Source organism: Carcharhinus amblyrhynchos, chromosome 7 (genome assembly GCF_965287045.1).
Source record: "Carcharhinus amblyrhynchos chromosome 7, sCarAmb.v2.hapA, whole genome shotgun sequence".
In the NCBI taxonomy this organism is placed as follows: domain Eukaryota; kingdom Metazoa; phylum Chordata; class Chondrichthyes; order Carcharhiniformes; family Carcharhinidae; genus Carcharhinus; species Carcharhinus amblyrhynchos.
The window spans coordinates 42,141,905-42,378,121 of record NC_137330.1 but is presented as its reverse complement, the minus strand read 5'-3'; the positions used below and the strand labels follow the sequence as shown (position 1 = coordinate 42,378,121).

At 41.8% G+C, this 236,217-nt stretch overlaps 3 protein-coding genes and 1 long non-coding RNA gene across 9 annotated transcripts; 1 reads left to right on the top strand and 3 right to left on the bottom strand.

Annotated features, from left to right (window-relative positions):
• Positions 1–15,801: 15,801 nt before the first annotated feature.
• LOC145345578 (adhesion G protein-coupled receptor F5-like) lies at positions 15,802–47,174 on the bottom strand. Its single transcript, XM_080193415.1, has 9 exons — positions 47,135–47,174; positions 44,951–45,040; positions 42,102–42,277; positions 38,333–38,506; positions 33,027–34,391; positions 20,161–20,202; positions 20,024–20,080; positions 18,553–18,620; positions 15,802–16,681 (listed from the first exon to the last, which is right to left on the bottom strand). The coding sequence occupies exons 1-8, from the start codon at positions 47,172–47,174 to the stop codon at positions 18,585–18,587; spliced, it is 1,980 nt and encodes a 659-aa protein (XP_080049541.1). The 3' UTR covers positions 15,802–16,681; positions 18,553–18,584.
• Positions 47,175–47,820: 646 nt separating this feature from the next.
• Positions 47,821–54,092, bottom strand: LOC145345442 (uncharacterized). Its single transcript, XR_013887067.1, has 3 exons — positions 54,009–54,092; positions 52,437–52,526; positions 47,821–47,860 (listed from the first exon to the last, which is right to left on the bottom strand). It is a non-coding gene; the product is annotated as an uncharacterized LOC145345442 (long non-coding RNA).
• Positions 54,093–109,552: 55,460 nt separating this feature from the next.
• On the bottom strand, positions 109,553–142,755 carry gen1 (GEN1 Holliday junction 5' flap endonuclease). 3 transcript variants are annotated; one of them, XM_080192193.1, is made up of 14 exons: positions 142,666–142,755; positions 139,031–139,232; positions 137,424–137,616; positions 131,947–132,123; positions 130,094–130,204; positions 128,329–128,402; positions 126,127–126,215; positions 124,284–124,434; positions 122,256–122,292; positions 119,980–120,060; positions 118,687–118,817; positions 118,189–118,250; positions 115,873–116,028; positions 109,553–111,498 (listed from the first exon to the last, which is right to left on the bottom strand). In XM_080192193.1, the coding sequence occupies exons 2-14, from the start codon at positions 139,189–139,191 to the stop codon at positions 109,919–109,921; spliced, it is 3,003 nt and encodes a 1,000-aa protein (XP_080048319.1). In that variant the 5' UTR covers positions 139,192–139,232; positions 142,666–142,755; the 3' UTR covers positions 109,553–109,918. The 3 variants fall into 3 exon arrangements, with proteins under 3 accessions (XP_080048319.1, XP_080048318.1, XP_080048320.1); XM_080192192.1 differs by lacking the exon at positions 142,666–142,755 and having other exon boundaries at positions 139,031–139,569; XM_080192194.1 differs by lacking the exons at positions 139,031–139,232; positions 142,666–142,755 and adding an exon at positions 137,037–137,237 and having other exon boundaries at positions 137,424–137,521.
• A 156-nt stretch (positions 142,756–142,911) lies between these two features.
• LOC145344898 (structural maintenance of chromosomes protein 6-like) lies at positions 142,912–235,562 on the top strand. 4 transcript variants are annotated; one of them, XR_013887002.1, is made up of 28 exons: positions 142,912–143,004; positions 159,377–159,542; positions 160,989–161,106; positions 161,863–161,968; positions 162,711–162,847; positions 163,345–163,406; positions 171,243–171,323; positions 171,467–171,568; positions 175,101–175,220; positions 178,584–178,682; positions 179,012–179,158; positions 181,008–181,096; positions 181,888–182,052; positions 185,588–185,766; positions 192,070–192,271; positions 194,932–195,046; positions 203,528–203,688; positions 204,844–204,979; positions 205,074–205,154; positions 205,333–205,503; positions 205,598–205,735; positions 212,930–213,075; positions 216,343–216,468; positions 220,081–220,186; positions 224,516–224,668; positions 226,674–226,771; positions 227,651–227,737; positions 234,915–235,000. XR_013887002.1 is itself a non-coding variant. In XM_080192189.1 (27 exons), exons 2-27 carry the CDS (start codon positions 159,378–159,380, stop codon positions 235,024–235,026), a joined length of 3,315 nt encoding a protein of 1,104 aa, XP_080048315.1. In that variant the 5' UTR covers positions 142,913–143,004; position 159,377; the 3' UTR covers positions 235,027–235,562. The 4 variants fall into 4 exon arrangements, 3 of the variants coding, with proteins under 3 accessions (XP_080048315.1, XP_080048317.1, XP_080048316.1); XM_080192189.1 differs by lacking the exon at positions 227,651–227,737 and having other exon boundaries at positions 142,913–143,004; positions 234,915–235,562; XM_080192190.1 differs by lacking the exons at positions 142,912–143,004; positions 227,651–227,737 and adding an exon at positions 148,968–148,988 and having other exon boundaries at positions 234,915–235,562.
• Positions 235,563–236,217: the final 655 nt, after the last annotated feature.

Below are 236,217 nucleotides of genomic sequence, written 5' to 3'. Positions count from 1 at the left end.
GTCCAATGGCACTCTGCTATTCATGGATGTCCTTTTGTTGCGGCCATTTTCTGTCTTGGGTCAGTAGCGCCTCTGCGAGGGTGTGGGAGGTGGGGGGCTGTTGCTCAGCAGAGTCGCTGATGTCTGACTTGCAGCACAGACCCAGGTCTCAGCACAGACCTGGGGTCTTGCGATGCTGCTGAGTCCCAGTGCACTCAGCTCACTTCCAGCTGAAGGATGTGCACAAAGTCCTTGCAAATTGCACTGCTGCAGCCTCTCAACTTTGCAGGGAGCTGTGACTCTGGGCAGCATTGACTGGAAATTGGGGTATGGACAGTGACTGTTGATGTGCTAGGGACAAGCAGTGTTCCTTAACCTCTACATGTGTTTCTCTCAGTCTCTTTCCCCTGCCTCCCACCCCAACCTCCAACATCCCTTCAGAATGACAATATGGCTTTTTCTATGCAACCAATAGATCTGTCTGTCTTTTTGCTTGCTGCTGGAGCTGAGAAGGAGGAGCAGGAGGAAGAATTGCGGGCACAGGGGGCCCAGGCCTAACCACTTCCAGGACCAGAGGGAGATGACCCAGAGCGGGGTGTGTAGGGGAGAGAGAGGGAGCAGAAATCCTGGCAGTTCCGTGCACGAGTGCCCTTCGAGCAGATAGAGTCATAGAATCATAGAGGTTTATAACATGGAAACAGGCCCTTCGGCCCAACTTGTCCATGCCGCCTTTTTTTTTAACGTCTAAGCTAATCCCAAATGCTCACATTTGATCCATATCCCTCTATACCCATCGTACCCATGTAACTATTTAAATGTTTTTTAAAAGGTAAAATTGTACCCACCTTTACTACGACCTCTGGTATCTTGTTTCAGCCACTCACTACCCTCTGTGTGAAGACATTGCCCGTCTGGACTCTATTGTATCTCTCCCCTCTCACCTTAAACTTATGCCCTCTAGTTTTAGATTCCCCTACCTTTGAGAAAAAATATTGACTATCTACCTTGTCAATGCCCCTTATTATTTTATAGACCTCTATAAGGTCATCCCTCAGCCTCCTATGCTCCAAAGAAAGAAGTCCCGGTCTATTCAGCCGCTCTAATAACTCAATTCATCAAATCCCGGTAGCATCCTAGTAGATCTTTTTTGCACTCTTTCTAATGTAATAATATCCTTTCTATAATGGAGTGACCAGAATTACACGCAATATTCTAAGTGTGGCCTTACCAATGTCTTGTACAATTTCAGCAAGATGTCCCAACTCCTGTATTCAATGTCCTGACCCATGAAACCAAGCATGCCAAATGCCTTCTTCACCACTCTGTCCGCCTGTGACTCCACTTTCAAGGAGCTATGAACATGTACCCCTACATCTCTTTGTTCTGTAACTCTCTCCAACATCCTACCATTAACTGAGTAAGCCCTGCCCTGGTTCAATCTACCAAAATCTACCAATCTACCAAAACTTCGCGTTTGTCTAAATTAAACTCCATCTGCCGTTCGTCTGCCCACTGGCCCAATTGATAAAGATCCCATTGCAATTGGAGATAACTTTCTTCACTGTCCACCATGCCATCAATCTCTACAAACTTACTAACGATGCTCCCTATATCCTCATCAAAATCATTAATATAAATGACAAATAACCGTGGGCCCAGCACTGATCCCTGAGGTACACTACTGGCTATGTCGAGGGCATCCTGAAACCCATTGTACAAAGAACCCCCAGCTTTTGTCGCGACACTACGGACTTCCTACAGAAACCCAGCACGCAAGGAGCAGTTGAACCAGGGACACTCCTCGTCACAATGGATGTCTCGGCCCTCTACACCAACATCTCCCACGACGATGGCATTGCTGCGACTGCCTTAGTACTCAATGCTGACAACTGCTAGTTTCCAGGTGCAATTTTACCACTCATCTGCTTTATCCTGGACCATAATGTCTTCACCTTCAACAACCAGTTTTTCATCCAGACACATGGAACAGCCATGGGGACCAAATTCGCACCTCAATATGCCAACATCTTCATGCGCAGGTTCGAACAAAACTTCTTCACCACACAGGACCTTTAACCGATGCTATATACTAGATACATCGATGACATTTTCTTCCTGTGAACAATCACTGAAACAACTATATGATGACATCACCAAGTTCCATCCCACCATCAGACTCACCATGGACTATTCCTCAGAATCAGTTGCATTCTTGGACACACGCATCTCCAGCAAGAACGGTCACCTCAGCACCTCACTGTACCGCAAGCCCACAGACAATCTCACAATGCTCCACTTCTCCAGTTTCCACCCTAAACATGTTAAAGAAGCCATCCCCTATGGAGAAGCCTCCGTATACACAGGATTTGCTCAGATGAGGAGAATCACAAACAGACACCTCCAGATGCTGAAAGATGCCCTCATAAGAACAGGATATGGCGCTCGACTCATAGATCGACAGTTCTGACACACCACAGTGAAAAACACAGATCTCCTCAGAAGACAAACATGGGACACGGTGGACAGAGTTCCCTTCGTCGTTCAGTACTTCCCCAGAGCGGAGAAGCCACGGCATCTTCTCTGGAGTCTTCAACACATCATTGATGAAGATGAACATCTCGCCAGGGCCATCCCCACACCCCCACTTCTTGCCTTCAAACAACCACTCAACCTCAAACAGACCATTGTTCGCAGCAAACTACCCAGCGTTCAGGAGAACAGTGACCACAACACCACACAACCCTGCCACAGCAACCTCTGCAAGACATGCCAGATCATCGACATGGGTGACATCATCTCACGTGAGAACACCATCCACCAGGTACACAGCACATACTCTTGCAACTCGGCCAACGTTGTCTACCTAATACGCTGCAGGAAAGGATGTCTCGAAGCATGGTACATTGGGGAGACCATGCAGACACTATGACAACGGATGAATGAATATTACTCGACAATCACCAGGCAAGACTGTTCCCTTCCTGTTGGCGAACACTTCAGCGGTCACGGGCATTCGGCCTCTGATCTTCGGGTAAGCGTTCTCCAAGGCGGCCTTCAGAACACACGACAGCGCAGAGTCGCTGAGCAGAAACTGATAGCCAAGTTCCACACACATGAGAACGGCCTCAACTGGGATCTGGGGTTCATGTCACACTATCTGTAACCCCCATGACTTGCCTGGGCTTGTAACATCTCACTTACTGTACTGTCTGGAGACAATACGCATTTCTTTAACCTATGCTAATGCTATCTCCACTCACATTGACTGTATCTTCAAGACTTGAATAGCAGGTTAGCTGTAAGGACTTGCATTCTAATCAGTATTCTATAAACTGTGTGTGTCTTTATATGCCCTTCTCTGATCAGAACTTTCTACACACCTGATGAAGGAACAGTGTTTCCGAAAGTTAGTGGGATTACTATCAAATAAATTGGTTGGACTTAAACCTGTTGTTGTGAGACTTCTTACTGTTTTTACCCCAGTCCAACGCCAGCATCTCTGCATCATGTACACCGCTGGACACAGGCCTCCAGTTTCAAAAACAACTCCCTACAACCACCCTCTGGCTTCAGTCAAGAAGCCAATTTTGTATCCATTTGGATACCTCACCCTGGATCCTGTGAGATTTAACTTTATGCAACAATCTACCATGCAGCACCTTGTCAAAGGCCTTGCTAAAGTCCATGTAGACAACATCAACTGCACTGCCCTCATCTACCTTCTTGGTTATCCCTTCAAAAAACTTAATCAAATTTGTGAGACCTGATTTTCCACTCACAAAACCGTGCTGACTGTCCCTAATCAGTCCTTGTATCTCTAAATGCCTGTAGATCCTGTCTCTCAAAATACCTTCCAACAACTTACCCACCACAGATGTGAGGCTCACTGGCCTGTAGTTCCCAGGCTTTTCTCTGCAGCCCTTTTTAAACAAAGGCACAACATTTGCCACTCTCCAATTTCCAGGAACCTCACCTGACTTATCAATGATTCAAACATCTCAGCTATTCTGCAATTTCCTACCTAGCCTCCTACAACGTCCTAGGATATACCTCATCAAGTCCCGCAGATTTATCTACCTTGATGCACTTTAAGACTTCTAGCACCTCCTTCTCTATAATATATATGCTCTTCAAGACATCAATATTTAATTCCCCAAGTTCCTCAACATCCATGCTTTTCTCAACAGTAAATACTGATGAGAAATACTCATTTAGCATCTCACCCATCTCTTGTGGATCCGCACATAAATTACCTTGTTGATCCTTAAGAGGCCCTATTCTCTCTCTTGTTACACTTTTGCCCTTTATGTGTTTGTAGAAGCTCTTTGGATTCTCCTTTGCCTTATCTGCCAAAACAATTTTGTGTCCCCTTTTTTGCCTTCCTGATTTCTCTCTTAACTGTACTCCTACACCCGCTATACTCTTCAAGAGATTCGCTTGATCCCAGCTGCCTATATATGTCATGTGCCTCTTTTTTCTTCTTGACCAGGGCCTCAATATCCCCAGTCATCAGGATTCCCGACTTCTGCCAGCCTTGCCCTTCATTCTAAGAGGAATGTGTTTACGCTGAACTCTGGTTAACAGACGTTTGAAAGCATGCGACTTACCAGACATCCCTTTTCCTTCCCACAGACTCCCCCAATTAACTTTTGAAAGTTCCTGCCAGATACCATCAAAATTGTCTCAATTTAGAATATTAGATGTCGGACACCGTGTGCAGCCAACGTCTCCGACTCTGAAAGGAGACTGTGCGACAGCTGTGTAACCTATTGCAGGACCTGGCACTTGGGGGAGGGGGGGGTCACCCACTCTCGGTGGCTGTCGAATTGATGGCCGCTCTAAGCTTCTTCACAACTGGTTCTTTCATGACCCCGAATGGAGATGTCTGTGGCATCTCTCATCTGCTGTGGACACCTCTGTGAGGCAGCTCACTGAAGCCCTATATGCCCCGACTGGTCAGTTCTTTGACTTCAACCTGGACCAGGCGCAGCAGGAAGCCCGGGCTGCAGGGTTCGCAGCCATTGTGGGGATCGCAGGGGCAATCGACCTCACACACTTTGCCCTCAAGGTCCCCCTACAGAATCCTTGAAGATCTGTAAATAGGAAGGGGTTCCACTCCCTGAATGTTTAGCTAGTGTGTGACCACAATATAACTATCATACACGTCTGCACCAGACATCCAGGCAGCTTGCATGACAGCTTCATTGTCAGGAGCTCGGACATCCCAGAGGCATTTGAGGAAGAGCCCAGGCTGTGTGGTTGGCTCCTGGGTGATATGGGTTACCGCCTTTGGACATGGCTGATGAAGCCAGTGCGAAGGCCTGTGACTGAGGTGGAGACCCGCTATAATGAGGCCCATGTAGCCAACCGTGTTACAGTGGAGAGGTGCATAAGGCTCCTCAATGCAATTCCAGTGCCTGGAAGTATCTGGCAGGGCCCTCCAGTACAGCCCCCTGATCTCCTCTCTCATAGTGGTTGTGTGCTGTGCCTTGCACAGTATGGCTTGACAGAGAGGTGACCTCTTGGAGGAGGAGGAGGAGGACATGGAGGCTGACCAGTTCAGCTTTGCTGGGGTGGATGACCAGCAGGAGGAGGAGGAAGAGGAAAATGAGAAAGAGCATGCCGAGGAACATTAACAGGCGCTGGAAGGCTGGCAGCCCAAATGAAGCATGTGAAGGTGGCAAGGGTAACACAGTGGTTAGCACTGCTGCTTTGCAGCTCCAGGGACCTGGGTTCGATTCCCGGCTCGAGTCACAGTCTGTGTGGAGTTTGCACATTCTCCTTGTGTCTGCGTGGGTTTCCTTTGGGTGCTCCGGTTTCTTCTCTCAGTCCAAAGATGTGCGGGTTAGGTTGAAAGGCCATGCTAAGAAATTGCCCCTTAGTGTCCTGGGATGCATAGGTTAGAGGGATTAGCGGGTATAATATGTAGGGATGGGGGGGTAGGGCCTGGGTGGGATTGTGGTCGGTACAGACTTGATGGGCTGAAGGGCCTCTTTCTGCACTGTAGAGTTCTATGATTCTATGAAGGGAGGCCTTGATCACCAGGCAGTTCAGTCACTAGGGGTTTGTGGCTGTGTGTTCCATTCCTTCCCCCGCAAAGTCTTTCGATATCCTGTACATTGTCACACCAGAGTGGGGGCCTGGGTACTGTCTGTTAATGAATTTTTTGGCAAGCAAGAGGGTAATGATGAGCGCTAAGCACCATTATGATGATGCCCTGGAGCAAACTAGTCTGACTCCTACCTGAGCCCTGCATGCATGTTGGCACCTGGGCCCATCTGTGTAGTGGGTAAGGGATCTGAAACCCCCTTACAGGGCCCTGGGCAGGTGGGGTGGGGGATGGATTCGCTCGTGCTGTCTGGGGAAACAGTGCCTTCCTTTTCTTAGTGACGCAGCATTGAGGGGCCTCCCCAGCTGACATCAACATGAAGCATCCCTTCGGTGACCATCAATGGAAGAGGATTCATAATTGAGACAAATTAATCGCAGGTGGGTGGTGAAAAAACATTTATTTACAATTGTGGAAGTTAAAATGTTCAGGTTGAATTTTCATAATTTGGAAATTAAATTGTGTGGAAGTTATTCAAATTAAGCATCTCATGCTTTCTCAGTACAGTAGTAGAAAATGTTTATCAGCCGACTGACCTTCAAAAGGACTCAGTCTCTGTTATTTTTTTCACAGGCCCCATAACATTTTCCTTTTATCGGCCTTCATCCAGAGGGTGAGCAAGACCAGATTTTTTTCCATAACGAATACTAAAGGCAAAATGTGAGGATATGCTAGGCAAATGAAGGATGAGCAGAAATCAATTTTTTATCGAATGAGAAAAGGTGAAAGGCCTGGATTTAATTGGCAAATACGTATGTCAATGAAAGCTGTGAAAAATCTCTTGTTCCTGATTTGCTGTAATTGACTATAGCTGCTGAGCTGTTTTTCTGCAACCTCAGGACTGCTCCGGTCATCCCGTATTGGCTTTGGAGAGTTCTCCTTGTGCACAAGTAATTGAAGACCTTGCATTGGATGCATGGTGTCCAGCACAGTTTGTGTAAAGTCAACTGAGCTCCTTTAGATTGCTGTTACCCAAGAGAATTCTAACACAATAAAGGTGTTTAAATAAGACATTCTAACATAAAAACTTGTGAACAGAGAACGTTAAGGTGCTTAAATATCTTTCTAACGAGGGCAGCCCTTTACCCGTGCCATCTCAGTGCAATTACAACTCCCTAACCGTATGTGGCCTATCACTATGTCTCAGTGACTCCCCAGAATATACATCGGACATGGAGAGGGCCAGCTGTCTACCATGCCTCATGGCCTGTGATGCACGTGATGGGTGTCCTCTGGAGGCCCTGAACCTTGAGGGCCCTGACCTGCTTCCAGGTGTCTGGGATGTTTCCATGTCACCCTCTTCATCCCACTGCCCCTGAGATGTCCTGATGTCAGGAAGCGGGCAGTCAGAAGGTGTAGCCATAGCCACAGTCTCCTGGCTGGAATGTCCCGGCACGGGCTCAAGCCCTTCGTCCTCCCTTAGCGTTCCTGTGAGCCTCTGGGTCACTCCATGCGATGGCAGTGCATCTGCAGTGAACTCCAGAAGCTCAGGTGTCACCTGGCACTGGAGGGCCAGTCCTGGAGGGCGACCTGCATCCTACCCATGGTGGTCAAGCCCTCTGCAATGGCCACTTGAGTCGGGGGCCACCTGACAATGATCGTAAGTGCGCTCTGAGACTGGGCCACGCTCTGCAAGCCCTCAACCGTGACTCTATGAGACTGGGCCCTGTTCTCAAGGGCTGCTGCCATAGCCCACTGTGTCTCAGTGCTGTCCTTCTGGGTCTCCTGCAAACCCTCAAGCCTCTCAGCCATGGGCCACAGAACCTCAAGAATCCTGTTCAGTCCCTCAGCTGTGGCCCGCTGTGACTCGGCCATCACTTGGAGCTACTCATGGTGAGGATCCCCTGCCCCGAGCTTTCCACTGCAGACACTACCCTCCCAGTGTTGGCCTGGGAAGCACGCAAGGCCAGCAATAGCTGGTCCACCTGAAAGCTTAGGGACTCCTCCCTGTAGCCTTGCAGTCGGTCTAGTGTGGCCGTCAGCCCTTCCTTCATTTCCTGGCTCTGTTGCTGCATCTCCAGCAGCTGAGGGAGAAGTGATCCCAGAGTCCCAGCATGTAGGCTGGGGCCAGCTGAGTCCTCGCCTCCGGTAGGCACCCGGTGCCAGGGGCCTCGGATATTCCCTCCTCCACCCAAAGTCCATTATTAGATGTATCGTGCTCACCGGAGAGTGACCCAGAAGCCTCAGTGCTAACTGGACCCACCCATGCGTCAATATCTGGGATGGTTAGTTGTGATTGGAAGCTGACGCCAGAACAGTGCCACCCTCCGAGGTCCCTTCACTCACATCCTCTGTGGACTTGCCCAAGCTATCTGGACAAGGAGGACTGGGAGCTGTAGTCAGGGCCTGTAGCACAGAAAGGTGTCCAGATCAATCTCTGCAACACAGGACACAAGATTAAGCTCAAGGGAAGGAAAGGAACCTGGGATGCCAAACACACGATTTACATTTCTCCATTGAACATAGAACAAAGAACCAAAAAAACTACATTGCAGGAACAGGCCCTTTGGCCCTTCAAGCCTGTAGCAACCAGGCTGCCCATCTGATTAGTAAACCCCCTACCCTTCTGGGGACCATGTTCCTCTTTTCCCACTCATTCACGTAGAGATGCCTCTTAAAGGTCACTATCGTATCTGCCTCCACAACTTCCCCCGGCACTGAGTTCCAGGCACATACTATCCTCTCTGTGCAAACAAACATGCCTCGTACATCTCCTCTCAACCTTGCCCCTTGCACTTGAAACTCATGCCCCCAAGACATTGCCTCAAAGTGATTGAAGGAAGGACAGGTGCTCACATCTCGATGGCAACCCAACCATGCTGTCACTGACAGCCCGCATCTCCCCTTCCCTTGCCAGCTCCAGCGTCTGCTCCTCAAAGGGGGTGAGGACCAGAGATCTGGCTCACCGACCCCCGTCTTTGCCCTCTCACAAGTGTTGTGCCCCTGTGGAGGCAGAAGGAACCATGAGGTGGCGTGAATCCTGCAGAGTATCAGGTGGTGGCCCTTAAAGGGCAAGTGCAGTGGGGCTGTTAGGGGGGATAGGCAAGGAAGTGCTTGGGGTGAGGAGCTGGAAGCATGCAGGATGCTGGGGATGGGAGGATCTGGGGGAGATCTGGGAGAAGATGAAAGATGGGGTACAGCACTCACTATTGCTACACGGACGAGGTCATTGACTTTATTATGCTTCCCGGTTCAGGGGCCAGTGCCCTGGTACTGACTGAGGTGGCGACTTCCTTCCAGGCCGCATTCCCATCAGCCACTGAAGGGAAGAGGGTGAACCGCCTTGCCTCTGCAGGTCACTCTCAGAGAATCGGGGGGCTGCTGGTCATTTGCACATTTTGTGCAGGAATGCCGGCCTGCTTGTCCATTCTTAAGTTTTTAATGGAGCTGCCCCTCATTAGGGCTAATCAACTGCAGACAGTTTGGAAGCTCATTCCAGCAAGTTCCATGCAGTTTGCTTGTTAGCAATGAGGGAAAGGCAAGTGAGCACTTGGAGGGAGGTGGATGTGGGGGTGGTGGTGGATCAGTGCCTCAATGATTGGGGACAGGGAAGAGAGAGAGGGACATGTCACACAGCCGTTGGAGTCTGGAGAAGATGGGGGTCTTGTGTGGGAGGGTCTGGGATGGGGCTAAGGGGACCACTCTGATATCTTAGGGTGGAGGGGAGATCACCCTGCCTGAGTGAGGGTGAAAGGGGGAGTTCGCTGCCACTCTGCCTGAGATGAGTGAGGGGGAAGGAGGGGTCCACTGCCACTCTGCTTGAGATCGTTGACAGAATGAGGGGGAGGAAGTTGCAATCATTCTGGGTGGGGGACAGTGGGAGGGATAACGGGGTCAGTAATGTTGTGGAGATGGGACAATGTGGTGGGGGTGGTGGGGGGGGTTAGCGCAGAGTCATTAATCTGGCCTGGGAGCAGTGTGGCAGGGGAGTAGCATTTGAACTTTTTTTTGGTGAGCATGTACAGTTAGAGGTGCTGATTGGAGCAGCAGGATTTTGGGCGTGTTAGGCCCCGCCCACAAGCATCTGCAACGCCATTCAGATTAGCTGATTTTTTTTCAGGCAGAGTGCATATGGGGGCACTTGAGAACGGGTCTAAAAGTCGGATCTGAAACACTCCCAGATTCAAGTCCGCCCAGCGCTTAGAATCAAAATGGTGAAATCGGGCCTTACATGTGCAAAGTTTGAGGAGGTGGAAATATCATAGGTCAGGTAGCACCTTAGAGAGCAACTGTTAATGTCCAAATGAATGCCTTTTCATTAGAAGGGGAAAATGTTAGAGGTACTACAGATTTGAAGCAAATGTCGAAAGTTTCAGACCTCACAGGGATAACAAAGTGGATAGCAATCACATTACACCCTGTATAGTCTGGGGGACGAGGTTTCATATAAAGACTGGGTCTGGGTCACAAAGAAGGGAAAATGCTCAGCCCTGCAAACCCGACTCAGGAGAAGATGTTCTGGATAGTTGAATTTTCACAGACCACCAACTGTGCACCTAAAATGGATATTGGTCCCCATGAGAGTTTAGTCCAAGATAAAACTTCTCATCACAATGACCCAAGTTGCAGGTTAAAACAGTTGGAACTGGGCATTTGTATTGTTTTGAAAAAGATGCCATAGGTTAAGTGAAATAATGGGCAGAATCCCACTGCATCCCTTTTTAAACGAAGGTTACGTAGGAAGGGAAAGTGTGTTTATCACTTAACTTTCAAGCCCCCCTATAAAGGTAAGTTCAAAGGGGCCGACCCATGGTTGAAAGAGTCAAGGAAAAAGTATCTAACTGTGCACGGACGAGTGGCAGATCAAATAATTAGTCAGAATAAAAGAATGGTAGAGAATGACTGAAAGATTAATCAAGAGAAAGGAATTAGAGGTGAGAGGAAGCCATCTAGAAATGTAACAATAGATAGTAAGGGCTTTTATATATATAGAAAGGAAGAGAGTAAGTAAAGTAGTGTTGGTCCTCTAGAGATAGACAATGAGGAGTTAATAGTAGATAAAAGGAAATGGCAGATGATATGAACACATTTTTGCTTCTGTTTTCACTGTAGAAGATACAAAAGACTTTCTAATAACAGTTATAAATCAGGAGGTGGAAGAGAGAGCGCAATATGGTGAAATTGCAATCATTAAGAGAGTGGTACTGAGCAAACTGATGAAGCAGGGACTGACAAGTTTCCTGAAAGATTTCATCCTATGATCTTAAAAGAGGTTGCTAATGAGGAAATAGATGCATTGGTGATAATTTTCCAAAATGTAACTGCTCTCAAGAGACAGAAAACAGGAAACCATAGGCTAACTAGTTTGACATCTCTCATGGGGAAGATGCTTGAATTGATCATTAAGGAAGTTATGCACTTAGAAAAACTCAAAGTAAATGGGAAGAGTCAGTATGATTTGGTGAAAGGAAAACCATGTTTAACTAATTACGGTGATGAAGTAACATGTATTATGGACAAAGGTGAAGCCTGTAGATGGAGTGTGCTTGGATTTCCAGAAGGCATTGTATAATGTGCCACACCAAATAGTATGGTGGAAAATGAAAGCTCATGGTAGAGGTGGTAACAGATTAGCATGGATGGAAAGTTGGCTGTCTGACAGAAAACCAAGTGAATGCATAAACAGATCTTTTTCTGATTAGCAGGATGTAACAAGTAGTATTCCATAGGGGTCTGTGCTGGGGCCTCAACTTTTTACAGGTTATACAAATGACATAGGTAAGGGGAGTGAAGATATGTTAATTAAATTTACAGATGATATAAAGACAGGTAGGACACCATGTCATGGAGTGGACATAAGAAAGTTGGAGGGTGTGGGCGGTGGGGGTTGGGGGTTGGGGGGGGTGGGATTTTGGGAGGATGGGGATGGGTGGGGAGATGGGGGGTGGGGGTGGGTGGGTGATGGTGGGGGTGTTTGGTGGGGACGGGGGGATGGTGGGGGGACCGCATTTAACACAGCATCACTTGACTGGAGAGTGGGGAAAATCAGCTAATTTTCTCACTCAGGAATTTTAACCTCATCCACCAGTTTGGAAGCTAACCAAATCGAGTGCAACGCTGGTTTCACACCATTCAGAATTTACTCTAATGAATTCATCTGGTGACCATTCTTTGAAAAATTCATGGGTGGGGATGGGTGGGGTGGGTTGTGTAAAGACACAAACTCTTTACATGCCCTGTTTGTGAACAGACCTTCCACTCAGCTGATGAAGGAGCAGCGCTCTGAAAGCTTGTGGCTTGTGCTACCAAATAAATCTGTTGGACTTTAACCTGGTGTTGTGAGACTTCTTACTGTGCTTACCCCAATCCAACGCTGGCATCTCCACATCAAAGCTTCGGTTATACCGGACATTGGTGAGACCACATACTGAATACTTTATGCAGTTTAGGTCTCCTTACTTAAGGGAGGATGACATACATTAGAGACAGTTCAGATAAGTTTGCTAGATTGATACCACAAGGAGGTGGAAGTGAGGTAATTGAATATTTTTAAGGTGGAGGTAGATAGATTCTTGTTAGATAAGGGAATTAAAGGTTATCGGGGGAGTAGAGGGGGAATGTGTAATTATAGTCACAAAAAAATCAGCCATGATCTCATTAAGTGGCAGAGCAGGTTTGAGGGGTGAAAGGCCTGCTTCTGCTCCTTTTTCATATGTTTGTATATTTGTACACTTGCATTAATAAACTCTGAAACCAACTGTTCTATCAAGAAAAAAATGTTAATAGTGTTGCTTAATGTAATATATATGTGTATCCCCTTGTCTAGAATCATGATCTTTGTAATGTAATTATATGTGTATTTTTATATTTTTTGTGTTATGTATATACTCTGGATAGGTAAGGAAGTCTATGTATGTGTGTATAGGATTAAACAAAGGAAAGATTTCTGGAGCCAAATTTTCATTTGAGTCTATGGGATGTACTGTCTCTTTGCATTTTTAATGAGGCCCTTATGCTGGGTTTTAAATTGCAAGTAAACAACGTAGATTTGCAACATACATTTAGGATTAAGTGTTGAACTTGATATATGGCCAATGCATTTCAAAAGGGGTTCAAAGATGACAGAGAACATTTGACAATTAACAGGAAATTCATGAGGACACAGAGGCAGACATTTTTAATTTTAGTGATTCAAAATAGAGGTGAAGTGGATATGTCAGCATCGGGCTGGGGTAGGCACAGTAAGAAGTCTCACAACAACAGGTTAAAGTCCAACAGGTTTATTTGGAATTACGAGCTTTCGGAGCACTGCTCCTTCATCAGGGCCTCCCCCTTAGGCCCAAGGTGTCACTGCCCACTTGACACCTTGGCACTGCCAACCTGACACACTGGCAATGCCCACTTGGCAATGCCAAGGAGGCAGAGCCTGAGGGGAACAGGCCTCATGGTGCGACCAGATGGCAGTGGAGCCAAACCTGGGGGGCAGGGAATAGAACGGAAGGGAAGGAAGGACTCTGAATCGGGGAGCAGGGGCTGATATGGGGTCGGGGTTAATGGGGGTGCCCCCTGGACATTGCCAGCCTGACCCCCTGGCACTGCCAGTGAGCAAATTGGCACTGCCCAGGGAGCATCTTGGCACTGCCCACCAGGGACAGTGCCAAGGGGACAGCGCCAGAAGCAGGTAGGGCCTACAATGGGCTGGGTTAATCTGGGCACTGACAGATTGCTGCATGCGTAGTGGCTCGCTCAGTGCTATGCTGCTGGTCTCTCCAGTGGGAATAGTCTCCATCCACTGACTTTCAGTGTGATTCATGATAGAGCACTCTGCAGTGCACAGAGTGTGGGAGATCCATTTAGAAAATCCAATTCATAATATCTGCTGGATTTACTTCAGTTTTTACGCAAATTTGGCACTTAAAATTTTTTTGGGGAGAATCCTATCCTAAGTCATTGTTTTATTTTCTGAGCAAAATTAAAATTCCTGTATAAAAATGTGTCCTGGCATTCTTCTCATTGGCAGTTTGGGTTTGGGGTTGGGACAAGACTCTGCACATCTCCTCTAATATCAAGTTTATCATTGACAGGCCTGGGGGATTTTTCTTTCTCCCGCTCCCCCATTTTATCCATGTGGGTGGCACGGTGGTATAGTGATTAGCACTGCTGCCTCACAGTGCCTGGGACCCAGATTCGATTCCTGGCTTGAGTTACTTAGGTCAGTGTGGAGTTTATACATTCTCCCTGTGTCTGTGTGGATTTCTTCTGGGTGCTCCGGTTTCCTTCCACAGTCTAAAAGATGTGCTGGTTAGGTGCATTGGCCATGCTAAATTCTCCCGAACATGCGCTGGAATATTACAACTAGGGAATTTTCACAGTAACTTCATTGCAGTGTTACTGTAAGCCTACTTGTGACAATAATAAATAAACTTTACTTTCTTTGGGTCTGACTGATTTTTGGAAGGCTTTCAAAATCTCTTTGTTTGAGAGTTCAGGAATTGCTAAGTGTTAAATGTTTTCACAACTTCAAATGCTATAATTAGATGCTGTAATATAAGTTAGAAGTGTTTTTACTGCAATGGTTGATCACAGGCTCTGCCCTGAACAGGTAAATTGGCCATTACATTGATCAGCATTGTAAAAGTGTGTGCGTTCCCCATTTGGAAAAGTGCTGTTATGTTTTTAAAACACAAGAAAACATGACTTGGGAGTCCTAGTCTAAAAATCTGAGGTGATTTAAATGCCCAAACTACTTTAAATTTGAACAGAAAAATGATTAGCAGCTGATCACATGCTCCTGGACTTCTTTGATTGACATGCCAACTCGTAGCTTATAAAAACAACCTTCTTATCTGTTTTCCCAGTTTCTATAGGTTCCAGTGCCTGCCGCTGCAAGGGTTTAGACATCTGAGCCCATGATGAATGCTTGGCTGAGTATTAGATGCTTCAGAAATACTTACCTTTGTGAGGGGTGAGAATAAGAGGGTTAAGAGAAATGTGGAAATCCTGACCTATGTCCCAGAGATATAAGTCACGATGTAGATGTAAGGGAATGTAAGACCACATCAGCACAGATATCTCTCTGACACTACTTCAAGCCTGCCGAGGGAGAGTGTAAACCTGAACCCTAGTAACCCATATCTCTCAGGGACAATGGGGCAAACTTTCCCATTCCACTCACCATGGGAATCATAGTGGGTGAGCGGGCGGCCATGAAAAAGCCTGTTGACCTCAGATGGAATTTTCCAGGAAAATTCCACCCAATGTACATGGCAGGAAGTTGGCTTTTGAGCATTGTGCATTGTGGATTCTGGATGAGTGACTGCGGAAGGTATATGGAGAGACATAGAGGTATGAGAGAATATAGGAGAGGGAGGGAGGGATGAGGCGGATGACAAATGAGGGATGGGGTGCATTAAAGTGATGTGGAAATATAGGCTGATATTCCAACAATGGGCCTCCTATCCAGCCTGCTTCAGGAGCCACGGTCCTCTGACCCAGCCTCAGGAGTCAGGAAACCTGAACCTTGCCCATCCATGTCTCCAGGAGATAAAGATATGAGGAATATGGGAAGAGGTGACAGATTTGGCTTTCCAAAGTTGATAAACAGCTTGACTTGCATTTCGTAAACCCAACATTAAAATCCAAGCCCCAGTCTCAACACTGGATCAAGCAAAGACACTGAGCGAAGGTCTCTGTTCCCTTCTTTGGAATGCTTCGTAAAATGTGAGCCAATTTCTACAACATAATGAAATCCAGCTGTACTCTTTTGCCTTCCATCTATATTCCTGTTTTAATTAAAATTGATGCAGCTTTCAGCGACCTTAAAGTATGTTAACATTACAACCACAACCAACAGAATACATCGCAGGTATATTAGAATACAGTGATATGGAATAGATGTTAATCTGCATAATATAATGCAGAGTACAGTCTCTTAAGCAAAATGACACAATGTTTCAACATCAGTACATTTAGCCAGGTGCAATTCCTGTTTATTAACCTGGCTAAATTCATCTTATACTTGCAATAGTATACAAATATCTTACAAAAGTTACAGTGAAAATAATTTAAACAGTTCACTTCTATCTTGCATTATTGAACATACAATATTCAACTTTAAAACCAATACAATTTCCTAACAGTACATAGTATTTCTAAGATGCATTTTCAAATAGCGCATAAAAGGAAAAATTAGAAACAAAACACTTCAAAATCTGAATTGATGTATTCATTGTATATTCTGTGCCATTGTTACAACAATTGCTAATCCATAAAATCACCATTGAGAAATTGGTTTTAGTAAAATATATCCAACATGATCATTAAAACTAAAATCCAAAAAAGGAACAAGAAAAACACGAATCTAAAATAATCATTTATGAAAATGATCTACGACAAAGGCTGTTGCTAATCATTACCAAGAATATACATAGGATTTTTAAAAATAGAAACTCAGCAAATAGTCACCACTTTGGGTGACGCAAAATATTCACCACAATCTTTCACCACCTCTGGTTTTCCCAGAGCACTTCACAGCCAATGAAATACTTTTGAAGTGTAGTCACTGTCATAATCTTGCCCTGGCTCGTCTGTTTTGCCCTCTTATTGATTGGTACGTTTGCATTTGCTGCTTTGTCGCTCCCAAGATATTACAGCCTGTGTGAGTGGTGGGGGCAGAAAGGGAGAGAGATTATCTAGGCATCATGCTTCCATGAGTGAGGCAGGCTTGATGCATTTCTTACTATTCATTTACAGAATATAACAAAGGCAGCATTTATTGCTCATTCCTAATTGTCCCTGAGAAGATGGTGGTGAGTTAACTTTCGGAAACCTTGCAGTTCATGTGGATTTTTTTTGTGTGGTAATTTTCACACAACGGAGTGGCTCATTATACCACAAGAGCTAACCACCTTCCTGTGTACCTGGAATCACATGTAGATCACAGTAGATATACAGCAGGTTTTCTTCCCTAGTTGGGTTTTTACAATAGTGTAGTTGTTTCATAGTTAACATTACAGACACAAGCTTTTTATTTCCAGATTTATTTAACCAACTAAATTTTAATTCCCTACCTGCCACTGTGGGATTTGAATTCATTACTACACTATTAGTCCCATAACAGAACCACTCTGTTATCATTTCCATTATCATTTTGTACCCATAATATTTTTCATGTTCTAATTATTTAACCTTTTGTGAAACCAGTTCTGTACAGTAAGCTGTTTTTATAAGTCTAAAAAAATTGTAATTGAGAGATTTAGATTCAATTTCCGGATTTGTCTTGTTTTCCAGTTTAGAATTAACCAGCAGCCTATTTTGAACCCAAATACACATTATTAAATGAAAAACAAAAATTTCTGTAGACATTGACTGTATCCAGCCGTGAAAAAGATATTTACTATTGTGCTAGGGCTCAAAGCAAGGACACTTAATAAAATATCCGTAAAAAATAATCTGCAAACAAAATAAATGAAAAGGTCAACTTTCCTCAATGTGTCCCCATATTCAGACATTGGCTGGATTGTGATGTTTCAGATATTTGAACGACTAGGCAAGATTTTCATGTGAGGGATTAAGCAACAGTATCAATATAGCCTTTATTGGCAGACCATGGAATTGTCCAATGTGCTTTGGAAACTGTGGAAGCAGTGAAGATACATTGAGAATATCCTTGCAATCTGATGTGCTGCCTCAAGATGTTGTAAATTTGTACTTTTCACATGATTGCACTGCACTCTCCATTCCCATATTCAGAAGCTATTCAAGTTTAGTAGCACAGTGCATTGGAATTCCAGTGTGCTATCATTATAATTGATTCACACTGCCAATTATAAGATATAATGCCAATATCTCATACATAATTAGAATGTCCTGTGAAGTAACATGATTCAGCATCAATGCTAAGTAACATTCCCGGATCCTATAAAACCAGAACAGGGCAAAAAAAATAGAATCAGGGAACAATTAAGAGTCAGGTATCGCAGTGCATGGTTAGATACCTAATTTACTTTGCAAGACCCACAATTCTGAAGTCTGGGAATGGGACTAAGTTTACTTGATTTCATAATCAGTTCAATGCTGTTCCAATTTTTAACTGAAAATATGGGGATAGAGCAGGAAATTCAAGTAGGTATGAGAGTTCAGCCATGATCTTATTGAATAATGGAGCCGGCCTAGGGATTTATGGCCTACTCCTGCTCCTAGTTCTCTCAGGTCTCAAATGGGGAAGGTTGGTAATAAGGGCCCAAATTTCAATCAAGAGCCTTACCACCCATTAGCTTTGCTATGCCAATGATTTTTGCACTGACTCGAATATATTCATGGATGGATATATCTGTACCTCCTGTCTATAGGGCCTTGAGTTAGGGCCTTCACCTGTTTGTGGCAAAAACACTTAACAGTTCACCTGAAAATCACAATGGGCAGTTCTTCAGCAGTAAGTCACCAATTTTATTCTTGCCCCCAATTTTTATCCAACCATCACCTGATATATCGACTCAAAATGCTTATGTTGTTATCGTACAGACCTTCTATTGGCAAATACCCCATAATCAGATGTTCACTGCAAATTTGAAGTGGAACTGAGCAGTAGCTTCTAAAAAATAAACAAAATTGACTGTCATCAAATGAAACTATTTATTCATTCATTGTAGTATTTTTAAATTATTTTTCTTATTTCTCAAAATATACCAGAATAATTCAAAGTGAAGTTGTGAACCTTTTTAAACAGCACCTTGTTATTCAGTTTACTCAAAATGAATCACATTCTGTCTAAGATAATATTCCTACAACTGCAACTGCACTTTAGAAGTACTTCATTGGCTACAAGATGTTTAGGCATTCTGAGGTCATAAAAGGGGCCATATCAATGCAAGTCTTTCTTTCTTAATTGGAAATAACTAAACTCGACATGTTAGATGAAGGCATAAAGAGAGATATTGACTGGACTCATATGTGGCAAGTAGTATTTAAAATACACAAGTGACAGCCAATGACCATCTCCAATAAGAGAAAGTCCAACCATCACTTGTGAAAGGTTTGCCTCTAACTTTTGAACTTGCCACCTAGTCCTAGCTTCTCCAATCAGTAGGATAAAAGCAAAATACAGTGGATGCTGGAGATCTGAAACAAAAATGGATAGTGTTGGAAAAACTCAGTAGCTTTTCTACCAAAGAAAGATCATATTGGACTTGGAACATTAACCTTGCTACTCTCTGCCACCCCAGCTAAGTATTTCCAGTGTTTGCTCTTTTTACTTACATCAACCTGCAGGAGTAGCTTCTCCTTATCCATCTTACCAGTTCCCCTTAACAATGTGAGTAGTTTCATCAAATTGTCCCTTAAATTTCTAAATTTTGTGGAATACAACATTAGTTTGTGTAATCTCACCTTGTAATTTGAACCAAGGGGGGAGTTTTCTGGCCGTGCATGCCAATGGGATTTTCTGGTCCCAATGCAATGAATGGAGATTTGGCTGAGTGCTAAGTTCTCCATCCTCAGCTTGCAGCAGTCAGTAAGATTGCGCCCATGTTGTCCAAACCTACACTGGAATTCCTCAATTGCTCCAAGATCAATATATCCTTCCTGAGGTGTAGTGGCCCAATTTGCTCTCAGTATTTCAGGCATAATCTGACAATGTGTTGGATAGCAACCAAAGTCCCAAAGAAGCGATTTAGAAATACTAATGGGGCCCTGACTCAAGTTGGGGACAAGTGTTACTATGCATTTCACTACAGTATGGCAGATCAACAGCTGATGGGAAGTGAGAGAGGACAGAAAGCAAATATATCAATAAACCCCAATTATCAAACATTATGATGAAAAATTTGGTGATGCACCATTGTACTTGATCTTTCCAGCAATCATGTTTATCTGATCGAGTATGTTCTGTGAGGTGAATGGAATTTAAGAGGAGAGGTTGTCTTCTACCTCAGTTATATGTTACTAAAATTAGAATGTGAACAGCTACATTCTAACAGAAACAGAAAACAAACTTACCGACTTTTGTGAATGTTCTGATGACCATGAAAACCTCTGTATTAAGGTCTCTTGTACCTAATGGAATAATCAGAACAAAAAACATTTAAGCGATGTGAAAAGCAGATAAGCTGGAGAATCTAGTGATTGCAACTTACCTTACTGTCAAAAATTACACCAAAAACCAAGATGAAGAGCCCCTGAAAAAAAGAGAAAAACTTATCAATAAATCGATAAACTGACTTCTTGATTATTTGAGTATATTCAAATATTGAGACTTGACAATCAGAATAGGGATGTTTAACTTCAATTGTGTAGGGCATTGGTAAAGTCACACTTGGAATATTGTGTGCAGTTTTGGTATCCTTATCTGAGGAAAGATGTTCTTGCGATAGAGGGAGTGCAGCGAAGGCTTACCAGGCTGATTCCTGGGAGGGCAGGACTGTCATATGAGGAGAGATTAAGTCAGTTAGGATTATATTCATTGGCGTGTCAAAAAATGAGAGGGGATTGCATAGAAACTTATAAAATTCTAACAGGGTTAGACAAGGTGGATTCAGAAAGAATGTTCCCAGTGGTGGGAGAGTCTAGAACCAGAGGTTATAATTTGAGGATAAGGGGTAAATCTTTTAGCTGAGGCAAAGAGAAATTTCTTCACCCAGAGAATGGTGATATTATCACAGAAAGTAGTTGAGCTTAAAATGTTTTGTGATTTCAAGAAGGAATTAGATATTGCTCCTTGGGCTCAAGGGATAAAGGGATGAAGACATCAAGGGATTTGAGGGGGGGGAGGGGCGGTGGGAAGAGGCAGGATCAGTGTATTGAATTTGATGATCAGCCGTGATCATAATCAAAAGTAGAGCAGGTTCGAAGTACCAAGTGGCCTACTCATGTTTCTATTTTCTGTGTTTGTTTCTAACTAATTGCACAAATCATGATCAAGGATAAATTGTTTGTGCATTTTACTCTGACATGAATACTACATTTTCACAAATTTTTCCATTTTGGGATGATAAATTTGGTTCCTCTTTTATCCTGTTATGTTTTCCCCTACTCCCATTGTTTACGACTTCCCTTGATTATAGCTTTTTTACTTGTCCATATACTGTATGTTCTATTATAACTTATTGGCTGAAAAGTATTCCCAATCTAAATACTTCTCCAATCTGATATGGGAAGTATTTTACTTACTATTGGAAGACTATTATCAGGGGTTGCCAGAGTATTGGTCAGATACCGTAATAAAATTCTAGTTGGTGCTTTACTTCCTCTCTGCCTCTGTCTCCTCCTTAGAGCCATTGATTAAAATCCAATCTCTATGGCCAGGCTTAATATCTCATGTATCTAATATCTTACTATATACCGTAGCATAATATTTGGTTTATGTGCCTTGAAGCATTTTGGAATGCTTTACTATGTTAAAAATGTATCATTGCCAATGTCACAAAAAAACACCCTCCCTGATCTGTTAGTGTCTGAAGATCAGACTCCAGCTCAATTATTCTGAGCCAAAGTTTCTCAAGCCACAAACATGCAGATGTGTTTGCCCTGAATACAACGGGGGATTCATATGCTCCCACATGTTGCAGCCTCGACACATCACCTGTCCTGCTATACCTACGAGCTTTAATTAATGACTTAATTATTCAATTATTTATTTTCTTAATCTCACAAATTCCAGTAACATAGACTCATAGAGGTTTACAGCTTGGAAACAGGCCCTTCAGCCCAACTTATCCATTCCACGTCTTAAAATCCCTAAGCTAGTCCCAATTGCCTGCGTTTGGCCCATATCCCTCTCTACCTATCTTACCCATGTAACTGTCATAATGCTTTATAAAAGATAAAATTGAAGCCGCCTCTACTGCTACCTCTGACAGCTCATTCCAGACACTTACTACCCTCTGTGTGAAAAAATTGCCCTTCCATACACTTTTGTATCTCTTCCGTCTCACCTTAAATCTATGCCCTTTAGTTTTAGATGCCCCTACCTTTGGGAAAAGATATTGACTATCTAGCTGATCTATGCCCCGCATTATTTTGTAGACCTCTATAAGATCACCCCTAAGTCTACGCTCTGAGAAAAAAGTCCCAGTCTATCCAGTCTCTCCTTACAACTCAAACCGTCAAATCCTGGTAGCATCCTAGTACATCTTTTCTGCACTCTTTCTAGTTTAATAATATCCTTTCTATAATAGGGTGACCAGAAGTGTCCACAGTATTCCAAGTGTCTTGTACGACTTCAACACAATATCCCAAGTCCTGAGTTCATATGTTATTAAACCTTTGGAAAATAGACCTTGACCACTTACTGGACATTAACCAACAGTTCACTTCCTTCCCTATAGTAGAGCAGAAACCAATTCCTAGAGAGTGAAAATTCAGCATAGTCTTGGGCAATACTGAATTTTCCACTTCAAGTATATTGATTGCAACAATGTCATGGAAAAAGAAAACTGGGGCAGATTCTTGTGCTCTTACTGGTGGCAAAGTTGGAGGCAGGAAATGCACGTACTTAGCTGAGATGATGGCATCATCAGAACCTTCCCAGCTTACCGCCTCCTTATACAGTAAGTGCCATCACTGATATTAACCCAGCTGCAGGCAGACCTGTCACCATGCAGTATGCACAACAGGAGAACCTGTGTGGGCTTCTTGTCAACATCAGAGGTATCCTTCAATCAAAGGCACTCAGTCCTGATCAAAAGACTTGACGTCGGGAAGTGAGGATATGCTGAGATTCCTCTCCCCTCTCCCCGCACCACCCCCCCCACCCCCCACTACTGATGTTCTTGCTGTTGACCCCCTACAGCCCTCTCCCTATGACCTTCACCTCCAAAAATCATCCCCATCCCCTGTAGCATGGGTTCCTCCACAATCTTTGGAGTCCAATAGATATTGTTTCTGCAGCAGACACAGCGTCCTCTGTGGCACTGTTAAGCACAAGAGATTGACCAGCATCTCTTGATAGGCAATACTTCCTTGGAGTCTTGATTCCAGGGGATGACCTGTCCCTGATCTTGCCTGATTAGCTTGTGATTTTGGGCCTTCCAGAAAAGAGGCAGTGCAGGTATCTCACTAGCTCTGCAGTTGGCAGGCAGGACTCCTGATGCCTCAAAAAGATTCTGTCCTTATTCTCATCCTATAGCTGGGAGGCACTAATCCTGTGTGCTGTATATATAGCTTGAGGGTCAGCATGTATGCAATTCAAAATCTATTTATCTCGTTATTGAGCCTTTGCACCATTTGCTCCTAGGTTCACATCATCAAAGAACAAAGAACAACACAGCATGGGAAACAGGCCCTTCGGCCCAATGAACCTGCACTGCCATTTCAACATTGTGAGTCCCCTCTCCACCCATGACCCTTGTCTATGCTTATGGCATTCCACATTGGAAACCAGATTGAGGGGAGACTAATTTAGGGACAATTTGTTACACCAATCAGCCTAAGAGCACATCTTTGGGGTGTGGGAGGAAACCAGAGCACCCGGAGAAAACCCACGCAAGCATGGGGAGAATGCACAAACTCCCACAGACACTGGCCCAAATCCATGTATCTGCACAGCAAACAGCGATAGTCACTGAGCTGTCATATTGCCCATCTGGTCCAGTTTAAGCGTACACTAACGATGTGAAGCACTAGGCTACTCTCAAACATCCAAGAGCAGCCCTCGTACGACCCATTGCGTGTATACCCCTTGTTGGACAACAAGGCGGACCGAAGCACCTGTGGATTAAAAGAGAAAAACATCGATACCATGCACATCCTTATACAAACATTCAAGGGAATCCCCAGAAGCTCAAAAGTAAAACAAGTGAGCCAGAAAATATGTTGGAAGGTCCACAGGAATCAATTGATTCCCGGGGATGTCCCAAGGCTCCTGAACCTATTTAAAACAGTCTCTTATATCCCTCCATCTCCATCCCGCTCATGTGCCTATCTAAGTAACTCTTAAGCAACTCCAGCGTGCCTGCCTCCACCACCTTGCTTGGCAGAGCATTCCATACCCCCGCAACCCTCTGTGTGAAAAACCTCCCTCTAACATCCGAATCATACCTCACCCACCCCCCCCTCACCCTAAGCCCGTGGCCCCTCGTAACGTGCGTTTCCAATCTAGGAAAAAGCTTACCACTGTTTACTCTATCTATACCCCTCATAATCTTATATACCTCTATTAGATCTCCCCTCAGTCTCCGTCTTTCTAGGGAAAACAGCCCCAATTTGCCCAATCTTTCCTCATAACCCAGTCCTTCCATACCAGGCAGCATCCTGGTAAACCTCCTCTGCACTCTCTCCAGGGTCTCCACATCTTTCCGGTAGTAAGGCGACCAGAACTGGACGCAGTACTCCAAATGAGGTCTAACCAACATTCTATACAACTGCAACATTAGACTCCAGCTCTTGTACTCTATACCCCTTCTTATAAAGGCTAACGTACCATAAGCTTTCTTTACAACCTTCTCCACCTGTACTGCCACCTTCAAAGACTTGTGCACTTGCACCCCCAGGTCCCTCTGCGTTTCTATACTCTTAATAGGTCTACCCTTTATCATATAACTGCCCCCTACATTATTTCTCCCAAAATGTACCACCTCAGATTTATCAGGATTAAATTCCATCTGCCATTTATCTGCCCAATATACCAGCCTAGCTATATCCTGTTGTATTGCCTGACACTGCTCCCCAGTGTCTGCCAGTCCAGCCATCTTAGTGTCATCTGCAAACTTGCTGATCACACCACATACTCCCTCTTCCAAATCATTTATGTATATTACAAATAGAACATGTCCCAGTACTGAGCCCTGAGGCACACCACTAGTGATAGACCTCCAACTAGAAAAAGACCCTTCCACTACTACTCCCTGTCTCCTATTACCAAGCCAGATATCAATCCATCTAGATACCTGTCCTTGTATTCCATGAGCCTTAACCTTTTCAACCAACCTACCATGAGCACTTTGTCAAACGCCTTACTGAAATCCATTTGGAGGACATCAACGGCTCGTCTTTCGTCGACCATTTTTGTCACCTCCTCAAAAAATTCTACCAGATTCGTAAGGCAAGACTTCCCCTTAACAAAGCCATGCTGCGTATCCCTAATCAGATCACAACGCTCTAAATGTGCATACATCCTATCCCTAAGAATCCTCTCCAACAACTTCCGCACCACTGACGTCAAACTCATTGACCTATAATTACCAGGGTTATCCCTACTACCCTTTTTAAACAACGGTACCACGTTTGCTATCCTCCAGTCCTCTGGGACCTTACCTGTGTCCAAAGAAGAGACAAAGATTTGTGTCAGAGGCCCAGCAATTTCATCTCTCACCTCCCTAAGCAGCCTAGGATAAATGCCATCGGGTCCTGGAGATTTATCAGTTTTAATGCTACCTAAAAGCCCGAACACTTCCTCCCTCGTAATGGATAGTTCCTTCAACTGGTCTATAGCTCCCTCCAAGACAGTACCGGACATCAAGCCCCTCTCCTTCGAGAATACTGATGCAAAGTATTCATTCATGATCTCCCCCATTCCCTCGGACTCTAAGCACAGTTCCCCTCCTCTGTCCCTGAGAGGACCGATTTTTCCTCTAACCACCCTTTTGTTCCTGACATAGGAGTAAAGTGCCTTTGGATTTTCCTTAATCCTGTTTGTCAAAGCCATTTCATGCCCCCTTTCTGCACTTCTAACTCCCCGTTTCAGCTCCCTCCTACTCTCTCTGTATTCCTCCAATACTCTCTCTGTTCCCAGTTGCTTAGACCTAACATACGCCTCTCGTTTCTTCCTGACCAAGTCCTCAATATCCCTAGTAATCCACGGCTCTCTAATTCTACCTTTCCCATCCTTCCTCTTAACCAGCACATGTCTTTCCTGCAACCTTTTCAGTTTTCCCTTGAAAGACTCCCACATGCCGAACGTGGACTTACCCTCCAACAGCCTCTCCCAGTCTGTATCCCTAAGTTCCTGCCTAATCTGGCTGTAGCTAGCCTTCCCCCAATTTAGCACTCTCCCCTTAGGACAGCACTCATCTTTTTCCATTCGTATCCTAAAGTAGACAGAGTTGTGGTCACTATTAGCCACGTGTTCACCTATTGCAACCTCAACCACCTGACCTGGCTCATTACCCAGAACTAAATCCAGAATAGCCCCCTCTCTAGTTGGGCTACTTACATACTGCTCCAAGGACCCTTCCAGTACACATTTTACAAATTTCTCCCCAGCCGAACCCCCAGCTCTAGGCACCTTCCAATCTAGCCCAGGGAGATTAAAATCTCCCACTACAACAACCCTATTCTTCCTGCACCTATCTAAAATGTCTCTACATATACCTTCTTCCACTGCCTGCGGGCTGTTGGGTGGTCTGTAGTACACCCCTAGCATAGTAATTGCTCCCTTCCTATTCCTCAACTCCACCCACAGCGACTCAATTCCTAACCCCTCTATATTATCCTCCCTCTGCACCGCTGTGATGTGCTCCCTAACTAACAACGCTACTCCCCCTCCTCTTTTCGACCCTCCTCTGTCACGCCTAAAACACATACCCAGGAATATTTAGCTGCCAGTGCTGCCCTTCCTTTAACCACATCTCTGTCACTGCCACCCCATCTAAATTCCTCGCGAACATTAAAGCCTTAAGTTCATCCGTTTTACCTGTCACACTCCTCGCATTAAAACAGATGCACTCCAGACCTCCAGGCCCACTCGGATCCTTCTTCTCCCGGGGAATTTTCCTCTCATCCAAACTTACCCTGTCACCCAACTTGCTCCCAATCCCAGTGCCTGCTGAGCTATCTGTCTCCTCCCCATCCCCCCTCCATATTAGTTTAAACGCTGCCGAAACACTCCAGCTAACCTCCCAGCTAAAATATTCATGCCCTTCCCATTTAAATGTTCCCCATCCCTCCTGTACAGGTGCCCTTCCCTCACAAATACTTCCCAATGATCTACAAAAGTAAAACCCTCTGTCTTGCACCAATCCTTCAGCCACGCATTCAGCTGTAGGATCTCATTATAAGTATATAAAAGTATAAGTATATAAAAGTATAAGTATATAAAAAGGAAGCAGCTGGCTAGGGTGAACGTTGGACCCTTAGAGGATGAGAAGGGGGACTTAGTGGTAGGGGATGGGGAAATGGCTGAGGTCTTGAATAACTGTTTTGTTTCGGTCTTCACGGAGGAGGACGTGAATAATTTGCCGGGTGTTAGAGATGGAAAGGTGGTAGGACTGGAGGGTCTCAATGACATTACTGTTACTAGAGAGGCGGTGCTCGACAGACTGGAGGGGCTGATTGTGGACAAGTCCCCAGGACCGGATGGAATGCATCCGAGGGTTCTGAAAGAAATGGCGGAGGTGATAGTGGATGCCTTGGTGGTTATTTTCCAGACGTCGCTGGATTCCGGGGAAGTGCCGGAAGATTGGAAAGTGGCTAATTGTTTAAGTGGCCGTTGTTTAAGAAGGGTGCCAGGCAAAAGGCGGAGAATTATAGGCCGGTTAGTTTAACGTCTGTTGTAGGTAAAATGTTAGAATCCGTCATCAAGGAGGAAATAGCGAGGCATCTTGAGGGGAATTGCTTAATAAAGCAGATGCAGCACGGTTTCGTTAAGGGGAAGTTGTGTCTGACGAATTTACTGGAGTTCTATGAGGATGTGTCTAGGGCGGTGGATAGAGGAGAGCTGGTGGATGTGGTCTTTCTTGATTTTCAGAAGGCGTTTGACAAGGTACCTCACAAGAGGTTTTTGCAGAAGGTCAGGGGACATGGATTTGGGGGCAGAGTGTTAGCGTGGATAGAGGACTAGTTGTCAAATAGGAGGCAGAGAGTGGGGGTCAATGGGTACTATTCGGATTGGCGGTTGGTGACTAGTGGAGGGGTCGGTGCTGGGGCGTCAGCTATTTACCATTTATATAGATGATCTGGAGGAGGGAACCGAGTGTATGGTGTCGAAATTTGCTGATGACACCAAGATTGGTGGAACGGCAAATTGCGCGGAGGGTGTGGAGAGTCTGCAGAAGGATCTAGATAGGCTGGGCGAATGGGCCAGGAACTGGCAAATGGGATTTAATGTTGGCAAGTGCGAGGTGGTCCACTCTGGTAGGAATAATGGTAGGAAGGACTATTACTTACGTGGTGAAAAACTGCAGCAGGCGACGGTGCAGAGGGACCTCGGGGTCCTTGTGCATGAGTCGCAAAAACCCAGCTTGCAGGTGCAGCAGGTGGTCAGGAAGGCGAATGGGATGCTGGCCTTCATAGCGAGGGGGATTGAATATAAAAGTAGGGAGGTCTTGCTGCGGCTGTATAGGGTATTGGTGAGGCCGCAGCTGGAGTACTGTGTGCAGTTTTGGGCGCCGTACTTACGCAAGGATATTTTGGCCTTGGAGGGAGTGCAGAGGAGGTTTACTAGGCTGATACCGGAGTTGAGGGGGTTGAGCTATGAGGAGAGGCTGAATAAACTAGGCTTGTACGCGTTAGAGTTTAGAAGAATGAGGGGAGATCTCATTGAGACATATAAGATGATGAATGGGATGGATAGGATAGAGGTGGAGAGACTCTTCCCGCTCAGAAAGGACAGTAGGACTAGGGGGCACAGCCTCAAGGTAAAGGGGGGGCGGTTTAGAACAGAGTTGAGGAAGAACTTCCTCACTCAAAGGGTGGTGAATTTCTGGAATTCTCTGCCCGTTGAAGTGGTGGAGGCTGCCTCGCTAAATATTTTTAAGATGCGGGTTGATGGGTTTTTGATAAGAGAGGGGATTAAGGGTTATGGGGAGAGGGTGGGAATGTGGAACTGAGCCACGACAGATCAGCCATGATCTTATTGAATGGCGGGGCAGGCTCGAAGGGCTAGATGGTCTACTCCTGCTCCTATTTCTTATGTTCTTATTCCTAGCTCCACTGTTACTAGGCACTGGCAGCAGCCCAGAGATTGCCACCCTGGAGGCCCTGCTCTTCAGCCTGGCCTCCAACTCCCTGAACTGCCTACGTATATCCCCCTTGCTCTTCATTTCTACATCCTTCTCTCCTATATGTACAATTACATCAGCCTGGGTCCCTTCGCCCTTCAAAATTCCCTCTACCCTGTCCAAAACATCCTGTACTACTGCTCCAGGGAGGCAGGCTACCATCCTGGAGTCCCGCTTTTGCCCACAGAACCGCTTATCAATTCCTTTAACCCTCCCATCCCCCACCACTATCTCACTTCTAGCCCCCTTCCTTCCCTCTGAGGCATTCTGGTCCCCCTCTCTTGCCTTTTCTACCCCAGTTGTCGCCTTGCCCTTGGTATTTTGGGGGACTACCGCTGGGGCAGTCTTTGGACCCTGACTCCTCTTCTTTTTCCCCTTCCTAATGTTAACCCACCTGTCGCCCGCCACCACACCCCCCCCCCATGCTCTGGAATCTCCACGTGACTGTGGTTCCTATCCATTATTGCCTCGTTCTCCCTGACTAAAAATATATCCTCAAGACGCAGTTCTAATTGCCTGACCCGAGCCCTCAGACGCTGCAGCTCCAAACAGTTGATGCAGATGTGGACTTTCGGGAGACGTGTTGACCTGTTCTTAAGAACATAAGAACATAAGAAATAGGAGCAGGAGTAGGCCATCTAGCCCTTCAAGCCTGCCCCGCCATTCAATAAGATCATGGCTGATCTGTCGTGGCTCAGTTCCACTTTCCTGCCCTCTCCCCATAACCCTTAATCCCCTTGCCTATCAAAAACCTATCAACCCGCGTCTTAAATATATTTAGCGAGGCAGCCTCCACCACTTCAACGGGCAGAGAATTCCAGAGATTCACCACCCTTTGAGTGAAGAAGGGGAGATCTCATTGAGACATATAAGATGATGAATGGGATGGATAGGATAGAGGTGGAGAGGCTCTTCCCGCTCAGAAAGGACAGTAGGACTAGGGGACACAGCCTCAAGATAAAGGGGGGGCGGTTTAGAACGGAGTGAGGAGGAACTTTTTCACTCAAAACCGCCCCCCCTTTATCTTGAGGCTGTGCCCCCTAGTCCTACGGTCCTTTCTGAGCAGGAAGAGTCTCTCCACCTCTATCCTATCCATCCCATTCATCATCTTATATGTCTCAATGAGATCTCCCCTCATTCTTCTAAACTCTAACGAGTACAAGCCTAGTTTATTCAGCCTCTCCTCATAGTTCAACCCCCTCAACTCCGGTATCAGCCTAGTAAACCTCCTCTGCACTCCCTCCAAGGCCAAAATATCCTTACGTAAGTGCAGCGCCCAAAACTGCACACAGTACTCCAGCTGCGGCCTCACCAGTGCCCTGTACAGTTGCAGCAAGACCTCCCTACTTTTATATTCAATCCCCCTCGCTATGAAGGCCAGCATCCCATTCGCCTTCCTGACCACCTGCTGCACCTGCAGGCTGGGTTTTTGCGACTCATGCACAAGGACCCCGAGGTCCCTCTGCACCATTGCATGCTGCAGTTTTTCGCCATGTAAGTAATAGTCCTTCCTACCATTATTCCTACCAAAGTGGACAACTTCACACTTGCCATTTGCCAGTTCCTGGCCCATTCGCCCAGCCTATCTAGATCCTTCTGCGGACTTTCCACACCCTCTGCACAATTTGCCGTTCCACCAATCTTGGCATCATCAGCAAATTTCGACACCATACACTCGGTTCCCCCCTCCAGATCATCTATATAAATGGTAAATAGCTGAGGCCCCAGCACCGACCCCTGGGGCACTCCACTAGTCACCAACCGCCAATCCGAATAGCACCCATTGACCCCAACTCTCTGCCTCCTATTTGACAGCCAATCCCCTATCCACGGTAACACCCTACCCCCAACTCCATGCCCCCTAACCTTCTGTAATAACCTCTTGTGCGGCACCTTATCAAACGCCTTCTGAAAATCAAGAAACACCACATCCACCGGCTCTCCTCTATCCACCGCCCTAGACACATCCTCATAGAACTCCAATAAATTCGTCAGACACGACTTCCCTTTAACGAAACAGTGCTGCGTCTGCTCTATCAAACAAGTCTCCTCAAGATGCCTCGCTATTTTCTCTTTGATCATGGATTCTAACGTTTTACCTACAATAGACGTTAAACTAACCATCTTTCCATTGCTAACACCCGGCAAACTATTCACGTCCTCCTCCGTGAAGACCGAAACAAAAAAGTTATTCAAGGCCTCAGCCATTTCCCCATCCCCTACCACTAAGTCCCTCCTCTCATCCTCTAAGGGTCCAACGTTCACCCTAGCCAGCCTCTTCCTTTTTATATATTTATAAAAACTCTTACTATCCTTTTTTATATTAAGCACTAGCCCAGCTTCATAGTTTATCCTACCCTTCTTTATCAACTTCCTCGTCATTCTTTGTTGATATTTAAACCTCTCCCAATCCTCTTCTCGCTCACTACTCTTAGCTACTCTAAACGCATCCGCTTTTAATTTAATACTTTCCTTTACCTCCTTCGTTATCCACGGCTGATTATCTCTCCTCCTATGGTCCTTTTTAACCATCGGAATAAATTTCTGCTGAGCACCAAGAAAGATCTCCTTAAAGATCCTCCACTGTTCCTCAGCAGACCTACCTTCCAAAGCACTCCCCCAATCAACATTCGCCAATTCCTCTCTCATCCTATCGTACTCCCCTCTGTTCAAACAAAGGACACATGTCTGGGAACCCACTTTCTCCTCCTCCATCTGCATCTTCTACTTTTCAATCAGAGTTTGAGCTGCCACCTTTACTGGAGCATCAATGTCCCACCCAACACCCCACCACTCCCCCCAACCGCCCTCCCCCCCCAATCGAAAAAAAGAACAACCATAAGGATTCCATTACTGAATGATGGATATTTGCCCTTGTCCTTTCCAGCCATGGCCCAACAGAGCACCAATCTGTGCATGACAAATCCTATGTTCAGTGTTGGTACCTCCTTGTATCATGGGTATGTGCAAGCTTAACTTTGTAAATACTGCAAAACTAGACTCTAATAATGGGTCTTTGCTTTCTTTTTTGTAGAGCTATGTGTGCAGAGGACATTGAAAGTCTGCAGAGGGATATAGATAGTTATAATGAGTGGGTGAGGGTCTGGCAGATGGAGTACAATGTTGGTAAATGTGAGGTCATCCGCTTTGTCAGGGATAACAGCAAAATGGACTATTATTTAAATGGTAAAATTTGCAGCATCTTGTTGTGCAGAGGGACTTGGGTGTCCTTGTAAAAGTTAGTTTGCAACTGCAGCAGGTAATTAAGAAGTCAAATGGAATTTTGTCCTTCATTGCTAGAGCGATGGAGTTTAAAAACAGCGAGGTTATGTTGCAGCTGTATAGGTGCTGGTGAGACCACACCTGGAGTACTGTGCTCAGTTTGGTCTCCTTATGTGAGAAAGGATATACTGGCACTGGAGGGGGTGCAGAGGAGATTCACTAGGTTGATCCCAAAGTTGAGAGGGTTGGCTTATGAGGAGACTCTGAGTAGACTGGACTATACTCATTGGAATTTAGAAGAATAAATGGAGAACTTACAGAAACATATGAAATTATGAAGGGAATAGGTAAGATAGAAGCAGAGAGATTGTTTCTACTGGAGGGTGAAACTAGAAGTAGGGGGCATGGCCTCAAAATAAGGGGGAGCTGATTCAGGACTGAGTTGAGGAAAAACTTATTTACCCAAAGGGTTGTGAATCTGTGGAATTCCTTGCCCAGTGAAGCAGGTGAGGTTGCCTTGTTGAATGTTTTTAAGACAAAGATAAATAGATTTTTGAACTGTAAAGGAATTAAGGGCTATGGTGAGCAGGCGGGTAAGTGGATCTGAGTCCACAAAAAGATCAGCCATAATTTTATTGAATGGCCAAACAGGTTTGGGGGGGCCAGATTGCCTACTCCTGTGCCTAGTTCTTATAATCTTACACTGCTGTTGACCTGCTCTTGTTGAAGCGTTGCCCCAGCCTCATTACATATTTTACCTTTACAACATGTAAATACTAAACATGTGTAACATCCATAAAACCAACGAGCAAAATAAAAAAATACAGGCATTATATAGTACATACCTGGAGTCCATTGAGAATATTAAATGCATAATGGATGGCCTTAGATTTATTCGCCTTCAGAAGTGCAAACCCAAGTGCCCAACAGAGTCCGAGGATTGTGGTTAGGATAGCAGTGCCTCTTGCGATTTGTTTGACCATATTTTTGATACTTGCATGACTGTTCTGTTTCTCCCCAATGGTTGGTCGCAGCATCTTAAATATGGCCACAATTGTAATGAGGATGTTGATCGTAACAATGGTCAGTTGTGGAACATTGAAAGAAAGTAAAATGTAGAGTTCCTCTGTGTTTATCCAGCATTTATCTTGTTTTAAGTAATGGTTTCTGAAGTAGCCAATTGAGAAAATACTGACAGAAATTATCAATGGACACAGGTAGCCCAGGGTCAGTGAGATAATCACCATAGCTGCTTTACTGAGGTTTTTGAAAAGAAAAATCAAATGATAAAGGAGCAGTAGGCCTAGAATGAACATCCAGAAAAACAAGGCGAGATACAAAAAATGCATCAAGAAAACAACCACCATGCAGACTTTTGTACCTGGCTCCTGATATTGAACTGCAATAAAGGATATATCAGCAGTCAGTAGAAATAGAATAATATTCAACATTATTACATGACGGGCTAGTGAGGTCCTATTTTTGGTCACATGTTTCCATACAATTGCTTCAAGAATAAAGCTGATTACCAAACACCCCACAGATATTCCAACTGTAATATTAGTTATTAAGGACAACCCATGGCCTTCTATATCAAAGTGAGACATCAGTAAAGAGAAGGATGTCAGGTGGGCGCACTTGCAGACAATATTATTCCCATTTATTTCATATCGGCATCCCATAGAATCCCATCCTCCAGTACCGTAAAGATTATAGTTCCAAAAAACACACTGAGAACTAGAACGATCAAGTGTGGTGTTCAGTAGCGAGAAATTAATCTGAATAGGAATTGAATGGCTTTCTGCAGTTGTTGTCACAATAAGGCCATTCACTCTGGGATCTTTCATGTTGCTTGGTTGGTCAAAGATGTCAATTAATGTTGCAGATGCAATGCTCATAATAAGGGAGTTATCTGGAAGTGTTGCCACTGCCCCTTGATTAATGGTCACGGTGCTGTTTAACGATATATTTCTGACTTTTAAGTCATTGAAATCCACCAAAAAATCCTGGTTAGAATTGGACTGAACCTTAATTCCCTTCAGTTGAATATTTGGTTTTGTGATATTGAAGGTGTTTTCACTCGGAGACAATAACCTGGTAAATGATTCTATAGACTTTAGTAATTGAGGGGCAGCGGTTTGTGTTTTTGCTGTTTTCCAGGCTGATACGGTAGATTCATCAACTACAGCATTTACTGTTACAAAGAAATCCTGAAAATATAAGACATAATTTCATTAGATGCTTCATTAATTTATCTGGATTAAAATAGAGAGAAATAGTTGAGAAAGACAGCATTTAAAATAGAAAGCCCAAACAGTGTCCATCCCATACCACCCTCACCTGCCTGACTGAACCTATTCTCACTTGAAACAAATTCTCCTAGATCTCCAGTCACTTCTTCCAAATAAAATTGTTGCTATGGGGAGTCACATGAGTCTTATCAATACCTTATTTTGTGAAATGTGTGAAACATTCCTTGTTCCAGTCCTATATGGACCCCTTTCTCACTGCTTTTTCAGTCACATTGATATCCTTATATCAGTTCTGCTTCCTGCTCTCACCATGAAATCAAAAATTTCATCAAATTTGCTGTTAATTTCTACTGTTCTGTCACCTTTACATGGTCCATATTCAACTTTCCCTTCTCTTCCTTGACTTCTCTGTCTCCATTTTTGGGGAACACATTATCAACAAATGTACACTCTAAGGCCACTGGCTTTCACAACCACTGTAATTACGCTTCTTCACACCCTTCCTCCTGTGAAGGCACTGTTTAATTCTCCAAATTCCTCCATCTTTATCATGTCTGTCCTGATGATGAAACCTCTCACATCGGTGCTAGTTATCTTTCTTCCTTTGGTCTCAACTGTGGATCACCTCCAACTCCCGCCCACCCCATGCTCACGCCCCAAAACCAGTGGTTGTCAGGGCCCAAAACCAGACCTGCCTTATCTCTCTCACTTCCACTCTCACTCATTCCCAGAGCCATGGTAGTTTTCCTCTTCTTTCCATTTTCCACCCAATCAAACTCCTGAATTAAGAGATCACTCTCCACCCTTTTCACCATCTCCAGTGAACATTAAACATATTTTCTCTCCCTACCCTATCCTTTCAACATTGCATGAGAATATTCCTTCCAATACCTCTCGGTCTATTCTTTGATCGCTCCTAACACACCCACACCTTCCTACAGCACTTTTCCATGCAAATGGAGGAGAAGCAATTCCTGCCTCTTCACCTGCTCTCTTCTCACTATTAAAGTTTCCAAACACTCCTTACAGATGATTTATGTGTACTTCTTACCATTTAGTATATGGTGATTAATGGACTTCTGTTAACCAAAAGAAGTAAAGCTAATTTTCAGTCAAAAACAGAATGTTTTGCAGTAATTTGCTTTCAATTTTAAATTTTAAGTGATACTAGTTAATAAGCTGGACAGATGATCTAGGAGTTCTTGATACTCTCGTAAATGTGAGTGCAAGCTGAGTTTCCTTGGTTACCCTGGTGGGAGTCTGACAGAATCACTCAGAGAAGGGCCTGAGCTTTATCCCCAATCTCAACTGGGATTCCTTCTTTTGCTCTTGAAATAATGGAAGAGCTCAGGTTGAAGACAAGGGTTCCAAGCTAGTAGCCTTAGAGTGTACATTTCCTACTTCGCTGGTCTATGTGGGAACTACTCAAATCTTTTCTTAAAATTCTAACACATGTTCCCTTTGTAGGGAGACTCGAAGAATCCGTGAATTGTGAAAGACAGCGCATTCTTTCAAAGTTAGCAGCCAACAGTGGAGCAGGTGGACATCAGAGATGCAATGGTGCCGGCATCTGCTGGCTGTCTTCCCGCTGACTTTGCAGATGCCAACAAATTCAGCACTTGTAAATATTTGTGGATGCAATCTCACTAACAGTGGGTGTCACAATGTGATCAATGATAACATTGGATCTGTTATAGTGTGACCAACAGTAACGAGTTGTCTTAATATAAATAAGAACCTGTTGGGAATTGTTGAGAAGCTTGCAATGGCCCAGGGTGATGCCTCAAGTGTTGGAGTAATAAAGTTTCTTTATTAAACTTTTTCCTTTGATTTATGAGTTGGTGTAAGTTTTGTTATACTTTATTTCTTACACCTGAAGAGTTCCTTCTGAAGGATCAATGGTGGGAATTGTGCCCTGAAGGGTTTTGTGATCCAAAGGTTTTTCATATACACTGATAATGAGGAGAAGCTTTAATGGAATGCTTGTATATTTTTGGTAATTGGTTATTGAGGTAGGCGGAATGTAGAACCAAGGCTACTATCAAACCAGCGGTTGTTTGATTAAATGGTAGATTGGTCTTGAGGGGCCAAAGAACCCGCTCCTGCTCCTTATTACACAAACATATGTATGGAATAAAAACTGAAAATGTAATGATGTGTGAGGGAACCACTATCAGATTACTGCCCAAATGGTGAAGATTAAGAATGGAAAATTCCTGAAAAAATGATGTTTGAATGTATATGTGTCATTAATCCTTTCCAGTTGACTTACAATTCTGCTTCACTGATGCTCTTTGAATGGTAGAGGTAAATGCCTGTTGCAAGATTGAAAACTGGGAGGCGATTTTCCCAGCCTGCTGCACTTCACTAACAGCACAGCAGGCTGGGGGATCAGCTCAGGCCGTTTAACAGGCGCTCTGCTGGTGGGGGTGGGGGGGGGGGGGGGAGGAGGAGGGGCACGGCCTTTGCATATCTCCGGGGCATGGATTTCTGGAGTCATCAACTCCACTTCAGAAATCCCCCTACATCTCCCCTCCTGCTGCCACCACCACCACCACCACCACCCCCGCGCCCCCCCCCCCCCCACCCCCCCGCCAACCCCTGCTAGAGGTGGTTCAATCCAGCAGGAATAACAACTCCCTATTAATGGGGGGCCTGCTGGAGTGAAGGGAGACCATGGAGGCACCCCAGGTGGATGGGGGCAGGGGGGTGCCCCTGGGAATTGCCAGCCTGATCCATTGCCGATGCCCAAGAGGCACTTTGCCACTGCTCACTGGGCATTGGGCCATGCCAAGGGGGCAGGAACAGAAGGGTCTGGGGCCCATGGGGAAGAGGGGAAATGGGTGCAAGGTCTCACTTTCAGTCTGCATTGGGATCAATAGCAGAGGGAGGGGAAGGGATGATCAGGATTGGGGGGAGGGGGGTTGGGTCTGCCAGGAGAGTGGTTGGGGAGATTGGGGTTTGCAGGGGGCAGGGGACATTGGGAAATGTCTGGGAGGCCAGTGATTGGAGGAAAAGGGGGTATCGGAGGGGTAGCATTATGCCGGGGCTGGCCAGTGAGCTAGCTGGCCAGCGATCGGGAGGCCATCAGTACGGGGCTACTGTGCGTGCGTCGGTCTCCACTATGATAGATCGGTGCATGCGCAGTGGTTCACTAAGCACTATGCTGCTGGCCTCTTCAGCAGGAATAGGCCCCACTACCTGATTTCCAATGTGAATCTCCCTGAGGCACTCTGCAGTGCTCAGTGTGTGGGGGGTTCCTGCTTCAAAAAAACAGCAGGAGTTACTCCATTTTTACACGAATTTGGCACTTAGAATTTTTTTGGGAGAATTCCGGTCCTGATGTTTGGAGTAGTTGTTGGTATTTGACTTTAGCTTCAGGAGTAAATTATAAAAATAGATTTTGCAATGTTCATTTGATGCCTTGGGTTTCCTGAACTGATTTAGCACTTGTCAAAAGGAAGAAGGTTGGCATTGATTCTGGGACTGGAACTGTAACCTGTTGTAAGCCTAGAGCAGTATATTGCTTCCCTATTTATCAAATAGCTGTAGAGCACAATGCGTTATATGCTGGTGAGAAGCCTACACAGGAAATGAAGCTACTTCAGTGGCTTCAAGGCTGAATTGAAGGTAACATTCCATGTTGTGTGGAATGACAGTGGAGAGTCTCAGAAAGTTACGACTACACACCTTTGCCTGTCACTGTCAAAGGAAGTCAGCAGAAAGTAGGTGACCATGTTGGCAAGTCCAAGAGAAACATTAGATTTAATGTTGAAATAACAGAACCAATGGTCCTCCACAATATAATAATTGTAACTCTTTTCAACAAATTTTAACAATAATTGACATTATATTTGAGCATTTTGACTTTGATCAATACCTCATGGTTATTTTTTTACCTGCATCACAGACTCGTTAAGAGAAATATTTGTCACTGATGCAAAGACCTTGACGATGTCAACTGTGGCTATGAGGTTTCCAGGCGTTGAAATAGTTTGCGCTTGTGAAATGTTGGCTAATTTCACAACCAGATTGCCAAGATTTTTTTTTAATTCCGATTTGTTCTGAACGAGCTGGAGATAATAATATAAAAGATTTAGAAGGAAAAACAATGTTATTATATGGTTTGATAACCTCATAGTGAAGGCACCCCTAGGTAAGAACAGTCATAATATGATTGGAACTTACATTCAACTTGAGGGAAGGAAGAGTGGTCCAAGGCCTAAATAAGGTCAATTATAAGACAGAGCCAGCTAAGGTAAACTGGGAAATTAGGTTAAGGGATGGGTCAGTAGAGATGCAATGGCAGCTTTTTAAGGAAATATTTCAGAATATTCAAAATATACATTCCAGCTAGAAAGAAAGGCTCTAAGAGAAAGGCACCTCATCCACAGCTAACTAAAGAAGTTAAAGATGGTATCAAAGTAAAAGAAAAATATAATTTTGCAAAAATGAGTGGTAGGTCAAGAAGATTAGACAGAAAAAACAAAGAATGACCAGAAGATTAATAAAGAGGGAGAAATTGAAGTACAAGAGAAAGTTTGCTTGAAGTGCAAAAACAGGTGAAAGAGTTCCTTAAAAAGTAAAGGAAGAAATAAAGTGAATGCTTGTCCTCTAGAGAATGATTCTAGGCAATTAATAACAAAAAATAAAGAAACAGCAAATGATCAATCTTCACTGTGAAGTGTACAAATAACATCCAAGAAATAATTGTGAATCAGGAGGCGAAGGAGTGGAGAAGCTTAAAACAATTACAATCACCAGGGAAAGGTTACAGAGAAAATTATTGGAACCAAAGACTGACGAGTCCTCAGGTGTTGATGAACTTCGTCCTGGTGCTTACAAGAAGTGACTATTGAGATGGCAGATGCCTTGGTTTTAATTTTCCAGAATTCTCTAAGGTCTAGAAAGGTCCCATCAGATCACAAAATAGCGAGTGTGACCTTTCTATTCAAGGAAAGAGGAAACTGAATGTAAGATACTATAGACCTATTATCTTAACACCTGTCAGAGGGAAATTGCTAACAATTGGAATCGATTGTTAAGGTTATAGCAGGGCATTTTGAAAATCTTGTTGCAATCAAGCTGATTCAAGCAGATGGTTTGTGCAAGGGCAATCTTGTTTGACTAATTCATTGGAGTTCTTTGAGATGCAACAAGTAACGTGGATAAAGGAGAACCTGTGGATGTCTGTTCTTACATTTCCATAATGTGTTTGATGAGGTGCCACAAAGGTTATTACACAAAATAAGTGGTCATGGTGTGGAGGGGTGTAATAGATTTGCATGAATTTGAGAATAGCTATCTAACAGAGAACAGAGCTGGCATTAAAGGGTCAGTTTTGGATGGACAAGATGTGATGAGTGGAGAGCCACAGGGAACAGAGCTTTGACCTCAATTGTTTACTATTTATATCAATGACTAGGATGATGGTTGCTAAATTTTCTGATGGCACAAAGACAGATAGAAGAGTAAGTTGTGACGAGGACATTAGGGGTACGATCTTACTGACTCAACCCACTGGTTGATTGGTGAGTAAGCTATTGAGAGAGATGGAAAATCAGCATCGTGCCTAGTTTCACACCTCTTGTGATCTTACTGGCACTGATTTGGTGGCAGTAATCGGTGAGGGGTGAGGGAGGATGACACACAAAGTCCGGGGTGGGGTGGGGGGGTGAGATTGGCACAGAAAGCAAGGTGGCGGCTCCCAGCATCTGTAGTAGTGGGTGGGGGTGGTACCAGTGCAATGGTGCCCCAAGAGGTCAGCAGACACCATCACTGGCAAGATTAGATGGCCCCACTCTCCCCGCCAGCCACTGGTGAGAATCACATCTGGGCATTTTTTAATTAACTAAATGCCAGACAATTGTGACTGGGAATGTGCTCAAAAACATATTGAAACATAAAATGTCCTGGGGGGACTTGATAGGGTGGATGCTGGAAGGTTAGAGTACAAGAGCTGGTGTCTAATGCTACAGCTGTACAGAACGTTGGTTAGACTGCATTTGGAGTACTGCGTCCAGTTCTGGTCACCTTACTACCGGAAGGACGTGGAGACCCTGGAGAGAGTGCAGCGGAGGTTTACCAGGATGCTGCCTGGTATGGAAGGACTTGGGTAAACTGGGGCTCTTTTCCTTAGAAAGACGGAGATTAAGGGAGGATCTGATAGAGGTGTATAAAATAATGAAGGGTATAGATAGAGTAAACAGTGGCAGGCTTTTTCCTAGATTGGAGACAAATATCACGAGGGGCCACGAGCTTAGGGTGAGGGGGGAGAAGTATAATTTGGATGCTAGAGGGAGGTTTTTCACACAGAGGGTCGTGGGGGTATGGAATGCACTACCAAGTAAGGTGGTGGAGGCAGGCACGCTGGACTTGTTTAAGGTTTACTTAGATAGACTCATGAGCGAAACAGGGATGGAGGGTTATAGGAGACTGTTTTAAATAAGGATCAGAGCCTCGGGATGTTCCTGGAAATCTAATGTTACATGTGTTGATGTTTTGTCTCTTTTACTCCGCAGGTGTGTCGGTCCACCTTATTGTCTAACGAGGGGCGTGCACACGATGGGTCGTGCATGGGCTGCTCTTGAATGTTTCGAGAGTGGCCTAGTACTTCGCGTCGTTTGTGTATGCTTAAAACTGGACCAGCAGATGGGCACCACAACAGCTCAGTGACTATCACTGCTAGCTGTGCAGATACATGGATTTGGGCCAGTGTCTGTGGGAGTTTGCGCATTCTCCCTGTGGTTGCGTGGGTTTCCTCCGGGTGCTCCGGTTTCCTCCCACACCCCAAAGGTGTGCTCTTAGGCTGACTGGTGTAACAAATTGTCCCTAAATTATTCTCCCCTTAATCTGGTTTCCAATGGGGGTATCATAAGCATAGACATGGGTCAAGGGTGGAAGAGGAAAAATACATTGTTAAGATGGCGGCATGGGCTCGTTGGGCTGAAGGGCCTGTTTCCCGTGCTGTGTTGTTCTTTGTTCTTTGTTATTTCCCAGGGGTTTAATGTAAGAAGTCTCCCATATAAGACAAAGGTGAGAAGAAATTATTTTCTCTCAGAGGATTGTGAACCTTTTGAGCTCCCTTTCTAGAGAGCAGTGGAGACAGGATTGTAGAACAATTTTAAGGCAGAGGTAGGTAGGTAGATTCTTGATTAACAAGGAAATGAAATATTATTGAGGTAGGGGGAATGTGGAGGTGAGGTCACAACCAAACCAGCCATGATCTTATTGAATGGCAGAACAGGCCGAAGGGGCTTAATGGACTTCTCATGCCTTCAATTTGTATATCAGTTCTCTTAATATCTTGAAAACTTTGATCAACCTTCTAGATTCCATGGAATCTGACACAGTTTATGTCACCACTCCTGGTAATCCAGGTGTTGCTCTGGAATATCTAAGCTGCATACCCTCCAATGATAATTTCCTTCCCAATGTGTCAAAAGCTGAACGCAAAACTCCAGGTTTGGTCTAACCAGGGCTTTGAGGTACATTTATAGCAAATCCACAAAGAATTTTCTAACCTAAACAAAAAGGCTGAAACAGAATATTGACCTTTGTTACACTGTAGAAATATTTTTACAAGAGGAATATGGTAGTTAGATCAAGGTAAATTCTGAAATATTGCTTGTCAGAGAAAGAAGGGAATAAAATACAATGGAATAGTACCGTTAGTATGTTACTCAATTCAGGTGATACACAGAAATCTTCTATTAGTCCGTATGTTCCATTTTTGAGGCACTTTCTCTTCAACGTTCCCTCCTGATTATTTGAACAATTTATGCTTGCAGTCTGTCCTGACTCAACTATCCCAAAGCATTGATTAGGATACAGGCTGCAGTTAACTGATGAAAGAAAACAACACACATACAGTTATTATCAGAATGTCCAAAAAACTGTAAACATTAATGGAGATCCATCAGTGACTGATGTGAAAAATGCTTTTATGGAACTACACATTATAAATTATTCTACTGATTTGCTTTACTTACTTAACTTTCAAAAGTGAAGAATCAAACAAGTTGACTGTCATTTCAGACCAGCTCTTTTTGTGACATCCAATTAAGAGTTCACAGTTTGGAAGCAGTTTGCTGCAGCTTTCTTAAAGGAAGGCAGCTGTCTTTTAAATAGAAGCAGGGTAAACAAATTGAGAAATGATATTGGCCATTTTGGCATTTAATGGGGTCTGCTACGACAACCACCGACACTCTTAAATTGTGCATGAATTTCCTGTCATCTTGTCTGGAGTAGGATGGAAAGTAGGGAATGGTGTGAACGAAGTATGCATGAGATAAAGCCTCTGGTCTGGAAAGTAGTGATTCCAAAATGGGCTTCCGTGTGCTTAGTTGCTTCTATATTTTGAGACTTTTGACTAAGGAAGCCTTATACACTACAGTTCAGTATCACGAGTGGAGGATATGTTTGGTGAAGGTATGTCCAAGCTATGAAACCAGTCTGGTCCTCCCAATTTGGTAAATTTAATCTCTTTTCTATCGCTGTAACTACAGATTCTGAAAATTTTAATATTGACCACATCCTAATTGGGCGACTCTCCCAAAAAAGTTTTAAGTGCTGAATTTGTGGGAAAACTCAACTGATTGTTCAGTGGGTGTTCAGACTCAAATCTCCCAACCTCTGTGCAATGCAGAGATCACAATCGTGAATATCATTTAAAGCTCAGGGGATGGGGCTTATTTATGCCAGAATCTGACAGGTCTGAGACTCTGTGCACGCCTTGAATGAACACCGCTCAACAATCACCAGGCAAGACTGTTCACTTCCTGTTGACGAACATTTCAGGGGTCACAGGCATTCGGCCTCTGATCTTCAGGTAAACATTCTCCAAGGCGGCCTTCACAACATACAACAGCGCAGAGTCGCTGAGCGGAAACTGATAGCCAAGTTCTCCATACATGAGGAACCTCAAACGGGATCTTGGGTTCATGTCACACTATCTGTAACCTCCATGACTTGCCTGGGCTTGCAACATCTCATTTACTGTCCTGTCTGGAGACAATGCACATCTCTTTAACCTATGCTTAATGCTATCTCCATTCACATTGTCTGCATTTTAAGACTTGATTAGCTGATTGGCTGTAAAGACTCGCATTCTAATCAGTATTCTGTAAACTGAGTGTGTGCCTTTATATGCCTTGTTTGTGATCAGAACTCCCCACTCACCTGACAAAGGAGCAGCGTTCCGAAAGCTAGTGGCATTTACTACCAAATAAACCTGCTGGACTTTAACCTGGTATTGTGAGACTTCTTACCCAGCTCAGTTGCTGGCCAACCGGGGACCCTCACTGTGCTGCCCCTCCACCCATCCCCACAGCCAGATCACAGCACGTCTGTCAATTTGTGGGCCAACCCCGAACCCCCCACATTCTCGACCTCCCGATCTCCAGCCACCCTTCAGCACTGATGATCACCCCTGCAGACCCTCCCTCTGGCAGACCCCCTGACAGGCACACCCATTCCCCAGCAGACCCCCACTCAGCATGCCCCATTCGCTGGCCTCCCTCCAGCCCTGACCAAACCCCATGCAGAGTGGCAGCGGAACCCCCTATGCCCACGGATTGCCACCAAGGCCCTACGTTCAGCAGACCTCATCCCCTATGTCCCATCTCCCTGGCACTGCCTGATGCCTGGTGGGCAGTGCCAAGGTGCCCCCTGGGTGTCAGCAATTTGCCTCCTGGGCAGTGCCAAGAGGGCAGGCTGGCACATTTAGGATGCCCATGCCCAGAGACACTGCTCCTTACTGCCCGACCCCCTGGGGGGCCCCAATTGCCTCCCCATTCATTCCGACAGGGTCTCCTGCTAGTTTCCCGAAAGTGGAGGGCTAGTCTGAACCCCATGGGAGAGAAATTGTACTGGCGGGGTGGGAGATGCTTGCAGGCCTGGAGACTTCAGTCCTGGGCCTGCCAATCACATTTAAATAACATTAAAATAAGATTTAAATAACTTACCTGTTGCTCCCATCGGTTTACCGCATGGTGCCGACCATGCTGGATACAAGCGGGAGATACAAGCGGGTCAGGAATGCATGCGCAAATCCTGCAAATCAGCCACATGCAATTCTCCCATCGCACCATGCTAAAAAATTAACATGGTGCAATGGGAGAATTCCCCCTCCCTGCCCCCGATGTGACTTTTGATACGCAGTCAGAAGTTAGTTTGAGTTGAGAGTGGCACTGTGGTTTGCACTGTTGCCTCACAGTGTCAAGGATCTGATTTCGATTCTGACATTGGGTGATTGTCTACATGGAGTTTGCACGTGGAGTCTCCTATGATTTTTCTCTTCTTCCCACAATCCAAAAATGTGCAGATTAGGTGAATTAGCCATGGTAAATGCGTAGGGTTGGGACGGTGGGCCCGGGTAAGATGCTCTATCAGAAAATTGGTGCTGATTCAATGGCCTCCTTCTGGAGGGATTCATTGTTTCTAACACATAGCAAAGAATTGTGGAGAAAAAGAAAGTGTTATTATCTTGATTATTTAAAGCAGTAAATATAACTTACCACTTTTAGCATCCTGACACACCGTAATGGTCAACGCCTTTGGAATTCCTGGACATTGAAGTCTTTGTACATTGCACCTTTTTCTAAGTTCTGAAATATTAAAGTGTACAAAGCAACAAGTTAAACATTCCAGTTATTTCACCAAGTCAATAGTTGCCTTAAGAATGTCAGCATCACACAAACCAATTTTCATTCAATGTGATTTTTTAAAATTCATTTGTCGGACATGGGCATCGCTGGCTGGCATGCATTTATTGCCCATCCCTAGTTGCCCTTGAGAAGGTGGTGATAAGCTGCCTTACTGAAATGCTGTAGTCCACGTGCTCTGGGTTAACCCACAACGCCGTTAGGGAAGAAGTTCCAGGATTCTGACACAGCAACTGTGAAGGAACAGTGATATATATCCAAATCAGGATGGTGAATGGCTTGGAGGGGAACTTGCAGATGGTGGTGTTCCCATGTATCTGCTGCCCTTATCCTTCTAGATGGAAGTGGTCATGAGTTTGGAAGGTGCTGTCTAAGGATCTTTGGTGAATTGCTGATTCCCTCGACATGATATCAAGAAATGGTTGAGCACAATGAAGATAGCAAAAACTATGGGCCTCAACAACATCCCAGCTGTAGTACTAAAGACTTGCACCTCTGAACTAACCACATTCCGAGCCAAACTACAACACTAGCATCTACCTGGACAATGTGGAAAATTGTCCAGGTATGTCATCTCCATAAAAATCAGGACAAATCCAATCTGGCTAATTATCACCCCACTATCCTACTGGCTTGTGCTTTGTAAGTGGTGGTCAGGCTTTGAGGAGTCAGGAAGTGAGTTACTCAGGAGAGAACACCCGGCTTCTGAACTTTTGTGTTTAACGCAGTTGAGTTTCTAGGTGAGGGGAAAGCCCCAGAATTTTGATGGTGGAAGATTCAGTGATGTTAAAGCTACTGAACGTTGAGGGGAGACGGTTAGGTTCTCTTTTATCGAAGTTGGTCACTGCCTGGTACTTAATGTAGTGCGAATGTCACTTAACACTGATCAGCTCAAACTTAAATGTTGCCCAGCTCTTGCTGCATGTCAGCATGGACTGAATAATGACAGATTCAATACATGAGAAGCTCAGTGCCAACCTGCTTGATCCAACCACCACCTTAAAATGGATTCCCTCCACCACTCATGCACAGCAACAGCAGGGCATATACCCATATTCAAGATGTACTGTAGAAACTCACCAAGATTCCTTTGGCAGCATCTTCCAAACGCACAGCCTCTACCACCTAGAAGGACAACTGGGACCATACGTACCATGGGAATGTTGCCACCTACAGATTTATCTTGTTGTTGGCTGGGTCAATCTTCAGGCCACTGGATTAGCATTTGTTGGTTGGTATCATGGTAACGAACATTGGGCACAAAAGTTGACTGAGCTACCTATCCAGCACTATGGCCTAATCAGCTGCCAGACTTGCCCCCCTGCCCCCCACCCACACCCCCATAGCTAATATCTGCTTATGGACATCAAGGTTGTAATATAATGATGGCAATTTGAACTTCAATGTAATATTTAATTCAACATCATTAAGTGAAAGGAAAAGGAATTTGTATAAGAGTTCCGTAGCAACTTTAAATTCAGCTCCATCAAGTGTGAGGTTGGCATACTATTTATTTACATTGATTAGTTAGAAGTTTTAAAATCTACGGAAGAACTTAGACATTGCACAGACAATGTAGTTTGACGCCAGATGGGATTATCGTAATTTATTTGATTAACTGAGCTAACCGGCATGGTGGCACAGTGGTTAGCACTGCTGCCTCACAGTGCCAAGGACCGGGTTCAATTCCAGCCTCAGGTCATTGTCTGTGCGGAATTTGCACAATCTCCCTTTGTGTGTGTGGGTGTGCTCTGGTTTTCTCCCACACTCCAAAGATGTGTAGGTTAGGTTGATTGGCCATGCTTAATTGCCCCTTAGTGTCAGGGGGACTAGCTAGGGTAATTGCCCCTTGATGTCAGGGGATTAGCAGAGTAAATATGTGGGGTTATGGGAATAGGACATGGGTGGGATTGTGGTCGGTGCAAACTCGAAGGGCCGAATGGCCTGCTTCAGCACTGTCGGGATTCTATGGATTCTACGACCTCCATTTTCCGGACAGTGCTATTTAAAGAATATTCCCAGCTTGACTTCAATTACCTCTCTGCCTTCTGTTAATGTCCAATGTTTGTGTTGCCATAGTGAATACATTGCTAGTTTCATGAAATGTATCACCTGAAAGAGGTAGTAGAATGTACCCTTGTCTGGAACACAGATTGCAGATATGCAGGTAATTTGCTTGGAACAAGTTAAATAATGGTTTCTATTTATAGATTAGGAAGTTTCAGGGAAAAGTCAAATCACTTCCTCATAGGTCATAATCTTTTATGCTCTTTCCACTTGCGACAAAATTGAAAAAGCACACACTATATAGTACTGAGCCAGTCTTACTTCACTCTGTTTAAGATGAACTATTCTGTAAATATTTTAATCAAGCTTACAACACAGGAGACCATGGGTTAATTAATCATTAAAGTCCATGGAATTACAGGTTTATATCAACACTCAGTATGAAATATTAAGCGAAGTTCTGGATTCATAATCTACAATTTACGGAGTGGTGTTTCCATGTACATTATCCTGATAGTCTCCTAAACATTCAACAGAAAGTCTATGGAAATCCAGGGGAAATGCAATAAGCAGCATCATAATAATTCGTATTCATATTGATCTGTTTATAAGATATGGAATATGCTGAAGTTAAGGGACATGGAATTAATTTAGATTTTACCACAGTGCCTTAATCACTGGATAACATAAATGTGCAGATGTATTTTTTGTCTTACCATTAATTTCTTCACTCCTTTTGTACCTTTGAAATGACCGCTGTGAGACATACAAATAAGACATATTTATAAAATAGATTTAAATTACAAAGGTCAGTCATTGTCCTATGCCCAAAGCACAAGGTAAACTACCATTTTTCATGCTTAATTTGGATAGATATGCAACAACGTCACATTCACTGGCTGGCCAAGAGAAAATCATTTTGGATTCATGCAACCTATTCAAAATAATTAATTCAGGATGGTCGCTGAATGGCTCTTGGTAACCATTTAATGGTCATTTAAAGGTTATGAAAGAGGTCGTCAGACAGATCAACAGTCAGGGCGGCATGGTGACAAAGTGGCTAGCACTGCTGCCTCACAGCGCTAGGAACCCAGGTTCGATTTCAGCTTGGATGTCTGTGTGAAGTTTGCACATTCTCTCCATGTCTGTGTGGGTTTCCTCCGGGTGCTCTGGTTTCCGCCCACACTCCAAACATGCACAGGTTGAGTTGATTGATCATGTTAAATGTGTGTTATGGGGATAGGATGGAGGGGAGAATCTTGTGGGATGCTCTTTCAGAGAGTCAGTGCAGAATTGATGGGCCTGATGGTCTCTTTCTGCACTGTAGGGGTTCTATGGTTAGGTACAACATAGTGGATCACATATTAGTGGGAGGGCAGTTAGGGGACAGAGACAATTATATCTTAAGGTTAGATAGATAGAGGTGAAGATGAAAAGAAAGAGGTATGCAATGTCAGATAGAAAATACGTTGGAAAATGAGGCTGAACATAGAAGGACCAGAGGGGAAATGAAAAAATAACTAATCATGAAAGCAAGGAGGGAACATGAAAAGAGACAGGCAGCTAACATAAAAGAAAATCCCAGGTCTCCTATAAGCATATAAATAATAGAAAGAATGGTTAGAAAGAAGAGCAGGGATAAAAAAGGAGGCTTGCTCATTGTGATAACCCTCATAATTTGCAGGAGGAATCATTGATTGACCTTTCAGTAGGACTCATTGAATATAAACTCCCTGGGGATTAATAATTAACTGACATGAGCTCATATACCAAGCCCTGTGAAAAGCAGGTGCTGAGTTGACCATTATTCCATTATGTGGCGTTGCCAGTGTTAGACTGAGGTAGGCACAGTAAGTAGTTAGTCTCACAGTACCAGGTTAAAGTCCAACAGGTTTACTTGGTAGCACGAGTTTTCAGAGCATTGCTCCTTCATCAGGTGAGTGAAGAGTTGGGTTCACAAACAGGACATATAGAGACATAAACTCAATTACAAGATAATGGTTGAAATGTGAGTTTTAACGGGTAATCAAGTCTTTAAAGATGCAGACAATGTGAGTGGAGAAAGAGTTAAAGACAGGTTAAAGAGGTGTGAATTGTCTCCAGCCAGGACAGTTAGAGAGATTTTGCAAACCCAGGCATGTGACATGAATCCAAGGTCCCGCTTGAGGCCGTCCTCATGTGTGTGGAACTTGGCTATCAGTTTCTGGTCAGCGATTCTGCGTTGTCATGTGTCCTGAAGGCCGCTTTGGAGAAGATCAGAGGCTGAATACCCTTGACTGCTAAAGTGTTCTTGACAGGAAGGGAACACTCCTGCCTGGTGATTGTTGAGTGGTGTCCATTCATCTGTTGTTGTAGCGTCTGCATGGTCTCTCCAATGTATCATGCCTCGGTACATCCTTTCCTGCAGCGTATCAGGTAGCCAATGTTGGCCATGTTGCAGGAGTGTGTACCATGTTCCTGGTGGATGGTGTTCTCATGTGAGATGATGGCATCCGTGTCAATGATCCGGCACGTCCTGTAGAGGTTGCTGTGGCAGGGTTGTGTGGTGTTGTGGTCACTGTTCTCCTGTAGGTAGTTTGCTGTGTACAATGGTCTGTTTGGGGTTGCGCGGTTTTTGAAGGCAAGTAGTGGAGGTGTGAGGATGGCCTTGGCAAGACGTTCGTCTTCATCGATGATATGTTGAAGGCTCTGGAGAAGATGTTGTAGCTTCTCTGCTCCGGGGAAGTATTGGACGATGAAGGATACTCTGTCTGCCGTGACATTATTCCATTTTCTCGGTTGGTACCTGTTGTGTTCACCACAGGCTTGTGGTTTTTGCTTTACTTCATTTTGTACAATAAAGTACTGTTCCTTTACAGCCGACTCCTGGAGCTATTATACACATGTAGGCAGGAGAAACAGCGGAGGCCCTAAATGAGTACTTTGCACCAGTTTTCACTAAGGAAGAGGATGCTACCCAGGCCAAGGTGAAAGAGAATATAACTGGTACACTAGAGTAATTTATAGGCAAGAAGGAGGTGTTAGAAAGGCTATCTTTACTTAGAACAGATATAGCACCAGCACCGGATGAGATGCAACCTATGGCACTGAGGGAGGTGAGTGTTTTAGAGGCACTGATGATAACCTTCCAGTCTTCCTTAGACATAGAGCTTGTGCTTGAGGACTGGTGAATTGCAAGTGTTACACCTGTATTCAAAGAGTGGTACTAGAATAATGTCAGCAACTACAGACCAGTAAGTTTGACTTCAGTGGTAGGGAAGTTATCATTCAGGACAAAATCAAAAGTCACTAATACAGATGCAGGATTATTAAGGAAAGTCAGCATGGATGCATCAGGGGAAAATCATGTTTAATTAACTTGCTGAAGTTTTTTGAGGTAATACAGAAAAGGGGACTGCTGTTGATGTGGTGAAAGCAGCTTTCAAAAGGTATTTGATAAGGTGTTACACAACAGACCTGTGAACAAAATTCTAGCTCATGGAATCAAGGGCAAAGTAGATAAGAAATTGGCTGAGTGACAGGAAACAGAGGGTAGTGATAAATAGTTATTTTTCAGATTGGAGGAAGGTTTTTGTGAAGTTCCCAGAGGTCAGTGTTGGGGCCCTTGGTCTTCCTCATAAATATTAATAACCTGCTAGTGCTCAGAGCATGATTTCAAAATTTATAGATAATATGAAGATTGGAAATGTTGTCAACTGGGATGAGGATAGTCTTAAACTTTAAAAGGACATTTCATATTGTTGGATGAGGCAGACAACTGGTAGATGAAGCTCAATGCAGAGAGGGGGTAGGGGTAGTGATTCATTTTAGCAATAAGGATGTGGAGAGACAGTATAAAATAAAGGGAGAAACTCTTGAGGATGGGCAGGAACAAAGAGACCTTCATGTCTATGTTTATAAGTCATTGAAGCTAGCAGGACATGTTGAAAGAGCAGTTAATAAAGCAAATGTTATCCTAGGATTTATTAGTAGGAAATTGTGCACAAGAGTAAGGAGGTCATGTTAAGTTTGTATAAGACACAGGTTAGGCCTCATCTGGAATACTGCATCCATACTGGGCACCATGCATGAGGAATGATATGAAGGCACTGGAGAAAGCACAGAGAAGATTCCCAAGAATTATTCCAGGAATAAATAACTACAGCTTTGAAAATAGATTGGAGAGGTTGAGTCTGTTTTCCTTGGAGAAAAGAAGGCTGAGAGGAGACTTGATCATGGTATTCAAGATCCTGAGAGGTGTGGATAAATAGTGAGAAACCGTTTCCTCTCAAGAGTATATCAAGAACTATAGAGGTCACAGATTCAAAGTAATCAAAAGGAGTAGAAGTGATGTGAGTAAAGTTTTTTTCATTCAGATGATGGTTGGAGTCTGGGATGTCCTTCTTGAAAAGGTGGTAGAGGCAAATTTGACTGAGTTATTCAAAAAGGAATTAGTTTGCTTTCTGAAAAAATAAATAATGTGTAAAGTTGTGGGGATAAGCCAGAGAGTGGAATTAGGCAGGATGCTCTTTCAATGAGCCAGTGCAGACTCGATGGGCCAAATGGCCTCCATCTGCACTCTAAATACTCTGTGATTCAGTAATTTTCTCCAATATTTCCTGTCATCAGTAGAAGCATAGAAATAATTACATTTAGACCTTAATCAATAATCTAATCGAAACTTAGTAACCTTCTTCTAGAGTTCAGGGATGGCCCGGTGGCACAGTGGTTAGTATTACTGCCTCACAGCTCATTGTGTTCATGCAGGTTTGATTTCTGGTTGGGTCACTGTCTGTGCAAAGTTTGCACGCTCTCTAAATGTCTGTGTGGGTTTCATCTGGGTGCACTAGTTTCCTCCCACAGTCTGAAAGACATGCTGGCTAGGTGCATTGGCCATGTAAATTCAATGTACCCAAACAGGCACCGACAGTGCGGTGGCCAGGGGATTTTCACAGTAGCTTCATTGCAGTATTAATGTCAGCCTATTTGTGACACGAATAAAAATAAACTTTAAACTTCTTATATTCAATCATAATATAATTACTTCCTTCATATCATTTACCAAATTGAACGCCATTAAAATTTTCCAATCATTTTCTTTATTGTTTCCCTCAAACTCTGCATTTATTCTGTTTAATGTTTTATAAAAGTTACCAGATTACAATTGTTTGTTTTAATTCCAATGTGACATTTCACTGCTTGAATGCCTTGAAGATATTCAGCACAGGCAATCATGACAGAATTAGATTTAATCAGAACATTTTTTTGAAATGGCATGACAAACAAAATCTGATCGTTATTGTGAAGATGCACTTGCATGTATTTTAGGAAGCTTGAAAGAGGAGTCACTTACTTGTGAAGTGGTCTGTGAACTTGGAAGTGACGTTAAAAGAGATAAAAATATAATCGCCAGAAGCATCACGCCCATGATTTTCAGATTTTTCTGGAAGAAAGTTTTTTTTAGAAACTGAAACATTAACCTGAACAGTGGAAATGTCAGTTTGGATCTGTTCACTCCTGACAAGGTAACCAGCCTGGAGGCTGCGTAATGCCTTCATTAGCAGTTAGCTGAAGAGCAATGTGATGGCATGGCAAGCAAGGCTGGATGTTTCAGCTCAAAGTCTAACAGCTGAGGGGCCCAACTGAGATTCCAAGCTTGAATTTTGACTTAAACAGCAAGTAGCTAAAGAATTTACAGAAGAATTTCCCCATCCTGCAGCAAGGTGCTGCCTTCTATTTAGATGAACTCCTCGCTGACCTTGCAAACTTTGGGAGGATCAGCACAGAAGTCAAAAATAGATGCAAACACTGGGATGAACAGCTCACAGGTTTTTGGGCCCAAAATCATTGACCTAGTTGGTTGTTCGAAACACGGAGGCATATGGATAAATGATACTGGAGTGCTTACGAAGGAGTCACAGAATAGCATTGCTTGCTAAATGCATACTCCAAATGTTGCTAAGCACATCATGACCAATTCCCTACTTAAGTTATTAAAGGGAATCAAATTCCAGAAAATCACAGCATATTAGGAGAGATTTCTGGTAAATAAAGAAAAAATACTGCACAAGTATTTTCATTTATTCTTGGGCTGTGTGCATGAAGGCCAATCTTGCTTATCTCTGCTGCCCTCGAGGAGGTGGTAGTGGGACCGCTGTGTGGCTTGCTAGGTCACTTCAGTGAACACTTCCAGTGGGCAGCATTGGTGTGGGACTGGAGTCACATATTGGTCAAACCAAATAAGGACGTTAGGCATCCACCTGACAAGTCATTAGTGAACCATTTGAGATTGACGCCAAATTCCCAAAATTTTATTATAGAGTTTGAATTCAAACTCTGAGGATTTTAGTCCAAAGTTCTGGATTCCCAATTGAGAAAATAGTGATAATGTTATAGTACCCTTCATGTACTCAGATTGTCCCAAAACAGTGCATTCAGTGATGTTTTGAAAGTTAATACAGCAGTCAATTTGTACACATCAAGCTTCATTAATATCAAATGAATGAAAAACCAGTTTTCACTTGTGTTGATTAAGAGGCTGGAACAATTGCATATGACAAATAATGGAAACAAAGTCGACTCCATAAAGCCACTTCAAAGTGAATAAATCCTGTTTAAGGATTAATTCTTGTTACAAATATTAATTATACATCAGCAATAATTTGATCATTTTTAACAGCAGAACAGATCAAATCCTGAAATTCATCATGTTTAAACCATTGTACATGTTTTGAATAATCTATGAATTTGATGCAAGGAATTTCTGTTCTAAGAATGCAAAAACAATCAAGTTGTGAGCTTTCTTTAACCAAATTTGACCACATTTCTTAATTAGTTTAAGAGAATCAGCAATTATATGCTTCATTGATCAGTATCTCGGAAAAAAATAAGACAACAAAGCAGAACAAATAGAATAATTACTCACAGTTTCCCCAAATGCTGCAGTTATTTTGCTACAAATTTAATTAAAACAGGTCTGTAATCCTCCAAACCGCACTGTTTGCCAGATGAGGAAAATGTTTTCTAACTCACTTTTCCTTCCAAATATAAATGATGATGCAATAAGCTACCAATCCTAGCCAATGGCATCATGTGACATTCAACTAAATCAAATTATAATAGGCTATGTAAAGAATTTCATTTGCATTTGCATTTTCAATAAAGTTTTGCAAGTACTTATTCCATTACTGGGGAATAACAACGTTAGATTAATCTTTTAGACTAAATTGATAATTCTAGCAGATAGAAATTGGGCCTCGTTAAGAACTGTTCCCAAGGGGGCCTTACACACATGTAAATGAGTGGCCCAGAGATTGATTTAAGATGCTTTGGAAAATTGGTATCCAAGGAGTGAAGTAATTGCTTTGCTTACTCTGCATAGTTTCAAGACACATGGAAATGGCCAAAGAACTGGTTGCCATTGGATCTTGGAGGTACTTGGTTGCCAGTTATCATTGCCTCCCTTTGCCTACCTTTCTTCTGCTAGTGCTTATCTTAGGCCATTGCTGTTAAGGGAGGTGGCCAGAAATTCTTTCATACAGAGATATGAGAGACAGCATGGTAGCCCAGTGGTTAGCACTGCTGCCTCACAGCACTAGAGATCCAGGATCAATTCCAGCTTTGGATGACTCTGTGCAGAACCTGCATGCTCTCTCTGTGTCTGCTTCAAAGAGCAGCACAGCACAGGAAACAGCCTCTTCGGCCCTACAAGCCCGCGCCGCCCATTTTAACACTCAGTGAGTGCCTCGTTCCAATCCTTCTTCTACCTATGACTTTTGTCTAAGTCTCTTGGACTCCACAATAAAGGGGTGCAAATTTAGAGAATTATATGTGCGCCAGATTAAGGGAGGTCTAATTTAGGGACAATTTATTTACACCAATCAGCCTAAAAGCACGTTTTTGGGGTGTGGGAGGAAACCGGAGCACCCGGAGAAAACCCACGCAAGCACGGGGCGAATGTGCAAACTCCCACAGACATCGACCCAAGTTGGAGATCCGACCCGGGTCCCTATATCTGCACAGCAAACAGTGACAGTCACTGAGCTGTCGTGTTGCCCGTCAATTAGTCCAGTTTAAGCGTACACTAATGACGTGAAGCACTAGGCAACACTCGAAGCAACATCCAAGAGCAGCCCTGGCACGACCCACTGCATGTATGCCCCTTGTTGGCCAACAAGGCGGACCGAATCAACTGTGGATGTAAAAAAAGAGACATCAATAAACATACACAGCTTATACAGACATTCATGGACATTCGGTTACCTCTGGCTGTTCCAGTTTTCTCCCATGGTCCAAAAATGTGCAGGGTAGGCAAACTAACCATGGTAAATTACCCCTCAATGTCCCAAGATGTGTAGGTTAGATGAATTAGCTACAGTATATGTGTGGGGTTACAAAGGTAGGACAGGGAAGATACCTGAGTAAGATACTCTGTCAGAGAGTCAGTGCAGACTCAGTAGGCTGAATGGCCTCCTTCTGCACTGTAGGGATTCTAAGCATTATATGGATAAAAACACATGAACCAGCGAGATAAAAAATAAAAGCAGGATAGTCCATTCAAAGAACAAAAAAGAACAAAGAACAACCCAGCACGGGAAACAGGCCCTTCGGCCCAACAAGCCCGCGCCGCCGCATCACCCTACACCTATTCTACCCTGCGTGTCTACGAATAGAACCCCTGACTTAGCCAGATTCAGGGGAGAATAGTGTCAATTTGGTAAAACCAATTAGCCTAAGAGCACATCTTTGGGGTGTGGGAGGAAACCGGAGCGCCCGGAGGAAACCCACGCATCCACAGGGAGAATGCACAAACTCCCACAGACACAGGCCCAAATCCATGTATCTGCACAGCTAGCAGTGCTAGTCACCGAGCTGTTGCGGCGCCCGTCTGCTGGTCCAGGATCAAGCACACACACCGACACGAAGTACTAGGCCACTCCCGGAACCTCCAAGAGTAGCCCACGCACGACCCACCGTGTGCATGCCCCTCGTTTGACAACGAGGTGGACCTCCACCTGCGGAATAAAAGACAAAAACGTTAATCACAAGCCTGCTTTTCCGGTGTCTCCCGAGGTTCTGACCTTATTTAATAACCTCTACCATAACCCTCCATCCTCGTTTCACTCATGTGCCTATCTAACTGAACCTTAAACGAGTCCAACGTTCCCGCCTCCACCACCTTACTCGGTAGCGCGTTCCATACCCCCACAACTCTCTGCGTAAAGAACCTTCCTCTCATATCCAAATTATACCTCTCCCCCCTCACCCTTAAATCATGTCCTCTTGTATTTGTAACCAATCTAGGGAGCAGTCTCTCACTATTGACTCTGTCTATTCCCTTCAGTATCTTATATACCTCTATCATGTCCCCCCTCAATCTCCGTCTTTCCAAGGAGAACAGTCCCAGTTTCTCCAACCTTTCCTCGTAACCCAGCCCCTCCATGCCAGGCAACATCCTGGTAAACCTCCTCTGCACCCTTTCCAGAGCCTCCAAGTCCTTCCGGTAGTAAGGTGACCAGAACTGGACGCAGTACTCCAAATGCGGTCTAACCAACGTTCTATACAACTGAAGCATTAGACGGCAGCTTTTAAACTCTATACCCCTTCCTATAAAGGCTAGCATTCCATAAGCCTTCCTGACAACATTCTCCACTTGTGTCGCAACCTTCATGGATTTGTGAACCTGCACTCCCAGGTCCCTCTGTGTTTCTATACTCCTAATTTGTCTACCTTTAATCACATAACTCCTCTCTACATTATTCCTTCCAAAATGCATCTCCTCGCATTTGTCAGGATTAAATTCCATCTGCCACCTATCTGCCCAATGCACCAACCTATCTATATCCTGTTGTATCACCTCACAATCCACTTCAGTACCCGCCAACCCTGCCATCTTGGTGTCATCAGCAAACTTGCTGATCACACCACCTACGCTCTCTTCCAAGTCATTTATGTAGACTACAAAGAGGAGAGGTCCCAGTACTGAGCCCTGCGGCACACCACTGGTCACTGGCCTCCAGCCGGACAAAGTCCCCTCCACAGCTACCCTCTGTCTCCTATTACCCAGCCAGTTCTCAATCCACCTAGCTACCTGACCTCGTATCCCATGCGCCTTAACCTTTTCTACCAGCCTACCATGAGGGACTTTGTCAAACGCCTTACTGAAATCCATATAGATGACATCAACGGCTCTCCCATCGTCAACCGTTTTTGTCACCTCCTCAAAGAATTCCACCAGATTCGTAAGGCAAGACCTCCTTCTAACAAAGCCATGTTGCGTATCCCCAATCAGACCGCAACGCTCCAAATGCTCATACATCCTACCCCTAAGTACTTTTTCCATTAATTTCCCTACCACCGATGTCAAACTCACCGGCCTATAATTTCCAGGGTTATCCCTGCTACCTTTTTTGAACAGTGGTACCACATTTGCTACCCTCCAGTCTTCTGGGACCTCACCTGTGTCCAAAGAAGAGACAAAGATTTGTGCCAGAGGCCCAGCAATTTCATCTTTCACCTCCCTAAGCAGCCTGGGATAAATACCATCAGGCCCCGGAGCTTTATCCATCCTTACGCTACCTAAAAGCCCCAGCACTTCCTCCCTCGTAATAGATATTTCCTGCAGCTGATCCTCAGCTCCCTCTAACAGACCGCACGATTCCGAACCCCTCTCCTTCGTGAATACCGACGCAAAGTATTCATTCAGGAGCTCCCCCATTCCCTCCGACTCAATACATATCTCCCCACTTTTGTCCCTAAGAGGACCAATTTTCCCTCTAACTACTCTCTTGCTCCTAATATAGGAATAAAATGCCTTCGGATTTTCCTTAATCCTACCAGCCAAAGCCATTTCATGCCCTCTCTTCACCCTTCTAATTCCCCTTTTTAGCTACCTCCTACTCTCTCTATATTCCTCCAGCGCACTCTCCGTACCCAGTTGTTTCATAAGAACATAAGAACATAAGAACATAGGAGCAGGAGTAGGCCATCCAGCCCTTCGAGCCTGCCCCGCCATTCAATAAGATCATGGCTGATCTGTCGCTGCTCAGTTCCACTTTCACTTTTTTTTCGACCTAACATACGCCTCCCTCTTCTTCCTGACCAAGTCTTCAATACCCCCTGTAATCCACAGCTCTCTAATCCTACCTTTCCCATCCTTCCACTTAACCGGAATATACCTCCCCTGCAACCATTTCATTTTGCCCTTAAAAGCCTCCCACTTGCCAACCGTGGACTTGCCAGCTAACAGTCCCTCCCAATCAGTGTCCTGCAGCTCCCTCCTAATCCTGCCATAGTTCGCCTTTCCCCAGTTCAGCACACTCCCGTTCGGCCGGCACTCGTCCCTTTCCATTTTTATCCTAAAGTAGACGGACTTGTGGTCTTCAACCATTCAAGTTTGCTTTGAGATTATTAAGATCACAATACTCTTTCTACCTTAGGCCTAATTCCCTGCACTATCTCCTTCTCCCTTAATCCCCTCGATACTAAAAAAAATCTGGTGTGAATATACTTAATTACTAACCATTCATAACTCTCCAGGATAGGCAAAGCAAAAAAGGTTCACAAATGTTTGAGTGAAGAAATTTCTGCTAATCTTAGTCCTAAATGGGAGACATCTTATTCTGAACTGCGACCTCTAGTTCTTGGGCTGGTTTTTATGCCTAGGACAAGCTCTGAGCACACCAACTTCAAGGGTGAGCCTCCCTCCACAAAGCCGTCTTTCCTGCTCTAATTTTTTTGATGACAGCCCCATAATTAGTATGAAGTGAGACATCCATCTATACCTAGAAAGTAGTCCTGCCTTGTAGAGCCACTGGCCGATCAGAGGCTGGCAGCCCTGCATGCCCACAGCGCCAAGTGGGAGCAGTAGGCATTTCTGGTTCTGGTTGGATAGGCCAAGGGGGACATGGGAGATAAAACAGTGAAGGAGCCTCTGCCACAGGGCCCAAGTGTGGTGACAGCACCCCACTCTGACAGGATGAAAAGTCATCCAGACTCAAAACACTGGGGGTGATTCTCCCATCAGGCAGGAGATTCGCTTGTCTGCCGAACTGTGGGATTTGTGCATGCGTTCCTCACACGCGCATCTCGCAGCGGATCCCCCCTATGGGATGCAGACTCAAACTCATAGGTTATTCAAAACATGCGCAAACAGCAGGTAAGTTATTTAAATCTCTTTTTAATCTATTTTAAATATTATTATTGGGCTCCTGACTGAAGTTTCCGGGCCCGCTAGTATGTCACTCTCCGCCAGTACTATTTCATTCCAGTGGCGTTCCCACTTTTAGGGTATTAGTGGGATGACCTGCTTGAATGAAGGGGAGGCAATCTGGGACCCCGAGGGGATCAGGCAGCAGGAGCGTGCTGCCCCCTGGGTATGAGCATCCTGCAGTGCCCGCATCTGCCTCTGGCATTGTCCAATGGGCAAAGTGCTCCTGCCCGGGGGGGGGGGCACCATGGCACTGTCTACTGGGGATGGGGCAGTATCAAGGGGTCGGGGTCTAAGGGGCAGGGCTCTGTGGGATTGGGCCGAGGGGTGATGGGGGGGGGGTGGTTCTGCTGCCATTCTGTATTGGGATCAATCGGGGCTGGAGGGAGGCCAGCGATCAGAGTGGACTGGGGAGGATGGCTGGTCTGCTGGGGGGAGTCTGCATCCCATAGGGGGGATCTGCTGGAAGGGGGGCAAACATCACTGCTGCGGGGCGGTGGGGGGTAGGGGACGGGGGGGCTGGAGATTGGGCGCTTCTGGACAGGGGAAGGTCGGGGCTGGCCCTGGAATGATTGTGGCGCCCATGATCGGGCCACGGGAGGGATTGGGAAGGCAGCACTGTGTGAATCCCAGGTTGGCCAGCAATCGAGCTGTCCAGCAAACTGCAGGCTGACAGATTGGGGACACTGCGCATGTGCAGAGTTCCAGAACTCTCCGACTCCGGTGTGAATAGGCCCCGACCCCTGACCTTTTAACGTGGTCACAACTGTGATCTCTGCATTGCTCAGAATGTGGGAGATTTGATTGTGAACTCCCAGAGAAAAAGCAATTGTGATTTATAACAGTTTGCCTGCAAATTCAGCAATTAGAACTTTTTTGGGAGATTTGCCCCCATTAACTCTGTCCGTTCTTCACACATGCTGTCAGACTTGCAGAGCTTTTCCAGCATTTTCTGTTTTTGATCCTTTCTGTACATTTGACTTTTTCCTCCCCTCTCCTACCTGATCACATAAGGCCAAAGTTCTTGGAATGAAACCTATGTAGCCACAAAGAATAGAGTGAATCAAATTATTGATGTCCAGAAGCAACTGGGCAGCTCAAGGAGAGTCCCCTCCATACTCAGTAGAGTGGATGCCCAGGTTTCCAGTGGTCTGCTGTATTCTTCACAAACTCACTATGAGGAAGGCACTATCTTTTCCATCACGCACTCGGAGAGCACCCTCAGGAGCAGTAGCAGGAGGAGGAGCAGGAGCAGGCAAAGTGGATGAAGAGAAGGCAGAAAAGAGACATCTCATCTTAATTGTATTTAATGGGATGTAATTGGTGGGCATTAAGTAGAGACTCACATACTCCTGTGAAACAGGCTGAAATGTTAGTTGTTGGGCAAGGCAATGCAAGTTTGCAATGCACATCTCTGTAAATAAATGCTTAAAAAAGGGTGTCGAGAATGGCTCAATTTCTATTCTTCACCATTTTACTTTCTGGAATATAACACCCAGGACTGCTTTGCTCTGGCCTAACAGTCCACAAACAACTAATGAGTGCTAACAAAGAGACACCTAGATTTGAAATGTTGGTTCTACTCTCTCTCTCCACAGATGCTGTCAGACCTGCTGAGATATTCCAGCATTTTCTGGTTTTGTAATGAGAGCTTCCTCAGACTTCCTCATCATTACTCCATAATTTCCCATCTTTCAATCCATCTGCTCCATCTTGAATCATCCTCTTGGACAGAATCCTAAAAGAATATCAACAAAAATCCTTCCCATAAAACTATCCAGCAGCACATTCAAAACTGAGCTACTTACCTTTGTATAACCGCTCAGTGCCGTCCGACAGGATGCCTCTCCCCTGCTTTGTCCTCCTATGCAGTGTTATGTCTCTGACTGTAGCATGGTGAGTGAGGGGAGGGGAATGGAAAGCTGCTGACTTTCAAAGGGGCAAGGCTGCAGGTGGTTTTGGAGGATAACCTCAGGCAGCCACGGAGCTTTAGGATCCAGCTTTGCACTGCACCAGCTCAGCACAGGTGACAGCAGAATGGACTGGCTGGCTCAGAAGCAAGGGGACTGACAGAATGGCCTGAAAGAGGACAGCAGATTAATGCTGTGCTGCCTCAGCAATCCTAGTGATCAGCTGGGGAATAAATTGCTGGACTGCTGTGACAACCTGTAAGGCCCTTTGAACATAAGATTCACTGAAGCCTCAACCTGCATAGCAACAAGCATAGGTCTCATGATCTCCACCTGAACTTTCACTGTAGCACTGAGGTGTTGGAAGGTTTCTGCCTTTGCTGCAGTGGAGATGGTGACCAGACGTTCTGGGGGCAATTCTTGATATCTTGTGGACTGAATCAATTTGATTGAAAAGTGACACCTATGATAGGATCTTCAGGGCAAGGAAGAGATGGACCTACCATTCCACACTTATGCCTGAACAACTTGCACATCAGCAAACTACTGTATACTGACACACTGGAATCCCTTCAGCAAAAATCATCACATACTCCATCCCCCATACAGCTGGTACACAAATTTTTCTTCAACCCAACATCCTCAAAAAATTTCTAACTGCTTTGTCCAACATGATTTAGTTTTTATAAATCTATTTTGATTCTGCTTAATTGTATTACGATTTTCTTCTTGAGACACTAAGGGATAATTTAACACGGCCAATCCACCTAGCCTGCATATCTTTGGAACTGTGGGAGGAAACCAGAGTGTCCACAGTAAACTCACGCAGACACGGGAAGAACATGTCCTTAATAATATCCTGCTCCCTGCTCTCCTCAACACCCCTCCAAACACAGTGGGTCCTATTTTACCATTGCGTCGTGCCCATTTTTGTGTGCGAAAACATGTTTAAGTTAGGTGTGAGGCCATTAATGCGATTCGCACCCATATCTGCGCCGTTGGCCACTTTACCGAAACCCGGGAATGGTGGCTATCTGATTCACGCCTAAAACAGGTGCAACGGCGATTTAAATGCATTTGCGTGTATTTCAATTGAATTAATAAACTGCCCGCCCATCTTCATCAGCATTTCCCCCTTTACCGCTGTGTTCACTGATCTGGAATTGTGCCAAAATGAACCTGCTGAATAAAAATCTAAATCGGGTGCTCCAGCTGCTGAAAAGCGAGTTCAGAGTTTCCAATGGCTCTCTGACTCAGGTCAATGGAGGGGGAGAAGGAGCGAGGCAGGTCAGATCATTCTCTGGTTGTGTGAGGGGGGAGGGCTGATTGTTATCTGGTTGTGGGGGAGGAGGGCTAATTATCTGGTGGGGAGGGAGGAAGAGGCGGGTCAGATGTTCCCCTGGGGGGAGGGGAGTGAGGCCTGATCGTTCTCTGAGGTGGGGGAAGTGAGTGAGGCTAAACCATTTTTTGTGGGGGGGAGGGGGGGGTTAGTGAGGCCAAATCATTCTTCGGGGGGGGGGGGGGAAGGGGGGGAGTGAGGCCAGATCATTCTCTGAGGGGTGGGGGAAGTGAGGCCAGATTGTTCTCGGGGGTGGAGGAGGGAGGCGGGTAAGATGTGGGGCTAGGAGGCGGCCCGATTGCTGACTGGTGGGGGGAGGGGGGCAGATGGATCTCTGGTCGGGGGGAAGGGGTCAGGGATCATGATTGGTCTTGGTAGCGGGGTGAGTGGGTAGATAAGGGGAACACCGGACGTCTGTGTGCAACATTGCTCCTGCTGTCCGCTCCCAGGCTGTCTGCTTTCTGTGGCCCGGGAGCGATCTGACATGGGTGCGCTTTTTCAAATTCTTTTCCAACTGCATATGTACAGTTCAGAGCTCCAGTCGTTTTGGCCGCACTAAGCCCCGCACACACCGCAAATTGGACTCGCGAATATTTTTTCTGGTTGAGTGTGTATGGGGGCGCCTGAAAGCAGATTTAACAGTCAGATCTGAATTAAGCCCAGATTCAGCACTCAGAATGAAGATGGTAAAGTTAGGCCCAGTGTCTTTTAAAACCCTAAGGGTACAGGCCATCAGACGCAGGGGGTTAGCTAATTTTTCATCTCATTTATTTTGTCAGTGTCAATTATTTACTAATGGTAAATACTTTTAAGTTCTTCATTCTCATTAGGTCCTTGATTTCTCATTCCTTCCAGAACTTGATTTTGCATCTTCTAATGTGCAGATACAAAATTATTTGCTTAATGTTCTTTTCTATAATTTCTTCTGTCTCTGACCTAACGGAGCCACATTTACTATCACTGATTTTTTTTTATATACATCTACAGGAACTTTTACAATCTGATTTTGTTTCTCTTGCTAGCTTACTTTCATAATCTCTTTTCTCCATCTTTATTCATTTCTTGGTCATCTTTTCCTGAATTCTAAAATCCCTTTAATCCTCAGTCTTAATGTTCTTTCTGGCAATATTATAGTCTTCATCATTTAAATGCATACTGTTTTCAAATTTTCTTGCTGTTATGATGTTTCCCATGGAGTTTTTAATCCTTAAAATAATGTTGCCATGCCCCAGTATATCCTGACCTTCAAACTCTTTTTAATATTTTAAAACTGGATACAAAAAGCAGAAAAAATGGCCACCCAAGGGTCACCTGAACTTTTTTGTGGACGGAAACCATTCCCCTGACTCAACAGGGAACAAAAAGGGCATTCTCGACTAATGTTGAATCAATGTCCTTTCCTGAAACTAACCTAAAAAGATATCATTAAACTGAGTGAGGCATTCAAATATGAAGACACTAGCTGTCTCAAACTCTCAATATATTAAACCCTCAGCACAGAATGTGTTATCAACATAGCCACCCACCTGAGTCAAAAAAGGGCTTTGAAAAACCAGATGATAAAGCAGCTATGTTTTCTGGCTGCTGGAAGGCGGAATTCCACTAAAAAGCCATTGAATTAGCTTCAGGTCAGCAAGCAACTAATATACGCAACAGCAATACCTTAGAATTGGGAGGTTCCAACAGGGACAGGGACTCCTCCACATTCACCTGAGAACCGACCTCCTAAAAATTTGATGACAAGCAACAACACAGCTTACTGAGAATCCTTTGCATTGCAAGACCTTTGTTCCAAACTTAATGCTTCAAACCATCTAAGGAGATGCAGCCTATCATAAAAGAGACAGAAATAAGCACTACCTGTAATAGTATAATACCTTCTTCTATATTTAATTTTTGAGTGTGTATGAGATGAGTGAATGAAACACTACATTATTTTGGGGTAACTAAATGAGAAATAATAACTTCCTTTATTTGTAAACTCAAGCTTGTTGCTGACATCATTTAATTGGAACCTACCTGAGGGTAAGAAAACACACATCTCTTACATACAAAACAGGTTGATCATGGACAGTTAAGGGAAGACATATGATATGTATGTGAAAATGTCTATGTATTTTAAAGTTATAATTTAATGATTTGAATATTTGCCATTATTAACTACCATCATATCCATATTCTGTTTTGTTCAGATTTAAGGCTCTAAGCTTTATAATAAACTAAATCATCCTCAAACTCAATATAAAAATTTATTATGTTATGATCACTCTTTCCTAGAGGCTCCTTTATAACAGTTATTAACTAACTCTTTCTTGATGCATATTTCTAGATCTAAAATAATCTCCTCTTTTGTTCCTCAACATAATTTTAGTGAACTCTTGTTTAAATTCCTTGAACATGCCCTCCACATTATTACTGCAAATTTGGTTTGTCCTATCCATATGAAGATCCAAGATCCCCCTGACTATTGTATTATTCTTATTGTGTACATCTCTAACTTCCTGATATTCAACCTACATTACATTATAACTGCTGTTAGGAGGCCTATAAACTAGTCCTACCAGTATTTTTGTCCTTTATTGTATCTTAGCTCTATCCAAGAAATTCTATGAGCTGGATTCTTTGGCCTCCCAGCTACATGTTTCTTGGCAAAAGGAAGCATTGTGCTGTTTGCTGGCAGTGGGATTCTCTGGTTCTGTCAATGGGATTTCCTACTGAAGCCACCCCACGCTGCCAGGATACCTGCTGGGGGTGCACTACTAATAGGAACAGAGAATCCCACCACCAGTGAACGACCAGAGAATCCCACCCTATAATCTTATAATCAGCACCAGATCTCTTTCTCTGTCTTCATCCCTTCCTTTATTGTCAAGGCTGCATGATTCCTTTCCCATGCTACTTATTTCCTCTAAATGTCAAGTGCCTTGGAATATTTAATACTGGTAGAGTCATATGAGGCACTGACAATCACTCAAATTATTGAGATGTTACACAAATACCAAATTCAGGCTAACCATAAGCTTCTCACTGAGAGCATTTTGGACACATTTCCACTTTTGGATCCTAAACTGGACTTCAAGAAATTTTTAATCCTAGAAATCCGTGCAGCACTAGTAAACAGCAGTCCAGTAGACTTAAAGGTTTACCAGGAAATATTTTGTTATTTTCCATGATAGAATGTGGGGAGTTGAATTAGATATCCCCTGAAAATTGCAATGCATTATTAACTGATGCCATTCAGTGTAATGCAGGCAACACAACAACTTGATTCTGTCTGCTCATTGTGATATTTCCTTCATGCAATCAGTACTGTTCATTTGCTGTTCATTTGCTGCACACATCAGCTGAGAGATCATGATCTTAGAACCATAGAAGAACCGTAGAACATTACAGCAGAGACAGGCCTTTTGGCCCTTCTTGTCTGTGCCGAACCATTTTTTTGCCTAGTCCCACTGACCTGCACCTGGAGCATATCCCTCCACACCCCTCTCATCCATGTACCTGTCCAAGCTTTTCTTAAATGTTAAAAGTGAGCCCACATTTACCACTTCATCTGGCAGCTCATTCCACACTCCCACCACTCTCTGGATAAAGAACCTCCCCCCACCTAATATTCCCTTTAAACTTTTCCCCCTTCACCCTTAACCCATGTCCTCTAGTTTTTTTCTCCCCTAGCCTCAATGGAAAAAGCCTGCTTACATTCATTCTATTTACACCCACCATAATTTTATACGCCTCTGTCAAATCTCCCCTCATTCTTCTAAGCTCCAGGGAATAAAGTCCTAACCTAATAGAAGCATAGAACATTACAGCACAGAAACAGGCCTTTTGGCTCTTCTTGGCTGTGCCGAACCATTTTTCTTATAATCTTATAATCTGTATTACATAAAGCCAGTTTATGCCTCTCATAAGGAAGTTACGTTGTGGCTGGGGCAGGTGCTGGAAATTGTCCTGCAACTGAATCTCCTCTGGAAAGAGTAAAGAGTGGCTGAACATGGGAAAACAGGAGCACCTAGGTTATTAGACATTGCAGTAGAGGTCTTGGTGCAGGGGGTGGGACAAAACCAAGATGTTTTGTATCCACATTGGTATGGAGGAGAGGTGGTAGCAGACTCTGCAGATGAGGTGGCAATGGATAACCATGGAGGTCAATGTCAGAAGTTTAGCCCAAGGATCTAGTGTTGAATGAAGTTCAATTACCTGACACAAGTGATCAAGATTAGTAAATGCATCTTCACATGCCTTGTCCTATCAGTTACAGTGTTAGCTCAGTTCAGCATTCCCAGAGTCTTCTGCCAACAGTCTCTATCATTAGGTTGAAGGGGAAATACGAGTCCAGTTCTACAATCAAGAAAGGATTGTGTGTCGGATGGTGAAGTCGTTACATTGAATACCATGAAACAGTCAAGGAGGAAAAGAAGAGATAATGCATTATGATTATGATTGCAGAGAGTATCATTCATAATGTTGGACAAAGATGTTTCAGTGGTTTTTTAGGTCATCTTAACAGATGGAGTGATAGTTAGAGTGTGACAGTAGATTAGTAAGGAGTAGTAATAGCAATGGTTTTGGGGTTCATAGAATCATAGAAACCCTACAGTGCAGAAAGAGGCCATTCAGCCCATCGAATCCGCACTGACCACAATCCCACCCAGGCCTTACCCCCATATCCCTACATATTTTACCCACTAATCCCTCTAACCTATGCATCTCAGGACACTAAGGGGCAATTTTAGCATGGCCAATCAATCTAACCCGCACATATTTGGACTGTGGGAGGAAACTGGTGTACCTGAAGGAAACCCACACAGACACAGGGAAAATGTGCAAACTCCACACAGACAGTGACCCAAGCTGGGAATTGAATCCAGGTCCCTGGCACAGCAGTTCTAACCACTGTACTACCATGCCGCCCTACCTTGTGGGTTAGAGGAAGGTAAGAGGGTGTAGATGATAATAGAATTAAGGAAGTGATCAGAGGTAATCCACTCACTGATTGAGATTTTTAAAGTGGAAAGGCTAAGAGAGATGGGATGGATGAGAGGTGGTTTTGGCTGTGGCTAGGAGGTTTACAGGTGAGAATGAATGAGGATAAAAGAGCAGAGGGGTCTGATGGCAGGGTGGTGTCTAGGGGAGTTTAACTTTTGCTTGAAATCACCAAAGAGCAGAGGTTAAGGAAACATAAGTGGGAGGACATCTTTGTGAGACAAACAATAGGATATTGGGAGAGTAGAGCACAATGAAGATTTGAAAAGAAAGGTTGAAGGCTACCTACGAATAGGATAACTGAAGGAGGGAACATCAGTTTGGTGATTAGAGGTAAACAACAACACAGACCTGAAGATTGTTGAAGGAAAATGTGGCAAGTGACACAATGGACACGATGGAAAATACTATAGGAGGGGCAGCAAGACTATGGGCTTGCTCAAGAGGATCTCGACTTTGGGAAAACAGCAGGAAAAGAAAGTAGTTCATAATATGTGACAAACATGGAGAGGATCTGAGGAAGGTTTGGTGTTGCAGTAGGGAAAGATGAAAAGGACAAGGCTGGATGAAAAGAGAGAACAGAGGAGCTATAGAAATCAAGATGGTTAAACTCCAGGATAGGAGCCAATTACGTGCACACAGTTGAGCATAGGAAGAGATAGATATCAGACATAAGACCTTTTTTGCTATGAAATGCAAATGCAATATTATTAGCAATGATGCTTTTGAGCTACTTTGCATATGATCATGGAAATATCTAACACAAAAAACAAATAAATTATTCTGTATTCAACAGGAATACAACAACTATCTATATATATAAATAGCACTGTGAACATGAGTGAAAGATCCCAAGGTGGCCAGCATTGGTAGTTACAATATAATTTGTATATTTATTAATTGTAAGTAAACAGCATGGGAATTGCCATATTAAGAAGCCTCATATTTGCCAGGATGTCATTAGCTACCTATGCCTATATTTCATTCTGACTATTGATGTTAACAGAAGAGTAAATGGCCCCAGTGATACTCAGATTCAATTGGATCTTCCTTTTTGATCACATGTTCCCTGAATTATGCCAAACTGAAAATTGGTTAATCAACATAGCCTAATTTGAATTTAGCCTGATCTGCATCTAGGCTATTCTATTACGGGACTACTCAACAATAATTTAAATGAATAATACCTTCATATACCTCCCCAAAGACCACTCCATGTGCTTAGAGCACACAGTGTAATTATATACTTCACACCCACCAATGCAATGTTCTTTAATGTACAGTACAATGCACTGTAAAATCAGTCCTTCAAATTCCTTCTTTAATAAAAAAACTGTTAAGCAAAATCGAAATATTTTGTCATAGTACATTGTAAGAGAAAATAGTGTTATTTTCACAGATGCCTATCTGAACTGAGAACGAAACTGAGTCATAAACAGTCTTACAACCCTTACACCAATGCATATCATTCAATCATTCCTGATTAACACTTGGCCTGTTCTCCAGTATTTAATACAAGTAGAGATGAAAGTCATTAGTAAGAAACAAACCTTTTGAAAAATCCAGTTCACACCAGCTCAGGCTGAGCTGCCAGACACCCCTAATTAAAGGTGATAGATGCAGAGACATCTGTCACTGTTTCACACTGTAATCTTGGGAAGCTGTGGATTTACTACCTCACACCAATTAAACCAGTACAAACTGCTAAGTCAACACAAGTTTAGAATTCACCATATGAATTATTATTCCTTCAGTAAACACGGAGATATGATTCTATGATTAACTAAAACTGCTCAGAACAGATGAATGGTATATTTCTCAGAATGAGGGTGACACAAAAGAAAAATGAAGTGGACTTTTTTTCAGATAACCTTAAGAACAATGTATTCACCAACATACAAAGTTAATGTGAGAGTCAATGCTATGACAATACTCCGCAATCTATTCTTAGTATGTGCATTAACCCATTCGTCCTAATCATCAGCCCCAGTAAATCAATAGAAACAGCACAATTTGAGGACTGCAAATTACAGCAGATTAGGGCTTCTACCCACCACTTTGCTCCCATACAACTTCCAGGTAAAAACAGCATTTAAATATTTTGAGGGACACCCACATATGTAGAGATACAGCAGAAGCAGTTTTCCTGACGAGGCAGTGGGATCTCAGAGGGGCACATTGCTGAGCTGAGAGGTGGGCCCAAAGTCCGAATTTGATTAAAGGTGGGTGTCCAGAATTTTTATTTTCATTCCCTTCCAGGAATGGAGAAGCAATTTTGGTAATGGTAATTGGTCAATTTTGCTTTGAACTTTCGTAGAGCCTTATTAAATCCCAGAACAGGATCTGCACCTGCTTGAAGAAGACATATCACTTTTCAGCAGCAAATAGAGCAGAATTTCTATGGCAGCTTCTGTATATACCCGCAATGTTCATGTGGTGTGCTACATGGCAAGCCTAAGAAGTTCCTTCCACTTTCATATCACAATTACTAAATATCACTCAACTGGGTAGAAACACAGTAGATCTGAGGAATAACCAAATGTTTAGTTTCCCTCTCTTTGCTCTTGCATGAGAAGATGGTGCACAGCCATAGGCAGAAACTAACCTAGAACGGGAAAGTAACACCTGTATGTTCAATCCCCCAAGGGGGAAGTGTAGTCATTGTGGGAAGAGCCATTGTTAATGCCTTGGCCAGAGCTGAGTCTGAATCTATTCAAGATGGCAATAGCCCCATACCTAATCCTCTTTCTCCTATCACACTATTCCCTCATCCCAGAATCTCTTCTGACATGCAAGCTATGGACTGGAATAAACCTGTTACTTTTCCTCTTTTTCTCATCACAACCTGATCCTTTATCGTCTTAGATACCCAATTTCAGATGCTATCTGGGCTATAGAAGAAGACCAAGAAGAGAGTGACAGTGGATAATCACTGCAGCCATCAACTCAGATGTTTTAGAGCATAGCAGAAAGGTGGAATTTACACATAATGAGCAACTGGACATGAGCACCCTGTAGAAGTGCAGGGACACGGATGGTGCAGACTCCAGTTCAGGGAAGGTGATGCACCATACAGGTTCTGCTATAGAAGGCTCAGATGAAAACTTTGATGGGCCTGATTACAAATAAAGACTGGTTGGTGCATCTGTTACAGCTGTAACATGTGGGAGCTGGTGGATAGCTGTGTGATCCACAGCTAGCAAATTTGCAGTGTCTGCAGCTTGAAGGGCTTTGGCTCAGAGTTGATGAGCTGGAGTCTGAGCTGAAATGTATCGGAACCCTTTGTTTTGCGAGGGGCTAGTCACACTCCTTAGATTAGATACTTCAGATTTGGTCCATGGTTAGGGATTGCAAGGTGTGACTGCAGGTGAGGCAGCAAGGGGAACCCAGAAGATAGCAATAAAAGAGCCTTTGCCCTCGCACTTATCCAATAGATTCAAGGTTCTTGCAACTTGTGTGCACGAGAATAAGCTCTAAGCAAACTGCCATGGCACCATGGGATAGAGGGCCATTTGAGTTGAGGAAGTTAAAAGGAACATATTGGTAGGGGATTATATAGTTACAGATACTATCCCCTGCTGCCAAGAACAAGACTCCTGAAGACTGTGTTGTTTGCCTGGTAAGAAGTCTCAAAACACCAGGTTAAAGTCCAACAGGTTTATTTGGTAGCAAATGCCACTAGCTTTCAGAAAGCTGTTCCTTCATAGCATCACCATGCAGACGCTACGACAACAGATGAATAAACACCACTCGACAATCACCAGGCAAGACTGTTCCCTTCCTGTTGGTGAACATTTCAGTGGTCACGGGCATTCGGCCTCTGATCTTCGGATAAACGTTCTCCAAGGCGGCCTTCATGACTTACGACAGCGCAGAGTCACTGAGCAGAAACTGATAGCCAAGTTCTGCACACATGAGGATGGCCTCAGCCGGGATCTTGAGTTCATGTCACAATACCTGTAACCCTCATGACTTGCCTGAACTTGCAACATCTCACTTACTGTCCTGTCTGGAGACAATACACATCTCTCTAACCCATGCTTAATACTATCCCCACTCACATTGTCTGCACCTTTAAGACTTGTGTAGCAGATTAGCTGTAAAGACTTGCATTCTAATCAGTATTCTGTAAACTGTATGTGCCTTTATATGCCCTGTTTGTGATCAGAACTCTCCACTTACCTGATGAAGGAACAGCATTCCGAAAGCTAGTGGTGTTTACTACCAAATAAACCTGTTAGACTTCAACCTGGTGTTGTGAGACTTCTTACTGTGTTTACCCCAATCCAACACTGGCATCTCCACATCATGACTACCAGTGTTTGCCTGGTGCCGGGTTTGAGAACATCTCCTCAGGGCTGGAGATAAACCTGTGAATGGGGAAGAATTAAATTGTCATGTGGGTATTGACAACACAAGAAGGGCTAGGAAAGAGGCACTAACAAGCAAATATGAGAACTGAATTGAAAGGCACAATCACAAAAGTAATAATCTATGGATTACTACCTGAGCTAGAAGCAAATTGGCATAGGTTAAGTAAGATCGGGGAGAGGAATGGATGGTTCAAAGCTTGGTGTGAGAGATGTGGGGATTAATTCATGGGGCACTGGTACATGCATTAAACTGTTTGGACAATTTTCACCTGAATTTTGCTGGAACAGTATCCAGCCAAATAAGATAGCTAGGACAGTAGAGAGTTCTTTAAACAAATAATGGAAGGAAGGTTAATTTGAGCAGAGACTAGGAAATTTGAAGAAAAAAGACAAGGTAATAATGCAGGACAGAAACACGAGGCAATCGCAACCAGACTGCCAGAAAGGCACATATAAATATAAAAATGCACCAGCAAATAAGGCCAGAGTTGGAAATACAAAGGAAAAAGACAGAATTATTAACTCTTTATTTGAATCCCACAGCATTCGGAACAAGATGGATGAATTGATGACATAAATAGAAATAAAGGGCGGCATGGTGGCACAGTAGTCAGCACTGAATTTGATTCCTTGCTTGGATGACTGTCTGTTGCGGAGACAGCTTGTTCTCCCCATATCTGTGTTTCCTCTGGGTGCTGCGGTTTCCTTCCACAGTCCAAAAGACGTGCTGATTAGGTGCATTGACCATGCTAAATTCTCCCTCAGTGTATCCGATCAGGCGCCGATGTGTGGCAACCAGGGGATTATCACAGTAGCTTCATTGCAGTGTTAATATCAACCTACTTGTGACACTAAAAAATAAACTACACAAAGTAATTACAGAGATGTAGTTATTACATGACCAAGGCTGGGACCTGAACATTCAAAGGTATTTGACTTTTCAAATGGCCAGAAAGAATGGTAAATGAAGTATAAAGGATGTTATCAGTGCAATAGTGAGAAATTATTTTGGTTCAAAGGATCAAAGTGTATGCGGGAATTTTACCACTTCGGCTGCCCCAGAATCATGTGGGTGAAGCAAACAGAATGGAATTGTCCGTTGGCCTCGGGCAAGATCTTACAAGCTTCAAGCAGGTAAAATTCCAGCAATAGAATCAGTTTTGTTGAAGATATCCCATCGTTAAGAAAAGAAGTCATTGGTTGGAGTGGTTTATACTTCTAACATTATCAATGCTGTAGGACTGAATATACGTCAAGGAATAAAGTGGTCTTTTAAGAAAGGGACTATAATAATTGTTGGTAATTTTAATCTTCATGGGATTGGATGAATCAAATTGTCAAAGGTAGGCTTGAGGATGAGTTTGCTGAGTATATTTGGGACAGTTTCTTAGAGAAATACATTGTTCTAAGCAGGGAGATTCTCCATTGCTAATCTAAGCATTATGACATAATGATCACTATTATCTAAGTTTACAGACAACTGGTCCACCTAGCCATCTAGTTCCCTAGCATTAGATCCAAAAATGCATCCTTCCAACTGTAATGAACTGTAATCTTACTGGTAAAGAATGTTTTCCTGAACACAATTTAGAAATTCCTCCACCTCCTTAACCTTTATTCTAACAGTATCCCAATGAATGATTGGGTAATTAATGTCTCCCAAATATCATCATTCTTTGGTTCTTACATAACTCTATGACTTCCCTGCAATTTTGCTTGTCTGGCTATTTCTTACTGTTTGGAGAACTGTAGAGTATCCACAGTAGCATGATTATACTCTATTTCTTTTTAACTGTCACCAGATGGATTCTGTCTTTCATCCTATAAAAAGAGAATTATATTCCAGTTAGCCTACCATCAGTAGTAGGAACAATGCCTGAGTCTATTAGAGAGGATATGAAAATAAGACATGCAAAAAACATCAATGAGATTAGACAAAGTCAGCATAGATTTATGAAAGAGAGTTGTGTTTGATAAACTGACTGGAGTTTTTGAGGATGTAACTAATAGAATAAAGAAGCATGGATGTGGGACATTTGGATTTTCAGAAAGCTTTTGATAAAGCCCCACATAAGAGGTTTGTGTGCAAAATTAAAGCGCATGGGGTTGGAAGCAATATATTGGCACGGATTGAGAATTGGTCGGCAGATAGGAAACAAAGTAGGATTAAATGGATCTTTTTCAGGTTACTTGTGGGGTTCTTCAGGGATCAGTGCTTGGGCCGCAGCTATTCACAATATACATCAATCATTTGAATAAGGGAACCAAAAGTACTATTTCAAGGTTTGCAAATGATACAAAACTTGGTGGGAATGTGAGTGGTGAGGAGGACGCTAAGAGGCTTCAAGGTGATTTAGACAAGTTAAGTGAATGAGCAACTACATGGCAGATACAGTATAACATGGATAAATGTGAAGTTGGCCACTTCAGATGGAGATACAGAATGGCAGAGTATTATTTAAATGGTGATTGAATGAGAAACGTTGATGTACAAAGGGACCTGGATGTCCTTGTATACCAGTCACTGAATGTATAGCAAGAATGTATAGCAAGCAGTCAAGAAGGCAAATGGTATTTTGACCTTCGTTGCAAGATGAATGGAGTACAGGAGCAAGGATAGCTTGCTTCAACAATGTACTTCACAAAACGTTAAGCCTTAAGCTAAAAACCCATAGTGTTGGAGGTGATATATCAGCATGGATAGAAAATTAGCTAATGGCTAGGATACAGTGAATGGGGATAAGGGGTGTTTTTTCAGGTTGATGACTTGTAACCATTTTGGGATTCCACAGGATCAGTGCTGGGACTGTTTATAATGTAAATTAAGAACTTGGAGGAAGGAAGTGAATATGCTGTAGCCAAATTTGCAGATGATGTAATAATAGGTGGAAAGACAAGTTGCGAGAGAGATACCAACAGTTTACAAAGAGATGTAGATTGGCAAATGGAGTATGATGTGAGAAAGTGTGAACTTGTTCATTTTGGAAGGGAGAACAAAAGAACAGAGTATTATTTAAATCAATATAAACTGCAGAAAGCTGCAACACAATGGGACTTGGGGGTACTTGCGCATGAAACAAAGAAAGATAGGTGCAACAAGTAGTCAGGAACGCTAATGGAATATTGGCCCTCATTTCAAAGGGTTGGAGGAAAGAGTAGGGACGTCATGCTGCAACTGTACAAGCTACTGATGAGACCATATCTGGAGTACCATAAGCAGTTTTGGTTCCCTTATTCAAGGAAAGATATTGGGAGCGATTCTCCCAAAGAAATTATGTGTTGAATTCATTAAAAAACTGGAGTAAATCTCGCTTTTTTTTTCAGCAGGAGTTTCAAAATGAATCTCCCACACTCCATACTCGTGTTAGTGCACTGCAGAGTGCACTAACACGATTCACGCAAAAAATCGGGGGACGGGGGGGTGTCCTACTCCTGTTGGAGAGGCTGGCAGCAGAGCACTGAGTGGGCACTGCACATGCATCGATCTGTCAGCTCTGAGGTCGGCGCATGCACAGTAGCCCCACACTGTTGGCCTCCCAATCGCTGGCCAACTTGATCGCTGGCTAGCACAATAATACCCCCACAGCTGCTCCTCTGAATCTCATCCGGTCTGATTGCTGGCTCCCCTGGAAGTGTCCGGGCCAGCCTCGACAACCCCCCTCCCCGCCCTCTGCCTGCCTTGATTTCCTTCTCCCCCCTCTCCAACTGTCCCTATCTCCTGATCTCCCCACACACCCTCCCCAGCCACTCCCCACTGGCAGCTCACCTGACGAAGAGGGTAACCTCGAAAGCTAGTGAATTTACTATCAAATAAATCGGTTGGACTTAAACCTGGTGTTGTCAGACTTTTTACTGTGCTAGCTCTGATCCCTGCAGACCTCATCCCCCCAACCCTGCAGTCCCAACCCCCGGCAGACCAAGTGTTATTCCCTCTCTGTCACTGATTCCAATGCAGAGGGGCAGTAGGAATCCCCATCCCCACCGATTTCCTATCCACAGAGGCCCCTATTCCCATGAGCCCTGCTCCCTTGGCACTGATGTGGGTATGCCAGCGTTGGACTGGTGTAAACACAGTAAAAAGTCTGACAACACCAGGTTTTAGTCCAACCTATTTATTGGCACTGCCCAGTACCTGTTGAACATAGCCTACTCTGCTTGGGAGGTGCTCAATAATTATTTAGGTTAGTGGACCTCATACACCTCACTACAAGATATAATTATTTACTTCTGGTCCCACTATGCAGTACCTTCCTATAAAAGTTAGCGTTTTTAATTTTAATTTAATATTGGACAAAGTAAAAGCAATTAAGCAAAGTTAAACTGTTGTGTCAAATTATATTCCTGAATAACACTTGGCCTGTTCTCCAGTAATTAATACAAGGAGAGATGAAAGTCACTAGTGAGAGACAAACCTTTTGAAAAATCCAGTTCACACCAGCTCAGGCTGAGCTGCCAGACACCCCTAATTAAAGGTAATAGATGCAGAGACATCTGTCACTGTTTCACTCTGTAATCTTGGGAATCTGTGGATTTACTACCTTACACCAATTAAACCAGTACAAACTGCTAATTCAACACAAGCTTCAGATTCACCATATGAATTATGATGTATTATTATTCCATTGTGCATGATTATTTGAATACCTGGAATTTCTGAGAACAGACATCTCCTAGTACCACAGCAACTCAAGTAAATACTACAGTGGAGTCCTTTTCAGATAACATTAAGAACAAACTATGGGCAGCACAGTGATTAGCGCTGCTGCCTCACAGTGCCAAGTTTGATTCTCAGCTTGGGTCACTGTCTATGTGAAGTCTGCACCTTCTCCCCGTGTCTGCATGTGTTTCCTCTGGTTGGTCCAGTTTCCTCCCACAGTCTGTAATACGTGCTGGTTAGGTGCATTGGCCATGCTAAATTCTCCTTCAGTGTACCTGAACATGCACTGGAATGTGGCAATTAGGGGATTTTCACAGTAACTTCATTGCAGTGTTAATGTAAGCCTACTTATGATACTAATAAATAAACTTAAAACTTAACCACATACAACTAATATATGGTTAATGTGAAAATCAATGTTGTCGTTGACCTTTAATCTGTGTATGTGTATTAAGCCCCAATAAATCATAAAATCCCTACAGTGCAGAAAGAGGCTATTGGGCCCATCAAGTCAGCACCGACGCTTTGTTAGAGCATCTTACAGAGGTCAACCCATCCCCGCTAGTCCACCTAACCTACACATTTTGAGACACTAAGGGGCAATTTTGTACAATCCACCTAACCTGCACATCTTTGGACTGTGGGAGGATACCCAAGCAGATACAGGGAGAACATGCAAATTCTACACAGGCAGTCACCCAAGGCCTAAATCAAACCCAGGTCCCTGGCATCTTGAGACAGCAGTTATAAACACTGTACCACCATGAGATAAAAGAGCAGAACTCCCTAACGGCATTTAAGAGCTCAGAAGTGCAGTGGGAGTTATACCCATCGCATTGCTCTGTGCTAACTCCATCCTAACTTCTAGGTAACCACAGGTTTTAAAAAATTGGGATGGGCACCAACACCTAACGAGATGCAAAAGGAATGACTGCCCTGATGAAGAAATGAATGGCCTACTACCCTGCCAATCCAATAGGAGCAAGTCCAAGGTGGACTGAAATAAAGCATCCATTTATTTAATTTTATTCCCCCTCAAAGAATTGAGAGACAATTTTGTAAGGATGGATTTTGTTTTGAGCTTTGATAGGACGGTAAAGTAAAACTAGGATTAGATCTACACGTGCTCTCAGAAGGCATATACCTTGTTGGGTTTATCCAGGGCAAATGGAACTGAATTCCTATTTCAGCCTCCAGATGTGGCCACAGAGTTCATCCATACCACTCAATGTTTTCCCATCTTCACAAAAATGCATGCAAAATGAGGCCAAAACCTGATAAATGTGGGCTTGACCATAAAATCCAGCCTCTCCACTGGAATCGAAGCCCATTCCCAACACCTTCCCTCAGATTGTGAAATTTGTTGCTTAAATTCTGGGGCTTTGACTGTTTAAAAAATCAAATCACAGCAATGCTGGAAATACACAACAGGTGGTTTAGTACCTGATTTTTCAGACACAATGCCTTCATTCGCGTTAAAAGTATACACTGAAGGAATGGGCTCCAGCCCTGATTTGCTTTTAGGGAAAGGAGCATGGATTTCTGAGATTTAAATATAGAGGCATTGAATAATCAAGGAACGTGTGTGGAATTTGTACAAAACATTGGTTGGGCCAATGTGCAATTCAGGGAAGATGTTAGAATTTTAGATCAACTTTAGTATAATAATATGTCACCAAGTTCTACATAGGCATATAATCAGACACAAAAAACTTGGCCAAAGATGTTTTAAGGATGCCTTAAAGGAGTAGGGAGAGATAGAGAAATGGCAAGATCTAGGGTTATGATAGGACAAGAATTTACTCAGAGCCAGCTCCCACTCCAACAACAAAACTTTGCCAGAAGTGTTATGTGAATCCCATTTACAGTTTTCACCACATGCATGAGATTTGGGTGGTAATATAAGAACAAATCCAAGAAAATTCCCAACCCAGGAACAAGATGCTACAATTGTAAAAGGGAGCATTGGCAAAGTCAGAGATAGGGTAAAAACAACTGTTGCATTTGACTCCTTGAGCATTGTGCTCTGATCAGCTGGGAAATGGCTGAATGTCTCTTTTCTTCCTTGATTGACCACAAGGGATTTTTTTTTTTGAAAAGAGAATATGCTTACCAATCCATTGAGTGTTTAAGAAAAGAAAATAGTATTTATTTTACTTAACAACTGATCTAAATAAAAATCACTGACTCTCACAAACACTTGCAAACACCTGGAATGGCCTTCTTCTGCACTGTAGCAATTCTATGAACATTGGACCAGATTTTATGGAGCAATAGAGAATCCATGAACATTTAAAAATAGTGGAGAGGACCTGAATCTGGAAATTCCACCACCATTTCTGATAAATTTCAATTCTACCCGTGGAACATGATTCATACTGAGTTCAAACATACCATTTTTTTTGCTGGAACAAGGACTATATCCTGTAGTGTGGGAGTCACGAATTTATGTAGAGGATGTAAGTCATCACAATGATGGATAAGGTATGTTGAACTGTCAATTCAAATTCACCACATCCACCCTGGTCTATTCTGCTGGTCAGTTGATGAGAGGCGATCATAAAGAAGGCAGCTTGGACACACACATGGAGGTTCATGCAATTTACAAAGGGGAAGTTAGGTTAAACAGTTTAAAAGTCCCAAGAAAAAGGACAGTCGGGTAGTTTAATGTCTTGGATGGTTTCAGGATGGGCCCAGTGACTTTCCAAATTCAGAGTTGGTACAATTTAAAGATGCTGACGGATCATGTCTACTGGAAGCAGCAGCTGCTGTGTTAGTTTTTAAACATTATCCACAACATACAGTTGATCAAATAACAGGCAGGACTCAAGTTTACAGGATGGATGGAAAGAGATAGAGAGAGAGAGAGCAGGACCCCACTTGAGATCCATTTTTTGCACGTCTCCTTATTCTGCCCTTCTGGCCTAGAAACACAGTTTCTTAATACAAAAATGAAGGATAGTTGCCTGAAGATAGTAGAGGAAACCAGAGCATCTGGAGGACCATGACATTTCAATAGAGTTCAAATTTAAAATTGTTTAAAATAATGAGGCACAAAGTCTCAGCATAATATTTAAATTGCCTGTTGGCCTCCTGGAAATGAGTTGGTTGCCTGCCAACCACACCCAACCTTCCGACCAACCTCCGTTTAAACTGCAAGTGGATGGGTTGATTGCAGGCAATGTTCAGGATTGGGAGTGTTTATATTTTTACATTCCACCTGAATCAAACCCACACATTTTTGCAAGTTAAAATCCCTCCACCACATTCCCCATCAAAATTACTGTTTTAAAACAAAATGGGTCACTATGATGATCTATTATAATTCTTCTATCTTTTACATTTTTGCTCTGTATGATTGTATGATCAAAAAGCCCACGTTGGAAGCAATTAACTTCTATGGCTTTATATCTCATTCTTATTTCAAAGGTATTTTTAAAGCACATATTTATGTTCTTAATACTAAAAGGGACCCAAATCACCTTTTCTGCTTTTTTTAACACTTTAATTCTTAGTTTTCAAGATTGGTGAACCTAAAATGGAAAAAAGGGGCACTCCTTTCTAATATATTTATAATATTTACAGAGGAGGTGTCAGGGGTAAGTTTTTCACTCAGAGGGTCGTGAATGAGTGGAATCAGCTGCCGTCGGTGGTGGAGGCAAACTCGCTGGGGTCTTTTAAGAGACTTCTGGATGAGTACATGCGATTTAATGGGATTGAGGGTTATAGATAGTCCTGGTAGGTAGGGATATGATCTGCTCAACTTGTGGGCCGAAGGGCCTATTTGTGCTGTAGTGTTCTATGTTCTGTGTAAAATATGGCATTCTCTATTGCTAATGCTGACAGTGACTCCAGGTAAATAAACACTTCACAAGAATTTTAAGCACATTTATGATTGAATCCCATCTGGTTGTGTTAAATTTCATAAAGATTTTAATATCATTTCCTTCTTTTTAGATACTTCCATATTAAATATTAATCATAGCCTCCCCCGCACTAAGGCTAGGCTGCTCTTGAATCAGCTACAATAGCTGCACAAGAACATTGCCTTGTTTTCTAGCTCTCTCCCTCAAAAACTCCAGTAGCGTTGACAATACAGTCATGGGTAAATCCTTGGTCCTGTCAGCAAAACACATATCAATCCAGGGGAAAGCACTATCATGCTCAGAAATACTAACCTGTGCCCTTAACATGACCAATACCCAATCCAACAATAAAAATTAACCTAAATTTCTTGTATGATCAACAACCTATTTGGAAGGAATTAACTTACACTCTGTCCCATTATATCCATTTTCTTATTTCAAAACTACTTTGTTGTAAATGTTTTGTTGCAAATATTTCAGTGCGCTTAATATTTCCATCACTGTTGATTTTTGTTTCTAAATGAAATAGACATTGTGCTTATTAAAAGATGTAAGCATTGGAGGATAGAACAATTCTCCTATTCATTCATTGGAAGAATGAGCAAATATTCCTAGGTAGGCACAGCATGAGTTAGCTGCAGCGCACATTCATGCCGGAACAACGTATCTTTAACCCCAACCTCAGAAGACCCATCCCATGCTGGGCCAGTGTGAATTTCTTCACCCCATGTACCAATTAATCTTGTGGACTTTCAAAGAGGAACTTTCAGCTTGGTGTAGATTTAATGCCAAATTGCGAGCAGTTTTCCCTCTGGACTCACAGCAGCTAAGCCTCCACGATGGTTAAACAGATAAAAGAATTTTAACAAAAGCTATTTGGTAACAATCGGATGGGGTTTCAGAAATTCATTCTGAATTATTATCAGCAAACCTTTTTTGTAAGAAAGCTGCCTTACCTTAATGATATTCACTCCCAGTTTTCAAACAATATATTTTAAAAACTTTGCCATTTTTGATCATTTTTATTCAAAAAAGATATTTGAAATTTGGAGACTGGATCATTTATTACCACTATACTGTATAAAAGATGATGGCAGTATCCAACTAATTAAAGGAAGAGATTAAAATGAGACAACACAGATGAAACTGGCCTTCAGTGATGGTGTGAAATGTCTGATAGCATATTGACAGCCTGCTTTACAGTGCACCGAGCATTACCTTCCTTTGTCTTCACTCATTTTATATTATTGCCAAAGATCAGTTTTGTTCCCAGGATCTGTTCTATTCTGATCGTAAAGTACTGATAAAATGGGCTTCTAGATCATGGTGAGACATAATAAAACGATAAATACTTCTTTCCGTAACAGCATAATTTTGGATTGCAACTGGGAATTTGGTGAATCATTTTTTTTTCAGTCTGAAGCCTTGCATGAACTTTTGGATTTATTTAATATTGGCTTGCCACAGTTTTATTGTTTCTTCTGTGTTTAATGGTGGAAAGGCAGATTGCAGAATTGCAGAAAGGCATATCACTGTTGCTAAAACTCCACACCTCTGTCTGGAAGGGCCTTTGTTAATGGTGCCTCTATCCAGTGGGCATGCCATACACTCTACATACCTTATGGTTAGTTGTGCTGCTAATGGCACCATCCATGAAGAATTCCTAATACCTGTTACCTGCCAAGGAAAGGCCCTTACCTGTGTCTAGCAGCTGCCTATTGACTAACTAAAGCCTATCCTTCCGGGAAAGGGGGAACAAATGGAGTGTGCACATATACAGCACAGAGTCATTCAACTGATCCTATTTATATCAGGTCTTTGAACAAACTATCCAATTAGTCCCAATCCCCTGTAGTGGCCCATAGCCCATAGCAAAATTAACCCCCCACCCCCCTCAATTATATATCTAATTCCCTTTCAAAAGTTACAGTTGAATCTGTGTCAGCCATGCTTTCAGGCAGAGCATTCCAGATCATAACAAATTGTTGTGTAAAAAGATCTCTCTTCCTCTCACCTTTGGTTCTTTTGCCAATTAACTTAAATCTCATAGATTCAGATAGGTGGTGGAAGGTGATGGTGAATGGAGACAGCTTAGGTCTCTGCTCAAGGAAGAAGCGGTGAGCCTTCAGATCATCCTGGTGAGGGATGACAGTGTAGAGAGATTGGAGATCTATAGTGAAGAGGAGGCAACTAGGGATCTAGAAATTGTCGACATGGCATAGGGCATTAGATGAATGATGGATGTTGGTGAGAAGAGGAGAAAAAAAAACACAGGACAGGAACAAATAAGTTGAATTTGCATGTTCACCCCATGTCTGCATGTGTTTCTTTCAGGTGCTCCAGTTTCCTTCCACAGTCCAAAAATGCTGGCGAGGTGTGTTGGCCATACTAAATTCCCCCTCAGTGTATCCAAACAGGTGCCAGAATGAGGTCCTATTCTCATAACTCCACATATTTACTTTGCTAGTCTGCCTGACGCTAGGGTCAATTTAGCATGGCCAATCAATCTAACCCACACATCTTCGGATTATGGGAAGAAACCAGAGCACCTGGAGGAAACCCAAGCAGACATGGGAGAAAGTGCAAACTCCATACAAACAGGGACCTAAGGCCAGAATTGAACCTGTGAGGCAGCGGTGCTAACCACAATGCCACCGTGTCACCCATACTTAGAGCATGGCTGCTCTGATTGGAGCCTCAACATTACATTGATAACTTTTGATCACCTAGTTAGTCAAGAATCTATCTATCTCGGCCTTAAAGATATTTAATGACCCTGCCTCCACCAGTCTCCTGGGAAGAAAATTGCAAAGACTCAATCCTCTGATAGGAAAAAACTCCTCATCTCCATCTTAAAGGGATACCCCTTATTTTTTGAAATGTGTCCTCTAATTCTTGTCTCTCCACAAGGAGAAATATTCTTCCAGAATCTACCTTGTCAAGTCCCCTCAGGATCTTACATATTCCAATAAGGTCACCTCTCAGTTTTCTAAATTCGAATGGATGCCTATTATTACTAGTTTGTCTTACCTGTCTTACCTTTAAGACAATATATCGGCACCTTCAGCACTATCATTAACATTCTCTTTGACTTGTGCCCTTACATTTTTGTTGCAATCTCTCCCAACTTTCGCCTATCCCTGACCTTCTACTCTGCTTCACCTGCCTACCCCCTTGCTAACAGTATAAAATCCATTACTTTGTTCCCTCTCTTTAACTCAGAACAGTCATCTGGATTCAAAACGCTAACTATTTTTCCCTCTCTCCACAGATGTTGCTAGATCTGTTGTGATTTTCTAGTAGTTTCTGTTTTGTTTCAGATTTCCAACATCCACAGTATTTTGCATTAATTTCAGTTGATACAGGCCCATCTTGTCTGGCCTTCCCTTATGCGATAACCTCTCCCCCCATTCCCCCACCCCAAGTATCAGTCAAGTGAACTTTCCCTGGACTACTCATGAATCATTTATGTCCTTTCTTAAATGAGGAGACAAAACTGTACTCTAACTGTGGTCTCACCAATGCCTGTACAACATTATAAAACATTCCAATTTTATATTATATCCCCTGGTAATAAGCAATAGAGGTGGGCTATTCCCAGTTGGAGATTGGGGAACAGAGGTGGGAGGTAATGGAGGGAAGATCTCCAGAGGAGTGAGGTCAGTGACAGTCATGGAAACAATGGCGTGATAGAGTCATAAAGCTGAACAACACAGAAAAGGCCCTTTATTCTACCAAGTGTGCACTGAAAATATCTACCACTAAATTTGCACTAATCCTATATACCAGCATTTGTCCCATATCCTTGAATGCTATGATGTTTCAAGTGCATATCGAAATACTTTTTCAAGTTGTAAGGTTTTTGGCCTCCACCACTTTCCCAGACTGTGCATTCCAGATTCCCAGCACCCTCTGAGTGAAAAAATGTCTTTTTAAATCCCCTCTGAATCTCCAGCCCCTTACCCTAAAACAATGCCTCCGCAGGGCTGACCCCTCAATAAGGGGAACAGTTGCTTCCTATTCACCCTGTCCATACCTCTCATAATCTTATCTACTTCAATCATGTGCCTCCTCAGCATTCTCTGCTCTAAAGAAAACAATCCAAGCCTATCCAAGCCCTCCTTATAGCTCAAATGCCGGTGAATCTCCTCCCCACTAGTGCAACCATATCCTTCCTATAGTGAGTTGACCAGAACTGCACAGAGTACTCCAGCTGTGGCCTAACCAGTGTTCCATACAGCTCCAGCATTACCCACTTACTCTTAAACTCTGTGAAGGGAGAATTCTGGAGAGGAGTGAAAGGGTCTGCAGGATGGGGGAAGCACTCCTGCCCAAAACAACAAGCATGGAGACAAGATGATGATAGAAGAACTCAATGTTGTGTAAAACAAAATTCATTCTGCTGGGGGTATAAGTTGATAACACTTTGCCAGCATAGATTATTCAGCATCAGCGATATATCATGAATACATGACAAGAGGTAGGATTAGAAGGGATGGGATCAGAGAAAAGGAGCCAGAGAGGCGTGACCACACTTAAAGTGTTGAAGTTTGCGGTCCTTAACACATGAACAAAAAATGAAAAGTTTTTCGCTGAAGTGTCGGATGAGGTGAAAGATATGGGAATGAAACTGTAGAGGACAACTCTTAGATAGAATGAGTCAGGATGCTGCTGGAAAGAGAGGTCAGGTGTGAACATGAGGCAATGCGTGGCACTGAGAGTGGATCTTAGGCTGTGGTGAGAACAGCATTCCGAGAGATGTTACACGGAGATGTCTATAATCCTGGCTGGATTTAAAATATGGAGGATGGAACTTCAGTAAATTGAAGCCAGAGGCAGTCACCAAGGAAGGAGATGTGGTTGCAAAGCACCTTGTCAACAATCAGGAGGGAAAGCAAAGAAGGCAAACGCAGTGAAAGAGACCAACAGAAATCTGATCAGAAAGAAGGGCAGAGCTTCTTCAAGATAGGCATTCCTGGAGGTGAATTCAACATTGAAGTAAAAGCAAAAGTCTGTGCGTAGTGGAAATCTGAAATGAAACCAGTAAGTGCTGGAATATCTCAGCAGTATGGCAGCATCTGTGTAGAGAGAAACAGAGTTAACATTTTGAGTCAAAGTAAGTCTTCATCTGAGTATCCACAGTATTTTGCTTTTACTTTAAACCTCCCCACCTTCTCAAAGCAACTGGGAGTAGGCTATAAATATTGACTTCACCAGTGATGCCTACATCCTCTGAGTGAATAAAACTATCTATACGACTCGTTCAGTGACTTTCCTGCCAATGGAAATATTTTCTCCTTATTTACTTTATCAAAACTTTTCACAATTTTGAATGCCTCTATTAAATACCTGCGGCTGGTTTTCTCTGTTGGTATTTGACCAGCATGTTGTTCAGAATAATGCACGCAGCACAGGCTCAATTCCTATTCCAGCTAACGTAGGCTAGGGGCCTGCTTTCTTACCCTGCTCCATAGAGTGGAAGGCAAACAATTACTGATAAAAGCCCCCAAGAAAACTACTCAGGATGTAGCTTAGGCATACAATAAGCTGTCTTCAGGCAAAACACATGTTTATGAATTAACTATTCGCTTAACCTTCTCTGTAATTGATCGCTCTTCTCTCGGTGCCATTCCCATTTGGCACTTGTACTTGGTGTAGGTCACTGATTTGCACACACAATCATTCTTCTCCCATTGCAGGCAGTTAGGCTGCTCATACAGATCCTTCTGAACGTCACACCAGGCAGATCTTGGGCAATTCTCTCGGGATGATCAAAGTGATAATGGTCAGGTTTCTTATCCTGAGTGTTGCTTCTAGAAACCCTAGAATTCAGCAATTTAAGTGTCCCATTGTATCAACATCAACAACAGGGTGGCACAATGACATATTGGTTAGTGCTTCTACCTCACAGCGCCAAGAACCTTAGTTCAATTTGTGGCTTGTGTTACTGTATGTGCAGAGTCTGCACATTCTCCCCGTGTCTGCGTGGGTTTCCTCCAGTTTCCTGCCACAGTCTGAAAGACATGAAATATGAAGGATGGAACTTCAGTTGAAATAAGTACATTGCAGGTTAGGTGCATTGGACATGCTAAATTCTCCCTCAGTGTACCTGAACAGGTACTGGAGTGTGGCGATTTTCACACTACCTTCAGTCCAATGTTAATGTAAGCCTGCTTGTGACATTAATAAATAAACTTAAACTTAAAGAAACCCTGTAAAGTAGTGCAAATAATTATTGACTGTTGGTTTGGATTCTCTTAGTGCCTATCTTGGATGTATTTTAGTGCTCCCAGGCTGTGCCACCTGAATGGCTTTGGTATGGTTGGTAAGACGTTGCTAACTTTCACCAGTGGACATTTTCAAGAAGTTTTGGACCTTGAGGACCCAGCTTCAGACTGTGGCCCCTGAACATGGATTGTAGCAGTTTGTGCTGGCTGGCTGGCAGACAACAGCAATGGCACTATTGGATGCTGTGGTAAGAGGTCAAATCCTGCCATTCTAAGATGTCTGATAATTAAATATCTTTATGCCATGCATCCTGTTCCCTGGACCGTTGACTGCAACGACTATCTGCTCCCAATACCTTCTCTGTGTGGAGGACCTGCAGGCCACATGCAATTGGAGGACCCCATTTCCCTCGTCCACCTCTTGCGCCAATTTTTCCAGTACTACATTTGAGAACTTGGAGAACACTATTGTTATGCCATTCCCCTCTTCCTGCTCAGAGACTCATCCCCAGTGAAATTTAGCCCCTGCTGTAGCCACCTTTCTTTAGGAGGTACAAGCTGGGTTTATGTAGACTGTCTATAATCTTAACAGGGAGCTTTTGCTTAGTTTTCAATGCCTCAATATTCACCTCTGTGTAATACTGCCTTTCTCTCACTCTCCAGCAATAGAAATTCCTAACATTTATCAGTGCAATGCAGATCACAATGCTAAGTCAATGTGGAAGGATAAGAGCTTGCATATGTTTTTTTTGGTAGGTCAAAATTGCTTAATAGTCGATTAGCCATTTTATGTAACTTGTATATAAAATAAATGCTTAATTGTTTACATCAAAGGCCTTGATTATTTGCTATTGAATTATTATGTGAAGGTAAATTCTGTATATGCACATCAGGAAGAATTTCTCCTCATTTCTGCCAGGGTGCCTGAGTGCCAGGGACCGGGGTTCGATTCTGGGCCTGGCTGACTGTCTCAGATGAGTTTGCACATTCTCCACATGTTGGTGTGGATTTCATAGAAACATAGACGATAGGAAAGGAGGAGGCTATCTGGCTCCTGGAGCTTCCTCCACCATTCATTATGATCATGGTTGCTCATGGTTTGAAAGTCTGCAAAGGAATATAGATAGTCTATGTGAGTGGGCAAGGGTCTGGCAGATAGAGTACAATGTTGGTAAATGTGAAGTCAACTATTTTGGAAGGAATAACAGCAAAATGGACTATTATTTAAATGGTAAAAAATTGCAGCATGCTGCTGTGCAGAGGGACCTGGATGTCCTTGTGCAGGTATCTCAAGGAGTTGGTTTGCAGGTGCAGCAGGTAATTAAGGAGGCAAACGGGGTTTTGTCATTTATTTCTAGAGGAATGGAGTTTAAATACAGTGAAGTTATTTACAGCTGTATAAGGTGCTGGTGAGGCCCCACCTGGAGTACTGTGTACAGTTTTGGTCACCTTACTTGAGAAAGGATATACTGGCACTGAAGGGGGTGCAGAGGAGATTGACTAGGTTGATTCCGGAGTTGAGAGGATTGGCTTATGAGGACAGACTGAATAGACTGGGGCTATACTCATTGGAATTCAGAAGAATGATGGGAGATCTTATAGAAACGTATAAGATTATGAAGGGAATAGATAAGATAGAAGCAGGGAAGTTGTTTCCATTGGCGGGTGAAACTAGACTAGGGGGCATAGCCTCAAAATAAGGGGAAGCAGATTTAGGACTGAGTTGAGGAGGAACTTCTTCACACAACGGGTTGTGAATCTGTGGAATTCCCTGCCCGGTGAAGCAGTTGAGGCTATCTTATTGAATGCTTTTAAGCAAGGATAGATACATTTTTGAACAGTAAAGGAATTAAGGATTATGTGAGGGGGTGGGTGAGTGGAGCTGAGTCCACAAACAGATCAGCCATGATTTTATTAAATGGCAGAGCAGGCTCCAGGGGCCAGATGGCCTACTCTGCTCCCAGTTCTTATGTTCTTGTTATGATCTTATGTCCAACTCAATAGGTGTGGTAGATAGTGAGGAAGGGTGTCTTAGTTTACAGGGGGACTTGGACAAGTTGCAGAGCTGGGCTGAGAGGTGGCAGATGGAGTTTAATGTGGAAAAGTGTGAGGTAATTCACTTTGGCAGGAATAACAGATGTGTAGAGTATAGGGCTAACGGTAGGACTCTGAATAGTTTGGATGAACAGAGGGATCTAGGTGTATGTGTACATAGATCCCTGAAAGTTGGGAATCAAGTAGATAGGGTTGTTAGGAAGGCATACGGTGTCTTGGCGTTTATTGGTAGGGGGATTGAATTCAGGAGCCGCAGCGTCATGTTGCAACTGTACAAGACTCTGGTGCGGCCGCACTTGGAGTATTGTGTGCAGTTCTGGTCCCCACATTATAGGAAGGATGTGGAGGCTTTGGAGAGGGTGCAGAGGAGGTTTACCAGGATGTTGCCTGGTATGGAGGGGAGGTCTTATGAGGAGAGACTGAGGGATTTGAGGTTGTTTTCGTTAGAAAGAAGGCGGCTAAGAGGGGACCTTATTGAAACATATAAGATGATTAGAGGTTTAGATAGGGTGGACAGTGATAGCCTTTTTCCTCGGATGGAGAAAGCTAGCACGAGGGGGCATAGCTTTAAATTAAGGGGTGGTAGTTATAGGACGGATGTCAGGGGTAGGTTCTTTACCCAGAGGGTGGTGAGGGATTGGAATGCCCTGCCTGCTGCAGTTGTAAATGTGCCTAGTTTGGGGGTGTTTAAGAGATCCGTGGATAGGTTTATGGATGGAAAGGGTTTGGTTTAGGTTAGAGGGTCATTGCTTTTTAACTGGTCGGCGCAACATCGTGGGCCGAAGGGCCTGTTCTGCGCTGTAATGTTCTATGTTCTATGGCCTAATCCTGCTTTTTCCCCATATTCTTTGATCCAATTTGCCCCAAGTGTCTCTTGAATACATCCAATGTTCTGGCATCAACTATATCCTCTGGTAATGAATTCCACAACTCACCAGTCTGGGTGAAGAAATGTCTCCTCACCTCCGTCCTAAATGGTCCACCCTGAATCCTCAGACTGTGACCCCTGGTTCTAGATTACCCCACCATCGGGAACATTCTCCCTGCATCTATCCTATCTAGTCCTGTTAGAATTTTATAAGCCTCTATGAGATCACCCCTCATTCATCTGAACTCCGGTGAAAATAATCCTAATGTAGTCAATCTCTCTTCATACATCAGTCCCGCCATACCCAGGATCAGCATGGTAAACCTTCACTGCACTCTCTCAAAAGCAAAAACATCCTTCCTCAGAAAAGGAGACCAAAATTACACAGAATACTCTATTGTGGCCTCACCAAGGCCCTGTGTAATTGCAACAACACATCCCTGCTCCTGTACTCAAAACCTCTCGCAATGAAGGCCAACATGCCATTTGCCTTCTTTACTTCCTGCTGCACTTGCATGCTTATCTTCAGTGATAGGTCTACAAGGACACCCAGGTCCCACTGCACACTCCCCTCTCCCAATTTACAAGCTTTCAGGTAATAATCTACCTTCCTGTTTTTGTTTCCAAAGTAAATAACTTCACATTTTCCTCCAGGTGCTCTGGTTTCCTCCCAAAATCCAAAGGTGTGTAGGTTAGGTGGATTAGCCATGGTAAATGCACAGGATTATGGGGATAGGGTGGAGGAAAGGGCCTGGGTGGGATGCTGTTTTGGAGAGTTGGTGCAGGCATGATGGACTGGATGACCTGTACCTGAACTGTAGGGATTCTATGGTTCTATTTTAATCCAGGTGGAATCAGTCAAATCAATGCAGAAAATTTGGGAGTTTTGAATGAAGTTATCATAAATAAAGAATTCTTAATGACAAATATGAGGCCGATAACACAAGAATAGTGCCTTCAATTAATTCTAGAGATTCAGCGCCACCCCAAATGCCCAAAGGCACCAAGACTAGTATAACAACCATGTATGAAAATTATTGAAATTAGAGACCCTGCCCATCAAATCACCAGACTACCTGTGGAACAATTCAGCTGAATAAAAATTTTATTGCAGGAGGCTGAAGATTTTCTGAAGATTTTCCATTTCATGGTCTTCCATCTTTTGTCCCCTGGTGCCATATCCCCCTGTATAATAATCCAGCAGTTCAATGAACAGTCCACATCTCTGCATCATATTGTACCAACAAATCCCAAGAAGCAACGGTGCCAGAAAGTGCTCAAATCAGCTGCTCTTACATTAATGAGTGAAATCAAATCCTTTGTCTGTATGCGTACACAATACTAGGATCACACTTAGCATAAAATTCAGAAGAATTACTCATGAAAGCTCACTACCAAAAGCTGGGCTTTGCTCACTGCTGGCAGCTTTACAGAAAGTTGGTGCTCTATTGCATGTGATTTTTCACTCATTAATGTCAATGTGAATTGAAAATAGCACGTCAGGCAAGCATGATTTTCCAATAATTCAATCACTACATCCAAGACTTTGCCTAACACAAGACTTTGGACAGCCTCACAAAGTTCTGTCCAAATGAAATGATCTTTAGTAATGTTAATGAAAATCCTTATAAACAGCAGTTCAGTGATGACATTGAAGGAAGTTCTGATAAAACATAGTCTTTCAGTGAATACAAGAGACATCTAATTTACTTGAAACCAATTGCTGTGGCTTTTATTGTTTATACAATTCAAAACTAAGCTTTAAGTAATCATAATGTATGGTCGGATAAATTTTGATTAAAAAATCTCAATCTTTTTTGTAAGATGCTTTTCATTCAACATCTTTGGTTAATTAACTATAAAATCTTACAGATATATACAGAGAAATATGTACTATTGTGATAATTGTATTACACTAGTATAAAATGGTGAAGACAAGTAGCCAAGAATACATTAATTCTGGACTAAGCTCAGTGAAATTTACAGAAAACATTGATTCTAGTCCAGTTGCCTTTAAGGCATGTCTTATAAACCAGTTTTTTTTTACATACTATGTGAATCATTATGCCTTCCTTGTGCCAATAAAGTGGAAAGTTCAGAAATATACTGGATGGCACAGTGCAGAGTCTGAATTTTGGTGAGAGTCTGACCTCTTTGCCTGTAGATGGGTGGTAGAAAGCTCCGCAGAGTGTGAAGAGCACTAGCAAGCCTCCTCATTCTCAGCTTTTCCCTCTCACTTGCTTTCATCCTGCGTTTCCCTGACATTTTTGTTTTGGTCAGCCTCCGGGATGATGTGCAGCTCTCTTCAGTGGCACAGGTTTGCAGAGAGGATTGCAAGAAATTATCATCTCCTGGCGTACTGTTCGACCCCTCTGCAAGATGAGGAAGAGAGGGATAGAAGGATTCAAAAGATGATGCTGGTGAGAAACTACATGGCAACAGAATTTGGCTTGGCTCAAATGTGTTTTCTTCAACTTTCCAGCTAAAATCTGAAACCATTTCCACATCAATCAGTCCAAAGCTGTCGTCCATTTCCAGGAAAGATTTCAAAAGATTGTCCATCGTGGACATTGAAGATGTTAGTCAATAGTCAGCCTGTAGACAGAGTGAATGACTGAAAGCATTACTAGAAGAGAGTGTTTTATAGAGAGTGGAGAAGTGACAGCTTGTGGATTCACAGCTGAGGAGGCAAGTTCAAAGAAAAGTGAAAGTGTTGAGTTTTAAAATGCAAAACAACTTCAAGCACTTTGCCTAACACACTTCATCCATTGTGACCTCTCAGCAAAGTGCCTCAAATGTCCAGAAATAAGTTTGTATGAGAGGATCACAAAGCTGCTGCAAAATATATATAAATAGAATTATTAATGTTTGCAATACGAAGAATATGAGGAAGGCATATTAGTAAACCTGTGGAAAAAGAGAATGAATTGAATAATCCAGACTTTCTTGTGACAAATCTCATGTTTCAACCTAATCACACATTTAAAGATCTCAACAAAAATTATTGTAACGCGTATCTCTATAATCTTTATCCACAGAGAACAAAGGCGGGGGTGGGGGGGGGGAAGCGGTGAAGAGTGCTTTAATATTTCTTCTATTGTGATTAAAATATTCTTTAACACTTTGTTTACTCATTTGTTAATAACTAAGTAGGAACATAAGAAAATCAAGGATTTAAACAAGTTTTTTAGTCAGTGAAGTTTATCCCTCTAATAGTCTGATTTTCCTGCTTTTGCATCCAACTGCGTTTTGACATTTGGCCACAGCTTTTATCCAAAAACACAGGACAATGCGTTCTGACCAAAACAATCATAGAATTTAACCGTACAACAACAGTTCATTTAAACATTCAATGCTATAATGTTGTTTTCTTCACAGGAACCATATAGTCTTAATCCCATTCCCCATAACCTTTAATAAACTTATTTTTCAAGAAACTATTTAATTCTCTTTTAAAAATATTAGTAACTTGAGGGGTGATTTTAATTCTACCTGCCAGCCAAGACAATAATCCCAATATCAACTTTCTCTGAGAGAACAATTGTCAACATCTACTGCTCCTTTACTCTTCAATACATGCAAGCTTCTTTAATTTCTTAATGGCATCATCCATACTTTATCGTATATCCTTATATTAATATATGCTTTTCTAATCTCCCTATTTCATATATTATTTATATTTGCCTTGTCCTTCAGTGTCATCAAGCCTGTTAAGGACTAAATGTTAACTTAAAATAATAAAATCCTCCAATTCATTCAAGAAGTGGTAGCTTACAATACATTGCTATTCTTTTCCTTATTGAAATATACTTGAATTGCATCTTTGGCTTTGCCTATTTATATTATCTGCTGATCCCCAATTGTATTTGTCACTTATCCATCAAGATGGGCAAGATCCCTGTTATTTATGTAACATTTTTCTGTCAAAGACTTATAGTCGACTTTTATTTTCCAACACTGACCCTGACTATATTGTAGCAAAAGTTTCCCTTTAGGTTACCTAATTGCTTCCTTACCCAGAACCAGATTAAATGATAGTTCCATCCTTGTTGTTAGTCAGCAACACATTCATAGAAAACAATACTGAGGATGCTGTAAAAAAAAACTCTTTTTGTGCGGTCATTTCCCTATTTAAATATTTTTTGGGCAGTCAAAAATTCATGCTCAATAATGGTTGTATTATTATTCAACCATGTTCATTAATCTATGCTTTAATCCTAAATTTCCTTTCCACAATTTGGAGCTTTTTGGTGTACTTCCAGTAATATGACTGAACACGATACCATTGGCCCAGTTCTCTATTTAATTCCTTATCTTCTGCTGTTGTTACTTTATCTCTAATTGGTACTTCTGCTTCTCCTCCCTTTCTTCTTTTCCTAAGCCACTTGAAAAATTTACATCAAGGAATATGAAATTGTCAATCCAGACTGAGCTACAGTCACATCGTTTCATTTGTTATTTAATGTCAAATATTTTAAACCAACAGATTAAGTCCCACAGTTTTGGTTTATTATGCAATGGTGTCTATTTTACCTACAGTCCACAATAAGGCATCCAAAGACTCACACTGCGTAGAGGATTTTTAAATTAAGTTTTACATTGACTGATTCTACAACCAGGGTAAGTTGTTTTTCTTTTTTACCCTATCACAGTTGCTAATCTTTGGTTAAATCTTCTCTTGATCTTTCCTGCTCCAATGGAAATTGTCTCGGTATCTTATATCTCTGCTCATAACTATGCATCCTTGGTATTACCTTGCAGATGCAGCTGTTTGACATTGAATAAAATAGATTGAAATGTAGGTTGCTGTGCTGAAGCTGTCCTTATATTTCCTTGGAGAAAGATCCAGAGGATTTTTACAAACCTTTGGCACAATGTTGGACTGGGGTAAACCTGGTGTTGTCAGACTTCTTACTATGGATAGTCCCTCCAGAGATAAATAAACTATGTAAAATATATGACCGTCTGAATTGTACATGATTAGCTGAAGAAATGGGCTACATGCCCAAACTGCTTTAACTTGTGCAATACGTTCAATGACAATGCAACTAATTAAAACTTATATTTATATTTAGTGGATTTAATATAACAAAATATCCCAAGGTACTTCAAAGGAGCATTATAAAACAAAGTTGATACTGAATCACAAAAGATGATATTTTTCTCTCTCTTTAGCTCTGAATAAGTCATATGGACTCAAAACATTAACCATGGGTGGAATTCTTCAGCCATGCTGGTCTCAAAGCTGGAAGTTTCTACCTGACCGTCAATGGCATTTCACATTCTCCGCAACCCGCCCACTAAAATTACAGTGTCGGGCAGGATGGAAAAATTCTGGCCTATATTTCTCTCGTTACAGAAGCTGCTGAACTTTTCCAGCATTTCCTGTTTTTATTTCAAGTTTCTAACAGCTGGGTATTTTGCTTTCATACTAATTTTCTTGTTCACTACAAGAAATGTGGCTTGAGCTCAATTTGGAATTTATGAGGATAAAAGAAGCCAGAAGATTAGCCTAGCTTGAAGATAGAATAAAAAATCTACACTCATGGTGACAGGTAGTTAACCTTCTGGCAGAAGTCAGCTAATTTGAAGATTTGGAATTCATGAGGGAGTAAAGAAGCTAGAAGTGCTGCCTGATTTGGAGTTGGAGGAAGAAATCTACAGAAACCTTTAACATGAAAACTAGCAGTTAGTTTTGAGCGTGCAGTGAAGCTTAAGTTTGAGGAGAAAAGTTCATATTCATGAGGTTTGGAAGAGAATTTGGAGCATCACTGAGCCAAAAGTTAATGGAAGTCAACAAAATTTCATACCTCAGAGTAAGCTGGAATACTGAGAAATGGTATGCACTTCAGAGGGCTGTGGTGTATCTTTGAATTGGTGCCTGAGTGATTAACCCCGAGGAAAGGAAGGGAAAAGACATGTTATTTGAATCAGAGTTCACAGGCTGAAAACTTCGGTTTCCACTAGGCTTTGGGGTTTGTGCACATCCGCGACTGCCTAGTGGTTCATTCCTTTTTCTGATCTTCGATTTCTGTGCATGTACCAGCTAATGCACAGTTAGTAAGTGTTTACATCTTCATGCTGGGAACTGGCCCTACGCACATGCAAAGTTAGTTTTCTTTGTTTTTTCTTATTGGGAAGTTGGCCTGCACCTGCACAGAGAGGGAAAAAAGAAAGAAATTGAAATAACATGAAAAGGTCAGATGACCTGGAAGAGAAATACCATTCCAAAGAGAGAGCCCAAAGGAGCAGGTCATGGGAAGGGACAGTGAGCAGGTTCCAAATAAAGAAGCAAGTCCCAAATCAGAGAGTGAGATAGAAAAATGTCTGAAGAAGGAAGGTTAGTTAAAGGATAAGGACAGGAACCCAAAACAGGTAGGAGCAGACAAAAAGGCTCAGAATTAAAGAACGAGTGTTGCAGGGTGTAGAAATGAAGCAAAGTGAGCTTGAGAGAAGCCAGAAGACCTGAGAGTACAGCTTAATACAGATTTTTAGAATAGTGGTGTTCTGCTTGGCACAGCCAAATATCTGAGATTGTGCATGAAGGTGAAGCTTGAACGCTTGTGGAGATCCAGAGAAAAGGAACCTCAGGAAGAGAGATTGAAACCCAGGAGGTGGATCCTTGTTAAAGGATTCCACATGAAAGCATTTTTTGGGAGAAAATTCCGAAATGTGTTCTATGAGCATAGTGTTTGGGAGCCCTCTTGAGAAAGTTAGGGTTTCAATAAAGCCAATTGGCTTACAGTATAGCAAGCATCTGGGGAGGTGCGTTGATGAGAAATCCATAGAATCTGCTTTGGTGGAATCTGTCATTTGGTTTTGGAGTGCGGGTGGCAGGCCACAGTTTGCCTATTGGTTCATATGTACCGAATGCCTATTGTGAATATTTAGTATAAGGTAGATATTGTAAATTGTGTTACCTTTACAAATTTGTATGGTATATTTGCAAAGGTGTAGTTGGGATGAAGAAATATTGTAATTTGTCGCATTAACTAGTTCTCATATTGAAATCTTTCCAGTCTTTGTCTGGTGTAATATAGTTCATTTTTTGTTTAATAAATGGCAGACACCTATAAACTTGTTTAGTAATTGTCCTCTACATATTCTAAACAAAAATAAAAGTTAGGATCTATCAAGCCAGGTTCCAGTTTGGGATCTGAACTGACAAGTCGTAACATCAGCTGAAATTTTAACACCAGGAAAAGTGAATGAACCTTCAAGATTACTGCAATGTATGCGAGCATTCTTAGTGGAGAGGAGTTAGGGGTGGTCAGTAAAATGTAAGACAGAGTTCATAGCATAAGTAGTTATGAAGTATAGTGTTAAGTAATTGTTTAATTAATCATACATGCAATAAAGTTAGTTTCGTTTAAAAATGTGAAATCTTGTGGCATAATTTGTTGGTTGATTATCAGGTGTAAAAAGTTAACAGTCCCTTACAGGAATTTAATAAGATGTTGAAAGGAAGAGGAGTCAGAGGAGTAAGGAGATGAACCAGAATGTGATTTGGCTGTAAGAGCCACACCATCACCATGGTGATCTGGACTGGGTAAGTGATGGAAGGTATAGCCAGATAGGGAGATATAGTTAAACAGGAAAGTGATATCATCTCTCAGCCACGTTTCCATCAGGGCTATGATGTTCATGGAAATCAAGAAACTTGGTTTCAAATGAGCAAATATTCTGGAGAAAGAAGTGGAGTGAATGATTGATCCACTGGCAAGGTCTACAGTACCAGCAGTGAGAGGGATGGAAAGGAGAAGGGCAGAGTGCCTTGATGAACTTTTTGGATGCTGGCATGAGATGCACAGAGGAAAGCTGTGGGACTATCTCAGCAGGAGTCAATTCTAAACTAAAACAAAAAAGCAGGGAGGTGTACGGAAGAGTTGAGCTATAGATTTGAAAGGGTGGAGTGCCTGAAAAGGGAACAGTAAAAGTGAGGCATGTTGATAGAAGAGCAGGGTCCAGAAGGGGTAAAAAATAAGTAAGAAAAGGGATATCAAGGTAGCATTTTTTTAGAATTCATTTTTCTGGGATGAGGGCGTCACTATCTAGGCCCGCATCTGTTGCCCATACCTAGTTGCCCTTGAGAAAGTGTTGGAGAGTTGCATTCTTGAACTGTTGTACTTCCTGAGGTGTAAGTACACCCATAGTGCCGTTAGGGAGGGAATTCAAGGATGCTGACTCAGCGACAGTGAAGGAATGGTGAAATATGTCCAACTCAGGATCTTCTAAGCAGTTCCATGTGTGGAAGGTGATGCCTAAGGAAGCTTGGTGAGTTCCTGCAGTGCACCTTATAGATGGTATGCACTGCTGTAACTGCTCATCAGTGCTGGAGGGATTAATGTTTATGGTTGGGGAAGTAAACAAGTGGACGCTTTTTCCTGGATGGTGTTGAGCGTTTTGAGTGTTGCTCAAGCTGCACTCATCCAGGCAAGTGGAGAATATTCCACTGAATTCTTGACTTGTGCCTTATTGATGGCTGACAGGCTTTCAGGAGTCAGGAGGTGAGTTAATTGCAGCAAAATTCCTCACCTTTAACATGCTTGTGTAACCAAGTATTTATATGGCTAGTCCATTTCCGTTTCTGATCAATGTTAATATCCAGCATGTTGATAGTGGGGGATTCAGCAATGGTAATGCTTATGATGTAGCTAAAGATGGTTGGGCTGAGGACACGACCCTGAGGAACACCTGCAGTAATGTCCTGGGGCTACAATGATTGACTTCTAACCACCACAACTATCTTCCTTTGTGCCAGGTATGACTCCAACTAATGAAAAGATTTTCTCCTGGTTCCCATTGACTCCAGTTTTGCAAGGGCTCATTGATGCCACACTCAATCAAATGCTGCTTTGATGTCAAGGGCTGTCATTCTCACCCCACCTCTTGAGTTCAGCTCTTTTATTCATGTTTGAACCAAGGCTGTAATGAGGTCAGCAGTTGAATGACCCTGGTGGAACCTAAACTGAGCATCAGTGAGCAGGTCATTGCTGAATAAGTGCCACTTCATTGCACTGTTAATGACCCCTTCCATCACTTTACTGATGTTCAAGTGTAGACTGATGGAGAGGTAATTGGTTGGGTTGGATTTATCTTATTTCTTCTGTATAGGATGCACCTGGGCAATTTTCTACGTTGTTGGGTAGATGCCAATATTGTAGGTGTATCGGTATAGCTTGGCTAGGGGCAGAGCAAGTTCTGGACTGCAAGTCCATGACTGCAAGTATGATTGCCAAAATATTGTCTGGACCCACTGCCTTTGCAATTTCATGATATCACATGGTGTGAATCAGAATCAAATTTGTGGATGGGTATTGGGGGGGAGGGGACAGGTGGGTGGATGGCAGATGGGTGAGGAGGGAGGTAGGTTGGAAGAAGGTGAGATGCTAAATGTATGAAGTGGCAGGTGGGTAGGGTTGCAGATGGGTGAGAAAGTAGTTTGATCGGGGAAGGGCATAGGTTGGACATAGTCAGCAGGTCTGGTAGTTAAAGGGTCAAAGTCAGAAAGATTTGTGTAATCGGGGAGTTGCCCATCCAAACTCGAAATATTCCAGGTAGTTCTCTCATAGATTAGTGTGTCAGTACACCCATAGAGGCCTGACCCTCATCACTGATTATATGTCTAGTTTTCAACAATCCAGATACCAGAGGACTTGAGCATATATTGCCGCTCCTTAATTGAGTCAAAAATCCTAGAACTTCCTACCTTTGGATATACCGATACTACATGGACTGTTGTGTTTCAAGAAGTTGATCCACCACCCTTCTCAGGGGCAATTAGAGATGGACAGTAAATTGCCAGCAATTATCTATAAATGAGGGAAAAAGAAATGTCATTTATGAAAGAGTATCTTTGCTTTAATGTCTTTGGTAGCATTTACAAGTGAAGATGAATGTAACTTGTGAGAATCAAGCCCTTTGAAGTACAGTGTTCTCTCTTACACCAGCTACATTTGAACTGCTAATTCTCCTCTCAAAATGTGCAGAGAAATCTGCCACTATCACCTTCTCTAATTTTGGGAATCTGCAGATTGATTAATTCACAATGATCAAAGCAGCATTAACCATTAATTCAGATATACTTCAGTTGGTCATATGTCTTTGTATTCCCATTTTTTGTTCTAGCATTGCAACATATATATTTGTATACAGATATGCAAATATATCCAAATCAACACAAACAGCAACAAGGCGAGTAAAACATAGTTTCAGTGTAAAATTATATGACTGCTTCTGTGTTAGTCTGAAGCCAGCAGCCAGGCTATATCTCATGCGCTCTAGTTGCACATTACTTTGCATACGCACTGAATACAGAACAATTTCTCTTTGTTTTTTTTGTTTATAATAATTAGTTGGCAAAAACACATTCATTCCGAGCACTGATGACAGATAGCTGTGAGCAAACTAGCATGCTATAGTACTGGTAGATTTTGCTTGTGTTGCTACAGAGTTGCTTGACACACTGGCGTGATAGGGCACGTGACGTATATTGGTGCCTGTTCACTTCCAAATACATTCTCTTGATTCAACCTGAGGGACGACATCATTTTCTTGAGCTAGCAAAATTTCAATAAGGGCCTCACAGCATAAACTGACCAAGGATAGGGTGCACCAACAGGCACCAGTTTGGAAGAGATTCAAAAATTTCTCCATTTCAGACAGCCCTATATATTTTCATTGCCAAATCCATCTAATTTCAGCCCTGTGGCATTGTCAAACTCCATTCCTCCTCACCCATCTACTACTTAATCTGTTACCCACATCTTTGTGACTTGCAGACTTGTGCATTCCAATGCTCCTCTGCCACTTTCCCAGCTTCTATTTTCTTTAATCTTGCTGGCCACATCCAAAGTTGCACCACATCTTCCTCATTTACCATCTTATATTTTCCTTGGAACAGAGAAGGCTGAATGATGATTCATTTGTGGTGTTTATGAGGAGAATATATAGTATAAATATAACCTATTTATTTCGGCAGAGGGTAACAAAAATCCAGGGGTTGTTGATTTAAAGTAATTGGTATAAAGATTGGAGGGTACATGAGAAAACTGTACAGGGTATGGGGAGATGGCAATGAATATTGTGTAGTTTTGGTCTCCTTACTTAAGGAGGGATATACTTGCAATGAAAGCAGTTCAGAAAATGTTCTGCATCATTCCGCCAGCAGACATGATCCAAAATTGCAAAATGCAATCTCACCAGTGAAAACCATATTCTTCAAAATTCTCTGGATTTTGAGCACTCGCTGCCATTCCCAGGCACAGAGAGTCTGGGCTCAGGATTTTGTGCTATGAATGTTTGGCTGGGTTTCAAGTGCTAATAGATTTCAACACAGTAGGTTTTCCAACTGAAAGTGACAGTTTTAGGTGAGTGTATTAATGGATTGTGCCTTATTATGGGCTCCAATTTGTTGACATAACCGTATACTTATCATCCAATTAGTTTATTTTCCCTTTTTTTCTCAGTATCAATGATTGTGGAGGTGGGGGTTGGGGTTGGTGGAGGTCTTTTCCTGTAACTTTTATGATGCCCTTATACTGGACCTTTATTTATTGGCAATCTAAAATACTTTGCTTTAAAGTCAGGACTTTTTTTGTGTTCAATAGGTCAGATACAGTATAATGTAGTTTTACATTCACTTAGCACTGCCACTCTAATAGAAATTGCAGAGGATCCTTATTAGGTTTATTGAACACATCTTTCCATTCCTATTGCCTTTGACAGTCAGAATTGAAACTTCACCTTACAGAAGGATGAGTTCTATACCAATGTCATCTCCTGGGCTACTTCTAACCAATTATTTTAGAACTTAATATATAGTTGGAAATTCTTAGAGGATGTGAGAAAGGGATGTCAGTAGATGGAGTGGAAATCTGAATTTCAAAAAAGCATGAAATAAGGTGTCAAATAAAAGGTTACTGAATAAGGTAAAAGCGAATCATGTTGGGTAATATATTAGTGTGGATAGAGGATTGGTTAATTAACAGGATAGAACCAGGATAAATAGGTGATTTTCAGGTTGGTAAACTATAACTAACAGGGTGCCACAGGGATCAGTGTTGAAGTTGCAAAGAATTATGATCCATATGAATGACTTGGATGAAAGTACTGAATGTAATGTAGCTAAATTTGCTGATGATACAAGATAGGTATTTACTGATGATACAAGAAGCAAATTCATGTGTTCCCCAACTGGAATCCATGGATGAACAGGGATATCCACTGCTTGCTGAAGTCCAGGTCTGAGATGTTCAAATCAGGCAACACTGACCTATATAGAAAGCCAGATATGATCCAAGGAGATCCATCAAAGATGCCAAAAGACAATACCGGACAAAGCTAGAGTCCCAGGCTAGCCACACTGACCCCTGCCGACTATGGCAAGGTTTGCAAGACATAACAGGCTACAAAATGAAGACATGTAAAATCACTGGCTCCAATGCAACTCTCACTGATGAGCTCAATGCGTTCTATGCCCGTTTGAGCGAGAGGTCAGTGAGAGCATGCCATACACCTGGATGAACCTCTATCTGGGATCACCAATACAGAGGTCAGAGCAGTCTTCACAAAGGTCAACCTCTGGAAAGCAACTGGCCCAGATGGGGTACCTGGATGTGCTTTCAGATCCTGCACGGATCAGCTGATGAAAGTATTCCCTGAATAAGGAGATTGTCATATGAGGAAAAGCTGAGCAGGTTGGCCTAATATTTATTGGAGTTTGGAAGAATGAGAGATGGTCTTATTAAAACATATAAAATTATGAGGGAGCTCAGCAGGGTAGATGCTGAGAGGATGTTCCCTCACATGGGGGATTCTAGAATTAGGGAGCAGTTTAAATATAAGGGAGTTCACATTTAAGACTGAGATGCGGAGAAATTGTTTTTTTCAGAGCAGTATGATCAATGGAAGCAAGTCATTGAATATATTCAAGGCTGAGTTAGACAGATTTGTGATCGAAGAGAGAGTCATTATGGGGAACAGGCATGAAAGTGGTGATAAAGCCATTATCAGAATAGCCATGATCTTATTCATTGGGGGGGCACGATCAAGAGGTCAAAAGACTTACTCCCACTCCTATTTCAATGTTCTTTTAAGTGATCGAGTTATAGATTAGTATACACATATTCCAATAAACCATTCCAATCTGAATGTCCAGTAGACATTATATTCTTTTGACGCACTTCAGTAATTTAAAATTGGTGCGATTTTGGAAAATAGTTTTCCATACTCTAAATATACAACGTATCTTCTGAATGGTTATGCCATTTGAGAAATTGGAACTTTCAGACCCTGAGGGCAGGAATCAATGATCTAATTGCTATTTGATAGCAACACGGGGCTCTCAGTGTAGCAAAAATCACAACATTTTAACCGTGGTGTGTGTAAACTGGGGTTCTCATTCCAATTGTTACCTTAACTCTTCCTGAAATTCCACATGCATGAATGTTGAATGAAGACAGGATTTGGATCAATCCAAGGAAAAAAAAGTAGCAGTTTATTGGGATTGATAAAATTGAATTTTTTGCCTACAATTTTAGCAAAACCCAGCATCTGCTTGGTCTGGTTTGCCAAGTAACTTGATGCCTCAAGTAGCAGAAAAATACAATATTTTCTTTAGCTACATTCCTATACATAATTAGGATTTGATTATATTTTATGTAAACATTACTGAAAAAGTGTCTTAGTTCAGTTGGAAGTGTAGAATGCAGTGACACGATAACATCATGTCATGATTGTTAGAGCAAGGAATTTTGTTATTGCTCAGATACTAGCATGTTAGTTGTCTTAAAAAGATCCAAATCAAATGCTGGATTTCGCAGACAAAAGGCACAATTAGTCTCATGATTGTCCCTTATTCTACATTCAGGTAGAAGTAACAATCTTTCCTGGTATGATTATATTGTGGATGATAATTAAAGAGATGTTCTCACCTCACATGGGAAATGTTCAAATCCTGGCAAACCTGGAAAATTCTATCACAAGTACTTGTTGAGAGGAATCACACATGCCACATTGCTTGCCGTGTCAAATTGTAATACAAGCTTTCCCCATTGCACAAGGCACACTGCATAAGTTAAAATATATGCTGCATAGGTCTTTGCTAGACACGTTAACATACTAGTCTTGCAGCAGACTCCTAAGAAAATAATTGATAGATTTCCCAAAACAAATAAAATGTCATATGAGCAGTTCTTTAATTACCAAACACAATATGAAAAGTTTATCTCCAAACTATAAGCAGGGGACCAAATAATTGGAGCTGAGACTGCCAGAGCCTGTAAGCAGGAAACTATCAGCAATAAATTCCCTAATTATCTCCCATGTCAATATAGGGTAGGAGGCCAACACACCAGTTGAATTGATTGCCTAGTTTTGTGTTAAATTGGTTTGAAACTGCTGGATAGAGGAATGCTTTAGTAAGAGCAAGGAGGTGAGACTTTGTCAATTTACAGCTGAGTAGAGGAGTTCAAAGAGACTCCTGAAACTTAAAAGCAAATGAACTTCACAAACAACTTAAATGACTACACTCCATTAATTATAGTATCTTTGCGAAATTCTTTAAGTATTAATGGTGAAATAAATTGTCTCCTTTTCAAATGGAGTACCAGGACCAGAATCCAGTTAATCAGAGATACCAACGAGAAATAACTCCTGATTTGTACGTATGACAGCAAAATAAATTTATTTTGTAACCTTTATAGCTTTTCAGTGGAATCTCACAAAAAGGGACCTTGTCTTACATTCATAGTTTCTTGCAATTAGATAGTTACATAGATAAAACAAATATTATCCACCTCTTCAACTATAGGCTCTTTCAAATCACAAAAAATTTCATTTCTACAAAATGATTTCAGAGATTAGATACCATCACTTTTATTAATATGTTTGTTATATTTCCAGTAGGTAATTTAACTTCTTGTCCAATTCCATCAAGGGATAGCAGCAATGTGTAGAATAAGAGGCATAGTACACACTTTTAACCAAGAAAACTAGAAACTCATGCATCACATTTCTTACTTTGTGATTACAAAGTTTTATCCCATTTAATGCACTATATGTTAAATGACGGTTGATTTAATAACTCAAAGTTCACTTTAAATAGATAGTTTTGAGAAAGTGTTATTGGGATTTTCTGGTCTAAATGATCATGGGAATAATTGCATTAAAAGGGGTGAATTTATTATTGTTTGTTCAATTAAGTTTTAAAATTTTATTTCACGTTTTTTTTAAAGCCAAGCCTATTGAGGTTTCAGCTGTGATAGATGACCCAGTTTATGGACACCTAGGAAAGAAGAAATATTGCATGTACTGGAGATTGAGATGGATTGGGTGGAGGGAGTTCAATGTAGCTATATGGTGCTAGAGAGCTGGTAAGGGCTTGGGGTACTTGGGATTAGAAAGGTACCTGAAAGCGTTACCAGAGAAGACTATAAAGGGAATAAAAGATAGGCCTAGAATTTTGAAACATATAGGGTAGAGCTCTGGATGAGGGGTAAGATGATGTGGTAGGTGTGAGAAGATAGTCTTTGATGTGGGATGGCTTCAATTTGATTTATTATTGTCACATGTACGAGTATACAATGAAAAAATATTGTTTCTAGTGCGCTATACAAAGCACACTGTACATAGAGAAGAAAAGGAGAGAGTGCAGAATGCAGTTTATAGTCATAGCTAGGGTATAAAGAAAGATCAACTTAATTCAAGCTAGGTCCATTTAGAGGTCTGTTGGCAGCAGGGAAGAAGCTGCTCTTGAGTGGTTGGTATGGGTCCTCAGACTTTTGTATCTTTTTGCCAATGGAAGAAGGTGGAAGAGAATACATCCAGGATTCCTTAATTACACTGACTGCTTTTCCAAGGCAGTGATAGGTATAAAGAGTGTCAATGGGTGAGAAGCTGGTTTGAGTGATGGCTTTGTTCACGACCTTTTGTAGTTTCTTGCAGTCTTGGAGAGACTAGGAGACATACCAAGCTGCAATACAACCAGAAAGAATGCTTTCCATGATGCATCTGTTAAAATTGGTGAGAATCGAAGCAGACATGCCAAATGTCCTTCATTTCCTGAGAAAGTAGAGGCATTGGTGTGGGCTTTCTTAACTATAGCATCGGCATGGAGGGACCAGAACAGGTTACAGGTGATCTGGACACCTTGACAACTTGAAGCTTTTGACCATTTCTACTTCATCCATTGATGTAGACAGGGGCATGTTCTCTACTATGCTTCCTGAAGTTGATGACGTCTTTGTTTTGTTGACATTGAGGGAGAGATTATTGTCATCATGCTAGTTCACCATATTCTCTATCTCTTTCCTGTACACTGTCTCGTCATTGTTTAAGATCTGGGCAACTACGGTGGTGTCATTAGCAAACTTGAAAATTGAGTTGGAAGGAAATTTGGCCACACAGTCATAGGTGTATAAGGAGTAAAGAAGGTGCTGAGGACACAGCTTTGTGGGGCACCAGTATTGAGGATGATCATGGAGGTGTTGTTGCCTATCCTTACTGATTGCAGTCTGTGGGTTAGGAAGTTCAGAATCCAGCCACAGAGAGAGTAGCCGAGTCCCAGGCCTTGGAGTTTGGAGTTGAGTTTTGTAGCAGTAATGACGTTGAAGGCTGAGCTGTAGTTGATAAATAGGAGTCTGATATAGGTGTCTTTGTTACCTAGGTGTTCTGGTAGGTGAGCTGTAATGGATCCAGGCAATCCGGGAGGCCAAAATTGATTTGTGCCATGACTAACCTTTCCAAGTACTTCATAATGATGGATGTCAGAGCTACTGGACAATAGTCATTAAGGAACACCGCCTGGTTTTTCTTTGGTACCGGGATGGTGGTCATCTTCTTGAAGCAGATAGGGATTGTTGTAAAGAGAGGTCAAAGATGTTTGCAAACACCCCCACCAGCTGATCCACGCAGGATCTGAGTGCTCATCCAGATACCCTATCTGGGCCAGTTGCTTTCCATGGGTTGCCCTTCGAGAAGGCTGCTCTGACATCTGCAATGGTGATCTTGGATACAGGTTCATCAGAGGTTTCTGGGGTGGAGAGCATGCTCTCGCTTGCTCAAGGTGAACGTAGAATGCATTGAGTTCAGCAGGGAGGGGTACATTTGTACCGGCAATTTTACATGCCTTTATCCTGTAGCTTATTATGTCTTGCAGACCTTGCTATAGTCAACGGGGATCTGTGTGCTAGCCTGGGACATTAGCTTGGTCCATTACTGTCTTTTGGCATCTTTGATGGATATCCTTAGACATGACTTTCTTGTATAGGTCAGGGTCACCTGACTTGAACACCTCAGACCTGGACTTCAGCAAGCAGTGGATACCCCTGTTCATCTACGGTTTCCAGTCAGGATCTTGGAATGTGACAGGAGGGATTGGACCATCAGGAAGACGACTGTGGGCTAATCATGAGAATAACAATGAAAATAACTTTGCTTAGTCTGATTTGCCGTATGTTATCAACGTTACAATAGCACTGGCAGATGGAATGGAAATAACTTAATATTCTGAGGTGAGGAGAGGCAGGAGCAGGTAGGAGTAGAGATATTTCTGGCAAAAGTAGGAATGGATGGTGGCAGTAGAGAGCAGGATAGATGAAAAGGCATGGTTACTTAGGGCATGCAGGTGGTGGCAGCCAGTGGAGACAGTAAAGGCGTGAAATCAGATTGCTGATAGGGTAAAGACAGGAATAAAGCCCTTCCAATTGTCCCTAGAAGTTTATAAAAACTGTGCGCCAGTTTAGGTGTCAACCTTGGTTCAGTGAGAGCACTCTCACCTCAATCGGAAGAATGTGGGTTCATATCTCTTCATAGATTTGAGCATAAAACGTAGACTGGCATTGCAGTCTGCCACTGTTAGCAGTACTGCATTGTTTGTTCCGTCCTTCGGAAAATATGTTAAAGTCAGTCCTCTCGGGGAAAAAAAAGCAAGGGACATTTCCTCTAGTATCCTGCGCAATATTTATCCTGCAACCTCAACTAAAACATTGTATAGCCATTGGAACATTGTGAATTGTGGAATCCTGCTGTGCACAAATTGGCATTCATCTTTCATACATGATAATCGTTCCCACATTTCAAAAATATGTCAGTGGCTGTGATGTGTTTTGGAATGATCTGAGTTTATTGAAATGTTATATAAATGCATGTAGAAAACAGATCAGCACCATCTTCTCAATGGCAATTAGGGATAGGCAATAAATGCTAGCCACGATGTGAATGAACAAAGAAAATCTTTCTTTTTAAGTGTTGGGTATTTTGGCTGAAAAAGGTTCTATTATAAATTGTGCTTGTGTATAAATGCTGCTTAAACGGTATTCAATTCCCCAACTAGCAGAACCTTTATTCTCCAACTTTAGACAAATCTGGTGTCAAGAAATGACATATTTCTTGGCTTTGAGAAAGGATCAAATTTAAGATTGTTAAGCACCTTTAATAATGGGAAAATAGCTTTTAAAGCCACTCAACAAACATCTAGTTGGAAGACAGGCCTGAAAATTAATTCCAAATAGGACCGTTTAAATGATTGTTCATGTGTATAGAGAAAGAGACCAACAGTGGCTCCACTGCAAGGTACATTATTAATCAAAATCCTGTAGCTATGAAAAGCAACACATAAAACAAATCATTTTATAAAAGATGTGGTGTAGCTTTAGAAAAGGCAGCTGATGTTTGCCTTGTTGATGCGTCAATTTTATATAGCTAAAAATCCTAATATCAACCACTTCACAAAGAGGTCTAACAGACAAAATAGCACGTTAATAATCTAACCGTTCACCAGTACGTACGATCTTTCGCTTTCCATGGCTGAAGTTTAATGGCTACAGTAAATTTTCTAGCTGTGGGCTAGAAAAGGTTGGGGATAAACTAGAACGAAACTGGTACAGTTAATTAAAAATAATTTGTATAAAAACAATAATTCTGGGTACTTCCATTAAGCTCAATACGCACTGCACAATTTTTTCAATAAACTGTCAACTTCAATTCATATTTATAATGTCATTTTAAAACAGAAGTAAGTTGTAAGATGCTTCAGAGATGAAACAAGATATCGGATTTAGTTTGAGCCAACAGTAAGGACGTGCATATAGGAGGCACTTTCTCAGACCAAGATACTGGCAGGAATAGAAAAAAATGTAATCAGCTGATAAATCATCCAAGCTGCTTAGCCATCTTTCCATGTAGCGAGATCAAGTGAAACATTGAGATGTGTTCTCTTTACTGAGAAAGATTCATGGTTCAGAGTTCACAAAAAAAGACTGGCAATAAACATTTTCTTGAATGCATGCAATTTAGTTAAAATGTTTAACAGAAACCACTTTTTAAAAGCTATTTAAACGTAGGGCAACATATCATACTAGGGGCTCCCATGCCTACACCCTTAAAGTTGGAAAGAAGCTACGCTGGCCCATCCAGCGGCCGCATTGGTAGGTAGGCAAAATAAGTGTGTGTGGGACTTCTGCCTCTCACTGGAAAGGAAATCCTGTCTGTAGAAGCTGCTGACCAATTGGATTAGCCGTCAGATCCAGCAGCGCAAGAGCATTGGAGTGGGTGCTACTGGGACTGCAAGCAGGCCCAAGGTGGCGGCTTTTGGATATCAGGTAGGGAAAGGCTGGGCAGTTTAGGAAGAGGAGTGGTGAGATTTATGGAACAGATGGGTAAGAAAGGTGGGTGCTATCTTGGGCTGCCCCCCGTGTGCAAAGGACAACTCAAAGTTAGAAACTTCTCATGGGAATTTCAAAAGTTTTTAAAAAAAGGCTCGCTCACTTCCAACTGCCTACAGCAGCCATATTATGGTGTTGGCAACATATTATCAAGGTGTACTGGCTTGTTAACAAGTTAATTGACCCATGAGTATTTATTTAAATAGGGCACCCCACCCACTTTCACAGAATTAGGTATTTTAAGGATAGACGAGGGTGAACTTGGGAGTGGGTTGGGGTGGGTGAGAGTGGGTTGGGGGTTGGGGGGGGTGGGGAGAGCTGGGGGCATGCTACTTTGTGTCCCCCCTCCCAAAGACCCTTTCAGTTCCAGAAATGAATTGAATGATCAGCCTGTGGCCTAGCTATGACACTTGGAGCATTTTCCTGGAATAGGATGAGGAACCTAAGTTGTTTTAACCTTGTGATCATTTATTAAATTTACAACAGGGAACATTTTAAATGACTGACAGATTACAATATTGTGATCCATCTTATTGGAAAAGATTGGGGGTAAAAGTATATGTTATAGAACAAATATTCAAAATTACCAGAACATGGTACATCTAATTAAAAATAAATGGCAAACTTCCCGAGAATCTGTTCTTGAGTATATGCACTCAAGTAACAATTCAAATTCTTGGAGTCAAAGCTTCAGCCTTTCTGACAATGGAAGGGGACTGTCACTTATTACTATGATGGAATCATTGTCATCATCACGACAGAACTGCTTGAAAAATGGCATGTTGCTCAGATCAGGTCTTGGCAGGAGAGCACTGCTTCCATTCTCTGTTTTAGCATCACAGGTATCTTTATGAGATGTAACGATTTTGCGACAAGCTTTGCTCTGCTTCTGCATTAATTGAGTTTGCTCAGTTTTCCCAACACCAGCATTGCTGAGTACTTGGAGTTGAATGCACCCAGTGTCTATGTTGGTGTGACCTGCTCCACCAATGGCAGGTCTGGATTGGGTCTGCTGGGTCCATACTTCACTTTGGTTTGCAATGGAGGATGACAGCACAATGTTCTCTGTGGTTCTGGGTATAACACCAAGCTTTTGTATCATTCTTGAATTCTCAGTATCGCTATCTTCACTGGATGACGACACTTTGTGACAAACGCTCTGTTTTTCAGCTTTTGAAGTATTTTTATTCACCAATTTAATTTGGTGTGGTTTGGCTGGCTTGTTTTTCTTTGGTTTAAATGAGATGCTATCTGTCTTTGAAGCCTGGTATGAATACATAGCTGCATCATGAGTTCCAAAAGCCTCCTCCATTGAATCCATTAAATTCTGTTTATCTAACTGAGTTAATTGCTTTGCAAATTGAGTTGCAGTTGGGACAGAAGTGGAAATGTTCCTTTGCTCTTGCTGATGACATGGAGTTTCTGAGAATTTGTAGCCAGAGAATCCCTCTTTATTACAAAATGTTAAATCATTTGCAAGTTTTCCTTGAATAAGTGAATCAACATTAGGAGATAAAACATCACTTTTATGACCTGAAGAATATGACATGGAGGTGGTTCCACTGGAATTTGTATCTGATTGCTGCAGAGATAAAAACTGATAGGAATTCTTTAATAGAATTCGGTCTTTTAAGGATAGATGATAGAGATCATCCAGCATAGATGCATCCTCATGAAATAATTCTTTCATATTTTTCTGAACTGGATCTTGCCTAGACACTGCAGCATTTTCCTTCAATGCTCTGTCTTCTGTCAGTTTACTGGTAAAGCCCACATGAACAGAGGACTCCTTATTGATGATCAGTTGAGCCTGTTCAGGTGTTTTGGCTTCAGTTGTCAGATTGCACTCCGATAACGGTGTACTAAATGATTGACTCCAGTCAATGCCACTCAAATGCAGCTCGGCAACTAACATAGATGTTGAAGGGGAGAGGGCAAAAGTATTAAGTTCATTTTCTGATTCTGTAAGAGATAGAGACTCACAGTCAGAGTTTCCTATTTCTGCACTGTATATAACTGCAGGCTGTGCAATTTCATCTGGAGACTTTCCCCAGAATTCTTTGGACACCTGAGAGTCTTCAGAACAAACGCCAATGGAAAGAGGGGGTTTGAAGGGATTTGCCTCTTGGCTTGCACATTTTTGAACAGGTTCATTTCTTGCTGCAACCTCACCTTTATGGGAAGGCTGTAAATTCATTCCAGCAAGTAGCTGAGTGATTTCATCAGGCAATGGAGCTACCCCGCCCTTTCCTTTGCTTTTACCTGAAATAAAACATAAGACGGCATTAATCATCTAAGTTAAATAACTAAATTAGTTTCCATTTCAAGTAATATTTTGGCAAACATCACAAAACATATTTAGCTGCTTTTTTTTTAACCTGACACTACATTGGATATTTAGCATTTAATTCAAAAACTGCAAGTTATATTGAGCATTAGTCAAAACAGTAGCCCAAATGATTGGAAAGACATCTTGGTGATAACTAATTAAGAGAAGAGAAATGGTTGAAGGTATAATGTATATTAAAGAATGTGCTGCCTTTCAATATATGGCATTGCCACTGCTCTTTGTAAATAAGCACAGCCAGGACACCTAGTGGTAACACATAGGTACTACAAATTATTGTTTAAAATTAATGCAATAAACAAATATTTTCAGTTTCCTTTTCTCCTATCCTCCTCTAAAGGCAACAAATCACACTGGGCATGGCTTCATGGATGCTGGAAGCTCATTATTTATGCGTGTACATCAAACGTGAGCACCAGTGGGCTACCACACTGTGATGGGCATTACAGCTGGTCCTTATAAGCTATTAGTGAATCTTTTGGAAATGAGTTTCATAGAGACCAGGAGTTTAAATCTTCATCACCAACCTCAGGGGGCCTATGGTAATACGTACATTCAGTGATTGAAGCTGGTTTGTCACCATGCAGTGTATTTACTAAGAATTGGACGAACTTGAGGAACTGTTTGCTGGGTAAAACAATTGATTAGTTCAAATACAAAAGTTTTAATCTAAATGGTATGTAAAATGAGTTTATATTTGAGAATATATTTTGTCGAAGCCTTTCATCTTGCATTTATCGGGACAGTCACCAGTATACCAATGTCAGGAAAACAACAACTTTATACTATATAGGAGTGCTGATTGGTTGGAAAGTGCCCTCTGATTGGTAGAAGTGTTGCCATGGAGAATGCACGAGTTAATGGTGACTGACAGTTAACTGCTAAGTATCGTTTGAAAATTTAAACCAAACACTTTGACTCTAGCTGATGAAGGCATTGCCATGGGAAATGAATCAGCAAATGGCTACCACTTATTTTGTTTAGCTGAAACATGCACAAATGTACATATACTTTCTGTCTGCAAAGAGCCATAACCAACCAGTCTGTGCTTGATTCTGTGATTGGACAACATTTGTTAAATAATCCTCAGTGTTCTAAAAATTACACTGACAACCAATTTAAGAGTGTCCAGTCAAGCTCATGGTCTGGTGCATTTGTATGTACTGGAAGCTAAATATATTAATTCAGAAGTCCCTTTTCTTTGCAGACAGAAAGAATACGTACATACATTGTGCTGTTCCAGTTAAACAAAATAATGATAGATATTTCTTGGTTCATTTTTTTTTATGGCAAACCAAATAAACTAACTCAAATTAACTCAGGGACAAGGTAAAAGGGGCAGCTCCTCCCCAAAGGAGGATGTTTTCACCAGAGTCAAGTTATCTGGTTTAAATTTTCAAACAATGCTTGGCAGTTAACTGCCAGTCATGATTAACTGGTACATTCTCCATAGCAGAGCTTCTAATAATCAGAGTCCAATTGTCAAACAATCAGCAGTCTCTTCTCATATAGTATCAAGTTGTTTCCTCTGACATTGATTTTCCTGTGATTGGTCTAATGAGTGCTAGACAAAAGGCGCCTTAATTAAAATCTTTTTTCAGCAGTACGCAAGTTCTGTACAACTAAACAACTATGAATTCAAAAAAGACATTAAAATGCAACCATCCTTTATGTTTATTGGGTTTCCTGTGCTATGCAACCACAGTAGCTAGAAAGGCACATGGCTGCAGAGGTTACCTCTACTGATCCATCAATGCTATTTTAAAGTAGCTGCTAGAAGCTAATAGATAGGATAAAGGGATTGGCCTATGAGTGACTGGGTAGACCCATTTGACAGGGTCAATTATTTCCTATTTTAGAAGAATGAGAGGAAGTCACTCAAACACAAAATTCTCGAGGGGCTTCATAGGGCAGATGCTTGAAGGATCTTTCTAGAATCAGGGATTATAATCGTAAAATAAGGGTCAGCTATATAGGGTGAAGATATGAAAAAAAAACTCATTTTGAATGTGTAATGTGAACCTTTGGAATCCTCCATCCCATAGAGTGACAGATACACAGTTGTTAAAGCAGAAAGCAACTAGAGACAGGGAAGCCATACGGATCAGGGAGAAACACCTAATCTGGACCTCCCTTCACAATCTCACATAGGTTTTCCCTTTCAACACCAGAACACTCCCACTTCGAACTTGTTACAATTCATTTTAATTTGTGGACTATTATAGTAAATAAACTTACGTCCACCACCATCACCCTTCAAAAAGGGCACCCGAATATCAAATCGAAGTTAAAGAACCCCGTCCCTCTTCGCCGGCATTAGAGCCCAACCCCAAAAATCACTACCCCCACTTTACATGATGGGGAGCCCCCAGTGGGAATCCCCAAAGGTACTTCCCCTGGCACCTTTCCAGAGTGCTGTGCCAGAGTACTGCCCACCCATTTCCTTCACTGGTGTGGTCAGCACGACTGGTGGGAGGAACTTATGGAGAACCCAGAAGCGATGGCGTATTTATGCATATTCAAATTGTTGGAAATCAGGTTCACACCCTCTATGAACCTGATTATGTCACAGGCGGGGGAGTGAGGAAGATTTCATTGAGATCTCCCTGGTGCAAATCCCTTTAGGGCTCTCTTGCTAGAGTTCACGGCCATCATGGGATTTGCACCTGCATCAAATGGGCCTGTTTTTCAGGACTTCAACACTGGCTTCACCCAACTGGTTAATAACATTACAAAAGAAAGATAAACGAAGTGACTCTGTATTTAAAAACACACTGTCCCAACCAGAGGACAGTATGGAAAATACATTTCTACTTCAATCTGGCTGCTCTATAAAATAAATATCATATTTTTAAAAATTAACCAAGGGTTTATCCTGACCAGCCATGATTCATAGCAGAGGAATTCCTTGCCCTCAGACAAACATCAGAGACTAGTTATCTCTAAAGCTGTGCTAATGCCCCTTCCTGGAATTGCACAAAGCCTCTTTGCATTTCTAAGAATTCTAGCCACTGCAGATAGTATATCTGCAATGGACAAAAAAGGCGCTGTTCCCTCTAATAAACATCTCAGGATTCTAGACCTATAGGAGTGGAAGTAATGGGAGGTAAGTTCATGAGCTCCACCAAGCTGCTAGAACCTATAATATTGCTGTGTGGAACATGAACTCAGTGGTTTACCATCTCACAGGCGGCAGCAGAAAGAACTCTGTCCAGGTTTAAAATTGCCTGGCTCTCAGCCACACTATTTACATTAATACTGAAACTTTTGTATCTGTGTCTTCAAGAATAACTCATCTTTTATTACTCATCCTGTTTTAAAGGGCATCACAGTAGCATAGTGGTTAGCACAGCTGCTTCACAGCTCCAGAAACCTGGGTTCGATTCCTGATTTGGATCACTGTCTATGTGGAGTTTGCACATTCTACTCATGTCTGCATGGGTTCTCTCTGGAGGCTCTGGTTTTCTCCACAGTCCAAAGATGTGTGGGTTAGGTTGATTGGCCATGCTAAAACTGCTCCTTAGTATCCTGAGATGCGTAGGTTAGAGGGATTAGTGGGTAAAATATGTAGTGATATGGGAGTAGGGCCTGGGTGTGATTGTGGTCGGTGTAGACTTGATGGGCCGAATGGCTTCTTCCTGTACTGTAGGGATTTATGCACCTTCTCTCATTATGGAAGTCCTTGCTTCTGGAAAGACAGATCGTCCTGCTACCCTCTGAAGGAAAACGTCATTTTGTTTTTAGACTCATGTGAAATCATATGTCTTACTTTTACCATGGTCTGACCCTGTACCTCTTTCTTTTCCTTATCCCTCTTTTGTTGTACAAGTGCAAAAAGGGATGGATATTGTGGAAATCCCTTTGTGTGTTATGTGTGATAAAATACACAAACCCTCTTATTTTAGCTCACCAAAAGTCTGATGTGGAATTATTAATAAAAGTTTTGATCACACCAAACTGAACAGTTGGGGAAAATATGCCACCACTTATAAAGGGGGAAAATCAAAAATCAATAACACCCTTTTGTTACAGGAGGAGAGATCTGGGATTCTTAAATTAATCCTCCTCCTTCCCATAACGTAAATATATTTATTACAAATTTCTTGATTATAGTAAGATTTCCCCTTTTCCTGAAAACGTGTCAATTTTTCCTAAAGCTCAATAAATGTATTTATGTTCAATCTGTCAAAACATCATGAACTGATAGGAATGTAAACCTTTCATTAAAAACTCATGCATTCCTGGGCTAATAGACTGGATGTTACACTCCTTTTAATATCGCAACTTACTTTTTTGCTTCTTCTTCTCCATCTCCTTTTCAGCTTTCTGTCTATGAAATTGAGCAGTGATGTCTGGGTACGCTGCCTGAAAGGTAACCTGATCTTCTATGGTTGAGACAGTGTTCTGAGAATCTTCAGATTGTTCATTTGAGTAAATGTAATGCTCTAGTTAACAAAGGAAATCATTTATTAAAACATGTTACTCGGCTATTGCTGGTTGCTCAAGTGGTCTTTTATAAATACTAGCTAACCCTTAAACAATTGCTCAGGTACAACTGATCGTAGGTAAAAATAAGTCATTTATTATGGGATAGATTTTCACTCTCAGCTACTGGATTAATAATCTGACTGGGTTTCTAGATGTGTCTGTCCTTTACCAAACCCACCTCATTTTTTTTTGTTTCAGGAAAGTCAGGCAGGAGATTTGCCCTGCCCAGGCAGTGAAGGCTAAAATCTCTCATGTTCAATTGTTGGCTTTTAAATTTGTAAAATGTCTATGAGAAGAAGCTATGTATGTGATGCTCAGTGAAATAAGCAGAATCTTTGGCAAGAAAGAGTTCATATACAAAACTGTAATTTAGAGGATCAGTATTTATAAACATATCTGAAAGTTCAGTGTTCCAATCCATGCAGATTGTTTACTGTAAGTAGCAATAAGAAAAATCTGGACCTTGTTTTTTATTTAAATTCCTTCATTGGATATCAATGTTGCTGGCTAGGCCAGCATTTATCGACCAACCCTTATTGCCTTTGAGAAGATACTGATGGGCTGTCTTCTAAAGCCATTGCGGTCCACGTGTTGTAGAAACATCTACAAGGATGTGGTTAGGAAGGGAGTACCAGTATTTTGACTCAACAACATTGACAAAACAGTGACATAGTCAGGATGGTGAGTGACGTGGAGGAGAACTTGCAGATGGTGGTGCTCCCACTCATCTGCAGCCTCGTTCTTCTAGGTGGTAGAGTTTGAGGGTTTGGAAGGTGCTACTGAATGAGCCTTGAGTTACTGCAATGCAACTTGTGGACAGTACACCTTGGTACTGCATCGGTGATGGAGTGAGTGAATGTTCAAAGTGGTGGAAGGGGTGCAATCAAGTGGGCTGCTTTGTTCTGGGTGGAGTCAAATGTCTTGAGTGTAATTGGAGCAGTGCTCATTTAGGCAAGTGGACAGTATTCCATCACATTCCTGACTTGTGCCTTGGAGACGGTGGTAGGCTTTGTGAAATCAGAAATCCCAACCTCTGATCTGCTCTCTGTAATGTGGAGATGCCGGCGTTGGACTGGGGTATGCACAGTAAAAGTCTCACAACACCAGGTTAAAATCTAACAAGCCTGCCAAATAAACAGATATCAACAATTATAAATATAAATAAATATCCCCACTTTTGACTTCATGATAGAAAGGAGGTCATTGGTGAAACAGCTGAAGATAGTTGGGCTAAGACATGACCCCAAGGAACCCCTGCAGCAGTGTCCTGGCACCAAGATGACTGACCTCCAATAATACTCCGCTCCCAACCTCCTCAGGGTTAGCATTGACCAGAAACGCAACTGGATTTGTCACATAAACACAATGGCTACAAAAGCAGGTCAGAGGGTGACTTGAATTATAACAGAGCTTTCTTGTCCTGTTAGTTGCCCATCGCCATTCAATACTTGATATGGCTTGACTGCAGGGCTTAGATCTGGTCCATTGGTTGTGGGATCGTTTAGTTGTCAATTGTATGCTGCTTTCACTGTTTGATAAACAAGTAGTCCTATGTTGCAGCTTCTTTCAATTATTTACAATTGCCTGGGCTGCTTGGTACAGGTAAACAGCTCAGAGACCATTTTGTCAGTAGATGGATCTGCAAGGTGTCATGAAGGGATTCAGCATCACAAAGACAGTTGTAGCTAATGGATTTGCTGAGACTTGCCCACAGATGTATTTTGACCTCCCGATGTTTGCATAATTATAATCTGCAACTTTCAGACTATAATAACCTCACAAGAAATCCAATTGATGTTTCTTCAAGTTGCAGAGGAAAATTTTATTTTGGAAAAGTTTGGAATTGCTTCCTGGACCTATCTGAAAGAAAGGACCTAGATTTGCTGGTCCTCCAGATAGGAGATAGGGCCTGTGATGAAGGATTTCATCACTAAGATTTTGTGCAAACTCAGACTAGATTTACAGGCAATACTGTATATTGTTGGTGGCCATTGTGGGATTTCTATGATTCTCTTACATGAAATGTGGTCAACAGTACATAAGCTGAAATTATGATCACATAGCCAGACCTTACTATTTAACATATTTCAAAAACTTAAAACTTTAAAACAAATTACCTGGCTTTCCCCATAGAATTTCAAAACATGGAATTCCATTCCGAATTCTTGTTCTGACAACTCTTAAAAGCAAAAAACAAAAGTCGTCTAAAAACAGAATACTTGTTATGGACTGTAGTGCGACAAAACCATATTATAACATCCAGATGTAAAGAATTATAATGATAATCACTGTCAAAGGCTGTTATAGAAGATATCCACTCTATTCCCTCCTATATATCTGGCTTTTGAGCAAGAATGAGGAGACATTTGCAGTGGGACAGCCCCTGCTCCACAAATCAAAACTATGCAATTGCTTGGTTGCTCAACCATTTCTTGTAGTCAAGCATCAGCATTCCCTGCCAGGATATTGTAACGGGCACCCAATATGATGCAAAGCAGATAAGCTGCCTTCAGTTATGTCTAGAATTGTAAACAAAATAGCAACATGGATTGTTCAAGATTATTAAATCAAAAATGAAATACAAATAATGATTAAGCACTTCAGTTCATTAGTACCTTATTGGTTGCAAATGACATGGGTCTCTCTTTCCCAATTTTCTTTCCGTCATATCGTGGTGTGAGAGTAACATCAGCACTTTCTCACATGTGTAGTGTCTGGGCCACTCCATTTTATCCCGGGCAAAATTCTGGATGTATGAAGCAAAAGCTTCTGTTAATGTGGCATGATGAGATATTTATCGACGGATTGCCAGATCCATCTGGGTAGGAAATCCAAATGTTCTTTGCAAGGAAGTTGCTTTGGCCTACAAGTGTACATATTATGCTAGGGAATTTTCTTAGCCAAACCAATGTCTATGCACTCCACTCTATTTTGTCTGCTATGCTGATATGTCACAAATAGGGTTTTAAGTATAGAACAGAAACAAAATGTACTTTCACTGTAATATAGTGACATTTCCTGTGTTTCCTCTTGCTTACCTTGAATTTTACTTCTCTGTCAACCCGATTTGTGGCTTATAACCCGAGTTATACAATCCCAGAATGTTATTTGTCTGTCAGTCAGATGTCTTGCACAATTTTCAGCAAACTATGAATGGAATTAAAAAAGCCAGTGTACCCAGGCATGCTTTAATGTACAGTACTTGGCACATGCTTCAGCTCATGAGAAACAAGAGCTTATTTGTGGAAGTGCTCCTTTGAGCTTGAAGCAAAAAAGCATATTTGAAGGATTTTATGTTGTAATAGTCTTGTACCTGGTGGATGCTGATCAGGAAAGGGACTCCTGGTTGATTTTTTCCCTTGCTAGCCTGAAAAGGCGTTGTTCTAATGTGATGCAATTAGAATTCCTGGATAAAATCAGATAATAAAAAGCTAGGGACCAAACTTGAGACCCACCTGGTCTGTATAGAAGAGTACTGCGTGGTTCACTTATCAATTGATGCTGAAGATTTTCAATTGCTTCTTGGCCTTTTGGCTAAGGTGAAACGTAGTATCGACATGCTGTGCTTGGTTGAAGTCATTGGGTTACATTTTAGCTTCATTTGAAGCAATTTTTAAAAGCGGCATCTTGGCCTTTTGGCTAAGATGCAAATAAGATCAAGCCTTGGAGGAGGAGCTGTGCCTACTCCAATCAGCTTGGATCATGTAGATCAAGCCCAAGGCCGCAGATGAGAGCCCTGTCTCGTCTGCTTGGATCGGTAATGTCTCAACTTGTTGAGACTCTGAATTGGACTTGATTTGATTGAATTGGAATAAAAACAAGCAAAAAAAAAATTCAATCTGATCTTTCAATTAAATGCACAATAATAACATTTTGAGTAAACCATTTTGTAAAATGTTATTCCATACCTGAAGTAAAAGCAATTTTGGTCGCTTCCACTGAAAATTTTGCAATGGTTGGTCTTTACCGATAAGAAATTCTTTGATCACCTGAAGCACAGAAAATATTTACATAATCATAGGATGGCACAGGAAGCCTTTTGATCCTTTTGTGTCTTTGTCAGCTCCTTATAAGGGCAGATCATCTGAATCCTCCTTGCTAGCCTTTTCCCCATAACTGCAAATATTTTCTTTTCAGATAATTAACCAATTTATTTTTGAAAGCTGTTTGAATCTGCCTCTACCACATCTTTAGGCAGTACATTCCAGAGTCTAACCACTTAGTGAAAAAAGCTCTCATGTTGTCTTTGGTTCTTCCCCAATCAACTTAAAATCTCTGAAGTCACACTGACCCAAAAGTCTGTTTTACACCCCACAGATACTACCAGGCAGAAGTTCTTGGAATATTTTCTGTTTTTATTTCGGAATTCCAGCATCCACAGTTTTTTGCTTTAATTAAAATCAATGTACTCTGGTTCTCAACCCTTCCATCGATGGGACCGGTTTGTCTTTATTTACTCTGTCTAGACCCTTCATAATTTTAAACATCTCTACCTTCTCAATCTTCTCACCAATCTTTCTACATAACTGAACAACTTCACCTTTGAAACCATTCTTGTAAAACCTTTTGACACTCTCTCCAATGTCTTCACATCCTTCCTAAAGTGCGGTGCCCAGAATTAGAGACAATACTCCAGCTGAAGCTGAATCAGTGTTTTACAAAGGTTCAACTTCTATAATCTGTCTCTATTTATAAAGCCCAGAATCCCATGTGTCTAAACTACTTTCTCAAACTGCACAGTCATCTTCAACAATTTGTGCACAGATACCCATAGGTCTCTCTGCTCCTTTATTGCTTTTAGTGTTGTATCTTTTAAGCTCCTCATTCTTCCTATCAAAATGTATCATCATTCTTCATTAAATTTAATATGCTGCATTAAATTTGTTCTGACACTTAACTGTTCATACCACCAGCTGTCTATAATCTTGAAGTCTATCACTATCTTATGGTTCACAATTGTTCCTTGTTTGGCATCATCAGCAAATACTGAAATTGTGCCACTCACTCCCAAGTCTAGGCCACAAATAAAGGCAAAGAAAAGCAATAGTCCTAGTGTCAATCCCTGGGAAACTCAACTGTATGCGTTCCTTCAGTCAGGAAACAACCGTTCATCACTAGCCTGTTTCCTGTCAATTAATCAATTTTGCTTCTATACTTATGATCCTCAATGCATTCCATGAGATGCTGGTGACATATCAACTTCAGCTACAATCAACATTTCACAAACACCTTTATTTTTACTATAAGTTAGAGAGTAATCGCTTCCTTGGTAAAGGCAAATGTAAAGTACTCATTTTGTACTTCAGCTATGCTCTCTGCCTTCATATGTAAATCCTTTTGGTCCCTAATCAGCCCACCCCGCCTTTTACTACCCTTTAACTATTTGCATGCCAACAGAAGTCTTTTGGATTCCCTGTTCTGTTAACTGCCAGTCTCTTCTCATTGTTTCTTCTTCCCTCAGATTTATTTTTTCACTACCGCTCTGAACTTTCTTATCATAATACAAGTGAGAACCATCTACTGACATCTTTCATCTGCACCCTCTTTCTGCTTCATTTTACTCTTTGTACCTTTCATATTCTGTAGAGATCGTGATTTGCTTGTCTTAATTTTCCTCCCAGTGGGAATGTACATCGACTGTACCTGAGCCATTTCCTCATTAAGGGCAGCCCATTTTGCTTGCCACTCTTTGATTCCAAGTTATACGGGCTAGATCTGGTCTCCCCCAATTAATTACTTTTACTCTAGGTTGCTTCTTGTCCTTTTCCAATGCTAACTTAAAATGTATATCACAGCCCCCTAAATGCCCTTCTATTGTCATTTGATCCACTTCATTCCCGACAACTAGATTCAGCAATGCCTCCTTCTTTGTTAGGTTGAAAATTTTCCTCAACCCGCTTAGGAAACTCTGTCATTTACACTATCACTAGGTAAGGCCACCAAAACTTCACACAATATTCTAGGTGTCACTAATGCCCTACACAGTCTCAAATGCTTTAGAATTTCTTACTGTAGTGCAATCTGTCTCTCCCAATTATTTGTGCACTTATTTTCTCCTTCTAATATTACATCCTAGTTTGTATCTTCCAGCCAAGTTAGTATAAACTTCTTTAATAGTAAGTTAATGTTCACTACAGGTCTGTATCATAAGGAGTTAACATTAGAAAAACATTTTCACATTTACCTCTTCAAATGGGAAATGGTCACAGGCTCTTGCTTTTCTGAAAGAAAAAAGGAATTCAAATTTGTAGACAAAAACTCACATTTGTAGAGGCTTCACATCCAATGAATTATTTCTGCAACACCGTAGACAAGTGCTGCAGCAAATTTATGAACAGTATGGTCCCATAAACAGCAAATGATTGACCTAATAATCTACTTCTGAAATTGATTAAGATAGGGTAACTAGGATTCCCTGTTACTCTGAATTGCGCCATGCTACCTTTCTCACCAATCTAAGCAAGCTGAATGAAAATCAAAAAGATGGCACCCTCGTCAATACAACATTCTCAGCATTCACTTAAATATCAACCTAGATCAGTGTTTCCCAAACTTTAGCAGCTACAGAACCCTTTCAACTTCCAAGAGTACTGACACAACCCCGAAGAAGCAATTATTATGTTGAAGAGTTAAACCACAAATAAAAATAAATACTATTGTGCAATTCGTACAAACATAAGTCAATAAATACTTCCAAGTCTTACATTTTTGTAATTTTAATGGGAGGATTGATCCTAATCATTTGCTCACAAATTCATGCAACATTGAGAATGCTGCTGGGAAGCTGGATTCTCATTTCAGACCCACACCCCCAAAGAATGAGCACACGTACAGCCGCCTCTCACATTCCGCTCTCTCTCACACACACACATGTACGTTCTCAGCTCACTCACACGCACTCTTGGGTATTGCATTCAGTCAGCTCTGATGTAGGAGGTTAGAATATGCTAATAAAACACCTGACCATAGATTTATGAATCCTAACATGACACTAACTTGAGAATGAATGATCTTGGACTATGGGAACATAAGACAGCCAGGGCTGTTGCCATAGAAGACAGCTCTGTATGATTAACAAATATTTCTCATTTAAAACATGTATTTTGAATTTATAAGATGGATTTTTGCTTTTGGTTACATTTCATGAAACTTCAGTCAGTGACAAAATACAGCAGGTCCTGGTGGGAGAGGGAAGAAACAATAGATCCACTGAAAAGCAGTAATGCTATCAGCAGTGGTCAGAAACAAGATGGCTACCAATGCTAGCTTTACGAATAGGGCCATACAACTCCAAGTGATAATGCAAGTGTCCAACAGACAAAGTTTCTCAAGGTTGGACAAGAGTCACACGGGTTCAATTCAGTAGGAATCGTCCTCCCGTTTCATGCCCAGCTCTCATGTTATGGAACAGGAAGAGGATATTGTCCATAATTAATAACAAATTAGATTATGATGTGTATTTTTATTGGCTGGAGTTAATGACAGGATTATTGACTGATTTGCATTAATGATTATTGGATTATGTCTACCAGAAAAGTGGGCCATACAATTTGTTAAATGTATAATTGCGATTGTTTTTCAGACTGATATTGGGCTGCCCACATTCCTTACCTTGAGTGCAGGGCTTCCTCATATTATTCTCCCATTTGATCGTTTGGTTAAATAAAATTATGTCTTAAAAATCAGTGCACTGCATTTTGAGTCTCTGTATTAGCTTAAGTTTGAGCAATACATAGCCTCAGGAGGAAATCCCATCTGCAGTTCTTACACATGCACACACGCAGCTCTCACACACACGCACCTGGCTCTCTCCCAGGCGTGCACTCTCAGCTTTCACATGCCCAGGGCTTCGTCAGATGGCCACAGCACCGTCGCATGCACTGGGTTGCCTTGCACATGCACGCACAGAGCTTCCTCATACGCATCCCTTGCGAGGGCACAGCTCTCTTGCACATACTGGGTTGCCTCAGCGCAGGCATGGTGTGCAGACCTCACACACAGGAATATTTGAAAAATACTGAACAATTTGATAAGCCAGCTTTGAGCGAATGGAAGATAGCAGGTGCACTGGTAGACAATCAGACTAACCGAGACAGGCAATGCATTGAATACAACCGTGTTAACATATATGGGAACTGATATGACAAAAGTAATTTAAAGAAATTTTATGCTAACTTCAGATCTTTCACAGATGGAGCATAAAGGTACTTACTTTTTGATGTTACTCTCCACCAAACTGATTTTCCTGTTCCGCTCTGCCTGATGCCAGTCACAAGGGCATATATGATCATTTCCATGCGGTAAACAGCCTTTATCATTTGCACACAATTGACAGCCCTTGTTTCTATGTTCCTTAGCTAATCCTATATGGAACACAATAGGAAAATGTGCGATTCTTTTTTGTGATAAACTGAGAAACATATAGTTTGATCAAACTATGGTTTACACATTTTAGCTATGCAGTTACTTCAGCCATTAGCGATATAAGTCCATGATCTGGAATTCTCTCCATTAACTCTTCAGTTTCTCCACCTCTTTTTGAATCTACTTTACCCTTGCTCTCTTCCCCATTAGTCGCCTTCTTTGCCTCAGTGTTCAATTTTGTCTGATTTTCCCTCAGTAAAGCATTTTTAAACATTTTATGTTAAGAGTGCAATATAAATACAAATTGTTCTTGCTCAAAAGTAGCTGAAACTAAATAAATGAAAAAGTTAAAGGGTTTTGGTCCATGAAATCATAATTGATAGCCTGGATTGTACACCTCCTGCCCCTCACAATGGGTTTGAAATTCGAGATCCAGCATGTGGCCTTTATGCCGTCCATTTGCCCATCCCAGCCAGTCTGAAGTTTTACATGGGGCAGGGGAGTTCCTGGGTTGCATGCCCACTTTTAAGCCTCGAGTCCTTTAGGTGGCCAATTAACATCCACTCGAAGGCTTCATCCCATCTGTGCCATTATTTTACCCGTCACGGGGGAGGCCCATGCCAGGCTAGCACCCCTCGCTTTGTGGGCTAGTGTTTCCGGGCCCATTAATGGCACGCCTCCTTCCTTGGCATGAATTCTTCAACTGAGGCCATGACCCTTTTGCCAAGGCCCTGACTCCAGGCTTACCAGGGTTCCTTGGTGCGGTGGGACTACCTGGCTGCTGGTCCCAATGTATGGACTACAGAGCTGTCGGCAATTCAATTGACCAGCAGCTTTACTAAGGCGTGATTTCCTCCCAATAAAGATGCGGAAGTCTTATTTCAAAGCAATTAATATTAAACTGTGCGGCAGCCTTCTACATTGTAGGTGGGTTCTTACTGCAAACTTTTAGACATGGGTGGGCTGAGGGGTGCAAAGCACAGAGCCCCATAAAATCCAGGCCACCAGCTGCAGGGACTATCATGTAGCTAAAAGAGAACAGCAAGTTCTATGCCGCAGATCTTTTTGCTTGAATCTGCAAATAGGTATTCAAATATCATCAATGATGGGCATGTTTCAATTCAAATTCACTGTAACTGCATCCAATTTAATCTGCATCCACAAAATTAACACTATGGTGAACGGGAACTGTTCTAGTTCTTTGTTGACAAGGCTCCTCATTGCATAATGACAATCTCCCTTAGATGGGTTATCCACAGGTTGGTAATAAAGGCAAAGTATTGTTTGTATAGCAGCTGGTATGTGGATTAAGAGGAAAAATTGCAGTAACATTGTATATCTGTTTTATCTGAATGAGTTTACATAGATCTCCCATTGTTTTTAGTCACAGAAAGAGCTTTACACATCAGCTAAACTGTACTGTTTGACAGCATGAAGCCAAAGTTTGGGTAACCATTCTATTTTCCAACATCAGCATTTTTCAACTTAATGATAAACGTGTGAATTAAACAGATTAGTTTAATCACAGTGCTTAACAGATTTGTTTTTACACTTGTAAGCATATGGAGCTTGAAACTTTTCTGGGCTTTCCTGGGAAAAAATCAATTTTATTTTGCTAGCCTGTAAATGTGAATTCCACAAAAATTCTCTGAAGTGGTTTTTAAGAGTATATGAAAAGGAGAGCTGGCTACCTGGGTGTTGACATACTGAGCAGTGTGCTTTCTTTTCAACAGCCGTATGAGTTGCAATATCCTCAAATTCCAGTTTCCAGAGTTTAAACCTAGAAAGATTAGTGACAATGTGAATTAGTGTACCTTTAAGAAATTTTTATTTTAAATCATGTTCTTTGCAGTCTCCCAGCCTCAGCTGATGCAATTGTTGCCGAATTGGCTGGAGAAGTCCTTTTCTTGCTCCATAAGTGACTTAAATGGGGTTTGTTTATTTTTACTTTGGGATCTTTTATGACCCTGCATTGTTAAGAGGAAGACTGGTGGTGCATCATGTGTTTTGGACAGCTTTTTCTTTCATAGTGAATTCAAGATTTCATGTTCTGCTTTGGCTCACTGCAGTTTAGTTTCAGGAGGGATATCAAGCAGAAAAGAAGCATCTCTTTCTCTCTCCCTGGTTTTTGGAAGTTCTGCTGTTTCGCTGAAAGCAAGTCTTCTTGCCTTCTTGGCGTAGAGAATCTGCTGCTGGTGGCTTGAATGAGTGTATCAGAGGGCTGCTAGAAGTTACAAGACTACAAAATCAGGATTTTCAATTCTCCAATGAAACGACTCAATTACAATATCACTTTAGTCTTTGCTGTGTCAAACGTGTGAAGAGAGTCTTTTTTTGTCTAAAGGAAGTTTTGTTTGATTAAAAGGTCTTAGATACAGGGTTATACATTATCGTGGTTGTTTTGTTTTTGTTTGTAATTGATAAAAATTGATGAAAGCTAACTTTCTTTCCATACATGTTAATGACAATCTTAAATAGACCTTGTTTGATAAAAGCTCCCTAGTGGGTCATTTGAACCATGCCTTAAGTGAAACATATGCTTCCCCTGGCTAAATTCAAAGTGCAAAACATATGATCCAGGTGGGCTTCATAAAACACTTTGGAGTTCCTGACCTGAATTATAACAGTTACTTTCTTTCACATTTTGACTTTTCTTTTTACTATCATCAATTAAAATTGGTAATTACAAAATATTTAATCTTTAAGAACTTATTCATAACAGCCTTTGTAATCTGGCTGTAAAACTCGCTGCAAAGCTTTTTATAAACTGAGCCCACTCTCCACATATTTATATTTGGAAGTGGATCATGGAGACAGAAGAAAGTAGACCATTTTGAAGCTAAAATAGCTACATTAGATATTCAGTGAATACTACAGTGCAGAAGACGCGCTTTGGCCCATCGAGTCTGCACCGATAAATGAGACACCCTGACCTGTCGACCTAATCCCACTTGACAGCACTTGGCCCACAGCCTTGAATATTATGGCATGCCAAGTACTCACCCAGGTACTTTTTAAAGGATGTGAGGCATCCCACCTCCACCACCCTCCTAGGCAGCGCATTTTAGACTGTCACTACCCTCCAAGTAAAAAGGATTTTCCTCGAATCCCCCCAAACCTCCCATCACTCACTTTTAGCTGGTGTCCCCTCGTAACTGACCCTTCAACTAAGGGGAACAGCTGCTCGCGATCTACGTTGTCCATGCCCCCCATAATCTTGAACACCTCGATCGCGTCTCCCTTCAGTCTTCTCTGCTCCAATGAAAACAACTCAAGCCTATCCAACCTTTCTTCATAACTTAAATGTTCTAACCCAGGCAGTATCCTGATGAATCTCCTCTGCACCTGCTCCAGCGCATTCATGTCCTCCCAAAATGTGGCAACCAGAACTCCACATAGTACTCCAACTGTGGCCTCAAAGAAGTTCTATACAACTCCATCACGACCTCTCTGCTTTTATGATATATACCCCAATTGATAAAGACATGTGTGCCTATGCCTTTCTCATCACCCTATTTACTTCCTTTCTGCCTTTAGAGATCTATGGACAAACATGGCATGGCCCCTTTGTTCTTCGAAACTTCTCAGTGTCAGACCTTACACAATATATTTCCTTGTCAAAGTAGAGTAACTGGACAAGATGGATGAGAGAGGAGAAAGAAAGAGGATTGCTTGATCAACATAGGTAAAGCAACATTTTAGATATAATTGTGATTAGTCATTTACTTTCATAGTTTTGGGTTGTCAAGAGTAGTGAAGTAAATATTGATGTTTGTGCAGTCTTATGACTGTGATGTTAGTGTTATTTCAGCACAACAGTTTGTAAATGAAAAAAGTTGATCAGGGAGATAAGGGATTCTTTATACCTGTTGGCAGCCTAAAGAATATTTTACCTCTGAAGAAGGCTCTGTCCATTCATTGTCTCAACTAATCTCAAAGCCTGTTCCTTTCCAACCCCCGGAACACCCTAGAACGAGAAATAACAACACATATATAATATATAAAAACTTTAAAGTTATTTTTAAATAAAATTTAAATGTAAAGTACTCAAGAGAAAATCACAATTAAGAGATTTAAAACTAATTAAAAACTAATTAAAAACTATTAAAATATTAAAAACTAATAAAATCAATTTTGTGACAGCTTATAGACTCTGGAATACAATTTTAAATGTTCAGTTTTTATCAAACTTTTAAAGCATTTTGCAGCATATGCCATTACTTGGAAATGAAATTAGAAATTTTATCACATCAGATTTTCAAAACACATGAGAGTATTTTCCTGATGCATTGAAGTCATACGTCACTTACAAGGAATTATTTTAGTTTCATTTTAAAATCTTCCATGGCCTTTGTCCCACATTCTACCGGTAATTGATTTTTACAATGCAATTCTCTTACAAAAATAAAAGTTGTTTAAATTCCTTATGCTTAACTATAAACTGTACTCCTTTGTCACCCAAACCAGTTATTGAAAATTAAAAGCAGTGTCTCCAACGCCAATGCACAAAACCAATTTCATCTCTAATACTTCCCCACACTCATCTGCTTTCTGATGTCCGTGCTTCTTATTTGTCAAATAAATTCGTAATGACATTTGTTTAGGTCACTTCAGTTAATTCAGGTCACAGGTAATTCAGGTCACAAACTCCAAAGTGTTTTATGAAGTTCGCCTGGATCATAAATTTTGCACTTTGAATTTGGCTAGGGTGAGCACGAGATGCTTCACTTTAGGAATGATTCAACTGACCTACTAGGGAGCTTTTAATCAAACAAAGTTTGTTTAAGTATATAGTTGACATGTATAGAAAGAAAATTAGCAATAACTTTTACTAATTTATAAACAAAGAAAAAGAAACATGATATTCTATAAACTTTAACAGCTAAATACCATTCCAACCAAACAAGTCCCATAAACAAAACCCTCGCCATGGGTTTAATACAACAAATACGAATGTTCACATGATGCTGGAACTCAGTCCTTTGGGTGGAGAATTGAAATTCTGACTTCCCAGCCTTGTAATTTCTGTTAGCCATCTTGATACACACCCAGACCAGCTTCAAGCTAGAATAGCTTCCCAAAACGTCAGGGGGAGAGAGACTCTAGGCAAGCCAATCACCAACTGCAGAATTCCTACTCCAAGAAAACCAGTAGACCTGCTTCCAGTTGGCCAGCAAAATCTATAATACCAGCGAGAGGGAGGAAAACACTTTTCCACTTGACAACCAGGACAGCTTTTAACTAAACTAACAACTAACAGTCCCAAAGCTGAAAGTGAAACTTTAAATTCACTTTAAAGAAAAAAACTGTCCAAAACACATGATCTGCCACTTCCCCATAGCAATGCAGGGTTATAAAACAAATCCTAGAAAGTACCAGAGGCCTAGAGTAAAAATAAACAAAACCCCACTCAAACCATTGAAGCAGCAATAAAAGGACTTTGAGCAGCCACCCTGGCAACAAAGAAAAAAAACCCCAAGCTGCTTAGCTGTAGAAAGAAAAATTTAAAAGGTATACTAACATCACACATTACATGTAATACAAATTGTGTTTTTCTTTTAAATTTAATTTCACTAATTTGGCAGAAGGATCAATGTTAAAACATTTAAGTGCGACGTAACACTGTTACTATATCCACAACTTTTGACTGGCCCTTACCTTTGGCAAATAATCACAGCCAAGCAAAATTGCAAAACCAATCAGCGCATCTCGATCAAGCCCCAATTTGGATTGAATTACTGACATTTTGTAGCAGTCCACATGAGGGTCCTATTAAAGAAAATGGAGAATATAAAATGATTTATATCCTTCCTTGAGGAACAGAATAGAGATGAAAGTTGTGGAAAGATCTGATCACTCAATACTGGCTTACTGGTCTGTGCACTCAATGGGGGTGTAGTGATGACCATGATGACATTTAATCTATCCCCTTCATCTAGCTAACAATGTGTTATCATGAGGAGAAGCCTTAAAGAGGGAAAACTTGGAGTTATCTAATCTATTGGATACAAGTGAAAGAAGTGATTTATTGCAATTGTACAGGGGATTGGTGAGGCCACACCTGGAGTGTTGTGTGCAGTTTTGATGTCCTTATCTGAGGAAGGATGCTCTTGCTACAGTGGGAATACAGCAAAGATTTACCAGGCTGATTCCAGGTGTGGTAGCTCTATCATGAGGAGAAACCAAGTTGATTAAGATTGTATTCATTGGAGTTTAGACTAGAGAGGGGGGAATCTCATAGAAACTTATAAAATTTTAACAGGATTAGACAGGGTAGATTCAAAAAGAGTGTTCCTGATGGCGGAGAGAACTCGGGGTCATGGTTTGAGGATAAGGGGTAAACTTTTTAGGACTGAGTTCAGGAAAGATTTCTTCACCCAAAGAGTGGTGAATCTGTGGAATTCACTACCACAGAAAGTAGTTAAGCCGAAACATTGTGTGATTTCAAGAACAAATTAGGTGTAGCTCTTGGGACTAAATGGATCAAAGAATATGGGGGGGAAGGAAGGTGGGATCAGGGTATTGAATTTGATCACCCATAATCGAAATGAGTGGCAGAGCAGGCTCGATGGACTGTATGACCTACAGCTGCTTCTATTTTCTATATTTGTCTAATGTGATACCGGGTACAGAAAAGAGGTTATACAGTTTTCTAATTAAATATATTACTATCCAATCCAATGTGGACCTTATTTTTAAAACAATCTTTTCACTAGATTTCTACTATGTGCAAACTGAGACAAATGTTTCCGACCAGGAGAACAGAATGCTTCTACTGTGGTATCAAAGGCTTTATCGAGAGATATTTGCAAATTAAACTGTTTTTATTTTATGACCCAGTAACATACAGAAAAAGTGAATGATGGAAAATGAAGGCTGGTGAAAAAGATTGTATTAAGGTTTTCTACAAAAAGCTGAAAGCCCATAACATTCTCTTAGTGGTCTATTTGCTTTGTTAGCTGGTTATAATTAATAACTCTTCATAGAATCTCTACATAAACAGGTCATCTGACCCATCAAGTCTGCACTAACTCTTCCCTCTGCAGTAACCCCGTACATTTACCAATACTAATCCGCCTTTTCTATCCAATTTTGGAAAATAAGAGGCAATTTAGCAATGGCCAATCTACTAATCTGCATATCTTTGAACTGTGGGAGGAAACCAGAGGACCTTGAGGACATGCAAACTCCACAGAAGTCACACAAGAATTGAACCTGGGTACTTGGCGCTCTGAGGCAGCACTGTCCTACCTTGCCACCCTTCTATGGTTCTAATTTTTATAGATCTTTAACAGTTCCACAGTAGTTTGAGGTTTTTTTTGCATTTGCAATTTCTCTGCTATTCAGCTCTAAATTGCTGCTATTTTGTTTTGAGGTGTTTAAACCAGTAGGTCAGCCACAGACAAAACATAACAGGAAATGCTTGAAAAGACAATTAATGTGCAATAGTTTTGAATTTAAGAAACAAGTACCATTAATATTGCTGAAGTCATCACACATTTTACAGATACCTTTGTGCTCATGGTGAAGTTTCTGTACACAATCTGAGCTCCGTACAAGAAAACATCCCCATCATTGGTGATGCAACCATCAACATATCCATTTTCATTTAGATAAGCACACATAGCTTCAGCCTCTCCAGCTGCACAAACCCATGGGATGCCCAAACAATCCAGCAATTCACAACACTGGAAAAGAAACCAAACAAATCAAAACATATTCTACAATTACAAGAAATCTTTGGTAAGGGTTTCAATTTGTGAAAGACAGAGGAATGGGAGTTTGCGAGATCAAAAGAATTTGAACTTAAAGTTTATTTATTAGTGTCACAAGTGGGCTTACATGAACACTGCAATGAAGTTATTGTAAAAACCATAGAATCACACAGTACAAAAGGAAGCCATTTGGACCATCGAGTCTGCACCAACCACAATCCGACCCAGGTCCTATCCCTATACCCCTATGCATTTACCCTAGCTAGTCCCCCTGATACTGAGGGGGAATTTAACATGGCCAATTCACCAAACCGGCACATCTTTGGAGTTTGGGAACTCACCGGAGCACCCGGAGGAAACCCACACAGACACGGGAGAATGTGCAAACTCTACACAGGCAGTGACCCAAGCCAGGACTCGAACCTGGGTCCCTGGCACTGTGAGGCAGCAGTGCTAACCACTGTCACCGTGCTGCCCAATCCCGGAGTCACCACAATCCAGCACCTGTTCGGGTACACTGAGGAAGAATTTAGATTGGCCAATGCACCTACCCAGCATGTCTTTTGGAACGTGGGAGAAAGCCGAAATACTTGGAGGAAATCCACGCAGACACAGGAAGAACGTGTAGACTCTGCACAGACAGTCACCCAAGCCGGGAATCGAACTTGAGTCCCTGTCACTGCGAGGCAGCAGTGCCAACTACTGTGCCACCCATAGGTTGTTCTTAATGTTAAACCTGGGACCACGGCACAGTGAGACACCACTTTGCCACCCTTATATAGCACTTTTAATGTGATAAAACACCACAAAGCATCTCTCAGGAGCAGACAGCCAAAATCTTGCTCAATTAGGTAGGTACCAAGGAATGTTTTAAAGAAGAAAAATCTGTGAGGCAAAAAAATTTAGGAGGTGGTAACAACCAGAGAATTGCTTATGCAAGGATGTGGAAAACTTGATCAGGTTCAAAAATAAGGCCCAGTAACAAAGTTTGCACACAACAGAACTCAAATAAATACACTTATCTTAAAAGCCTGCAAATCTCTGAAGTGACAATAAGCTTCCAAACTATGAACAAAACTGGCCTTTGTTGGGTCTCTTGAGCCCTTTACATTACTGGCAGTGACCTCATCCTGAGTCACAGTCAATGACTTCAAAGCCCAGACATCCAGATCTTCAGCACTTGAAAGCGTCAAACCCACCCCATGATTTCAATTACTCTATTAGCCTTTATTGGATACATTTTGAAGGCATGCCTGCAAGTTGGAAAGCTGCCGACTTACAGGTGCTGAATGCGTCCTCCCTGTGCTGCAACATATTATTCAGTCTAAGTAAGCATTCCAAACTATTTATTAAGGATTCTCAGGAGCTTGACAGGGCAGATGATGAGAAGTTGTTTCCCCTTATAGGAGAGTCTAGGACCAGAGTGCATAATGTCAGAACAAGGGATCATCCATTTAAGACAGTAATGAGGAGGAATTTCTTCTCTCAGAAAGTAGTGAGTGTGTGGAATTCTTTACCACAAAGGTTGGGTTGTTTAGTATGGTGAAGGCTGCGATTTTTACAGATTGAACAGTTTTTTAACAATCAGGGAATCAAGGGTTGTGGAAATAAAGAAGGAAAGTGGAGTTGAGGGACATCACATCAGGTTTGTCATGGTCTCACTGAATGGCAGTCAGACTCAGTGGGCTGACTGACCTACTTTTGCTATGTCTTTGGTCAGTTATAAGACCATATCAAGCTTCACAATTGCCTCTACATCTTCTTTAAATATAATATCTGTGATGACCAAGTACAATTAATCACAATGGAAGTAACATTCTTAAAATAGGATTGTTGATTGAAAGTTATTCCGCCCCTACTCTGCTTAAAATCTAAAGCAATATATTTTAAAACTCCACAAGCATGATTCCCAATTTTAAATTTTACTCTAAAACTTAATAACACATTTTGAAAATACCAATGTATGCAGGCGGCACGAATGGCAGAATGGTTAGCACTGCTGCCTCACAGCGCCAGGGACCTGGATTTGATTCCTGGCTTGGGTCACTGTCTGTATGGAGTTTGCACAGTAAACAGTCTGACAAAACCAGGTTTAAGTCCAACCGATTTATTTGATAGTAAACTCACTAGCTTTCGAGGTTAGCCCCTTCGTCAGGTGAATGGAGAGTTCTGGCCTCAGACAGTTTACAGATTACTGATTAGAATGCGAATCTTTACACCTAACCTGCTATTCAAGTCTTAAAGTGGCTAACAATGTGAGTGGAAGGAGCACTGATCACAGGTTAAAGAGATGTGTATTGTCTCCAGACAGTACAGTAAGTGAGGTTTTGCAAACCTAGGCAAGTCACGGGGGTTACAGACAGTGCAACATGAACCCAAGATCCCTGTTGAGACCGTCCTCATGTGTGCGGGACTTGGCTATCAAAGTTATGAGGACGGTCTCAACAGGGATCTTGGGTTCATGTTGCACTGTCTGTAACCCCCGTGACTTGCCTGGGTTTGCAAAACCTCACTTACTGTACTGTCTGGAGACAATACACATCTCTTTAACCTGTGATCAGTGCTCCTTCCACTCACATTGTTAGCCACTTTAAGACTTGAATAGCAGGTTAGGTGTAAAGATTCGCATTCTAATCAGTAATCTGTAAACTGTCTGAGGCCAGAACTCTCCATTCACCTGACGAAGGGGCTAACCTCGAAAGCTAGTGAGTTTACTATCAAATAAATCGGTTGGACTTAAACCTGGTGTTGTCAGACTGTTTACTGTGTTTACCCCAGTCCAACGCCGGCATATCCACATCTTGTATGGAGTTTGCACATTCTTCCTGTGTCTGCCTGGGTTTCCTCCGGGCGCTCCGGTTTCCTCCCACATTCTGAAAGATGTGCTGGTTAGATACATTGACCCGAACAGGCACCGAAATGCGGCAACTAGGGGAATTTCACAGTAACTTCATTGCAGTGTTAATTTAAGCCTTACTTGTGACTAATAAATAAAACTTTAACTCACCACACCATAAGAAATCATCATGCTTCATGAAGATTGCATAATTTTTTGCCTGATACCAATAAAACTTTGAAGGATCTACTTTCAGTTCAACACAATGTTAAGCAAAACAAATCTAACTATAGTACCCTGGAAACATCCTGTCTCTTCTGCCCATTTGGGTGATTTTAGAAACATTTCTCTCACTCTCAGCCACAAAAATGCGGCTTGTATGTCAAAAAACCTACACTTCCATGAACATGTAGCTAGAAGTGCCAAGCAGATTCTTAACTTAGTTTTCAAGCTGTGGAAATGTCCATTCTTTCATCTATATCACCCAGTCACTTTTCAAGTTCCTAGTTACTGGCTGTTTTAGATTTAAGGATTCTGCAAGAATTTTTTCAGTGAAAATCTACTCATATGACATAGCTTTTAGCTGATACCTTGGAATAAACTTTAAAATCTCTCCAACTATCTAATGTCCTTTGTTTTGTCAATCGATAGTTTATCCTCAAGTTGTTGGTAGCCTTCAAAACTTCACAGCCTCCAGGACTTCTGCTTCAAGTTCTGTTCTGAGCCTGCTCTGTGACTCTTATTTCATTGCTTAATCTATTCAAACTACATCCTTTGTTTGAACATAAGAACAAGGAGCAGGAGTACATCATCCAGCCCTTCGAGCCTGCCCCGCCATTCAATAAGATCATGGCTGATCTGTCGTGTCTCAGTTCCACATTCCCGCCCTCTCCCCATAACCCTTAATCCCCTCGCTTATTAAAAACCCATCAATCCACGTCTTAAAAATATTTAGCGAGGCAGCCTCCACCACCTCAACAGGCAGCGAATTCCAGAGATTCACCACCCTTTGAGTGAAGAAGTTCCTCCTCAACTCCGTTCTAAACCACCCCCCCCTTTATCTTGAGGCTGTGCCCCCTAGTCCTACTGTCCTTTCTGAGCGGGAAGAGCCTCTCCACCTCTATCCTATCCATCCCATTCATCATTTTATACGTCTCAATGAGATCTCCCCTCATTCTTCTAAACTCTAACGAGTACAAGCCTAGTTTATTCAGCCTCTCCTCATAGCTCAATCCCCTCAACTCCGGTATCAGCCTAGTAAACCTCCTCTGCACTCCCTCCAAGGCCAAAATATCCTTGCGTAAGTACGGCGACCAAAACTGCACACAGTACTCCAGCACAATTTGCACAATTGCACAGTGAAAATAACTATGGGAACACTCCTTAGCACTTTCCTTCTCCAGCGTAAGTTATTTCTGAACTCACCATCAGTAGTTATGTTATGCTTTCTTATTTTCCAGTCCTTCAACACATTTTAACAGTTCATAGGTCTTATTCTTGGTCATCATCTTGACCATTCAGCTGAACTGGAACTTATCACTAGCTTTTCGTGGACAATTACCACATCCCTCCATTCACTGGACCTCATATGGAATATATATCACCTGAGTAGCCACTCTTGGCAATTGGCGTGCAGATGTGAGCCTGGAGGTGTGATAGTCCTGCGATGTGTCATCATTCAAGTTATCACTGTCCAGCCTGTGATGCACCACGTTCTGTTATTCAAAACCATCATCACAAAACACACAAACATTTAAGGCAAAAGAGGCCCCATTTACTTCTATCAATTGACAAATGATTCTAATTAATTCTGATGAATCATGAGAAAAATCGTAACAGTTTAATTGTCATATTTGTCTTACCAAGGCCTTTCCATCTCCTATGGCATTCTATTTAAGGCATAACAAATTCCTTGAATTGAACACCCAGACGATCCTATGGCACATTAGTGCTAATTGATCTTTTTAAGAGACTGCAGTTTTGATTAAAACCTGTCTTCCTTCATGCAAAACAACCAAAGATGCAGAAAACTTTGAACAAATTGCAATACCTTTTAGAGGCAGAGGACTACCACACCTCGACAGTTAATGATTTCTTCCAAAGACTAATTGCTGGGACTAAGTCTTCTGCATACATTTGATGGATGTTAACCGACAGGCATGCTTTGCCTCAGAGGTGTATAAGAATGAAACAGCTGCCATTTTGGCACCCTAACGGCAGTCATATCGAGCCTAACGTTACCCTTTTAACTCTAAAAATTGAAGAGGTCCTTTAAGTATAAAGCATATTAATATTCTCTCAAATTCAGAGAACAAATCTAAACATTGAATGTGATTTTTATTTAGATTGGCAGCTTGTAAAGTCATAAATATTTAAACTGAGTTATAGTAAATATTTTCATTTGGCAAGAAATGTTTACTTCTAAGACATTACCAACCTCTTTAAGAACAGATTTAAAATGGGTTCTTTTTGTTTGAGCAGAAAAGCTGCTTGGCTTTCTGGGCAAACCACGCCTTGCCTCATTCCGTTTACTTATTGTGTCAGCCTTCAGCTTTGGTGCATTGCCTTCTATCACAAAGATAAGTCTCACATCCATCAAGGTGAGACATGAAATGCGAAAAAACAAATTTCTAAAATTAAAGCAAAGCATAGATCAACATCAATAATGATCAAGTGTAAAACAAGAAAAATATAATGCAAATGCTGAATATCAAATAAACCAGAAATGTCTGAATAAAGATTAAACCTGAAATGCGAACTTGCCCTTTTCTGAATTGATGGCTGTTCTAAGTATTTCTAACGTTTCCTGTTTTTGACTAACATCAGTAATAATTATACCAATAATGACATGCCTACAATAAGCTGCAAATATAATCTAATATACAGAATGCGTTTATGGTTGTGATATTGATTCCAAAGTCCCTTGCTGTGTAGGAAATGCTGCTGAAATGAGAAACCTCAATAGTTCCATACAAGGATCATTTAGATCTTAAAATTTAACTTATTTCGTCCCACAGGTGCTGCCAGATATGCAGAATTAATGTAACATTTTCTATTTATATTTCAGATTTCCAGCATTTTTTATTCAACCCCAATAGTATGTTGCTTTCATATGGAATTCTGTATTTGGTAGGAGGCAAAATTGGATCTCTAATCTCTTGAGTTGTTTCTTTTTTATTCCTGTTCTATTTTGCACATTTATGGCGGCCCTACAACCTCATTGGTGTAGTTCTGAAGTCACATGTTGGCCAAGCCAGGTAAGAGTGGCAGATGTCTTTCCCTAAAGGACATTCATTAGTGAACCAGATTTTGTTTTACAGTGATTGTCGATAGTTGTTATAGTCACCATTACTGAGACTAGCTTTATTCGTCATATTTATTAATTGAACTTAAATTCCACAGGCTACGAGAGTGGGATCTGAACTTATGCTAAGAAGGCATTTGCCTAGGCTTCTGGATTACTAGTCTGATAACATTACCACTACATTACTATCACCCTATTTGGTACATGATGCACACCAATGTTCATTGTAGGACCATGTTGGTCAGAGTATTAGTGCCGCAGTAATAACATACATGGTTTCTCGTGAAGGCCCACCTTCCCAACTGCGCCTGAGGTGTGGTGATCCTCAGGTTAAATCACCAATCAGCTCTTCACCCTCAAAGGGGAGAGCAACCTATGGTCATTTGGGACTATGGAAATTTTACATGCTTTTGTTGATTTCTTACATGGATAGCTTTTGATCTCAATGTGTCAGTGGACAGGCCAGGTGCTTCACAAGGGAAGGGAAAATAAGAAAGTCTTTGAGGTATTCTTGCTCCGCCAGCAACTAATTTAAGGCAGTGGTTAAGATATTCAGAACTTGCACTCTTCGTAGATAATATGGAAACAAAATGAGAGCAAGTAAGTCACTTAACTGCCCTCTGAAATGGCCTCACAATTTCATTCATTTAAATGACAATTAGGGATGGGCAACAAATACTGACCTCGTCAGCAACGCTCACATCCCATGAAAGATCATATAACACTTGATATTCTGTTACCTGAGGTGTGGTTTGGTGACTGTTCCCATCATGCCTTTTACAGTTTGAGCCTCACAAACCCATAAGCTCATATCCACAGCCAATGTTTTCCCTTTAAGATTTTGTAACGGAACATATTCTTTTACAGGCTCCAAAATCTGCCACAGATCATTCACTCCCATGATTGCAGCTTTTATTCCAGATCACTGGCTGCTAGGTTTTCCTAAACAAAGGGCAAAAATACAGCAAGCAAACAGTCAAGGATATAAAAGTTGTTCTTTTAAATATTAAAAATAACACAATCAGCATGGCTCAGCTGGTAGCATCTTTGCCAGAGTCAAAGTTGTGGGTTCAATATCATCCAAAAGGACAATGCCAAATCCTGGTTTTGCAACGTTCTTTGCATCCCTACCCCATACCCACCGACCATTACATCCTCTCACATCATTTCTCTCTCTCTGGCAAGACTTCCTCTCTGTCAGGCAGTTCATCCAAGTACAGTTCTGTCTTTCTTGGCACAATTCTGACTCCTTCCTGGGGTATGTCAACCCCTCCATCTCCACCTCTCCCCCCCGGTTGGGGTAAAGTCACCGCCCCCCCTCCCCCGGAGTACAACGAGCTCCATCTCCTGTCCCCCACAGTACAGACCCCCCTTCCCCATTCCAAGGTACAGTCCACTCCCTCCTCTGGAATACAGTTCCCACTTCTCTCTTCCCCTCTGGGTACAGTCTGTCCTGATGTGGGTATGCCGGCGTTGGACTGGCGTAAACACAGTAAAAAGTCTGACAACACCAGGTTTTAGTCCAACCTATTTATTTGATAATATTCTCACAAGCTTTCGAGGGGTTACCCTCTTCGTCAGGTGAATGGAGAGTTCTGGCCTCAGACAGAGCATATAAAGCACAGACAGTTTAGAGATTACTGATTAAAATGCGAATCCTTACACCTAACCTGCTGTTCAAGACCTGAAGTGGCTGACAATGTGAGTGGTAGGAGCACTGATCACAGTTTAAAGAGATGTGTATTGTCTCCAGACAGTACAGTAAGTGAGGTTTTGCAAACCCAGGCAAGTCACGGGGTTACAGATAGTGCGACATGAACCCAAGATCCCTGTTGAGACCGTCCTCATGTGTGCGGAACTTGGCTATCAGTCTCTGCTCAGCGACTCTGCGCAGAGTCGCTGAGCAGAGACTGATAGCCAAGTTCCGCACACATGAGGACGGTCTCAACAGGGATCTTGGGTTCATGTCGCACTATCTGTAACCCCCGTGACTTGCCTGGGTTTGCAAAATCTCACTTACTGTACTGTCTGGAGACAATACACATCTCTTTAAACTGTGATCAGTGCTCCTACCACTCACATTGTCAGCCACTTCAGGTCTTGAACAGCAGGTTAGGTGTAAGGATTCGCATTTTAATCAGTAATCTCTAAACTGTCTGTGCTTTATATGCTCTGTCTGAGGCCAGAACTCTCCATTCACCTGACGAAGAGGGTAACCCCTCGAAAGCTTGTGAGAATATTATCAAATAAATAGGTTGGACTAAAACCTGGTGTTGTCAGACTTTTTACTGTGTTTACAGTCTGTCCCCCAGGTACAGGCCCCCTATCCTTGTCCCTGAGATATAGTTCCGTTACCCCCGTCTCCTCATGGGTTACAGTTTCCTCCGTCCTCTGCCCCGATAGACAGGCCTGTCCCCCACTTCTGCCCCACGGTACAGGCCCGCCCCCTGCTTCCTCTCCCCCGAGGTAAAGTTCCCCCAACTTCCTCTCCCATGAGGTACAGTCCATTCCCCTCCTCTGGGATACAGCTACTCCCCCCCAACCTCCGGGTACAATCCCACATTCCCCTCCTCTCTTCCGGAGTACAACTCCCCTCCCAGGGTACAGTTCCCCCCTTCCTCTGCACCCAGTGGTACAGTTCTCTCCCTTCTTCTCCTACAGGGTACAGTTCCATCCTCACCACCAGGGTACAGTCTGGCCCCCGGGGTACTGGCCACCCTCCCAGGATACAGTCCCGTTCCCTGCCTTCTCTCCCCCAGATTACTGTCCGCCCCTCCCCTCCCCCAGGGTACTGTATCCCTCCCCCCGCTGGAGGTAGAGCTGCACCCCCTCCCTCACCCCCCCCCCCCACAGGGTAGAGCTGCACTCCCTCCTTCCACCCCCCCCAGGGTAGAGCTGCACTCCCTCCTTCCACCCCCCCAGGGTAGAGTTGCACTCCCTCCTTCCACCCCCCCAGGGTAGAGCTGCACTCCCTCCTTCCACCCCCCCAGGGTAGAGCTGCACTCCCTCCTTCCACCCCCCCAGGGTAGAGTTGCACTCCCTCCTTTTCCCCCCACAGGGTAGAGCTGCACTCCCTCCTTCCACCCCCCACAGGGTAGAGCTGCACTCCCTCCTTCCACCCCCCCAGGGTAGAGCTGCACTCCCTCCTTCCACCCCCCCAGGGTAGAGTTGCACTCCCTCCTTTTCCCCCCCAGGGTAGAGTTGCACGCCATCCTCCCAGCAACCCCCCCCCCCCCAGGGGTAGAGGTACACTCCCTCCCCCCCCCAAGGGTAGAGGTGCACTCCCTCCTCCTCCCCCCCCCCAGGGTAGAGGTGCACTCCCTCCTCCGCCCCCCCCCCAGGGTAGAGGTGCACTCCCTCCCCCCCCCTCCAGGGTAGAACTGCACTCCCTCCCCCCCCCAGGGTAGAACTGCACTCCCTCCCCCCGCCGCCCCCCCCAGGGTAGAACTGCACTCCCTCCCCCCCAGGGTAGAGCTGCACTCCCCCTCCCCACCACCAGGGTAGAGCTGCACTCCCTCCTTCGCCCGCCCCCCCCCCCCCCGGGAAGAGGTGCACTCCCTCCTTCCCCCCCCCCCCCCCCCCAGGGGCTGCACTCCCTCCTCCCCCCCCCCCCAGGGTAGAGCTGCACTCCCTCCTTCGTCCCCCCCCCCCCCCCCGGCCAGGGAAGAGGTGCACTCCCTCCTTCCCCCCCTCCCCAGGGGCTGCACTCCCTCCTCCCCCCCCTCCCAGGGTAGAGGTACACTCCCTCCTTCCCCCCCTCCCAGGGTAGAGGTACACTCCCTCCTCCCCCCCTCCCAGGGTAGAGGTACACTCCCTCCTCCCCCCCACCCCCCCCGGGTAGAGCTGCACCCCCTCCCCGCGGCCTTCTCCGGCTCTCTCCCGGGGGTACAGTTTCCCTCTCCCTCTCTCCCGGGGGTACAGTTTCCCTCTCCCTCTCTCCCGGGGGTACAGTTTCCCTCTCCCTCTCTCCCGGGGGTACAGTTTCCCTCTCCCTCTCTCCCGGGGGTACAGTTTCCCTCTCCCTCTCTCCCGGGGGTACAGTTTCCCTCTCCCTCTCTCCCGGGGGTACAGTTTCCCTCTCCCTCTCTCCCGGGGGTACAGTTTCCCTCTCCCTCTCCCTCTCTCCCGGGGGTACAGTTTCCCTCTCCCTCTCCCTCTCTCCCGGGGGTACAGTTTTCCTCTCTGCACCTTCTCCACAGTTTCAGTTGATTTAAATTTCGCGCTCTGGGCTCCCATGGTGTTTATTTACAATTTCCATGCAAATTGGCAGCAGCGGTCAGGTAACAAATTACAACGAATTGGGGTATATACAATAACGTGCATATATGAGCGCAGGGAATAAAATACCGCAGCGTTTTAAATATAAACCACAAACCTGAGCAAATCCAACCGTCAAAAAGACCCCAGAAAATCACGCATGCGCATAACCTAATCGACAGGGACGGCTTTCAAACATGCGCATTATGCACCATCCGATGCTGTGCGCCGATGGGAACCGAGTCTGTATCAGCGACCGAAACAAAGAACGCCGGCATTGGAGATGCGCAGTATGGAGCTGTTGGTTTGGGCTAGCCGGCTTCAGTGCGCAAGCCCACGAGTCCCAGCCGGAAGTGAAGCGCGAGTCAGCCGTTTGAGGATGCGCGTGCGCACATCTGTACCGAAGTTTGAACTGAGTTTGGGCGGATTTGGGTCGAGGAGGATCGCAGCTGGGGAGGTGAGTAATGGACGAGGCGGACCTGGCTCAGCGAGCGGGAGCGTGTTGGTCTGCGGCTGAGGATTGTGTTCTCTCCTGGCCTCCGAGCCGGTGTTATTTGTCACTTGAAATGCGGCCCCGGGAGAAGGTGTGAGTCCGGGCTTGCCCCGGGCCCCAGCCGCTTGGCCGGGAGAAAACAGGTTCCGAGGGCGTGTAACTGGAGGAGGAGAGGAAAGTGGCATGGTATTCACAACGCACCATCATCCCATTGGCCAAGCAGATCCATGTTGTTTATGTTCCAACGGGTTTCCATCTGACCCCATCGACCTGATCCTCAATTCTCTTCAAACCATCCTCCCCCCCCAATCATTTGCCTGTCGGGATTCATAGATTCCCTTACAGTGGAGGAGGCCATTTGGCCCATCCAGCCTGCACCGATAACAATCCCACTCTGGTCTACCCTCTACATTTACCCAGCTAATCCTCCTGACACTAGAGGGCAATTTAGCAAGGCCAATCAAGGTAACCAGCACATCTAGGACTGTGGGAGGAAAGTGGAGCACTCAGAGGAAACCCACACAGACGTGGGGAGAATGTGCAAACTCCACAAAGGCGGTGATCCTAGGCTGGAATTGAACCTGAGCTACTCTTGTGATTTGATTTGACTTATTATTTGTCATATGTATCAACACAGTGAAAAGTATTGTTTCTTGCGCGCTATACAGACAAAACATACCATTCGTAAGAACATAAGAAATAGGAGCAGGAGTAGGCCATCTAGCCCTTCGAGCCTGCCCCGCCATTCAATTAGATCATGGCTGATCTGTCGAGGCTCAGTTCCACATTCCCACCCTCTCCCCATAACCCTTAATCCCCTCGCTTATCAAAAACCCATTAACCCGCGTCTTAAAAATAGTGAGGCAGCCTCCACCACTTCAACGGGCAGAGAATTCCAGAGATTCGCCACCCTTTGAGTGAAGAAGTTCCTCCTCAACTCTGTTCTAAACCACCCCCCCTTTATCTTGAGGCTGTGCCCCCTAGTTCTACTGTCCTTTCTGAGCGGGAAGAGTCTCTCCACCTCTATCCTATCCATCCCATTCATCATCTTATATGTCTCAATGAGACCTCCCCTCATTCTTCTAAACTCTAACGAGTACAAGCCCAGTCTATTCAGCCTCTCCTCATAGCTCAACCCCCTCAACTCTGGTTTCAGCCTAGTAAACCTCCTCTGCACTCCCTCCAAGGCCAAAATATCCTTGCGTAAGTGCGGCGACCAAAACTGCACACAGTACTCCAGCTGCGGCCTCACCAATGCCCTATACAGCTGCAGCAAGACCTCCCTACTTTTATATTCAATCCCCCTCGCTATGAAGGCCAGCATCCCATTCGCCTTCCTGACCACCTGCTGCACCTGCAGGCTGGGTTTTTGCGACTCATGCACAAGGACCCCGAGGTCCCTCTGCACCGTCGCCTGCTGCAGTTTTTCACCACGTAAGTAATAGTCCTTCCTACCATTATTCTTACCAAAGTGGACCACCTCGCACTTGCCAACATTAAATTCCATTTGCCAGTTCCTGGCCCATTTACCCAGCCTATCTAAATCCTTCTGCAGACTCTCCACGCAATTTGCCATTCCACCAATCTTGGTGTCATCAGCAAATTTCGATACCATACACTCGGTTCTCTCCTCCAGATCATCTATATAAATGGTAAATAGCTGAGGCCCCAGCACTGACCCCTGGGGCACTCCACTAGTCACCAACCGCCAATCCGAATAGCACCCATTAACCCCCACTCTCCGCCTCCTACTTGACAACCAATCCTCTGAGGCGGGTAGAATTAGGGACCTTGTGGTGAAGCATCCTCTTGGGGAGAGTGATCATTGTATGGTGGAGTTTCTGGTGCAGATGGAGGAGGAGAAAGTGGGTTCCCGGACACGTGTCCTTTGTTTGAACAGAGGGGAGTATGGTAGGATGAGAGAAGAATTGGCGAATGTTGACTGGGGGAGCGCGTTGGAAGGTAGGTCTGCTGAGGAGCAGTGAAGGATCTTCAAGGAGACCTTTCTTGGTGCTCAGCAGAAATTTATTCCGATGGTTAAAAAGGACCGTAGGAGGAGAGGTAATAAGCCGTGGATAACGAAGGAGGTGAAGGAAAGTGTTAAATTAAAAGCGGAGGCGTTTAGAGTAGCTAAGAGTAGTGGGCGAGAAGAGGATTGGGAGAGGTTTAAATGTCAACAAAGATTGACAAAGAAGTTGATAAAGAAGCGTAGGAGAAACTATGAAGCTGGGCTAGCGCTTAATATAAAAAAGGATAGCAAGAGTTTTTATAAATATACAAAAAGGAAGAGGCTGGCTAGGGTGAACGTTGGACCCTTAGAGGATGAGAGGGGGTACTTAGTGGTAGGGGATGGGGAAATGGCTGAGGTCTTGAATAACTTTTTTGTTTCGGTCTTCACGGAGGAAGACGTGAATAATTTGCCGGGTGTTAGCGATGGAAAGGTGGTCGGACTGGAGGGTCTCGATGACATTATTGTTACTAGAAAGGCAGTGCTCGACAGACTGGTGGGACTGATCGTGGACAAGTCCCCAGGACCGGATGGAATGCATCCGAGGGTTCTGAAAGAAATGGCAGAGGTGATAGTGGATGCCTTGGTGGTTATTTTCCAAACGTCTCTGGATTCCGGGGAAGTGTCGGAAGATTGGAAAGCGGCTAATGTTATGCAGTTGTTTAAGAAGGGTGGCAGGCAAAAGGCAGGGAATTATAGGCCGGTTAGTTTAACGTCTGTTGTGAGTAAAATGTTAGAATCCGTCATCAAGGAGGAAATAGCGAGGCATTTTGAGGGGAATTGCTTGATAGAGCAGACGCAGCACGGTTTCGTTAAGGGGAAGTCGTGTCTGACAAATTTACTGGAGTTCTATGAGAATGTGTCTAGGGCGGTGGATAGAGGAGAGCTGGTGGATGTGGTCTTTCTTGATTTTCAGAAGGCATTTGACAAGGTACCTCACGAGGTTATTGCAGAAGGTAAGGGGGCATGGAGTTGGGGGTAGGGTGAAGAAAATGAGAGTGTGCAGAATGTAGTGTTACAGTCATAGCTAGGGTGTAGAGAAAGATCAGCTTAACGCAAGGTAAGTCCATTCTGACAGCAGCAGAAGATGGGCACACGGCCTCCTCCACTGTAAGGGATTCTGTGAACCTGGATATGCACATGATGGGGGGAGGGTGGTTTGAAGGGAATTGAGGGTCAGGTTGATGGGGTCAAATGAGAAAGATCCGTTGGAATATAAACAATAATATGGATCTGCTTGGCCAAATGGGATGATGGTGTGCTGTGAATACTATGCAACTTTCCTTCCCTCCTCCAGGGAAGAAGTGTTCTTGAGTTGGTTGGAATGTGACCTCAGACTTTTGTATTTTTTTCCCGAATGAAGAAGGTAGAAGAGAGAATGTCAGGAGTACATGGGGCCCTTAATTATGCTGCCTACACTGCTGACGCAGCAGGAAGTATAGACAGAGGCAATGGATGGGAGGCTTGTTTGCGTGATGGACTGACTACACTCACAATCTTTTGTAGTTCCTTTTGATCTTGGGTAGAGCAGGAGCCATTCCAAGCTGTGACACAACCAGAAAGAATGCTTTCGATGGTGCATCTGTAAATGTTAGTGAGAGTTGTAGCTGACATGCTAAAGTTCCTTAGTCTTCTGAGAAAGTCGAGGCGTTGGTGAGCTTTCTTAACTATAGTGTCAGCATGGGCAGCGATTAGGACAGGTTGTTGGTGATCTGGATGGCTAAAAAAACTTGAAGCTCTTTACCCTTTCCACTTTGTCTCTGATGTAGACGGGCATGTTCTCCTTTACGTTTCCTGAAACTGATGACGATTTCCTTCATTTTGTTGACATTGAGGGAGAGATTATTGTTGCCACACCAGTTCACCAGATTCTCTCTCTCATTCCTGTACTCTGTCTTGCCATTGTTTGAGATCTGACCCACTACGGTTGTGGCGTCAGCAAACTTGAAAATCGATGCGGAGGGGAATTTGGCCACACAGTCAGGTGTATAACGAGTATAATAGGGGACTGAGAGCAGTTTTGTGGGGCACTGGTGTTGAGGATGGTTGTGGAGGGGGTGTTGTTGGCTATCCTTGTGGTTAGGAAGTTCAGGACCTGGTCGCAGAGGGAGGTGTCGAATCCCAGGCCACGGAGTTTGGAGATGAGTTTCATGGAAATAATAATGTTGAAGGCTGAACTGTAGTCAATAAATAGGAGTCTGACATAAGTGTCCTTGTTACCTAGGTGTTCCAGGGTTGAGTGCAGGGCCAGGGAAATGATGTGCCCAGCATCTGATTGAGAATTCCAGCTAGAAAAGTTTCTCCTGAATTCTCTATTGGTAACTATCATATATTAATGATCTTGGACTTTGGGCCCCCCGGCAAGTATAAACACATTATTTTACATCCATCTGATTTAATTTTTTTCATAATTTGGTCAACCCTCTTTCCAGAGATGGATAGAATCTCTATTCAGATGTCACCCTTGTAAATTTTTAAGAACACTACCTCTCATACCTGTGCATCATTTTTCGCAACATATGTTAGTACGGTGCGATGTTTCAAACATGCCTTGACTCTGTCCTTTACCAGCAACGGTGTGGACTCAAAAGTCTTTTCCTGGATTGTGGTTTTCATGAGCCAAACAAATGAAATCTTAGCGAGTGACCCTGAACACATCCTCATAACCCATTCATAAACATGGATTTTGTTTCAGTCACTACCAGTGACTCTATTTGTAATGTATTAATTTCAGCTATTTGCCAGCCTTTTGTAGACATTGACTGGTAGGTGGACAGTTGAGTTCTCCAATGCCATGACCGCTGAGATTCATTTGTGAGATTGCATAATGAGTGTCCGCAAAAATGTGTGAGATATTATAGTGAGTGTGCACAAACTGTTTAACTACATGGAGATGGCATCTCAGCTAAGGTTAACTTTTCTCCCGTTCAAAGCTCCATGTGTGAGAATATGGGTTGATCCTTTACTTTACATGGGGGCATGTAGGAACATTAGAATAGGAGTCAGCTATTTAATTTCTCTAGACAATTTTGCCATTGTGAAATTATGCCTGATCTATACGGAGCTGCATAAACCTGCTTTTATGCTGTATCACTTAAGATATTTGGGCAACAAAAACCTTACCAACCTCAGATTTAAAATTTACAATTGATTGAGTATGAATTGCAATTTGTGGAAGAGTTCCAAATTTTTACCTTTTTTGTTTAGATTTCATTCCTGAATGTTCTGATTTTTTTTTATGATTAGTCTCTAATCTTCTATTCTGCAACCATCAGAAATCATTTCTCTGTAACTACTAATGTGTTCCCTGTCATGATACCTCTGTCAAACCAGCTGAATGAGTGATTTCCTTGAAGTTGGTGATACAATGCCTTTACTATTTAGTGTGTGCACCCATAGATATTGAAAAACATGCAACCAAAAACACACTTTAAATGTAAGCAACAACAAAATCACTGGAAATACGTTAAGTGCTCACTCAGTATCTGTAAAATGAAAAGTTAGGGCATGTTCTTTTCTAAAATGGTCCGAATAAATCGACAGCCTCCGTAATACACTCTTGTGTCTATACCTTGAGTTGCTGACATCTGGATGAGTTACTTTTTGTCCTTAAAGATCTAGTTATATAACATAGACTGAAGCTACCTCTAATAAGTAATAGTGATGCTATGAACTTTAATATCGTCACTCCTTGTTTGTTGTAGTTCTATGTATTAATAATTAAACACTCAGCAGGTTACCATTTAACTTACAAGGGATTAAAAATTAAAACAATGCCAGAAATCTGAAATTGACAGCAGAAAACTTTGAAAATAAACCAGCAAGTTAGTACTTGAAAAGAGTAAGATGGATTCATGTTTGCAGAATATTTTAAAAGTTATTTCACAGAGATAACCAGAATAGAGTAATAACAATCAGGGAGAGCAGAAGAGAATGCCAGGTAGTGATTGTGTAGTTATTCTACATTTGCAAAATTGTATAAATGGCAAATTGAAAAACCACAAAGGTGGCTAATTTGGGAATATCATGCTATTGTGCATGTTTGATTTGAAGTGTTGTAATATGCTGTCTGTGGTAAATTATGAATGGTATTTTAACTTTTGCTGTGAGCTAAGGAGTGTGATAAATTTATTTTCCTGTTGTGCTGATTTCCTGACAATCCTTTGGGGAAAACACAGTAAGAAGTTTCACAACACCAGGTTAAAGTCCAAGTTTATTTGATAGTAAACTCACTAGCTTTTGGGGTTTGCCCCTTTGTCAGGTGAGTGGAGAGTTCTGGTCTCAAACAGAGCATATAAAGGGACGCGCAGTTTACAGAATACTGATTAGAATGCAAGTCTTTACAGGTAATCAATTCTTAAAGGTGCAGACAATGTGAGCGGAGATAGCATTGAGCATAGGTTAAAGAGATGTGTATTGTCTCCAGACAGGACAGTAAGTGAGATGTTACAAGCCTAGGCAGGTCATGGGGGTGACAGATAGTGTGACATGAACCCAAGATCCCGGTTGAGGCCATCCTCATGTATGCGGAACTTGGCTATCAGTTTCTGCTCAGCGATTCTGCGCTGTCGTATGTCATGAAGGCCGCCTTGGAGAATGTTTACCTGAAGATCAGAGGCCAAATGCCCATGACCACTGAAGTGCTTGCCAACAGGAAGGGAACAGTCTTGACTGATGATTGTCGAGCAATGTTCATCCTTTGCGGAAGCAGTGTTTCATGAGAGCACAACTCTATTTCTCTTTCTCTTTTTGATTTCGAGCAGCTGATTGACAAAGCAGTTCCAGGATTTATTTTCATTATGTAGAGATAATTACTTGTAATTTCCTGGAAAGTTCTGGCATCACATGGCATTGAAATGACATTGCACTTGTCTTTTCAAGGCATATTCTTACATAAATGAAACACTACCAGTGCAATGTCTTGAATCCAGCTATCCATACGCCAGAGTTGTCTGAAAACTATGTATTTTTAGAATGTGCTCAAGTTTAATTGAGTAATGTTAAAAAGAACTTGCGAGAAGAATTAGGCTAGACACAGTATTGGCACATTGTGGAACAGGCACCAAAAGAGAAAATGCTGAAAATCTCAGCAGATCCGTCAGCATCTGTAAGGAGAGAAAAGAGCTTTGACAAAGGGTCATCGGGACTCAGTGTCAGCTCTCTTCTCTCCTTACAGGTGCTGCCAGACCTGCTGAGATTTTCCAGCATTTTCCCTTTTGGTTTCAGATTCCAGCATCTGCAATAATTTCCTTATATCCACTGCATTGGTATATTGTTGTGCAAGACTAATTCTCCATTTAGCTAGTTTATTCCTGTGCTCCAAGTCACTGGTAACACCAACTGACCTGGCTTGGCCTGAACTTTCCGATTCAAAATCTGGCAACACTTCACGAGATTGCTGTTTTTGAGATATTGTACGTGTGCACGCTTATTTTGATTGTTTGAACTGCTTCATGATGAATGCTAAGACCTTTTGTCCCTCTGCCCAGTTAATATCTATCCCTCAGTCAACATAACAAAAATGAATAACCTGATCACTAGCATAATTGTTTGAGTGCATGCTGTGCAGAAGTTGGCTTTGAAATGCTTTAAAAGATATGAAAGTTGTGAAAAGATTATATAAATGCAAGCCTGTCTTTTTCATTTATGTAGTTGCATCATTGAATTTCCTAACATTATCTGAATAATGTGTTAGTGTAGATTCATACCTGTAAAATTTAGGCACAACATATTCCAAAGATCGCTGATAGCATTGCTTGAGAGTTTTGGTGAATCTTTTCCACAAGTATATAGAAATGTCCTTGCAGTGACCTGCACCAAGCCAAATTGCTATTGGTCTTCATGCACTCAGTATTTAAGACCGCTGCTCTTCCAGTGTTAAAGAGACCAAATAGCTGAAATGGTCTCCCCAGTGGGCCTGTTCTTGTTCTGCGTAATATAGTGGCAGAAGTCATTGACTGAGTACCAGCAGCGCACAACTGTCAATCAGAAGTCAGACAATATCTGGTAGAGATATTAATCTTGCAAGCTAATTCTCAATTATTTAAACCTGAACAGTGGAGCTAAAGTACCAACGTTAGAACACAAAACTTATCACGAAATACATTCAATGCAAATGTTACTCACTGCTGCCTTTTTATTTTGCAATTTGATCTTATTTTCAAACTGCTGCTTCCAAAAAAAGTATCAGGTGGAGAATTAATTCGATATCTATTGAAGAATTTTCTTGGCTTTTGATTGGATGCTGCCCAAATTGACATCTTTGAGTTATGATCCTGACCCCAAAGTTTTTAGTAAGATCTGGTTTGGGACTAATAATGTTTTGTATAAAAGTAAGTAAAATTTGACATTTAAGACACTTGTTAAGAAAATAAAGCCATTATATTTGTGAATTTTGAGCAAACAAAATAATATACAAATTCAAAAGATTAAATTTATATTCTAACATTTACAATTAGTATAAGGTATATGTGCTTTAACAGACAAAACTGTGGATTGGGCTATGTTCTACTATTGTTTACACAGCTCACCATCAGTCCTCCAAGACCCTAGCTGCACTGATCTATTCAAATGGTTCCTGGGGTTTCTCCTGAGCTCCAATTGCACAGAGCCAGCTGATAGCAATTCTTTTGCTACCTGGAGCCTGCCAACACCTGCACCTCTTTGGTATTGTCTTTTCCCTTGTTAGACACTTGCCCAGCAATCACACAGATAAATTGAAATCCTAGAATTCTTGTAAACTGCACTCCATGATGACATAACTTTCTAGAGCTCACTGAATGCTCTTAATTTAATTGCAGCTTTAACTCCCCAAAACAATGCAATTCTCTTGGGCTGCTTTTTTTTCCATGCAATATAGACACCTCATCTTCAATTCTTCGGTTAAGTAGCTGACCTGCTGTTTATGATTGTTAACATTTCTAGCTGTTAACCCCTTAAGTAAACATGGCCCTAACCTAATAGTCTTCAGGCTACTTTAGTTGCATTTATCCCATTTTCTGCAGTTAAGCTTTAATCTTCTCAGATCTAAAAGTTGCCTCCCAAGATATTGTTATAAACCATGAACCATAAGTATTTATAAGAACAGTAATGGTGTGCACATTGACGTTTTTTACTAGACATAGCAATGGAGCCACTGCCTTTTTGCATGTCAAGATGAGTCTGAATCATAAATAAGTTTTTCTTTCCCAGGAATTGTAACTGAACAGTTTGGAATTCAGAGTTCCAAATTTGCACAACCGTCTGAAAAGAAAGAAGACCTTGTTCCTGTCCTAAAAGAGTATCCCCATATTTTAAAACAGTGAATTCTGGACTCACCCACAAGAGAAAACATCCTTTCAATATCCACTTTGTCAATACCATTTAGGATCTTATATACTTCAAAGAAGATCCTCCCCATTCTTCTAAACTATAGTGGATACGAGCCCAGCCTTTTCAACCTGCCCTTGTAAGACGATCTGCTCGTTCCAGGTATGTATCTCCTCTGAACTGCCTCCTACATATTCACATCCCTGTCAATTAAGGAGACCAAGTGTAGTCTCATCAATGCCCTGTACAACTAAAGCATAACATCCTTATTTCTATGCTCAATTCCTCTTGTAATAAAGAATAGCATCCAATTGGCCTTTTTGATTGCACAGTGCTACCTGCATATTAGCTTTTTTGTGACCCATGTTTGAGAACACCTAAATCCCTCTTAGATCTAAATCTAAGACCCAGGGATCTGTTCCAGGATTCTTGCTGTTTGTCATTTTCATAAATGACCTGGATGAGGAAGTGGAGGGATGGGTTAGTAAGTTTGCCAACGACATGAACGTTGGTGGTGTTGTGGATAGTCTGGAGGGATGCCAGAAGTTGCAGCGAGACATAGATAGGATGCAAGACTGGGCAGAGAAGTGGCAGATGGACTTCAATGCGGATAAATGTGCAGTGGTCCATTTTGGCAGGTCCAATGGGATGAAAGAGTACAATATCAAGGGTAGGACTCTTAGCAGTGTTGAGGAGCAGAAGGACCTTGGGGTCTGGGTCCATAGGACTCTTAAATCGGCCTCGCAGGTGGAGGATGTGGTGAAGAAGGCGTATGGTGTGCTAGCCTTCGTTAATCAAGGGATTGAGTTTAGGAGTCGGGAGGTAATGCTGCCACTTTATAAGACCCTTGTCAGACCCCACTTGGAGTACTATGCCCAATTCTAGTCGCCTCACTACAAGAAGGATGTGGAAGCTATTGAGGGTGCAGAGGAGATTAACAAAGATGTTGCCTGGATTGGGAGGCATGCCTTATGAGGATAGGTTGAGGGAGCTAAGTCTCTTCTCCCTGGAGAGACGAAGATTGAGAGGCGACCTGATAGAGGTTTATAAAATGTTGAGAGGTATAGATAGGGTGGATTCTCGGAGGCAATTTTCCAGGGCTGAAATGGTCGCTACGAGAGGACACAGTTTTAAGGTGCTGGGGAGCAGGTACAGAGGAGATGTCAGGGGTAAGTTTTTCACTTAGAGGGTGGTGAGTGAGTGGAATCGGCTGCCGTCGGTGGTGGTAGAGGCAAACTCGCTGGGGTCTTTTAAGAGACTTCTGGATGAGTACATGCGACTTAATGGGATTGAGAGCTATAGATAGGCCTGGTAGGTATGAATATGATTGGTGCAACTTGTGGGCTGAAGGGCCTGTTTGTGCTGTAGTGTTCAGCACCAGTTATCACGCACATTTACCATGGCTAATCCACCTAACCTAAACATCTTTAGACACTAAGGGGCAAATTAGCATGGCCAGTCTACCTAACCTGCACATCTTTGGGCTGTGGAAGGAAACCAGAGTATCTAGAGGAAATTCATGCAGACATGGGGAGAACGTGCAAACTCCACACACTCATCCAAGGCTGGAATCAAACCTGGGTCCCTGGCTCTATGAGGCAGCAGTGCTAACCACTGTGCTGCCATGCTGCTCGATGACGATGCCCAATATGGGTCTGCAACTTGTTGCTCTTCCAATCATAGATGCTGTCTGGCAGAGCAATGACAGGGAGGCAAGCACTTCTCCCACACTTTTTACTCCTTGAATTAAACGCAACATTATTTTCCCACTCCCAATAAGATGCCAGTGCCTCCATCTTCAATTGTTCAGCCCTACTTGGACCATGGAAGAGCCATAATCAGATTGTAAGTGCATGACTTCCCTTGAATTATTCTCCGATTCTTTTCTTTTCTTGTGGACTCCTTGTGATGTTTCAGGGTTAAATTCACCTGCTACCTCCAATTTATATTGAACCTTGGAGCTAATACAGGTCACTGAACACCAGGGTGATGGAAGAATGGGACTATGTGTGAGTTTGAGATGAGCTCAGGTTTATGTAAAGTAAGAGGCTGGCGAGATGAATGTTCTATTGCTTATCTGATTTTCCTCTAAGTGCAGGGATGTATCTGTTAGACATTCTCATCATTGGAGCAAAAGCTATTACTGCTTAGTTACTGATTATAACTTAGTGGTAGCACAGCAGGACACATCTACAACCTACTATTGGTTGTTTGACTACGTGCAAGCTGTTTTGTTTCCTGGCAATTAAATTGCACTAGCTTCAGGAAAATCTATTGTTGTCACATGTATTAGCCGGTGGATGTGGTCTTTCTTGATTTTCAGAAGGCGTTTGACAAGGTACCTCACAAGAGGTTATTGCAGAAGGTAAGGGGGCATGGAGTTGGGGGTAGGGTGTTAGCGTGGATAGAGGATTGGTTGTCAAATAGGAGGCAGAGAGTGGGGGTCAATGGGTGCTATTCGGATTGGCGGTTGGTGACTAGTGGAGTGCCCCAGGGGTCGGTGCTGGGGCCTCAGCTATTTACCATTTATATAGATGATCTGGAGGAGGGAACCGAGTGTATGGTGTCGAAATTTGCTGATGACACCAAGATTGGTGGAATGGCAAATTGCGTGGAGGGTGTGGAGAGTCTGCAGAAGGATTTAGATAGGCTGGGCAAATGGGCCAGGAACTGGCAAATGGAATTTAATGTTGGCAAGTGTGAGGTGGTCCACTTTGGTAGGAATAATGGTAGGAAGGACTATTACTTACGTGGTGAAAAACTGCAGCAGGCGACGGTGCAGAGGGACCTCGGGGTCCTTGTGCATGAGTCGCAAAAACCCAGCTTGCAGGTGGTCAGGAAGGCGAATGGGATGCTGGCCTTCATAGCGAGGGGGATTGAATATAAAAGTAGGGAGGTCTTGCTGCAGCTGTATAGGGCATTGGTGAGGCCGCAGCTGGAGTACTGTGTGCAGTTTTGGTCGCCGCACTTACGCAAGGATATTTTGGCCTTGGAGGGAGTGCAGAGGAGGTTTACTAGGCTGATACCGGAGTTGAGGGGGTTGAGCTATGAGGAGAGGCTGAATAAACTAGGCTTGTACTCGTTAGAGTTTAGAAGAATGAGGGGAGATCTCATTGAGACATATAAGATGATGAATGGGATGGATAGGATAGAGGTGGAGAGACTCTTCCCGCTCAGAAAGGACAGTAGGACTAGGGGGCACAGCCTCAAGATAAAGGGGGGGAGGTTTAGAACGGAGTTGAGGAGGAACTTCTTCACTCAAAGGGTGGTGAATCTCTGGAATTCTCTGCCCGTTGAGGTGGTGGAGGCTGCCTCGCTAAATATTTTTAAGACGCGGGTTGATGGGTTTTTGATAAGCGAGGGGATTAAGGGTTATGGGGAGAGGGCGGGAATGTGGAACTGAGCCTCGACAGATCAGCCATGATCTTATTGAATGGCGGGGCAGGCTCGAAGGGCTAGATGGCCTACTCCTGCTCCTATTTCTTATGTTATGTTATTGCGATGGAGTGGGGGGTGTTGTTTCTTGCACCCTGCACAGAGGAAGCATACTGTTCATGGAGTACACAGGGGCGAAGGAGAGGAGAGGGTGCAGAATATGTTGAAGTAAAGCAAAATAAAGTTTATTAGTCACAAGTAAGGCTTACATGAACACTGCAATGAAGTTACTGTGAAAATCCCCTAGATGCCACACTCCGGCCTCTTCAGGTACACTGAGGGAGAAGTTAGCACCTAGCCAGCGTACCTTTTGGACTGTGTGGGGGGTGGGGGGGCAGGCGGGTGAAGGAAGGAGGAGCAGAGTGTGCGGACTCCACGCAGACAGTGGCCCGAGCTGGGAATTGAACCCGGGTCCATGGTGCTCTGAAGCAGCAGTGCTAACCCACCGTGCCACCCCTCTGGTCATAGCTACGGTGTAGAGAAAGATCAACTTGAGTCCATGCAAAAGTCTGATGGCAGCAGGGAAGAAGCTGTTCTTGAGTCGGTCGGTTTGTGACCTCAGACTTTTGTATCTTTTTCCTGGTGGAGAAAGTGGGAGAGAGAATGTCCGGGGTGCAAGGCATCCTTGATTATGCTAGCTGCTTTACTGAGGCAGCGGGAGGTCAATGGATGGGAGGCTGGTTTGCGTGATGGATTGGGCTACATTCACAACCTTTTGTAGTTCCATGCGGTCTTGGGCAGTGCAGGAACCATAGCAAGGTGTGATACAACTGGAAAGAATGCTTTCTATGGTGCACTGACATGGCAGCATGGTGTCAGGAGACCTGGGTTCGGTTCTGGCCTTGGGTTGCTGTCTGTGTGGAGTTTGCATATTCTCTCCGTGTCTGCATGGGTTTCCTCCAGGTGCTCCAGTTTCCAAAGATGTGCAGATTAGGTTGAATGGTCATGATAAATTGACCCTGGTGTCAGGGCATTAGCAGGGTAAATATGTGGGGTAATGGGGATAGGGCCTGGGTGGGATTGTGGTCAGTGCAGACTTGATGGGCCGAATGGCCTCTTTCTGCACTGCAAGAGATTCTATATGCTGATTCTAGTTTAGTGTTGCATTGACACTGCCATGAAGTTACTGTGAAAATTCAGTAGCTGGCACACTCCGTCGCCTGTTCAGGTACACTTGAGGGAGAATTTAGCATAGCCAGTGTACCTAACCAGCATCTCTTTAGGACTTTGGGAGGAAATTGAAGCACTCAGAGGAAACCCATGCAGGCAGGGCGAGAACATGCAGACTCTGTTCAGACAGTGACTCAAGCCAGGAATTGAACTTGTGTCCCCAGCACTGAGGCAGCAATTCTGCCTATTCAAGGTCTTTGAAGAGGAAAGGGAGGTTGGAGATGGGGTGGTAAACAGTACAACTTCTGGAAAATCAGAGCTCATGTGAAAATACAATGTTGAAAGTGTGTTTCAGGGACATCAGAAAGGAAGTGTGTCATGTGATCTTGATTTAGCTTGACTTTGGTTTAGAGCAGAGCTAAGGTGCCTTCAAGATTTATACCCATGTATATTGTCTCATGTGCCTGATCTTAATAAATTAATCCACATTTTGCAATACACAATGAATGGTAGGTAGGACATTGGAAAGTACAGAGGACCAGAGTGACTTTGGAGTGCATTTCTGTGGGTCCCTAAAGGCAATTGGACAAGTCGATGAAGTAGTTCAGAAAGCAGATAGGATAGGTGACTGTATTAGCCGAGGCATACATGTAAGAGCAAGGAGGTTATGGTGAAGCTGTATAAAAAGCTCATTAGGCCACAACTAGAGTTTTGTGTGCAGTCTGGTCCCCACACGAATGGAAAGGTTGTGATCCCATTAAAAAGGGTGCAGAGGAAATTCACCAGTTTGAAGAGCGATTGGTTAGGCTGGGGTTGTTCTCCTTAGACCAGAGAAGGCAGAGGGGATCTGACTTGAGTGTTCAGAATTATGAAGGATATAGCTAGAGTGGATAAGAGTAACCTTCCCTCCTTGGCAGAAAGGTCAATAACCAAGGGGCAGGAGATTTAGAAGGTCTTTGAAGAAAAACTTTTCACCCAGAGGATGGTAGGAATCTGGAATTCAGAGCCCAAAAGGATGATGGAGGCAGGAACCCCTGTAACATTTTAAGAAGCATTTAGGTAAGCACTTGAAGCACTATAGCATACAAGGCTCTGGACCAAGGGCTGGAAGATGGGATTAGATTAGATTGTTGGCTAGTACAGGCATGAGGGGCTGAAGGGCCTCTTTTTGTGCTGTGAAACTGAGTCAAACATGTTTACCCAAGTCCTTATGAGTTATTGCTGATTTTAGTAATTATAAAAGCATTTCAGAATACACATAAACAAGGGTTTCATTTCCTTCCGGGTCTCACAATTGTGTAATTAGATACTGTACAGTTAAGGTAAACGTGTGATCACAAAATGTAAGATTTGCTTTTGGAAGGTCCTTGCACTGTTGATCCCAAGAACATATTTAATGCAAGCTAGAAATTTGTGCTAAAGATGAACATCTGTTTCATTTTGGTACTTTAAGGGAGAATGTTTGCTTCAGCAATGGAATAGTTCACTGAAGTCCAAAACTTTGGAAGTATGTTCACAGAATCACAATATCCTTACAGTGCAGAAGGAGGCCATTCAGCCCATTGAGTCTGCATCAGCTCACTGAAACTGCATTCTATTTATTCCCACTCCCCTGCCTTATTCACGTAGCCTTGCATATTATTTATTTTCAGAAAGCAATCCAATTCCCTTTTGAATAATTCAACTGAATCTGCCTCCACCACCCTTACAGCAGTTTTTGTCTTTTATGTTTTCATTTATTTCTGTAACATCTTCCATGTTTTAATCATTTGGTTATTCCCCAACCTTCATGAGATTTATCTCTCTGGCAAGCCCACTAACTGCTTCCTTGAATAATGTTCAATCAATGATTTTTCATGACGTAATCTGGCTAAAGCTGGGTTGGGGTAACTAATCATAATTATTATTTTTAAAAAACATATGGTATTTATGTGTTTTGATGTCTATTGGGTGATGGTCCTTGGCAGCATCTACTTGTTACTTGAAATCTTCAGCACTGTGCATTTGTGTTTAATTCTACAGCGCTATTGATAACTAAAAGAACAAAAAAGAGACACCACTGGATGTATCTTTTTAATGCAAGAGTTGAAACTTCTGTGATGCAGTTTATAATGTAGGCCTCTATAACTGTCAGTGGAAACTGGAAGAGCTGAGTGACAGTATTTGACATAGCATGGCCAAGGCAATAGTAATATTGCACATCAGTTTTTGAATATGTCCCAAGGTCAAGGACATGTCTGGAGTGAAAAGGAATGTTTGAGTGATGAACGCTGCAGTCAGAATTAACCACATTTATTCAAATAACTGAAAATTGGTGTTATAATATCTTCAGATCCCTTGGAAATCTTCCACTGAGTCGCTACTAAAAGCTGTCAAAAAAGTATTGACACAGACTTAAAATTGACATCAATGGGAGAAATTGAAGTTCCCAATATTAATGTTTTACCACCATTCTTTTATTTTTGCAATATTTAGCATGTCAAAACGAAAAGAAGATCTTTCTGAGGGAACAGTACCACTAAAAAGAATCAAAACTGAAAACATAAAGGAATGTGATACAGAAGAAGTCAACAGGAGCAATGGGAATGCTGTGACAACTAATGGACAAAGTGGAGATGGCCTACCTCCAAATTCACTCTTGGTAAATTATTTGTCATTAGTCCAGGTTAGATTGTGTAAGCGGATCACTTCCTCAAGTAGGAAGCAAAATGGCCAGTGAAGATGAATTGTTTTGTGCTCCTCTTGGTGTCTGAGTTGAACAATATTCCAGATAAATTTAACATGTTGCTGTTTGTTAATTTCTCTGAATAAATAGGGGCGATGACAAAAAAAGATTTTTTTTAAGAGCAATTAAATCAGAGTGGGCTGTTTCAGGTTGGGATTCATCCAGAGGTAAAAGACGTATACAGTAATGCTGGATAAGCAAAATTGCACCATTTATGAATGGCAAAGTGGGTACAAAAATCCTGATTACATTGGTTCTAAAATAACCTATAAGTAAATGTGTGCTTCTTCAGTGTTACGAATACTGCATGGTATACTTTGTGTATTATTGTGACTGGGATTGCATAGTTGTGTGTACTGTGTTAATATTGCTTGTTATTTGCTGGTACTACTTTTAATTATATTAGTAATCTTGTTTAATTTCTTATATGATTCAGCAATGCTCTCACTGGTCTTGATTTGAGTCTTTGATCTTACATTTTTATCATCACTATTGTCTAGTTCCCTTTGGATCTGTATTCCTGTAGTTTGCTTATTTAAAAGAAAAGCTTTGTTTCCTTAAAACAAATTACAACACTTTCTAAGTAAAGGTAGATTTTGTACTGCAAATCACAACTACAGGAATATTCTCATTTTCATTTGTGTATGTGCAAGGGGTCGTTTGAAAGTAATGGTGATGGGCATGGTATTATATATAAAAAAAAGGAAATTGCCTTCAGATATTTGTAAAATGTTTCATAACTCAATTTCACATTCAACATAAGTCTAATCAAGAATTATGAATAAAATCTGCCTGACAGTGCTGTTGTGTTTAAAGCTATTTTGGTTAATTCAATCAATGACCCTTCTATTTTTTTTTTCTGTCCTGGGGGAGAGGGAATCAAAGACTCTGTTATTGTTTGTACTGGTATATTCCAATTCATTGTTCATAATTTGTTGGCAGGAGAATGAAGTGTCCCAGTGAGGAAACATGAGAATTGTGTTTTTCTTTTTCCTCAGTTGTCACTTGTGACTCATCAGTACTGTAATATTAGTATCTTCCAGCTGTCAAGAAAAGTGTCATTTGGTGGCTGAGGAAATGACAGTAATTAAACAAGTGCTAAGCAGCAGCAAAATTTCTCAAACTTAACGATCAGAGCCACTGTATTTAATAAGTTGTTTACAGAATGCTATTCAAAATTTGATGTTTGTAATGTGGCACTCGTATCGCTCAAGGGAAGATGAAACCAGATCCGCAGTAATATTTTGAAGTGACTTTGCTATTCTGTATACTTTATACTGTAGGTTGTTATCTTGAACTGTAGTACTAATTTCTCCCAGGTGTTTAGTTTACAGAGAACTAATCTGGATTTCCTTCTTTCAGAATGAAGGTGACGTAGGAATAATTGAAAGTATTTCATTGAAAAACTTTATGTGCCATGCTTGCCTTGGGCCATTTAAGTTTGGACCCAATGTGAATTTTGTAGTCGGAAACAACGGAAGTAAGTGTTGTCAACTGTTAGCTTCTGTTACTAATATACTTGTACCTTGTGTTTAGGGGCAGCGTAGTGGCACAATGGCTAGCACTGGTGCCTCTCAGCACCAGGGAACTGGGTTTGATTCCCAGCTTGGGTCACTATGTGAAGTTTACACATTCCCCCTAATTCTGTGTGGGTGTCCTCCAAGTGCTCTGGTTTCCTCCCACAATCCATGATTTGTGGGTTAGGTGGATTGGCTGTACTAAATTACCACTTAGTGTTGGGGGACTAGCTAGGGTAAATGTATGGGATTAGAGGGATAGGGCCTTGATGGGATTGTGGTTGGTGCAGACCCATTATGCACTGTAGGATTTTATGATTCCATGAAATGAGTAAAGTATTATACTCGCATAATACTAGCCCCAATTTTCCTGGTTGCTGTAATTCTTTTAAGATTCTTCACCCTCAACATTAATCTGTTTTTCTAATGAATTGTGTTCTGCATCTTTTTGGTTGAATTTTTCACCACCTTAAGGCTTCTCTCATGTTTAATGACATTGCATTGTTCCAGTGATAATATTGATTATCAAAGATAAAATTGCTCCTTTGGCCATTGGCAGGAGTCTGCTGATCTTGTATCTGCTTGAGTTTGAACATATGCCAATTGCAGGCTATTTTCCACAGCAGTATAATCCCAAGTTGTGAAACTGTCTTTCTGAAATAGATTAGTGCAGGATTGATGCAAAAATCAACTAAAATGTTGTTCCCATCTGTCTGTAGGTGGAAAAAGTGCTGTACTGACAGCCCTTATTGTAGGGCTTGGTGGGAAAGCTACTGCCACGAATAGGGGATCATCTATAAAAGGATTTGTAAAAGATGGTCAAAAGTAAGATTTAATTAATTTTACTCATGTCCTTTTGATCAATTTTCTGTAGCTCAAATGTTGTAATTGATTACTGAAATATTTAATTTCTACATTTTAACTTTTTTTTCTTTAAGAGAAACAGAAACCAATCTGATCAAAAAAAAATTAAAATTAAATAGGACTCTGCAACGTGTCTAAGTGTAAGCCCTCTCATGCATATTTCCAAACAACCTCATCATTCATATGCACTTCAAAAGTTTTCTGCAGAGCATGAATCTTGAAGTGCAAAACAAGTATACCTCATCTTTTATCTTTGATCATATAGATATATGCCTAAGACATGTGTATGCATTATGGGGGAAAAGAGGAGTTTAATGTTGCAGCAGCTAAAATCCTATGTATGTCAGTACCCAAAATCTACCTAACTGAGCTCAATTTTCAGTTATGTTGGAGAATTGCATTGAGAATCTTTCGTTCAAATATTATGAAGATTGTAACATTTAATTTTGGGTTGTCATACATGGGTGCTTACATTCTTTCATTAGTAAGATGCTTTGCTCTTAATTTGTCTGGCTGGTGTGGAGTGCTAAACATGATCCATTTAGTTTTTTCGGTTTTATTTTTGCTGTTTGGAACCGCATTTGTAATTATTTTGATAAATTTGAATTTTTCATTAAGTTAACTAGTTTAGTGTCATAAGAGTGTTTAAACAGTGGTATTACTACAGTTTTTAATTCAAATTTCTAACATTCTGAATTTGAAGTTCTGCAGATATTTCGATAACATTGAGAAACAGAGGACCTGATGCTTTTAAACCTGATAAATATGGGGAGGCTGTTATTGTGGAACAGCGTATTTCTGGGGATGGAATAAGACAGTACAGATTGAAAAGTCAATCAGGTAAAATAGATTGACTGTACCAACCTATTATTTGTGATCGTGCTTATTTCATAATAGAACAATCAATCTCGGAACAAATCAGTAAATAAAATGTATTTGAATACTTTGAATAATTGTAATTCTCTTAATTTGTTCTCATTCATATATAACTGGGATATATCTGCTTTATGATTTGGAAATAGGAAATCACCTGAGCATTGAATAGGAAGAATGAAAAAAAATTACGGGAAATGTAAATGCCTTTTTGATCAAGTTTTTTTTGATAATGTTCAAAGATTTCAGAATACATTACTTAGAAGTAGGATGCTACATTTCTCATTGTCAATTTCTTTGTATCAATGGATTATCAATTGGTAAAGATGTTGAGCTTTCTACTTGTCAGGAAATATACCAATTTATATACTAATTTATATACTGGATTTAAGTGAAAATTCTATATGCTATTTATATAGTTTCAATGGTCCATCATGTTAACAATTTATGTTTCTTTTCTGTAGGGCACCTAGTTTCCACAAAGAAAGAAGAACTCAATACAATATTGGACCAATTCAATATTCAAGTATGTTTTTCCCATCAGTGTTTGTATAAATGAAGTGGAGATGCCGACGTTGGACTGGGGTAAGCATAGTAAGAAGTCTCTCAATGCCAGATTAAAGTCCAACAGATTTATTTGGTAGCACAAGCCACAAGCTTTTGAAGCATTGCCCCTTCATCATGTGAGTGGGAGTTATGGGAGTTTCTGTGCTTACCCCAGTCCAACACTGGCATCTCCACAACATGGCTACCATCGACACTGCAAACTGCCCTTAACCTTCTCTCCACTCACATTGTCTGTACCTTTAAGACTTGATTACCTGTAAAGACTCACATTCCAACCATTATCTTGTAAATTGAGTTTGAGCCTATATATGCCCTGTTTGTGAACGCAATTTCCATTCACCTGATGCAAGGGCAGTGCTCCAAAAGCTTGCGGCTTGTGCTACCAAATAAACCTGTTGGACTTTAACCTGGTGTTGTGAGACTTCTTGCTGTGCATAAATGAACACATGGTTTTTCTGTCTGATGATATGGAATCAGATAATCAGATGACACAGTCATCAAAGTTGAGTACTATAACCCTAGCCAACTTCACAGCATTGTTGTATATTCCATTTGTATGTGTTTGAAAAGGCCAACATGAGATCTTGGGTATCACTTTCATGAACCCTAGAGCACATCATTATCATTCTGAGGAGGTGACAGAACTGAATAGACTTTTTTTTATTGATTATAATGTTGCTAGGACAGCTAGTAGAAAAAGATTTGTACTTGCTGATCTATGCTAACAATTTCAAACTTAACTAAAATGCATTTAGTTTTATAATTCTATACTGGACAAATGTTCGTCTGGCTGTATTTGTGAGCTTTGACGTTAAAATCTTGAATTTTTTTGTTAAATGTATATCTTTTCTTGCACGCAATACCTTGATTACTTATTGTGCCTTGGTGAAATCATCTGGAAGTATAATGTCAAGTTCCACATGTACACTGACATCCAGCACTACCTCACTACCACCTCTCTCAATCCCTTCATTGTTAATGATTTTTCACAACATACAGTGAGCAGAAACTCCCTCCAGTCAAAAATGGGAAAGTCTGAAACCATTTCCTTTGGTTCCTACCTCAAACTCAACTCCTTAGCTGTGTCTAGGGCGGTGGATAGAGGAGAGCCGGTGGATGTGGTCTTTCTGGATTTTCAGAAGGCATTTGACAAAGTATCTCACAAGAGGTTATTGCAGAAGGTCGAGGGACATGGAGTTGGGGGTAGGGTGTTAGCATGGATAGAGGATTGGTTGTCAAATAGGAGGCAGAGAGTGGGGGTCAACGGGTGCTATTCGGATTGGTGGATGGTGACTAGTGGAGTGCCCCAGGGGTTGGTGCTGGGGCCTCAGCTTTTTACCATTTATATAGATGATCTGGAGGAGGGAACCGAGTGTAGGGTGTCGAAATTTGCTGATGACACCAAGATTGGGGGAACGGCAAATTGTGCGGAGGGTGTGGAGAGTCTGCAGAAGGATCTAGATAGGCTGGGCAAATGGGCCAGGAAATGGTAAATGGAATTGAATGTTGGCAAGTGTGAGGTGGTCCACTTTGGTAGGAAGAATGGTAGGAAGGACTATTACTTACGTGGCGAAAAACTGCAGCAGGCGACGGTGCAGAGGGACCTCGGGGTCCTTGTGCATGAGTCGCAAAAACCCAGCTTGCAGGTGCAGCAGGTGGTCAGGAAGGCAAATGGGATGCTGGCCTTCATAGCGAGGGGGATTGAATATAAAAGTAGGGAGGTCTTGCTGCAGCTGTATAGGGCATTGGTGAGGCCGCAGCTGGAGTAGTGTGTGCAGTTTTGGGCGCCGCACCTGCGCAAAGATATTTTGGCCTTGGAGGGAGTGCAGAGGAGGTTTACTAGGCTAATACCGGAGTTGAGGGGGTTGAGCTATGAGGAGAGGTTGAATAAACTAGGCTTGTACTCGTTAGAGTTTAGAAGAATGAGGGGAGATCTCATTGAGACGTATAAGATGATGAATGGGATGGATAGGATAGAGGTGGAGAGACTCTTCCCGCTCAAAAAAGACAGTAGGACTAGGGGGCACAGCCTCAAGATAAAGGGGGGGGCGGTTTAGAACGGAGTTGAGGAGGAACTTCTTCACTCAAAGGGTGGTGAATCTCTGGAATTCTCTGCCCGTTGAAGTGGTGGAGGCTGCCTCGCTAAATATTTTTAAGACGCGGGTTGATGGGTTTTTGATAAGAGAGGGGATTAAGGGTTATGGGGAGAGGGTGGGAAAGTGGAACTGAGCCACGACAGATCAGCCATGATCTTATTGAATGGCGGGGCAGGCTCGAAGGGCTAGATGGCCTACTCCTGCTCCTATTTCTTATGTTCTTAGCCACTGAATCTATCCCTCTCCATGTTAACTGAGATTGTTTGTAGTCTTAGTCTCCTATTTGGTATAGAGATTAACTTCTGAGCATATATCTGCTCCATCCCCCAGACCTCTTATTTCCGTTTGTGTAAAAAACACTCACCCATGCCTTTTAGACTTGAATGTTGCAATGCTGATCTCCAACTTACAATTTCCCGATACTTGAACTCACCCAAAATTCTTCTGCCTGTATCCATCACATATGCTTGCTGACCTGTATTGGCTCAATCTCAAAACTTTAAAGTTCTCCTCCTTTCTTTCCAAGTCCCTTCATGTCTTGACATCATTATCTCTGTAATTGCCTGTTGTGGGGCTGCTGGTGGTCAGCTGCTTATAGACTTTGTTACCTTCAAGTGACCAGGCGAAGAATTTCAGAGTTTTAACATCAGCTTTTATTTATGAGCTTTAGCAAGGGCTCTAGCACACCAGCTGGTGGCGTGGCCCAGAGCACTGAATACAGAGTTACACAAGCAGATGTGCTTCCTGATTTGATTACAAGTAAATAACATGTATCAATCAGAGATATATCTTTGTGTATAAGTTATCTATGTTCACTGAAACTATTGATTAGATTTATATAAGGGTATGGTTGTCCACATACAACTTGTGCATATCTACCTAATAATAATATCATCAACAAGTGTTTTTCTTTACCATCTATATCTTCCAGACACGAATATGATAGCTATATGTCTGACCAATGATAGTCAACTTCCCATGTCATCTGTTATTGTAAGCCTACTTGTGAGACTAATAAATAAACTTTAAGCTTTAACCTCTCCCATTGTTCCTTGATCTAATGGACACACATGAGCTGCATCTGCACATTGTTCAATTGAATACTCGTGTGCATACTGTGTGACTAAAGCCTCCCTTGTAACTTGGGAGTTTTATGGTCCTTGATGTTTATTTGGGTCTGCTTTAATCATGACCTGGTGGTTTTTCTCATAGCTTTCCTTGTGTGACTGAGTCTAGTAGCTAATGTGATTTTTAAATTTGTGTGATTATTAACCTTTCACCTTCCCAATTTTAGAACCCTCTGCAAGCTCAATACTCTTCCAAATCTAGATTCATAACATTACCAATTTTAATTACTCCACTGGTAAGCTATGCCTTTGGTTTCTGAGACTCTAGCTCTGGGGTTTCTTCCATAAATTTCTCCACCTTGCTGCCTTGTTCTTATTCAAGCGACTCCTTAAAACAAGTTTCAATCATTTGCTTTAATATGGCAGTATGACTTGATTTAGTTTGATAACGTTACTGTGAAGTGACTTGGGATATTTTACTACTTTACAGGTGTGGGATAAATACAAGATACTGTTGAATTCTGTCATCTCCTTTAAGTCATTCCTTAAAACAGATAGCATTAATCCATTGCCTGTCCTAATATTTTGTTTTGTGGCTCAGTGCCAAATTTGCAATGTTCTTGGGATGTTTCTCTAAGTCAGAGATCCAAAATGGGTGAGAAAGAGGACTTTTCTAACATGGTTTTGTTCATGATCTGGAAGCATTGTAATTGAGAGAATAATTCTATTTAATTTCTCTGCTTGTACCCTCCTTCCCCATAATTCCGTACACTGCCTCCAGCTATTTGGGGAAGCTGTAGTACATAAAATTTATTAAACTGCGCAAGTTGTTTGTTGTTCCACTGCTCCAACATCTGCTTTGCATTATGAAAACGATACCTTTCATAGCCTAAGAATTGCTGCTGCATGAACTGGTTGTATAAATATACAATGAACACAACAGGAAAGGTTGTCTTAAAGTAATGTAAATACTGAGCGGTTCTGTACAGCTAGATGAGTCAAATTACTGTTTATTGTTTCAAGACTGGTAACAGCTGAGTCGGCTAATTAAATTCAGAATGTTAGAGGATATACCCCAGATGTCTCCTGTTTCCTCCTGATGAAGCTAATTGTCCCAAATGAATTGAGCAGTTCGAATTAAATCTTGTTTTAACTCAGCAGTTGCTGCCACACCATTATCTTCTCACCACAGGTTTGACCATACTGTCTCCAACATTGGATGAAATGTTCTTCTTACAGATTAAAAATAATGGAATGATTTGCAAGAGCTTCTTTTGGTTATTATATTGTAACCTTAAAATGGACCTGACAGCTTTTCTAGCTTTACATGAAATCACAAAATTTTGCAGGACTGAAATGTAGCATTTGTTGCTAATGCTGATGTATGCATGCACACAAAAATGCAACATGCCCCTTAGGTATGAGCATATCCCCCTATATGAATGCATATACCTAGTCGGTTGATTTATTTTTGCCTTGTTGCTTATCTTTGTTTTCTAATAGCTTCTGCGTTCTCCCTGCCACTTAGTTAGTCTTGTGTGCTGGTTTTGACATAATATTGGTATACTGAGGATTTCAAACAATGTATATCCGGAAGGTTAGAAAACCAAATGGTAGTCAACATGCGTTGGGTTGAGGTTGAACATAGAAATCCAAAGGAGAGAGATGCTATTTAGAACACCAATAGTGTCAGCGATGGCTCAGTTGGCAGTGTTCTCATCTTTGAATCAGATGGTTCTGAGCTCAAATCCCACTTCCACACAGTAACAAGGAAATCAAATCTGATACTTTACTGTATGTTTGGAGGTGCTATCATTTGAGTGAGACATGTCTGCTCATCAGGTGGGCGTAGAAGATCCCGTTGCATTATTTTGGAGAAGAGCAGGGTTATTGTCTCTAGTGTCCAGACCAATTTATATCTCTCGATCAACATCCCAAAACAAATAGTCTAGTCACTATTACATTAGTGTTTGTGGGAGTTGCTCGGCACACTTTGAGACATCTGGTGGTCATGGAAAGCTTTACGTAAATGTAGATGGGAAACAGAGTAGGCCCTGGAGGTGTGGGGGAAGCAAAGCAGGCTTTGGTGGTTGGGGAGGGGGTGGGGGAAGAAGCAGAGAAGGTCTCAGTTAAAAGAAGATGGGGGAGGGTAGGGGAGAGAGAGAGTAATTGTTTAGCCATGATGTCCTCCATCACTGCCTAATGCCATATGTTTTGTCCCTTATCGATTTTGCACGTGTTACTAAGATCAGATCATATGATGAGCATAACACAGCATAAAACCATGTTGGGTTGCCATACTTCAGATGTATATAAACTGGAAACCCTGTTTTACTGATAATCAAATTGTCTCTTGAATGTCTCAATTGAACCTGCTTTCAGTACACACTCAGTGCATTCCAGATCCCAACCGCTTTCTATGTGAATAACATTTTACTCGTACCTCCTTTCCTTTCTTTACCAGTTACCTTAAATCTGTACTCTCTTGTTCTTGATTATGCCACCAGTGGGCACAGATTTCCCTATCTACTCTGCCCTCCCCATGATTGAGGATAAATGGACTAGCCATTTGGTGGTTGGCGGATTTTATACCCGTTTTTGAACTTTTACCTATTACTTCATCAAAGAGCATGAAGAAGTTAATTAAAACAGATTTAGGCTAATTGTGTTGAGGCTTCCAAGTTTATCCTTTTCTCCCTTTTTAGATAGCCATTTAGCTTAACTGGTAATGGTGTGTCAGTTGTCAGTGTATACAGGTCTAGTCCAAAGATGTGCAGGTTAGGTTGATTGGCCATGATAAGTTAATCCTAGTGTTAGGAGGGTTAGCAGGGTAAATACATGGGGTTACAGGGATAGAGCCTGGGTAGGATTGTGGTCAGTGCAGACTCAATGGGCCGAATAGCCTCCTGCACTGTAGGGATTCTATGATTTTAGGGTGTTATTTATAGATTTTACTTGAGCATGTGTAAAAAGGCACCCAGTGTGTTGACTTCAGGTACTTGTATCATTCAATAAATGATCAAAAGATGTATGCCAGCATCATCCTGCACTGATTGTTCTCTGTTCCAAAACCAAAAGTCCCCATGCATCTTTAACAATCTTCTCAACTTGTCCTACCACCTGCAAAGATTTATGTGTACATCCCTTATCTCTGTTTCTGCACTTTAAGATTTTACAGTTTTGTTCATATTTTGTCTCCCCAGTCTTAGTACCAAGATGTTATACCTCGTACATTTCTACATTAAATTACTCTTAACTGCCAAGTCATAAGAACTAGGAGCAGGAGTAGGCCATTTGGCCCCTTGTGCCAGCTCCGTCAGTCAATAAGATCATAGCTGATCTTTTCGTGGGCTCAAGCTCCGCTTCACCCGCTCATCATAGCCCTTAATTTCTTTACTGTTCAAAAATCTATCTACTGTTGCCTTAAAAACATTCCATGAGATAGCTTCAGCTGCTTCACTGGGCAGGGAATTCCACAGATTCACAATCCTTTAGGTGAAGAAGTTCCTCCTCAACTCAGTCCTAAATCTGCTCCCCCTTAAGTCCCCATTAATATCTTCATTATTTATCATATTTACAAGTTTTGTATTATCTGCAAACTTCGAAACGATGACTTGCACATCCAAGAGCAGTAGTCCAAATACGAGCAACCCTGGGAAATATTACTGTGTATCTCTCCCTGTTCCCTAATAATCTCTGCTTTTTTTCCTGTACCAATTTTGTATCAGTGCTCTCTCCATTCACATGTGGATTTTACTTCACAACGTCAACTGCACTACCTTCACCCACCTATTACTTCATTAAAGAGCTTGACCAAGAATGAAAGACTATCTTTTTGAAACATAAAATCCTTAGGGACTTAGTAAGGTGTATATTGCGAAGATGGTGCCTCTTGTGGGGGAGACTAGAATTAGAGGACACAGTTTTAAAGTAAGTGATCTCCCTTTTAGGATGGAGATGAGAAGAATTTGTTTCTGAGGCCCATTGGTATGTGGAATTCTCTTCCCCATGAAAACAGTGGAGGTTGGGTCATTAAATACATTCAAGGTTGAGTTGAATAGATTTCTGATACACAAGGGAGTCGAGGATTATAGGATGCAGACAGGACAGTGGAGTTAAGACCAGAATGAGATTAGTCATAACCTAACTGAATTGTGGAGCAAGTTAGAGAGGCCGATTGGCCTACCTTTGTTTCTAAGTTCCATGTTCACATGTATGTTTTCCATCTCAGGAAGAACAGGAAACCAGGATGTTATTTAAAAGGATATTATTTATTTAAAATGCAGAATATTTCAGTGCAGAGGCATTTGAGTTTTGTTGTACATGAATCGCAAAATGTTCATTTGCAGATACAGATATTGAAGATAAATGGAATTTTCATCTTTGTTAACTGGTGGATGAAGTATGAAAATATGGAAGTCTTGCTACAACTGTATAGATTATTAGTGAAATTATACTTGGCATACTATATAGTTTTAGTTTCCTTGTTTAAAGAAGGGTATTCTTTAGAACTGCATTGGAAGCAGTTCAGCAAGGTTCATCATACTGATACAAAATTATTTGGCAAAATTGACAAAATTAATAATGAGATGTAGATGGCCATTTTAGTAATACAATCCTATTTCCTTACAGGTGGACAACCCAGTGTCAATCTTAACGCAAGAAATGAGCAAACATTTTTTGCAATCAAAAAGTGAAGCAGATAAATATAAGGTAAGTTTTTGTTGTGTGCGTAGCGGTAATATGATAGTTTGAAATATAAAGCAAGTCATTTTTTTTCCTGCCTATAACAAACATTTTCAGCAATCAAAGCATTAATTCAAATTTGTGGAAACCAACCATGTTTTTTTCTACAGTTTTTTATGAAAGCTACTCAACTAGAACAAATGCGAGACGATTATTCCTATATCATGCAGACGAAGGCACTAACAAATGAGAAAATTGAAAAACAGGATGAAGTAAGTGAAAGTGTGTATGGCTCCCTTTGTTCTATTAAATGTTCTGTGATTCAAATATAACTACATTTTTGCTCTGGTTCTTAATTACTCCTTTGACCTTTCTGTTAATTGTTTCTTAAATGATGAGACGCCTCTATTCCATCCAATAATTGAATGTATTTTGCCTAAATGAGCAGTTTCTTTCTATTGATCTAGAATTGCATTTTGTTGGTGTGAATCCTGTCCATCTGTTTTAAGTAATTATACTGGCAGCTACAAGTGGCTAAGCAATCCAGCGATCTATGCAATATACTTGGTAGATTTTATATTAAATTTGATTTAATTTGAGTGAGGAATATTTAGTTTAGTTTATTTACTGGTTCACAAGTAGGCTCACATTAACACTGCAATGAAGTTACTGTGAAAATCCCCCAGTCACCACACTGTGGTGTCTGCTCGTGGTAAGGCCAACTTTGGCCAGAGACTGCATTAGGCCGCCAGAGCCGCCGTAGGCCAGGGCCAGGACCTTGCCATCCATCCATCAGCCTGAGGAGTCATTCAGAAGATGGCAGAGAAGGAGACTCCAACTGTACAGGATTCATGTCCTATAACGAGCTGCTAAAAACCAGTGAGGGAGAATTTAGCATGGCCAATGCACCTAATCAGTACGTCTTTTGGAATGTGGAAGGAAATCCTGGTGATACAATTCCACTGTTCTTGTAAAGCTTAGCTGTGTAGATTTGGGGAAAGGTCGGGGAAGGGAGAGAAATTAAAAAATTAGTAAAGATTCAACCAGTCTTCAGAGTTAAGTTCCTGATACTACTGATTTGTTATTAAAGTTTACCAGTTGTGCTGTCAAAGTGAAATGAACTTAATGAAAATGCAGGAGACAGCAAGTCAGATAGCATCTGTCAAGAAAACACCAGTCTGTTGATTCAACTGAACAATGATTTAAGTTTGAAATGTCAGCTGCCTTGTGATTTGCTGTTCAGCTGAGTGTTTTCAGTGTTTTTGGTTTTGTTTCTGGTTTTTAGTTGGGTAAGTAAAGTAGGATTCCTCTTTGCCACCATAATTAAGCCGTTTCCTTAATTTGTGCATTTGCAGCTCTGTTTCATTTAAGAGCAAGAGTAGATCATTTGGCTGCTCAACCTGCTCCATGATTGGACACGATCATGGCTTCAAATACGTTTCCTTCCAAACTACTATAAGCTTTCACTTCCTTGTCAATCAAGAATCTTTAAAAATAACCAATGACCCAGCCTCCACAATTTTCTGGAGAAGAGAGTCCAATGGACCTATTTTGTGTAGTAACCAAGGTCAGCACTTTGTCAAATTGATTTCTAGATATCTACTCTAAATCCACAGGTTCCCTCTTTTATCCAATTTGCTTGTTACTTTCTCAAAGAACTCTAAATTAATCAAATACCATTTTCCTCTCACAGTTGGTTTTGCCTGATTGCATTGAGATTTTGTAAGTGCCCCACTATAATTCCTTAATAATAAAGAACAAAGAACAACCCAGCACGGGAAACAGGCCCTTCGGCCCAACAAGCCCGCGCCGCCGCATCACCCTACACCTATTCTACCCTGCGTGTCTACGAATAGAACCCCTGACTTCGCCAGATTCAGGAGAGAATAGTGTCAATTTGGTAAAACCAATCAGCCTAAGAGCACATCTTTGGGGTGTGGGAGGAAACCGGAGCGCCTGGAGGAAACCCACGCACCCACAGGGAGAATGCACAAACTCCCACAGACACAGGCCCAAATCCATGTATCTGCACAGCTAGCAGTGCTAGTCACCGAGCTGTTGCGGCGCCCGTCTACCGGTCCAGGATCAAGCACACACACCGACACGAAGTACTAGGCCACTACCGGAACCTCCAAGAGTAGCCCACGCACGACCCACCGTGTGCATGCCCCTCGTTTGACAACGAGGTGGACCTCCACCTGCGGAATAAAAGACAAAAACGTTAATCACAAGCCTGCCTTTCCGGTGTCTCCCGAGGTTCTAACCCTTATTTATAACCCCTACCATAACCCTCCATCCTCGTTTCACTCATGTGCCTATCTAACTGAACCTTAAACGAGTCCAACGTTCCTGCCTCCACCACCCTACTCGGTAGCGCGTTCCATACCCCCACAACTCTCTGTGTAAAGAACCTTCCTCTCATATCCAAATTATATCTCTTCCCCCCTCACCCTTAAATCATGTCCTCTTGTATTTGTAACCAATCTAGGGAGCAGTCTCTCACTATTGACTCTTGTCTATTCCCTTCAGTATCTTATATACCTCTATCATGTCCCCCCTCAATCTCCGTTCCAGCATTTTCCATATGACAAATGTTAAGCTAACAGGCCTATAGTTTCCTGATTTCTGTCTTCCTCATTTGCTATTCTCCAATCTAGAATCTAGGGAATTTTGGAAAATGAAAACTAATGCCTCTATCTCAGCAGCCACTTCCTTTAAGATCCTAAAAGGAAGTTCTAATATTTTTTCTGCCATCTTTTCTTGGTGATTGTAATTGGTTTTCATTCCTCTTTTCCTTTCATGTCTTGATGCACATTTTCACTGAAGAATGATTCCCTTCAATAAGGCAACAGTGAAATACTTAAAAGCTCTTCTGTCGGAATATCTGTTTTTCAGCCGTATAATAGTTACAGTGATCGCTTTTCGTATCTTGATCAATCAATTTCTTCCTCTTCAGCTTGCTTGTCCCACTGTTCCATTTAGCATACTCTGCTCCTTTTTCGTCATTTGTTCATTTCATAATTTTCTGACATTTACACACTTGAATTGCATTTGCCACTTGTTGGCTGAGTTAACCACAAGTTTAATCTTGTTGACTCTGGTTGTAATATTGAAATTGTATCCTACAATGCACGTTCTATGCTTTTTAACTTTGGCAAAGTGTCATCTGGATTTGAAATGTCAGCTTTTTTCTCTCTCCTTACAGATACTGCCAGACCTGCTGAGATTTTCTAGCATTTTCTCTTTTGGTTTCACATTCCAGCATCCGCAGTAATTTGCTTTTGTCAGGCATGAGATTCTCTTTTTTCTGAATCCATGTCGATTGTCCTTTTTTAATGAATTACGGATTTATAACCGCTCATCCAAATCATTTCAATATTTGTCCTACAAATTTGGTTGTCAAATGTTACTTTTAATTTGTTTAAAGCTACCTGACTTTTTCATATTTCAATAACATATTTTATTGAGAAAAATAGAACAAAATATATAGAGCGGTATAATAGCATCTACAAAATCTCTGCCAAATTTAATGTTTGATATGACAAAATCAGCTTTGCAATTGCAGTTCCTAAATGCATCTACATCATCATGTTTCAATGTGTTATATACTATTGCAGATTATTTTTTGTCCTACATTAATGAGCACTATTGAAAAATTACTTCATTTGCATACATTTTGATTTATGATCGAGTCCATTAATAATGACCTGACGTGTGATGAATTGGAAACGCACCTTCAATGAATGTGCTTTAGTAAGTAGCTTTTGTGATTTGTATCACATATGATTTTAATCTTTTTAAAAGAATCTATCGGAGCTAAAAGATCAAGTTAAGCAAAAGGAAGATCGGTATAAAAGCCTTTCATCACTGAATGAACTACAGGACAAGCTGGAGCAACTTAGGAATCAGATGGCCTGGGCGTTGGTGAGCAATATGAAATAACATTTTATCTTGGAAAAGTGTCTCAGGGTCAGAATTATACTTCAATTTTTTTGTTGTATAAATTATCACACAGGTATAGTTAACAGATAATGATATTGGTGGATGGGGCAGGTAATAGTAATTGAAATGTATTTGTCCGTTAATGGACCAACTTCATGCTTTCTACCTTTTTGGCTCATTATTCGTTGGACACTTAGCTCTGCATAGCCTGGGAAGCAAATTTGCTTCATTGATGACAGCATAAGATCCTTGCAAAGGCCTGCTCGTGCTGATATGTTGCTGGATTGATGATCTTTTGATCCAGTGACTTTCTTTAGGCAGTGCATTTTACGGTGTCCATTTAGTCTGTCACTGAACAGTTGTGCTACAATCAATGACAACTAGTATGCTGCTATCTTAATGGTAGTAGAATACGACTTCTGCTTTAATGAATAGATTTGAGGCAAGTTCAAAAGAGCATTAAGCAAAAGTTCTACCATGGCTTGAAGTTTTTTTAAGTTAGCTAAATGCTTGAAAAAAATAATATTACATATGATGTGTAGATAAGTGACGATATGGGGCAAACCACCAATGCAGTCCTGATGGAATTTTTTGAAAAGTCATTAATGGGATATGTGTGTCGCTGACTAGAACAGCATTTATTCCTCATCCCTGGTTGCCCTTCAGAAGATGGTGGTGAGCTGCTTCTTGGTGGAATGAATGGCATGCTCTTTTTTTGATCGATGATTTTAAAAATGCCCTGAGACAATATTGCAATTTCTCCATTACGTACTGTGAACACAAATACTGAAATGTATTTGGCGATTTGAGTCTGCTGTGCCATTCAATATGATCATGGTTGATCTGTTTGTATGGAATTCCACATTCCCCATCTACTCCTGATGACCTAAGATTCTTGTTAATCAAGGGAATCAATCTACCATCATCTTCCGATACAGAGCTCCAAAGCTGCACAATCTTTTGGGAGAAAAATGTTCTCCTCATCTGTCCTTTAAGAGTGTCCCCTAATTTTAAACAGTGCTCTCTTGTTCTGGACTAACCCACAAGAGGTGAAATCCTTTCAATGTCCATCTTGTGAATAGTATTTAGGATATTATCTCCTTCAATCACCACCTCTCACTCTTCTAAACTCAGCGGGAAGCCAGCAGTAATTACTCCTGGTCTCCAAATAGGAGGGGGAATGGTGGCTGCTGATTGGGGTGGGGGGGTGACTGATGGGAGGGATTGGGAGGAGGAGGCAGAAGTGCCCAATTCTCTGGAGATCAGGGCACCCGTTTCTTGGCCCTTTGGCTAAGATTGAACCTCAGATCAAATCCAAGATGTGATGCATTATCTTGTTAGCTTGGATCTTGTTTGTATCTCTTGTGGGGACCATGAATTGGATTCAGTTGGAATTTGAATTTGGTTTTTGAAGCAAGCAAGGAGATGGATTTGGGTTTGACCTGTCCATTCTGAGCATTGGATTTGTAACTTTAAGAATGGAGTAAAACATTTAGAAACATGCTCCAATCTTCCAGGCGCCGACTATGATGGCATCTTTAGGTCCCGTACATCTCTTTGTTGTGTGAATCTCCTCAAGTACAAAAAAAAAGATTGTGTTGGTGCAGGGCAATCATGCTGACCCACCAATTGGGACTCTCACCAAATTTCCCACCAAGGGCAAAACACTTGAAATTTTTTGGGGAGAATTGTGCCTTTGTCCTCATCAATTCCTTGTATAACTGAAGAATAACATCCTTTTAATTTAATGCTCAATTCATCTCGTAATAAAGGCTGGCATTCCATTAGCCTTTTTGACTACATGATGCATCTGAACAATTTTTTTATGACTCGTGCAAGAAATCCCTTTGCATGTCAGCATTCTGAAGTTATTCTCCATTAAAGTAGTACTTTTTTTATTCCTCCTGCCTTAACAACTTCATGCTTTCCCACATTATACGCCCATCTACCATATGTTTGCCCACTTGCTCAACCCATCTATATCCATCTGTAAACTCCATACGTCACCTTCACAACATACTTTCCGACCTATCTTTGTTTCATCTGCAAATTTAGCTACTATGTCTTCATTACCGTTTCTAAGTCATTGGTGTAAGTTACAGAATGTTGAGGCCCATTTATAGACTGTTGTGAGACTCCGCTCGTTACATCCTGCCAGTCAAAGACTCATCTATCTGTACTCTCCTTTCTGTCAGCTAGCCAGCCAATCTTCAACCCAGAAAATGCTGGAAAATCTCAGCAGACCTGACAGCATCTGTGGAGAGAGAATAGAGCCAACGTTTCGAGTCTGGATGACCCTTTGTCAGACCTCTGTTCTCTCTCCACAGATGCTGTCAGACTCGCTGAGATTTTCCAGCATTTTCTGTTGTTTCAGATTCCAGCATCAGCAGTATTTTGCTTTTAATCTTCAACCCACGCTAATATGTTACGCCACTATGAGTTTTTATTTCTTCCAAAACGTTTGATGTGGTGCCTTATCAAATATTTTCTGGACGTCCAAGTCTAGTACATCCAGAGATTCCCCTCAATCACGGCACATGGTTACTCCTTCAAAGAACTCTAGTCTTAATCAGGACCTGGAGACTTATCAGCTTGCAGCTCAATCAGTTTGCTCAGTACTGCTTGCTGTTTTATCAAGTTCCTCTCTTCACTCTACCTCCTGCTTTACAAACTAGAATGTTTCTTGCATCCTCTATATTGAATATAGAAGCAAAATATCTGTTCCTTTCATCTGTCATTTCCTTATTATCTATGATTAACTCCCCATCCTCACTTTCAAGAGGGCCATTGCTTACTTTACTTTTTCTCTGGTTAATTATCTGTAGAAACTCAGGCTATTTCTTTTTATATTCCTAATTATCTTCCTTTATTTCGAGAATTTCTTTCTCCTGATTAACCTTTGTCATTTTCTTCTGTTCTTTTCATTCTGACACTCATCTTTGCACAGTTATCATTTTTTTCTGAAGTCTGATGCTTTCCTCAACTTGTTTAGTTAACGATGGATGGTGGCTCCTTCCTTTAGATTTTTTTCATTTACAGTGGGAATATGCTTATTCTGAAATATAGTCATAAATGTCTGTCATTGCTTCTCTATTGATCTATCCCCTAGCCTAGTATCCTAGTTCACTTCATCCAGCTCAGTTTTCATGCCCATTTGGCTGTCCTCATTTAAGTTTAAAATGGTAGCCTTAGGCCCATTCTTCTCTCTTTCAAACTGGATGTAAAATTCAATGATATTGCGATCGCTGCTACCAAGGGGTGCCTTTACTCTGAGGTCATTGATTAATTCTGTCACATTACTCAAGACTAGGTTTAATGTAAATTTCTTTAATTTTGCATTGTAAGGTCATTGAAGTTGAAAAGAGCATACAACCACTAAAAGATCATATTAGAGCTGAAGAAACTCGCAGTGTCAAATATGATCAGAAAGTAGAGGAGTGGCAGGTGGGTTGGTATTTTGGACTACTTCATTTCCATGGGCAATTACTGTTTTTCTAAATAAATTTACAAGTGTCAACAAATTTGGATAATAATTGAAGGTGATAAATTTGCAGGGCTATGGGACAAGAGCAGAAAAATGAGACTCATTGTATACTCTACAGAAAGGCCAGCACAAGGGCAGTGGGTCGACTGGCTGCCTCAGGCACTTTGTCATTCTATGCTTCTACAATCAATTGTCAGCATTAAAACGTTGCTGCTACTGAATTATTGAAAATTCTATTTTTTTCTCTTAAGATAAAATTAAATCTGTGCTTTTATTCCCCTGCTTGCAGGCTAAAGTCAATGCGGCAGAAGAACATTTTAAGACAGTTCAGAATCAGTTACAGGAGATTACAGAAGAGGCTCAAGTGTTACGGCCGCAGTGTGCAGCTTTAAAAGATGATGTACAAAGAAAAAACAAAATGTGCAAAGAGTCTGAGGTCAGTGAATTTAATGGAGTATACTGAAGCATGTAGATGTTTTATACAAGTAATGGATAATATAAAGTATGTTACGAAAGTTCAAACAAAATGGCGTCAGGTTCATCTCAAATACAGATTTAGTGCATTGGAATATGTTCCAAACTGTTGTTCACTGAATTGGCTTTCAGTGATAGAGATAGGAAATGGATTTTTAAAAATTGTACTCCCTTATTTTACTATCTGTTTTGTGTTGCCACCCCTTTTCTCAGTTTGGTCTTAGACTTATTAAGAATAACAATCACATCGACCTATTATGCACAGTTGAGCAACTAATCTTTTCTGTTTAATAGAAAAATATTGTTCTTTTGTGGTTACTGCCTATTTAAGATGTGATGTGGAGATGCCGGCGTTGGACTAGGGTAATCACAGTAAGAAGTCTCACAACACCAGGTTAAAGTCCAAAAGGTTTATTTGGCAGCAGTAGCTTCTGCAGCCTCAACCACCATCTTCAGGTGAGTAAGGACTTGTGTTCGCAAACAGGGCATATAAAGACAGAAACTCAATTTACACGAAAATGGTTGGAATGCGAGTCTTTACAGGTAATCAAGTCTTAAAGGAACAGACAGTGTGAGTGGAGAGGAGGTTAAGCACAGGTTGAAGAGATGTGTATTGTCTCCAGCCAGGACAGTTAGTGAGATTTTGCCAGCCCAGGCAAGTTGTGGGGGTTACAGGTAGTGTGAAATGAACCAAGATCCGAGTTGAGGCCGTCCTTATGTGGAACTTGGCTATCAGTTTCTGCTCAGCGATTCTGCGTTGTTGTGTGTCATGAAGGTCGCCGTGGAGAACGCTTACCCGAAGATCAGAGGCTGAATGCCTGTGAATGTGAAGTGTTCTCCGACTGCAAAGGAGCACTCCTGCCTGGTGATTGTTGAACGGTGTTCATTCATTCATTGTCGTAGTGTCTGCATGGTCTCCCCAGTGTACCATGCCTTGGGGCATCCTTTCCTGCAGCGTATCAGGTAGACAACGTTGGCCGAGGTGCAAGAGTATGTACCGTGTACCTGGTGGGAGGTGTTCTCACGTGAGATGATGGCATCCGTGTCAATGATCCGGCATATCTTACAGAGGTTGCTGTGGTGTCGTGGTCGCTGTTTTCCTGAAGGTTGGGTAGTTTGCTGCGGACAATGGTCTGTTTGTTTGTGCGGTTGTTTGAAGGCAAGAAGTGGGGGTGACCTTGGCGAGATGTTTGTCTTCATCGATGAGTCTTATCTTCATAGAAAAGTCCGGGGAAGATGTCGTAGCTTCTCAGCTCTGGGGAAGTACTGAATGATAAAGGGTACTCTGTCCGCTGTGTCCCGTTTTTGTCTTCTAAGGAGGTTGATGTGGTTTTTCGCTGTGGCACATCGGAACTGTCGATCGATGAATCGAGCGCCATATCCTGTCTTATGAGGGCATCTTTCAGCGTCTGTAGGTGTCTATGCGATCCTCCTCATCTGAGCAGATCCTGTATGTGTGGAGGGCTTGTCTGTAGGGGATGGCTACACTCCCATTGTCTGTACCTTTTAAGAGTTGATTACCTGTAAAGACTTGCATTCCAACCATTATCTTGTAAATTGAGTTTGTGTCTTCATATGCTGTTTGTGAATACAGCTTCTCACTCACCTGAAGAGCGAGCCTGAGGCTCCGAAAGCTAGTGTGTCAAATAAACCAGTTGGAGTTTAACCTGGTGTTGTGAGACTTACTTTATTTAAGATGTCACTTCTTCTGGTTTTTAATTTTAGCACTTCAGTTTTATTATTTACACACCTACGCTTCTTCAAAAATAAAGTCAGCTTTTTAAGCCAAATTTGTTTGAACTTGCTTGCAGGCCACATTCCACCGCTGCAGGACACAGTTGAAACAACTTGAAAAAGACCATGATCAGTTACAGAGACGAATTGAAGAACTGCGAAATAGGTCAGAACATTATTTGTATTGTTTTGGAAGAATTGTGAGCAGGTTCCATTCTGAGAGATAGATGTTGTGCTGAAGAATCAATCAGATGCCTTTTATTGTCTTGAAGTCCTATTTGCCCCTGAACTGATTTTCTAATCCATTTTCTTCTTCATCCACCTACTTCCCCATAACACCTCCATTTATCCATCCTACATCAACAGATCCACTACTAGAAAGCTCACCTGTGTCTTTGTGACATCCAGCTCTAACTTTCCCATGCTCTTCTGGCTGGAATCCCAGTTTGCACCCTCTGTAAACACAAGCTTACCCAAAGTTTGCTGCCTTTATACTAACTTGCACAAATATTGTTCACCCACTTGCTTGCTGGCCTACCTTGATTGTCAATTGATTCAATGCTCAATTTTAAAATTTTCATCTTTGTTTTCAACTCCCTGTATGGTCTTGCCCTCTTCCTCCTTTATCCAGTTTACCTCCTCACGTTCCTTAAAACCTACCTCTTTGACTAAACCTTTTATTACTTGTCCGAACATCTCCTTGTGTGCTTAGCATTATACTTTGCCTGATAACACTGGGATATTTTACCATATTAAGGATACTACAAAATGCAAGTTGTTGTATTTGAGCTATAAATCCATCTTGTACTTGACTTCAATTGTTTTCCATAGTATATATTTCAAATTTTTGCAAAGAATTCTACTTGATTCCAGCAGTGCTTTATTTACTGTAACTTTTTTCTCTTGTCAAACATAACACCTGTAATAACTTTATTCTTCAATTTTACTACAAAATAGTGTAAATCAAAGTTCAGAGGCTGACCGCAATGAGCGACAAGAAAGAATTAGTAGTCTGCAAAAGCAACTGAAAGCACTGGAGGATCAAGAAGCCACAATCTCCCAGCAGCTGGCACAGTTTCAACATGCAATCAGCAAGTCTAGAGATGAGCAGAATAAGCTTGGGTTTGTAACTAGAGTAGAGATAAGTCACTGGTACAGATAATAGCTACTCAGATGTAATGTTATCAGCACCTGTAATATCATTGACAGTAAAAATGTTCAACAGTTATTAAGTAACTGATATTCTTAAATAACTGATAATTAAGACTCAGCTTGCTGTATATATTTTGTACTGTTGGTGTTTAAAATAGTTACTCTGAAGTTAGAAGTGTTCTTTTCCCTTAGAAACTCTGAGGGGTAAAACTAGCAGAACCATCCAAAGTTAGTGATTTAAATCACTTTTTTGAATGATTCCCAGCCTAGCACAATTGTCCAGAGGAAGTTATCCCTTCTGAACAATTGCTGGGTAAATCCTTATATGGGAATTTCAAGAGTGCATCTTTGGACTACTCCCCAAAAGCAACACTGGGGAGCCAAGAAGTAATGGCCCATTGTGTCTGTAATTCAGGCATACAATTGACAACTTATCAGTATATGCAACACAAAAGAAATGTATTTATGAAAATATGAAACTTTAACATATTTTAAATTCACATATGATAATGCTTTGTAAAAAGGGCAATGTTGAGTGGCTACATTGACAATTGAATTTGTGCTGTTGAGCTAACAGAAGATGCTTCGAGATTTCCATTGTGGTCTTAAGTAGATCTGGAATCATGGAAAATCTCGGAACTTGGAAGGAAAAAGCGAAGCAAATTTCTAAATATTGTGCATGTTATTTAATGAGGAGAAAAGTCACATTTTTAGTTTTAGGGCTAAAACTCATGCATCATTCAAATGGAGGTCTCACACAAATATATTTTCTTTTAGAAAATTCCCATTGGTCTTTTAATTAACTGGGAAGCAGATCCACTTGAAGACTGTAGTGTATGACTATGACTTGTTGGCAGGTTATCCTTAAGGTTTTGATATCAAACTGTTAAGCTGTCCTCTTAAATATTTATGGAAAGTTAATGAGACTTGAATTGGCAGAAATCTGTTTTCTAAATAAATGGAAACAAATTCTCAATTGTACATGTTGTCTGGGGACAAAGTATATTGTTTTGCGGCAGGAATAAATTTCCAAGAGAATGCCTTGCAAATAGAAGCATAAGTATGCCTTCAGTCTCTCAAACCCACTTCACGAATCAATAAGGGGAGCGATGCCTTAGTAATATTATCACTGGACTATTAATCCAGAAACTCAGCTAATCTTCCGGGGATCCAGATTCAAAACTCACCACAGCAGATGGTGGAATTCAAAGTGAATAAAAAATAACTGGAATTAAGAATCTACTGATGACTATGAAACCATTGTTGATTGTCAGAAAAACCCATCTGGTTCTTTGATGCCCTTTAGGGAAGGAAATCTGCCGTCCTTGCCCAGTATAACCTACATGTGACTTCAGAGCACAGCAATGTGGTTGACTCTAAACTGTCCTCTGAATTGGCTAAGCAAGCCAGTTCCTCTCATGGGCAACAAATCCAGTGATGCCCATGTCCAATGAATGAATTTAGTAAAAAAAGCTGATCTGTGACCTAATTTTATATACTCGTCTATGCCACTTATACCTTTTGTTATTGACTTTATCAATCTCTGATTTAAAATTTGCATTTCATCTACTATCAGCTGCTATTTGCAGAAGAGTGTTTCATTTTGTACATAGAAGTTCTTCTAATTTCTGAAAGTTTGGCTGCAATTGCTTGCTTTTGCCCCTGCCCAAGCGACAGAAACTGTTTCCACTCATCCTCCCTCCCCACCACTCCCAGCCGCCATCCCTCCCCTATCTTTTCTTGGTAGCTTGAAAACTTTGACCAATCACACCTTAGCCTTCTAAATTACTGACAAACTGTAGTTTTTGTAATCGTGTGTCATAATTTAACCCTTAACATTGAGTTATAAATTTGGAAAATTGCATGGCGCTCCATCGAAGACTTGCGTATCTTAATAGTGGTACCCAGAAATATTTATAATGTGATATAAGCAGGGTTTTAAATAGCTACAAAATGGCTTCTACCCACTCACCTTCAGAATCTCTAGACATGAAGGCCATTAATCCTTTTTGATTCTCTTCTGGATCTGTTCATGACACTTTACTGATGTAGGTGTCTGGGCCCCTAGATTCTTTGGACCTATTGCAACTGGCTATTGGTCCAAAGTGGATGACCTCAATTTTAAAATTTATTTTCTTTACTTTTGCCCATTCTCTTCATCTAGCAATGTAACTTGGTAATTTTATACTTTAATATACATTGCTGACTGTGCCCCCTATTTTTGTGTCATCGGCCAGTTTGGCTGGGTGATCTTCCATCTAAGTTGCTAATAAATACAGTGAACAATTGAAGTCCCAACATCGTGTCACAGTACCATTGCTGCTTCAGCGGCAGGGACCTGGGTTCAATTCCAGCCTTGGATGACTATGCACAGTTCTGGTCATCCTATTTTAGAAAGGATATTGTTAAACTAGAAAGAGTGCAGATAAGATTTTCTGGGATGCTACTGGAATTGATAGTTTGAGTTATAAGGAGAGGCTGGATAGACTGGGACTTTTTTCCCTGGACTAAAGGAGGCTTTGGGGTGATCTTGTAAAGGTCTATAAAATATAGATAAGGTAGATAGTCTTTTCCCGAAGGTAGGGGAGCCTAAAACTAGAGGGCATAGGTTTAAGGTGAGAGGGGAGAGATACAAAAGGATCCAGAAGGGCAATTTTTTTACACAGAGGATGGTGATTGTCTGGAATGAGCTGCCAGAGGTAATAGTGGAAGCGGGTACAATTTTGAGTTTTTTAAAAAGTATTTAGACAGTTATATAGGTAAGATTGGACTAGCTTAATGGTAAAAACTGAGCAGCACGGACAAGTTGGGCCAAAGGGCCAGATTGCATACTGTAAAGCTCTATGACTCTATCGATGTATGGAGTTTGCACGTTCTCCCCACGTCTGCATGAATTTCTTTCAAGTACTCTGGTTTCCTCCCACATTCCAAAGACCTACAAGTTGGATGGATTGGCCGTGGTAAATTGCCCTTTGGTATCGGGAGATTAGTAGGGTAAATATGTGGGATTACAGGGTCGGGGTGGGATTGTTGTCAGTGCAGGCTTGATGGGCTGAATGGCCTCCTTCTGCACTGTAGGGATTCTACGATAATCTATCTTTTACATATCCATACTGGCTGTCTGTACTCAGCTGAAAATAGGAAACCAAGATCACGCGATCTATGTTGAAGAAATACATGAGTGTATGTTCTGATTTTTGCAGTATACGATTTCCCACATTCCGTAAGAATTCCAATTTATTCCCTTTATAGAATATGCTATTCTTTAAATCCTGGTAAATCTTTTCCCTTCACAGGACAGAAAACAGACAATTTGTTCAAGTTCAGTATGTTAATAGAAGCAGAAATGTGCAAGTTCAATAAAGAAGCAATAATTTTATTAGATGACTTTAAAACTTGGAATCGTTTTCAATAAATTTGTTTTTCTGTGACACTATTAATTTTGTATTCAGTTGTGTATATGCATGTTGCAGCTGTAACATTGGCTCTTACTGTATATCCTTAGAGAAGAAGAAAAAGACGTGAAACAGTCTGCTGAATCCAGGAAGGAACGCCTCAAAGAACTGAAAGCTAGTAGAACAAACCAATTGAAACGATTTGGAGAAAACATGCCTGTGTTACTTGATGCAATAGCGGAAGCATACGATCAGGGCCGCTTCAGGCATAAACCAGTTGGTCCTTTAGGTAAATTTCAATAACTTATTATATGGGTTATCTAAGCCAAATAATTTCAAACTGATTTGCTTTGAATCTCTTGTAATATGTTCATGTAAATTTTCAAGATTTAGTGTTGTATGTTCTGTAGTTTTAAGCTAATTAAATTTTAATGATGAACTTGTTTGCTATACCATTTAGGTATCATGTAGCCTGATAGATTTTAATAGATTATGATGGAATGTTCTGATGCATAATTTAGAAATTTATATTCAGACATGTTTCAGTGAAAGCATAGAATTGTAAAGCGAGAAGAAGACCCATCACATTTTTACTGCATCTTTGGCAGAGCTATACAATTAATCTGCTCTTTTCCCGTAACCTTATAAATTTATTCCCTTCAAGTTTTATCCAGTCCCTTTTGATCCAAGTGTAAATTGGTCAAACTTAGTTTTTAACATGAAAAACAGAGTAACTACCCAAGAAATTTAATCATCATAATTAGAAAAAATGAGAATTTACACTGAGGAAAAACTGCTGTAGCTGTCATTTTGTACTTGTGTATTCAAATTAAATAATTTGCTGTTAGTTTTTTTTTGCATTTGACTTTTGGTATTTGAAATGTTGGCTTCTATTCCTTCACCTCAAGGAAAAGCTACTCCAATGCATTTTGATTCATTTATATATCTATTGACGTTTCTTCACTTTATTGTGCTCCTGCAATAATGTTTCTATAATAGTTTGTGACACTCACCATCAAGTCAAAGCTCTGAACTTTATTATGTGACTTTCCTAACAACAGTCGGAATACATTATGTTTACTAAACCTGATTCTAGAATGATTGAGCCTCCTCAATTTGCATCTGTTCCATTTGCTTTCTTTTCACTATATACTACTGACCAAATAAAGGCAAAATACTATGGATGCTGGAATCTGAAACAAAGACAGAAACTGCTGAGAAACTCAGCAGACCTAACGGCATCTGTAGAGAAAGAATAGAGCCAATGTTTTGAGTCTGGCAAAGGGTGATCCAGACTCAGAATGTTGCCTCTATTTTCTACCCACAGAAGCTGTCAGACCTGGTGAGTTTTGCTAGCATTTTCTGTTTTTGCTACTAACCAAATAGTTAATTTGGAAATTTATAATGTAGTACCCAGTCTGCCTGCCTCTACGTATTCCCAGCAGAACAGCTTGCCACTTGTTGTATCTGTCTAGTCCTTCTTAAACATATTAAACCCATATTCTCAGTCTTGGAGATGAATCATGTTCAAAATATTAAGCTGCCATAACAGTCTGGATATCAGTCATATTGCAAAGCTCTCCAGCATTCCCATTTAGATATCTCAATAATTTCTGAGATCATTCTGGTATTGATGTTATGAAGTGATCTTAATTTTAGTTTGCTTGATTTCATTTATCTCCATTAACAATTTAAATCCAAATTCACTGCCTGACAACCCACCTGTGAAACACTGCATTGAAGAGCTAAAGGAACATAGCATCCTGTTCTTCCATTCGTTCCAATTTTGTAACTTGCTATATTTGCAAAAATGCAAATGTAATTAAAAACAGATATTTGTCCTCTGGGTTGCTTCTCGCGAGTTTATCTAATTTAACCACCACCACGCTCAGTCAGGTGTCTTAATAAAGACAAGATACATTATAACAGCTGACCTCTTTTGAGATCAGAATGTCTATGGAAACAATAAAATATGAAGTTTAAATAGTCAGCAGGTCTAAAATGATTCACAATTAAAATCTTACCTCAACTGAAGCAATAATGTTAATTACCAACTCACTTTGCTGCTAGTCATATTTCTGTAGTTGTATTATCTGGAAATTATTCTGTAACAAATGGGTCAAACTAAATTTGAAGGTGCTTTAAAAAGAAGTAGACTAGAAACCCAAAATATTCTTCAATTTACAGTTTCTAATTTTAGCGAATCATTATAGCATTGCAGGGGGTGTCCCAACTTGAACACCGGTTTAAGGTGGTGTATAGCTTTGTTTTTGGAGACAGTGTGAGGGGTCATGTGAAATCCCAGTGAAAATAAGTAGTCCAATCATTGTATAACAATTATTAAAAGCCACAAATAAATCTACAATTAAGTACATGAATCACTAAACACACAGTTTATGTAGAAATTACCCCTTGTTCCAAAACATATCTGCGAGCACTGAACTCCTTAAGACTTCCCCCTTCCCAAACAACATTGAAATTAGACAAATCTAAGTCAAATCCAGCTTCTAGTTACCACACAGTACAATGCTGAGGATCAAGTTTCGGAAACATATTTTCATTGTCCAGCAAAGATATTTAAACTGCCTTCATAAAGGTTTCTGCACTACCGTTGTTTTGGAAGTTAGATGCTGGTGTAGCCTCCTCGTTATGAGTTGTGGACTGATCTCAGGCTGTTAGAAATAAACTCACCTCTTAACTACTAGATGTAAACTGTCCTGCCTGCTTCTGAGGGTGCTGGCAATTATACCATTCTTCCTTTTTGATTCTTAATTCTTTATTTGGCTGTCTGCATCTTTCAAAATCCTGGACTCTTAAAAATTGAATACCTCCACTGATCGCTCAATCATCTAGGTAAGTTGTTTCCTACTAATAGGGCAATTTCGTTCTGTCTAAATGCTTGCCCAACTTGTTCCTGGAAAAACTGATCTTTTGAATGCTGATTACTGCTATCATTAGACAGATTTCTCCCTGTTGCAAGGCGGATTGCATCCCATCATAGAGGTTTACAGCATGGATACAGGCCCTTTGGCCCAACTTGTCCATGCTGGCCTTTTTTTTAAAAAAAAACCCTAAGCTAATCCCAATTGCCTGCATTTGGCCCATATCCTTCTATACCAATCGTACTTACGTAACTATCTAAATGCTTTTTAAAAGATAAAATTGTACCCGCCTCTACTACTACCTCTAGCAGCTTGTTCCAGACACTCGTCACCCTCTGTGTGAAAAAATTGCCCCTTTGGACACTTTTGTATCACTCCCCTCTCAAGTCTATGCTCTCTTGTTTCAGACTCCCCTACCTTTGGGAAAAGATACTGACTATCTACCTTGTCTGTGCCCCTCATTATTTTATAGACCTCGATAAGGTCACCCTTCAGCCTCCTACATTCCAGAGAAAAATGTCCCAGTCTATTCAGCCTCTCCATATAAATCAATCCATCAAGTCCTGGTAGCATCCTAATAAATCTTTTCTGCACTCTTTCTAGTTTAATAATATCCTTTCTAAAATAGGGTGACCAGAATTACACAATATTCCAAGTGTGGCCTTACCAATGCCTTGTACAAGTTCAACAAGATGTCCCAACTCTTGTATTTAATGTTCTGACTGATGAAACCAAGCATGCCAAATGCCTTCTTCACCACTCTGTCCACCTGTGACTCCGCTTTCAAGGAGCTATGAACATGTACCCTCGATCTCTTTGTTCTGTAACTCTCCCCAATGCCCTACCATTAACTAAGTCCTGCCCTCTTGCAATCTAACAAAATGCATCACCTTGCATTTGTCTAAATTAAACTCCATCTGCCATTCATCAACCCACCAATTGATCAAATCCCTGTTGCAATTGGAGGTAATTTTCTTCACTGTCCATTATGCCACCAATCTTGGTGTCATCTGCAAACTTACTAACCATGCCCCTTACATTCTCATCCAAATCATTAATATAAATGACAAATAACAGTGGACCTAACACTGATCCCTGAGGCACACCACTGGTCATGCCGTGGAGATGCTGGCATTGGACTGAGGTAAACACAGTAAGAAGTCTGACAACACCGGTTTAAATCCAACCAGTTTATTTGATAGTAAACTCACAAGCTTTCGAGGTTCCCCTCTTCGTCAGGCGAGTGAAGAGTTCTGGCATCAGACAGAGCATATAAAGCACAGACAGTTTACAGATTATTGATTAGAATGTGAACCTTTACACGTAACCTGCTATTCAAGTCTTAAAGTGGCTTACAGTGTGAGTGGAAGGAGCACTGATCACAGGTTAAAGAGATGTGTATTGTCTCCAGACAGTACAGTAAGTGAGGTTTTTAAGTGAGGTCTTCAGGTAAGCATTCTCCAAGGCGGCCTTCACGACACACGACAACGCAGAGTCGCTGAGCAGAGACTGATAGCCAAGTTTCGCACACATGGGGATGGTCTCAACAGGGATCTTGGGTTCATGTCACACTATCTGTAACCCTGTGTTTGTAAAACCTCACTTACTGTACTGTCTGGAGACAATACACATTTCTTTAACCTGTGCTCAGTGCTCCTTCCACTCACATTGTTAGCCACTTTAAGACTTGAATAGCAAGTTAGGTGTAAAGATTCGCATTCCAATCAGTAATCTGTAAACTGTCTGTACTTTATATGCTCTGTCTGAGGCCAGAACTCTTCCTTCACCTGACGAAGAGGGGAACCTTGAAAGCTTGTGAGTTTACTGTCAAATAAATCGGTTGCACTTAAACCTGGTGTTGTCAGACTTCTTACTGTGCTCACCACTGGTCATAGGCCTCCAGTTTGAAAAACAACTCTCTACAACCACCCTCTGGCTTCTGTCAAGAAGCCAATTTTGTATCCATTTAGATACCTCACCCTGCATCCCGTGAGATTTAACTCTATGCAACAACCTACCATGCGGTACCTTGTCAAAGGCCTTGCTAAAGTCTATGTAGACAGCATCAGCTGCACTGCCCTCATCTATCTTCTTGGTTACCCTTCAAAAAATTCAGTTAAATTTGTAAGACATGATTTTCCAACTCTCAAAGCCATGCTGACTATCCCTGATCAGTCCTTGCATCTCTAAAATCTCTAAATGCTTGTAGATCCTCTCTCTCAAAATACCTCCCAACAATTTACCCACCACAGTTGTGAGGCTCACTGCCTGTAGTTCCCAGGCTTTTCCCTGCAGCCCTTTGTTTAAAAAGGCACAACGTTAGCCACTCTCCAGTCTTCAGGCACCTCACCCGTAACTATCCATGATTCAAATATCCCAGCTAGGGGACCTGCAATTTCCCCCCTAGCCTTCCACAACGTCCTGGGATATACTTCACCAGGTCCTGGGGATTTATCATGCCTTATTAAATTATTGTTACTCGACAAATCCATGACTAGTGACCCAGATGCCATTCTGGAAATGCATGCAGTGAGGTCCCTAAAAAATGGTGACTAACCTGGTTAGATTTGATGTAAATAATGTCACAGGTTTGTACTCAGATACACTACTTAAAAGGGCCAACTTCTACTGCATTCATAATTCAGATAAGTTACGTAAACTTTTAAGAATGGGTTTGATAACTGGTTGAAAGAAAGAGGAGTAAAAAGTTATGGGAATAGGCAGGCATGTGCAATTAGGGTTACTGCTTACATGAAGGATAAATGATAACACTAGCTAATTGAGTTTAATTACCTATTCCCATATTTCAATTTCTGTTTACTTTGGTTATGGCCTGAGTACTGTGAAACCCATTATCTTCTTATTGTGCAAACTTGCATGCTGATCTCTAGTAGTTTGGAAGAGTTATTGAGCTGATCAAACTCAATCGCTCATGTCCCAGTTTTGACGATTTGAATTTTGAATGTGACCTAATGTTTCTTCCTGCACTGCTTGAACACACTTGCTGCTCTGCTACTTTGGTAAATACCTGTTTTTGGCCAATACATTTGGAGTGGCTTGTTTAACTGACTTTAAAATTATGTTGATGCTTCTAACTATGCTTGATTACTAACAGTGGTCAGTTAATAAGATGTGTGGTAGATCAGAATTATCTCTTGTATCTTTTAAATATCCTTCATTTTTTAAAGGCTTGGATTAATGCATCATTTATTTTTGTAGTTACTGATATCACTTTGGTATCTTGCTCAAGTGCTTATTTACATCAGCTTGGTCTAGGAATGTAAAGTCATTTGGCAGCAGTGCAAGTAACTCTGATCCTTGCTTCACCTGATGCTTTCGTCTACACTTTTAAGAGAATTGCTGTATAATAATCAGTGCAAAAACCCTGTTTAATTTTCACTTAGCTTAGGATGCTGAGGTGAAACGTAGCGTTCCTACTACCATCCAACCACTGTTCCATTCTATATTGCTCAGTGACGTGTAGTGCAATGCATCAAGCCAGTAAAGAGCTTTAAAAATGACTGCTTGAGTTGAGTGGCAATCTAAAGTTTTATTTTTTCCATTGGGCAATACAAGCCTTTTAATGTAAACAGCTATGGTTGGGATAAATGTGCTTGGGAATATATTATACTGTATATTAGGACATAACCATATAAATTTAAAAATAGTGAATGTTAGTTGGTGTGTAAAAGTCTCATTTAATTGTTTAGGTGCTTGCTTCAGACTGAAATATCCTGAACTGGCTTTGGCAGTTGAAAGTTGTTTGAAAGGACTACTGCTTTCATTTTGCTGCGATAATTATAGAGATGAGCAGGTGCTGCAGACTTTGATGTTTCGATATTTCAGTTCAGGAAGACGACCACAAATTAATGTGTGTGAGTTTTCAAATCAAGTGTACAATGTAAGAGACAGGTATGTTTCAAGATTCTCAAATGTTTAATCTTTCATTAAGATGTTTTTACACAAAAAACCTGTACATAAAAGCATTGTATGTAATTTATATTGTTTACCCAATATTGAGTTCTCTGTCTAAAATATGTGCATGCCTACTTTTTCAGTAAAAGTAGATATTTTTAAAGCCTCATTGCTTTACTGTATCATACAATAGCTGTGGCTTGTCCCATTTGAGCCTTTGGTATAAATTTCAGAGAAAAGAGTTATGCTGCAGCATTCACTCTTCAACGTGCTTCATGTCCGTCTGTTAAACTGTTGCCCACACACTTAAGCATGTAGAGAAATGATTTGCGTGCAGATGCCTGTGTTACTGATAATGCAATTGGGTGATTTTGTACATGACTGTGGCAAAGTTTATAACATTGTCAAAATATTGCTGAAAAAAGAAAGACATGCTATCAAAGCTTTGAGTTTTACTCACAATTTGAACAACAGATAATGCTAACTGTTGCATGCTGTTACTATGCAACAGCAACACGAGTGATATTCTCCACTTACAGAATACTGCATCAAGCCAAAAATGATGCCTGCCTATCTTTCACAGTGTAATGCGATATATGAATCTCAGTTTCAGTGATGCCAGGAATATTGACCATACGTCCCAACGACTGGTGGATCATATCAACTCGCACTTCCCTTTAGCAGTCTGCAACAGGCAAAGTACTGACTGTACGCAACCACTCAGAATATAAGGGACGATTCTCTCAAAAGAAACAAAGTCTCCAATGGGTGGGAAAACGGGAGATTTTCCTGCCAGCTTTTTGGGCATACATAGTTGAATGAACCTCTGACACTCTGTGCATCGCGAAGTGCTGAAAGGGAATTCATGCTAATAAGGGAAGGCAGGGCCTATTTCAGCTCATGAGGCCAGCATCAGTGCACTGAGAGGGCCACCACCCATGTGCTGATCTGTCAGTGGGGAGATGGGTGCACGCACACTGGGCCCACCAATCAGCCTTCTGATTGCTTCCTAGACCCCGTCCCCCTCCTGATCACTGGCTTCCCAACCACACCCCCCACCCCCAAAATTGACAGCCTCCATGACTCTCCCTCACCCATATATCCAGCCCTGATGGCTCGTTCCCTCCCTCCCTCCCAACAATAACAATAACAGGAAGGCGAATGGGATGCTGGCCTTCATAGCAAGGGGGATTGAATATAAAAGTAGGGAGGTCTTGCTGCAGCTGTATAGGGCATTGGTGAGGCCGCAACTGGAGTACTGTGTGCAGTTTTGGGCGCCGCACCTGCGCAAAGATATTTTGGCCTTGGAGGGAGTGCAGAGGAGGTTTACTAGGCTGATACCGGAGTTGAGGGGGTTGAGCTATGAGGAGAGGCTGAATAAACTGGGCTTGTACTCGTTAGAGTTTAGAAGAATGAGGGGAGATCTCATTGAGACGTATAAGATGATGAATGGGATGGATAGAATAGAGGTGGAAAGACTCTTCCCGCTCAAAAAAGACAATAGGACTAGGGGGCACAGCCTCAAGATAAAAGGGGGGCGGTTTAGAATGGAGTTGAGGAGGAACTTCTTCACTCAAAGGGTGGTGAATCTCTGGAATTCTCTGCCCGTTGAAGTGGTGGAGGCTGCCTCGCTAAATATTTTTAAGACGCGGTTTGATGGGTTTTTGATAGGAGAGGGGATTAAGGGTTATGGGGAGAGGGCGGGAAAGTGGAACTGAGCAGCGACAGATCAGCCATGATCTTATTGAATGGCGGGGCAGGCTCGAAGGGCTGGATGGCCTACTCCTGCTCCTATTTCTTATGTTCTTAACCCCACCGATCCGTAATGCAGAGTGCGCAGCGAGTGCCTTTCTCCCCCGAGTAGGCCTCATCCCCCACCTTGGTGCCCACTGGGCAGTGCCAAGCTGGCAGTACCAGCGTTAGCAAACCCAGCAAATACCATCCCAGGCTGTGTATTTCAATATAGTAATTGGCTCGTGCTGATTGCCAGCACAACGCTGATTATGACCAAAAAAACAGCCTGGGAGTCTCTCAATAGGCTGGAGCCCAGTTGCAGGTCTGGCTACCCTCGTCCTCCTCCTTCTCTCTGTCTCTGTCTCTCTCTTTCCCCCTCCTCCTCTCTCTCTCTCTCTCTCTCTCTCTCTCTCTCTCTCTCTCTCTCTCTCTTCCCCCCCACCCCGGCTTGGTTCATTCCCTAGGGAAATATCTTAACCAGTCAGAGTTGACTTGCCTATTTTGAATTTGAAGGAAGCTGGATAGTTAACTGTTCCATGCTCTGTTCTCCATAGCAATGCCTCCACCGATCAAAGTCCACTTGCCAACCAATCAGCACCTTTTTCTTGTGTAATATAAATTGTCTTCCTGTTTACTGTTCTTGTGAGCAATCCTGATGAGTGCAAGACGAAAAGCTTTGATAACTTATCTTTGTTTTCATCAATACTCAAGTTCTATGTTATCAAATTGTCAAAATGAAGGCAAATATCTTGTTTCAATTCTTTATAAACTATGTAATTATATTGTCTTTAATAGAAAACAGCACTTCAAGGCTGTCATAATCTGTAAAATTCAGTATTCTTCACTCTTTACACTTACTGTTTTCAAAGCTTATTGAGGGAGGCATTACTAAAATAATTAAAAATGTATATTTTCTCTTTAAGAGCTGTTCATCATCCAGATTTCCCAACAGTTCTTGATGCCTTAGAAATAAGTAATCCAGTGGTGGCAAACTGTTTGATTGACATGAGAGGCATAGAAAGAATTCTGTTAATCAATGTAAGTCCTCCTTTTGCCATTTTCTTTTCATCCAATTTTAGAAGTGACTGTGGTTGTTTTCAAGTTGAAAAATGATTGAATTGACCTCCATAATGCAGCAGACTGAACCACAGCTATTTATATTTTGTTAAGAAGCTTGTTTCATCAAATATGTAGTGTATTGCTTCCAAGTATAATTCCAAAGGTGCAATTTGTGGTTAGAGTACTCCATTTGACCAGTTGTGTACTTATTCAAAACTTTGATTTGTTTGTTATGTTCATCTATAATCTAAGAATTCATTAGAAAATGTCATCTTTTCTTCAGTGATCTACCAGATGAATTGTTTGAAGGCTCACATATTGTGGTTGAGTGCTAACAACTTCAAATCCATAATATTCAAATTACAGGAGCCTGCTTTGCTATCTACCTAATCTCTCCAATTATAATAAGAGAAATAACTTTGTCTGCCAAAACAAAATAAGTAAGTGTAGAGCATTGGTAACATGGAATCAATTTGTAAATGGATTTAATTAGCATAATTGAAATGTCACTCAACATAAACTAGCCTTTTGAGTATCTTAATAGAACAATTGCTTATTTAATTCAGGACAAATGCTCAAATTTAGAAGCTTATTTCACTTTTAGTTCTGTCATTTAATAATTGAATTTCTGCTTTCAGTATAGGTGCCACTTCAATGATATCATTCTTTAGCATTTCTGATTATTTTCTCATTGTCCAATGTAATTTGCGGAATGCCAAACTCAGAATTATCTGGATTTACTTCTTTACCAACAGCTAACATATCCTGTTCTGCTTTTCTTTCTTATCAAAATATCGTTTTAACATATTAACATGACAGTTTGAGTTTTCTTCTATCTAACGTTCTTATCAAATAGTTTCCCTCACTCTTTTCGATTTGATAAAGCCCACTAAACCTTGCTTTTCAAGGTTCTCCTACCTCGGGTAATAATACTAATACTTTCTCCTCGTTATCAAAACTATAATTTTTTTTGATATCTTCTTTTCTCATCACATGCTGTGTCACCTTTAAATGTGTCTAGCCAATTTATCAGCCTTAGTTAATCTCTCCCTAAAGTTTGACACATAGTCCAACGATGTAGAATCAGAATACTGACTTACTATTTCCCCTTGATCAACTTAAGTCCTCTTACTTCATGTCCAAAAATCAGTTTGAATGGACTGAATTTATTTGATTCATTAGGTGCATCCCTAATTGTAAAGAGTGCAAATGGAATTCCTTTATCCCAATCCTCTGGACAACTTTGTGTGTCCAACTTTATTATAATGAAAGCATTTAAGGTTTCTGATCTCTCTTCCACCCTCAAGTTTCCTTTTTAACCTAACGCAAACTGTCTGTACTATCTAAAACGTGACTTCCTTTGTCTTGACCACCTGTTCTTTTTCCAGTTTCTATCCCTCACAGATTGAAATTGAGGTCAAAAACCAAACCTTGATTTGTGACCTAATTCAAAATCATCTGCCATTTTGGCTGCTAATCTCTCAGTTTTAACTGTTTGTTCTTTCATGTGAGTTCTCACTATGGCGGGAAGTGAATTTTTAAATTCCTCCAAAATAACCATTTCCATAAGATCATCATATGTTTGGTCTATTTTTAAGACTCTTATCCACCTATCAAAGTTACTTGGTTTGATTCTTTCAAATTTTATACATGTCTGACCACTTCTTTCCCAGATTTCTTAACTTCTTACTGTCGACTTCTGATTCTAGTTCCTATGCACTCACGATGGCTTTTCTCATCTCCTCAGAATCCTTGTTGCAACTGTTTATAATTGAAATCTAGTCAATTCCGATGATTCAAACTGTGTCTCTGGCAAATTTTAAAAGCTGCGCTATCGCTGAAATTATCTCTGCCTTCCTTGTCTTTTCAGGTAATGTCAATTATAGTTTGTTCGCCAACTCCAAAAGCTTTGCTTTAACCACCTTGAGTAACCTTTTCCATACCCAGGAAATCATTAGCCACTGAAAGAGCCACTTTTTCACAAAGTTCTCCCTAGTTAAACTAACCGAATGCAACATCTGAAAGAAAGCACCACTTCCCTAAACTCACTGTCTTTAAGTTCAATAATCCCAAGCCAAACAAGGAATTATACTTTTTCATCCTGACAGGAGGCTCCAATTTTTGTTAGGGTCCGAACCAGAACCCCAAGGAATATTATGAAGCCAGACTGGACCGTAACAATTTTTCTATTTTGGCATAAATAAGGAAAAGATACTTCCTTTTAGGAATGATTCCACTGAGAAGGTAGAGATTTTTATAGTGAAGCTAACTTTTTTAATAACACCGTTTAAATATAATTCCAACAAATGAAGCAGCCTAACCATCAACAATTGAACAATATTTAAAAATGAAAAGAAAACTTTAATTTCTGACATCACTTTTTCAGTTCCAAATAAGCAACATTCCTCTTACAAATTTAAATGCCACTTTAAATACAGCTAGTGATCTTAAATATACTTGCTATAATGAGTGTAGACAGACATATAGCTCTCAAAGAGAGATGGATTTCCAGAAACCAGCAAAATCCTTCTAGCTTCAGCTGCAAACAAAATGCTTTCAGCAAAAGCCTATTCCTCTGCTACAGACCCAGGACTACACACAAACTACATCATCACGTGACCCTGTCAATCACTGTAATCAGAAATCCCTAGATCTAAATACTTCATCAGTGATCTTCCGTCCATCGTAACATCGGATGTTGGCTTGTTTGCTTATGATTGGAAAGTGTTCAGTATTATTTGAAACATTTACATACAGGAACGTTCAGTGCCTGCATGCAGCAAGATGTGCACAACATTTGGACTTGAGCTAATAAGTGCCAAGTAATTTTTGCCAGGCAATGATCGTCCCCAACAAAGAATTTAACCATCTCCTCTTGACATTCAACAGCATTGCCATCAATAAATCTCCACCATCAACATCTTGAGGGTTACCAGAGACTTAACTGAACCAATTCAAAAGAATATTGTGGCTATATGATTAGGTCAGATGCTAGCAATTTTGTGGCAGGTAATACATGTTTTAACTCCCCAAGCCTGTTACCATCTACAGGGCACGTCAAGAACGTGATGAAATTCTTCACTTGCTTAGATGAGTATAGCTCCAACAAAACTTGAGCTTGACACCATCCCGAACAAAGCAATCCACTTGATTAACACTTCGCCCATCACTTTCAACATTCACTTCCTCCACTGATGCACTATAGTACCACTGTATGCTACCTACAAGATGCACTGCAGCAACTCATCAAGCCTTCTGACAGCACCCTCCAAATCTGCAACTTCTACCATCTAGATGGATAAGGGCCATTAGTACATGGAGACGTGACCACTTGCAAATTTACCTCCAAGCCACACACCATCTTGACTTGGAAGTAAATGCTGTTCCTTCACCGCCACGTAGTGAAAATCCTGGAACTTTATCCCATTAGCTCGGTGGGTATGTCTTTACCACATGGACTCCAGTAGTTCAGGAAGGCAAACTGCCATCATTTTCTCTAGGACAATTGGAGTTGGGCAACAAGTGCTGACCTTGCCAACAGCATTCATGCCCTGTCGAATTTTGGAAAGGTTACAGCACATTAAGCTCATCACGTCCATGCCAGTTCTATTTAAAAATTACTCAACTTACTCCCCTGCTTTTTTCTATATTCCTGTAACTTTTTCCTTTCATGTGTTTATGCAGCTCTTCTTTGAAAGCTATAATTGAATCTGCTTCCACCACACTTTCAGGCAGTGTATTCCAGATGCTACACACTGTGATAAAAATATTTTCCTCATGTTGCTATTGCTTCTTTTAACAAATATCTTAAATTGGTGTCCTCTAGTTTCTTGATGTCATAACAAGTGATACCTTGATGGCAGGGTCTGTCAATCCCATTTAACCTCTGGAATTCAGCTATTTTGTCCATGTTTCAACCAAGGCTGTTAAGGTTAGGAGCTGAGTGACCCTGCCAGAATCAAAACTGAGCACGATCAGGAATGTAGAGGCTTTTAAGTATTTTCTGTGCTACCTTTAGAGAATGATTCTGGGGTGAAAGGCTTCAGTTATGATCGATTGGGGAAGCTGTGCCTATTTTCTTAAAGAGGAGAAGATTGACTGAGATTGAATAAAGATGTTCAAAGGGAAAGCTTTCTCCTCGTTGCGCTGTCCAGTCTCCTCATTATTTTGAACATCTTTATTTGATCTCAGTAAATCTTCTCCTCTTGAAGGAAACAGGCACAGCTTCTCCAATCGATCATAAGTGAAGCCTTTCACCCCAGAATCATTCTCTAAAGATAGCACAGAAAATACTTAAAAACCTCCACATTCTAAAATGTGATGCTTGAAATTGGGCACAGTTGCCCAGTTGAGGCTGATAATTTTAGAAAAATTCACGGTCTATGTCCTCTTGAGGTTTATTGCTAACCCTCCCTCACAGTAATTGTGTTTTTATGTTTTACACAACTAACTGATATCTTGACTAGTGTTCCTCCTTCAAGTACTACGAACAAAAAAGCGAATTGCCTTTAAATTATCTCATTGTTTGAAAGAGCTACATGTGTAGGAAATCATCGGTGGGATTAATTTTGATATTCAGTTAAATTGTGCAATGAAATGTTTGATACTTAAAGTGTAACTACTTTCTCCTGTTATTTTATTCTCTTGTGCTTCATGTCATATAATTGGTATGCGTGGAGTTGGTCTGGTAACAGCTTCTAGGACAACTACCCAAGCTTTTTGGTTCAATGAAACACTTCAAACTTCTCAGAACTCGTACATATAAAGAGATAAACATAATAAAGTGATAGAAGGGGTTATTAACAGCACTATCAAGCAGCATTTCCTTAGCAATAACCTGATCGCGCTCAGTTTGATTCCAGCAGGGTCACTCAGCTCCTGATCTTAATAGCCTTGGTTGAAACATGGACAAAGTAGCTGAATTCCAGAGGTTAAATGAGACTGACAGCCCTTGCCATCAAGGTATCACTTGTTATGACATCAAGAAGCCCTAGCAAGTGGCACGGTAGCACAGTGGTTAGCATTGATGCTTCACAGCTCCAGCGACCTCTGATTCCCACCTTGGGTCACTGTCTGTGTGGAGTTTGCCCATTCTGCTCGTGTCTGCGTGGGTTTCCCCCAGGTGCACCAGTTTCCTCCCACAGTCCAAAGATGTGTTGGTTAGGTTGATTGGCCAATGCTAAATTTACCCTGGAGTGTCCTGAGATGCGTAGGTTAGAGGGATTAGCGGGTAAACGTGTAGGGATGTGGGTGGGGGTAGAGCCTGGGTGAGATTGTGGTTGTTGCAGACTCGATGGGCCAGATGGCCTCTTTCTGCTCTGTAAAGTTTCTATGATTCTAAACCTGGAGTCAGTGGGAATTGGGGGCAAACTCTTCTCTGCTTGGAGTGAGACCTGGCACAAAGGAAGAGGGTTGTAATTTTTGGGTGTCGGTTATCTCCATTCCAAGGCATCTCTGCAGGAGTTGTTCAAGATCGTGTCCTATGCCCAACCATCTTCAACTGCTTCATCAATCACCTTTCTTCCATCATGAGGTCAGAAGTGGGGGTGTTCATTGGTGACTGCATGATGTTCACCACCATTCATTACTCCTCAGATACTGAAGCAGTCCATGTCCAATATCCAGGCTTGAGCTGACATGTGGCAAGTAGTATTTGTGCAATGCAAGTGGCAGGTATTGATCATCTCCAACAAGAGATAATCTAATCATCACCCTTGACTATTAGTGACATTATCTTAGCTGAATCCCCCACTATTTATATAGGCAAGCTAAATAAAAGGTCAAAGGCTAGGAATCCTGAAGTGAGTAACTCTCAGCCTGACTTGCCAAAGCTTGTCCACTACCTACAAAACACAAGTCGGGAGTGCGAAAGAATATTCTGTACCCGCCTGGATGAGTGCAGCTCCAGTAACACTCAAGGAATTTGACATCATCCAGGACAACGCAGCCACTTGATTAGTACCCCTTCCACAATATTTACTCTCTCCACCACTGACAAATAGCAGCAGCAGTGTGTACCATATACAAAATGCATTGCAGGAACTCAACAAAGCTCTTTAGGCTGTACCTTCCAAACCCACGACCATCACTGTGCAGGACAAGGACAGATGCTTGGGAACACCATCACCTGGAGGTTCCCCTCCAAGTCATTTCTAACTTGGAAATATATCACTGTTCCTTCACTATCGCTGGATCAAAATCCTGGAACTCCCTCCAAACAACACTGTGAGTGTACCCACACCTCAGAGACTAGCGGTTCAAAAAGGCAGCTCACCACCACCTTCTCGAGGGCAACTTGACCAGCCAGTGATGCCCATATCACTAATTCAATAAAACAAGAATGAAGTGAGTGAGCCACATTCCTAAAGATGGCCCCAGTGTTTCAATGAAACAATTCACTATAGGAAGTGTCAGGTTTTCGTGAGTTGGACGTAATGCAAGAACCTAATAAATAGGAATAGTGGAATATAAATTGTGGACAATACAACCCCTACAACTTGTTCTATCATTCACTACAATCATGGCTGATCCTTAGTCTCAACTTCACATTCTCACCCACTTCTCTTATCTGTTGATTCATAGAGAGACCAAATAACTTTCTATCTCAGCCTTAGATCTGTCCACAATGGAACATCCACAGCTGTCTGGGGAGAGAATTTCAAAAATACTCTACCCTCAAGAAATATTTCACCTCAATCTTACATGTGCAGCCACTTATTTGGAGATAGTGTGTTCTTGTTTCTCCTGATGGGAATAAACCTCTCAGTGCATATTCTTTGAATCCTTCAGAATATTTTGTGCTTCATTAAGACCACCTCTAAATTCCTGAGAGTATAGATCCAATTTAATCTGTCTCTCTTCCCAGGAACCAGAATTAACTTTTGCTGTACCACCTCCAAAGCAAGCAAGCATGTCCATCCTTAAATATGCAAATCCAAATTGCATACAATACTTCAGATGTGGTCTCACCAAAATCCTCTATAATTATAACAAGGTTTCCAACTCTCCTACTCAGATTCCAGCATCCACAGTAATTTGCTTTTATTTTTTCCCGTTCTCGTATTCCAGTCTCCTTCCAACGAAGGACAGCATATCACTCGCCTTCCTAATTGCTTGCTGTACCTGCATGCTAATTTTCTTGTGTTCCTTGCATGAGTGAACCAAGTCCCTCTGAATATCAACATTTACAAGTTTCACACCTATTTAAAATATGCTTTTCTATTACTACCCAACTGAATGATCTCATTTCCACAAATTATACTCAATCTGTCACTGCTTTGTCCATTCACTTAATCTGTCTATATCTCTGTGCAGCCTCTTTGTGTCCTCACCTTAGCTTGTATCTCCACCAAGCTTTGTTATTGGCAATCCAAGACATAGTACTGTCTGTGCCTTTGTTGAGCTAGTGGTTTGTGGTGTCGATGATAGCCATGAGGATCTCCACTTCTGTCTCTTTTGTATTAATAACAATTATAAATAGCTGAAGCCCCAGCATTGATGCTTATGCTACTCAATACATCACAGCTTGCCAACTTGAAGACAACATGTTTATCAATACTCTTTGCTTCTTGTTTGTTAACCAACCCTTTATCCATGTTATTGCCCCCAATTCCAACAGTCCTTATCTCATGCCACAACAGAAAGATCAATGCATCTTATCAAATACCTTTTGGAAATCTAAATATACTGCACCTACTGGTTGCCCTATATTTGCCCTAATGGTTACATCCTCAAAAATATTTAGTAAACTTGTCTAGCACAATGTCCCTTTTGTAAAAATCATGTTGACTATGTTTGATCACACTATAATTTTCAAAGTGCTTTGCTAAGGTTCTGCAATGATAGATTCCAAAATTTACTCAGCAACTAATGTCAGGCTGACTAGCCTGCAGTTCCCTGGTTTTTCTCACCCTCCCTTTTGAATAACCATGTAACATGTAATAACTTGCAATCTGTAGAACCATTCTAGAATTGGGATTTTTGGAAAATCTTATGCAGCTTTTGTTTCTTGTCTGGGGAGTTTACCACCTACCAGGACCAGATTATTTTTATTCTAAATTTTGTCCATTCACTTATTCGAAATAGAAATATACCAGAAAATAAATTAAAATTATGTTTCAACATTTGAGGCAAATAAATTTCTCTTTCTATATTCTAACTTCAACATGCTTTGAATTTATTGCCTACTAAGAGTTAGGTTTCACTGCAACCAGATCCAGATCCAATGCTATTTTGCCTCTAAAATTGCATTTTCGTGTGCAGAGTACTAATTCACTGGTCAAACATTATATGATTTTTATGGCAGTAACCAAAGTAGAATATAGCCAACAGGTTATTTAATTGCCCTTCATAGAACAATGGGTAACATATTGAGAAGTGTACTGGATTTTTTCTCAAACAAGCACTTTGATAATAAAGAAATTCTAACGAGAAACTAAATATTGACTATTTCATTTCCAGAGCAACAGCAGAGCTCGTGAAATTATGCAACAGCAAAGACCACCCATGAACTGTAGAGAAGCCTTTACTGCAGCAGGTGACCAGGTCTTTAGCAACCGCTATTACTCCTCAGAAACAGACAGGGCAAGATACTTGGGTGATGATGTGGAATCAGAAATCAGGTTGGTAAATTTCTCTATCAGCTATCTTAATGTTGCATTTTCTCCAAAAATATGTAGGTTTTAGCCATAAATCTTGAAAGATACTCTGGAAGTCCAGTCCTGTACATACTTATCCTTTTCCTTCCCCCTCTACAGTCTGTTGCTTCCCTTCCCCCTTCATGTCAGTCTTCCCTTCTGGCTTGCTATGTGTTGAGATATGATTCTGAAATCTTGGATGATAATTGTGCTAATGGTTGAGAGAGGTTGGCAAAACAAGTGAAGAAACATAAATGAATAAAGTTTATTTATTAGTCACAAATAAGGCTTGCATTGATACTACAATGAAGTTAGTGTGAAATTCCCCTAGTCGCCACAGTCCAGCACCTATTTGGGTCAATGCACCTAACCAACACATCTTTCAAAATGTGGGAGGAAATTGGAGCACCCAGAGGAAACCCACGCAGACACAGGGAGACCATGCAAACTCTACACTGATCCAATCTGGGAATCAAACTCGGGTCCCTGGCGCTGTGAAGCAGCGTTGCTACTGTGTCACTCATGGCTGACTCTATAACCTGGTATTGGTGGAAAGTTTGTACCACTAGTTTTTCTAAAAGCTTAAGAGAATAAAGAATTCTACAGTGCTGTTGTATAGCATATAAGCATTATAATTTATAAACTGCAGCGAGTTAAAATGTCAGCCTATCACCTCACTGAAATTTAATCTTGTGTTTGTCTCTTGAACTAAATTATGCACTTTGTATGATAATCTGATCATGAGAATCTCCAATGTTTAAATTATAACATCCTCAAGTGCTGTTTTAGTGGCAAATAGTAACCTTTTGTATGTTTCCTGACTGTTAATGCCAATCCATTTATAATACCATCCTTTTAAGAATATAGTATTGCTAAGTTGTTATAATTTTGTTGTTTATGAAATATGGACATTGTCTGGTAGTTACTAATGTGAGGAGTTGGTGCAATTGAACACGCTATTCTAGTCTGCGGATTCACCATTAAGAACTAGCTTGCACCCTGGTCTATTATCAATTTGAGACTGCCCATGAGTTGCTCGAGTTCAAAAAAATGTTATTATTGAATGAGGAAATATATATTAATTACTTCTTGTTTTCCAGCGGCATAAGTGCTTTGGTCAATTCTTTTTTTGTTTTGCAGTCAGCTGGAGATGGAAGTAAGCAATAAAATGGCCAAATTGTCACATTTTCAACAACGATTGCTGTCAATAGTAGAAGAAATACGGACAAATGAGTCTCAAATGAAAATGAAACAAATGCAGAAGAGGAAAATCCAGGTCTGTAATTAAAAATTTGGGGGAAAACATGCTTTCCTTTTTTTGGTATGTAGAAAGAAAAATAACCTTTCTATCTATTTTTCTTATGGTTCAGGAAAATATGACAAAGGTAAAACTAGAAATTACAGATTTAGAAAATGTGGATGAGCCCCAGTCTGTGGATATTTCCACACTGGTGAGTGTCTTAACTTTTTTTGAATTGACACAAACCTCCTACTTCAAGTAGACGTCTAAATTTTATTTTCGTGTATTTTTGAAGACTTGAGATTGTTTGACGATAAGTAATTCGTATCAGTTTGGATGATAACTGATTTCCTTCTAGCTGACTCTTAACTTCTTTTACTAAAAACTAGGAAGAAGAAGTGCAAGATATCTGGCACAGAATTGAGTCTGGCAAGAATAATTTGGAGCATTCAAGGATGGATATGGATGAGCACCGAAAGATAGTGAGTGAGGCTGAACATAAGTACAAAGAGATCAAGGAGAAAATAAATCTAATAGCTGAAGGAGCTGATCCAATCAAGGTGCAGATTAATTGTATAAAGTTTATGAACTTTTCTTAGTTTGTTTCAGAATTGTGTTATCTGTTTAAAAATGGCCTGCATTATTTCTTAATAGGATGACCTAAGTAAAATTGACACAGAAGTTGGAAAATGTAAACATCATAAAAGACATTATGAAGAGAAAAGAAAAGAGCACTTGGATGGGATAGATAAACTGAGAGCGAGTCTGGAAAGTAAAGAAAAAAGTTTGAAGGTACACGATTTTTTTTCTGTCAATGATCATCTGTTAAAGCATCATTATAACTTCATAGTGTAGCAGAAATACTAATGTGGAAGATTCTAACTTGTATCTTATATCAGTATCCTTAATTGTTTCAAGCACAGTGATTATTGTTAGACAAATTATTTTACTATGTTATGTATTGCTTGATTATAGAGGCCCTATTTTACCATTTTTATTTTCAGTGCTGGGCAGACTTGAACTGGGCGTGTTTCAGATCCGACTTTTGGATCTGCTCTCAGGCGCCCCATACACACACTGCCTGAAAAAGTAGCAGCGATTCTGAATCGTGCTGCAGAAGCCTGTGGGCGGGGCTAAACACACAAAATGCTGGAGGTCTGATCGGTGCCTCCAATTGTGCATGTGTAGTAAAAATAAGATAGAAAATTGCTTCCCTGCCATATCGCTCTTGGCCAGATAATGCCTCCCCCTGGCCCCCACAAATATTAATGACCCCCTTATTGCCCCCAGCCCCCCCGCTACCCTGGCTGATCACAGTCCCCTGCCGCCGCCACCCCCCCCCCCCCCCCCCCCCCCCCCACCATATCACACGCAGAGTAGTAGCAGACCTCCCTCTCTTCACCCCACCGATCACAAGCAGAATGGCAGCGCCCTCCTCCTCCCCCACCTCACCAATCGCATGCAGAGTGGCAGCCGACTCCCCCTTCCTGCCCCACCGATCTGTGTAGAGCTATCTGATCCACCTCTATTCACACCCCTCCCCCCCACCGATCTGAGTCTGAGAGCAGCCAGGAGCTCGGAACTTACCTCCTCAGAAGTTGGAGCGCCTGCATCAGATCGTTGCGCACCATGTCCTGCACTGAATCCGGATGGGCGAACGCGATGGTAAAAGGGGAAGTGCCACTAAGTTTCGGTGTGCAGCCCATCAAGTCAATTTAAATGCATAAAAATGCATTTAAATTGACGTTGCGCCCGCTTCACACATGGTGCTGATTGCAGCTATTTTCAGGCCTTGGTAAAGGGGGAACCGGTGCGAAGGTGGGCATGGATCTCGCTACTGCCTCATGCCCGACTTTACCAAGATTTCACGCCCGAAAATGGGAGCAACTTGATGGTAAAATCGGGTCCTAGGTGAATAGTTTTAATTATTTTCCTCTGAACAAAATTTCTATGTAATTTTCAGTGAAATTTTTAAGTTGTGTAATTTTGGCAATTCAGTTTTCAACAGAGTACTTGGAGATTTGATAGGAATAAAGTAATTATCATTAGCCATTGAAGTGTTTCCCTTAGCCCACCAATCTTTCCTTCTTCTCCCCACTCCTGTGAAGATTCCCATCCCATGCTAGGGATTAGATGTGTCATGCTTTGGTTGTTGGAAATTGGGTCAGACGATGTAATAATTTGTGTGTAATATTTGTCTGAGTGTAATGGTATTTACCACAAAGCACACTGCAGCTGAATCTGACTCTGTTCTTATCTGATATTTAGATACTCAGGGTTTATTTATTTATTGTCCATCCATAATCCAAAGACTCTGAGGCACGTTGTAACATACTTTACTGATGAGCTGGTGGAGATTAAAAACTCAGAGTGAGTTTGAAACTCTCACCTTCCTGGTGTGTGTGGCTCATCTACTCATGCAAACTTGAGCTTTTGGAGAAACAGATAAAATAATTTTGCAAAATATGTCATTTGAATTGAAACAATATTTTGAGACATTTGAGAAATAAAGACGCTGCCACAAACTGTTTCCTGCCCAGCAAAGCTGCTGCTGTTCTTTCTCTGAATGAACATTGAGCTTCAGATAGACTCAAACTTTCTCCTGTCTCCAACATCTGAGAGTTACGGAGCTTGCTACTGGAGACACCCGTTTTTGTTGTTTCTGCTGAATTGACGGCTTCCAGTAAGAAGGAATGGGGAAGAAGGAGAGCTATGGCCAACCTGCCTGCCTGCCGTCCGGCTTGCCTGCCTGCTGTCCGTCCATCCAGCTGGCCTGCCAGACTGCCTGTCATCCGGCTGCTGGGGTGGAGAGAGATAGAGAGAAGACACAGAGGGAGCGGTTCTTTCTTTTTCCATCCACAGAAGGGAGGGCTGCACAACTTTGAAACAACAGCATCAAAGGACTGAGTGGTTGGACTGATGCCTTTGTCTTCAAAAATCGGTGCTTGGAAGGGAGTTGGGGGGGGAAGAATATTAAGACTGATTTCCATTTGCAGGGTGGGGGGTGAAGACACCCTGGACTTTAACAGTTGCACCCAGGAGGGCTGAAGGAACAAAATCCCGCCCCCCCCCCCTACCCACTACTGCTGCCCCCAACACCAGCACCCCTCCTCTCCTTCCTCCTGACTGGGGCACCAGCTCTCCTCAATGCCCTCGTCTTCTCTCCTGTTCCTCCAACCTCTTTTCTCTCTCTCTAACTCTCGGGAGAGAGCACCTTAACACCCACCAATCCCACCACACACTCCCTCATTCCCCCTCTGATCCCATCCTGCCACCTAGGCGGAGAGGCCTTTACCCATCCTTCCCTACAACCTGACCCCCCATCCCTCCCCATGGACACACCTATACGCCCTGCCATACATCTGGGCAGTCTCGGGTGGGCACAGAACCATTTGATTGGACACCATGGTGACAGCAATGTTGTCCCAGGTGGCAGGGCCTTTCAAGCCCACTTCTGCCGTTATGGCAGCGGCCAAAGCCCCCGCCGTCCCAAAGACCTTGTCACCTTTCAATTTAATCACAACTCGGGGTCAAGTGGTACGCTCATCCCGACATAGCCATTGAGGCCTGCATTCGGGCAATGGCTGGTATTGTTGGCCCCTCAGCCATTGTCATGGCCTCGAAGATGTACAGTAAAGCCATATTCTTTTTGAAGGCTGAGCAGGTGGTCCACCTCGCCCTGGAAAAGGGGCTCATGGTGGGCAGGACGTTTCTGGCAGTGGACCCTTTGGAGGCCACCGCCCTTCGAACGTCCCACCCTTCTTGCCCATGGAACTCCTCCCCCTTCCAGAGGAGGTCAGGCCTTTCATCTGGAGCAGGACCAATCCCCTCTACTTGGGGGCCCACCTCTGCCCAGCCGAGGAATCCTGGCCAGAGAACTGGCGGGAGCTGGAGGTCAAAGTTACCTCCCACCTGAGTCGCTGGACAGGACTGTTCCCCTCCCCCGAACAGCATGTTCTGAAAGCTTGTGGCATTTGCCACAAATAAACCGGTTGGACTTTAAGCTGGTGTTGTGAGACTTGTTACTGCTTTTACCCCAGTCCAACGCCAGCATCTCCACATCATTGGCAACAGAGCCAGGGGGAGGGATCAGAGAGACCAGCCATTACCACAACATGGAGGCGACCAACTGGTTTATGACAAGAACTCTCCCCTGTAGGACAGCATTTGGCCTTCATAACCTCAAACAGACCACTGTCCGCAGCAAACTACCTAGCCTTCAGGAGAACAGTGACCACGACGCCACACAACCCTGCCACAACAACCTCTGTAAGACGTGCCGAATCTTTCAGCACGGATTCCATCATCTCGCGTGAGAACACCATCCACCAGGTACACAGTATGTACTCTCGCAACTCGGCCAACGTTGTCTACCTGGTACGCCGCAGGAAAGTATGTCCCGAGGCATGGTATGTTAGGGAGACCATGCAGACGCTACAACAATGGATGAATGAACACCGCTCAAATCACCAGGCAAGACTGTTCTGTTCCTGTTGGGGAACACTTCAGCGGTCACGGGCATTCGGCGTCTGATCTTCGGGTAAGCATTCTCCAAGGCGGCCTTCACGACAGACGACAGAGCAGAGTTGTTGAGCAGAGACTGATAGCCAAGTTCCGCACACATAAGGATGGCCTCAACTGGGATCTTGGGTTCATGTCACATTATCTGTAACCCCCATGACTTGCCTGGACTTGCAAATATTCACTAACTTTCCCGTCTGGAAACAATACACGTTCTTTTAACCTGTGCTTAAAGCTCTCTCCACTCACATTGTCTGTACTTTTAAAAATTGATTAGCCGTAAAGACTCACATTCAATCATTATGCATGTAAATTGAGTTTGTGTCTTTGTGCCTTGTTTCTGATCAGAACTTCCACCCACCTGATGAAGGAACCTCATTTTCCGAAAGCTTGTGGCATTTGCTACAAATAAACCTGTTGGACTTTAATCTGGTGTTGTGAGACTTCTTTCTGTTTGTCGCCAATATCCAGAGAACCCTCCTGCGTTTCTTCTGGGACAACCAACTGCACTGGGTCCCTGCCGCGGTTCTGCATCTCCTGCTTGAGGATGGCAGTCAAGATCTTGTGTGCCTTCGCACTCAGATACTGACCTTCCACCTCCAGACCCTGCAGAGATACCTTTACGTTGAGCCCCCTCTACAGTGGTGTGACCTGGTGATGTATTTCTTCCGCCAGTGGCGCGGTCTCAGTTATGATGTGCAGTTCCTGCATATAATCTGGGGTGCGTTTTGACCTCCTTGCAGGAGTTGCTCGTCTTTTACCAGGACCTCCTTACTATCTGGAACACGGTCGCCTCGTGGTGCAGCTGTCCCCCATCAGGAATAGCGGCTCTCGTGCAAGAGCCGCTGCTCAGGAATCCACTCCTCCAGCCGTACAACTTCAGGTGGCTGACGGAGAGGGAGGCTATGGATGCTGGGGCAACCAGGATCAGGGACGTGCTGGGTGGCGGAGGGGTGGGCTGGATGAGCCCCCGCGTGATGGTTGAGCGTATGGGAGTGTCCATCTGGTGCACAGGCAAGGCCATTCAAGACCTTAGGACGGTCGTGCTCAGCCCCGAAAATGCACGTGGTCTCAAGGCGGCTCAGGCGTGCAGTGGGATCCAGCCCCAGCGTTCCCCTGCTCGGATGGAACTCCACACTGGCCCAAAGCCTTAACTCCTCTCCTTGGGTCAGGTGCCCCACAGCATGTGCCGCCTTGCGGAAATGTCCTCCGTGCCTTTTTCCACCACGCGGAGACATTTCTTGTACGGGTTGCTGCTGCACACCTTCCACTACCGCGTCCTTGCCTGTCATCCGGATACACCTTGGCGGGCCTTGTTGCCGTCGGGCAGCGGAGGTCCCCAGTGGAGGTCCCTTTATGGAGGGTTTTCCCCCAATTACATCGAGGACCTGGGGTGGAGGGTGATGCATGTGGCAGTTCCGCACAACCGTAGGATCCACTGGTTCACGGGCTCCGAAGCTTGCCCCTTCTGTGGCGTGGTGAAGTCCATGCACCATGTCTGTGTTTTGTGTCTTAGGTTGCACTCCCTTTTTGTTTTCCTGTAGAACCTTTCACTAATGTTCTGTTTGCACATCAGTCCCACACTCCTGATCTGCAGACACCCAATGCGGAGAGGATGGGTTGCGATGGCGACCTCCTTGTGAACCTGCTCCTGGGCTGGCGAAGCGTGCCATTTACAGGTACAGGTAGCGGGCAATCAAGGTAGCTGTCCATCCTGACTGTCTGCCCCTCTACCGCGGCTATGTTCGCAGCCAGGTGTACCTGGAGAGGGAGCATGTGGTGTCTGCGGGCGCAGTTGACGCCTTCCTTACCTGTTGGGCACCGCAGGGACTGGGGTGTTTATCGACCCTAATAATCACATTTTAAGTTGATGTTTTCAAATTTCCTTTATACTTTGATTTTGTTCAGGCTGTTCCCCCTGCTTTTGGGGAGCTGCCCCTTTTACTTTGTCCTGATTTAACGAGTTTGTTTATTTGGTTTGACCTTAAAAGAGGCCACAAACCATTCAATTTCAACAGAAGGCCTTCCTTCTACACCAAGTATATATCCTTTCAGAATACTAGCCTCTAGCTGATTGCTTGTGGCTTCTTAACCAACATGAAACAACTTAAAACATTACAACTAGCTTGAAAATGTAATTCAAATATCCTTGTTTTTAACGAGCATTAATAGCTTTATCATGCAATTGGTTTAAAATATGAGCGTTTTGTATTCCCTCATGAGGTACTCAGCCAAAAAAACAGATAAAGCTAGAGCTATTAGTGCTGCATTCTGCTGTTTCAACTGTTTTGTTTAACTGTTGATATGAGCATGGGCCTTGGGGGATGATTAAAGAGATGATCTGGTAATGCAGTACCACAGCAATCACTCCCTTACTTTAAAAGTGTGTTGAAATCCAGAATCCCATAAAATACATTTCTTAGTATTCTGCTTTTTCTTTTGTTTAAGCTCTTGCGTCATCTTTGCTTGACTTCTTTGAGACTACACTGTTTTCAACAGCACTCTCTGTCCTGATTTAGTTCCAGGTCTTTCTGTTAATATTTAAAACTCATCTTCCTTATTGCAGAATTATTATGGCGTGGATCTGTTCTTTGTGCTGTTTCTGACTTTGACTCAGTAAGAGGAAAGTGGGCTAAAACCAGGAGTGAGAGCTGTCACAAGGCAGATAGAACAGCCTTAGGTCAAAATGTGCTACTTCCTTAACACTCAAGCATTTAAATGGTGCTGTCCAGACTCTGCTGTTAAATGAGCAACAACCCAGCATGGGAGGCTTGGAGATGTGATTTGCAATCAATAGCCTGAGCCAGTAGTTTGGAGGGCAAGTTGCCATAGATGTTTAAAACACAGAAGAAGACCATTCAGCTCAGCGTGTCTCTGCCGGCTCTTTGTCGCGGCAACTAATTTTGCTGCCTTGCTTTATCTCAAAAGTCTTGAATTATTCACTGTTCCATTTATCCAGTTTTTACTTAAAAGAAGCAATGCTTTGCCTTAGTTTATAGCAAATAATTTCATGCAACTCTGTTTCAAAAAAGGAGCTTTCTGTAAAACTATTGAGCCCCCAGTCACAGACTCTCTAACCAGAGGAAATAAGTTTTCCCTATTAGCTATCAGAATTCATCGTGATTTTTTTAAAAATCTGTTTGATTTTCTTTTGGCCATTTAAATGTCACAGCCAAATGAACATGAGTGAATGAAATGTGCTAATAACGTGCTGCTGCATTTACCATCTTTTGCAGAAATTGTTCAGCTGAGAAGAAAATAAGAGTGGTTTGAACTTGTATATTAGACTGTGCCTGTTTGAGCCGACTGCACAGGGCATGCATTTATCATTTGTATGCTCGTACATGTGGAACCAGAAATTATACTTGGCGTTGCTACCTGAAAAACATTGGTAGTTGAGCCGAGATTGTCGTGCCATGTATCTTATTTTCCTTTCCCAGCTCTTTATGTTCTTGTTTATCCCAGGAAAATACTGCTAAAGCCATGCAAATTTATGCAGAACGATTGGAGGTTAGTCGAACTCCAAGAAGTATTGACGTGGAGATGAATCGACTAAGAGAGAGGATCAGCACAGAACAGGAACGGCATGGGAACAAAGAAGAGATTACCAGGTATTTATCCTGTATAATGTGCGTAAGAAGGAATCAAAAATCTCGTTGCAATTTAATATTGTGTATAAGGAAATAACATTCATTTGTGGATGCCCTCTGCAATCGCAGGATGTCCCAAAGTATGTACTGACCAGCAAATTACTTCTGTGGTGTAGTCAATATTATAATTAAGGGAAACACAGCGACCACTTTGCACACAGCAACAGTTGGAAGAGATTGAACTGATGGAGAATTTAAAACCTGAAGGGGAAAGGAAAGGATTTTTTTTTAATTCAGACCTTTCCTTTTAAAGTACAAGACTAATCATATCAAGATTTTGTGTTTTTATTTAATCCTTCTTTATCACATTTGTGAGGGTGCTGAACTGCTTGGCTACTCCAGTGATGGGCATTGTTGCTGTATTGTTATTCTTCCACACGTTTTATGTCATGGATATGTTGCTCCTGTTTTTTCTTATCACTTTCCAAATGACCTTGTTGCATTGTTTAATGTTGCGTATTTTGACTATCTCAATATTAGAAAGCTAAAGCTTTACACCAACATCCAGTAGCCCACCAAATTCAAAATGTTGCTTTTCAGTCTTTATCACCCATTTTCACTCGCTGCCTCATTGCATGGTGGAGTCTGAATCATTAAATGGTTTCAAAAAGGAGGTAGATATAGTTCTGATTTTTTTTTAAAAATGGGATAAGGGGAACAGGTAGGGAGTTGTTGGATTTGACACCAGGAAAAGATCAGCCATGATCTGATTGAATGGCGGAGCAGGATTGAAGGGCTGAATTACCTACTTCTGTTCCTAATTCCTATCTTTCTCATGAAGTACAAATTCTTGGGCAGCTATGTCAGTAACTTCAGCACAACGTTAGGATAGAGTCTCAAATACCCTGGCAAAAGTTGCCTTTTGAAGTTTTAAGATGAAATATACATCAGCATTACAATGACCATTTTGCAGGTGATTAAGCTGCAAGGTAACTTTAGCATAAAATTTGATGAGGTATATTTCTTTCATAGTTGTTCTGCCACCTCCCCAGTCCCCCTCCCCCACTCCGTTTCATTCAATCTAAGGGCAATTCTACCCCATTATGATGTTGTATCAGTTGTAATTCATTATTAGAACTCGGGACCTCGATCAGAAAGTTATGACCTGAATTTCCACTTGAGAACAAAACCCAGGTTCACACTTCATTGTAATACTGAGGGATTTATACACGTTTGCAGCTGATATTTTTGGATGCGGTGCTAAATCTAGATTCCATCCCCCTTCTCAGATGGGGCATAAGACCCCATGACACAGTCTGAAGAATAATAACTTGAGTTCTTCCCAGAACCTCACCAATACTAATTTCTCACATCAGTGAGATTATCTGGTCATTATCTCATGCTTGTTTGTCAGACTTTGCCGTGTGCAAATCAGCTGCCATGTTTATAAATTACAACAGTGTTTATGGATGCAAGTGCAAAAATTAATATTTTAAATACCGTTAATATTTGATCTTGGTGGCAACCTGGGAGAAGTGGTTTGTTAAGGGTGGAGTATCTTTAAGACGAAAATTATGGGCAAATTCTGGCAAGAGCCCATGGCTCAGTTTCCCACTTGTTTGATAGGATCTTGAGATTCAGAGTAAAATATTGAAAACTTGCAGTGGCAAAATGTTTTCTTGCAGAGTATTAGTCAGCCGTGAAATTCTGATTCAGAAAAAATTGCTCATAATTACTGAAGAACCAGAGCTTAAATCATTTCCACAATACAAAGCTGAAATTGATGTTGACAACTATTTACCAATGGATATGTTGAATCTTATGGTGCAATATCTTTTCTAAGTGAAAATAATAGGCAAATTTAGTGCTATTTCAAAAATATACTTTATTCATAAAAATCTCAATTAAACCATTGCAAACCTACATGTCTATAAATTGCAAACAGTGCAGAATAAAAACATTTTTACAGTCCTATACAAATTACAGTCATTACATTTCAAAACTTAAAACTATATACATGCCTCAAAATTTACTGTGTGCCATTATTTCTCAGATTGGCACACAGTTACGCAGGCCGAGGGTATTCTGCAGTTCTCAGGCCCTCGGTCTGCCTCCGTTAAAAGGCCTTATAGCGTGGCCTTTCCCCATTGTGCCTTTGTGGTGGCTGCCCCAAGCTTCAGTGAGTCCCTCAGCACGTAGTCCTGGACCTTGGAATGTGCCAGTCTGTCGAGGACAGTTCTTTCAACTGGTAGACCAGCGAGTTTTGGGCGGACCAAAATGCATCCTTCGCCAAGTTGATTACCCTCCAGCAGCAGTTGACATTTGTCTCGGTGTGCGTCCCCGGAAACAGCCCGTAGAACACAGAATCCTGCGTCACGAAGCTGCTCGGGACAAACCTCGACAAATACCACTGCATCTCACTCCAGACCTTCTTTGCAAAGGCACATTCCACAAGGAGGTGTGAGACTGTCTCATCAGCCCCGCAGCCACTTCGAGGGCAGCGTGCAGTGATGTTCAGACCTCGAGCATGCGTAGAGGATCTGATGGGGAGTGCCCTTCTCACCACCAGCCAAGCCAGATCTTGGTGCTTGTTTGTGAGTTCTGGTGATGAGGTGTTCTGCCAGATGACACTTAGTCTGCTCAGGGAACCATGCGACAGGATCCACCATCTCCTTTTCTCTCAGGGCCTTCAGGACGTTACGCACTGACCACTGTTTAATCATCATGTGGTCAAAGGTGTGTTTGCAGAAAAATTTCTCCACGAAGGACAGGTGCTGCGGTACGGTCCAACTACTTGGAGCGTTCCGCAGCAGTGTGGCCAGATCCATCCTGCGCAACATTTGGGACAGGTAGAACCTCAAAAAGTAGTGGCATTTGCTGTTCGTGTACCAAGGATCTACGCACAGCTTGATGCAACCGCACACTAAGGTGGCCATCAAGATGAGGGCAGTGTTGGGAATGTTTTTCCCTCCGTTCCCTGGAGATTTGTGCATCGCCTCCCTCCAGACGCGATCTATCTTTGATCTCCAGATAAATTTGAAGGTGGCCTGAGTCACTGCCGCAGCACAGGATTTGGGGATAGGCCACACCTGCGCCACATACAACAACACAGGCAGCACCTCGCATCGGATCACAATGCAGCATATGCTGTTGCATAGATTGATTTCCCTTTCCAATCAGATCCAAGAACAAATTGTGAGTTCCTACTATTGTTCAGGTGAACCTGTCTTCTTGAAACTTCATCTTTGCTTACACTGATTCAACTTTTTGTTGCTTTTTTTTAAACAGGCAGTACTTTGATGTTTTGGAAACATACAAGAATGTCAAAAGCCAAATTAAGAACCTGAAGAAGTTTATGCAGCTGCTTGATAAAATAATGGAGGAAAGACACAAAGCATATAAAATATTTAGGAGGTAACTGATTAATTTAATTTGGTATCATTATTTTAAATGCCATAACTGATGCACATTTCATTCCTCAATGAAATATCTTTTCACTTGCATTGTTCTAGTGAGGCTTACAGGGTGATTCGAGTTCTGCTCAGATATGCTGTAGTTTCCTTCGCCTGAGTTGGCAGTTTTGCATAAACTCGTTACTGTGGCATTGTACGTACTCATCATCTTGGTGCGCAGTGGTCATCTGAGTCTTGGAAGAAACATGAGCTCTCAAACTGGATCTTGGGTGATGCACAAAACCTGATATACCTGTTTAATGTATTTACTAATCTTGGTCTACAAGCCCAGGGAGGTAGAGAATTTAATCCAGAGTCTCACCAGATCTTTACAAGACTGCACCATATTTTCTACCCATTGTATTCCTTAGAAGTTGTACTGAATTTTTCTTTGCCTTGCGCAGAGTTTAGGTTTTCTTCACTATTGTATGCAATAATAGCTCTGATCTTCCAATCTCTGGATGCTGCTAATTGGGTATATCTGAAAAACATGCTATGGGACTCTTCTGAAATCTCAACTCAACGACTCCATTGGAGTTGCCTAAGAAGTTTTAACTTAGAATGGGCATTTCTCTCCTCTGATAGTCTCCCAACTCTTGACGGAGAGTTCACAGGGTTCTGACTACGTTGCCAAAATACTTACTGCTGGCATATTAGGCAGATTAAATCCAGGTCTAACTCCTTGGTAACTATACAACTGGCTGCACCCTCCCCCAACCGTCTGAATCCATCTTCCAGACACCCACATTTTTGACTCCAACCCATTCCTCCGATTGACCCTGCCCCCTTGGCCGCCAGCACTTTAACTCTCGCCTCCGCCTGCACCCTTCGTTCCCCCCTCCATCTGAATCCCGATCTTGCAATCCTAACCATTTTACTTGCTTCCCTCACTTTTACTTGTTCACCAATGCACTGAAAAGCTAATTAAATAAATGTTCCAAAGTTTTTCATTGTGTTGGTAAAGGAAGACTTGCCAGAACACAGCAGCTAATGCCATTAAACAGCTTCTACCAATGAGGCAGCATGGTGGTGTAGTGGTTAACGCTGCTGCTTCACAGCGCCAGGGACTTGGGTTCAGTTCTGGCCATGATTTACAAGCTTTCCCTGTGTCTGCGTGGGTTTCATCCGGGTGCTATGGTTTTCTCCCACAGTCCAAAGATGAGCACTTAGGTGGATTGGCCATGTTAAATGCGCAGGGTTACAGGGAAAGGGCAGGGGGTGGTGATGCTCGTTCAGAGAGTTGATGCAAACTCGATGGGCGGAATGGCCTCCATCTGCACTGGCCAGACACTATGGGTCAATGAGCTAGTTCTACAAGGAATGACTACAAAAACAGGCCTACTCTGCATTTCTGAAGAAGCCTGTTTTGCAAGTCTGGGCCAGAAATGTGGGGCTCCATCATTGTGTTTAAAGAGTGGTTTGGAAGATTACGCCTTATGTTTTAATTTATTAGTTATAACTAATGCATATAGTTTGGACAATTTAGTTAGTTGAGTGAGCCACGAAGTTGCAGATTCAATTCCTACTCTAGAATTTGTGCATGTAATCCAGACTGAAACTTCGGTGCAGGCATAAGGGTAATTATCATTTGAATGATGCATTCATTTGCAGCTTTAACTGCTTGGGTAGATGCAGATGATCCTGTGACATTAAGTTTACTCTCAACCTATTTGCTCACTTATCGCATTCCTATTTTCAGTACAGCACTTTATGAGCAAATTGGCTATTGTATTTCCATAATTTAACTGCATAATAGTTTTATATTACTTACTCAATTTAAAAAAATTGTCCTGAAGAAGTTTAGAATATTATAAAACAATGAAGGATAGAACAGAAAAGGCCACCAAGTTTGCTTCCATTCCAACAATGTATCCAAGGTTGCTGAGGGATGTAAGGAAATAATGAAAACAAAGGTAATAGTCTTTCAATTCTTCATTGACGTAAGAGTGGTGCAGAGGACAAGAAAATTGCAAACCTTGCACCTTTGTTCAGAAAAAGGGTGCAAGAATTGACCTGACAACTGCAAATCAATTAGCTTAACCTTGATATTGGAAAGCTTTTAGAAATGGTAATCTCGTGCAAAATGATACCACTTGGGCAAGTGTGGATGAACGGACAGCCAGCAAGGACTTGTGAAAAGCAAATCGAGTTTGAAAACACGTAATTGTGTTTTCTTATGAGGCAACAGAGAGGGTTGGTGACAGTGACCGCACTGTGGATGTGCTTACACCACATGGACTGCAATGGTTCAAGAAATCACCATCACCTTGAGGGCAATAAAAATGCTGGTCTAACCAGTGATGTCCTGTAAAAGAATAAAAAAAATTGTTGTTGACGTGATGTATGCCAACGACCAAACAATGAAAGAAAAATGCTGGAAATCTGGAATTAAAAACAGAAGATAACTGATCTGATAGTAATCTCCAACCTGCATCTAGCCAACCCTCTTGTTTGCCAAGAATCTATTCATTTCCACTTTAAATATTCCTGATGTGGAAATGCCGGTGTTGGACTGAGGTGGACAAGATGAGATGTCACACAACACCAGGTTATCGTCCCTTTAAGTTTATTTGAAATCACAAGCTTTTGGAATGCTGCTCCTTGGTCAGGTGAAATAGGTACATTTCTCTTTATTTCACCTGATGAAGGAAGAGCACTCTGAAAACTTGTGATTTTACATAAACCTGTTGGACTATAACGTGGTGACATGTCACCTCTCATCTTAAATATAGTGGAAGACTCTACTTCCACCAGCTTTTCAGAAAGAGTCCCAAAGCCTCACAGCCCTCTAAAAGAGAATATTTTGCTGCATCTTTTTTTTAAAATGGGTGACCTCTTATTTTTAAACAGCAACTCCTAGTTCTAGATTCTCCCTCAAGGGCAGACATCTTCTGCACATCCACCCTGTCAAGACCCCTAAGGATATTGTACGTTTCAATCAAGTTGCTTCTCACTCTTCTAAATCAATACTAATGATGGAGATTACCAAGCTAATTCTGCAATTACTTTGTTGAAGTGCAAAATTGCCTTGCTTTTATCATGACGTGCAAGTACTCAAATGAGATGTAGAAATATGAAACAATAAACTGTGAATCATAGAATCCCTACAGTGCAGAAGGAGACCACAAATATTATAGTTAGAAGTCTCACAGCATCAGGTTAAAGTCCAACAGGTTTATTTGGAATCATGAGCTTTCAGAGGCTGCTGCTTCATCAGGTGAGTCCAACACTGGCTACTCCACATCACAAATATTATATAGGCTCAGACTTTCAATATCTACTGTTCTTTTGGGCTTGATTTTTCCCACTTTTCTGTAGTAGCTCCTAAAGGTGATTGCTTCCTGGAGCTGAAAATAAAATGGAGAAAATGACAAAATCCAGAGATAAATGTTTTGTGATAGTATGGTGATGCCTCTTGCATAAACCCCAAAATATTTATGAAACTTGCAGTTAGTTCTAGCAATCTGTTAATGTACTCCTTAGAGGAATAATTGAAGGGCCCCATATGTTTTGTATCTGCTGTATCATGGAAGCATCAGTAATATTATTTGCATTTTGTGCTTGAATTAAATAGGTACATTTCTCTTCGCTGCAAGTACTATTTTGATTCTATGCTTTCCCAGCGAGGCTACCATGGGAAAATGAGCTTCGATCATAAGAATGCAACACTTTCAATTGCCGTAAGTTATTTAGAACTGACTTTTTTTTATACAAATATAAAGGAGATAGCTCTACAGATCCAGGGCAAAAGCAGAAATGTAGCAGCTGATTCTCCCATTCTGACTTGCAAATGTTTTGGTGGGTCAGGTTGGGAGATGCACACGTGCATCAATTTGCAGGATTTGCGCATGCGTCCCGTCTGCTTTTCCCACCGCCGGAAAGCAGGTGCAGTCAGGACTATGCAGAAAAAAGGCAGGAAGACCAGATAAGTGATTTTAATCTATTTGTAATCTAACTTAAATGTCATTATTGGATCCAGGACTGAATTCTCCAGGCCCGATGGCATTTCTCATTCTGCCAGGAGTTTTTCAATCCAGCAGGGTTTAGAATGGCTCCTCACTTTTGGGGAACTAACTGGAGACCCCACTAGAGTGAAGGGGGGTGTGCAATCGGGGAGTTGGTGCCCCCTTGGCATGGGCACCCTGGCACTGCCTATGAGACAGTGCCCATGCCCAGGGACACCTTGGCACTGTCCACCAGACATCGGGCAGTGTGAAGGGAGTGGGGCCTGGGGGCACTGCAGGGGGGTGGGGCGAGCTGGGGACATGGCCTAGGGGGAGATCAATGGGGGTGGGAATGGTCAGCCTGCTTTTGGGGGGAGGGGGTTCGGCACTGCGGGTGGAGGGGTTTGAATTGATGGAAAAGGGCTGGAGATCAAATCGTCACTGGTTCTGGGAATGGTTGTGGGCCAGTGATTGGGCCGTGGAGAAGTGGAGGGGAGAACCAGTGTTGTAGGGATTGTAAGGCTGGCCAGCGATCGGGAGGCTATCTGTGCAGGTCCACTGCACAAGCGCCAATCTCGACACTGACAGATGGGTACATGAGCAGTAGCCAGCTCCGCATGCTGGTGGCCTCTGCAGCATACAGAGCGTGGGAATTCTCTTCCCACTGAAAATACCATCATAAATTACTCTAGTTTTCATCCAAATTCGACACCTGGAATTTTTTGGGAGAATTCTGGTCATAATCTAGGCTGACAATTTAGTACAGTACTGAGGCTGTGCTGCAGGTGCTTGAAAAAATGTTCCATGGCACTGAAAAGTGTTGGGGCCCTCTTTCTGAGCTGGCCAATATTGATCCCTCAGTCAACAACACCAAGTCAGGCGATCTATTCACTTTATCCCACTGCAGCCTTTGGGACCCTGAAACAGTGACTGCACTTTAAACTGCTTCATTGGCTGTGAAGGGCTTTGAAGCATCCCAACAATGTGGAAGGTCTGACCTAAACTATAAACCTGCCTTCACTATTCTTCCCACCGTTGAAGATTGTATGCAATTTTGGCCTCCTAACCCAGGAAAGGATATGTCTGCTGTGGAGGGGAGTGCAGTGAAGGTTTCATCAGATTGATTCCTGTGATGGCAGGATTGTCGTACAAGGAGATATTGGATTGACTTCTTAGACAATCCCTCAGAGTAGAGGATGACTTGCTTCCACACTAAAAATGAGTTCTCAGGTGGCTGTCGAGTCCAATGCATGAACTTCTCTCAGGTGGGGCACATGTTGGTTGGAGGAGTGAGTGGGATGCTTGGGGTTGCCATGTACTCCTTTCACTGTTGATGCTTGACTTCAGCTTGCTCTCAGCAATTAAAATCTGTGTTCAGCTCTTTCCTGGAAGCTTTTCTTCTACTTCGAATAGTCTTGAGCCAGGGATTCCCAATTGTCGCTAAGGATGTTGCACTTTATTGACTAGGCCTGTAGTCACTGGAATTTAGAAAAATAAGAGAGGATCTTATTTAAAGAAATAGAATTCAGACAGGACTGGCAGACTGGATACAGGGATGCTGTTTCTTTTTGCTGGGGATGGGGGTTGGGTAGAACAAGTGGTCATAGTATTAGGATATGGAGTAGGGCATTTAGGACTGAGATGAGGAAAGACTTATTCTCTCAACTCACATTTGAAAAGGAAATAGATAGGTTTCTGGACTGTAAAGGCATCAAGGAGGAGATTGTAGGAGTATGGGATTGAGATAGAGGATTAGCCATGATCATTTTGATTGCCGGAGCAGGCTCGAAGGTCTACTGCTATTTTCTAAGTTTTTTTTAATTTAAATCAAGTGGCACTGTTAATTAAAAGTGAAGTAACTGTGTCAGGAGCAGTGCCAACGGGGTGGGACTCTGCAGGTGAGGGTTGGTATACAGGGGAGGAGAGCTCTGTGGGGGGAGGTATGCAAGGGTTGGGACTGATTGGCAAGCAGGGTGATAGGCAGACCGGGGAAGACCGACAAAGAGGAAGGGGAACGTGCAGGGTAGGGCTACGGAAGTGGTTGGCTGTGGAGAAGGTTGTGACAGGGGATTAATCAGGTGGATCCTGATGCTGGTGGCCCATGTTGCCTCATGGGTAGGAAAGAAAATCACCTACTGCACTGCAGATGGGGCACTTGTGCAATGGCACCCGAGCACTCTGCAGCTGGCTCTCCTTCCTCACAACCTGTCCTCCCTGACTGCCAAAACAGTTGAGTATGGAGGAAAATTGTAGTGCCAAACTCACTCTGGTTTTCAGACTCTTTTGATAGTTACAGTTTTTTTCTAAACTCTCTTATAGGGCTCAGTCTTTAATTACATATTGGCTTTCACCCAAGGAAAGTATGGAAGCTTCAGTTGAAGCTGTCTACTAAATCTGCTGTGCAGTAGTGTGTTCCAGTATTCACACAGTTAATATAATTTATTTTTAAAAGAATACAGGCTAACTTTTGTCCTCTGGTTCCTGTAGTTAGGAAATTAGTTCCTCGAGTTCCGTTATCCATATAATTGAGTATTAAAATAAATCATTACATTGTTTTTGACTAATCTTGCCCTTGCCATAGCTATAAGGTTGAGAAGAGAGACCAGAGGGCGTACCTGCTTGTGCTTTAAACCAGAATTCGCCAGCTGTTCACACTGGCAGGATTCTCTACTCCCACTGGTGGCACATCCCCTGCCACGGGTTTCCCTGTGGCTTACGATGCCTTCGCTGGGAAGTCCCATTGACAGCGGCAGGATCAGAGAATCCCGTCACCAGCAAACAGCATGTTGCCACTCTGAGAGACCAGAGAATCTCACCCATGGTGTTACGTAATATCTAAAAGAGATGGGCTTTAGTCAATAGAGGGCACCAAAGCAACGCTGGATACTGTATTTGAATTGATGCATTTTTAAAATGTTATTCTGTAAGTTTTTGCTTGCTATGAATTATTTGAGGATGATTAATAAATTAAACTTATGATTTAACCTGGCATTAAGACATTTTTAAGTGGGCGGTGTGACAAGTGCTTGTTGCATCTTGTTATGTTACAACTATGAAATTAATTCCCTTTTGTTTGAATTTCAGCTAAGCAACACACTTGAAATTTTGGAAAAAAATTTGCCTATTGATCAGAATTTTTTTGTTCGCTGTCTTGGACAGCTTTCATCTGTATATAGCAGATTTCCTAATTGTTTGATTGCCATGGCTATTGACTGATTTTAAGCCAGAGAAAAATTCCAAACACCCATCATTTTGGGTCTGAACTAGTGAAATGATTCACACATGGAGCCATTGCTTTCCTCTTTGGACTGATAGAACTGAGAATAATGTTTACTTTAGAGACTAATGGATGTCAGGCCCTATAGTTCCATTTGGCAATTATTAAATCTGTTGGTTCTAACTTTAACACTATGGGAATTATATAGATGTTTAGGAATTTTTAGTCGTGAGACAAAGTATGGGTCAGGTGGCTGATGGTGCAAAGTGCTTAATGCAATATAGTGCAAATGTAAATAAATCCTCAAACACTTCTGCTTTTAAGCCCTTTTGTCAGGAAGTTGACAAATCTCAAAGGAAGAACGAAAAGTAGTAAACTAAAAATAATGAAGAATGTTGGGCAGGAGAAAATGCATTTTCTTGAAAGGGAATACTTGCTTAACTGCAGGCTATTTCAGTTTACTGAGCAGCAACGCCCACTAACATTCTGCATATTTAAATACTTACAGCAATGAGAAAAATGATCATCGAAAAGCCACATAACAATGCCTTTTCTTTTCAGTTGTTCGCGAAGATGTTCATTTTGCAACGATCCTGCAGAACTTTGGGGAAGAAAAAAAATCCTTTTAATTGAACAGGGATGCTTGAGATGCCAAGCAAATTGAAGTTTCTTTTACATGGGAATATTATCTTTAGGCCAGTTTTTTTTTCCCAGCAAGGGTTATGTTGCTTGGCATCTATTTTGCTCAAGATTTGAGCTGCTTGCAAGAGTTCCTTATTTAATTGTTTTTTATCCTTCTATTATTTTTGTTGAACTTATTTGTGTTTCATCCTCTTGATTTATTAAAGGTTCAACCTGGAGAGGGAGACAAGGCAGCACTCAGTGACATGCGATCGCTTTCTGGTGGTGAACGTTCATTCTCAACTGTGTGTTTCATCCTTTCACTGTGGGACACCATGGAATCTCCTTTCCGTTGTCTAGATGAGTTTGATGTTTACATGGTATGCTTATGTTTGGGCTCAGCCAATCTTTCGCACAGTAATATTTATCACAACTTGTCATTTTTTAACTTTGGCAGTCTGCTCCTGGAGCATGAATGTACTGGAGTTTTCTTTTATTTTTAACATGCAATCTAACCAATGGAGTTAATGTTCCAGGCTGTCTGGCCAAATGGTTGGTATGCTGACAGGTTTTAGATTTGTTTTAAAAAGCTTCTCTTGTACTTCAATAGTGAGTAGAACCACTGGGGTCAAGATTGTATCATGTTCAGCCTTTAATATTCTGTATTATTGTTAATTCTCCTAATTGTGAAACTGTCCATAGCTTAGCAATGTTTTTTATAAGAGAAAAATGACCGTTTGATGAAATTATTCTTTGGACCCCGTGTGATCTTCCATTTTTACAACTGTAAGTGCCTGTACCACTAAACCTCCTTGTGTTTGCTTAAATATCAAGTTGCACAATTCTGTAGATCAGTCAATTAATTTATTGTTGATTTATGGTCCAGTTTGGGGTGTCTAGTTGAACTTATTCCTTCAGATAGACCTTACTGGCAATTGATCACACACACAAGCAATTCAACAAGAGAGTGTCCAAAATGAATCCAGCTGAGACTGACAATTCCTGCTTGGTCAATTCTTGTTGAGCCACTTTATTGAGACTTATGGAAAGAATGCAAGATGGTTGGCAAACCTTACATTCAGAGTCTTGGACTTGTTTCTTTTGTCTGAAATTCACAAGCTTAAAATATTGCTTTCACAGTAACTTGAACTATGTCTTGACTAATTGTCAAAATCTATCAGAGGAAGAGCTTTTCCTTTCACTAATCATAATTTGCTCTGTGATATTCTGGATGAAATGTAACAAATCGTTTATCCAGAAAATGGCTCCCGCCCCTTAGCAAAGAAACTTGAATCAGCTGGGCCTATGAGGGAAGAAAATGTGCACACTGAGCACAGTCCAAATAAGGATTGTAACTTGTGAGCAGGCAATTAGTCTGTCAACTCCTGATCCTCCCCCTTGTCACTCAACACTGTACAGACTGGTCCAGGAATTGTGGAGTTAAATACATCTCTTCACCTAAAGTCCTGCAGACCTGGAAATGTTGCTCTGCAGACAAAGTTGGGTCACATTTACACCTTGTTAGTTATGTATTTCTCTGGAGAGGAGGTGAAAGTGACTGACAGAGTTTTGACAACAGCCAACAAAATCTTCAATCAAATCCACGATTTGCCTCCTTAACGTTGTTTGTTCTATTGTATGTAAGAGAAGCACTTATTTGATAGAAGTGTGAGTTATGTTCTTGGTTTAAGATTAAATGCCACAGAGTTGAGAAAGGTCTCTGTGAAAAAATTCTGCTTCGTGGTTTGGTTCCTCAAAGTCAACCTAAACTGTGTGGCTGTAAAATATAACCATTTGCCATCTGTTGCAACTCCTTGTGCATGATGGATGCAGTATTTTTAATTTAATACCAAACAAAGAGCAGTTCTAAAATTCAACAATGAAGTATACATCTACGATTAGTTACACGAGTTCTAGCTACAATGTTTAGAAAGACAGACTTCTGACTTTTTAAACCAATTGACAACCTACCATATTTGTGATGTGAGGGTTTTTTGATTTTTACCTATAGTTACAGTAGATGCATGCAAATTAGATACTTATTTTCTTTCAGTCTTCAGGCAAGTCTGACAATTGATTACTTCCAGCCATAGAGATAAAGGGATAATCGGTGTGCTATAAATAATATATATTTATAATACAATATATAGATGTGTTTATTTTATATTGTATTTGATTTGTAAGCTATAAATTCTTTAACAAAGGTTAGTTTAGTTATTCATTTGAGATTTTGTTTCTACATATGAAGGGGCTCCACTATTTCACAGCTTTCCTTTTATTTGCTGTTATGAATGTGTTGCAGTATTAAACGGCTAAATATGGAGCTAAATGTTGTTCTTGTGAACCTATTTTATATCAGTATTTATATTCCCATTCATATTGTAGGATATGGTTAATCGTAGGATTTCTATGGACATGATGTTAAAGGTGGCTAATTCCCAGCGTTACCGTCAGTTCATCTTCCTTACTCCACAGAACATGAGGTATGTACTCTATTCTTGTGTGAACTTTACATGTTTCCGTGTGAAGTGGATGTGCATATTAAAAGTAGTCATTTGATTATATTTTACTGTAACTTAGACCTTCGAGTTTGGTCCATTGTTCAATGAGATCAGAATAATTCATGATTTACCTCCATATCTCCTTGGTCCTTGATATCTTAGGATAACAAAAATCTCAGGCTTAAAATTTTCAATTGATCCTGCATCAATTATGGTTTGTGGGAGAGTGTTCCAAATTTTTACACCCTTCAGCTGTAGAAATATTTCTCAATTTTACTCTGGCTCTAACTTTTAGACTATGTCCCAGAGTCCTAGACTCCACACTCAGTGGAAATTATTCTTCTCCATCAACTATCTATTCCCTTTAATATGTGAAAACTTCAATCAAAAATTTAACTTCTAAATTCCAGGGAATACAGCCCTTGTTTATGTAATTGTTGCTTTTAACTTAATCCTTGGAATCCAGGCATAATTCTTATAAACCTATGCTACACTCTCTCCAAGTCCAGTATATCCTTTCTTGAGGAGTGGATGCTGCCGGTACTCCAGGTGTGGGATAACCTGGGATCTGTATAGCTGAAACCTAACTTCTGCCCACAATACACTATAAAGGCCAGCTTTCCATTTGTTTTGTTACTTATTTTCATGACCTGTGTGTCTGGACTCCCTGGTGTCTTTGAGCCACCATTCCTTCCAACTTTTCACCATTTAGGAAGTTCCCTGTTCTATCTTTTTTAGGTGCAAAGTGGATGACCTCATATTTGCCTTTGTTCTACAGGTTTTTCCATTCACTTTAGCTATTTATATGCCTCTGTAATTTTATACTTCCATCTACTTTACTGTCTACCTTTCTGTTATTAGCAGGTTGGATATGTGACCACCTATCCCACCATCCAAGCCGTTAATAAATATTGTAACCCCAACGTAGACTCTTGTGGGACAATTCAGGTACCTCCCCATTAGTGTTACTCTCTCGGGCTACTTGGCCAATCTCCTTGCCAGGTCAATAATCTGCTATCACTTCTGATTTTATATTTTTCAATTTCCACCAGCATTAATATAACATTTAAGTTAAAACTGCTGCTGGATCATCAAAAAGATATAGAGGAATAAGTTTGCAAAGAAATTAGAGGGGTGAAAAAGCTGTAGAGTAGTTATAATAGAGTATTAGAAGTATACAGCACAGAAAAAGACCCTTCAGCCCATTGTGCCTGCGCAGTCAAAGACAAGCCACCTAACCATTCTAATCCCATTTTCCAGCACTTGGCCCAGAACCTTGTAAAACTTTAATTATCTGAATAAAGCTATTTATTGTTTAGCATTCCTAATATGTCCTTTAAAACAGGTGTGCTGAATTAAAACATGCTAAACAGAAACCACTTCCCTAAAGCAAAGCTTGTAAAAATGGTATGCTACATTCCTGACCTGAAATTTTTACGTTAAAAATCTATTGGCTGCCTTGACTGGCCCAAAAAACCTGTTTCCACTTGCTACGGAACGAATTTGCTATTGTTACTAACTTGCTGTTCAGAGAGTGGGCTTGCAAGAGGATCAGGAGAGGGAAATTGCGCATGGTCGATTTTTAGTGGGGTGGCAACCTGGGGGAATTGAATGGCGTGGGCGAGGAAAGTAGCAAGCCTGAGGTTCAGGGGAGGGAGGTGGTGCATGGTAAGGTTGGGAGAAGGAGGTTGCAAGTGGGACATGGCAGGGTGAGGGTCAGAAGAGGGAAAGAGAGGTTTGGGAGGTGGCAGCATCAAGGGAGAGGATCATAAGGAGTGGTGAGGGAGAGGTTCGGAAGAGGGAAGCAGTGAGAAGTGAGGGTCAAGTGGTCGGCAGTGAGGGGCGTCGTCACGAGGGGGAAGCAGCAAGTGGCAGGGTCTGAAGAGGGACGTAGCAAGGGCAGGGATGGGAGAGGGAGGAGGCAAATACTGTTGTGTCGGGAAGCGACTAGTGAAGTATTGAGAGAGGGAGGTGGTGAGCAGGATGCAGTGATTGGCAAGTGGTGAAGGGATAGAAAACGTGGGATTGATTGTGGGAGAATAAAGCAATGGGCAGGAGAGTTGGGAGAGGGAAATGGCAATATTATAAAGTGGAGGTTGATTTTCCACCCCCATGCCTCCTCCCTGAGAACTAACATCAAAATACCCAAAGGAGTACCTCGCCATATAATCTTTAAAGAGCGTGTAATGTGATGTGACCTGCTTTTCAGCGAGTTCTAATGGTTAAATCCCTGGCACAAACTCTAAAATCAATACATAATTTGTACACTGTTAGTTAGATAAATAAATAAACTAAACTAAACTATTAACAAGCCTTCTAACTATCGACTATTTCCAAATAAAATAAGATTCTAATGGTATGCTATACCAGTAAATACAATTCCCACTCATTAACAAAAGTAGAATTTAGTCACTCTCTAAATTACAACCAGATTTTGTGTTTTCTAGAATATTCTGGGCCTCCTCTGTTGATTCTTCTGTCTGGAACTTCTTTCTTCTTTGGTACCTTTGCTATCTAGATGATGCTTTCTCTAAAACATAGATGAAGCTATGAGAGCCAGTGATTCTCTCTTTCCAGAGAGAATTGAGAGTTGTTATCTCTGGGAGGTGGCAGTTGCTCTCTCTTTTTGTCCACTGTCCCCTTCTTTATACCTGTGTTGACATATCAGTATTTCCCACAGTAGAATTGGTACTAGGTTGTCAAAACCATCAGATTTAAATAGGTTCTTGATACCTAAGTGCCTGATTCAAATTGGCTAAATTCAAAAGCTTGTTGTCTTGGTAAAAACTGCTGCTTGGCCTTCAATACAAATATTTCAGTTTGGCACTCTCTATATTCTTTCTAAGCGTAGAAAAAGCACCACCTTTTAAAGGGACCATGCAATGCTTTTTCCCTAGCATTTTGCAAACCCCAATCTACAATTACTCCACCCAACTTTGCAAAAGCAAATGGGATTTAGCAAGGAAGTCAGAATAGGCAGAGGCTGAAGTAGCTAAGCATGCATAATAACCATGCTGAAACAAAAAGAAAGGCTGCACTATTCACATAAGCTCTGGTATTTAAATGCTAAATTGAAAACATGCTGCTAGAATGCTGTTTAAGTGAGGATATTAATGATGGGGGAAGAGATCACAAAGTGCATTCAGAAGAATTTTCTAATTACTATGTTTCCAGTCCAACAATGAAGGAGCAGTGCTCTGAAAGCTAATGATACCATATAAACCTGTTGGACTTTATTCTGGTGTGTGAGACTTCTTACTGAACAATGAAAGAGGCATTGTATATACCAGTGATTAAGGAAGGACTGTAGAAAAAGAGATAATCAGCCATGGATATCTAAGGAAATAAAGGAGAGTATCAAATTGAAAGAAAATGCATACAAAGTGGCAAAGATTAGTGGGAACCTAGAGGATTGCGAAATCTTTAAATGTCAGCAGAAAGCCACGAAGAAAACTATAAACAAAAGTAAGATGGAATATAAGAATAAACTGGCTCAGAGTATAAAAACAGATGGCAAAAGTTTCTACAAATATATGAAATGAAAAAGAGTGGCTGAAGTAAACATTGGTCCTTTAGAGGATGAGAAGGGGGATGTAATAACTGGAAATGAGGAAATGGCTGAGGCATTGGACAGGTATTTTGTGTCAATCTTGTATCAGTGGAAGACACTAATAACATGCCAAAAATTGATGGCAGGGAGGCTGTGGCAGCTGAGGACCTAGAAACTACCATTATCACGAAAGAGGTAGTGTTGGGCAAGTTAATGGGGCCAAAGGTAGACAGGTCACCTGGTCCTGATGAAATGCACCCCAGGATACTAAAAGAGATGGCAGGAGAAATAGCAAATGTATTAGTGATAATTTACCAAAATTTGCTGGCCTCTGGATGGTTCCCACAGATTAGAAAACAGTAAATTGATGTTTCTGCTTAAAAAAGGAGGTAGACAAAAGGCGGGTAACCATAGGCTGGTTAGCTTAACTTCTGTAGTAGGGAAAGTGCTTGAAACTATCATCAAGGAAAAAATAGCAAAACGTCTGGATATAAATTATCCCATTGGTAAGATGCAGCATGGCTTCATGAAGGGAAGGTCGTGTTTGACTGATTTGGTGGAAGTCTTTGAGAACATTACGTGCACAGTGGAGAGTGGGGATCCTGTGAAGGTGGTGAATCTGGATTTCCAGAAGGCATTTGACAAGGTGCCGCACCAAAGACTGCTGCATGAGATAAAGATGCATGGTGTTACAGGTAATGTATTAGCACGAATACAGGATTGGTTAACTAATAGAAAGCAAAGAGTGGGGGTAAAAGGGGGGTTTTTCTGGTTGGTGATCGATGACTAGTGGTGTGCCTCAGGGTTCAGTGTTGAGACTGCAATTGTTTACGATTTACATAGATGATTTGGAATTTGGGACCAAGTGTAGTATATCAAAATTTGCAGATGACACTAAGATGAGTGGCAGAGCAAAGTGCGCAGAGGATGCAAAGGGATATAGATAGTCTAAGTGAGTGGGTGAGGGTCTGGCAGATGGAGTACAAGGTTGGTAAATGTGAGATCATCCATTTTGGTAGGAATAACAGCAAAATGGACTGTTATGTAAATGGTAAAAAAATTGCAGCATGCTGCTGTGCTGAGGGACCTGGGTGTTCTTGTGCAGCAATCTCAAGGAGTTGGCTTGCAGGAGCAGCAGGTTATTAAGAAAGCAAATGGAATTTTTGTCCTTTTATTGCTAGAGGAATGGAGTTTAAAAACAGCGAGGTTATGTTGCAGTTGTATAAGGTGCTGGTGAGGCCACACAAAGAGTACGGTGTACAGTTTTGGTCTCCTTACTTGGGAAAGGATATACTGGTACTGGAGGGGATGCAGAGGAGATTCAGTAGGTTGATTCCGGAGTTGAGAGGGTTTGCTTGTGAGGAGAGACTGAGTATATTGGGTCTATACTCATTGGAATTCAGAAGAATGAGGAGAGATCGTATAGAAACATATAAGATTATGAAGGGAATAGATAAGATAGAAGCAGGGAAGTTGTTTCCACTGGCATAGCCTCAAAATAAAGGGAAGCAGATTTAGGACTGAGTTGAGGAGGAACTTCTTCACACAATGGGTTGTGAATCTGTAGAATTCCCTGCCCAGTGAAGCAGTTGAGGCTACCTCATTGTATGTTTTTAAGGCAAGCTTAGATAAAGTTTTGAACAGTAAAGGAAATAAGGGTTATGGTGAGCGGGTGGAGCTGAGTCCACGAAAAGATCAGCCATGATCTTATTGAATGGCAGAGCAGGCTCAAGGGGCCAGATGGCCCACTCCTGCTCTTAGGTCTTATGTTCTTATTGATGAGTCTGGTTCTGGGGAATGAGGTGGATCACGGGTCAATAGGGGAACAATTGGTGGATATTGATCGTTTCAGTAGGAGAAACTAGGAACAGTGATACAAAATAAAGGATAAAATTTTTATGGGGCTGCCAGGAAATGAGGGACCTGGGACTATATGAGTAGTAACTACTAAAGATGGCAGGGCTCATTTAAGAAATGGTTAAAATCACATAAGGTTCTCTACTTTATACAGACCTAGGGCAGGATTTTCCGGCCGCGTTCATCCCAAGACCAAAAAATTCCGTCTGGGCCAATGGAACTTTGCATGGTCTGCATCCTGCCCACTACAATTCCTGTGGCAGGCGGGATAGGAAAATTCCCCCCATAGAGTATAAAGCAAAAGAATGTTTGGTGAATGTTTAAAAAACATTGATTTGGCCTCAGTTGGAATTCTAGACACCATACTTCAGAAAGCATTTGTGAAGACACTAGAAGGTGCAGTGGTTCCAGGGATGAGAGACTTCAGTTATTGATAGATTGGAGAAGCAGGGGTTCTCCTTAGAGAAGACAAGATTGAGAGGAGATTTGGCAGAAGTGTTCAAAATCACCAGAGGTCTGGACAGAGCTTAGAGGAACTCTTCCAATTGTTGGAAAAGTTAAGAATGGGCAGACAAGATTTTAAGATGGACCATGGATTATATCAAGGAAGTCTTTTATACACATCGAGTGGTTAGAATTTAAAATGCATTGGCTGAGATTGTGGTGAATGTGTGTTCAATGATGGCTTTCAAAAGAGAATTGGATAATTATCTGAAGAGAAAAGAATTGCAGGACAATGGGGAAAAGGTGGGTACGTGGGACTAATTGAGTTGCTTTTGCAGGGAGCTGGCGCAGTCACAATGAGCTGAATGGCCAACTGTATTTAACGCATTCTGTTTGTGATTCAGAAGATCAGGGATAACAACATGTGTTACAAATAATTTGGCAGTTAAAATATGAAATGATGTGGACACGAAAACAACTTCCCCTACTGGTGTCCACTGAATTTGCTGTTCTTTATTGGTATCAATTTCCAGTTTTGAATGTGTTTTAAATTACAATTATTGATCAAATCATTGATTAGTCTACTTGCATCACTCACCTCCATTTCTGCTGATTCAAGAACCATTATATTGTTCAGTGACTGCTCATAAGTGTCCTGACTTGACTTTGAATACATACATACACATGCACACACACACATATATAAAATATATGTATGTAATATGTATGTATATAGTATAACATATGCGTGTTCTAAATTAAATGCAACCATTGTAAATTTTAGTTTGTTGGAATGTAAAAATTGAGTTTGTCACATGGCTATGAAAGGTTAGGCATGAGTACCCAAACAACCAACTGATTCATACTACACTTTGCATCCTTGAGTTGAGAAAATGTCTGAGACAGTTGCAACTTTTTCAAGCTCTATTTGTTAAAATTTTGCAGATATGAAAATGGCCAAAATTGTTGGCACAAACTTCAATCAACTGAAAATCAGCACTTCATTAAATTACCTGAATGCTGAATTGGTTGTCCAATTTATTGATCTCCCTTCTTCAGTTTGCAAAGCCAGCTGTAAGTTTTGCTGCATTCTTGCAGACATTGAAGGTGAAATCACTTTGAGTTTGAAACTCTTCTGGAAAAGCAATCTTTGATTTAATTTCCACATGAAACATTTCTCATGGCTTTATTGAAACAAATCAAGTTTTACTCTATTGGGCCACACATTGGCAATTGGGACTAGCTGGGAGGGCACCATGGTCGGCACAGACCGGTTAGGCCAAAGGGCTTGTTTCCATGCTGTATTGCTCTGTGACTCTAAGTTTTTGTCACTACACCTATAGATAATGCCTCAAAATTTGGCATGACTGACCTTAACTTAACCTCCCCATGTCTGTATGCAGTAATGTGGAAATAAACATTGTTCCTTTGTACATTAATTGCTAACAGTTAGTTGAACAGTTGATAAGCTCTGTCAGCTTCAACTGAGGAGGAATGTGGAAAAGAAGGTGGTTATATGCCATGCGGGCTTGCTTCCACTCAATTTTCTTTTGATTACAATAGCCATATATCCTCATCCTCAAATTTTGACCTTTTTCATTACTGATAATCTTTTGCCAAGTCAGAATGCTTCTGTACTTGTCATTATCTGAAGTTCTTAGTAATTTATTGTACTATCATTGTAGATCTTTAACTTCCCAAGCTTTTGGAGGAAACACAATTTAAATTCATTTCTTCTAATATTTCATAGAGAAGTTACTTGTCAGCCAGGCTGCCGTACAAAATCATCACTCATAAAATGCCAAAAACGGATTATATGGAAATAGTACACACATCAAGTCATTACATTTTATCAAACCCTTGATTAAGACTTTGTATTCATCTCTCCATATTTCCTTATGCCTGAATTTTTCTAATATGACATTTGTATAGTGCCTAAGGGGAACAAAAAAGTCACTGGGACTTTGTCATTGCTACCCTAAAAGAAATTTAAGCCTGAGCATGAGAATTTTGAAATTGGGTCACCCAAAAACAGTGCAAATCTATGAGGACAGAGTTGATGAGTGAATTGGACTTGGTGTAGGATTGGGTAACAGCAGCAAAGAAGTAGATGAGTTTAAGTTTATGGAGGGTGGAGGATGGAAAGTCATCCAGACGGGCATTTATGATGAAGTCTGAAGATAACAACAGTAGCATTAGCTAAAGGAAACATTTCTTTATAGTTGCTGGAGTGTTGTTTCATTAACTTGCATTTTTTTTAATGTTTTCTTTCAGTTCTTTGCCGTCCAGTCACCTAATTAGAATCCTTCGTATGCATGACCCTGAAAGAGGACAGACCACATTACCTTTCCGTTCACGAGATCAAGCTGAAGACTCAGATGATTAAATAGCAATTGACATACCTTATAAATATTGTTCAGTTTTTATGTGAATGAACATTTATTTAAAAGAAGCATTGATATGTGCTTGCTCTTTTAATAATGAAGTAGTATATTTTGAAAGTGGAAATAAATTACCAGAATGGTTTTCATGTTGAAAAATGTCCATGCCTCAGTTTGTTTCAGATATTAGCCCAATTTTATTTTCTGTTCTGAGTTCTGTAGCACCTTTTAATTTATAATGATGACCTGTGTATTAATTCATGATATTCATAAACGCCATTACAAATCCATAGGTACTGCACCAAATACACTTTTACCAGCAATTTTTTACATTGCCCGAATGAAGGGAAAGGCTTAGTGAACTTTATTATCTTTTGTCTAAACAGATAAACTAATGTTTTCATGGTCAAGCTTCTGGAAAATATAATTGTAAGTTTCAACCCTTCACTATGAAATGTACAATAAAAGATAATTGCCATTTTTAAAGTTTTATCCTCTGTGTATTGATTGCAAAATATAAAAAAAGCTAAAAATGTGAAATTACCGATGAATAAATGATCTTTTAAAGTGATTTCTAATTTTGTATATGTCAAAATATGTTCAAAAGAGAAGTGTTCACACTTCAACTCTTTCTTGGATTTGGGTTTTATCCCAGCTGTGTCAAAGGAGATTTTGTGCATAAGTTGTCCTTGTTGGGGGATTGTAAATATTACATCCCTCTAAAAGAGGGACCAAGCAGAAACCAGCAACTTCATTGCTAAGGAAACTTTCAGAGTTAGTCATCTGGGACAAAATAAATTGGCATTTGGAAACATGGGCTAATAAAAGAAAATCAGCACAGATTTGTTAATGGCACATCATATTTGATTAAGTTGATAAATTCTTTGAAATGGTGGAAAAGATTGATAACGGTAATGCACTTGATATTCTTTTAAAAGGCATTTTGAAACGGCCACATAATGTACTTGTTATCAAAATTAAAGCCCGAGGGATTGAAGAATTAGTGGCAGCATATATACAAAAATGTTTAAGGGATGGAAAATAGAGCAGTGCTCAACAGTTTTTCAGATGGGTAAGAAATATACAGTACTATTCCCCATGGGTCAATTTTGGGGCCACTACTCTCTATAATACATATCAGCGGCCTGAATTTTGGTGTATAGGGCATTATTTGAAAGATGATGAAGTTGGAAATG

Bases quoted from the DNA above. Each gene is read 5' to 3' on its own strand.
- LOC145345578 (XM_080193415.1), bottom strand. From the start codon at position 47,174: ATGGCAACACAAACATTGGACATTAACAGAAGGCAGAGAG. The intron at 42,278-44,950 runs GTAAGTTATATT...TTCTTTCATCAG, and splicing joins GTGTCAGGATGCTAAAAGTG to TTAACTGCAGCCTGTATCCT. The intron at 20,081-20,160 runs GTAAGTTGCAAT...TTATTCCATTAG, and splicing joins GTGTAATTTTTGACAGTAAG to GTACAAGAGACCTTAATACA.
- gen1 (XM_080192193.1), bottom strand. From the start codon at position 139,191: ATGGGAGTGAATGATCTGTGGCAGATTTTGGAGCCTGTAAAAGAATAT. The intron at 128,403-130,093 runs GTAAGGGCCAGT...TTCTCGTTCTAG, and splicing joins GCTGTGATTATTTGCCAAAG to GGTGTTCCGGGGGTTGGAAA. The intron at 118,818-119,979 runs GTATGGAATAAC...TCATACATCCAG, and splicing joins CAAAATTGCTTTTACTTCAG to AATTTTGCCCGGGATAAAAT.
- LOC145344898 (XM_080192189.1), top strand. From the start codon at position 159,378: ATGTCAAAACGAAAAGAAGATCTTTCTGAGGGAACAGTACCACTAAAA. The intron at 204,980-205,073 runs GTCTGTAATTAA...CTTATGGTTCAG, and splicing joins TGCAGAAGAGGAAAATCCAG to GAAAATATGACAAAGGTAAA. The intron at 213,076-216,342 runs GTATTTATCCTG...TTTTTTAAACAG, and splicing joins AACAAAGAAGAGATTACCAG to GCAGTACTTTGATGTTTTGG.